Consider the following 288,358-nt stretch of genomic DNA (forward strand, 5'->3'; position numbering starts at 1 on the left):
AAATGATGTTCACCACTATTTTCCTTAGAAGTCTCTCTTCATTCCTCCAATGGTTCCTTGACCTCATTCATTTGATTTCCCACCATATTTTAACAGTGAGAGTCACCTCCCGTCACCCTTCTTTGATTTTCCTTCCAGCCACCTATATTTAGTAATTCATTCTTCATCTGCTCCTTTTTTTCTCTCTCTTCCTTGCAACTTTGAATTGTAGGATGTTTAGTGAGACATCCTATATCCTTCATATATCTTTATACTTCCTCAACTTTTAATTGCAGTCAACTTTGAAAATTTTCATAGAGATTTTCTCTATATAATTAAGTAACATATAATGGAATTTTTACCTTTTTTGTGATTCTTTCTTATAATTATATATTCTATATAAGCCTCCCTGATTTAAATACTCATTCAGTTTAGTATTGGACAAATTACTTCTCTGATCCTCAAACTCCTCGCTGTGAAACAGGGATGAGCGTACATGCCCCTTCTGGTTGCTGTGAAGATTAAACGATCACACATCAATGGAACCTAGCTCTGTGCCCAAAGTTTGGCAAATGTTGGTTCACTCTCCTACCTAGGTAACTCAAAATCTAAGACAGTTCTTGGTTGTATTAAGAAGAAATAAAATACTACTTAAACTGAAAACATTCAAAGATAGGAAGCAGGCTCATAAAAGTTAGCACAGCTAAGGGCAAGATTTGAATTCAGATTTCCTGATCCCAGAGCGTGCCTTAATTACTAATCATGTATTATAAAATAAGACAAAAAGTACTTCACTTCTGTCTTGTCAGTGTGTGAGTCTGTTTGGGCTGCTATAACAAAATACCATAAACTGGGAGTCTTATAAAACAGAATTTTATTTTTCACAGCTCTGGAGGCTGGGAAGTCTGAGATCCAGAAACAGGCAGATTCTGTGTCTAGAGAGGACCCACTCCCTGGTTCATGGATGGTGCCTTCTTGCTGTGTTCTCACATAGTAGAAGAAGATAGTCAGCTCTCTGGGGTCTCTTTTATAAGTATACCAAGTGCATTAATCACTTCCTAAAAGCGCCATTTTCTAAAACTATCACCTTGGGGTTAGGATTTTCACATATGGATCTTGAGGGAACACAAACATTCAGATCATAGCAGGTGGGTTTCCCAGAAGCAGACCCTGAGACAAGGATTCATGTGCAAGTGATTTGTTATTTATTATTTTCCTCCCAAGGGAAATTAGTAAGGAAATGAAGGAAGAATAGGGAAGGAGAGGAAGCCAAACAAGGTGCAATATTGGACAAAAGTCCTGCGGAAGATAAGTGTGGCCTGATCCCATAGGGGAACTTAGAGAGTAACGTGAGGCAGAGGAGCTTGGCTTTCATACTCCTCTGCCCAGCAGCTGAGCACCATCCAGAGAGAGGTAAAGTTGCAGGCATTTCTGAATCAACATGTGCAGGGGATGGGGGTGGGAAGCAGCTTCATTGACTGAGGGAAGTCTTCTAAAGAAGGGCTGGCCATCGGGAGCAAGAGCAGAGAGGTGCACAAAAATGGTAAAAGGGGTCTGAAGGGTCTTGGTGGATCACCAACGCTGTGCACTTCAACTCCAGCCTGCTCCCTGGGAGGCTGTTTTCACAGTTTTATTTTCACTTAGAAGATGCTTATTTCAAAGCGCGTGCGCGCGGCTGCATCTTCAACCTTTTTCCATTGACTGGATTTTTAAATACACACACACACACACACACACACACACACACACACCTCTATTCCAAAGGCCATCATCAAACCAGTTTATAACTGAAATTTAAATTAGGGTAATGTCTCTTGGATAGTTTCACATTAAGGAATGATTAGTATTCCTCTTACGTAACTTCAAAGCTAAAAAATCCTCAGTGCCACCTCCATATTTCTTGATGCTATCTAATCCCCTCTCAGAATCAGCAAATTAGGCTTGGGCAGGACCTGATCTCTGTTTCACCCTTGCTTTTGTCTAAAATATTCTTGGCTTCTATAATAATAAAGCTAATACTTATACAATTATGCCTATGTGCTGGTCTAAATGCTCTTTGTATGTTCACTCATTTAATATTTGCAACAACTCTGTTGTAATAAGTACCAGCATAATCCCTATTTATGGTTGAAGAAACAGGCACAAATGGGTAAGTAGTAGAAGTGAGTTTCAAACACTCTGGCTCTAACTAAAGTCCATGTTTGTAATCATTATGCTGAAATGCCTCTCCACGAGGGATGAAAGTCCCTCCAAAAGCAGCCTACATTGATTTCTGTTCCATCTACTTTCTCATCAATGACTTCCTGTTAGCCTGAATTGAACTAATAAGTACTCAAGACTAGTAAATACTTAGTTCCTGAACTTGGTGATTCAGATAGCAGGAAGCCCAATGTAGCTTCCTTCCAGTTTCTATTCTAGGCCATCCGTGGCTTGCTTCATATTCTCTCCCAGCAGGACTCCACAGAGGCCAGGATTTTGCCACTTTTGACCATTATAAATAAAACTGATCAAAATACCTCCTACAAATCATATGACATAATATGGAATTAATAGACCTTTTATTAAATGATTACAAATCATACTTAAAAAGGATACAACTGTGCACTGTATGATATAAAGCTTTAAAACATGCACATAAATTGATATAAGAAGGCACTTATGAAGTCCATACAGTCAAGTTTATTTACCTGTATTTATTTACAGGATCTTCAGGGAATGTTTCAGGTGGAGGAAGGGGCTCTTGGTCAATGAGCCTGAAGACTGCATGGCAACCTTTGCCAGCTTTTGGCCTGAAAACTCAACTTCTTCATTTGAGATAATTCCTGTTTTATATACTTTCATTTGAGATATTCCTGGTGTATCAAATGAAACAAAAATCTATGAAATATCAGATTCACAAAAGTACATTTTGAATATTGAATGTAGATAGATGCATTTAAATCTTTCCTACTTTTTGCACTTTCATAATATATATATCGTTCTTCATTTTTCTACTAATAATGATGAGTCTACAGTACCTCAGGGCCTTATTTTTGATATCTTAACTGGATTTTTAATAAAAATCTTACTGAATAGGTAACACTTGTTTCCAAAAACTATGCTCACCTGTCAATGACTCAGAATTCGTCTCTGTCATCCCTCTGCTACTTAGCATTCAGTGCCCTCTACTGCCCTCCCCGACTCCCCCAAACTTCTCTCAGGCCCCGACAGTGGTGTGGGTTCTGCTCTCGATGCTTTCTTCCACTTTCCTGTCAAAATGCGTTTAAATCCCATTCGCCGTGAGTGTTTTTATGAGCTTCTTCTCACTAGAGTGATTACGACTGTCCTTGAATGTCGCTTAATGTTTGCCCTCTGAAAGAATTTGAATTTTAACAGAGAACTTCTGAATACGCAAAACCTTCACCCCAAATAATCAATCTTTAAGGGATTTTGGGCGCCAGCTAGAAAAGTAATAAGGGCACAGACTGATCTGTTTGTATCTGCTACTAGAAACATGGATTTTTGCCTATTAAAAAGTGATAGAAATGTCTATGATTAATGTTTTGTTTCCTATGCCATATCATGCGGTGCTTGCACATGGTTTTATGCTTGACTTCCCATCGCTAAGGATAAAGAATCAAATTATATTAGAGCTTGTTTTTGGAAACCCAAGGGGTACATGTAGTTAATTAGAGATATGCCCTCTGTTTATTTTCCCTGTTTTTCCTAAGGGATGTAAAAAACATTTTCAATAGTATTCCTTCTGGAAATCTTATTTAGCCAGTGGGTAATTTTCCAGTGTTCTAACCAATTTAAATGGATGCTTTTAGAACTGTAAGCTTAATATTCATTCTAAAGCCTCTTTTTACTTAGGTAAAATTCTCAAATTGCTAGTATAAAAAGATATTTCCTTTTATTAAATGGGATTCAACATCTCACTCCTGTAGCTTCAGTTCAGAGACATGGATTTAAAATACATTTAGTTTATTTTGGCTACGTTAAGTGGATCTGCTTTTTAAAATTTATGCAATTATGACAGATGTTTTATTGATTATTCTTTCATAAAATGCACAATAAGAGGCCGAGTATCAGAATAATTCCATATAATTTCACATGCTCCCCCAATGTTTTTGCATAGCTTAAATCCATAAAATTGTTTTGAAGGATTTTAATTTCCTTTTTTTGTTTGGCAGCTGTCCCATGTTTCGAAAAAGCCATTTCCTGGAACTTTGTCAGAGTATTTTTACTGGCTTATCTATATCTGTGTTTTGTTATGTGTGACCTCATTATATCCAAGGGGAGGTAGCAATACTGAAGTCAATAGTATTCTTCGTAATTTCATAATAACATACATCTTTTGTTCTTTTATTACTGTCAGCACTATTATACTGTCATTCAGTGCTATTCATTTGCCAGCCTCCAGGATCATAGGTGTAGGTTGAGCATCTTGGTCAATTTGTGCTGCTTTAACAGAATACCATAGTGGCTTGCACAACAAGCACTTATTTCTTACAGTTCTGGAGGCTGGAAGTCCAAGATCACGGTTCAGCTTGGTCAGGTTCTGCCGAAGGCTCTCTTTTGGGTTGCAGATGTCACCTTCTTGCTGTGTTTTCACATGGTGGGATGGGGGAGGGAACTATTTGGGGTTCTTTTATAAGGGCACTAATTCCATTTATGAGAGTTCCATCCTCAAGAACTAATCACTTTCCAAAGGCCTGACCCCCTAATAACATTACAATGGGGGGTTACGATTTCAACATAAGAATTTTTGTGAGACATAAACATTCAGTTTATTGCACTGAATATTTTCATAATAATCCACTTACTATTTTCATAATAATCCACTTACTCCCATACAACAGAGGATGCATGACTTCAGGGTTCTTAGCACATACGTTTATACAGAATGACATGAGGGACTTGAGATTAAGAAGGGGTATCAGTTAAGACTGCATTTGGCTTTACGTCATAGAAACTCTAGAAGCTTAACTGAATAGGGTTTTCTTACTCTGCTTTTAAAAGAAGAGTAAACTCAGTAATCAGAGCTAATCAGCTGCTCAAGAAAATCATCAAGCACCTGAGCTTCTTCCTAGCTTCCTGCTCTGCTATCCTTAGCCTGTAGGTTTCATCCTCATGATTGAAAGAAAAGAGCTCCTCCTCCAGTCATTCAAGGGAAGACGGACAGAGGGCATAAGCGCAACTGATTTAGTCTTTTGTTATCAGGAAAGTAAAAACTTTCCTGGAAATTGTATTGAGTCCATATTTGCTTATATGTAGTTGAGAAGGACTAGGTCACATAGCTAATGCAATCTGGAAAGGCATGTTTTAAGTTGGTACATTGCACATTTAATCAGGATTATGTTAGAAAGGAAGGGATATCGGGTAGACAAAGCAGTGTCTGTCACAAAGGGATTAAGGGCAAGGTAAGTGTATGGAAAAATAAAGCTTCCTTGATCTAAAGGTCAGTCCTGAAGCTACTATGATTAATAAAGAGGGTGTTTCTATGAAGTAGGAACCACCTGAATCAGGTCACTGCAGGATTGTCATCTCACCATGATTTTGAACTTGCTGATGCAGAAACCTGAACTACAGACACATCAGTGGTGATAACAGCTTTAGGATGCACATTCACCTGAAGCTGCAGAGGCAGGGGGAACACTGGAAAGATAATGTATTAATTTACAATGAGGATATAGCTAACAAGTGTTTCAAATATTGATGCTTACTAACCAACCCATCTCTTCCAGTAGGTAAATGTACAAGTAAAGGCAAATAATTATTAGAAAGAAATCAAAGAGAAATTCAAGTTGGAAGACCTTGATAGCTAATCTAGTAGAACCAAACCATGGTAGCCTGTGCTTCCATCCTTCTCCTGTCCTGCAGGTTAACAGGGCCCAGAAGTAAAATACTGAGTCCCAGGCAGGGCAAGGGATATGATGCTCCCATTTGTACCTCTAGCTTTCCCTTTACTGGCTTTAGGAGTTGATTTAGCTTCTCTTTACTACATTCACACTCTTTCCTTTGATGTGTTAATATAGTCACTCTCCTTACCCCCAAGTCTTGATGTGGTGAATCAGTCAGGGAACTGACAGAAAACAGATGGAACCATTTACAAGGATGAGGGCAGGGAACCCACCAAAGGGGTGTGCACCCTAGAGCTAACCAAAGTAGGGAGATATCACCACCCTTAGAGTGATGTTGCTTTGGCTTTAGCTGTAGGTGAGGGTGGCCTGGCAGAAGCTGGGGACTTTGGTAGAGGAATATAGCCATAGCCAACCCATGGCCTGGCAGGTAGACAGCTGAGTTCCTGTAGACATCTGCCATTCTCCCCATCAACCAGAAGTGAGGGAGCGTGGGGAATCCATGAATACCATCCTAAAAGGCCTGCCTCCTAGGGTACAGAGAAGTGTGGAGGAGGCTGCAGAGGGAATCTGGAGCGATCAAGGCTGAAAACCCAGCACCCCTAATCAATTGACTGTTCTATCTCTTCATGCTAATATCCATCTCTCTCCTCTGACCCAGTAGTTCTTATTCAAAGATGAATCATTTTCCTCCCTTTCCAAAGTGCTCCTTATGTATGGCACCTCAGTCCAGGTGAATCATTTTCCTCCCTTTCCAAAGTGCTCCCTATGTATGGCACCTCAGTCCAGGGAATAGGCTGTTGTGATGACAACCTGTGTCTATGGTCTCTCCTCTAGGAGTTCAGTACTTCTTCTCATGGTGGCCACTCAGACCTCAGTTAGCTCATGATTGAATTATCTGGTTTATCTTTTTACCTGGATGCCAGGAAGCTACAGATAAATCTGTAGCTCATCTTTATCAAAGATACATGTTTTGCAATATATGTTTTAGCTTCTTTCCTGGTTCCATTTTTTGATTTCCACTTTGTTCCTTTATTCCTTTACACTTTCTTTTAATGTATACACACATTTCTCATATTGGGGAATGAATATCTTTAGGTCAGGGTTTCTCAGCCTTGGCTCTGTGGAAACTTGGGCGAGATAATTGTTTGTTCTGAATGGCAAATAACATATCCTTATTCACAAAGTATTTTATCCATGGGTACTGTCCTGTGCATTGTAGAATGTTTGGCAGCATCTCTCGCCTCTACCTCCTAGAGGCTAGTACCACCCACCCCATAACAATATCTCCTGCTGCAGGGGGTGGGGGGGTGCAAAACTGGCCTCTATTGAGAACCTGAATGAGAACCTGATTGAGGACACTGAATGAAGTGGTACATGAAGAGGTGAAGTAAAAACATGAGTCAAAATATGGCACCTCTCTTGGTTGTGCCAGTTTTGCATTAAAAAATTGAGAATACATTTATTAAAACAGGTATGTTATAGAGTAGCCTTTACTACTTCCATAATGTTTCAGAATAAAAGATCAAGAGCTGCAGGCTACAATCCTTGGTGTAAACACCAACAAATACATAGAAGAAAGCTATCAGGTTGGATTATTCTGTCCTTTGAAGACGTGTGACTATGGCTGAAGGTGCTGTCTCTGATTCAGTACCAAGCATAAGCATCACTGACTCTGCAGGCACCAAACATTTAGTAACTTTTCTGCAGGCTTGAGGGATTGGTTACATGAAGCTTTGGGCAGTCTTCTGTCACCTTTCTGGCTGGAACTCTACTTTCTTCTCCTCTCACTCCTCCCCAGTTGGGTGCAGAGCAGTCAGGCTACATCCAAGATTCTGAGGGGTGGTCTCACTTTCTATCCCCAAACATTTATATGTATGTATATACGTGGGTATACATATATTTGCGTGTGTGTATAGATGGTGATAAATGTATAAACATAAATATTATATAAAACTTAAACATTTAAATGTTATAAACTATTATATATGCTAATATCAAAAATATATGTACATATACATATAATATATATAAAAACACCTTGCAGCATTAGCTTATGAGAGAATAGTTTCTCTACTTCCTTATATAAATATATGTAACAAAATGAGAGAAAATTTGTAGCACAATGAATTCTAATGGAGGACAATTTCAAGTGTCATTTTAGGTCTAGGAGCTTGACACAGGTTTAAAATGAAACAGGCTTTTTCAATATTTTCTGTTTTATTTACTGAACTTTCCTCTAAGTCATGATCATTGGGGTTGTGGTTCTTCTTACAAATTTAACTCCATTTTCATGCTCCATTTTAATCATCTGATATTTAATCTTGATTTTGGTTATCTATTGCTATATGAAAAAAAGCACTGCAAAATTTCATGACTTTAAACAATAATCATTTTATTATTTCATAATTCTATGTGTTGGCTGGGCTCAGCTGGTAAGTTCTTTTGTATAGACTTGACCAAGGAACATCCTAGATGGCTCATTCACATGACTGGCACTTGATGCTCAGTACTGGCTGGTTGCTCTGCTGGGTCTCCTGAGTGAAGAGGCCACACATGCCCCATGCATGGTGGTTTGGTTCTGAGAGAGGGTGTCCCAAGAGAGCTCATTTGAAGAAAGAGGAAGTTGAGGCTGACAGTCTTCTAAAAGACTAGAACTAGAACTGGCAGAGCATCACTTCTCAGTGTCTTCTTGGTGATGCAGTCACAGGTACAGATTCAAGATGATGAAAAATAAACTCCCATTCTTGACGGGGAAAATGATAAAATTTTGTGGCCATCTTTAGTCCACTGCAACCTCCTACTGGTTTTCAGAAGCGCAATTTTTTTTGGATATTTGGGCCACTTTGGTTGTCATTAAATCTGGTACCTGAGCAACACCTCTTTCACTGATTTGGCCCCTGTCCCACTGAGTTCTTCTGCTTCAAAAGTGGCTATTTCCTTTTCATTTTTCTGCCTTTATCTTGATTTTAGATTTTGTAACATTTCAAACCAGAGGCTACACCTCATCTTTGATTTCAGTTACCAGGTAAACATGAGGGTGTGTTTACTCATCTGCTCCAGGAAGTTCTCATTGCCTTCTAATAAAATACGCTCATTTTCCATAAAACCTTCCAACCGGGGGGCAGGGGTGCTATGACTTTAATCCATAATCACATCTTAGGGTACAGGTGTCAAAGAGCAGTTTTTCAAGTGGGGAGACTTGTGTTTATCTGGGTAATCCCCCACTGTTTAAAGCCTAGTTTTTTTGCCCCACCTCCCTTCAATATTTTCTTGACTTAGTGAATGAATACTTAAAGACAAAAGGAGCTAAGGCAATGAAGATGGAGGGAATGAAGTTCTGGGAAGGCTGGAGGGGTATGCAGATTTGTAGGGGTTATAGATGTCATGTTGCATCTGTGGAAATGAGGATTCAAAACCAAAGGTGGGTAGGGAATAAATGTGGATGTGTGGATCTTTCCTGAGGTTAGGGAGGAGGACAGGGGACAAGGGTTACACTGACTACACATCAAAGTTTTTTCAGGATATGTATTATGTCTTACTGTCCAAATATTATGCTATGGTGCTCCTTATAGCCATGAATATGTCACCTATCTGTATGATTTAGCTCCCTCATTTTTGAGAGTCAGGCAAGACAACCTGCTATTAGAGGAGAAAATGATGGTGTTTATATCTAGGTTCTATTAAAAATCATTCCCTAACTATGGCTTATAGTTATTTAAATTGTTTTCAAAGTTAATTTAATGATAAGATTTTATTTTGGTAATAAATTCAGTATGATGGCCAGAAAGAAGATATGAATATTTGGAAAAATTGGAAATATCATTTTTGAAAGAAATGTGACAATGCACATATATAACATCTTGTGAACAGTATTGTATATCACCAAACCTGCTCACAGCAGAAAAACCAGCCATCACTTCTCACAGTCAATGAGAAGTATAAATCAAGGACATAGCAGTAAGCTGTGATACCCAAGCTTCATGGATAAATTCTCCTAAAGAATAATGCACTAAAAACAAAACTACATGACAAAAAAAACACTAATTGCAAATCACTGTGACACAGTAGCACAAAATCTTTATATTGTGCTACTAGTGACAGCAACAGAAGACAGTTAAATGCCTAGGCAGGTAGAGCAGGTCCCCGGTGAAACCCCACCTCCAAGCTGAAGACGGTTTAAAGCCTGAAAGTCAAGCTACAAGTTAAATTCTCAGACTAGATTGAGAACTTGTCTTCCTGTTTGGCACGCTTTCCTCTGATCTCCACCCTTCACCTGTTTTACGTATACCTACCCTTTCTAATTGGTTTTCTACACTGTCGTGCCTGCCTTTGAGTGGTGTCTTTGCTTTAACCTTTTTTTGCAAACTCACAAACCAATCGGTATGCACTCCCCATTCTGAGTGCATAAAAGCCCCAGGCTCAGCCACATGAGAGGGGATTTTCCCACTTTCGGGTAGGGGAACTGCTCCCAGCATTCGCTCTTTGCTGAGAGCTTTCCTTTCGCTTAATCAGTTCCCCTCCACTCACTCTCCGGTGTCTGTGTGCCTAATTTTTCCTGGTTGTGAGACAAGAACTTGGACCTAGCAGAGCTAAGGAGCAGAAAGACTGCCAAGACTAGGCTACGTGTCCCAGTTTCAAACTATTATCAATACCAATTGAAAGCAATCAGCTGGGAGTGGTGGCTCATGTCTGTAGTCCCAGCACTCTGGGAGGCCAAGGCAGGTGGATCATTTGAGGTCAGAAGTTTGAGATCAGCCTGGCCAACATGGTGAAACCCCGTCTCTACTAAAAATACAAAAATTAGCTGGGCTTGGTGGTGGGTGCCTGAAATTCCAGCTACTCAGGAGGCTGGGGCAGGAGAATCGCTTGAACCTGGGAGGCAGAGGTTGCAGTGAGACGAAATCATGCCACTGCACTCCAGCCTGCATGACAGAGAGAGACACCATCTCAAAAAAAAAAAAAAAAAAAGCAATCAGAATTTTTTTTCTTGGTCCCCAAATCTCAACATTTTTTTTGCCAATAGGAATTAGGTAGAAGCACTATGTCTCATTATAACCTCAAGAAAATTTTTAAAAATCTGTTTTAGTAATAGATTTTAATAAACGTATGAGTTAGTGTAAAAGATCTTGAGGCTGATGTTCTTCAAAGTTGACCAATGATGTAGCCACTTTTCTTGATTCTGAGCATCGCAGGATTACTCAAGGTTTTGTTGGCTTGGCAGCTAATAATGTTAATACTAACTCTGGAAGTCCAGAAGACATAGGTCAGAACATACAGTTGTTTGTGAATATTGATACTGATATACAGGTTTTAAAAGAAATACATTCTAAGTGGTTTTGGTTCAAAGCAAGAGAATACTGAAAACAAAAAGTGCCACATCTTTTACTGAGCATTTTACTGCATCATCATTTGTTCATTCCTTCATTCAACCTACTGTTTCCACTCCCATTCCTTCTCAATACTAGAATTAGCTTTTAAAAATAACCACATGACTTAGAAACCTCCACTCACTTATTGCAGACCACGGGATAAAGTCCAAACTCCAGGTGCTGTGCATGAGGCCCTTCTCATACTGACTCGGTTTCATTTCATTCTCCAGTTTCATTTTTTGTCCTGTCCCTACTACAGGCCATAAGCTTGAAGACCACATGCTTCAGTATTAAAAATGCAGATATTTAGGTCCTACTCAGATCTACAAAATTAGAATCTTTTGGGGGTGGGACCCAGGAATCTGCGTTGTTGTTGTTTTTTTTTTTTTTGAGACGGAGTTTTGCTCTGTTGCCAGGCTGGGGTGCAGTGGCGCGATCTCAGCTCACTGCAACCTCCACCGCCCAGGTTCAGGCGATTCCCCTGTGTCAGCCTCCCGAGCGGCTGGGACTACAGGCGCGCACCATCATGCCTGGCTAATTTTTTGTATTTTAGTAGAAACGGGGTTTCACCATGTTGGGGTTTAGTAGAAACAGGGTTTCACCATGTCGATCTTCTGACCTCGTGATCCGCTCGCCTTGGCCTCCGAAAGTGCTGGGATTACAGGCATGAGCCACTGCTCCCGGCTGGAATCTGCATTTTAACAAGCAAACCAGATATTCTTACCCATAATGAAGCTTGAGAGTCACTCACTTGACTTGATACTCTTAGCACATCTGTATACCTTTGTGAGAACTTCTCAAATAATTAAACCTATCAGGGCATACATCATAATTTTCAGGCTAGAAAATGTCACTGCTATTATCTAAAGAAGCAACAGTTCCTCCCAAAGAGGAGGGTCTGATCTTCCCCTAGAAAAAACTGCATAGGTGTAGAAAAAAGAGACTGCAATTCCACTGGCTCAAGGTGGAAGGAGAATAAAGCCTCGGACACTCCCATGTGTCTGTAAGAACTTCAATCCTTCTTTTGTGGTGTGTTTCCAAGTGTCCTGTAAGAACTTCAAACCTTCTTTTGTGGTGTGTTTCCAAGTGTCCTGTAAGAACTTCAATCCTTCTTTCGTGGTGTATTTCCAAGTGTCCTTTCCTCCTGTTTCACTAAATATCTACACTCTCACCATGAACTGAGGCAGCCTGGGATACGAGGTACCTCCTACCTCGGGACCCTGTCTAGACTGCTGGGTTCCACTCTTCCCAATTAAGACCCAATGCAAATGTCACCTGCTCCAGGAAGCCTCCCCTAATTCTAGGTCATAATGTATCACTTCATCCCTCGCACTCCCATCCAACTTCACTTGTGTGATTTTCTCCTGTATTTTGGATGTAACTCGAATGTCCCCAAGTCCCACAGCCTGTGGGTGCAAATGCAGTCATGTTAGTCATAATACCTGAATTATTATCTTGGTATCCTTTTTGCCCCGGGAACTCCAGGGCTGTCTTCTTGTTGCTGGCTCCAAAGCTAACAATAAAATCCCTTCACACAGATCGTCCTTTGGCTTCAGACCTCAAGGTCCGTGTCATCTCCGCAGGAACCCTCGTGGGGTTGGCGTGCACAGTCCCCTCCGCTGCGCGTGCATCCCGCTCCGCTGACAGCCAGTGCTTTGAACTCCAGAGGTGTTAAATGGATTGGGAACATAATTTCAAAACGGACAGTTGGATAAACACCAGAATATGCACCAGAAGATGACAGCGGAACCAAGGCTCGAGACGGGCCGGCTGACACCACTGGGTGCTGAACCTGGCTGGAAGCTTCCTGGCAGCGACAGCGAAAAGGGAACACCTGTCGTAGGCGCCCTTGTTTCATTGTCAGTAAGAAGTAGAGCAACTGCTAGACGCGCTCCACAAAACCGTGGACGCACTTGATACACCGCCCCCCACCCCAGCAAGCTCAAGTACCCTGTGAACCTGGACGCCCGCCACCCCCAGGGCAGGCAGCGAGGAGCTCTTCAGGGGGTAAAGCGACCCCTGTGGGGCCAGCGCCCGTCCTCTCTCCTGCTGTCCGCGGGCACCCGGGCACGCGGCGACTCGGCTGAATCAGGGCGTCCTGCAGCTCCAGAGGCGAGGAGGCGCTCGGCCTTTCCGTTCTGCCCTCAGACGGGAAAGGAGAGGTGGTCCTCGAGTGGGAGTCAGTTCAGGCTGCGGGCTGTGCCACGCGCGGAGGTCCGGGGACCCCACCGCCGCCTCCCCGAGGCCCGCCCCGCCCCTTACGACCCGTCCCTGCAACCCCTCGCGTGGGCTTCCGGCCGCGGCGACCCCCGCCCGCGCTATTGCGCTCGCTCGTTCGCTGACAGAGGCTTCGAGGGCGGCAGGGCGGGGCTTCGGCGCCGGGGGCGGGGCCTTCAGCGGGCGGGCGGGGTTTTGGCGCCGCGAGGTGGCGGCAGCAGAGCGGCGCAGAAGGGAGGGGGCGGCTGGCCGCGCGGAAGGAGTGAGTCACCTGACCGCTGCCCTCGCCGCCCGCCGGGCGCTCTCGCTGCAGTCAGTCGGGCCGCGCCGCGCCTCAGCTCTGGTGAGTGGCTCGGCCATCCCGCCGGCCTTTCTCCGGGAGGGTTGGCGCGGTCAGGGCCGCGGGCCTGTGAGGGGAGGCCCGCGGACAGGTCCGGGGAAGGCGCGGGCGGACCGGGGGCTGCTCTTTCTGGGCTGGGCGGGGCGCGGGGGGCACGTAGCGGGGCCCGCGGGGGGCGCCGGCGGCCGGGATCCTGGAAGTGGCCGCGACGCCGGAAGGGGCGTCCCGTCGGCGGCCGAACCCCCTGCACTGCCGGAGCTGTTGTTTACCCGCGCGCGCCGTACTTTACCCGGGGCGGGCGGGGGTTGGGGGCCGCGGGGTCCCTGCCCCACCCCTCTCCCCGCCCTCGGGCGCCAGCCCGGCCCCTCGCCCGCGGCCCGCCCGGGCTGTGACACATCAGCACCGCCCTCGCGGCTTGGGCCCCGTATTGTCCTCCGCTGCCTCCCACCGCATGCCCAGCCTCGCGTCTACTCAGCCCGGTGCCTGTCGCGCGTGGGATCGCGTAAGAAAAGCCGAGTTTGTGGCTGGGGAGAGAAGGCCACCGTGCTGAGCTGGATTTAGCGAAGACTGGTTTTGGGGACCGGAGATCCCAGGACTCCCTTTGTTGGAGTTTTGCCCACGCGTTGTAATTAAGCCTCGCACAATATGGTGAGAGTGGGCGTTGATTCTGGAGACACCAGCTTTGTGCTCGTGTAATGTAACAGGAGTGCCGTTGCTTTCTCATTCTTACACGGCAGTTTCGTGTCATTGAGTAGAATTGTGCGGAATGCTTTTATGGAGTGAGGCTTCTGCGTTAAACTTGTGCTGATTCCAGGTAAAGTATAGTAGTAATTGTGAAAGAACGTGTATGGGGGAAAACGAGCTACAGTGTCATGCTTGGAGGAACAAAGAATGTTTTGTAGGATGCTTTGCTTTTTAGAGAATTGTGTAGGGGTAGGGACTGTTACCCATGGAGAATGCTATGGGAATTTGGTCATGTATTTGAACACCCTTTACATCAGAGGGTTTGCATTGAATGCAGTTCAGAAGGATAAAGGGCGGAAATCCCAGATGTGTTAGTGGCAGAGCACTTGAGCGCTTCACATAGTCAAGCAGAGAAATGGGAAGAGGCCGGCTTACTTCTTCCTGGTCTTTGGGTAGTGGTGCAAGGGCTGGGCTGAGCTGGGCTTGAAGGCACTTGCCACTTCTGCCTTTGGACATCTTAAAGAAGCCTAGGGAAGAAAGGCTCCCGGTGAGTCAGCTTGGAGTAGGTTGACTTTGGTGTAGTGATTCTTGTATTGTTGTTTAACTTATGGTTCTGTCAAGTGGTTTACTATTGTTCGGTATGTTGGTTGGTTAACAAGGTAGGATGACTCTTTAAAAAGTTGGGTTGCTGAGTCATTCGCCCCAGCTTGAGAGGTAATTAGAAACAGCTGGTGCAAATGCTCTCATCACATGCCTCCACTATAAAAGGCCAAAGAGCGCTCTAGAGGGGTTGCTTCAGAAGGCTGAAGGGGACCCAGCTGGGGTTGTTTTGATACAGGTTATCAGTGGGTGAAGTGGAAGAGCACTCTTAGGTAGTGGCCAATAGCACTGAGGCGGGTTTAAAGGCGGAGCCTCGTGACCTGCTGTCTGAGAATAAATTTGCGCTGGAGAGAGCTAAAACTGGGGAAGAAATTTGCAGCTAGGGGTAACCCAATAAAAAATATTGTAACAAAAATATTTACTGCTCTTACTGGACTTAGCTTCCTTTTTGTGGTTTTTGTTATGTGGTCTATAAGTTTCAAGCAGTGAGCTTAATTTGTGCGTCATAAAAATTTGGTTATGAGTACACAGAGGGGACTTGCTGTTTCTCATGGCCCTTGGCTTTTCATGCATACACAAGAAGTTTCAGGAGTCAGAGGAGGGTAAGCACAATATGGGTGGAGTTAATAGGTCTCACTGGGTCAAGTCTCGAAAGAGCTGTTTAATGAATGGCCAACCATAAATACCTGTCTCATTGTCTTGATTATATGACACTACTGCCTTTACACCTGGTGTCATTGCTTCTTGCTTTAAAAAGGAGCACACAACCCAAATATTTATATGAGTCCTCATTGTAAACAAAGTTTAGGAATGGGAAATGTAGAGCTGGGAATTTGGCCCTTTGGTGAAAAAAATGATGATTCCTATTAATGGTAGTTCATTTAAAATATTTTGTATTAGGAAAAACGATTTATTTTGTTCCTTTAAGTCTGGGACTAGAGGAGATTAGAAATCATGAATTTTGTAAGTATTAGGGCCTCCAAGGTGGGGTGCAAGGAGGTTCATTTGGAAAGAATATATTAAAACTTCTAAAAACTTTAATATAAGAAAGACATTAAGCTTAAAGATGCAGACTAACAATAGTGCATTCATATTATATAATGCGCGTGCATGTCCTCCACCCCTTTGTTCCTGGGGGAACATAGCCTGTTAACCACTGTCAATAACATTCTTTCAACCACCGGAATGCTTTTTCTTTTAACTTATGGTTTCCTCCTAAGAGTTCTTTCAGACTGTTAATATTCCGTTTAAGTTTTATTTTATAGGTAGTTCTATTGTCTGTATATTTTACTTTAGAAGCTTGAGTGTAAATTTCTTGTTACATTGTTGATATTGGGGATGGAAATACAAAAAATACAGACTTTCATTTGATAACCTGTATTTTGAATTTGGAGATAAGCCCAGTGGTTGGTTTGTTTAATGTATGTGATCTGAAGTGCAGTGATGTGTAAAAGGGTGCAGTGGAAATACTTGAAGATAATCTACACATTGGAGTGTAATATGTATATCATATGTAAAAATTACTTTGTACTGTTACTCCTTGAAGTCTTTTTTTTTTTTTTGCCAAGCTTACCTTCTCAATGAAGATTAATAAGATGACATATTCAGTGAATCCCTTGGGAAGTGGCATTTATTCAGAATATCAACCTCCTACTAGTGCTGGGGGCGGGTGGCGGCGGTAAGGGTGGTTAGTATTTACCATTCAGTTAAATCTCATGTGCCATGTGTCTTCTACACACCTGTACTGTGAGAGATGATGCTCAGAATAACAGTTACAAAGCCCGTTAAAATTACCACTTGTCAGATTTTCTCTTCATAGTGCTGATCTCTCCATGACTTATGTTTTAGGAATCACCACCTCCCTTCTAATTTTCTGACTAATGTTCCGTTAATGAGAGAATTGTCTTAACCCTAAAACCTGCATACCCTGAGCATTCTAAACAGAGGGTTTATTTTATGTGGTGGAACGATGATTTTTGAGATTGTTTTGATTTAAAATACATGTCAAATGTGGTAATGTACCGATGGCCAAGGTATGGGTAATTTGAATGCAATTCGCCAGAATCCGTGCCCCTTGGAGGGAACATTTCAGGACTGCAGATAAAACATTGACTTACACTAGCCTGAAGCCCTACCACCTGGCTTACACAGTGCACTAACATAACTGAAGTCTGGGTTTGATCACTGTACAGTTGACAAAGAAGCAGTAAGCAGAATGGTTAAAAGTAGATCTGGAGCCAGACTGCTTAAGGTCAGGTTGTGGTTGTGTCACCCACTTTAAAGCCTTGGGCAAGCTCTTCTACCTGGTAACTAGTGCCTCATTGTTTCCTCTGTAAAACAGGGCTGGTGATAGTAGAATCTATATCAGAGAGGTTGTTGTGAGGATTATATGCGTTAATACGGGGTAAGTGGTTAGAACAGTGCCAGCTTTATAAGAAACATCAATAAGTGTTAGGTGTTATCTGTTGTTCAGAATCAGGGAAGTACTTAGTTACACAGTAGTGTTTTGTAGCTGTTGAGAGCTGAATTGCCGCCATTGATCACAAGTGAGACTGGAAAAACAACCCGGGGAACACTCTTATGTTAAGTCAGTAACACCATCTCAAACATACATCCAACTTCTGAGGGCAAGGAACACAGGACATAGCTTTTTACTTAAAGGAATCTTAGTCTCAGCGGAGTGCTTGAGGTAGTCACTAACCAGTTAATTGAAACTGGCTTTTACGAAATAAAAACACTTGCCATTCTTTGGCTAGTTTTTTCCACGTTGTAGTTGACATTGTGGCCTGGCAGCTTTAGTAACCTGTCCACCCCTCCCTTCTTGTTAATACCAGAACAGAACTAGTTTCTCTGTACATATTCCTGGGCCCTATCCAGTTTGTTGGAAACATTTAGAATGTAAATTTGTATGCTAATTAGTTTCTTCTAAGTATTATGTTTTCTTTAGATGATGTGCCTATACTAATACAGAAAAATTATCCATGAAATGGATATGAATACAATGGATATATTTATCGTATAGCTTTTTGTACCTGTTAGTAATTCAGAAAGGTTGTGTTATTTTGACATTCTTTCAGCCAGAGTGTAAGTTTCCTGATGGTGAGAATCTGTGTCTTTCTATTTTATCTCCTATGGCACTCTGAATGTGCCTTGGCTGTGTTTCTTTAATAAACTGTTGGTTGCTGAACTGGGTGGTATGATATGCGTTCATTCTAGTTCTGTGGTTTTGAAACTTGGGAATGTTTAACAGATTGAAGGAGAGAACATCGTGTGTGTGGTACCTTGTAAGTGTGCACTGAGTTGAAATTCTTTTGATTATTTAGCTTTCTACTTTCTGTTTTTATCATTGGTGTGATTATTGAGAAGGCAGCTGGAATTAAGTAATTCTAGTTCATCTCCTAAGGTAGATATAAAACTTGTCTTGTGACTTATTTTTACCCATAATTGGCTTAGAATTGAATTGAGCAAAATGTAATTTGGTTTTCTAGATGTTAAATGTCTTATATGTCTAATACTTTGAATGTCACTCCTCTAGAACAGGTTCTTTGTTTTATTTAGGATCAGGGACAGGTTAGAAAATATTCATAGGATAATAAAAAACTGCCCTGAAGCAAACATGAAGAAGAAATAGTGGTAGCCAGAATCTTGGTTGTTAATGACCAGTGCAGGAGCACAGTGGGCATGCAGTGAAATTGGCTGGCAGCTGGTTCCTTTCTCAGTACGGGCACAATTTAGAAAATGTTACATTAATGCAGCTGAAATTTTGTGCAGATCATGTTATTTGAAAAATAAATGTAAACACTTTTCGCAATGCCTTAGGAAAGTCATCGTTCAAACTAATATTTTTGTAATAAACTAATTATTCCCAGTTTGTTTTTTTTTTTTTTTTTTTTGAGAATATCACTCTGTCGCCCAGGCTGGAGTGCAGTGGCGCGATCTTGGCTCACTGCAACCTCCGCCTCTTGGGTTCAAGCAATTCTTCTGCCTCAGCCTCCGTAGTAGCTGGAATTACGGGGCACCCCCCACCATGCCCAGCTAATTTTTGTGTTTTAGTAGAGATGGTTTTCACCATGTTGGCCAGGCTGGTCTCGAACTCCTGACCTCAAGCAATCCACCCGCCTTGGCCTCCCAAAGTGCTGAGATCACAGGCATGAGCCACTGTGCCTGGCCCCCAATTATTCCTGGTTTCTTTCAGGTAAAGTTATTTTCACTTTTTAAATTTATCATTTTTTAGATCAGATCAGTCATACTGGACAGTTGCACTCTACTTCCCCATCCCTCATTAAAGTGGAATTACACTAAAAAAGGTTTTCAATTCCTTTGTAGCCTGGACATTAATAATAGCCTACCTCCAAGGCTGTAGAGTAAATAGTATAGTAAGGGAAATGTCCCTCCTTCCTCCTACACACCTTTTTTCCAGTTATCTCTTCTTTTTATTGATTGTCTGCCTCCAGGACCCTGGGGAGGTGTTTTTGTCCTAAGGAGGTGAACTCCTCAGGATCCTATTGAAGAAATAGGGCGACTATCCACCCAACTTACTCTTTACTGATATCTTCCTATGCTTAATGCCTTATTCATTTTCTAAAGTTTGCCAGCGTCTTTTGGAAGTCAGCTAAATTAGTGCAGTTGCTCATCCATCAGACAGTTTGTTATAAAATGTGTGGCTATAAAAGATTGAATAAATTTATTAGGTTGTAATTTCATTAATGTGTATTTTATATTTAAATATTATTTTTAAAAATGTACAGTGGTTGTCTGATCTTGGCCCAGGCCTCTTCAATTTCCAGTGTACCTGATGTCTCTTTATCGACTGTTTTTCTGAGGTGTATTCTCAGCCTGGCTCTGGGTACTCCCCTAGGTAAGAGTCATAATTCGGGTTAAAAGAGGTAAGAAAAAAAAAAGCTTTTGGCTCTTGTAATCTTGTTTTTTTTTTCTTTCACATTAGCAAAAGACTGTTGAAGTAGAAAGCATTTTGCCCAGCTCACTCGGGTTCTTTGCTGGCATGCCTTCAGTTTCAGTTGTCGTCCAGAGAAGTCAAAGGAAATGCTACTTGGGGATGAGCATGTAATTACGATTAACTTTCCCTACTTCGTTGTCTTTTTGTGGTAAAAGACTGTCACAAGTACTATTCAAACTATAGGTATTTTTTTTTTAGATTTCTAAAAAGTGTATTTTGTCTCTGAGGGCTTCCTGTCTTTGGACTAGTTTGTCTTTTTCCAGACCCCAGAAAGGCTGGGCCACCTTTTCTTCTCTGAGCAGGTTGGTAACAGTGGTCACAAATAGCAGAGGAGCTGAGATTCTAGAGAGCTATCCTACCACTGCTTCTCAGATGACAGTGTGGAAACAGCCTCTTCTTTTTTGTTGAATTAGCTTGGAACAGCTCTCTAATCTCTGAAGAGTGAGGAAAAACTGTGTTTTTAAGGTTCAAGGCTAAGGCACTTTGTTCTCTTTTCTCCCTGTTCCTGCTGTTGTTCTCCCCCAACTCACACAAACACATGCTTAACTTCCAGTGTATGTGGACAGTAGGGTTGCTAAATTCATTTCAGTATTTTTGGCATTCCTACATGTTAGGCATTTGGTTTACATTTAACTTATGAAACAAATGTTTAGGCTTTTATAAGCCAGGAACGTTTCCAGATATTGGCAATAATGAAGTTTTCAGAAGTTACAGTCTAATAGACAGGCAAACCATTCCCATAGCATGCTATAGTAGCAACATGTAAAATGTGCTGTGGAACCATAGACTATTAGAAGCCCACGTTTTGGGAAATCAAGAAAGCCTTAGGGATGTTTTATGGTGAATGCATAGGTTAGTGGAGGAAACAACTTGTATCAACTGAATTTGAGAAGCTTAGCTGTGAATAAGAGTAGAGAGAAATAGATTTTAGTAGGGAGAAGTTGGGTCGGGAAGAGTGTGTGTGTGTGTGTGTGTGTGTGTATTTAAAAATCCACGTTTTTTAAATACCTGGAAAAAAGGTTGAAGATGAGGCAACGTCGTTGTTTTGTCCTTGGCAATTTCCTCTTATGGTTGCAAGATGGCTGCCACAAGTTCAAGTGTCAAGAAAATATGACTTAAGTTTCCTGGAGGAAGACACACTTTTTTTTTTTTTTTCCTAGGTTGTTTCTATCAGTGAGAAAAGTTTTTCCCTCAAGTCTCATAGTAGATGCTACCTTGTCCCTCTCTCCTCTCTTCATAGGTCAGCATTGCACACAAGCCAGTGCCTAAATGAGTCAAGGTCAAGGGGAATAGCACCACTGTGATTGGCATAAATGGATCGTGATTCATCTTAGGTTGTGGCTGGGGTCTACTTCCTCGGAAGTTGATGGCCTCGGGTTGAGAGTAGATACGTGAGCACAGTCAGGGTTTGGTTAGAAAGTGAGAGGGTGAATGGCGTTGTGCAGTTAACAGTGACATCCTTGTCTACTAGTTCTGGCACCATTACACTTAGATACAGACATTGGAGGAGAAAAAGAAAATGTGCTTGTCTTTGGATTTGGGATTTTAGGTGACTTTTTTTCCTTTTATATGCCATTTCCTTCTATGATCAAGTAGCACTTTTACAATCAAATCAAATCGATGGTGTATGTAAAAATTATTTAAAAATTGAAAATGCCAATTTTGCCAATAAAGATATATAGAAGAAATAAATTTTTTTTTCAATACTTTAAACATTTCGAAAGTTCCCTGCCATTGTCTAAGTCCTTTCAGGGAGAGGAGAACATATAATTATATTTTGTAGTTTCTGATTATGTGTATACTAAGAGGACTACTCTGTCCCTCAGTCTATAGTGCACACCCACCTGTGGTCTCTATGGCTTGCACTGAGTGCTGAGGCCAGCCTGGCTCAGATAGAATTGTTAGTTCATTGGCTAGATAGGTCAGGAGTCTTTAGAATGCAAATTCTTGAATCAGAAGTACAAACAGGAACATCTTCCCTTTTCTACACACTCATTCCCCTCCTCGAAGGGAAAGCTGTCCCGTGGTTAGCTTATTCGTCATTCTTTTCAGACTTTAAAATTAATGCCACCTTAAGTTTATACAGTATTCTTGTGGTACTCCTAACTTTTCTGTTTTGCTGTATGTGTACATTGTAAAAAGATTAAATCAAGCTAATTAACATGTCCATTACCTCTCTTACCTTTGTGTATATGTGTGTGTGTGTGTGTGGTGAGAACCTTTAAATCTGTTCTCTTAGCAATTTTGAAATACAGTAGGCTCCCCATCCACTGTTTCACTTTCAGCAGTTTGTTACCTGTGGTCAAATGAAGTCCAAAAATACTAAATACAACAGATATTTTGAGAAAGAGACAAACATCACATTCACATAACTTTTATTACAGTATATGGTTATAATTATTGTATTTTATTATTGTTAATCTCTTACTGTGCTTGATGAAAAAGCATAGTATATATATAGGGTTTGTTACTATCTGCAGTTTCAGGTATCCACTGGGGTTCTTGGAATGTATCCCCTGTAGATAAGGGGGACACCTGTGTGTGTTGTTACAAGTATGGTCACTGTGTAAAAGCACTTTTATATTTCATTCTTGTTCCTTCTCAATCCCAAGTTTGGGTGCTTCCTGTGCTGTGAAAGGCAGACAAATAATGTAAATCCTGAACACTTGAGTGTTGTAAATTTACAAAATGAAAAGTAATTGCTCAATGGTTGTTTCTTTTTGAGAGTAACAAATAGACTGTGATAAATGGCCAGAGTAGGCTTCTGAACTGGTATTATTTTTTTGGATAGAATTTAGAAAGACTTGTACTACCAATATAATTTTTGTCTCAGATAAATGCAATAGTATTTAGCTACTTAGTAGTTCCTCAAATGCTATTTAAACTGAGATATATTTCAGCTTTATTTATAGGCTGCAAATTGTTCCTTATTTGGCTGAATCTTGTGGTTATGATATAATGAAAAGTAGTTACTGAGATCACTGGTGCAAAATCTGTAGCTTGGAAATCCTCATTTTAGGAATGATTATTTTGACTCCCAAGTAAACAGTAAAAAATAGACTTATGTTTTTAGTTTTAGCTATGTATATTGAGAAAGTGTGGCCCTACGGTGGCTGTTAGGGATTAGTGGATTAGGTTGTTTTTAAATAAGGCATTTCAGTTTAGTATCTCTACTTGAATAAAACAGTTTCAAATTTGTGATTCATATGATATACTGATTGCCGTACGGTAACTTCTGTTTTATTTAATTAAAATTGTTAACATTCTTTTTTTTTAATTAATTATTATTATTATTATACTTTAGGTTTTATGGTACATGTGTGCAATATGCAGGTAAGTTACATATGTATACACGTGCCATGCTGGTGCGCTGCACCCACTAACTCGTCATCTAGCATTAGGTGTATCTCCCAATGCTATCCCTCCCCCCTCCCCCCACCCCACAACAGTCCCCGAAGTGTGATGTTCCCCTTCCTGTGTCCATGTGTTCTCATTGTTCAATTCCCACCTATGAGTGAGAATATGTGGTGTTTGGTTTTTTGTTCTTGCGATAGTTTACTGAGAATGATGATTTTCAATTTCATCCATGTCCCTACAAAGGACATGAACTCATCATTTTTTATGGCTGCATAGTATTCCATGGTGTATATGTGCCACATGTTCTTAATCCAGTCTATCATTGTTGGATATTTGGGTTGGTTCCAAGTCTTTGCTATTGTGAATAATGCCGCAATAAACATAACGTGTGCATGTGTCTTTATAGAAGCATGATTTATAGTCCTTTGGGTATATACCCAGTAATGGGATGGCTGGGTCGAATGGAATTTCTAGTTCTAGATCCCTGAGGAATCGCCACACTGACTTCCACAAGGGTTGAACTAGTTTACAGTCCCACCAACAGTGTAAAAGTGTTCCTATTTCTCCACATCCTCTCCAGCACCTGTTGTTTCCTGACTTTTTAATGATTACCATTCTAACTGGTGTGAGATGGTATCTCATTGTGGTTTTGATTTGTATTTCCCTGATGGTTAACATTCTTTTTATACTCTTAAGCACCTCTCCCCACCCTCACCCCCCCCCTTTGACTCAATTTTATTGTGAGTTGGTGTATAGTTAGGAATTTGAAGAGCACTTTTTTTGTTTATTTTATCTTTTCAGTTACTATGCATACTATGTGTGTCAACTCTTAAACCTACAGGGGGTCATTTTGGCCATCAACTAGTTTTAGGGCTTTCGCCTCCTAAAGAATACGAATTATGGTTATAATTTTTACAGTTTAAAAACAAGATGGCATATGAAGAATCTTTATTTCATTATGAACATAGAACATGGATGCTTAATCCTCTGTATTGAAAGTAACTTGTAGTGAAATACTTTCTAGCGTTCTTTTCTTCTAGTTTTCCATATGTAGTATGTATAACTATAGACCTTGATGATTTAAGTTGAGCACAGTTTAGTGTCAGATTCCTTTCAGTGATGCATGAGATTGGTTATATAATCTAGTGAGTGTTATTTAGAAATTAATTCACCAGACCTGGGTGTGGTGGCTCACGCCTGTAATCCCAGTACTTTGGGAGGGCGAGGCAGGCAGATCACCTGAGGTCAGGAGTTCGAGACCAGCCTGGCCAACATGGTGAAACCCTGTCTCTACTAAAAATATGAAAATTATCTGGGCGTGGTGGTGCTCGCTTGCAATCCCAGCTACTTGGGAGGCTGAGGCATGAGAATCGCTTGAACCTGGGAGGCAGGTGTTACAGTGAGCCAAGATTGTGGCACTGCACTCCAGCCTGAGTGACAGAGTGAGACTCTGTCTCAAAAAAAAAAAAAAGAGAAAGAAATTCACCAAATATTGATTAATACGGGGAAATTTGTTGTTCCATGAATGCCCATTTAATCTGTTTGTCTAATAGTGTTCATTCTCATCACACACAGGATACTTGGGGTATTTCTTGTACTCCTTGTTCTTCCATCCCTCCTCAGTTTTACCTGTTCTTCCCCCACATACCACTTGAGTCATGTAACGTGAATTGAAATGTAATGTTTGGACCTGGGAGCAGAGACTTTTTCAGTTTTTAAATTATTGCCCTTCTCAAGCCTTTAGTTTCCTTATCTGTAACAGAAGCGGGTCATCCTGGATGAATGTGCTTTTTTAATTGGAAATTCTTTAGATCTGTGAAATTAGCTGTTATTTTGGGCAGACTTGTGCAATTTTAATATTTTCATTTTATCTTGAGATCCTTATTAAGCTTAACTGAATTTTTATTATAGGAAGTGTTAAGCCAGGTAATTTATGGAAGATCACACAGTTGATGATATCAGTAGAGCGTTAATCTGATTATCCTGGGCTGCTGGTAGCCTTAAAATAACCTAAAACTTGATTTCCTGTTGTCCTTAATAATTCTGTGTGTGTGTTTAACACTTCATATTTTTCAGATGGCTTCGTGAGACAGATAGGGTGGGAGCTACCTACTTAGACTATCTATTCAGTTTCACACATGCACATTTGCCCTTGTTCACATGGCTAGACTTGACTTGGTGGGTCTTTCCTCCTGATTTTCCTATAGCAGGGTTCTCTCATTTTTTTTTTAAACACCAAGTCTTCTTTTTATTTTAGGTTTCTATAAAATTTAATTTATTCTTTAGTAATTTATTGTGAAGAATCTGCTAAGTTTTAGAGCCCATCAACTTAACCATGTAGTGACAAACCAATTATCTGCTGATGACTGTAGGAAATATCTAAAGGGGGAAAACGTAATTGGCAATCTTTGGGAGATTTCACGACAATCAAAATAAATGTGAACTATCTTTTTAACCAAGGCACATTTTTTGTTTATAGTTATTTATTCCAACATTTTTCTGATTATAAAGTAGTATGTATTTATGGTTAAGAATTTGAATGCAGAAACAAAAATACCTAGATCTTACCATGCTAATATTTTAATTATATATCCTAACAAGGCATGGTGATGGTGATGAGGATGGCAACCAAGATTTCTGGACATACTGAATTGGTGATGCCTGTTAGACATACAGGTAGTAATTTGAGTATGCAGTTGGCTATGTGAGTATGAAATTCAAGAGAAGTCAAGATTGGACCAAATACGAATATGAGAGTGTTCAGCAAGTCAGTGAAGTGATCGTGTCTCCACTGTGGGTCCAGATGTGTTCACCTAGGGAGTGTGTGCAAAGAAGAAACCAGAGGATTGTGGTATTCTGGAAGCCAAGTGAAGACAAGGTTTCAGGAAAGGAATGATCAACTTGTTAAATATTGCTGAGATGCTATGTAAGAAGACTGAATATTTGCCATTTGGTGATGTGGAAGCTGTTGAGCTTCACTAAATGGTTTCCACGGAGTGGAGGGGAAAAGGCTTGTTTGAGTGGGCTCAAATGAAATTGGGAAGAGAGGGAAGAGACAGTGTGAGTATAAATGGTTCCTTTTGGAAATTCAGAACAGGAGAGCAAAGAATTACAGATCGAGGGGTATAAGGAGGGTCAATAAATTTTAAGAGAGGATCCATTATTCATCAGTTCCATTAAAGGCAAATGCAAAATTTTATTATGTGCGTGGTTTTCTGGTGGAAGTTCAATAGATTTTATCAGATTTTGTAAGGCAGAGAACCAGTGCTCTAGTGATTTGGCAGTTCAACAGCTCATTTTGCTGGAGGATACCCTTAAATTTTTAACTGATTTAAATTAATATTCGCCAGTATTAAATAGTATGTGTAACATCGTACCCAAACAAGATGTCTTTCTGTATTTTTTTCTTTCCATCTCTTAGTTTTGTTAAAATCTTTTTAGTTCAAAATTTTCTCTATCAAATGCCTTTTCTATTTGAAGACTCTCCTAAAAAGTTATATTAATACTTGCAACCAAGTTATCAACAATTTACATTTAACTAAGTTTTGCTACTTTTGTTTACTGTCTATTTAAACATTTTAAGTTTGTGTTTTTAGTCAAAGTAATACTTGTTGGTTTTTGTTTGTTTGTTTTAAGTACAGAGAACAACCTTATCTGCTGCACCTCACCCCCTAATTCTGCTTCAGAGTTATGTGCAATGTTTACTGATTTCTGCTATTTAATTTTTTTGGTGGATACCTCTATCTAAAATGTTTACACCTCAGTTTATTTATCAACCTAAGACATTATCTGTTGACTTGCTATTACTGTGGATGATGATTTCGTTTACTCTACTATCCCCCCACATGTATTTGTAATCCTGTTATTCCACTTCTACTCTTGATCACCTCTGCAACTCCAGCTGTAAACATTTTTTTTCTATTTCTTTTTCTTGTCTCATTAATCTAAGGCAGTGCCTTTTGACTCTGCACATTGTAAGTTGTATGGAAATACCATTCCCATTCTCCCTGATTCTGTCTCCCAGCCTGCTTTATTTTGTCAAGGTTAATAATATTTACATTCTATGCTATAGTTGTAATTAAGTCTCATTATTTGTCTATTCTAAAAGTTGAAAAAAGTCACAGAGATGTAAAGTGACATGCTCAACTGACAGGGGAGTCCTCAAGTTATAAAGTGCTATTAATCTTTTGTGCTGTCCACCCATAGGTATCCCTAGAGCAGCTAGCTGCTATTTGGCAGTTTCTGGAAAAGTCTTTATGTCCTTACTTGTGCTCCCTGATAACAACTCTGTCCTCTTCTTCAGCCCCTGATTGTGGGATTTTAGGGGTATCTGAGGTGTAAGTATTTAGAAAGTGGTGTAGACAAACCGTGGAGGAGGCTGAGTTGGGAAATTTTACGTGTTGGGGGAATTTTCATTCTTTGCCTTTTTCCCCTCCCCTCTTTCTTGTGGGAGCGTTAACTGGGATAGTAACAATTGCACCCGCCTCTCTGCCCATTAGTTGCTCATCTTAGAAAATCTACAGTTAACATCATATTTAGTGGTGAAATACTTAACACTTTCCTTATATGGGAATGAGATGAGGAAGAAAAAGATAAGGGAAGAAAAAGAAATAAGCATAAAGATGGGAAAGAAGTAAAATTGTCTCTGTTTGCAGATGACATGATTGTGTGCATAGAAAATCCTGTGGAATCCACAAAGCAGCTATCTGAACTAGTAAGCAAATTAAGGTTGCAGAATTCACGGTTGGTATTTAAAACGATAATTTTGTTTTTACACAATAGCAACAAAACAAAAGAGAAAATGAAGTTTAAAAAAACCAACTCTATATGCAGTAACTATAAACATTAAATGCTGAGGAATATAGCAAAAGCTTCACAAGCCCTTTTTACTAAAAAGATCATAATAATGTTGAGATAAAGAATGCCTGAGTAAATGAAGAGAGATGCCATATTCATATACTGGAGGACTCAGTTTTTTAGATGTTGGTTCTCCCCAAATTGATCTGTATTTTCATTGCAGTCCTAATCAGAATTCAGCTAGCTCTTACAGTAGAATTTAATAAGAATTAAAAAGCCCAGAAGAATTAGACATTTCACAAAAGAAGATATACAAATGGCAAGCACATGTAAAGAGGCTCAACATCCATTACTTATCAAGAAATGTAAAGTAAAACCACAGTGAGATACCACCATACATATCAGGATAGGCAGGATTAAAAAGATGACAGTACCAAGGGTTAAGGAGAATGTAAAGCACGGCTCTCCCACCTTTTGGCTTCCTTGGGCTGCATTGGAAGAATTGTCTTGGGCCACAAATAAAATACACTAACACTAACGACAGCTGACAAGCTAGGGAAAAAAAAAGGTCCATGCATGATTTTCATGCTATCTACCACCGCAGATGAAGCAAAAAAATCCTCACATTCAAAGGGATGGGCACGTCTTACGTAGAGCATTCTCGTTAATTGCCATACATTGGAATTGTCATACATTGCTGGTAGCAAGATAAAATGATACAGTCACTTTGGAAAACTATTCAGCAATTTTTAAAAAGTTAGGCATGTGCCTATAATATGACTCAGCTCTTCTACTCCTAGGTGTTTACCCAAGAAAAATGATACACGAAATATATGTCCATGCAATGTTCATCAAAGCTTTATTACAATAATCCCAAATTGAGAACAATGCAAGGGTACATCTTTATTATAGTAGTCCATCAGAGTCAAATGGATAAACAAATTGTGGCATATCCATGTAATGGAGTGTTATTCTGTAATACAAAAGAACATTTGATGTATACAACAACATGAATGAACCTCAGAAACATGAAGTGAAAGAAACCCGAAGTAAGAGTACATAATATGTGATTCTATTTGTATAAAAAGAAAATGCACATTAATCCATAGTGACATAAAGCAAATTATTGGTTACCTGGAATCAGGCACAGGGAAGGTTACATGTCAGTGCCCTTGGAGGAAGGGGCATGTGAAATTTTGAGGACTGATGGAAATTTTGTCTTGGTTGGGGTGGTGGTGGTGGTTTTATGCACATATACAGTTGTTAAAGGTCATTGTATTGTATGCTTTTAATAGATATGGTTTATTCTATACAAATCATACCTCAAAGTTGCTTAACAAATAGTGACTGACAAATGCATGACAGAAAATATATATTCAGTAAATAAGCTTTATTGATGTGGATCAATTCTAGTTACTAGTTCATATTTTCATAACAGATAACAATCCTATTCAGAATCAAGTAGCAGCCAAATATGTTAAGCAAATAAAAGACTTCATTGTTTCTTAAACTCTTTGTAGTAAGAAGGTATAACAGTGGAATCTGTTAGTCTTGTTTTGGTTCTGGAGCTTGGATTTCCTGTGTTCCTTCTCATCTTTGTTCCTGTATTTACTTCCAAGCTCTTCTAAGCTTATGACCTGGAATTATCAAAGTTGGATTTGTTCGTTTGGGAAGTAAAACACCATTTAGTTTTGACCTCTGAGGATTCTATAACTTTATCAAACTTCTCTAACAGTTCAGACTCTTCTCCTCTAAGCTTAACCTTAGTTTCATAATTTCAAATATGGATTTAGATCCAGCAACTATAACAAAAGGTCCATGACTTAACCATATAGTTTTTAATATTAGGAAAAGTAAATGAAAAATCTTGCCTGTATGGGACTTCACATGATGTCGTAATAATCATGAGCTGCAAAAATTGTAGTGATTCCCTCCCACCCCATTTTAAAAAAAAGCGGTGGCATCTTTAGTTATATAACAGTTCTAATGTAAATTACCAGGTTATTTACTCCTCTAACAATGTCATCATTTTTGGTGTTGCTGTAAGCTCCTCTGCTACTTACCTTAGTTCAAACTTTTTTTTGTTTTCCATTTTCATTCAGCCTTTTCCAAATATATTTGTCGGTGTACCTTATCCAATAATACTTAAGGCTTTTCTTAAGGCTGAGAGAAATAACTTTAGAAAATGTGATTATCAAATACAGATGTTTAAACAGTTATGATATTTAAGCCTGTAAATGGTTAAAGAAAATAACAACTTGGTCATGGAGTTACTCTTCCAGGCTCTCCTGGCAGGTGAGTCGGGTCTTAGGACCTTGGGAAGAATGTTGTCTTAAATTACCATCTTGAATTACGTTTCCACAGACTTTTTGATGTTAAGTTTTTTTCAGAATTACAGAATGTTGAAAAGCCATGTCTTTAGAATTTTTCTTATGGGAATCTCCACCTTAAATTTAAAATCATTTTTAAAATAAAGACCCTTAAAGGAGAGTTAAGGGTATAGACACAGGATACTGTTGGATCTTTGCCATCCACTTGAAAAATTGAATATAAGGTTCACCTAATTTCAGAAGAACACTCAAACTTTGGGTATCTTAGGTGTATTGTAACAGGAACTGACTGGCTTAGGGGATTTTGAAGCTTGGGCTTAGGGAGCTTAGCTTTCTTAGCTTAGGGAGCTAAGAAAGATGTCATAGTAAGAGGAATTTGCCTGTCTTCTGAGCCATTGAAGACCCTGCCCTGAAATTGAGTGAGGTGAAAGTAATTGACAGGTTGATGAAGGTGACGTTAGGCAGAAACAGTGAGGAGGCAAAGGTGGAAATTCCAAATAGCCACTAGAAATGCGAGAAGGCAGGTTTTGAGGAATGGAGTGGGCTGCAGATCAGGGCACTGCTTTTATAAAAAGGCTGACACTTGTCCATATGCACCGTTCCTGATGTCCACTGGCCACCAGTTGTGGCCAACCACACACACACATACCCTTGACTAACAGAACTATTTGTGAAATAATTGTTCTCATTAATTGAATATTATGGTTAAATGAAAATTGACCAGGAAAGTAGTTTTTGTTTGAAGACTTACTTCAAATAAATACCTTTCCAGATGTCCACATTCCTGTGTAAATTGATTATAATGATCATTATTGTCTTTTTTATCTTTAGGCATCATTCTCATTTTGAACATATCTAGGTTATGTTCTTGAAGGGACAGTCTTTTATTGGTTGTTTTCATGGCACTTAGTGCATCATGTGGCACAGCTAACACTTCTAGGAAGAACATTTGTCATTGTTCAATGAAGATAAAAAAATGTATGGTAGCCTTTAAAAAAAAATAAATTTGAGGTGTTATTTATTGTACGCTTCTACATTGAGAATTAAAACACAACATAGTCCATTGAGACTTGAGGTAGATAAAATTCTAGCTCTTTTGCACACATGGAACTTTATACAAAGTTATCTTCTGACTTTCTGTTACATGAAATATTGTAGACCTGATTCCATGATCACATGTTCACCTTAGGTTTTTAAAAGTTTTTTTCCTTTAAATAAATTATCTTTAAAATTATATAATTTGATAAAGCCACAGCATCTTGTTTTCTGTATGATTTTGAAAGCAAAAATGTCAAGTAGTAACTGTATCAAAACTTAAATTATGTGCATTCAGCAGAGAGCAGAAGTTATTTCCAAATTGAGGTGTAGGAAGCTTTAAAATGCTTATTCATCCTTTATCAGCACTAGTGAATGAATTGGCAATTTCCTAAGGTCAGCAAACTGTTATTTTGAATGATAACAATAGTATTATTTCTAAGAATATAGAAAAATGCAGGCATAACACAGGAGTCTAAATTTAGTATTAAGTTAATAAAATTTTAGATTCTGGAAGGCTGGAGTGTTTTTAGGTGTGAGAAATGTTAGAAGGTGCATGATGGATGTTAGAGGACATGAAGGTGCCGTTCTTGTCTGATGTAGTTGTTACATAGTTATTGGGTAAAAATGGATTGCTGACCACTTAGATGGTTTCCAGGATTAGGAGAAATGATTTTCAGAACACTTCTGTAGTGCCTCATGCTAATGAAAGCAAAGGGCAAGGTGTTTTCATTACTGTAGGTCATCTATATTGGCCATGTTTATAGTTGCCAATCCTTGCTCTTTTTTGGCCTGTTGTTGCAGTTATGTCTTTGACTTCCAGAGGGATGAGCTGGCCTCTTTTTTTGTCCCTCAAGTCTCTGGAAAAGCTGTCTAAGAAATTTTCTCTGAATGCTTAGCTCAGTGGCATTGTTCCACATATGTTGGAATAGGTGACTGGGCTGTGTTTGGAAGAAGATCTAGATTGGGGTCTCCAACCTCTGGGTTGCACAGCAGGAGGTGAGTGGCTGCCCAGTGAGCATTACTGCTTGAGCTCCACCTCCTGTCAGATCAGCAGTAGCATTAGGTTCTCATAGGAGTGTGAACCCCACGGTGAACTGGGCATGCGAGGGATATAGGTTGCGCAGTCCTTGTGAGAGTCTAATGCCTGATGGTCTGAAACAGTTTCATCCTAAAACCATTGCGCCCGCCCATCTGGGGAAAATTTGTCTTCCATGAAACCCATCCCTGGTGCCAAAAAGTTGGAGACTGCTGATCTAGATGATCTCTGTTTTGTTTCTGTATTAAAAATAAGAAATTACTCATTCAGCAGCATGTACCTGTGTTGGACCAGGTCCAACAGGTATGCTTGGGTTATGGCAGGGAACAGATCAGACAAAGTTGTGACATTTAAACAGAGAACTAAAAGGTGAGCCGTTAGCTGGCTGAAGAGTAGAAGTCCAGATAGTGGCCACAGTGTATGTGGAGGCCCTGAAATCAGTAGGAGCTTGGGCCTATGGAGCAGGAAGGAAGAGACAGTGAGGCTAGAGAATAGCAAGAGAGGGGGGCAATGGCTTGAGATAAGTCTGGATTAGTGGATGGAAAACCCAACTACATAGGACTTGAGGACATGTTAAGGATTTTGAAGTGATCATAAGCCATTTATTTGGAAGATGACATAGGGTTTTTGTTATGAAGAGAATACATTGGAGGGGGTCAAGAGGGGCTTTAGGGGTATAAGGCTTTTGTTAATATTATCACCACTAATAACAGCTAATATTATTTGTTGCTGTAGACCAAGCACTGTGCTGTGAACCCTTTTCCCTCACCATCTCATATAAACTTCAGAACATCTGAGTGAGGTGGTGTTTTCTTTGCCGAGACAGTGAGGTTAAGCAACTTGGCCAAGGTCATATAGCTAGTAGTGGCAGAGCTGGGATCTGAACCCAGACAGTGTAAGATTGTAAATTCTGAGACTCTAAATCCTGTGGTGGTTGCCACTGGGCCTGTATTTTTCATTGTGTAGGTGATGGGCCATTAGTGGGTCTTGAAATTGAGTGGATCACAACTGGGATTTAAAAAAAAAATTGAATGGAGTAGAAAGTATCAGACTACTTGCATGTAATAAGCATAAATATTGATATGTGAAAGTTTATTTTTATTTTATGTAACTAAACTTGTACATTTGTGAGCTTGTGAGCTGTTACAGAAGGTTAAACAGCATTTTTCCAGGCAGGAGCTAATGATGGCTTGGATTAGAATTGTGCTGATGCAGATGGAGAGAGGTGGACCCCAGTGTTAAGAGGCAGAGGCAGCAGGACTTAGTAAGAGATTGGATAGAGGTGCCCAGCTGAGGAAGGAATGAGGAATGAGTCCCAGATTTCTTGGGTGAACAGCATCAGTCATGGTGCATGCTGTGCTCAATCCACTTTAAGGGAGACTGATCCTTCTTAGAGGAGTCCTCATGGATGGCTGTTTTACTACCTGAATTTCTAGTTTCTCTCAGCTGCAGCTGATAGGACTTGGGGTTGGCATCTCGCCCAGGGGCAGCAAATCTGTAAGCTAGCTCTCAACCCATGAGATGATGTGTTACTGAAAACTGCCTAAACAGATGTTGAGTCAATAATTAATTCTCTGGAATTTGAGGTGAATAGTCAGCCAGCTGGTGGTAGGATGAGAAGCGATGGGCCACAGATGTATGTAGTTGGGCTACTAGCAGCTCTAGGGTGAAGGTGTAGGAATTATTTGTGTGGAGTCACCTTGAGATCCAAAGAACCTTTAGATTTCAGTGTCTAAGGCCCAGAGTCATTCTCTTTCTGAAGCTCAGGTTCAATTTTTTTTTTCTTGCTCTCTCTGTGGTCCATTTCTGAGTTCTCAAGCATAACCTTTTAGTAATATCCAGCTCCCCACATTGCTGCAGTGAATCTCCATACTGTGCGTTCAGCTAGTAGTAAGTGGAGACAGAATGATGGAGTAGTTAAAAAAATGTCTGGTGGCAATTCCCCATCTTTGTCTTATTGGTCTTTTGATGTTGGCCAAGATACTTCTTACTGAGCCTTGGTTTCCACATCTGTAAAACTGGGATGATAGGAGAGCATCACAGGGCTGTTTTGAGGCATAAATGAGAGAAACTCTATCTAGCACTTAGCTCAGTGCCTGGTGAAGAATTAGAGCTTAATAATCTTGCCATTGATAGCTAACATCTTTAGGATAGTCTCTGGAGAGACTTAAACGTGTTCATTAACAAACACTATGGGAAGGAGCCAGCATAGAGGGAGAGGTTGGATATATATGAGACAGGGTGTTAAGAGAAGGTATTGGATCCCAGAGAAGCAGGGATGGCATGGGATTAAGAGAATACATTACAGATTGTTTTCAACAGAAGAGGGAACCTGATGGAGGTGGTAGGAGGACTGCTTTTTCTGAGGTTGGGTCCCAGTCATGGTGATTTGCTAGGAGAGATGCTGATATCAGGAGGAGAAAAGTGGCAAGGTAGAAAGCTATTATAGAGAACAGGAGACAGGGACATACCAGAAAACTGGTGAACAGTACCAAGAGCCTGCGACTGCACATTGTAAATTTATAATGACACCAGTCTGCGTGTTTCTACAGTGTTTTCTGGCAGTGCTGTGTTCAAAAGAATGATGAGCTACAAAAGTAAGATTAGTATAATTTTGAAGGGTGTGCATCCTAGATACCAGGAAAGAATAAGGAGGCTGGGAGTGTGGGTACAGGGACATAGTAGGGCAGGCGGTCAGCCATGGAGTCCGGCTTGGTTGGGAGGGCAGTGTGCTCTGGGCAGGGTATAGTCTTGAAGAAAGAAGAGGGCAGTGGTCTGTGTATGGTGCCACCCACAAAGATATATAACTTCTTTGATGGATGGTTTTCCCTATTATTCTTAACACTAATTTCTTGTGTTGATAACTGAAGTATTAAGACTAATTGCTAAAAATAAATTTATATTCTTGTATGGGCCAAAACTGGAGTTAGTTCTAGTGTTTAATTTTGAAGTTACCAGTGATTTCGTGTAGTATGCTGAATCAGTAAATAAGTTGTGATCCTTAACCTTGGGACTGAACTTCAGTAGTCCTTATTTCTCCTTTCATTTTTGTTTAGAGTGTGTAGCAAATCTGAAAGCAGTACCATTTACTCATTCACTGACCATTTGAAGGTTTCTCATGTGTCAGGAGAACAGAAATGAATGACGCAGGGGTGATACCGTGAGGCGTCACACAGATAAAGGCCAATAAGCTCCTCACAGTATCATCCCTTCTGGCCGTAGGGTGCTGGAAGAAAATATTAGAACTTCTCTTTTAACCTATTACTTTGAACTTCTGGGTTTCTCAGAACATATATATCAGAATAGTAGCACATGTCTGAAAAATACAGATAAGCATACACGTATTGGGGGTACTCTTGTTTTTGCCAGTAGTGTGTATGTGATCAAAAAATATTTGGAGGCTATTATATGTTAGTATGTATTTTAAAAAATATAAAATTATAACTTTTTCTTAGCATTTTGAGAAAACCTAGTTTCTGCATGTTATTAATGAGGTAGTTTTACTTGCCTGTATTTGTAGTGTGAAGTAAATCTTACTGTATAAAAAGACTTACTACCAAGATCTGGCTTGACACATTTCAGTCATTTTCTTCTTTGTGTTGGAGGAACTTTACCTTTTGTAGAACAGTGTCCCTTCTTATAAAACACTAAATTCACTCGCCATCTATCAGATGTTGAGGAATGGGGCGTGGAGAATGTGGAACAACACATGCCTGTTTTACTATCAGTCTCATCCCAAGGTGTGACCTCTGGGGACCTTCCTTCTTACCTCTCCAGCTGTCTTTCCTGCCCTCTCTCTCTCTCAACTGTCTCAAAACAATAGGATTGGGATGCCACCAGAAATTCCCTGCTCTCATCTGTTTGCTCAGAGTAGGTAGTTTCTCAGTGTGTAATGTCTGTCTTTCAGAGAGCCGTGAAATCCTTGGTTCAAAAAGTTCATCCTTCCCTCACCCCAAGAATCTTTTCCGTAAAATTAGTTAGAAAAACTGCTATCAAGAACCTATTTTAAATGAAGTATATTGAATAAATGCCTCTAGGTTGTTCCTCTGGAGGTTTTTTATTTTCATTTTTGTTTTAATGAGTATGTATCTTAGCCTATATTTGACACTGTCGTTTTTTAACAAGATGTTATTTAAGTGAAATCTTGCATGTGTGTTTGCAGGTTGATGACAATTAGAAGCATGCTTTCCACTGAACTTCCCGACAACATTTGTTATGCAGAATGTCTCTGAGTGAGAACTCGGTTTTTGCCTATGAATCTTCTGTGCATAGCACCAATGTTTTACTCAGCCTTAATGACCAGCGGAAGAAGGATGTGCTGTGCGATGTCACCATCTTTGTGGAGGGTCAGCGGTTCCGCGCTCACCGGTCTGTGCTGGCGGCATGCAGCAGTTACTTCCACTCGAGAATCGTAGGCCAGGCTGATGGAGAGCTGAACATTACTCTTCCAGAAGAGGTGAGAGATCCATGTATTTGGCAATTTTAATTTACTTTTACTTAAGTTTTTTATGGTTCATAATGTTAAAAATAAAGCACAGTCTCCTTGTCAGGTGGCTTTGGAGCATTTCCTGGGTTCTGCAGCAACCCTTTTTTTTTCATGTAAAATCATTAATTTTGAATGTTAGTTAACATTATTGAGCAGTTGGATATAACATAACACCCACTGTTATGTTGTTTTTGATGAAATGACCAAATCAGGACACGCCCAGTGGATTATAGGCAATTGGAAAAGTCATGGTTTTGAGAGTCCATGCTGTGTGACATTCTCTTCTAGGGGCCCTTTCTGGTGATCAGCAATTGTAGCTAGGTGTGTTAGTCTGTTCTCATGGCGCTAATAAAGACATACCTGAAAATGGGTAATTTTTAAAGGAAAGAAGTTTAATTGGCTCACAGTTGCACATGGCTGGGGAGACCTCACAATCATGGTGGAAGACGAAGGAAAAGCAAAGGGACTTACATGGTGGTGGGCAAGAGAGAACTTGTGCAGCGAAGCTCCCCTTATAAAACCATCACATCTCTTGAGACTTATTCACTATCACGAGAATAGCACGGGAAAGACCCGCCCCCATGATTCAGTGACCTCCCATTGGGTCCCTCCCATGACGTGGGAATTATGGGAGCTACAATTCAAGATAAGATTTGGATGGGGACACAGCCAAACCATATCACTAGGTTTAGGGTTCTATAAAACGTCCGTTTTCCCAAGACATCTCCTATGAAAAGGAGACACTCCATAAGTGTACTGTCTCCCCTTCTTTCTTGATTTTGTCTTTATGTATTGATTAGAAAAAGTAAACAGTGTTGTGTCATTTTTATAGAGCCTTATTTTTACATATATCTTTTTCTCTGGTCTGTTATGGAGCTCAGGCTAACAAATATTTGGGTCCTTGTTAATGTCCTGCCTTTAAGAGGAACTCTCTTTTGGGTGGGGATGTGCTGGCTGTGCTGACTCTTAGCAGCATCTCTTGCTTTAGTTAGTAACTGCTACTAGCAGAGTATCAAGGCTGTGGCATTGGGACACAAATAGAAGTTAGGAGGAATACGGAGAAAGAATGTAGAAATTCTGTGTATGACAGGTCTATGTGGGATATTCCCAGGTGGATACAGTTGGATAAACTGTAAACTAAGTCTACAGTTTAGCTTGTTGCCGTCCATGCCTACTTCTGTGAAATTGCAGCTACAGTTTTGGGAACAGGTTGTCTGTTAGTTTTGTAGCAGAGGTCAGAGTCAATGGTGCAATATCAAGAAAATGGTAAAAAAGGCCAACCTATGAACTAGCCATTGTTTTAAAAAAAGAACAACACATTTTATAATGGAGATGTATTAACTATGGTTCATATTTTCAAATTATTGAATGAGACTTTCCAAGTAAAGCAAAGTTTGATTCATGGATTTAGGAGGAAAGGTATGTGCATACATGCATGTGTGTATGCATTCATTCATTCTTTATAATTTAATGTGTAAATTGTAAGTTTTCAAATATTTGCAGTGTTTCATTATAGTGACAGTGTCAAAATACCTTATAACTCACTGTCCTAAAGACCTTTTTAGATTATTTTAACTTATTTAAAAATTTTAATTGAAATTTTTATTGAGTGTATTAGGGTTCTCCAGAGGGACAGAACTAATAGGATATATGTATATATGAAGGGGCGTTTATTAAGGAGAATTGGCTCACATGTTCACAAGGTGAAGGCCCATGATAGGCCACCTGCAAGCTGAGGAGGAAGGAAGCTAGTAGTGGCCCAGTCCGAGTCCAAAAGCCTCAAAAGTAGGGAAGCCAACACTGTAGAGCCTTCAGTCTGTAGTCAAAGGCCCAAGAGCCCTCGGCAAACCACTGGTGTAAGTCTAAGAGTCCAAAGGCCAAAGAACCTGGCATCTGATGTCAAGGGCAGAAGGCATCCAGCAGGGGAGAAAGATGAAATCCAGAAGACTCAGCAAGTCACCTATCCCACTTTCTTCCTCCTGTTTTGTTCCAGCTTCACTGGCAGCCAAGTGGATGGTGACCACCCATATTGAGGGTGGGTCTTCCTCTCCCAGTCCACTGACTCAAATGTTAGTCTTCTCTAGCAACACTCTCACTGACACACCCAGAAACAAGACTTTACAACCTTCAATCCAATCAAGCTGACATTTAATATTACCTATCACATTGATGTTTTCATGTACAGATGTAAGAAACAATGCAGAGTTCCTTTTCACTTTGTCCAGTGTCCCCCATTGATAACATTTTGCAAAATTGTAGTATAGTATTACAACCAGGATATTGATACAGTCTCCCATAGTGTTAAGATTGCCACAGTTTTGCTTGTACTAGCATGTGTGTTTGCGGATTAAGTTCTATATAATTTTATCCCCTGTGGAGGTTTGTGTATCCACCACCATAGTTAAGATACTCAGCCGGGCGCAGTGGCTCACGCCTGTAATCCCAGCACTTTGGGAGGGCGAGGCAGGCAGATCACCTTAGGTCAGGAGTTCGAGACCAGCCTGGCCAACATGGTGAAACCACATCTCTACTAAAAATACAAAAATTAGCCCGGCGTGGTGGTGGGCACCTGTAATCCCAGCTACTCGGGAGACTGAGGCAGGAGAATCACTTGCAGTGAGCCAAGATAGTGCGGCTGCACTCTAGCCTGGGTGACGGAGATTCTGCCTCAAAAAAAAAAAAAAAAGAAAAGATACTGAACTTGCCAACACATAAAGATCCCTTGTGTTGTCCTTTTATAACCACAGGCATCTCCTGCCTACACTCCATGCCCTCATCCCCTTGCCCCCTTCCTCTGTCCCTAATCCATGGCAACCACTAATCTTTCTTCTTTTTCTAAAGTTTTGTCATTCTAAAAATGTTATATAAATGGAATTATGCAGTATATTACCTCTTAGGATTGATGTTGTTTGACTTAGCTGAGATTATCCAGCTTGTGTGTATCAGCAATTTATTCCTTTTTATTGCTGAGTAATATTCTGTAGTATGGATGTACCGTGTGTGTGTGTGTGTGTGTGTGTGTGTGTGTAGCTTTTTAACTATTGAAGGAAATCATGCTAATTCTGGTTTTTGGCTATCACAAATAAAATTGCTGTAAACATTTGTATACTGGTTTTTGTGTGAACATAAGTTTTCATTTCTCTGGGATAAAAGACCAGGAGTGCAGTTGCTGGGTCATATGGTAGTCGCATGTTTAGTTTTATAAGAAAGTTTTTTTCAAAGTGTCTGTACCATTTTACATTCCCACTAGCAGTATGTGAGTGATTTCGTTTATCTGCATTCTCATTAGCATTTGATGCTATCATTGCTTTTTATTGGAGCCTTTAAAAAGCCTAAACATGGTTTAGCATGTTTAGGTTTTTAAGAAGATCACGGCTGGGCGCAGTGGCTCATGCCTGTAATCCCAGCACTTTGGGAGGCCGAGGCGAGTGGATCACGAGGTCAGGAGATCGAGACCATCCTGGCTAACACGGTGAAACCCCGTCTCTACTAAAAATACAGAAAAATTAGCTGGGCATGGTGGCAGGAGCCTGTAGTCCTAGCTACTCGGGAGGCTGAGGCATGAGAATGGTGTGAACCCGAGAGGCGGAGCTTGCAGTGAGCTGAGATCGCGCCACTGCACTCCAGCCTGGGCGACAGAGCGAGACTCCGTCTTAAAAAAAAAAAAAAAAAATCACAAATATTAATATTATCTTGACCACTCTTATAAGAACTCAGTGGTTTCAAATTAATTTTGTACTTTTAACCCAGGATGAGGCTTTCTGTGTACTAGAGCTGGTTCCATTTGCCTCTCATTTTAAGAGGCAGGTTTAATGTAAATGTGCAAGTTTCTACTTAAAAGTTTTGTTACTTTGAGTGCATTAATTTTTGCTGAAACAGTACTGAGGCATGATTTTTATAACTTCTCTTAGATCACTTTTAAAAATCTGAATATTTAAAACTTTTACTGTTAGGAATTTTTGACAGTGAAGTTAATAGTTACCAGTTAGTATGCATTTACCATGGATCAAGACTTTGTAACTGCTTTACAGATACTGTTTTATATCCTTAAAAATTCTGCTTTTGTAGCTTGTAGTAGTTGGAGTTGTTTGGAATACAGTGGCCGTGTGGAGCTGGGCTAGCAGTAGACTCACTATGTATGTGTGGCAGGTAGTGTTCATCCTGCTCTAATTCATAGATGATTTTTTTTTCATTATCATGGGAAAATTGTGGTAATGTCTTATGTCTTTAACTTATGTGAGTAAACCATAATTCATGTGCAATTAAGAGAGGACACTATAGTGTGTGGTCCCTGTGAAAAGCATGCTTTTCCAGGATCTTTTTCTTTTACACTTCTTAGAAGAATATTTTTTCTTCAAATTAAAGTACATATTTTATAATTATGACAAATAAGTTAAATATCTCTCTATTCCTCTTCCACTTATTTTGTTTTTATGTACTAGACAGCTTTCAAATGATGTTTGTTTTTATTTTGTGTATCAACAGGTGACAGTTAAAGGATTTGAACCTTTAATTCAGTTTGCCTACACTGCTAAACTGATTTTAAGTAAAGAGAATGTGGATGAAGTGTGCAAATGTGTGGAGTTTTTAAGTGTACACAATATTGAGGAATCCTGCTTTCAGTTTCTGAAATTTAAGTTTTTGGACTCCACTGCAGACCAGCAAGAATGCCCAAGAAAAAAATACTTTTCATCACACTGTCAGAAAACAGACCTTAAACTTTCACTTTTGGACCAGAGGGATCCAGAAACTGATGAAGTGGAGGAATTTCTGGAAAATAAAAATGTTCAGACTCCTCAGTGTAAACTCCGCAGGTATCAAGGAAATGCAAAAGCCTCACCTCCTCTACAAGACAGTGCCAGTCAGACATATGAGTCCATGTGCTTAGAGAAGGATGCTGCTCTGGCCTTGCCTTCTTTATGCCCCAAATACAGAAAATTCCAAAAAGCATTTGGAACTGACAGAGTCCGTACTGGGGAATCTAGTGTCAAAGACATTCATGCTTCTGTTCAGCCAAATGAAACGTCTGAAAATGAATGCCTGGGAGGAGTCCCGGAGTGTAGGGATTTGCAGGTGATGTTAAAATGTGAGGAAAGTAAATTAGCAATGGAACCTGAAGAAACGAAGAAAGATCCTGCTTCTCAGTGCCCAATTGAAAAATCAGAAGTGACTCCTTTCCCCCACAATTCTTCCATAGACCCTCATGGACTTTATTCTTTGTCTCTTTTACACACGTATGACCAATATGGTGACTTGAATTTTGCTGGTATGCAAAACACAACAGTGTTAACAGAAAAGCCTTTGTCAGGTACAGACGTCCAAGAAAAAACATTTGGCGAAAGTCAGGATTTACCTTTGAAATCCGACTTGGGCACCAGGGAAGATAGTAGTCTTGCATCTAGTGATAGGAGTAGTGTGGAGCGAGAAGTGGCAGAACACCTAGCAAAAGGCTTCTGGAGTGACATTTGCAGCACGGACACTCCTTGCCAAATGCAGTTATCACCTGCTGTGGCCAAAGATGGCCCAGAACAGATCTCACAGAAACGGTCTGAGTGTCCCTGGTTAGGTATCAGGATTAGTGAGAGCCCAGAACCAGGTCAAAGGACTTTTACAACATTAAGTTCTGTCAACTGCCCTTTTATAAGTACTCTGAGTACTGAAGGCTGTTCAAGCAATTTGGAAATTGGAAACGATGATTATGTTTCAGAACCCCAGCAAGAACCTTGCCCATATGCTTGTGTCATTAGCTTGGGAGATGACTCTGAGACGGACACCGAAGGAGACAGTGAATCCTGTTCAGCCAGAGAACAAGAATGTGAGGTGAGCAGGAGTATGTTCTTAATTCATTGTTTTAATAACCATTAATTGGGATTTACTCTGGATCAGCTCCCTTTGCTTCATTAGGGATATGATTAGGTTCAGGGAGTGGGGAGGAAACTCATACAAAGTTAATTGTAAGACTGTGTGATAGGGCTGGGCGCAGTGGCCCACAACTGTAATTCCAGCACTTTGAGAAGCCGAGGTGTGGTGGATCACCTGAAGTCAGAAGTTTGAGATCAGCCTGGCCAACATGGCGAAACCCTGGCTCTACAAAAATTAGCTGGGCATGGTGGTGGGTGCCTGTAATCCCAGCTACTCGAGAGGCTGAGGCAGGAGAAGCGCTCGAATGTGGGAGGCGGAGGTTGCAGTGAGCCGGGTTTGTGCCACTGCACTCCAGCCTAGGAGCCAGACCAAGACTGTCTCAAAAAAAATTTAAAAAACACTGTGTGATAAATACCAAAAGAGAGAGATGAAGTTTGAAGGACTTCTGTGTTCATTTATTTCCAGTAGGTATATTAACCATAAAGTTGGTTCACACGTTGGCTGTGTTCACACATCGGCCATTTAATTGTTTAAATCAAATGCCATGCTGCAAGACAAAAAAGAATAATGATTCTATGCTCATTATATGATAACTCCCGGAAAAATGCAGCACATATTCAGTCTTGCTCATTGCCAGCAAGAACCTCTAGACCTGGGGACATGTCCCTGAGCAATGGTTTAACAGTGATTAGTTGTAGGAATGTGGCTTCTAGTGGAGTAAAGTTTATTGGATCTAGTTTTTCATGGTCATTAATTTTTAAATTTTCCTTTGGCCATTTCAACTATCCATGAAATGACTTAATTTAGCATGAGTTACGTGTAGCTGGTATCATATTAATCAAAGCAAGCTTGATTTGTATATTCTGTTTGTATTTGATAGCTCCTTTCTGTAAAATATTACTTATAAGTCCAGTAATAATAAGGGCCTGTTAGTTCCTTCCAAAAATATATTATTTAAAATATTTTTTCTTTTTTTTGTTTTTATATTTTATGATTTTGTTTGCCTTTCAGTAGTTGACTTTTCTCTTTATAATCACAATTTACATTCTTTTTAAAAATTATTTTTCTATTTTATCCATTGCATTTTTTCCCCTTTCTTGCTTGGGCTTTATTTGTTTATTGTAAGAATACTTAACATGGGATCTACCCTTATAACAAATTTTTAAGTGCACGATACAGTATTGTTAAGTATAAGCACAATTTTGTATAGCAGATCTCTATAACTTATTCTTTTATAACTGAAACTTAACCCATCCAATTGCAATTCCCCATTTTCTTCCTCTCCCTAGCCCCTGGCAACCACCGTACTACTCTCCGTTTCTGTGAGTTTGACTGTTCTGTCTACTTCATATAAGTGAAATAATGTTGGATTTACTCTCCTCTCTGTCTGGCTTATTTCACTTAGCATGATGCCTTCCAAGATCTCCATATTGTAGCAAATGGCAGGATTTCCTTCTTTTTATCAGGCTGAATGGTATTCCTTTGTGTATATATACCACATTTTCTTTATCCATTCATCCATCCATGGACATTTAGGTTGTTTCCATATCATGGCTATTGTGAATAATGTGGTAACGAATATGGCGGGGAGTGCAGACTGGGCATAGTGGCTCGTACCTGTAATTTCAACACCTTGGGAGGCTGAGGTGGGTAGATTGTCTGAGCCCAGGAGTTTGAGATCAGCTTGAGCAACATGGTAAAACCCCATCTCTACAAAAAATACAAAAATTAGCCAGGCATGGTGGCATGTGCCAGTAGTCCCAGTTACTTAGGAAGCTGAGGTGAGAGGATCGCTTGAGCCTAGGAGGTTGAGGCTGCAGTAAGCCATGATTGCGCCACCGTACTCCTGCATGACAGAGACCCTGTTCCCAAAAAAATATGTATAGATCAGTGCAGATATCCCTTTGAGATGCTGATTGCAATTCTTTTGGATAAGTACCCAGGAGTGAGGTTGCTGGGACATACAGTGGTATGATTTTTAATGGTTTGAAGAACCTCCATACCATTTTCCATGGCAGCTGCACTGTTTTCCCACAGGTGTACAAGGATTCCAGTTTCTCTACATCCCATTCTTTGGCATTTTCTTTGGTTTCGTAGCTGTTGGAATTACAGGCATGGCTTTGAAAGAGGCTTTCTTTTTTAAAAATAATCTTGGCTTTGGAAGGAGATGGATTGGTGATTAAGAAGTAGTATGTATGCATGGGTTATATATAGATTTTTATGACATTATAAATGTAGCATTTGGAATTACTACAAAAAGAATATTAAAAAATTTTTTTTTTAATTTAAAACATTTTGTGTAACTAATTAAGTTTAAAAGGTAAGTAGGTTGCCCGATTGACCTGTGTTTCATTTACATTTTTGATAATTAAACCCACATAATTTTGTTTTAAAAGTTTTTTTCTTTTTCCAAATTTAAGTATGTCGAAATGACTTTAACATATTCATAAGACTTTTCTAACTTTTTTTATATTGGCAAGTGAAATGTGTATCTTTTAGAGTGATTTATGTGAGGCTAACATTTTCTTGATAGAAAAATAAATTTTCTGAAATGCTGTAGAAATTACTAGCATAATTATACTAATATCAAACCAATGCTGCATAGTCATTTCATTCAAAAAATAAAATAGATTTTATTTTTGGGTTGAGTAAAAATGTCTGTGTATTAACATGCAATAGTAAAATAAATTGTCTGTCAGTTATACTGACAATTACATAGGTCAGTATTTGTGTTAATATATTTGATTTGCTGAGAAAAAACTGCTTAATGTATTTGTCTTTTGACATAGACCATAAATATAAATTAGATTATCAGTTTTTATTATAATGGATTGTATAGAAATTGGGAATAGAGGCCTATGTTTTCTTTAATGTAAAATAAGTTCTCTGAAAAACCTAGATGTGTACTTTGATCTTCCTAGGTTTGAATATAATTATAAAATACAGCAATAATTAGTAATATTTATTTCATATTCTAGGTAAAACTGCCATTCAATGCACAACGGATAATTTCACTGTCTCGAAATGATTTTCAGTCCTTGTTGAAAATGCACAAGCTTACTCCAGAACAACTGGATTGTATCCATGATATTCGAAGAAGAAGTAAAAACAGAATTGCTGCACAGCGCTGTCGCAAGAGAAAACTTGACTGTATACAGAATCTTGAATCAGAAATTGAGAAGCTGGTAAGTGTAAAAGTTTCTTGTTACTATTTAAATTTCACCACTTTCTTTTTTGTCAAGGAAATAGTTTTTAAATTTCTAGGTCAGATATAATGCTCAATTATGTATTAATTTTAATATGTATCAATCACCATTTTATTTTTACCATGATATGATATGTAAGTGCTTTTTAAAAAAACAGTTTTCAAATTAAGAATGACTTTACTGTCTACCTAATCATTAGTGGTTGTGAATAGATTAAAGAAATTATAAAGCACTTTAGGTTCTCTGTTTTGCGTCTATAAAAGTTAATATTCCAGGTGTTCATTTAAATGAACTGTGGACCTGAATAACTTGTTTTGGTTGATACCAAAACCAGACCAACCAGGATCTTTCATCTAAGGAAAAAAATTCTGATAAGATATGGTGATATGAATTGAAAATATTAATATCTAATGGGATCCTAAGTGAGAACAATGCTTGCTTTTGAATCTTTTCTTTTTCTTTTTTGAGATGGAGTCTTGCTTTGTCACCCAGGCTGGAGTGTGTGCGATCTCGGCTCACTGCAAGCTCTGCCTCCTGGGTTCATGCTGTTCTCCTGCCTCAGCCTCCGGAGTAGCTGGGACTACAGGCACTCGCCACTGTGCCTGTCTAATTTTTTTTTTTTTTTTTGTATTTTTAGCAGAGATGGGGTTTCACTGTGTGAGCCAGGATGGTCTCGATCTCCTGACCTCGTGATCTGCCTGTCTCGGCCTCCCAAAGGGTTTACAGGCGTGAGCCACCGTGCCTGGCCTGAATCTTATTTTCTATTCCAGCATCAAGACACAAATTAACTGAAAATTGCTTAGTTTACTCCTCTGTTTCTTTTTTCCGTTGGTGGAAGGAAGCATTGTATGAAAGAGGACAACTGTGATAGTACAGGCCAGCTAAAGCTAAGATACGGTTAAAGATAGCAAGGAAACAGCCTAGAAGTAGTAAAAACATTGCTTGAATATTCAATTTTGTGTCTGTTAATTGGTGAAAGTTTAAAGTTGGGATTGTGGCAAGTTTTCAAGCATGAACATTCTAGCTGTGAATGCCAATTAAACAGCAACAATTTAGGGAAAAAAATTGTGCCTCCAAGAGAAGTTGAAAAATAAAAATTTATTATTTATATATTGTACATATACTTTATGTAAAAAGATAAATTGTAACATATTAAAGAGATGAAGCATAACTAAATAAAAAATAAAGGAGGAACCAGATGTTTTACAGATAGAGGCATGAGAGATGTTAAAAAAAAAAACCCAAACACCGACATGATATTGCTGAATAGTTAAAATTGTTGAAACCAAGGAGGAAAAGTTTTCAATTCTATAGTACTTGGTACTTTTAGAGTGTATATCAGTAATACCTTTAATAAACACTGGTGTTCTTTCTTATTCAGTTTTGAATTAAACCCTTACCTGCCTTTAGAAGGAGTATAGCATTTTGAGCTTCAGTTTTTATTCTGTGCTGCAATACAGAGATGCTTTTTACACTGTTAGGTTATGTGAAGCTAGTGGAATGAAATCTACATAAAATTGTACTACTGAAGTTCTTAGTTCTGCTTCTTAGTTCTTCTTGCTCTTTCTCATCTGCCAGTTATAATTTATAGTAGTTCGTAGAGTTTATCCAGTTTTCTTAGTCCTCTAAAAATAAAAATAAAAGCGAAACAAGACTGTTCTAGTTTATTTCATAACTTTATAAATGGATACTAAGCAAATATGTTTGAAAGTAGCTATTATCCTTTAGAACTACTCCATTTCTTGGCTCAGGTTTTATTTTTTTGATACAAATCAGACATTGGTTTGCTAGATTATTGATATTTCTACTAAATTTCAGATATCTAGGATGAAGAAGCCTTGCTGTCTTTGGGCTTTCTTCTCCCTCTGCCTTTCCTTCTTAGAGAGGTGGCAGATACAGTGGTTAAAATTGTGGGCTCTCAATCAGACGCTTAGTAACTTTGGGCAGGTTAATTTCTCTGTGACTTGGGGTTTTCATCTGAAAAATAGGATAATACTAGTTCCTACTTTATAGATTAGGTGCTTATTTGGGGGAATTAATTGAGTTAATCCATCTGAAGAACTTAGAACAATACCTGGCATGTAGTAACTACTCAATAAGTATTATGTATTTATTATTATTTTCCATTTTCTACTTTTAAAAAAATTTTATTTGGTTTATTTATTTATTTATTTTTAGACGGAGTCTTGCTCTGTCACCCAGGCTGGAGTGCAGTGGCATGATCTCGGCTCACTGCAACCTCCGCCTCCCGGGTTCAAGTGATTCTCCTGTCTCTGCCTCCCGGGTTCAAGCAATTCTCCTGCCTCAGCCTCCTGAGTAGCTGGGATTACAGGCACGTGCCACCACACCCAACTAATTTTTTGTATTTTTAGTGGAGACAGGGCTTCACCGTGTTAGCCAGGATGGTCTCGATCTCCTGACCTCGTGATCCGCCCGCATCAGCCTTCCAAAGTGCTGGGATTACTTTACAGGTGTGAGCCACCGCACCCGGCCTCCATTTTCCCTTTCTTCCTAATATCTCTGCCTAAACTGTAAACTCTGTGTTTGGTATATTGCTTCTGTCATCATAGTAAGGTTCCTTTCATATGGTCAGTGAATAACTACTGGTTAATTTTCAATACAAAGTAATATTTTGTTTCTCAGCAGTTTTTATGAAATCCAAAATCAGAATGGTCAATATCCTGTTTAACTATTACATTAATTTGGACTCTTTGGCTTCAAGAAACAGACTTTTGATTGAAGAATGAATGAATTTGTTGTAGGGAGATAGGTACCTCTCATTTAGAAGCTAGACAATGGAGCCAGGCCTCATAAATAACAGGGAACAAAAGTGGAAGACTCCTGGGAACCCAGGGACTTCTCTCTGCACCCGCTTCGCTCTCTATCCGAGTGGCTTTGTGTGCCGCTAAGTGCACATGGGAAGGGTGGCTGTGGCACAATGCCTGAGTAATTTCACTCTCTCCAGGGACTAATCCAGTCAGAGACTACTGTTTTAGTCAGTTCTGAATTCCCAAGGAGAGCATCTTACTGGCTTAATTCGCTCAGGTATCCCTTTCTGTGACTAGAGAGCAAGAACAAAATAGAAGAGTCAAGACTCTCCTTTCTGGGCAGGCACAGCAGACATGTGATAGTGTCTCCTGCACCTAGATAGGCGCCAGTCTGACTTCCAAAATAACCCCAGAGAAATCGTGTTGGAGTTTTTGTATCAGAGTGACTCATTTGTGTTTCATCTTCCTTGAAGTCTCTACTCAGTCCTTCACACTACTCTTAGTTCTAGTGATTTGTACAGGCAAACTCCAGTTGCAGCGTGAGGGGTACATTACAAATTTCTGTCCTGCGTAGATGTCTTTCTCAGATAAACATAAACAGAAAATGTGCTGCTTATTAGCTAATAAGAATAAGAAAGCTGGCCCGTCTAGAAGTAAAAGATTTTGACATTTAAGGTATTTATTAGGGTAAGAAGTTTACTTGGACCCTGGTTGTTGGGTGATGTTATGGATCTTGTTTTTTGTAAACAGAAAACTAGGAGGGTTACAGCCAGAGGTTTATACTTAGTAGCATGGAGAGTTGAGAATACAGAGGAAGGAATGTGAACAGATATTTGTGTATATTTTAATCTCATTAAGATGTTACTTTTTGAAAGTAACATGGCCAATAAACAAGCAGTATTCTTAGTCTTTATAGTCCAAAGATTATAACAAACCTATTTAAGGGAAATTGCTTGTTTAATAATTAAACAGCCATTTGCACATAGTGAATGACTGGTTGGCTTTAACATATAAATAGATTCACAGTATTTATTGCTCTGGTCTAAAAATATTCAGGCAGAGGGCCCTATATTCTAGTCAGTTTGGTCTTTGGCTATTGGCTGTTTGTTTTCCTAGAGAGAAATCTTGGAACTTTTTGCAGTTTGTCCTGAGGGTAATAGCATAATAGACTCTGGATGGATCAGCACGTGATAAAAAGGGGTTTGATTACAATAGAATAATTATTCTAAAATGTTTGCAAAGTGAGTTAGTATTATAATTATGTATAAAGGAATAAAGGACACTTTTATAGTCTCAGTGTGTTGGGACAAAGGGAGATGTGAGTTAGCATTCAGTAAATAAGATGTTTCTCAACAAGAAGTTCTATCAGTCTAATAGAACCTTTGAAGAAAAGGTGTGTATTTATTTGGTGGAAAAATGTATGGTATTGACTTTAGCATTTATTTTGAATTTTATAGTATGTTAGAGGTTAAGCATTAATTTAGCATTGCTTTTACTATAAGGACTGAATGTGCATAATGCATAAGCCAGTAACATGACTTTGTTTTTTTTTGTTTTGTTTTGTTTTGTTTTGTTTTGTTTTGTTTTGAGGCAGAATCTCGCTCTTTTCGCCCAGGCTGGAGGTCGGTCTTGGCTCACTCTAAGCTCCACCTCCTAGGTTCACACCATTCTCCTGCCTCGGCCTCCCGAGTAGCTGGGACTACAGGCGCCAGCCACCACGCCCGGGTAATTTTTTTATATTTTTAGTAGAGACGGGGTTTCACTGTGTTAGCCAGGATGGTCTCGATCTCCTGACCTCGTGATCCGCCCGCCTCGGCCTCCCAAAGTGCTGGGATTATAGGCGTGAGCCACCGCGCCCGGCCGACTTTTAAAACTAACAATTATAAAGTCTTTGGATTCAATTTCTGTTCATGTGTTTGACTTATGAAGCTCTTGTCTATGTAGCTTTCTTTACAAGGTCCAAGTTTATTCTTTTCTGGAAGATTAATTCAGAAGTTAGAAGATATACATATCTCTGATAACCATTTTAACCTCAGAGGTAACCCTGAAATGAAGGGAGCCTTGCTTTTTGCAGAAAAATATTTACCAAAATGTATTTCTTTTAGAAAGTATCAAATATTGTTTTTGATATCAACTTGTAAGTGATCAGCAATCAAAATATTCACAAACACTTGCGCTCAGGGTTGAGGTGTTCAGATACCATTTTATTTCACTACTTTTGTCCGTTATGATGGCACAGAAGTAAAACGACCTCATCCGTCCTTAGTGATTTGCACTTTGTGGTGAAGATTATATTTTATTAAAAATAAACGTGTTCTGTTCACAACTAGTCACAATTTACTGGCTGCTTGACCAAAGTGCACCCCAGTGGGCCTTCTGGAACCTGCCCTCTGTCATTCCGTGTTGTCCTTGAGCAGCATTTCTTGAAATGTGGTGTGTGTCCCATTGGCATCATAGTTATCTTGGGGTGCCCCTTAAAGGTGGACATTTCTTAGTCTATACCAGAGCTGTTGTTAAGGCCCTGGACCGTGCATTTTATACAAGTCCAAGATAAATGTTATGTACATTTTAAATTCTGAGAACTCACTGCATGATAGCACTGAGGTCAGATGGAGGCTTTGGAGACAAACGACTGGAAAGCCTGCCTGGCCACTGGGTAGCTTTGTGGCCTGGGGCAATTGCTTAACCTCCAGTACCCACATTCCCCCGTTACTAATGTGGAATAAGAGTAACAGCCACAGCGGGGTTGATGCAAGGATCTGATGAGATGAGGGATGAAAAGCTGTTTGTACCTCCCAGCACGTGTTCAGGGCTCAATATGTATTAGTTGTACTTTAAATAAAAGTGGTTCTCTATTCTTCCTGTAAGTATTTGCTAGTCACCCTACATGTTAAATGTTGTGCTTGGTACCAGGATGTCAGAAATGAGTAAGACAGAATCCTCGCTTACTTACAGTCTCATAGGGAGCCAAGTTCAAGTGTGTTCATTTTTTCTTGAGCTTCATGTCAGCACTCCCCACCCTATTCTAAAAATTTGAAGCTTTCAGAAAAGTTAAATGAATGGGTACAATAAGCAACCATGTACTCTGCATGTAGATTCTTTGATTTTTGACATTTTGCCACATTTGCTTTATTTCTCTATCTTGATCTTTCCGCCTTTGTCTCTCCACCTCAGATCATCTGTCTATACCTGTTGGTTTGTCAGTCTTTGCATCTCTGTCTCCGTCTATCCGTCTTGGTCCTTTTTTAACCCCACTTGGTTGATCTTGGTCTCTCACCGCTTGGTGTCACTGTCGTTCCTGCCCTGCTGTCTTGCTGGCTGTCATTCCTCACTCTGGCTCTCTTCCTCTCCTTTTATTTTCTGAAGTGTTTGAAAGCTACCATATTATGACACTTCATCCTTAAATGTTTAAACATGCATCTTCTAAAAAGAGGCATTCTTAGATATGACTAATACCTTTATCATGCCTGAGAATATCAACACATCCTAAATATTATATCTAGTTTTTATTCAAATTACTCTGATTTTCCCATCTTTCATAGATGCTTTTTTTTCAAACGAGGATACAGTCATCATATAATGCATTTGATTAAACCTGTTTAGTCTCTTAATCTAGAACGAGTACTCTCATTGTTTTAATGACAATAACTTTTTGAAGTATCCAGGCCAGATTTCTCATAAATGTCTTACTTTAAGTTATTTGTCTGATTGCTTCCCCATGGCTTTAAGTCATTTCTCTATCCCTTTATTTCCCGTAAACTGGAAATGTTTCAGTTGAGGAGACTGAGTTTAAACATTCACTGGTGGTGTCCTTTATATTGTGTCGCCTAGGGAGGCAGGAGGTCCAGTGTCAGTATTGTCCCACCTGGGTGGGTGGGAAGTGCCAGATTGCTCCATTTTGAAAGTAATATTTTTTCACCGTGTGTTGCTTAGTTATCTGTGATGTGTTACTTGGGCACATTATAATTATCCCGTTCCCCAGTACTCCTACATCCTTTAGAATATGTTGATGACCTTTACTGTGATTACTATGATTACAAAATCATGATTTTTCTAATTCTTTCATGCTATTTACATTATTTTAGTCGGTATTCCTCATTAAAAAGGATTGTTCTTCCTTCCTCTCTCTCTCTTTTATTTTTTTATTTTTTTGAAACAGAGTCTCACTCTGTTGCCTAGGCTGGAGTGTGGAGTGCAGTGGCGTGATCTCAGCTCACTGCAACCTCTACCTCCCAGGTTCATGTGATTCTCCTGCCTCAGCCTCCCGAATAGCTAGGACTACAGGTGCCCACCACCACACCTAGCTAATTTTTGTATCTTTAGAAGTGATGGGTTTTCACTGTGTTGGCCAGCCTGGTCTCGAACTCCTGACCTCAAGTGATCTGCTTGCCTCAGCCTCCCAAAGTGCTGGGATTACAGACATGAGCCACCATGCCTGGCCTTTTCTTGTTTTCTCTTTTCCCTCCCTCCCACTCTTTGGAATCACTGTGGACTCATGGATTAATTTTTTCTGATTCAATTTGTTAGAATAAGTAATAGTCATTATTCTTTCTGATGTTGACATTTTTCATATTTGGCCAGGGAGAGTCCATTCAAGCCAGCTCCTGTCCTGTTGACATAACCATCTAGCACCTGCCATAGTCTCACTTTTTAACCTCTATTGTTTCAAGATTTGGAATCACCCATTTCTTTAAAACTCCTGGTTTCTTCTAGCAGTTATATTGGACTTTGGAAAGCCTACCTGCTGCTGGAGTATTATTCCTTCTGGGCCTTTTTCAGTGGACAGAGCTAGGAAATATATGCGTCTGTGTATAAAGAGTTCATTATATCATGAATTCATATATATCAGTCTTCAGTAAATGAAAGTAAAAAGTACATTAGAAATCCTGAGTTTATGTAGTATTTCCAGTCCAAATTTAGCAGTATAGAGCTTTTGTCTTCACTTCTTTTATATGTTTATGTTTAATCTCTCATCACTTACAGGGAGAATTTTGGCTCCAATTACATTAGTGTATTGTTTCCTTTATTCTATAATATACGCTAAGTTCTCACTTAACATGAAATGATGGATAATGAAACCAGTTTTTTTCCCCATCAACTTTATAATGAAAGGATGTTATAAAAATGAGAACACTTGGACACAGGGTGGGGAACATCACACACTGGGGCCTATCGTGGGGTGGGGGAGTGGGGAGGGATAGCGTTAGGAGATATACCTAATGTGCCGGGTGCGGTGGCTCACGCCTGTAATCCCAGCACTTTGGGAGGCCGAGGTGGGTGGATCGCCTGAGGTCAGGAGTTCGAGGCCAGCCTGGCCAACATGGTGAAACCCCGTCTCTACTAAAAATACAAAAATTAGCTGGGCATGGTGGTGCAAACCTGTAATCCCAGCTACTCGGGAGGCTGAGGCAGGAGAATTGCTTGAACCTGGGAGGTGGAGGTTGCGGTGAGCTGAGATCATGCCATTGCACTCCAGCCTGGGCTACAAGACCGAAACTCCGTCTCAAAAAAAAAAAAAAAAAAGACGAGTTAATGGGTGCAGCGCACCAACATGGCACATGTATACATATGTAACAAACCTGCACGTTGTGCACATGTACCCTAGAACTTAAAGTATAATAAAAATAAATAAATAATAAAATAAAAAAGGATGTGAACAAAATGTTTGTTGAGGACCTGCTGTGCATTGTTTCTCTTAAAGTCAGTTTCCAAAAACCTGTCGATGATTTTAAGTGAGGGCACACTGTATAAAAAGTAAAAAAATTACAATCAGTATTAACAGTAAACAAATTGAGTAGAGTTTGAGATTTATTTGCCTTTTTTATGCTTAAATATTTCCCTGTGTGAAGCTTTAAAGTTATTTGAAATATTTGTGTTACCAATTTGGTATACAATTAATTTTTTTTTCTATTTATATTACTGGGATTTACTCTACAATTTTTGAGACAGGGTTTCACTCTGTCACCCAGGCTAGAGTGCAGTGGCACAATCATGGCTCATTGCAGCCTTGACTTCTTGGGATCAAGCAATCCTGTCACATCAGCCTTCTGAGTAGCCAGGACTACAGGTGCGCACCACCATGCCTGGGTAATTTTTTTGTTTTTTTTTTGTCAAGATGAGGTTTCGCTGTGTTGCCCAGGCTCCTCTCCAAACTCCTGGGCTCAATCGATCCTCCTGCCTTGGCCTCCCAAAGTGCTGAGATTTTAGGCATGAGCCACCATGCCTGGCCTACATTTTTAATTTGTTTTATTTTTGAATGTGAAACGTTTATATGGTTCAAAAGTTAAAACTATATTTTAAAAAATATATACTCCAAATCTTGATCTCATCTTCTACTTATACCCTATTCATAGCTACTTCCTGTAGGTAACCATTTTCATTAGTTTCTGGATTTTTTTTTCCTTGTGTTTCTTTTCTAAAAACGTGTTAACATTTTATGTCTATTCTTATTATCTGTCCTGCTGCATAGAAGTATTTTATATACATTTTTCTGTACTTTTTAAACTTAAGAATTGATTTATAGGAAATATTTTTTCGTAGTTCAGAGAGGTTGTCATTTCGTTTTCCAGCTCCATAATACTCAGTAGTGACTGTAATACAGTTCAAACCAGCCTTCTGTGGGTGGACAGTTGGGATCCTGCAGTGAATAACTGTATACTGTTTCGTGTTTAAGGAGCTGTGTCTCTAGGACACATTCCTAGAAGTGGGATTGTTGGATCAAGGGTAAATACATACATAATTTTATTAGATATTAACAGATTCCCCTCCATAGGAATTGTCATATTTGGCCTTCCAGCAGCAGTATATGTGTGTCTGTCTGTCCACACCCTCAGTCAAGATTTGTTGTCAGCTTTTGGGTTTTTTCCAGTCTGATAGTGAGATACCATGATATCTCGTGGTAGCTTTTATTTTTATCTTATGAGTGAAAATGAGCATTTTTGCTTATATTTCTCAGTGCCATTTGTAGATTTCCCTGAACTATCTGTTCAGAGGTTTTACTTACTAAGGAACTATTAGTGACCATTTTCTAACAGTGAGTACTCTTTACCCTATCATAAAATTGTCACTTGTACTTTTGGTGCCAAATTCTTCTATATCTTTATTGGGTGAGTTATATTTATGATCTTTAAAAAAACTGTATTTGAATAAATATTGTCCACTAGCTATTCAAAATAAGGATTTAGATGTAAAGGTTTTTTTTTTTTTGAGACAGAGTCTTGCTCTGTCACCCAGGCTGGAGTGCAGTGGCACAATCTCGGCTCACTGCAACCTCCGTCTCCCAGGCTCAAGTGATTCCCCTGCCTCAGCCTGCCCTTGTAGCTGCATTACAAGGTGTGTGCCACCATGCCCAGCTAATTTTTTTGTATTTTTATTAGAGACAGGTTTTCACCATGTTGGCCAGGCTGATCTCGAACTCCTGACCTCACATGACCCGCCCACCTCAGCCTCCCAAAGTGCTGGGATTACAGGCGTGAGCCACTGTGCCCAGCCTGTAAAGATTTTTTTGTTGGTATAAAATCCAGAATGGTACCAGAATGCCAATTTTATTCCTTTTTAAGAAATAGATCTGTAATTAAAGGTGCAGCACTTCAAACGTGATTTATACAGTTGTGTTTATAGGAAAATGGAAATATATTGTAGGGATAGGTAGCAGGACACCAATAGTGAGTCCCACTCATGACTATAAGTAGTGACTTTGGGAGGTATCTTAAATACTGATGTCATTAAGTGATTAACTTGAATTACTTGTATTTTACTTTTAGTTATTAAGCTGACCGCTATTATAGTAAATATGTGTCTTAAACTTAGAGTGAAATGGAAACATTAGCTAACTGCTTAGAAGCTTAGCTGTGTAGGAGTTAAAGTGCAGGGGAACAGATGGGAACATTTAATTTATAGAAATAATTCTGGTGGAGTTCTAGGGTTGTGCCTATTTGTTTTAGTTGTTGTGAAGAAACAAGCCATCTTGTATACTTAAAGAATGATGTCATCCCTAATTTAGTGGGGTGGGAGGAGTGAGAGTATTTAAAGATCATGTGGATATTAAGATACAGAAGTCATAAAATATTTGTAATCTTCATAGTATCTGTAGGTTAAGTAGTGGTTCTAATTTCTGGGAGGAAGCTCAAGTACTCCTTATTTTGTTTAACCATATTTAATTTAAAAGACCAACCAGCAGTTGAAAATTTTCTGTTGCTGTTTAGAATAGATTCATCCCAACTTTGGTAGAGGAATCCATGGCTGAATATTGCCATGACTGAAGAAAGATTATTTCTCACTTTCTTCTGGAAGTTTTGTTTTATCCTCCTTTGGATTGGCTTCTGAGAGACCATAAAAAGAAATGGGTGTTGATTGCATTTAATGGTTCCTACTGTGAACAAGCAGCAGGTACCGTTCTTGTCCTTTCAGTATCTGCAGACTCATTTTATCAGAAGAGTGCAACTGATAAACTTTGCATAAGAGAAAATGTACTGGCCAAACATTGATTTTGCTTACATACACATACTTAACACACACATTCTTGACCTACATCTATTTAAAAAAAAAAAAAAAGAACTTGTATATAAAAATCTGAACAGATTGGAGAATACTTTGCCATATAAAAATTTAGTGTTTTGTATTTATTGTATATTTTCTCAAAATATTACATGGCTTTAAAATATTTTAGAACTAACAATAATTGGATTCATACATAATTTTATAGTAATACTTTTGTATAAAACCATAACAGTACTTTTGTATAAAGCAAAATTCGTTTTACCCTTTTAGTGACTTTTTAAAAGACTAAAGGATGGCACTTATAGATTAGCACTGTGAACTAACTTGTCTCAAGGTTAACTGGCAGCCTCAACTCTCCAGAACCCTCCAATGAACAGAAAGCAAACAGAACAAGACTGACTTGTTGAGAGTTGTGATAAATTTCATAAGAAAAGCCTTTGACTTTCTAGCAAGTGTTTATTTACTCTTTTCTTATAAATACCTTGATTATTTGGTTTCCTGGCTCATAATAGATTAGAAGCAATAAGATGTTAGAACAAGAAGGATGAAATGGAATGATAATAGAAAAGACATGCTGTCAGCAGTGATAAGTGACATGGACAGGAAGGCAGGAACCAGAAAAACTTTTGAAAAATTCTATGGTAGACTTTCTTATAGGGGTAATATCTTAAAATTATAATAAGAACAAAAATGGTAATTAGCAAGCACAAAATTACCATCCGAATTCACACTTCAGTAACTCACCTACCAGCTGTCTCTAGGCATGTTAAACTCAGTCCCATCTCTTCAGTGGATTTGATGTTGCTTAAATCAGGAGAGGTGTTGTGTGGATTACATAGATGAGATTGCATGTTGGAAAACATTTAGCACAATATCTGGCACAGAGTATCTGCTCAACAAATGCCGGTCATTAGTTGAATCTTGGAATGCTTTGAGTCTCAGTAATTAAGTTATGCTAACTGTACTTTTACTTTTTTCTTGTATCCCATCCAAAATGCCATCCATACCTGTTATGTACAGTCTGTAAATCCGGAAAGCTCCAAAAACCATATGTTTGTCACAAACTCTTTTGACCAAAAAGCTGCCCCAAATTGACATTAGACTACATAGTCTTTATCCTACTTTCTTCATTATTTGCTATTTTAATGTTTACTTAGAAATGTAAAGATAGTTGATAGGGAAGTGCTGCCCCAGGCCTGCTAGAGAAATTGTGTGTGTACCCATACTATCTTTCCAAAACCTGAAAAATGCCAGAATACATCTACCCCAAGAGTTTTGGGTGGGAGATTCTGGGCCTTTAGTATTTAATGTATAATTGAATGGAATTGAAAGGATAAACTCCATGTGATCTTATTTGATGAGAAGCCCCTGTATATTATTTGATCGCCTTGGAAATGTTGATTGAGCTAATAAACACAAGCCATTGTGTTCTCTTTCCCCACTTCACAGCAAAATGAAAAGGAGAGCTTGTTGAAGGAAAGAGATCACATTTTGTCAACTCTGGGCGAGACAAAGCAGAACCTAACTGGACTTTGCCAGAAAGTTTGTAAAGAAGCAGCTCTGAGTCAAGAACAAATACAGATACTCGCCAAGTACTCTGCTGCAGATTGCCCACTTTCATTTTTAATTTCTGAAAAAGATAAAAGTACTCCTGATGGTGAACTGGCGTTACCATCAATTTTCAGTTTATCTGACCGGCCTCCAGCAGTGCTGCCTCCCTGTGCCAGAGGAAACAGTGAGTCTGGCTACGCGCGAGGGCAGGAGTCCCAGCAGATGTCCACGGCCACCTCTGAGCAAGCCGGGCCCGTGGAACAGTGTCGTCAGAGTGGTGGGATCTCAGATTTCTGTCAGCAGATGACTGATAAATGTACTACTGATGAGTAAACTTGCATTCACTTCCGTCAAACCATCTAATTTTCTACTGAAGTTTTGGCAGTGTTTTGAAAGCCTAATATGACCATCTGTTGCTCAACAATATTGTTTTTTTCCTTTAGTAGTTTGCCATAAGGGAATTTCCTTTAAGTCAACCATGATTTCTCCTTGATTTCCACAAGAGACAAAGAAATGATTTTGCCTCCTGGATATCAGAAAAATCCATGTGAAAATGTAGTAAACCTTTAAAACTCATGTTTTAAAGAATAATAACTCTAGTAATAACTCTTCCTGCTGTTCAGAATAAGTAGGAGAATGAAAACTGCAGCATATCAGACAGCAATTTAACAGCTTGAAACATCTACAGATAGTTCCTACTAAAAGAAGTGGCCTGCAGAAGTTTAATAATTTCACTTTTTTCTAATATTTTAGTTTAAGAGAAAATTTCTTCCCAAGCAATGCTAATAGAGTTCTATTCTCAGAAGCAGGGTGTCAGCTACTGGGAATATTTTTGTAGAGCTGCATTGTGAAAAAAAGATGGTCTTACCTGAATCTTAGGGCTTTGTTCTTCGGCTCCTAAAATCAGGCTTTAAGCTACATTGGGAAGATTTAGTAAACAGGCAAGTGGTTGGCCTAAGACGGGGGCTGCTTCTCCTCTTCAGTATGGACTCTAGATAAAGTCTGGCTACATGAACAGATTAAGTGTCACTTTCCCTCTTTCCCCCGCCCCCCTTCAGTCTCTACCATATCTGGTCCCATCATGGACTTCCTATTTCCTGGCATTTTTGTCCCTTTGGAAGAAGAAATAGGACTCAGAATACAGTGGCATGAGTGATTACACTGGCAGCATTATCTCAGGCTCCCTAGAATCTGGAGAGCTTACCAACATGTAAAGCTGTTCACTTTTCCACCATGGGTCACCAATGCCAGAAAACTAGACATCACGGGGAAAGAATATTGCTTACTTTTTACCAGGAGTGCAGTTCATTTTTTTCATCCTGTTTTTGAAGTCATATGATTCACTTGTAAAAAGGATTGTTACAGATAAAAATGTATCTGCAGCAACTCTGCAGGTTTGTGAAATAAGATGAAACTCAATCTTTTTCTATTGTGGGTTTGCATTTGAAAACCAGGTTTAATCCTTGCTCTCTTCTCCAAATTTGGTGTGGTATAAAGACACACAAATCATTTTAACTTGGGCATTTAAAGATCAGTCTTAGTGTTTGTTCAGTCCTGTTACAAAATAGATAACTGAGCACCTATCGCATAACATTTTGCAGTGGCTTTTAGCCATGCTGGAGTTAGATTTGTTTGAGAGTCAAATGAAAGCTATGGATCTTCTCAGCAATTAAAAAAAATGCGTATATTCACATTCACAGAAACATGGGCAGAACCCAGTTTTAATGGTACAGAGGAGTAGTTTATAGTGTTGATTTCACCAAAATCAGAGGGCTGAAAGAGACACGTCTGTAGACTGCATCCTGAGCCTAGTGCAGGGCTTGTCTAGCTAATGTGGGCAGCCACCACCCACTGTGTATGAATAAGTCTGAAGCAACTTGGCCTTGCCCTGGAGAGTATATGGGGACCAGTCTTCATGTCTTGGAGTAATTTGTCAAATGTTACCCTTTTTGATCAGGGTGTAGGGGGAGGATATTGCTAGTATATTTTCAGTGGTTTGTATGTTATCTCTATCATTGACTTATTTGTAAGAGAAAATTAGTTGGACTTGTTTATTTTCTAGTAGCTTTTATAAGTACACTCAAGAATTTGTCAGGGAGAATAATTCTGATGATGCATCCCATACTGCAAAAGAATTTGTGTGTGTATGTGTGTATGTGTGTGTGTGTATATGTGTATGTATACATATATATCTCTCCATATAGGTATTTCTTTGATACTTGTGATTTTAAATTTCAACTTCACAATATAAAATAATATAAGAACTTCTGGTTTACAAAATATAAAATCTTAAGCCAATGGAACCCTTGATTTCCTACCTCAGTGTACACTCAACTATTGGTCGTATCAGTTTGTGTATGTGCAAATGTCAAATAATCTTTTGCTTTAATTGCTACTGTACTTGCTTTGAAAGATTACCTACTATTTTATGATAAAATGTAGTTGTCTCCAGAGCTTAAATATAATTTGTAAAGCACTTGGTTTAAATTTCTCTCTACCTATAAACAGTTTAGCATTAAGGGTTTCTATTAATGACATAGAATTATTGGCCAAGTGTAATTTCTTAAAATTTAGCATTACTTTAAATAGCCAGCATGTAATACAAGTAACTACACTACCTCATATCTACATGATTTTCAAGTTGTAATGCAGATGGACAGATAAAAAAGATTTTACCTTTGTCTTTTGGCCATAAGTGGGGAAGTTTTCTGTATGTTGCATAGCATTACACATTTATGCCTATTTTAACATTAACTTCTAAAGAAGTTTTTTCTAAGAAAATGTTTCAAGGCAATATTTTTTTTGAGGCTGCCGAAGACAAATGACAGGATTATGAGTATACAGTGTATGCCTTTTCCTTCATGCAGAATTTTGAAATGTTTTCATTTTGTATATTGCATATTCACATGATCATTGTTCACTATTTTATGAACTGGCCTTCTCAATGCTTGATGATTTTTTAAAAGCTGTTATGTTGAATTCAGTAAAATAACCTTATTTTTTTTCTTATTCAGATTCTGGAACTATAGCAAATAATTTGTGAAATTGTCATATTCAAAACAAATGTGGATACAGTCTTGGTTCTCCATCTGTAATTTTTTTAAACAGTTTGCTATAGCTTACTGCTTAACTAATTTTAAATAAGGAAATAAGTATGTTAGATGCAGTAGACGATACAGGTTGCATGTGGACACTCAGTCACATTAACAACTTGGGAAAAAAATGGCAATGTTACGGTGAATTCTCAGGTGAACTTTTTTCAGTTATAAAACATCTATTTTGAATTTGTAAATATTTTAAATGTTTTATTAAGGCATGTAATAAACTATTCTTTGAAACTTGTTGGGTAGAATGAAAATTTAAAGCCATAATGGTAAAAGGTGGCATACTGATTATAAAAGAAGCAGAAAAACATTGATTTTTTTATATCTTTCATAATATAATTTTCTAACAATGCAATAAAACCACTAAACTTTTGTGTCCATATTTTGCTGAGACCATGTTTCATTAAAAGCATACTTTCATAGTATTTAATTTACATTTTCTCCCTAATGTTCTTACCCAAATGTACCTGAACTATAAAATGTTAGATGTTGGTGATAAATTGACAGTTAAATAAAATTCTCTAAAATTGCTTCTAATTGAATAGAATTGTACATTCCATTTTCATTTTCTCACTTCATGTGGATTTACTCAATTTAGTCTTTTGATCGGTAATTAGTATATCTGAATTTGTAGGAGAGAATCTTTCCTTAGTTGATGATAATCATGCCTCAAAAAAAAAAAATTCCAGCATTCAGGTGTTTTAGGAAGCACAGATTTTAGCTTTGCTTCTGATTTTACCTAATTTTAGTTTGGATAGAGAAGTATAGGGACTCTTAAGGGGTATTATCTCTATCAGTCATTAAGTTTTAAAAACTTATCTGCCGAATCAGCTCTTTATAGCCTATTCAATTTCCAACCAGGCCCTTCTGACCAAGCTTTGGGCAGCTGCTCAGCGGAATTGGCCATCCAGGGCAAAGTCTTCCAGTCTAGTCATAGTGATTCTCAGCTAGGGATGATTTTGCTTGCCTAGGGGACACTTCGCAGTTCCCAGAGACACAAATCTCGGGGGCAGGGTATAGGATATGGCTTCTAGGGGCAGAGGCCAGGACAGCCCTCACAACAATTACCCACCCAGGGTATTGATCTGGCTGACATTGAGAAACCCTGACTAGACCAACGATGGAATCAAGATGACTTGTAAAAGAAAGTGCTCAGTTGTGTGAGATAGTGTGGTGGCTGCAAGAGTTCAAAGGAGACAGGGTGAGAAACATGGGATTTCACCAAGCTTTGAAAGACTGTAGTCTGAATCGGGAGAAGGATGGTCTCTGGGGAGAGGAGGCCACTTGGCACAAATAAGCCTAGCGTGTTAAAGGAACAGAAGGAGGTTGTGTTACAGTGAGAGGGAGGAGGAGGAAGGCCCCCACTTGAGTGTTCACCAGTGGGTGTCCCGGCATCTTGCCCTACCCAGATTGACTTAAGTTATCGAAGGTCTGAGGTTAGACTGTAAGGGCTTTAAGAACAACAGAAGTATAGGTAGTAGGTATTGAGGTTTTAGAGAAAGGCCAATAAATAGCACCCTTTCCCTGACCAGAGTTTTGAACCATTTGAGAAATAAAAAGTAGGTGAAGTCCATATCGCTGATGGAACCCAGCTTAGAACCATGGCTTTCTAGCTGTTTAGCCTAGTGAACCTGCTAGAAATGCATTCTGGAATTAGGCAGACTTGATCCATCCACCGGTCACCTTGGCCCACCCCAAAAGGGCGGAGCTCTTAGAGGAGCAGAAAAATGTAAACAGAGCAAATTCCACAAGGGGTGGGCCGAGCCAAGTAGACTTACTGACTAAAAATTTACTCATCAGAATCAGGGACTACTACATCAGGGCCAGTACAAAGTACAAAGTGGAAGTACAAAGGCCAGAGGGTGTTTCTTGCCCTGTAGATTTAAACTAGGGAAGTCTTAGGGAAGAGTGTTGGCCTTTCACGCTCCCCCGTTTAAGTTCTCTTGAAACATTGGCCCATTGCTCAACCAGGGCTGTGACTGATGGCCTGGAGGAGGAGAGCAGCTGTTCCAGAAGGCAGACCTCCTGTCACCTTTGAGGCCACTTCCCAACACCAGCCTTTGCAGGTGTGACTCGCTTGGGCTGTTGGTGAACATTTGGTCTCAGAAGGCTCTGGATCCAGCAGTGTACTAGTAAGTAAATGAATTCAAAGGCTACTCTGTACCAAAGACTGAACATTTTTCTCATCCCTAATTCTCTCCTACCTCATTGTCCCACGTAGCATATCAGAGGTTCTGCATTGAGATTAGATCCCAACAGAACATTCCCATAAGAAAATGCATGAAAGTCCAGGAATAAAATGCTAGCAACATAATATCCAAATCTGAATTGGAAGTTTAACTTTTATTATTCAACTTTTAGAGAAAAAAATTCAAAGATTAAGTCCCTTTGGATTAAAAAAAATCTAAAGGCATTAAAGTCTAAAGGAACTAAAGCACATCAAATTATTTTGTCCACCTGAGTTCAAAGTACAAAACTTTAAGAAAAATAAATCCCAAGACTATCCTGCCAGATTTCTCATTCAGATCAGCCTTGGCCAGAGGAGTTCTTGATGCCTAGGTCCAGTTGAGATTCTTTCAAGTGTCTGTAGCTGGAATTGTCTTTAAGAGAGTGATTGTTCCTACTGTGCTCCAGAAGGAACTAGGTTTGAGGCTGAGTCTCTGATGTGCTCACTTTAGAGTCAGAAGAGTTAACCACAAAATTATCATAGCCTTGGCCCCACAACCACACTTGTTTCGAAACAAGCTAATTCCCAGGTACTAAAGCAGTCATCCCATACAACACTGCTCCCACAGCTCAGTACCTAGTGCTGCCAAAGACCATAGTAGAACCTCAATAGTATCTGGAGAAAAAAAAATCTTGGTTTCAGTTCCCCAAAGATGCCCCAGTGTTCTGTAACTCACACCTCGTGATCCTAATTTCTATTGGAAGGACGCTCAAAAAGGGCTTAATTTTGGCCGTATACACTGATCATTCCTGGGGGAAAGACCACCATTGCATGACACCTTAATTTACATTTTCCCTTCCAACAAGCTGTTTCTGGTACCTGGACTGTTGAGTGAGGGCTCCCTCTAGGGGCTCTGAGCCCACATCCCTGTATACAGGCGTTTTCAGGCCTGAGCCACAATGCATGTTTAGGCCTAAGAAAGTTGCCTCCTAGGGATGGAGGAGGCATCTTAAATCTATCTTTACAGCCTGGCACGGTGGCTCACGCCTATAATCCCAGCACTTTGGGAGGCCGAGGTGGGCGGATCACGAGGTCAGGAGATCGAGACCATCCTCGCTAACACGATGAAACCCCATCTCTACTAAAAATACAAAAAATTAGCCGGGCATGGTGGCGGGCGCCTGTAGTCCCAGCTACTCGGGAGGCTGAGGCGGGAGAATGGCGTCAATTCAGGAGGCGGAGCTTGCAGTGAGCTGAGATAGCGCCACTGCTCTCCAGCCTGGGCGACAGAGCGAGACTCTGTCTCAAAAAAAAAAAAAAAAAAAAAAAAAAAAAAAGTATCTTTACATAGATTTAAGCAGTCCAGAATCAACTATAGATGAACCACATGGATCCAAGTTCCCTTCATGGTTCCCTCCTTGCGCCTGAATGCAGAATGGAATTTGGGGTGGCTGATACAGCAAGGGCCACAGTGGCCTGGCACTACCAGTTAGAAGCTAGAACCTTACAAGCACTGTGTAGTACGTTGGAACGCAGCTGCCTTGAAAATAGGTGAAAATCGGCCAAGATGGCCGAATAGGAACAGCTCCGGTCTACAGCTCCCAGCGCGAGCGACGCAGAAGACGGGTGATTTCTGCATTTCCATCTGAGGTACCGTGTTCATCTCACTAGGGAGTGCCAGACAGTGGGCGCAGGTCAGTGCGTGAGCGCACCGTGCGCCAGCCGAAGCAGGGGCGAGGCATTGCCTCACTCGGGAAGCGCAAGGGGTCACGGAGTTCCCTTTCCAGGGGTGACAAACGGCACCTGGAAAATCGGGCCACTCCCACCCGAATACTGTGCTTTTCCGACGGGCTTAGGAAACGGTGCCCCAGGAGAGTATAGCCCGCACCTGGCTCAGAGGGTCCTACGCCCACAGAGTCTCGCTGATTGCTAGCACAGCAGTCAGAGACCAAACAGCAAGTCGGCAGCGAGGCTGGGGGAGGGGCGCCCGCCATTGCCCAGGCTCGCTTAGGTAAACAAAGCAGCCTGGAAGCTTGAACTGGGTGGAGCCCACCACAGCTCAAGGAGGCCTGCCTGCCTCTGTAGGCTCCACCTCTGGGGGCAGGGCACAGACAAACAAAAAGACAGCAGTAACCTCTGCAGACTTAAATGTCCCTGTCTGACAGCTTTGAGGAGAGCAGTGGTTCTCCCAGCACGCAGCTGGAGATCTGAGAACGGGCTGACTGCCTCCTCAAGTGGGTCCCTGACCCCTGACCCCCGAGCAGCCTAACTGGGAGGCACCCCCCAGCAGGGGCAGACTGACACCTCACACGGCCGGCCAGGTACTCCAACAGACCTGCAGCTGAGGGTCCTGTCTGTTAGAAGGAAAACTAGCAGAAAGGACATCCACACCAAAAACCCATCTGTACATCACCATCATCAAAGACCAAAAGTAGATAAAACCACAAAGATGGGGAAAAAACAGAGCAGAAAAACTGGAAACTCTAAAATGCAGAGCACCTCTCCTCCTCCAAAGGAACGCAGTTCCTCACCAGCAACGGAACAAAGCTGGACGGAGAATGACTTTGACGAGCTGAGAGAAGAAGGCTTCAGACGATCAAATTACTCCGAGCTACGGGAGGATATTCAAACCAAAGGCAAAGAAGTTGAAAACTTTGAAAAAAATTTAGAAGAATGTATAACTAGAATAACCAATACAGAGAAGTGCTTAAAGGAGCTGATGGAGCTGAAAACCAAGGCTCGAGAACTACGTGAAGAATGCAGAAGCCTCAGGAGCCGATGCGATCAAATGGAAGAAAGGGTATCAGCCCTGGAAGATGAAATGAATGAAATGAAGCGAGAAGGGAAGTTTAAAGAAAAAAGAATAAAAAGAAATGAGCAAAGCCTCCAAGAAATGTGGGACTATGTGAAAAGACCAAATCTACGTCTGATTGGTGTACCTGAAAGTGACGGGGAGAATGGAAACAAGTTGGAAAACATTCTACAGGATATTATCCAGGAGAACTTCCCCAATCTAGCAAGGCAGGCCAACATTCAGATTCAGGAAATACAGAGAACGCCACAGAGATACTCCTCGAGAAGAGCAACTCCAAGACACATAATTGTCAGATTCACCAAAGTTGAAATGAAGGAAAAAATGTTAAGGGCAGCCAGAGAGAAAGGTCGGGTTACCATCAAAGGGAAGCCCATCAGACTAACAGCGGATCTCTCGGCAGAAACCCTACAAGCCAGAAGAGAGTGGGGGCCAATATTCAACATTCTTAAAGAAAAGAATTTTCAACCCAGAATTTCATATCCTGCCAAACTAAGCTTCATAACTGAAGGAGAAATAAAATACTTTACAGACAAGCAAATGCTAAGAGATTTTGTCACCACCAGGCCTGCCCTAAAAGAGCTCCTGAAGGAAGCGCTAAACATGGAAAGGCACAACCGGTACCAGCCACTGCAAAATCATACCGAATTGTAAAGACCATCGAGACTAGGAAGGGACTGCATCAACTAACGAGCAAAATAACCAGCTAACGTCATAATGACAGGATCAGATTCACACATAACAATATTAACTTTAAATGTAAATGGACTAAATGCTCCAATTAAAAGACACAGACTGGCAAATTGGATAAAGACTCAAGACCCATCAGTGTGCTGTATTCAGGAAACCCATCTCACGTGCAGAGACACACATAGGCTCAAAATAAAAGGATGGAGGAAGATCTACCAAGCAAATGGAAAACAAAAAAAGGCAGGGGTTGCAATCCTAGTCTCTGATAAAACAGACTTTAAACCAACAAAGATCAAAAGAGACAAAGAAGGCCATTACATAATGGTAAAGGGATTAATTCAACAAGAAGAGCTAACTATCCTAAATATATATGCACCCAATACAGGAGCACCCAGATTCATAAAGCAAGTCCTGAGTGACCTACAAAGAGACTTAGACTCCCAAACATTAATAATGGGAGACTTTAACACCCCACTGTCAACATTAGACAGATCAACGAGACAGAAAATCAACAAGGATACCCAGGAATTGAACTCAGCTCTGCACCAAGCAGACCTAATAGACATCTACAGAACTCTCCACCCCAAATCAACAGAATATACATTTTTTTCAGCACCACACCACACCTATTCCAAAATTGACCATATACTTGGAAGTAAAGCTCTCCTCAATAAATGTAAAAGAACAGAAATTATAACAAACTATCTCTCAGATCACAGTGCAATCAAGCTAGAACTCAGGATTAAGAATCTCACTCAAAACCGCTCAACTACATGGAAACTGAACAACCTGCTCCTGAATGACTACTGGGTACATAACGAAATGAAGGCAGAAATAAAGATGTTCTTTGAAACCAACGAGAACCAAGACACAACATACCAGAATCTCTGGGATGCATTCAAAGCAGTGTGTAGAGGGAAATTTATAGCACTAAATGCCCACAAGAGAAAGCAGGAAAGATCCAAAATTGACACCCTAACATCACAATTAAAAGAACTAGAAAAGCAAGAGCAAACACATTCAAAAGCTAGCAGAAGGGAAGAAATAACTAAAATCAGAGCAGAACTGAAGGAAATAGAGACACAAAAAACCCTTCAAAAAATCAATGAATCCAGGAGCTGGTTTTTTGAAAGGATCAACAAAATTGATAGACCACTAGCAAGATTAATAAAGAAAAAAAGAGAGAAGAATCAAATAGATGCAATAAAAAATGATAAAGGGGATATCACCACTGATCCCACAGAAATACAAACTACCATCAGAGAATATTACAAACACCTCTACGCAAATAAACTAGAAAATCTAGAAGAAATGGATAAATTCCTCAACACATACACCCTCCCAAGACTAAACCAGGAAGAAGTTGAATCTCTGAATAGACCAATAACAGGATCTGAAATTGTGGCAATAATCAATAGCTTACCAACCAAAAAAAGTCCAGGACCAGATGGGTTCACAGCCGAATTCTACCAGAGGTACAAGGAGGAGCTGGTACCATTCCTTCTGAAACTATTCCAATCAATAGAAAAAGAGGGAATCCTCCCTAACTCATTTTATGAGGCCAGCATCATCCTGATACCAAAGCCTGGCAGAGACACAACAAAAAAAGAGAATTTTAGACCAATATCCTTGATGAACATTGATGCAAAAATCCTCAATAAAATACTGGCAAACAGAATCCAGCAGCACATCAAAAAGCTTATCCACCATGATCAAGTGGGCTTCATCCCTGGGATGCAAGGCTGGTTCAATATACGCAAATCAATAAATGTAATCCAGCATATAAACAGAACCAAAGTCAAAAACCACATGATTATCTCAATAGATGCAGAAAAGGCCTTTGACAAAATTCAACAACCCTTCATGCTAAAAACTCTCAATAAATTAGGTATTGATGGGACGTATCTCAAAATAATAAGAGCTATTTATGACAAACCCACAGCCAATATCATACTGAATGGGCAAAAACTGGAAGCATTCCCTTTGAAAACTGGCACAAGACAGGGATGCCCTCTCTCACCACTTCTATTCAACATAGTGTTGGAAGTTCTGGCCAGGGCAATTAGGCAAGAGAAGGAAATCAAGGGTATTCAATTAGGAAAAGAGGAAGTCAAATTGTCCCTGTTTGCAGATGACATGATAGTATATCTAGAAAACCCCATTGTCTCAGCCCAAAATCTCCTTAAGCTGATAAGCAACTTCAGCAAAGTCTCAGGATACAAAATCAATGTACAAAAATCACAAGCATTCTTATACATCAATAACAGACAAACAGAGAGCCAAATCATGAGTGAACTCCCATTCACAATTGCTTCAAAGAGAATAAAATACCTAGGAATCCAACTTACAAGGGATGTGAAGGACCTCTTCAAGGAGAACTACAAACCACTGCTCAAGGAAATAAAAGAGGATACAAACAAATGGAAGAACATTCCATGCTCATGGGTAGGAAGAATCAATATCATGAAAATGGCCATCCTTCCCAAGGTAATTTACAGATTCAATGCCATCCCCATCAAGTTACCAATGACTTTCTTCACAGAATTGGAAAAAACTACTTTAAAGTTCATATGGAACCAAAAAAGAGCCCGCATCGCCAAGTCAATCCTAAGCCAAAAGAACAAAGCTGGAGGCATCACGCTACCTGACTTCAAACTATACTACAAGGCTACAGTAACCAAAACAGCATGGTACTGGTACCAAAACAGAGATATAGATTAATGGAACAGAACAGAGCCCTCAGAAATAATGCCACATATCTACAACTATCTGATCTTTGACAAACCTGAGAAAAACAAGCAATGGGGAAAGGATTCCCTATTTAATAAATGGTGCTGGGAAAACTGGCTAGCCATATGTAGAAAGCTGAAACTGGATCCCTTCCTTACACCTTATACAAAAATTAATTCAAGATGGATTAAAGACTTAAATGTTAGACCTAAAACCATAAAAACCCTAGAAGAAAACCTAGGCAATACCATTCAGGACATAGGCATGGGCAAGGACTTCATGTCTAAAACTCCAAAAGCAATGGCAACAAAAGCCAAAATTGACAAATGGGATCTAATTAAACTAAAGAGCTTCTGCACAGCAAAGGAAACTACCATCAGAGTGAACAGGCAACCTACAAAATGGGAGAAAATTTTCGCAACCTACTCATCTGACAAAGGGCTAGTATCCAGAATCTACAATGAACTCCAACAAATTTACAAGAAAAAAACAAACAACCCCATCAAAAAGTGGGCAAAGGACATGAACAGACACTTCTCAAAAGAAGACATTTATGCAGCCAGAAAACACATGAAAAAATGCTCACCATCACTGGCCATCAGAGAAATGCAAATCAAAACCACAATGAGATACCATCTCACACCAGTTAGAATGGCAATCATTAAAAAGGCAGGAAACAACAGGTGCTGGAGAGGATGTGGAGAAATAGGAACACTTTTACACTGTTGGTGGGACTGTAAACTAGTTCAACCCTTGTGGAAGTCAGTGTGGCGATTCCTCAGGGATCTAGAACTAGAAATTCCATTCGACCCAGCCATCCCATTACTGGGTATATATCCAAAGGACTATAAATCATGCTGCTATAAAGACACATGCACACGTATGTTTATTGCCGCATTATTCACAATAGCAAAGACTTGGAACCAACCCAAATGTCCAACAATGATAGACTGGATTAAGAAAATGTGGCACATATACACCATGGAATACTATGCAGCCATAAAAAATGATGAGTTCACGTCCTTTGTAGGGACATGGATGAAATTGGAAATCATCATTCTCAGTAAACTATCGCAAGAACAAAAAACCAAACACCGCATATTCTCACTCATAGGTGGGAATTGAACAATGAGAACACATGGACACAGGAAGGGGAACATCACACTTCGGGGACTGTTGTGGGGTGGGGGGAGGGGGGAGGGATAGCATTGGGAGATATACCTAATGCTAGATGACGAGTTGGTGGGTGCAGCGCACCAGCATGGCACATGTATACATATGTAACTTACCTGCACGTTGTGCACATGTACCATAGAGCCTAAAGTATAATAATAATAATAATAATAATAATAATAATAAAAAAAAAAAAAAAGAAAAAAAAAAAAAAAAAAAAAAAAAAAAAAAAAAAAAAAAAAAGAAACAAATGGCCTGTAACAGGGGGAGAAATTGGTTTAGCGCTTTACATTACACTGTGTGCAAAAACAAATTTCAGATAGCTTAACGAATACCTAGTTTTAAAAAATTATTTACTAATACAAACTACAGGACAGTAAAATTGAACATGCACAACCTGAGGCAGTGTATCAGGCTTATGAAGGCAAACAGTTAAATAATACAGATGGTAGCCCGGAGCTTAGGAATGTACGCACCCCTTAGCCTAGTCGTTTTAATTAACTAAAACTATTTTGCATCCACCTGATGAAATATTTAGGGCAGTATTTTTCATATAATTGAATTATAGATGAAACAAATAATACAAACAGTAGAATGTTGGTCTTATATGATATGAAAAAAATGATTAAAATAAATTTCCAAACTATAGCTTCGTATTTCCCCCACACCCAACATGCACACATTTGCATGTTAACGGTTCTGAGCATCCCTAAAACTAAGAAAATAGCTAGCCTATACTTAGAGGGTTACTAAAATATATCTGACTATGGAGAGCCTTTTTCTTTTCCATCCTTCTTTTTTAAATGTGAAAGTTTTTCTTGTCCCTTGGAAATAATATTGCTAAAAGGAAAAAAAAAGGTACTTTAATATGTATGGTATTTATAGCTATGTAAAAATAATTAAAACCTTACAAGGGGTATGTTGTATGAATATGCTCACATGTATATTTATATAGATTTATGTATGTGCATATATGTTAAAAATTCTTCAAGTAGTATACTTAAAATTCACACATTTTACCGTATGCAAGTTTCCCTTTAAAAAAGAAATTAAAGGCTAGAAATAGTAAATTATAAATTAGAAGGAAAAGTAATATGCTAACAGTATGGTATGTTGATAGAATAATAGTTGGCCTTTTAAAATCATTGTTACATCTTAAAATTAATGGTTTTGAATAGAAATGAATTTCAAATTATATAATGATTGATACAAAGCACAAGTATTTGATCAGCTCAATTTAGTGATGTAATTCTAAAAATCAATATCAAAAGATCAGAAAGTTTAGTAATTCTACTCCAAAGACAGCATTTTTTTCATACTTTATTTCTTAAAACAGGTGCCCCAGTATTCTGTCATAATCCTAACGATTACAGGGAAATCACTTTTTCTAAACAAAAAGAAACCACCTCAGGGTCTCATTGCCTCAGTTTACCCCCACATTTTAAGTGGTGCTCTGGGGACTGCAAAGACATTCCTCAGGACCACTGCAGGGGACTTGCCTGGAACAACAGTGTCCTGTGGTCCAAGCAGCTGCTATTCCAGTGCCCCAAATACTACTTCAACAGAATAGTTCCATTTTATTTGTTTAGATATTGGGCTCTCATCTAAGATTTTTTTAAAATTACTATTGCAATATTGGACAATGATTGGTTTATAATTCTGAATCTGCTTCCTTTTTTAGACTACATTGTATACCCATAGGCTATTCCTGTAGGTGCCTTTCTTAGTCACGTGGACTTCCAGTTAGTAAAAGACTAATGACTAAAGACTAATAACCGAATTTTTCTCATTTGCCTGAAAGGGGTGTGTGTAGGGAAGGTTGCTCTGCCAGTTGAATTGTAGTAATGTCCTTTGGAGGCACCTGATTCTGTAAATTCACAGACCTTTTTATCTTCAATTATCACATGTCCTAATTTTTCTTGCTTAAACCTAATATTTCTTTGCATTTCCATCCTAAGTATCTTAGTCAACTGCCAAATTGCTTCTTCAGTTATATCATTCAGTCAAAGAAGGCAGATATATGTGTGTAACTTGTTGTCCATAGCATGCATCATATATACTAAGATTCTACTCAGAATCTGTAATTTTATATGTTGGGAGTGGGGAAATATATCATTTAGGCCAAAATAAAAAAAAAAAGAAGTCAAAAAAAAAAAAAAAAAAAAAAAAAAAAAAAAAAAAAAAAAAAAAGAAAATAGGTGAAAATCAGTACCTGTTATTTTTTCCCAGCTACACCTAAAAGGCCCGTGAAGTCTGCTTTTCTCCTGGAAACTGCAGCAGTGGCATCTTGAGGCCGCCTGCCCTGCCAAGCACCTGTGGGCGCTGGGCCTTTCCTTGTGAAACTGCTGTGTTGCTGTTGATGGAGAGGGGCCCACAGGCTGCTGCTCACATTTAATTTATGCCATGTTGCACTCACTTTCTAGGGCCTCTTGCAGTCCGTGAGGGGTGTGGAGGGAATTTCTGCCAGTTGGGTTTAAGATCATGGGTAGTACATTCCAGAAAGTGGGTGTTGACTGACAGGCATCAGGGGGAAGGATTTTCCCCATTGACTTTCCTTGCCTCAGTTACCACTGAGTACCTTCCACAGCCTTTGGGCACACCAGGTGCCGTGTTCTAAGAACATAATTTTTCTTGGACAGCTGCTCTCATGGCTGGGGATTGGCTTGATTTCAAAACAGGTGGTGCAAATGCTGTGATAATCTTGTGAGTGTCTCATTATTAACGTCGAGCCACTTAGACTCTTGGCATTGAGCCAGTTAAACTCCTGAGTCCCTGAAGGAATTGCACTGTGAAAGGCGCTCCATATCTCTTCTGAAGTCCTTGCGCCTTTCACTTAAGATGCCTCTTACCCCCAGCCTCTCCAAAGGCCTAAGGAGACCAGTTAGGGCTCCACAGAAAGTCATTCTCTGAGGAAAAACATCGTAAGCCACAACGATCCTCTAGATTCAATATGCTCACAGCCTGCTGTAGAACCTCTTACCCAGACCAGCGTCACTCCTGTAAAAACCGACTTGGCCTAATACAAACCTCCACGTACAATCGAAGGTAAAATGTCACGGCCTCTACCGCACCCCATGGTTCACAAGACTCCCAATCACATGCGTCTCTTACTACCCAAACTCTGCTCTTCTGCTTTTGATGTTTCAATGTCTGTATACAATGCCACCCTGCCAAATGTTGGGTTTCCAAAGGAGCATTGCATATTCCTTTCCTGAGCTATGAAGAATTTGAGAGAGAAAATAAAGGAATGGTAGATAGGAAACCAAAACAAAACCTCAGTTGCTGATAATGGAGTAGCTTAGCATGACAGCCTAGTGCAAACTCCAGAATGAGTCAAGTTGACCTTATCAGGTTGTTTCTTGTTAGAGGGAAATAACTTTTCCACCCTTGGTTTCCATGAAGGGAGATTTTCCTCTGGGCAGCACAGCACCACCTATACTCCGCTAATCAGCATGGTGGTGTGGAGGCATAGAGTGCTAGTGGTGCTATTTGGAGACAGGCACATCTCAAGAGGAAGAATGGCCACGCAGGGCAGAGGACAACCAGTTACTTTCAGATTTATCAATCAGCCAGCACACTCCATCTCTGCAGGGTTGAGGGAAGATCATGTTCCAGGGCCAGAGTGTAGAAGGTGAAGGGAAGAATGTGGAAAGGAATTACGTGGAGGCAGAGTCTGGGGGCTTTGAGAAGCTTGCAAGAAGAGAAAGAGAAAGATACCCCAGAAGAGGAGCAGACTTCCATGAAAGCCACAAACTTGCTCTCTCATCTGCACACTCCACTACTAGTGGGAACATAGGTTCAGGTTTAAAAGCCAAGCCTGACCTTGTGTTTAACTGCAAACACTTCTTTTTCCTCTTCCTCATCTCTATGATCCACGTTATTCTTAAAGTATAAATGCAAAGATCATGGAAAATATTTAAAAATTGAGCACATTACCTTTTCATTTTAAAACAGCCACCTTTTAAAACAGACACTATTTTCATTCTGCACTCTTAGTTTATACTTAATCACTGTCTTAAAAGTCAGCTGTTTTCTAAACAGTTAATTTCCTTCTTTCAGGAGACTGGACCTAAATAATTTTCCAGATACCATCTTGATATGCAGGTTTCCCATGTGATATGAATCTCTTGGCAGGAGATCCTGTTAACAATACCCAGCACACTATATGAAAATATCCACTGGAACTTAAGCTTTCTAAAGTAATACCTATTTGGTCCACCTCAGAAACTGACAGTAGTTCTCCCTTGAGCTATTAATTTCAGAGAATCTTCCTTTGTGAAATAAGCATGCTTATGTTTTCCTTGCTTTGATTTAAATGATAGCCTTAACTGCTGGGCACAGGACTACTATTAAAACCTTAAGAATAAGATTTTCTGAAGAAAGAACTCTTTTTAAGCACTGTGTTTTCATCTCATTTTAGCGTTTACTCTGGGTTTTAAAAGACCTCATCTACTATGCTCAACATCTGATATTTGAGGGGTTCTGTTTCAGGGTTCTGTGGAAAATCTGATGTGCCAAGAAGTGTTCCATACCATTCTGAGAACTTTGGATACCTGCTCAGACAGCTCTGTTTCAGCTAAACAGTAACATCTGGGAGGGAAGCTTAATGTGGAATCAAGGATGAAGTTTAACACAGGAATGAAGAGTAGAGCACGTAGCTGCTAAGATAAGGTAGGAGAATTTGGCTAGTAAAAGCACTTAATAGCCTGAACTTGTGTTTACTAGGGCCTGGGAGAGCAGACAGCTGCCAGCATACTTAAAATAGGGTGAGTATGAAGTATGCACTTAAGGACTAAAAGAATTGCACAAATTTAAGCAATGACTCAGTTACAAATCCAAGCGCCTTCAGAAAGTACAGGAACTATGGGGAGGAATAGAAAGAACATAAACCTGCAGTGAGACAGACCTAGTTTTCTTTTTTTTTTTTTGAGATGGAGTCTCACTTTGTTGCCCAGGCTGGAGTGCAGTGGCGTGATCAGAGCTCACAGCAACCTCTGCCTCCTGGGTTCAAGCCATTCTCCTGCCTCAGCCTCCCAAGTAGCTAGGATTATAGGCGTGCACCACCACATCTGGCTAATTTTTGTATTTTTGGTAGAGATGGGGTTTCACATGTTGGCCAGGCTGGTCTTGAACTCCTGACCTCAAGTGATCCACCCGCTTCGGCCTCCAAAAGTGCTGGGATTACAGGCGTGAGTCACCGCTCCCGGCCCAGACCTAGTTTTAAAGCCTGGTTTTGATGCTTAGCCGCAGTATAGCCAAAGGAAAACTACTTAATGTCTCTCAGATAGAATTTCCTTATATGTATGTCTTTCATGTTGGGACTTCTGGTCCTTGAGATCAAAGACTGACTGACTCAAACTTCTACTCACACCTCGTGAAAATTCAAATCAATTCACTGCATTGAATGCCCTCTTTAATTTGCTCTGTTGCCCAGGCTGGAGTCTCAGCTCATTGCAACCTCTGCCTGCCAGGTTCAAGTGATTCTCCTGCCTCAGCTTCCCAAGTAGCTGGGACTACAGGTGCGTGCCACCACACTTGGCTAATATTTGTTTTTGTTGTTGTTGTTCTTTTTTTTTTTTTTTTTTTTTTTGAGATGGAGTCTTGCTCTGTTGCAAGTGGTGTGATTTCAGCTCACTGCACCCTCTACCTTCCAGGTTCAAGCAATTCTCCTGTCTCAGCCTCCCAAGTAGCTGGGACTACAGGTGCCCGCCACCAAGCCTGGCTAATTTTTGTATTTTTTAGTAGAGATGGGGTTTCACCATGTTGGCCAGGCCAATCTTGAACTCCTGACCTCAGGTGATCCACCCACCTCAGCCTCCCAAAGTGCTGAGATTACAGGCGTGAGCCACTGCATCCAGCCTAATTTTTGTATTTTTAGTAGAGATGGGGTTTCACTATGTTTGCCAGGCTGGTCTTGAACTCCTGACCTCATGATCTGCCTGCCTTGGCCTCCCAAAGGGTTGGAATTACAGGCATGAGCCACCGTGCCTGGCTGGTTACAGTTTTTTAAGAAATGGCAATGGAAGGCCTCACTGAGAAGATGTAAGAACTGAAGGAGGTAAAGTGAGTTTTAGTGGTTACACATTGCAAATTATTTTTGGCTAAGTTGTAAGTAAAAAATAGAGGAAATAACCAATGTTGTATGGTTGTAGTAAGAATCAAATGAAACAATGTATGGAAGAGTGTCTACCAGAAGGCCCCATGACACAGCTAGCATGCAATAAGCTTTCATTGTCTTATACAGAATGGCACCATCCAATTCAGTACCCACTAGACACGTGCCACGTGCCACGTGCCACGTGTCACCCCCTTCTTTTCTTAGTACCTTTTTGTCAGAGGTCCCTTCTCTGTTCCTCCAACTTGCCAAAATTAACCTCCATCTCCTTTGCAGCATTTGAGAAGGAACTGGCCAAGAAGCATTTTTGGAATTCTTAGCTGACCACCCACCTCCAGCCTAAAGGCTGAAAAGACTAAGAAGAGTTTTTTGGAGAAGATAGAGAATTTTGTTAGAAAATGTGGTAGTGCTGGGACTCTAACCTTCTTAATATTAGTGAGGGGGGCTATGAGATGCCCACTAAAAAAGCCTTGACATGAGTCACTTAGAGTTTGGGAGACACAAAGGACTGGCATGTTATGCATAAAAAATATTGCTTGAGTAGATGGATGAAACTTCTGTGGCAGCAGAATAGAGTGGCATTTGGGAAGAAGTAGAATTGGCACTGGTAGGGGTAAAAGTTATAGGACTTCAGCCACCAGATGTGGAACCTAAATGAGGACTGTTTGTCTGAGGTCATTTCCAAGGGGATCCTATTCAACAGGGCTTCTTCCAGGGAGGGAGGCTGCTTTGAAAGAGAAAATCTGAGATTTACCCTCAGGTACAGAAGCTGAAGGATTGCTCATGGTCAACCAATGGAGCTCTAAAAGATGAGCAGGAAGCTGGGTGAAGAGGAAGCATGTTTTGAGCCAAGGCAATTGCATATGCAAAGGCTGAGGGATGAGAGAGGGCCTCTTGTGGTTTATTTGTAGAGCTGAAAGATGTTTGATGTGGTTGCATTCCATGTATGTGTGGCCGGGGATAATGAGGGCTCCAGGTTGGAGGAGTGACATGTGGTGAGTGAGGAGGGGGGTGAGAAGAGTCCAGACCTTCTCAGATATATGATGAAGTTTGACATTTATCTTAAGGACAATGGGAAACTTCTGAAAGGTGTGATATGATCAGTCCTGTGTTTCATGGTTTATTTTGGCTGCAGTGAGGAGAGTGGATTGTGGAGTGGGAAGAGTGGAATGGGAGATACCAGTAAGAAGCCACAGCTGTAGTCAGACAAGAAGTTAGGTGGGCTGGACCAGGGATGTGTTCGTGGGAAATCAGAACAGTGGCCAGATTCATGAAACATGGCAGAGATGACTGTCCTGAGGTAGAAAAAGAGCTAGTAAAAAAGATAGAACCACAGACGATCCCCAGGTTCCTTTCTTGAACAACAGAATGGAAGATGTTTCTGTTCAATGCGATGGTGAACACGAGGTCAGAAGAGGTTTGTGGAACCAGGTGTTAAATTCAATGATGAGTGTACTGCAGGCAAGGCATGCTGTGCGGCACCCATGTGGTGGTTGACATGTAAGACTTCTGCTCAGGAGGAAGATTTGGGCCAAAGCTTTACATTTGTGCCTTTGGCATATGGTCCACTTTTGAAGCTATGTGAGAGGAAAAGCTTGCCTGAAAAGAGTGTGTGTGGTGAACAGAGGAGACAGCCCAGGACAGACCCCAAAAGAATACAGATGATTGGGAAAGAAGAACCCACAACGGAGATAAGGAACACTAGAGGAGAAGGAAGATCAGAAGCAAGCAAGATCTTGCAGCAGCAAGATTTATTGCGAAGAGTGAAAGAACAAAGCTTCCACAGTGTGGAAGGGGACCGGAGTGGGTTGCCCCTGCTGACTGGGGTGGCCAGCTTTTGTTCCCTTATTTGGCCGTGCCACATCCTGCTGATTGGTCCATTTTACAGAGCACCGATTGGTCTATTTTACAGAGTGCTGATTGGTCTGTTTTTGCAGAGTGCTGATTGGTGCGTTTACAAACCTTTAGCTAGACACAGAGTGCTGATTGGTCCGTTTTTACAGAGTGCTGTTTGGTGCGTTTACAAACCCATAGTTAGACACAGAGCAATGATTGGTGCGTTTTTACAGAGTGCTGATTGGTGCGTTTACAAACACTTAGCTAGACATAGAGCATTGATTGGTGCGTTTTTACAGAGTGCTGATTGGTGCATTTACAAACCTTTAGCTAGACACAGAGTGCTGATTGGTGTGTTTACAATCCTTTAGCTGGACAGAAAAGTTCTCCAAATCCCCACCCAACCCAGAAGCCCAGCCGGCTTCACCTCTCAATACCCCCTCTAAACAGGACACCCCACTGCTGTTGGGAATTTGGCGATGACTGCTCTAGCTACTTCATGCTGGATAGAGGCAAAGAAGGGTCCCTGCAGTTGCAGTGTCCTCCAGAGGGGAACTCTCTAGGCCAGTGAAAGGGCCAGTGGGTTGGTCCAGGGGTCCTCAGTAGAAGTTGTTAGTTGAGCTCATTTGGGGTTCCATTTGTAAGACCATCTGTAGCTTGATGGCCTCAATTCTAGAGGAAACAGATTTGACAAGGAGGTTAAAAATAAGGGTCCGAAGGCGAGTAATAGCAAGATGGCTGCCACAGGACCTAGAAAGGGGAGAAGCCATGTTGCCCAACTACAGAGGTTGGTATAAGAGTTTTGAAAGGCGTTGTCTGATTTCAGAAGCCTTTTCGTGTAAACGCCAGGTGGCATCTCGTACTATCCCTGACTGGTTAGTGTAAAAACAACATTCTTGCCCTAAGAAGTTGCAGAGTCCTCCTTTCTCAGCAGTGAGGAGGTCTAGGCCTTGGTGGTTTTGGAGAGTCACTGCTGCCAAAGAGTCTATTTGGGATTGTAGAGTAAGGATAGATTTCGTTATTTCTTGCAAACTATCTGAGAAATCCTTTGAGAGTGTGTGGTAGTAGGATAATGAAGTAGATAAACTGGCTATTCCAGTTCCTGTAGCAGTAGCCATTCCTAACCCTATTAAGTAGGGGTATTAATTGTATGGCTCTGCACTGACGGACTTGAGCTTTGAGGGGAACAGATAGGGTCTGATTTCCTAAGATTAGAAGTTACTACAATACATGTTACACTGTTAACTTTTAGCAAACTTTTGTTGAAAACCTTGTAAGTTTGGGGTTTTAATTTTTCTTTGCTATTAATAAAACCTCATTCAGTCCATATTAACTTAGAATTGGTATAGATGGCTCCTTCCTGATTCTGTAAGTACTTTAAAGTTTGGCTGAGTGCAAACAGCTGCATGTTTGAACAGACCAATTATTAGGCAATTTTCCTAACTGCTTCTACAAGAGTTTCCTTATCACTTACTGAATACCCATTGTGTCTTTTTTCCTTAGTCGCTGGGAAGGAACCATCTATCATCCTGTCCTGAAGGGAGTTCCTCCTAGATCTGGTCAGACCTTTGTATGGTAATTAATTAAGATTTAGATCCCTGTTAGGAAACCTGCTGGGTTAAGGATTTTTGATAGGAAGGCTATGGGTTGTCAGTGGCTTCAGTGCTTTCAGGCTACGCCCTTGTTTACACTGACAACAAGGTGATATTGGAGTGTTATAGGGTTACAGAGAAGACCCTCAATTATCAATTTTAGGTTTTAAATTTACCCTGGCTTTTAATGGAATAGGGTACACTGTTTTTCCTTTACTACTTCTATCTCTTTCTCTCTCTTTGACTTCTTCTTTGTCTGTCTCTTTCTTTCTCTCTTTCCTTTCTGTTGCCTCTGCCAGCTGCGTATGCTGCTGTTTTCCCCTCTCCTTCCCCTTTTGATGGCTTTGGCAGTGTAAGACTGCCACCTCCTTGGGTTTTTGCACTGCATGCAATAACTCCATGGTTTCTTTGTGATATTTAACGGGGGTTCCCCCAGAGGTTAGTAACTCCCTTTCTTTCCATATTGCAGCATGGGTATGTAGGATTAGATAAGCATACTTGCTATCTGTATATACATTTATTCTTCTTCCCTTTCCCAGTTCTAAGGCTTGGGTCAGTGCCACTAGTTCTGCTAACGGGGCGCTGGTCCCTGGGGGAAGAGGCTTACTTTCAAGTACTGTTACTATGGCATAAACTGCCCTTCGTATCCCATTCTCCACAAATGAACTTCCATCGGTATATAAGTTAAGGTCAGGATTAGCTACGGGGACGTCTAAGAGATCATGTCAGGCGGCGTAAGTCTGGACTATAATTTGTTGGCAGTCATACTCGATTGGTTCCCCATCCTCTGGGAGAAAAGTGGCAGGGTTGAGGGCCACGCATGTATGTATTTGAAGCATCAGTCGCTCAATGAGTAGCACCTGGTATCTGAGTAGGTGGTTGTCTGACAGCCATAAACTTCCTTTGGCACCTAGTGTGCCATTTATATCATGAGTAGTCCAGACAGTGAGATCCTTTCCTTGTATTATTTTGACAGCCTTTGACACTAAGACGGCCACTGCCACAACTACCCTTAAAGAGTGAGGCCAGCCTTTTGCTACTACATCATTTCCTTACTTAGGTATGCCACTGGTTGTGGGGTTGCCCCATGAGTCTGAGTAAGGACTCCAAGAGCCATCCCTGTTCTCTCTGTGATGCATAAAGAAAAGTTTCATCCTGTGGGAAGGCTTAAAGCTGGAGCTTGAGTTTGTTCCTTCCAATGCCCAGACTTCAGTGTTGATTCCCTCCTCAAGTAGGGGACAACAAATGGGTAACTCGTTCCCCATATTCATGTAGATAATAGCTCCAGCTTTGGCTACTCCTACTGGATCTAGTGGAGTCAGTGTGATCTGCTTCTCCCACTCACCTAGTCCCCACATGCCTTGAGAGCTAGTCCCTGTGGTCTGGTGTCCACCCCTCATTTCTTCTGCCCTTTCCTTATACTTCCCTGCTGGAGTGACTGGAAGTGGGGATGCTCGTCCCTGGACGCAGGGGAGAGGGACGGCCCTTGGGGTTGTCACTTCCTCTGCCCTTTCCTTCATGGGTGGGGCAGGAAGGGCACATTTGATGTTAGCAATTCAGCGTAAAAGTGAAAACTAATTTGGCCTCAAGATTTAAGAGTCATCCAAACAACAGCTACAGGGCTAATATCTTCAATCTTTACACATCTGACAATATCCAATAAAAAGAACACCAAACTACAGCAAGACAAAGGAGCAACAGACATGGGCCTGCAGAGGACAAAAGAGAAAACAGGAGCACTCAGTAACCAGGAACTCAGGGACTTTGGAGGCAACCTGTGTGGGTTAAACATCCTCTTGAAGATTTTTATCATTATTTCTCATTAGAAATATAAAAAGTGGGCTGGGTGCTGTGGCTCACGCCTGTAATCCCAGCACTTTGGGAGGCCGAGGCAAGTGGATCACGAGATCAGGAGTTCAAGACCAGCCTGGCCAACATGGTGAAACCTCATCTCTACTAAAAATCCGAAAATTAGCCGGGTGTGGTGGAGGGCGCCTGTAATCCCAGCTACTGGGGAGGCTGAGGCAGGAGGATTGCTTGACCTCAGGAGGCAGAGGTTGCAGTAAGCTGAGATCACACCACTGCACTCCAGCCTGGGTGACAGAGTGAGACTCTGTCTCAGAATAAGAAAGAAAGAAAGAAAGAAAGAAAGAAATGTAAAAAGTGCTAAATAGAAAGAAGTAAAAAATATATCAAATTAGAAAACAAAAAATGAGGGGGAGTGAAACTGGCATTCTAACACAAGGGGGGTAGTATTTAAAATAGCTTTTATGCTTTGGGGAAACAATTTGATATTTTATTTAAAACATTTTAAACTAGCCATAACATTTGACCCAGTAATTGTATGCCAAGGAATCCATCCTGAAAAACAATAATCTTAAATTTTAGGACGATTATTAATCAATAATAATAATAATAATAATAAAAATTTCTTCTTATATCAAGATGTCCATCATAGCATTTATCATAGTAAATAATTTTGAATAAACTTTTGGAAATGGAAAAAAGCAAAGCACTATATTGTATCTCTACTCAAACTAAGATTTGACACTGTACTCAGCTCTTTTTATAATTTTTTCACTTAATCCTCACAGTAAAATCAAATGTTTGACACAATGATTGTCCCTTTATGAGTTTTCAGCTAACAAAATGTTTATGGTAAACATGGAATAAAATGAAAAATACTCATGACAGATGCTAAACATGAAAGCAAGTGATTTACGGATCCAGTACGATTATAACCAGGTATATCGAAATCTCTCTGTGAATAAAAAAATACTGAAGTCCATCTGGGGTGAACAGTTGTTATTTATTAAAATTTGCTTTTGCGAGTACTCATGAATCTTGAGACAATAACCATCACCACGATCGTAAAACTATCAAACATGATTTTAAGCAAAGAAAGAAATGGGAAAAACCGTGAAAGGAAAATAAATCTCAAGACTCCAGAATCACTAAGCCAAAGGGAAAAGTCAAGCTCGGAACTGCATCAGACAAACCTGCCTCCGATTTTATTCCTAAATAAAATAACTACAAAGAAAAAAATAAAAATAAAAAAGCTACATACCTCCCTCACAATTTGCCCACAAGGAAACTCCTTGTGAGCCTCAAGATCTTTACCCTAAAACAGTTCTGTTGAACTTCATCCTGGCCATATTAATTGATACCTTATCTTCACAGGCCCAGGACAGAGGACAGACAGAACTCTTGATCATTGCTCTGCTCACCTGTGACAAATGCATTTCTCATTGCTTCCTCTGACCTATTTTTTATGTAAAAATGCAGATTCACTGAGTCAGACTAAGGCATCAGTGACTATTCCTCTATCCATTCCACCTTACATGTATTCAGTGAAAGGCTGATCAAAGACCCCAAAGAATGAAACCTTTTGTCCCTTATCTACCTCTGACCTGGAAGCCCTTACTTTGAGTTGTCCCACCTTTCTGGACCAAACCAATGTACATCTTATGCATATTGATTGAGGTCTCATCAATGTATAAAATCAAGCTAAAATGTATAAAACCAAGCTGTGCCCTGACCACTTGGGTACATATCATCATGTACCCAAGACTTCCTGACGCTGTCACAGGCACGTCCTTAGCCTTGGCAGATAAACTTTCCAAATTAATTGAGACCTGTCTCAAATACTTTGGGCTCACAAAACGTAGCTGTCCGTCAGGCAGATATCTAAAAGCAAGAAGTGATATTTTTACTCAGCTAAAAGCTGCTATCTTGGCGGCGGCCTCAGTGGCCTTCCACAATGAACTCCCTCCCCAACCCTCTGGCCTCATTCCCAGGCCCCTGTCCTCTCCTGGGAACTCCTGGGAATGTCATGTTTGTCCCATTGTCATCTTGTCAGTGAGGCTCCCCTGACTGCCCACATTAAGACTGCATCTGGCCAGGCGCAGTGGCTCACGCCTGTAATCCCAGCACTTTGGGAGGCCGAGGTGGGTGGATCACCTGAGGTCAGGAGTTCAAGACCAGCCTGGCCAACATGGCGAAACCCTGTCTCTACTAAAAATACAAAAATTACCCGGGTGTGGTGGCGCACACCTGTAATCCCAGCTGCTCAGGAGGCTGAGACAGGAGAATCGCTTGAACCCACGAGGTGGAGGTTGCAGTGAGCCGAGATGGCACCACTGCACTCTAGCCCGGGGCAACAGAGCAAGACCCTGTCTCAAAAAAAAAAAAAAAAAAAAACCGCATGCTTCCTCCTTCCTACCATTCTACCTCCAGTCCCCATCCCCATATCCTGCCCTCTTGTTTTCTCTCTTTGTAATGCCTGCCACCTCCCAACATAGTAAAGAATGAGCTCATTTACTTAGTCTAGTGTTTAATGTCTGTCTCACTCCACTAGAATGTAAGCATCACAAGGCCAGGAGATGCGTTTGGTCTGTGCAGCATCTCAAGCAGGACAATGGCTGGAACATAGTAGGGTCTCCAAAAATGTTTGTTGAATGTTGCTGATGGCGGCATCCTGGAGTAGGAAAAAGACTGAAGAGTGGAAAAAGAAATCCTGACATGAATTCTGGGCAAAGGCAAGCAGTAGCTGACTTGGAAAATGATTACAGTAGGTCTTGTGCCATTTGAGTTATCAGTACTGCAGATGTTTTTGCACCTGCCCCACCAACAATAATTGGGTTAAGGCTTTGCAGCTGGGATATTATACAGCTTGCTTTATCTAGGTTTTATTTTGCTTGCAAATCAATCAATACCTTACAATGATTTTAACAAGGGGAAAGAGCCGTAGTTGTAGAACTTGGAGTGTATTTTTTTTGTCTAGCTTTTAAAAAAAATTGTTAATGTTTTGACACTGTAACTCTTTTTAGTAGTTGTGGCTTTGCAGACCTTGCTGCACTTTGATCTTTTTCTCGTTCCAGCTATAGATGGCAGCATACCACTACCTACGATCCGATCACCAGCCTGAGTTTGTAAGTCAGAGTTGTTGGTCAGGAGAGAGCAGCTAATGAGTAATCAGTCTAAACTGAATGGCAAATTAATGTCTTCATTAAGTGAACAAACCAGCTTCCTCTATAAACAAGGTCAGAGTATTTATAACCCAGTGTATTTCATAAAAGCAAAAACGCATCTCCATTTACATAACTTCACTATGGAGCTCATGATTTATCTGCACAAAGCATATGCAAAATCTCGCTTGTATACTGTCTTTAATAAGGACCCATGTCATTCTGATGTAATTGTTAATAAAGTCGCGCTTGATAAGGAGCTTTGTTTTTCTCACACAAGGTAAATGAAAAGGTGATTGCTTTAAAGAAAAGCCACTCTTACAAGATGATATTGGGTGGCCTGTTCCAAATTGAGTTCTTAGTAATAAAAATGAAGTGTGATCCTAATTGATCAAATATATCTGCCACTTAGGTTCTATGAGAACTTATTTAAAATTTAGAGTTGGTTACACAGGTATAAAGTTTGATATTTACCATATGCTACGTGTCACTTCAATTCAGTGAATTGAATGCTTAATTTTGCCATCCTTGTCAGAGAACAATGTAGAAATTTCAGAAACTTTTCACAAAATGACCAGGTGTCAAAGACTCTGAATTTCTGTTTCTAGATCAGTGTCATCCAGTAGAAATATAAAGTGAGCCAAATGCAAGTTGCATGTGAAGTTTTAAATTTTCTAGAAACCACATCTTAAAAAGTAAAAAAAGAGGTGAAATTAATTTGAATACTGTACTATATTTTATTTAACCAGATATATCCAAAATATTATTTTTAGCAGGTAATCTGTATAAAAATTATTGCAATATTGCACATTCATTTTTTTTAATCTGGTGTGTATTTTACACCCACAGCTCATTTCGATTTAGATTAGCCAGATTTTAAGTGCTCAATAGCCACATGTGGCTGGTTGGCCACATCATGTTCCGCTTGGCTCTAAAGACTTAGGGCCTGTTATGAGGGGAATTGTGTGCCTCCCAAATTCGTGTGTTAGAATCCTAACCCCCACTACCTCAGAATGTGACCTTATATGGAGATAGGGTTGTTACCAAGTGAAAACGAGGTCATTTTAGGGTGGACCTTTAGGGTGGATCTTAATCCAGTATGATTGATGTCCTTCTAAAATGCGGAGACCTGGAGACAGGCTCACACACAGGGAGAACTCCATGTGGAGAGGAAGGCAGAGACTGGGTGATGCATCTCCAAGCCAAGGACCATCAAAGATCACCTTCATCCCCAGAAGCTAGGAGGGAGCCATGGAACAGTCTCCCTCACAGCCTCAGAAGGAACCAACCCTGCTGATGTCTTGATTTTTGGACATCTAGCCTCCAGAACTGTGAGAGAATACATTTCTGTTGTTTAAGGCACCCGGCCTGTGGTGCATTGTTAGGCAGCCCTAGTCAACCACTACAGAACCTTTGGTTGGTGGCTGCCATTGTTCCAAAGCTTTCCTCTCCTTGCCTTTAATCTCCTCTTCTCTTCCTTCTGTGCTTTCTCCTCTGGCCTCCCTGTCACTCAACTTTCCTGCCCTCTCTCATCGTTTTCCATAGGATTGCCCTCTCATAGCACAGAGGTAAGCGGGGAGTTTCTGTTGTAGTAAGTGGGAGATGGGTTCCACCTGAGCAGGGAGATGCCTGACTTGCTTCACGTCTCCAATGGGGATAATATTATCTGCCAGCTGTCCCCTGGAGCTACTGTTGTGTAGGTGAAGGGCTGACTCAGAAAATGCTTTGAAACCCATAAATAATGACATGGATGAGAATGAGTATTTTGTGTGTGTTACTTTCACATGTTAGGACTCAAAGGTGGAATGAAGCGTTTTCTAAGTTACTTTGGTTTCTTCTCTCTGTAATTATCTAGGGTTCCTACTTCATGGTAGGGAATGTGTGAAAGGGCATAGGCCCTGCCACTTTCTTGCCATCTGTCAGCGGTGGGCTTCTACTGGCTGCCTCCCAAGCATGTTTTATATCCTCTCCATCCAGCGCAGAATGGCCTCCATAACTCACAAACCACGTGCTAAGGTGATATGGATCCCACTCCCATCTCTAGAAGTGGGTCCCAAATAGGGTCACTGCATCAGATAATTCCAAGGGGTATCATTTTGATATTGTTTGGCTTTGTGTCCCCACCCAAATGTCATCTTGAATTGTAATCCCATAATCCCCACGTGTCATGGGAGGGACCCGGTGGGAGATGATTGAATCAGGCTGGCTGTTTCCCTCATGCTGTTCTCGTGATAGTGAGTGAGTTCTCAGGAGACCTGATTGTTTTATAAGCATCTGGCATTTCCCCTGCTGGCACTCATTCTCTCTCGTGCTGCCCTGAGAAGAGTGCCTTCCACCATGATTGTAAGTTTCCCGAGGCCTCCCTAGCCATGCAGAACTGTAAGTCAATTAAATCTCTTTTCTTTATAAATTACCCAATCTCAAGTATTTCTTCATAGCAGCATGAGAACGGACCACTACACATCTGCATTGTCATAAATGTGTATAGTGAACTTGAAGTTGTGCAGTGCACAACCTGCACAGTCATATCTGATAGCCCCTGTCCTGTACAATTAAATTAGGCAGGCAATCCCATCTCTCTGACCGTAGTCATAGGTACAGAATGGGTACTAAAATCCCTTAAAGCTGTGGGGAGAGATTGTCCAGGGTTACTGAGAAAAAACAAACAAACAAACAAACAAAAAAAAACAACTCTTGCCTTCTCCAGGGACCTACTGATAGACGGCATTCTGATATAAACATATAAGGCTGGCAGCTGTGCTCATGAGAGAAGTGCCAGTACCTTTTGAGAAGTCACTAGGTGGAGTTTGAGGAATAAGAGAACAGAGATCTGAGAGAGCCAGGGCTTGTGCTTATGCCTCTGGATCAAGCCTTGCCTGAAGCACCTGTGCAGTTTGTTACATGAGCCCATGTATTTGCTTCATAGAGTTGGTTTGGGTTGGATTTTCTGTCCCTTGCTACCCAAAGAATTCTAAATGCTACACTGGACTGGAGATGGAAGTAAAGAAAGGGGGAGATAGAGATGTGTTTCTGGTTGATAGTGCAACAACTATCAAAAACAAAAACAAAACTTCTTCAAGCATCCAAAACAATTGCCACAGCAATTTGAATTATATTTTCTAATGAAAACCAGGCCAAATGATCGTTAGCATTCTCAGCTAACTCACAGCAATGTTCTTAAGTCTATTTGTGATTGTCCAATGCTAAAAATGTATACCAGTTGGCATTAAAAACCTAAACTATTTCTACCACTGTATGGCTTTTAACTAGAGGTTTGTGGTCTAGCCTGAAAACTTAATCTACTATGCATATCTTTATTTCTAAACTAATACATTCTTTTGAGATCAGCCTACCTAAAAACATACTTCTGGTGTACTACCTATTTGTAAATTGAAACTTGTCATAAGTATAATAACATTGCCCCCATTGTTCTTATTAATTCATAGCAAGGGGGAACACTACTGTATAGATGTTATAAACGCTTAGGCAAGGGAGACCATTTAGCTCTTAACCCAATTTCCTACTGCAAATATCAAAAGTTGGATCAACATATGCCCCTAGTTACAAAGATGTAACATCATTTCTAAAGTCTTTAGCAGCAGAATCCTAAAAGGCCCCTGAATTTCAGTCTTAACTTTGTTCCAGCCACATCCCAGCTGTTTCTCCCAAGTACTTCATCATCTGCAGGCTGTTTTCAGTTCATTCTGGGACCAAGGAGAGGCCACTGGGATAGTATATCAATAGAACAGTCCTTGCTAAATAATGAAATTTGGAAATAGGCTGGGCACGGTGGCTCATACCTATAATCCTAGCACTTTAGGAGGCTGAGGCGGGAGAATTGCTTGAGCCTAGGAGTTGAAGGCTGCGGTCAGCTATGATTGCACCACTGCACTCCAGCTTGGGTGACAGAGCGAGACCCTGTCTCTTAAAAAAAATAGTTTTTGGCTACTTTGTAACTGAAAGAGATCAATCCCTAGGATGTCCTTCCCAGGGAGGCCAGGCTACCTGCCTAGCCTCTTTCTGCCTGCCTCCCTTTGGTGCGTGGGTTTTTCTGTTGTGCCCCTTCCCAAGGCAGGAGCTGGCATCTCCTTCCCTCCTGCAAATTTCAGTCCCACGGATCCTCTTCTTGTTGTTTTCTGCACTGATTTTGTATCAATTCCTCTGGAGCAAACATTGGAAGCTACTGTCGGATATGCCAGGGCTCTCTGCCCTGTTGTGTTCTGTGTTGCTAGCTGAAGATTACTCCTGGGTTTGTTTCAAGACCCTTGGAACCAGAATAGAGGTGATCTCTCCTGTTTGTACTCTCTCTGGCTGTGATTTTTAAATCCTTGTTCTGAGCCTACTGTTTTTTTTTCCTCCTCTGCCTCACTTTTCTAGCTCATTGCCTTCTATATCTTCCACTGGCTCAGTTTGCCTGAGCCCTCTGCATTTGGCACTAAATCGTAGTTTATTCTAATCCTTTGCCTGGAAGCTGATGCTGGTAACCAGATGGCAATAAAAAGACAGTGAATGCAACATTTCTACCTGTGAGTTGAGAGACAATACTCATTACTTCCTGGGAAAACAGTTGGTGTTTTTCTCAGTTGGGGTAAAATGATATTTCCAAAAATCCTATTGTTTTCTTACTTGGATAAATGTTAAAATATGTTTATTAGAAAGTATGCTTTTAAATATTTTTTAGTCTAAAGAAATATTGCTGCTTCTCAGAGCTTTGGCAAATATTGCTTTTCATTTGTTCTTCTTTTCCTGTGTCTTCTTTCTTTTCACTCTCTTACCACCTATAGATTTAAGTTACATGTCATTTTATTATTATTTACTGTATTAACTAAACTCACTTTTTATTTAGTTCAAAAAGATGGATGTTGGAATATTTTAAATTTGGCTCTTAAAACCACAGTGTATTACAGATTAGAAAGCTATTATGTTTTCTGACATCCAGCAGGCACCATTTCTGTTTTTTAGCTATCTGACAGCTTGGGGACAGATACGGGCCTTTGTTACAAACTGGGCCAGAATATTTTTTCCTGAGACTTTTCAAACTAGAGCTAGAAGAGAGGTGCCCCCTGTATTAGTCAGCTACTGCTGCATAACAAAGAACCATAAAATCAGAGTCACTTAAAACAGTGAGCGTTTATTTACTTCACATCTCTTCAGGTCTGCTGAGTGGGCTCCACTGATCTCAGTGGGCCTGCTCTTGTGTCTTTAGGCTGGCAGTGGGTGGTTTGATTTAAGGATGTCTCTAGTCCACACTGCATGTTTGCACATCTGTTGCCTCTGTCTTTGCTATGGTTTGGATATTTGAGCCCTCTAAGTATCATGTTGAAATTTGATCCTCAATGTTGGAGGCAGGGCCTAGTGGGAGGTGTTTGGGTCCTGAGGGAGAATCCCTCATAAATGGCTTGGTGCCATTCTTGTGGGGATGAGTGAGTTCTCATGAGAGCTGGGTTTTGAAAAGAGCCTGGCACCTCCTCCTCTTTCTGTCTCTTGCTTCCTCTCTCACCACATGGCTCCCCTTCACCTTCCACCATGAGTGGAAGCAGCCTGAAGCCCTCACCAAAATCAGATAGATACCAGTGCCATGCCTGTACAACTTGCAGAACTGTGACCCAAATAAAGTTTTTTTCTTTATAAATTGCCCAGCCGCAGGCTTTTTTTTTTTTTGTAGTAATGTCAAAACAGATTAAGTCAGTCTTTAACCTTTCAGCAGACTAGTTGGGGAATATTCCACAAGAGAGCAAGTGAGAACCTGCAAGATCACATAGACCTAGGCTGTGAAGGGTCATGTTATGACTTATACTCTTATGCCATTGGCCAAAGTAAGTCAAATGAACAAGCACAAACTGAAGGCACAGGCATATATCACCTGCTAGGAGGCCATGCCAAGGGTGTGGATACATGGAAGGGTGAAGAACTGGACTAGTCTTTCAATACCATAGCCCCTTTCTTCTCTGGGCATGGAGCTGCTAAGAGTGAGCCCACATGCAGACATCTGTCTCTGGTAGGAGAAGACAAAGTCAAGATCTAGAGAGATACAATGGAAGACAGGATGGGAGAGGGTCCCAATCATTTTCTAGTTATTAATAACATCTTTGGCTGTGCTTAGATTGCTGCACTTGGGAGGTTTGGTTAATCATCTTTTTTTGTTTTGCTTTGTTTTGTTTTTGTTTTACTGTGAGGTAGGCTACTCCACAATCCCTCCAAACTCTTCTTTCTTGCATTAATTAGTATAAACTGCATTTCTGGTACTTGCAACCAAAGGGTTATGACCCATCTATACTGTTTTTTCTAGATCAGAGGGTTTTTATATTAAAAGTTGCTGTCCCTATCCCAATGCAAAGCTTTTTAGGTTGACTTTTAGGGGGATAAAATCTTTCATATTGAAAATAAACATTATCACCTATATATCACAGGTTATTCATTTATTAAGTTAAACTGAACCACGTAAGTTTCAAATAAAAGTGTTACTGAATTTGCCGTAAAAATTACACATAATTAGTGTAAATTAGGAAAGATATAAAACAGTTGGCACAAAGCAATAGCATCCATACTTTTAACCCATGAATTTTATCCCTAGGAATTTACCTCAATAAAATAATCTAACAAAAGCAAATATTCATATACATTACACAATTTATGACAACTGTCATAATAATAAATTAAAGGGACATGTCTAAATTAAGAGAATGTGTTAAATTATGTTAGTTTATCAGGATGGAGTATTATGTAGTCTTTATGTTAATTAAGAAAATTATATAAAATTTCAAAATCCATTTATGACGTAGTACATGAAAAAGCAAAACAAAATGCAAAATTACAGGGACATCCAGACTATGTATATAATTTTCTTTTTGTGCACAGCACAACCATTTTCTTTTTGTGCGCAGTAGAAAAAAAACATTTCAAATCTACCTGTAATTTTCTCTTGTTCAGCTAGGAGACATGCATCATCTTTGATTAAAATTATTCTTCACTGGGACCTTTATTTATGCAAAGCCAAAATTCTATTCTAGACTCAAGAAGCTTGAGCCAGACATCCTAAACACTTCTGAATAAAATTATCAAAGGCTGAATTTGTCATGTGCAGAATTGCATCTTTGTAGGATTATGATGCTCTTGCCTGTGGGTGAGGATGTGGTGGATAACGCCCTTCTTGCAGTGAGGATAAGGGGGGTTGGAGAAGGTACCCAGGGGACTGGTGGCTCATGGTAATTGATGGACTAGGGGAGGCCACGTAGAGAGGAAGCCAGTGGAAAGGCATGGCTGATGGACAGAACTCCAGGAGCAGTGATAGTTCATATCCAGTACTGTATTTTTCTTTTTCTCCATTATAATTCTCCTCATTATTCTCAAGCCTACAGGAAATTGTCTTAAATGTTTATCCAGATATTTGCTGTACTTTTGGAAATTAAGGGAGGAGCCTGTAACTCTCCTTGCATAAAACAAGAGCCTGTCTTGTGTGAAAAAGTGATAAGAAGATATTCAGTAGAGATCTGAGGGGAAGTCTCAGAGCAGAAGTCCAGAATAAGTTAAGTGTGGACTGTATAAGAATTCCATTGGTATGGTAGACTGTATTTCTGTTTGCCAAATATTTTACTTTTCTTCCATCTTTTGCCATGGAAGGAGTTTACTCTTCAACTCTGCCAGACTCAAGAGAGGCCATTCGATTTGCTGTGGCCGATGAAACGGGAGCAGCAAAAACATGTATCATTTCTGGGAACCAGTGCACTGTTCTCCGTGTCTCCCTTCTCTCACCCTGGGCCTGATAATATTCCAGCTGGATGCTGCTCCATCATCCTGGAACCTAGAGTGAAGTTTGGGGAGGGCGTCAAAGGCAGAGCCGACTTTCATTCAACATGTTATGTGAGTGTGATGGTTAATTTTATGTGTCAACTTCACTGGATCATAGAGTGGCCAGATATTTCGCTAAGTTTTTCTGGGTTTCTGTGATGATGTTTCCAGATGAGATTTGCATTTGAGTCAGTGGACTCCATAAAACAGATTGCCCTTCCCTGAATGGAAGTGTATTAGCCAATTTGCTGAGAGCCTGAACAGAACAAAAGGTGGAGAAAGGAGAATTCACCTCCTCTGCCTGACTGATTGAGCTGGGATATCAGTCTCCTTCTGCCCTCAAACTGAGACTTAAACCATCAGCTCCACTGGTTCTCAGGCCTTGGGTCTGAAACCAAACTACACCACCAGCTTTCCTGGGTCTGCAGCTTGCAGATGGCAGAGCATGGGACTTCTTAGCCTTCATAATCAAGTGAGCTAATTCCTCATAATTAATCCATCTGTATTAGTCTGTTCTCACACTGCTATGAAGATATACCCAAGACTAGGTAATTTATGAAGGAAAGAGGTTTAATTGACTCACAGTTCTGTACTGCTGGGGAGGTCACAGGAAACTTACAATCATGGCAGAAGGTAAAGGAGAAGCCGGCACCTTCTTCACAAGGGTGGCAGGATAGAGTGAGTGCAAGCTGAGGAAATGCCAGATGCTTATAAAACCATGAGATATGGTGAGAACTCGCTATCACAAGAACAGCACGGGGGAACTGCACCCATGATCCAATTACCTTTACCTGGTCCTGACCTTGACACACGGGGATTATGTGGATTACAGTTCCAGGTGGGATTTGGGTGGGGACACAGAGCCAAACCATATCACTATCTCTCCCCCTCATTCCCTCTCTCTCTATTAAATCCCTTATTGGTTCTGTTTCTCTGGAAAACCCTAAATACAGTGGGAAAGAAGTAAACCTTTGTGGTTGTAAGCTTTGGGGTTATTTTGTTACTGTAGCATGATCTGGCCTATTCTAATTTATGCAATGGGTTTTTTTTTCCTACAATTTGGGGTTATTTGTTACTGTAGCATGATCTGGCCTATTCTAATTTATACAATGGGATTTTTTTTTTTTTCTACAAACACTAAGGAAGTAGCATGTGGAAGGCTGGACCTTATGTTGCCATCAGTAGGGGGTTTTCTGTAGTCTGAGGACCTATGAACCTTTTGGGTTACCTTTGACTTGCACTTGGGCTTTTATGTTGATGCCAAGCAGTATGTTTATACTCCTCTAAAATGGATTTTTCTCTATATAAATAGTGTTTTTGTTAACTCTCACCGGCTCCAGTCTCAACTTTTGCCTCTAATTTTTCCCATAATATTCACTAACTCTAGTGATAGCTGTCTATGCCCATTGTACTGAGACTAATTCAGAGAGTGGGTTGGATGAACTTTGGTTTGATTTGTACGTAATTGTTAAAAACTGTGTTTAAGAAAACAGTTGCACCCTTGGCAAAACCTGGAAGTCTCTATGTTAACAATTTTCCCAATTTTTATTTTAGGAAGCCATTCTGCGTATTATGTTTTTAAATAAAAGGATTTGACTTTGGGCTGACAATTTAGCATTTAACCACTGTCTCCGCGCCAGTTCCACAAGAGCAGGGATTTAGATTAATTAGAAAAACCTCATTGGTTTCTGATGGAGGGGGCATTCATAGAAACAACCCACTGACAACTAAGGAGCTACTGCGATGGGATGGGCAGCCTGCAGCTTCACTCGGTGGGCAGCCTCCACAGGTACTTTAATTCCTCGCTCTTCTGGCCAGGCATCTCTTGGTAAAGGCAGGTAAAGGAAGCAAAGCAATTACCTAGATAATTAAGGAAAAACAAACCTGTATGTGGCAGGTAACTTGGGGAGCTGCTTCTGATTTTCTAGGCAACTATTTTCATTCTTCACTTCTCTGGTGTCAGCAGGAATCTGAGCTAGATCCCAAGAGCAACTTGAACAATTACAATGCTCTCAGTTGGCAAACCCAGCTTCATAGCAACTTCCCTCCTCATTGATCTAGAGTTTGAAATAGCTTTGTCAGATCTCAGGGGTGTGTTCCTGCTGATTTACGGCAGAATCCCAATAATGGCTGTGAAAATGTTTGTCCATTTGTGAAACTTCAGAAAGCGGGTCTAGCAAATCATTCTCGCCTGGTGATTCTGGGGCAAGGCGAGAACTGTACCCTCACAGGCCGGGTGAGTCAGATTCTAGTTCTGGTGGAGGCCAAGGAAGGAGATGTACTATGAGTCAATCTCTCTATGAGGCATTTGCTGAACCTTCCCCTCCTACACCTTCCTACAAGGCAGGTCCGACGACTTTTACTTTACAGATGAGAAGATGGAGCCTCCACGAGGCACATAGCTGGTGAGTGACAAAACCAGAATTCAAACCCAGATCCATTTGATTGTGACATTTGTTTCCACTACCCTAGTAGCTCTGGGGGAAGCCAGGACACCTTTATTTTTGTAAAGTCCCGTAGTTGTTTCTAGTGTCATCCGGGTTGGAAACTGTATGTTAAAGTCAGTGGTTCTCAAACTTTGGCATGCATTAGTATCCCCTGTTCGGCTTGTAAAAACAGATTGCAGGCCCCACACTTAGATTTCTGACTTGGTAGGTAGGTCTGAGTTGGGACCCAGGAATTTGCCTTTCTAACAAGTTCCCAAGTGATGTTGATGCGGGGGCCTGGGCACTACACTATGGGAACCACCACTGCATTAAGGTGAACTCAGAGCTGAATCTGACGTGAAAATCTAAGTTTATGGAGATGACATCAGATATCTGCAAAGTCACTTAATAGAGAACGGTTGAGACTAAGTCTTGACTAATATTAAAACTAACACATCTAAAAAGACTATGTCCATCATAGGTGGATGGTCAGAATAGAAACATTACATAATGGGGCAGAAAATGTAGCTGATGCTATTCATCTAGAAGGAAGAAGGGATGTAAGGGTCAGTTTCCACCTTTGCTTTGAATTCCCTGGACAGCAGGCAATCATATGAGCATTAATTTGATTTATTTTTTCAGGTATCGTATCTGATTTCAGATACATATGATGGTCTCAAGTGTGTTTTTTACCACCGCCACTTTGTAGTCCTGTTGATGCCACTGCTATTGAAGTCTATGTGAATGGTGCCCCCTGGTGGAAGGAAAAAGGTAGTTTATTACAGTCCGTTGTAAATGAATGACCTAGCGTTGTTATCATGCTCTGCTCCTAGAGACCACTCCCCTCACCTTAAACTAGCGAGCCTGAGGACCAGTCCCGGGGACCCATGAGAACATGATCTCCGAGAGCCCTGCCCTTGAGAAAGGTTCTCCTCAGTAATACTCCAACTGACCCCAGACCTAAAATTCTTTTTTTTTTTTTTTGAGACAGAGTCTTGCTCTGTCGCCAGGCCGGAGTGCAGTGGCATGATCTCGGCTCACTGCAACCTTTGCCTCCTGGGTTCAAGCAATTCCCTTGTCTCAGCCTCCCAAGTAGCTGGGACTACAAGTGCACACCACCACACCTGGCTAATTTTTTGTGTTTTAGTAGAGACAGGGGTTTCACCATGTTGGCCAGGATGGTTTCGATCTCCTGACCTTGTGATCTGCCAACCTTAGCCTCCCAAAGTGCTGGGATTACAGGCGTGAGCCACCGTGCACAGCCCTAAAATTCTTAAAAGGTGAAAATGGGAGAAGATGGTTAACAAATCCATATGCTATCATGATATATATCTTTCTTCTTAGTCGTATGGGATGAAATGATGCCAAGATTTGACTTACAGAGTAGGGATTGTGACTGAAGCCTTTGGACAGGTATTTAGTCCCTTATGAGTGTCCCCTCTTGTCTAGAGAGTGGGACGCCAGGAATGTCAGATGCTTTTCAGCCTCTCCCCTGCTCTCATGCCTAGAGACAAGAGCTCCACAAAGGTCTCTCATTCCTCAAGGCTGACGAAAAGCCCAGCGGCTAAATGGCCAGAAGCCTGTCTTTGTGAGAAAGCAAGAAGTCTCTTGGTTTGAACTCTTCGGTCTAGAGACAGATTCTTCTACCAGTGGTGTAAAACCCTAAAGAGGCTCTGCATAAGACCTACCACTACTCTGTGTCTCATGACACCCTGCCCCCACCACTGGAAGGCCACGCTTATTCTTTGTGTTCATGCTTCTCTATGATCTGTAAGTTTCCCAAGAACACCTGGATTCGAAGCTCAAGTCCACCACTTAATAGCTATGTGACCTAATGTGTCAGACGGTTATAAGGATTACAGAGAAAGAGGTATAGATAGAGCTGGTAGTAGTGACAGACACATCTTTACATTACAGAATTCTGACATGCATTATTATTGTAATTTTCTATTATTCAGACATACTTGTTAAGAAGGTGCTGGGGACAATTTGTACATTCTGGGTATGAAAGGGCCTGGAAAGTATTTCACGAATGGAGTTAGCTGGAGGAGTCCAATCCATGTACAATGGGTAGAATTAGAAAGGCATTGAGGATAGTGTATTAGTCTGTTTTCAAACTGCTGATAAAAACATACCTGAGAGTGGGTAATTTATAAAGAAAGAAGAGGTTTAATGGACTCACAGTTCCATGAGGCTGGGGAGGCTTCACAATCATGGCAGAAGGTGAAAGGCACATCTTACATGGCAGCAGGCAAGAGAGAATGAGAGCCAAGGAAAGGGGGAAACCCCTTACGAAACTGTCAGATCTCATGAGACTTATTCACTACCATGAGAACAGTATGGGGGAAACTGTTCCTATGATTCAATTATCTTTTACCGGGTCCCTCCCACAACACATGGGAATTATGGGAGCCAAAATTCAAGATGAGATTTGGGTGGGGACACAGCCAAACCATATCAGGTGGTTACATAAGAGAGCCAGTAGAGAGATATGAACTCCAGAGGAGATAACTCACCTGGAAAGTAGGCAATCAGGAATATAGGATCCCAGTCTGATGAAAAAAAAGGGGCTGTGGGTATGGGAGGCATATCTCAGAGAGAAGAAACACTGCTGTTCATGCCTGTGAAACCCAAGGTTTCCCCTTCCTCTTAAGGGTTCTCTCCCTCTAATGAGAGTTGTTTACACTGCTGATTAGAGACTATTAAGGTCTAGAAATCAATTTGTGTGGGTTGTGGCCAGCATTTAAAAAACAAAACAGAATATGAAATATCAGTGTGCATTGCACATAGTGAGTAAATATTACTTTATGAAACTTTAATCAGTTACGCATGTACATGTTTATAGGGGTATGATGTCAAGTGTATTATTCCTGTGGGTCTTGGTATGAGGAGTTGAGAGCTGCGTCTCTAGTGAATCCACTGGGGTGGGGAGTTTTCTCATGTCTGCTCTTGCAAGGTCCTCTTGACTATTTACTTTGCAGGATGGTTTTTCCCCATCAGCCTTTTCTGAGGGTCTGAGTCAGTTTGGGCTGCTATAACAAAGTACCATAGATTGTGTGGCTTAGAAATTACAGAAATTTATTTCTCATAGTTCCAAGATTAGGATGTGGGCATGGTCGGATGCTGATGAGGACCCTCTTCCGGGTCACAGCCTGCCGTCTTTTTCTTGTATCCTCAGAAAGAGAGAAGAGCCGGGCACGGTGGCTGACACCCGTAATCCCAGCACTTTGGGAGGCCGAGGTGGGTGGATCACTTGAGGTCAGGAGTTCAAGACCAGTCTGGCCAACTTGGTTAAACCCCGTCTCTACTAAAAAATACAAAAAATTTGCTGGGCCTGGGGGTGTGTGCCTGTAATCCCAATTACTTGGGAGGCTGAGGCAGGAGAATCGTTTGAACCCGGGAGGTGGAGGTTGTGGTGAGCCAAGATCGTGCCACTGCACTCCAGCCTGGGCAACAGAGTGAGACTTGGTCTCAACAAAACAGAGAAAGGAAGGAAGGAAGGAAGGAAGGAAGGAAGGAGAGAACTCTTTGGGGACTCCTTTATAAGGTCACTAATCCCATCATAAGGGATCCACCTTCATGACCCGATTACCTATCAAGGCTCCTCCTCCAAATACCATTGCATTGGAGGTTAGAATTTCAACATATGATTTTTGGAGGGACGTAAACATTTAGTCCATAACACTGAGTTAAAGCAGGTACCTATTCACTCTCCTTCTAGTGGGGGCCTGGGGCACAGGCCACCTTCTGATGCACTGTTGACACGTCTGCAAAGTCTGAGCAGTGAGGACTGGGTGGAGGGAGGTTGAACATGGGGAAGCTGCCCTTTCTCTCTCTTATTTTATGACCCAGCCCGGTACTCATTTCGAACTTGATATTAAAGCTGTGCCAAATTTTATTACAGTGTTTGAGAAACTATAAGAGAAAGAATTTTTTTTTTTTTTTTTTTTGAGACTGAGTCTCACTCTATCACCCAGGCTGGAGTGCAGTGGCGTGATCTCGGCTTGCTGCAACCTCCACCTCCTGGGCTCAAGTGATCCTCGTGTCTCAGCCTCCCGAGTAGCTGGGACTACAGGCATGCACCACCACACCCGGCTAATTTTTGTATTTTCAGTAGAGATGGGGTTTCACCATGTTGGTCAGGCTGGTCTCGAACTCCTGACCTCAAGTGATTCACCCACCTTGGCCTCTCAAAGTTCTGGGATTACAGGCGTGAGCCACTCTGCCCAGCCTAGAGAAAGAATTTAAACCTATCTGCTTCATTCTACTTTTCCAGAAGTCCAAGGAAAGAGTGTCCTGGAATTTAAACCCTCGGCACGGGTCACTTCCTAGATGCTCCCGGTTCATCATTGTGCTTCCCTGACCCCAGGGCCACATCCTTTGCTGCAGAAGGACACTTTTTCCAACTTGAGCCCTGCAAACATTTATTTATTTTTTGGGGAAATTCTACTCTGTACCCACAGAGTTTCATAAATTTTTAAATCCACTTCTGAGTATTTATAAAAAGCCAGTGAAGTTTGAAAAATCCATTTCAGATCCAATAGATTCCCCTTTATCTCCTCCCACCTCTGCAGAGCCCTGATCATGCTTCTCCATGGGGACTTAGAGTCGGGAGAAGGCTTGGTCTGCTTTTTCTCTCCTTACCCCCCTCTCTCGGGACACTCTTCTCTTTGAGTGGGGAAGAGAGATGGAAAGGGATGAAGCTGTCATTCCGGATAATAGCTTTCCCTTGCTTGTTGCTTCTTTGGCTGAGATAGACCCAGTGGGGGTGCTCACTGATGGTGGGCGTCCCAGGCTGGTTCCTTCTTGGGGTACATCTGTGGGTTCTATATAGGCCATTCAGGGTTAGGGAGGGATTCCTCCCTAGGTTTTGGCCCAGTTCTCTAATGTGAGAGATCAGCTCTAGCTCAGTCTTCTGAGTCCCACCCCAGCTTTTGCCAGCAATAATACGCCCTGCCATTTCCTGTTGCTGGGACTGCCACCTTGTTGGTGGCCTTCTTGTTTCAGGTACAACAGGACAGCTCAAGCTCAGCTGCCTCCTGCAATGTCCCCCTGAGCCACAGGAAACTCAGGCTTCCTTGAAACACTGGATAGCAGAAGGGCTTGCTTCCCATTGCTGGCCCCTCTCTGTCATCTAAGTTTTTGTCTCCCCTGCCCATAAGCAGATATCCCACTGTAGATCAAGACAAATCCTCCTATTCCTGACACCTGCAATGGCTATGAGTGCTTCCCTTCCTTTCTTCTCTTCCTTCCTGGAAAAGGTCAAGGCTGTCTGTACTGATGACCCACAAAGAGCAACCCCTTTTCTCCCCCCTCTTCCCAATCTTCTGCTTGCATGGGGTAGGGGAATGAGAGGGGCCTGGGGATAGTTGGGAGCAGCAGAGCTGGTTATGTCCAACCTAATAAAAAGTCTTCGGGGAGTATACGGCCTCCAGCTGTTGGCAGCTCTCTTCAAAATGAGAGATTCTTGATGTGTCTTTGCCTTTGACTCTGGGTCTTGGTCATCAATTCTGCAACAATGAAAGTAGTCCCATCAACACCACTGTATGCAGGACAAAAGATCCATATTATCTACCTGTCCACTTTGAAGACTTAAGTTGAAAGGCTCTGGAACTGAAGTTTTGAAATGGCCACGAATATGCCTGAGCACACTGCCAGGAGATGGTACGTCAAGAGAAGCCTATTCGATTGGACAAAGGCCTGTGGCCTTGAGGGTGACCTGGCCCACAGTACAGCAGCATCACTGTCCCCTAGTAGATATTTTCGAGTTAAGAGCAGAAATTAAAAATGCACAAAGTTAGGAGAGGAACACTTGTTTTCCAGAACCAGGCAAGGCATTTTGGTATATAATGCATTTCCATTAAGTAGAAGTAACTTGAAAAAAAATTCATATTACATTTACTGTAGGAGTTTAGTTGCAGAAACCCCAGAATTTATTGGATTTCTAACTTTTTTTTTTAAAAAAAAGTATTTTAAAACTGTGTCTATATTATTTGGCTATTTTAGTAAATAACTCACCATACTTGTGTGTAAGTGCAAATTCTTGAAGTTTTTTTTTTTTTCAAATGGAATCTTAATTTATCATCATAGAAATAGGATTACCTATTGTAAAAAAATCAGTTGGTAAAAACATGTACATTAAATGCACCTTCAGGCTATTTTTTTTTTTTAACCTGAAGTAGAAGTTACCGTGGAAGGCCAGGCACGGGCAGATCATTTGAAGTCAGGAGTTTGAGACCAGGCTGGCCAACATGGCGAAAGCCCGTCTCTACTAAAAATACAAAAAAATTAGCCAGGCATGGTGGTGGGCACTTATAATCCTAGCTACTCAGGAGGCTGAGGTGGGAGAATCACTTGAGCCCAGGAGGTGGAGGTTGCAGTGAGCAGAGATCACGCCACTGCACTCCAGCCTGGATGACAGAGTGAGACTCTGTCTCAAAAAAAAAAAAAAAAAAAAAAAAAAAATAGAAGTTATCATGGAAGGGTGCAGGGGCCCGTTACCATATGAAGTGGTAAAGACAGTGTTTCTGCCCTAAGCACCATCCAGAAATACTCCCTAAACCTCCATCGCCATGACGTTTTGAACGGGCCGTGGGGGTAACGCCGTGGGGGTAATGCTCATATTATCAGTGGGGATGGCAGGCCTTTTGTTGAAGTCGTCAGAATCAATGCCCTCCTTTATCCTCTCCATCCTGTTCTCTGCACAGCCTTCCTTTCCCGATGCTCCCCAAGCATCCCTGATGCTCTGACCACTGCGTTGATGTATCTGTTTCATGGCTAAAGGCCCCAGTGATTCTCCCTGTAGTCCACTTAGGTGACTAACATGGAGGTGTTACTCTGAGATTCATAGCTCCCTTGCGGCTCTAACTTATGAGGAAAAGAGTAGCCTCTTCTCATCAGGGCTACTTTTGCTTTGATTCCATCTTTCAGGTTCTCGTGACTTCCCAATTCGGATAAAGCTTGATGCCAGTTACCCAGTGCCTAGACAGGAAGAAAACATCAGCCTACTTGGAAAACTACATCCCAAATCATTTATTCTTGACAACCACCAGTTGTGGAGGGGTTGCCCTGACTCTCTCACTTTAGAGTGAGGTGCCGTTCAAAATGCGTATTTAATAACCAGTTGTCTTGGGTGCCTGATCAAATCAGTAACTAACCAATCAGTATGGCCAAACCATTGTGTACTGGCTGAATATCAGATTGGGTGGGAGCCCAAACAGACAGGCCTCTGGGCCATGTTTCCAGTAGATTAGTTTTGTTTGGCATTCGGAGTGATTTTGAAATATGGTGTGTGTTTGAGTGCCTTTAGGCTAAGTGGACATTCTTCAATTCCCAGTCTCCCCTCTTGTTACCTGTCCTAGAATTGGCTGGCTTTACTCATTTATGTTACCCTGGGTTGCTGAAAAGCATCTGCTTGTGCTACGCTGCTCTAAACCTTTCCTTGCGGCCTGGTCTCTATCCGGCAGCTGATAGGTCCAATTTGTTTCTTACCACGTCCTCTCAGCTTGTCTCCATGTGCGTAGGCCTTCATACAAGAGGAATTATGTGAAGCCCCCCATTGGTGGGGCCTAAATTTCCATAGAGGTAGCCTTCCTATTCTGGATCTGAATTATTCCAATATTTCTGTGGCACATTAAATGATAATTTATTTGGAAATGAGAGACTGCATATACAAAGACAATGGCCAGACTGTATATGAAAATAGAACAGCTTACTCCTACCTTCCCAGAAAACCAACTCTTTGTTTCTAACAAACAGCCCAGGAAACCAGCCTGCTTTAAGTCAGACTTGGAGGGGGTCAGATGCTATCTAGGGCAACGGTCTAGGAACTTAACAATCACTTCTGGAACAATTGGTCTAAAACGGCCAGGACTTGAAGAATGACTGACAGCTTCCCTAATTCTTGTCCCCACTTCCAACTTAGGACCAATCAGAGAAATGCAAATATGCAACAGGATGCCAGTTTCTAGCTAGGCGGCCCACAGCTTCCTCATGCCAGCTGCCTGCAATCAGGGCACATGAGAAGGCTTCCCCTTTTTCCACTGTAAGGCTTTTCCACTCTGCCTGCCTTTGAGTTCTTGGCCAAAATGCAACTGATGGCCGACTCCCTTGTTATAGCAAGCCCTGAATAAGTAGACTTTTCTCCTTTGGTTTGTATTCACTTAGTTTCCACAGAAATAAATTCAATTATATATAGATAATCAAAGTAACGGTAAAGGCTGTTAGCAAAATGGCAAAATAGAGAGGAAAAATAAGAATCTTATATTCCATAAAAGTTTAAGAGGAGTTTGTTTTTCAGGATGCTTTGAATCTCCTCCATAGATCACTTCTCCATTTTTTCCTGTCACCACAGAAATTTACAATCTTAATAAAACAACTCATGTTAAAATTTTGAACTTTGCTACTTTCAAACTGAAAACTTTTTGAAGCTTAAGGCAGTTATTTCTGCAAAAGGTGGCTTCAGGTTTATTAATTTAAAAGAATGCAGGCAGTATTTGAAATATTATCATCTGGGTGACTTTTTTCTACATTTATAAATACTCTACTGTCTCACCATAATTAAAATAATATGAAAAGAGTTTGAAATATACTTATAGCTTAAAACATGGAAATAATTCTTTTTAACATGAATAATTATCCCACCAGTTTTATAATCTAATAAAAATCAAAGTAAAAGAAAAATGCTAGGCATTTTAATTATGAGAAATCATATGTATTCTGGGAACTTAGAAACGTTACCCACATATTTGTACTCCAGAATCCTCATTCTAGAAATTCTTTCCTCAAAGATGTTGCAAAGAAGTGGAGTGCGTGTGTGTTTTTGTCAACATGACCTAAAACTTATAAAGCTCTATATGAAGCATACCTGTTTTGAATCCAAATTTAACAATAATTTACTTCACATTTGAACTGGGATGCAGACTAGTAATCCATAGTCTTTGCATATGCTTTTCTTATTTATTCCTCTAAAATTACAGGAATAAGACCTTTATTTATTTTTTTATTTAATTTATTAATTTATTTTTTTTTTTGAGATGGAGTCTTGCTCTTGTCGCCCAAGCTGGAGTGCAATGACACAATCTCAGCTCACTGCAACCTCCACCTCCTGGGTTCAAGCAATTCTCCTGCCTCAGCCTCCTGAGTAGCTGGGATTACAGGCACCTGCCACCATGCCTGGCTAATTTTTAGTAGAGATGGGGTTTCACCTTGTTGGTCAGGCTGGTCTTGAACTCCTGACCTTGTGATCCACCCACCTCAGCCTCCCAAAGTGCTGAGATTACAGGCGTGAGCCACCACACCCTGCCCCGACCTTTATTATTCTTAACTCTAGGCAGAGAGAGGTAGAGGAAAGAATACTGTAGAAACTGTGTTGTGTTTTCTAACTTTTCAGGAATCACTTTAGAGTTGACTATAGTATCCTTCATACATATGCATATTACTCATATTATGATTTTTAAATTGTAAATCCTTCAGAGAATTCCCCAAATACTCCCTTTCTGGGTGTCTCCATTGGTTGCTGTATTTTGAAGAAATGGACATCAAAGGTGTTCAATGAATACTTTTTGGCAAATTGATTAAATGCAAACCGATTTTATATTAGACTCAATTTGGAAGATGAGTGTGCTGAAACAGTAAGTCACTTAACACTTATTTTGTATTATTTGATTTACTCCCCCCTACTCTTTTCTAGAGTTAATTCACATTGACTGTATATCTTTTGATTTATTAATTATTCCCCTGCCTCTTGTGTAAAATAAGAATATCTTATATTCACCTGATCTTAGGTTTTTATGGATTGAAAGGAGCTGGAGGGCTGGTTGTAACTTGGAGTGCTAGGCCCTGCCCCTAGAGTTTCTGATTCTGTGGGACTGGGATGGGGCCCAAGAATTTATTGCATATATAATAAGTCCTCAGGGGATGCTGATGCTGCCAGTCTCAGGACCACACTTTCAGATCCGCTGCTATTGTGCCATCTACAAGTTAATATGAATTCCACAGCACGCTTGTATGTGTGTGCCTGTGCGTGTGTGTGTGTGTGTGTGTGTGTAGGCAGTGTTGGTGGTGGTAGGAATAGGGTATGGTTTGACCAGGCAGGACCTGGACATAGAAAAGGTTGCAGGTATAGATCATTGTGAGAAAGCCACAGAGGTCCTGGAAGGATCCCAGGTCCCAAAGGCATAAGGACGAAGGGAAGAGAGAAAGAAAAACTGACATGTTCCTGACAGCTGGATGCTTCTCCCATTTAGATTTCTCTGAACTGAAATTCTAGATGGTTTAATTATTCTATAAGGTTTGCTAAATTGCCACGTCTCAGCCTCACATACAATGCCGGTATCTACATTCTGTGCTCTCAGACTATGTATTAAAACTGTGCACTGGTGGAGTAAGCTAGTTAAATATTTGTACATTTGACTGCGCACAGCTACTGCTTATGTTTTCTTGTTCTTCTGCTCTAAAGGAATCTGTGTGAGTCAGCCAGTTAAAATGCTGGCTGGGAGGTAATTAGCTGGGAATTTTAACCCCATCATAGTCATTGACCTACTTAAAGAATGAAGTGGATGGGTACTTTAATGAGTCTAGCAACCTGTTTCTTTCTCTGCCAAATGCAAGAAGTTCTTCGTGAGTTGCTAGATGGCTCAAATTATCATGTTCTGGAGCTTATCCTGGAAAAAGGCAAATGTCAGTCCAGTAGAACATCAGCGCACATTGATATATAAAATTGCAGGTCATGAAAGGCTCTGAAAGAACTCTGTGAGTCTCTGGTCTTAACGCTCTCTTAGATTTTGATGGTACATTGTCTTTTTTATTTCAACTCTGTTTTAAATTTTTTATTATGTAAATTTTTAGACATACCCAGAATTAGAGAGAATAGCATAATAAAACTTGATAGTACCATTAATTCAGTCTCAATAATTGTCAATGTTCTGTCAATTGTGTTTAGTCAGTCCCCAGTCTTGGTTTCCTTGTGGCCTGATCTCTATCTGGCAGCTATTAACTCCAGTTTGTTTCTTACCACGATTTCTCAGCTCGTCTTCACGTATGTAGACCTTCATCCAAATGGAATTGTGTGAAGCCTCCCCTGGCTGTGGGGCCTACATTTCCATAGAAGTAGCCTCCCTATTCTGGATCTGAATTATACCAAGAGTTCAGTGGCACATTAAATGATAATTGATTTGGAAATGAGAGGCACATATACAAAGACAATGGCCAGAGCATATATAAAAATAGAACAGCTTACATCTGCCCGCCCAGAAAACCAACCCCTTGTTTCCAACAAACAGCCCAGGAAACCAGCCTGCTTTAAGTCAGAGTTGGAGGGGGTCAGATGCTATCACTGGCAACAGTCTAGGAAGTTAACAATCACTTCTGGAACAATTGGTCTAAAATGGCCAGGACTTCACTAATTTTATTGGTAAATACTTTAGTATGAATCTCTAGCAGATAAGGGCTTTAAGACAACATAACCACAATAGTATCACCATACTTAACAAAATTATTATTTTAAATATCATCAGTCCATGTTCAAATTGCCTTGTCTCAAATTTTGCTTTTTTTTTTTTTTTGAGATGGAGTCTCGCTCTGTCGCCCAGGCTGGAGTGCAGTGGCGCGATCTCGGCTCACTGCGAGCTCCACCTCCTGGGTTCATGCCATTCTCCTGCCTCAGCCTCCCAAGTAGCTGGGACTACAGGCGCCCGCCACCACACCTGGCTAATTTTTTTGTATTTTTAGTAGAGACGGGGTTTCACTGTGTTAGCCAGAATGGTCTCGATCTCCTGACCTCATGATCCACCTGCCTCGGCCTCCCAAAGAGCTGGGATTACAGGCGTGAGCCACTGTGCCCAGCCTCAAAAACATTTTTAATAGTACATTTGTTCAAATCAGGACCCGTAGGAGTTCCTTTGTTGATTTTGGTTGATATATCTCTTAATCCTCTATTATCATTTAACACTTTCTCCTCCCCCTTTTTTTTCAAGCCATTTATTTGTTGAAAATATGTCATTTTTCCAGTTGAATTTCCCACATCCTGGTCTTATGTGATTGTATCCTGTGGTATTGTTTATATACTTTCTATATACCCCATATTTCTTGTGAACTGGTAGTTAAGTCAAGAAACACAATTAAATTTAGGTTTTTTTTTTTCAGGGGGCAAAAATATTTTATGGGCAATGTTTAAATCAACAGGCACCCAATGTCCACTTGTCCCACTTTTCATGATGCTAAGGTTGATGGGTTTAGATGTCATCATTCACCCATTATCAATTTTCCCATCAACTACCATTTATGATTCTTACCAAAATCCATTGTCTCGGTAGGGGTTGCAAAATGACATTTTTCGAATTATTTTTCTAATAATCATTCTTTTTAAATTAGAATTCTTCTATGGAGAAGAACTTTCCCTCACATCTATTTGGTTAATCTGAAGCACAGTTCATAAATGAGAGGCAAGATAAATGCTGCATTCTATACCTTTATTTATCCAATTTCAGAATAATGAGTCCAGCAACAGCCACAAATGATTAGTGTGGTTTTCATTTTTCAAAATATCATTATGAACTTACACATTTACTATATATATTTATATGTTATATATTAATATACTAAAAGATTTGATATGTTGTATATGTCTAAAATATTTAACATATTTCAATCAATGGGTTTCAGTTGACAATCCATTGTAATGAATGCTAAATTTGTCTCCACGTTGTTTAATAGGATTGCTCTTAAACTCACTGTAAAACTGCTTGCCTACTATCCTGTTTATTTTTGAAATACAACTGTACTTAGTATTAAAATATTCCTATTGTAGAAAATTTAGAGAATAAAGCCCCACATAAAGAGGAAAATGAAAATCACCTGTATTCTTCCCACTCAAAAAGATTCCCCTTTATAAATGTCAAATTTCCCTCTATTGTTTTGCTCTTTTATATATCATTAAATACTCTTCAACCTGTCATTGTAGTCACTCCATCAGAAGTGCTTTCAACTACCCTTCATCTTAGCCTCATTGCACATGTCCAGCCAAACCTCAACCCTCTTCACCTCTGCACCTGTGTCTGTTACTGGAGATTATTAACTGAACCGTTTCCTTCATTTGATGATCTAAAGCCTCCACAGGCATGCATTGTGACCCAGAAACCTTCTTGTGTTTCCCAGAACTATTCATATATTCTCTTCAAACCCTCCCCCAACCCTTCCCTCTTTAGTCCTCACTGGGCTATTGACCTTGTTCCACACTTCAGTGAAGTAAAAACCTTCACATGATGACTCTAGCATTCCCGATGAAAACTTAACAAAAACTCATCTGCAGCTAATGCCCCCTTCTTTCCTCCTGGTACAATGGAGGGCATTTTCTTTCTCATAGCAAAGTCCAGTCCCTCCCCTTCTCTGCGTCCAATGCTCTTTCACCTTTTAAAACATTTCACTCTGGTTATTTTCTCTCCTTTCTTTTATCACCTTCCCCTTATCATCTACTGGATCATTTCTGTAACCATATTCTAATTTACCAACCCTATCATAAAAACAACACCAACAACAAACACAGTCACTTCCTTGGTTCCCTGTCTCCCTGAAGGTACCATCCATTTCTGTATTATTCTGCATTGGCAGACTTCTCAAGAGTTGTGAACTATGTGATTTCCACTTTTTTAACTCATTTTTATTTTATTCCAGTCTGGCTCCTCTCCATCCCCATCACTGTACTAAAATTTCTTGCCTCAGGGTCACTGGGAATCCACATAGCCACATGCAATGTACACTTCTCTGTCTTCATCTTACCCTTTCAGCAGCATTGGGTAGAGTGGGCCATTTGTTTCTCGAAATACTCTTCTCTTGGTTATCATCAGGCCATTGGTTCTCTGCTTTCCAAACTCACTGGTTTCTCCCAGCTCCTATTTCTCCTTTTAAGTGTTGACAGTATTGGGTCCTCTTCTCTTCTCCTGTTACCATTTTTCACTGGGTGATTCTATTAATTCGCAACTTTAAAAATCTCATTATGACTCAAGACTTCAAAGTTTATATCTTCAACCCATTTTTTCTGAGCACCATATCCAGCTCTGCTTACTTGACAGTTCAACCTGGATGTCTTACAAACATCTCAAATTAAACATGTCCAAGATAGAACTTCTCATTTCCCCTCCATGAATCAATTCCTCCTCTATCTGTCCTATGCCAACAAATGGCAGCATTATCCATCGGTTGCCCAATTCAGAAATCTGAGTCAGTCCTGATTTTCCCTTTCCCATAACCCCTATATAGCAGGTGCAGCAACTCCATTTGATTGTTCCCCCTAAAATATCTTGACTGTCGACTTTTCTCTGTCTCCATGGTGAACACCCTGGCCACGGCTCATCCTTCACCTGCACTGTCAGCACCTCGTTGATGGGTCTCTCAATTCATACTTGTTCCTCTACAATCCATTTTCCACATTATGAGCAAGAACATAAATTAAACCTTACATTAAAACCTTCAGTGGCTTTCATTACATGTGTAATAAATCCAAACTCTGTACAAGGGCTGGAAGGCTCTACAGATCCTGTCTCCTGATATCTCTCCAGCCTCGGGTTAAGCTACTCCCTACACCAGAGTCAGTCTTATTCAAACACACTTAAATCTTCCTGCCTCAGGCTGTTTTGTATCTGCTGTACCCTCTGCTTAAAATGCTTTTCTCCGCACTATTGCCATGTGTGACTTCTTATCCACTGGAAATCAGCTTAAATATTGTCATGTTGAAGCTTTTTTCTTTTTCTTTTTTTTTTTTTTGAGACAGAGTCTCGCTCTGTCGCCCAGGCTGGAGTGCAGTGGCATAATCTTGGCTCACTGCAACCTCCACCTCCCAGGTTCAAGCGATTCTTCTGCCTCAGCCTCCCGAGTAGCTGGGATTACAAGTGCATGCCACCATGCCTAGCTAACTTTTGTATTTTTAGTAGAGAGAGGGTTTTGCCAGTTTGGCCAGGCCAGTCTCGAACCTCTGACCTCAAGTGATCTGCCCGCGTCGGCCTCCCAAAGTGCTGGGATTACAGGTGTGAGCCCGGCCCATGTTGAAGCTTTTTCTGACTGGTGTAATTAAAGTGCGTCTCCCTCAGTTATTTTCTATTTTATCTTCTTGATGATTATATTCATAGCCATTTTCACACTATATAAATATTTATGATAATCCTGTGTTGCTTAATAACAGGGATACGTTCTGAGAAATGCATCTTTGTCATTGTGCGAACATCACAAGTGTATTTACACAAACCCAGATGGTATAGCCTACTACACACCTAGCCTATGTGGTATAGCCTATTGCTCCTGGGCTACAAACCTGTACAGCATGTTACTGCCCTGAATACTGTAAACAACTGTAACACAATGGTATTTATGTATCTAAACATAGGAAAGGTACGACATGATATTATAATCCCAGGGGACCACCATTGTATAAGTGGCCTGTCTGGAATGTCATTATGTCATTATGTGATGTGTGGATGTATTTTTTTTTTTTCTGTTTTCCATACTGAATGTGTTACAGGAAAAGGGTCCAGATCCAGACCCCAAGAGAGGGTTCTTGGATCTCACACAAGAAAGAATTCAGGATGAGTCCGCAGTGGAAAGTGAAAGCAAGTTTAAGGAATAAAGGAATAAGAGAATGGCTACTCCATAGACAGAGCAGCCCCGAGGGCTGATGATTGCTCATTTTTATGGTTATTTCTTGATGATATTACTAAACAAGGGGTGGATTATTCATGCCTCCCCTTTTTAGACCATATAGGGTAACTTCCTGATATTGCCATGGCATTTGTAAACTGTCATGGTGCTGGCAGGAGTGTAGCAGTGAGGACGACCAGAGGTCGCTCTCGTCGCCATTTTGATTTTGGTGGGTTTTGGCCATTTCCTTTACTACAACCTGTTTTATCAGCACAGTCTTTATGACCTGTACTTTGTGCTGACTTCCTATCTCATCCTGTGACTTAGAATGCCTTAGCCATCTGGGAATGCAGCCCAGTAGGTTTCAGCCTCATTTTACCCAGATGAAGTACAATGATGGAGTAAAATGATGGAGTGAAATGATGGAGTTGCTCTGGTTCACACGCCTCTGACAAATATAATCTTTGTGAGATACAAGAATACATTGTTCACTTTCAAATCTTAGTGTTTAGCTTAGTGTCTGGCACATGGTACACTGTAATCATTTGTTGTATTAATAAAATAATTCTACATTATTGTTTTTAGTGGCAAACGTTTTCTGAATTCTTACTGTTTACAGACCCAAGCGGGTTCTTAAGAACACACTGTTGAATAAGACAACATGGTCCTGTTTTCAAGGTGCTCCCATCTACCAGGGGGTACAATTGTGTACCTAGGCAGATACAAAATAAGCATGCTTTTGTACAAGTAGATTCAAAATCATATAATGCAATTAATCTCATAGGAGAAGTATAGGGCACTTTTGGATGAAATAAAAAGGACATCTTTGGGGGCACATTTATTTTAATAAAACTCTCATTTGACGCAGGCCCTTTCCAATTTTTCACTATTTTATACATCTTTATAGATGTATATTATGTATAATCTATACATAGTCCCTAGAATGGAATCTTAGGACTTACTGGGTCAATGGTCATTAAATAATTTTGAAACTTGGGATTTCACCGCCAAGTTTTGCTTTTCTAATATTAAGTGGCATATTTCCTATTTCGAAGTGTTTTTGCCATCATTGGTATCATCGTATTTGAAAATTTGACAATTTGTATGAGAACAATAGTGTCTCATTATTTTAATTTTGACTACAATGATTATTAGTGAAGTAAAACTTTTCTTGAACCTGTATTTGCCATCTTGTATTTGTTTCTTAGATTGCTTCATGTTCTTAACTTCTCTTTATATTAAGGTGTTCATCTTTTCCTTGATTTATAACATTTCTTTATATGTTATAGAAACAATGACATTATGATATATGACTTTATTATATCATTTTATATGATAATGCTAACTTCATTATCATATATGGTCTAAATATATTTTCCCAGCTCTTCATTTACTTTTAGTTTTTGTTATCTTTATGTTTTTGACGTTGAAGGATTACATATTTAATCTTTTAAATATCAAAGTTTTAATTTAGTACTTCTTAGAAAGACTTTTTCTGCCTAAGATTATGAAAATAATCATCCATCATTTACTTCTGGCACCTACCTGTTTTCATTTTTTCATGGTTGAAAATTGATTTTGGTGTAAAAAGTGAAGTGGAAATGGGGGTTAATGGGTTTTTCCAAAGAACATTGCTCTTTACACACTTTTTCTCCCTAATTTGATCTACTAAAATTGTTTGAATATAGATGGGAATCCTCAATTTTTAGCTGCGCAAAGACCAGAGGCTCTCCTGAATGGTCGTTATTCATTTTCCATGCTCTTTTGTGGAATGTTTGGCATATGACTGAGTTACAAATAATGGATGAAGGCTGAAGTAATAGGTATAACTTCCAGAAAGTATACTTGGAGAGTAGGGATTATGCATCTTTTTCCTTTTTCCTTTCTGCAGGGTAAATTCCAGACATCATATTTTTAGCTGGAGAATCCATATAGGCAAAGGACCACACACACTAGGATAGCAATGCAGGAAGCTCAGCATATCTGGAGTCCCCATTGACTCTGTGGAACTTTTACATCCGCACAGACTGCCTGCTTCTGACTTTCCCCCCCTTTTTTATGTCAGATGTTTAATGTGCTAATGATGTAACAAGGTTTGAGGGAGGCGCATCTCACACATAAGCGTGAAAACCCAATCATCACACTTACGAACCACAAAATGGTCTAATTCTGGATTTCTTAAAATAAGAAATCAAAACCACATGTTTTAAAGCCACTATTAATTTAGTTTATCTTAGCTATTTCAATATCATGTTATTTAATAGTTTGTATTTTTACTCTACTTCGCAGTTTTTATTGTCTTATATTTTCTGATTTTGAGCCATATTTTGTTTGTTTCAGTTTCTCATGATGTGGAAGTTACATATCCTCCTCAGAGTCTTCTAGTAATTGACTTTAAATTTTAAAGATGCATTCTTTAACACATTTTTCTTTAGTTATCAAGGAATTTGATCATTTGTCCTCATTTGAAATAGCATGATAAATTTATTGCACTTTTATATTTGTCTTCTACCATGCTAGACTTTGCTAATACAACCCATGTAATTACTCTTACATTATTTATAAGAATTTCGTGTATTTTTTCTTTTTAAGTTTACTTTGTATCATTTGTATTTGTGTTTGTACTAATGCTTATTTAGATTAAATTCACCACAGGAATAATTTCAGTTCTTGATACCATTTATTTTCTAATACAATGCTCTCAGGCTTGTGATCTTAATTTTTCTTTCCATCTTTTTTTTTTTTCTTTGAGACAGGGTTTTACTCTGTTACTCAGGCTGGAGTGCAGTGGCGCAGTCTGGGCTCACTGCAACCTCCACCTCCCGGTTCAAGCGATTCTCAGGCTTCAGCCTTTGGAATAGCTGGGATTACAGGCGTGCACCACCACGCCAAGCTAATTTTTGTATTTTTAGTAGAGGGGATTTTGCCATGTTGGCCAGACTGGTCTCAAATTCCTGCCCTTAAATGATCTGCCCGCCTTGGTCTCCCAAAGTGTCGGGATTACAGGCATGAGCTACCGCGCCTGGCCTCTTTCTTTCTTTTCTTAAATACATTTTTAGGATTTTTTTTTTCCAAGAAAGGTATTATTATAAGCCTGTATATAAGATCTTAGGTGTTTAAAAATATTTTTCCTGTTTTCTGAATTGAAAATTCTTAGGTTCCACATTTTTTTCCTTAAAACTCTGTAAACATTTCCTGTGTGCGTATGTTTGAAACTTAATGCTATATAGAAGTATAAGATCATCTTGACTTCATTTTTTCTTAGTGACCAGGCTTTTTTCCAAGTGAATGTTTACAAGATGTCTTTCTGTTTTGTAGTTATAAAATAGTTTCAGAATGCTTTATGTGTAATTTATATATTCATCTATTTATTTTGTGGATCATGGGAAGCGGGTCTTTTTGCTTGCACAGTTAAGGCTTTTTCAGCTCAAATACATTTTCTTTGTTCATAATTTTGGTTATTGCTTTGCTTGTAATTATCTTGGTATTCTCCTAAGAAAGACACTAAATTATTTAGTTGGCTTTCCAAACTCTCCTTCAAGATCATCATCTTGCTCATCACTTGTATCTTTGTTTTTCCCTTTTCTTTTAAAAGGTTCTGAAATTTGCCCTCCACTAGATGCCTTTGATTTGTCATGGTGACATCTGCTTTTCATGTGCTCTTTTTCCCTGCTATTAGCCTTTCAGTCTCTCTCCTCTGGCCCTTCCTGCGCACATCATCTGCCTCCTTTTAGTGAGCAGTGTGTTATTATTATGATTTTAAAATCTCAGCTTGAGATTTAATTTAATTTCATCTTTTCATCTCTTCTTAAGTTCATGTCAACCTGTTCACTTTTTGTGACTCCTTGAAGAAGCCAGGCTGTCTTGTGGCTCGTTGAAAGCACTTAGTTTCCTACAGCTTAATTCTGGTTCTTTCAGTAGATAATTTTCAGAGATTGGTTCTGTCTCTGAGTCTATAGTTGTTGTTTCCTTTTTCCTTAGTCTCATATTGTTTGCAAGGCCCCAAGCTCTCTTTTAAATATTTTAATTTAATTTAATTTTAATTTCCACGATACACGTGCAGGACATTCAGATTTGTTACATAGGTATACATGTGCTGTGGTGGTTTGCTGTACCTATCAACCCATCACCTAGATATTAAGCCCCTCACGCATTAGCTATTTATCCTGATGCTCTCCCTCCCCCTCCCCCCTCCCCAAACAGGCCCCAGTGTGTGTTGTTCCCCTCCTTGTGCCCATGTGTTCTCATTGTTCAGCTCCCACTTATAAGTGAGAACATGGAGTGTTTGGTTTTCTGTTCCTGTGTTAGTTTGCTGAGGATAATGGCTTCCAGCTCTATTCATGTCCCTGCAAAGGACATGATCTCTTTTCTTTTTATGGTTGCATAGTATTCCATGGTGTATATGTACCACATTTTCTTTATCCAGTCTATCATTGATGGGCATTTGGGTTAATTCTATGTTTTTGCTGTTGTGAATAGTGCTGCAATGAACATACACATACATGTATCTTTATGACAGAATGATTTATATTCCCTTGGGTAGATATCTAATAATGGGACTGCTGAGTCACATAGTATTTCTGGTTCTAGGTCTTTGAGGAATTGTCACACTGCCTTCCACAATGGTTGAACTAATTTACATTCCCACCAACAGTGTAAAAGCGTTCCTATTTCTCCACAGCTTCACCAGCACCTGTTGTTTCTTGACTTTGAGAATCGTTATTCTGACTGGTGTGAGATGCTGTCTCATTGTGGTTTTGATTTGCAAGTGATGTTGAGCTTTTTTCATATGTTTGTTGGCCGCATAAATGTCCTCTTTTGAGAAGTGTCTGTTCATGTCCTTTGCCCAGTGTTTAATTTTTTTTTTTTGTAAATTTGTTTAAGTTCTTTGTAGATTCTGGATATTAGACCTTTGTCAGATGGTTAGATTGTAAGAATCTTCTCCCATTCTGTAGGTTTTCTGTTTACCCTGACAGCTTTTTTTTTCTGTGCAGAAGCTCTTTAGTTTAGATGCCATTTATCAATTTTAGCTTTTGTTGCAATTGCTTTTGATGTTTTCGTCATGAAATCTGCCTGTGCCTATGTCCTGAATGGTATTGCCTAGATTTTCTTCTAGGGTTTTTATAGTTTGGGGTGTTAAATTTAAGTCTTTAATCCATCTTCAGTTAATTTTTGTATGAGGTATAAAGAATGGGTCCAGTTTCAGTTTTCTGCATATGGCTAGCCAGTTTTCCCAGCACCATTTATTAAATAGAGAATCCTTTCTCCATTGCTTGTTTTTGTCAGGTTTTTCGAAGATCAGATGGTTGCAGATGTACAGTCTTACTTCTGAGATCTCTATTCTGTTCTGTTGGTCTATGTATCTGTTTTCATACCAGTACCATGCTGTTTAGGTAATTGTAACCTTGTAGTATAGTTTGAAGTCAGATAGTGTGATGCCTCCAACTTTGTTCTTTTTGCTTAGAATTATCTTGGTTATACGGGCTCTTTTTTGGTTCCATATGAATTTTAAAGTAGTTTTTTTTTTCTTCTAATTTTGTGAAGAATGGCAATGGTAGTTAAATGGGAATGGTACTGAATTTACAAGTTACTTTGGGCAGTATGACCATTTTTGTGATATTGATTCTTCCTATCCATGAGCATGGAATGTTTTTCCATTTGTTTGTGTCCTCTTTGATTTCCTTAGAAGTAGTTTGTAGTTCTCCTTAAATAGGCCCTTCACTTCCCTTGTTAGCTGTATTCCTAGATATTTTATTTTCTTTGCAGCAATTGTGAATGAGAGTTCATTCATGAGTTGTCTATTTTTGGTGTATAGAAATGCTTGTGATTTTTACACATTGATTTTTTATCCTGACACTTTGCTGAAGTTGCTTATCAACTTAAGAAGCTTTTGGGCTGCCTGAGCCCTTTTTTTTTCCTCCTTAGTCATAAAGGAAAAAATGATCTAGATTTGGCATCTTCCATAGAAAAGAGGAATAGGTATGTTTGTCTTTCTCACACGGACAGCTGAAGGCGAGTCTTTGTGGGTAGTCCCATCTAAAGTGTCTAGGAAGGTCCTGTGGACATGGTGCTCGTGTACTGAAGTGGGATCTTCTACTCCTGCTTGATTTTCTGACCTTCTGAGAGTGAGATGCTAAAAACTGAAATCTCCAGCATGGTCTGCCACTAGAACCTTCATTCTTGCCCTGCCTGCCCCACAGTGCTTAAAATATTAGAATAATATTGCTATTGCTCAAGAAAGAACCACTTCTGCTAGTGCCAGTGACTCGCTGTTTCTTGAAGGAGTTACAAGCTTTGAAAACATGCACGAAAATGATAAGGTAGAAACATTCTGATCACCTCAAAACAGTACCTGTTCAGTGGCGAAGCCACAGCTTTTTTTTATTATTTATTTTTTATTTTTTGGTTATTACTAGGGCAGACTGATATGGACATTCAAGATGCCGTTCACCTTACCTGGACAAAGCTGTGTGGACTACAGATTGATTTTCACAATTCCACTCCACCTAATTCATGATGAGAAATTCTAAAGCCAGGCATGGTGGCTCACACCTGTAATCCCAGCATTTTAGGAGGCTGAGGCAGGAGAACTACTTGAGCCCAGGAGTTTGAGACCAGTCTGCAATATAGCACGACCTAGACTCTACCAAAAAATCAAAAAATTAGCCAGGTATGGTGGTGTGTGTCTGTGGTCTTAGCTACTTGGGAGGCTGAGGCACGAGGATCCTTTGAGCCCAGAAGGTTGAGGCTGCAATGAGCCTTGATCATGCCACTGCAGTCCAGCCTCAGTGACAGAGCAAGACCTTGTCTCACAAAAAAATTTTTTAAAAAGTAATTAGAGTGTTAATCTTTGCTTTTAAAAAGTGTTTTAGCAAGACTTTGGAGGGGGTGCTGCAGGGGGTGTTAACTTGGTACCCTTTAAACAGGAAAGTCCCCGTGATGTCACTTCTGGATTAAAAGATATGCGTATGTAATTGACATTTCTTGAATGTTCATAATTTGCCAAGTACCATGCCCACTGCTTGATAAATATTATCTAACTTAATCTTTAGAATGACCCTATGAAGTCAATGTTATATGGTTTCTATCTGCAGATGAGACACTGGGTTTGGAGGGTCAAGTAACCTTCCCAAGGTCATTGAATTAAGGATAGGAGGTCACATGGTGAGGGTTCTCATGAATGCCTTCTGGCTCCAAGTACATGGCCTTATACAAAAGTCTTCCTCAAACCCAGGTACTTAGAAGATAGAAAGGACTTTCTTTTTTCTTCTTCTTCTTTTTTTTTTTTGAGATGGAATTTCACTCTTATTGTCCAGGCTGGAGTGCAAAGGCGTGATCTCGGCTCACTGCAACCTCCGCCTCCCAGGTTCAAGCAATTCTCTTGCCTCAGCCTCCAGAGTAGCTGGGATTATAGGCATGCACTACCACACCCAGCTAATTTTGTATTTTTAGTAGAGATGGGGCTTCTCCCTGTTGGTCAGGCTTGTCTTGAACTCCCGACCTCAGGTGATCCGCCCGTCTTAGCCTCCCAAAATGCTGGGATTACAGGCATGAGCCATCATGCCTGGCAGAAAGGACTTTCTAATAACTTTCTATTGTCTTTAATTTTGGAGGAGTTGTTCTTCCTCATTACTATAATTTAAGTGCATTTGTTACAGAGCAAGTTTTCTACTCATAGGCTGCCTCTTTTAGGGGAGGCAAAGGGAGCTTGCTTTAATCATCCCATTATGAGACAATTCTTTTGACTTAAAATTTGCTGAAGCCTGTGACCTGGGAAGAGACCGTCTAGGCACCACTGTTTATCTTCTACCATCTCATTTCTATTCCAGCCACTCGGGAGTGAAGTGATTTGAATCTCTCAAATGCCAGTTGCTTCTTTTTAATCTTGTCTTCTAGGAAAACAGTTTATCCTCCTATTAGCAATATAAATTCCAGTGATCTATCCTTGGAAAAGCCTATTCAAACAATAAAAATACTGACTTTGATCTGATAACAACTTCATAAGTGTACACTAGGATTCCAATTTAAATTTTGGCTTGTGACTTTTTGAATCAGCTCCTTCCTCCTCTATTTCTTAATTAGTAGACCCATGAGAAATCAAAATGGAAGAAAGAAAGGGGAGATATGTACAGTTGCTGAATGATAGGATAACTTAATAGTTCTTCTTGCATTTAGGGGCAGAGGAGCCGTGAAAGAGAAGGGCACACTTTCCTTAAATGCCTACTCTGTGTCAGGTACTATATTAGATGTAACTTGTTGGTTCTACTTCAGAACAGTGCTAGACCTGAGCCAGGGCCTACTGACTCATAAAGGTTTAGAGTTGGAAAGAATCTCAAAGGTCATTTAGTCCAGCCCTCACCCATTTGGTGAGTCCTCCAGCAATATGTTATTTTGTGCTTTCTAGTCCCCTTTTGAACTCTGTATTCCCCACTGCAGCTTACTCCATGGTTAATAATTCTAATTATCAGAAAGTTTTAGCATACATTGTATATAACTCTGTCTCCAGGTAATGTCCACCCAGGATTCCTCTTTCTATCCTCTATAGCCCAGACAGTATGATGCCTCCCCATGGCAATCTTCCAGGTATTGAAAGTTGGACATTAAGTGGCTCACAGGGCTCCTCCAGGCCAAATGGTTATCAAGATGAGTTTAGACTTAGGGTTAGTGTGACTTAAGACTCACCAGCCACCTTCAGGGTTCCTGCAGCCCTCCACATCTCATTTTTCCCTGTGGCTCTGGGCTAAGTGTGCATAGTTGAGATCGTTCCATAGCCCCTTCCCTCTAAATAAATACTTCTTTAGGCATGAAGATGTATTATTATCCATATATTCACTACCATTTAAGTGTCTACAAAGTACACATGCTTTATGTATATTAACTCTATCCCACAGAAAATCCTTGGATGATAGGTATTAGAACTATATGAAACTGTCATCTTTATAAGTCAGAAATGGTTGAATATTAGCAATTTCAAATGGCCTAATTATTACAAATCAGATTTGACAGATGAGAAAAATGGAGACTTGGATATGTTGCATATATCATTCAAGCCCACAAAGCCAGCAAGAGGAGGCTGAGGTCTACACCTGAATCCGTCTAGCTCTAAAGTGGGCTCGTCCTGCTGTGTGTGCTGTTTCCATATGCATTATCTTGCAGTTGCATATGCAACATTCAAAGTAAAGACGAAGGGGTCACAGTCTTTTGGAAAGGAAAGAGGAATTTGAGACATTTACATATTTGCTAAGTAAATCTTTATTCCCCATGATGTGGTTTGGCTCTGGGTCCACACCCAAATCTCATCTCAAATTGTAATCCCCATGTATCAAAGGAGGGACCTGTAATCCTCACGGGTTGAGGGAGGGAGATAATTGGATCATGGGGACAGTTTCCTCCATGCTGTTCTCATAATAGTGAGTGAGTTCTCATGAGATCTGATGGTTTTATAAGTGTTTGGAAGTTCCTCTTTTGTGCTTCTCTCTCCTGCTGCCTTGTGAAGAAGGTGACTGCTTCCCCTTTCACCATGACTGTAAGTTTTCTGAGGCCTCCCCAGCCATGTGGAACTGTGAGTCAATTAAACCTCTTTCTTTTGTATATTACCCAGTCTCAGGTATTTCTTCATAGTAGTGTGAGAACAGACTAATACACCCCACTTACTATATGTATGACCTCAAGGAATTTATTGAACCTCCCTGAGAAACAATCAGCTCATCTAAAATTGGGTTATTAATATTTAACTTGTAGTACTTGTGTGAGGATGAAGTAGATTGATATTCTGTCAAGCTCCTGCCCAGTGCTCTTCGGATGCCTGGCATGTCCTGCTCTACATAGAGTTTTAGCCCATTCACTCACTCACTCACCTCTGTCAAAGGTAGCCCAATTTTTTTCTGTAAAGGGCCAGTACTAATAATGTAAGCTTTGTGGGCCAAGAGGAAATTTCCTCAACTCTTTGAGCATGTATTCTTTCTGAAAGGCTAATAGTCCCTTTTTATGTTTTACTTTTAAAAATGTAAAAACTATTCTTAGCACACAGCCCATACAAAAATAGATGTCTCCAGCAACTTCCCACTCATCTCTCTCTCTCAATATTCCTTCCTCATTCATCCAGAAAACAGGAGCTATCAGACGGGATGGGCTCCCTCTGCCATGCCTCCCTTCATGCTGCCCACATTCTCTTTCCTGTCTCTGTTTTTAATTTTAATTTTTAATTTTACTGTTTTGGGACAGGGTCTCTTTCTGTCACCCAGGCTGGAGTGCAGTTGTGTGATCTTGGCTCACTGAAGCCTTGACCCCCCAAACTCAAGAGATCCTCCCACCTCAGTATCCCGAGTATTGGAATTACAGGCGCCCACCACCACACCTGGCTAATTTGAAAATTTTTGTAGAGATGGGGCCTCACTGTTTTACCCAGGCTGGTCTCAAACTTCTGTGCTTAAGTGATCCTCCCACCTTGGCCTCCCAAGTGCTGGGATTACAGGCGTGAGTCACCACACTTGGCCTCTTTTCATCTCTGGTCACAGTGAAGGAGCTCTCTGGTCTCCTGACCCAGCCAGCCCCTTCAATTGTACATTATGTTCTGTTGCCTCCCACTTATTCAGGAATATTGTTCCATCCATCCTCCCCTATCTCCTTTAAAGCACTAACATTTCTTCACTGGATCTTCCCTATCAACATGCAAACATGCTATGATTTGTCCCATTCTAAAAAATTCCCTTGACTCCGCTTTCTCCTCCACCTGCCACTTCACATTTCTCCCAGGATAACTCCATGAATGAATTAACTACATAGGCTAACTCCAATTTCACTCTTTCCATTCTTTCTTCACCATTACTCTATCAAGGTCAGTAATGACCTTCAGGTACTCCAATGAGCAGTTCTCAGTCCCCCAGGACTGACTTTGCCACAGATGGCCACAGGGTCATTCCCTTCTTTCTCAATGAGCCCTTCACTTGCCTTCTGGGATACTTGCCTTCTGTACTGCCTTTCCTCCTTAGTCGCTGCTGATTCCTTCTCAGCTTCATGGTCTCTTGATTTAGGAGTCCCAAGGATTAGTCCTTGCATGTCTTCTATTTTTTTAAATCTACGTTCACTCTCATAGTGATTTTGTACAACCTTATGACTTTAAGGACCATCCATATGTTGATGATTCCTATATGTATATCTCCAGCCTGACCTGTTTCCTGAACTCCAGATTTATAGACCTGACTGTCCATTCAACATCTCCCTATTAGGCATGTCAAACTTAGCATGTCCATAACTCAGCTCCTTATATTCTATTTCACCACCAACAAAATTGGCTCCTCTCACTATCTTTCTCATCTCTGAAAATTACAACTCTATTCTTCCAGTTACTCAGGCTAAAACCCTGGCTTTACTCTTTTTAAAAATTGTTAAAATCAACTTTATGACATACATGTCCAGTAAACTGTAACATTTAAAGTGTACAACTCAATGAGTTTGGGTATACACCCATAATGCCATTGCCACAATTAATTTACAGAACATTTCTATCTCCCTTTGTCACCCATTCCTCCCTTCAAGTCTGTCCCCAAGAGACCACTGATTTACTTTTCGTCATGGCTAGTTTATATTTTCCGGAATTTTACATAGATGGAGTTATACAGTAGGTACTCTTGTTATGTCTCTTTTACTTAGAGTGAATATTTTGATATTTATTCATGTTGTGTGAAATGGTAGTTTACTTCTTTGTGTTGTGATTAACATTTCATTATATAGACACACCATGATTTGCTTATGCATTCTTCATGTGATGAACGTTTGACTTGCTCCCAGTTTTTGGCTATTATGATTAAAGTTGCCATGAACATTCCATAGTGGTCTTTGTGTAGATATTTGATTTCATTTTTCTTGAGTAAATCACCTAAGAGTGGCATGTTTGGGTGGGTAGGTGCATTGTGTAGCTTCTTAAGAAACTGCCAAATAATTTTCCAAGGTGGCTGTACCATCTTGCATTTCCACGAACAGTGCGTTATAGTTCCAGTTCCTCCACATTCTCACTTGACTATATCTTTGCTCTCTTTTTCTCATGTCCAGCATCCCATTCATTAGCAAGTTCTGTTGCCCAAACCTTCAAAATATACCTAGAATCTTATCCCTTTTCATCCTATTACTGTGACCATTTGGGTCTGAGACAGTCTCATCTCTCATTGGATTTTTTGCAATAGCTTCCTGCTTGTACCCCTGTTTTCTTCAGTGTTCTAACACAGCAGTTGAAATAAACCTGTTAAAATATAAGCAGCTTCTATCATTCCACTGTTTTATTTTGTTTGAGACAAGGTCTTGCTGTTTCACCCAGGCTGTCATAACCATAGTTGACTGCAGCCTTGAACTCCTGGGCTCAAGTGATTCTCCTGCCTTGGCCTCCCAAGTAGCTAGGACTACAAGCACATGCCAGTTAATTTTTAAGTTTACACCCAGTTAATTTTTAAGTTTTTGTTGTAGAGAGGTGAGTCTTGCTATGTTGCCCAGGCTGGTCTTGAATTCCTGGCTTTGAGGGATCCTCTTGCCTCAGCCTCACTCCACTGTTTATAACTCTTAGTGCCTTCCCATCTCAGAGCTAATGCCAAGACATCCCAGTGCATATCTGGCCATCCCTCACACTCTTTACCTTACCACCCTCCTACTTCTCTTCCCCTCTTTTCTTTCTTTCTATGCTGTTCTTTGAACACACAAGTATGCTCCTATCTCAGGGCCTTTGCTGATGCTGTTCTAAGGCTCCCTTCTTTCCCAGATATATGTACATGACTTGCATTCTCATTTCCTTCAGAACTTTACTCCAATGACACTTTTCCTATGAAGCTTTCTGTGATTCTTCCATTTAGAATTGCACCCTCCCCACACTCTTTGTTTCATTTCCCTACTTTATTTTTTGCCATTACACTTATCACCATTTGGTATTCAATATATATTTGTTGATCATCTACTATGTGCTAAGGATCGTTCTAGGTCCCAGGGATGAAAATTAAATGGAACAGTCAAAAATCTCCATCATGATAGAATTTGCACATATATTACTAATTTATCTTGCTTCTCAATTGTTTCCCATCCACTAGGATAAAAGTGTTGTGATAACAGGGATGCTGTTGGTTTTGTTCAGTGCTGCATTTCTAGTGCCTAGAATGCCTGGCAAATAGTAGGCTCTTAACAAACACCAAGCTGTTGTCTTTTTTTTTTTCCTTTTTTTTTTTTCCAAATAAAAAAAAGCAATCCTTGCTCTAAGTGTGGAATAGATTCCTGCAGTGTCATACTTTAGACCTTGAGGGAATCTGCAGCCTGTGAAAACTGAAGACACAATTGAATTGCTAATTAAACATTGGAACCAGTTCAATTCTATGATCCTCTAAGGAAAGGATTTTAAGTGGTGAAGTAGTATTAATCTCACTTTCCAGACTACTTATCATGGCAGAGCAAAGTTCTCCTTAGCCCCTTCCAAGACCTTTAGACCAGCCTGAGAGCTGAGTGATGAGGCTGGCTGCTCCACCAATTGCCCCTTCCTTAGGGGACATGTCTTTTAACACTTCTTTCTAGACGAGTGCTTCCCAAAGTATAGTCTCTTGACTACCTGTATTAGCATTGATCAACTTAACCACTGAATGAGAATCTCTGGAGGTAGGCTTCTAAAAATCTTCATTTTTTACAAACTCTGGAGGTAGTTGGTTAGAATTTGAAGTTTACAGTTATTTGTTTTAAAATCTGAGTTAGTGCATCTGGATCCAGGAGGATTAAATTACTGTACTTGATGGCAGTATGGCAGGAAGCATCCGGGGGTAAATTACAATGTCCAGGAGAGGATTAGAAGCTTTCATTAAAGCTCAACGTTAGTATTTTTTTGGCTATGCCCTTGTTACAAGTTGAATTTTGTATTCCCCCCAAATGAAGTTCCAACTCACAGCGCCTCAGAATGTGACCTTAATTGGAAATACGGACGTTGCAGATGTGATTTGTTAAGACAAGGTCACACTGAAGTAGAGTGGGCCCTAATCAGACTGATGTCCTTATGAAAAGATCTCCATGTGAAGAGAAGAGACACAGGGAGAATGTCATGTGAAAATAAGGGATTGGAGGGAGGCATCTGTAAACCAGGGAACACCAAAAATTGACAGCAAATCCCCAGAAGTTAGGAAGAGGCAAGAGTTTTCCCTACAGATTTCAGAGGCAGCGTGGTCCTGCTGACACCTTGATTTTGGACTTCTAGCCTCCAGAACTGTGAACGTTTCTGAAAACACATTTGAAAAATACATTTCTGTTGTCTTAAGTCACCAATTTTATGGTACTTTGTTATGGCAGCCCCAGGAAACTCACAGGAAACCTTTATGTTTCACTAACAGCTACAATGATATTGTTGAGATGGGACTGTAGATGAAAGAAGAAGCAGGAGTGATAACTTCAGGGATTTTTAGAACTCAGGAAATTTTAAATGGAGGCTTGAGGTTTCCCTAAAGGATAGACAGATAGACCAGTGGAAGACTGGGAAACTGAGAAAAATGTCAACACCTACATGAAAGCTGATGTATGATGTAAGTGGCATTGTTAAATCAGTGAGAAAGCAATGGACTAGATAACATGTAGGGGTGGGAAAATTGGCTATCCACATGCAAAAATAAAACTAGAGCTCATATAATAATAAGAGTAATCCCTTCCACTGCACTCAGTAGGTGCTGTTCTAAAAGGTTTTATATATTCTAATGGCAACTGTACTCTTACCTATGAGTAATATTATATATTCTAATTGCAACTTTATTCATTACCTATGAGTAGGTACCCATTTACAGATTAAGAAACTGGAGGACGTGGAAGTTAAATGACAGGAGAAAAAGTGGCAGAGCTGAGAAGTGAACCCAGGTAGTCTGCCTCTGGACTCCATGCTCTCAATCACGATGCCATGCTGCTTTGCACCTCCTAGGGATGTGAACTCAAGGTTTGTTCAACACCTGACTGTGAAAATAGAAACTCTAAAAATTTAGAAGAAAATAAAGGATAATATCTTCAAGACTTTGGGGTAGGGAATAAAGAAAACAGAAAATAGACAAATTATAGAGATAAATATTGACGACACAAACTACATAAAATATTTTTGTTCATCAAAAGATATTATAATAAGAATGAAAAAGAGAAAGATATTTGCAGCATGTATAATCAACAGAGGATTAATATCCAGTTTATATAAGAAATTCTCTACGTCAATAAGAAAAGGACAACAAACAACATTATCAAAAAATGGTCGACCCCCAAAAAAGAACATGGAATCTCACAGAAATAATAAATTACAAATACTGATTTGAAGAGATTATTAACTCCTCTAGTAATGTGGATAATGGTAAAAGAAATCACTTTGAGATATAATTTCACACTCATCATATTGGCAGAAAATTTAAAGTCTGACAATACCAAATGGTTACAAGGATATAAGGCAATAACAATTCCTATGCACAGCAAGGGGGAATTTAGATTTGTGTAGCCACTTTGGAGATCAATTTTGCAATATTTAGTAAAGTTGGAAATTAATTTCCTCTGTGACTCAGCAGCTTTTACTCTAGAAATATGCCCTAGGACATCTTGCCCATATTCCCAGGGAGACAGAGCCAAATGGTTTATTGTAGCAAATACTTAGAAACAACTTCAGTAGCCACCAACAGAAATGTGGATTAACTCATGGTGGAGTGTTCATATGATAGATACTATGTAATACTGAAAATTAATGAACTAGAGCCAAATACATTCATGAAAGAACCTCATAAACATAATGTTGCTTGAAAAAGCAAATTGAATAAAAATATATAAAAATTTAAAACATACAAATAAGACTAAAAGTTAAAAAATAAAAGAACATACAAAGGTTCAAAATATACAATACAAATACATACACCTACTATGTACCCACTGATATGGTTTGGCTGTGTCCCCACCTAAATCTCATCTTGAATTGTAGTTCCTGTAATCCCCACATGTCATGGGAGGGACCCAGTGGGAAGTAACCAAATCATGGGGGTGGTTAGCCCCATGCTGTTGTCCTCATGATAGTGAGTTCTTATGACATCTGATGGTTTTATAAGGGGCTTTTCCCCCTTTTGCTTGGTGCTTCTCCTTGCTGCCACCATGTGAAGAAGGACGTGTTTGCTTCCCCTTCTGCTGTGATTGTAAGTTTCCTGAGGCATCCCCAGACATGCTGAACTGTGAGTCAATTAAACCTCTTTCCTTTATAAATTACCCAGTCTCAGGTATGTCCTTATTAGCAGCATGAGAATGGATTAATACAGTAAATTGGTACCAGGTAGTGGGATGCTGCTGTAAAGTGCCCGAAAATGTGGAAGTAACCTTGGAACTGGTAACAGGCAGAAGTTGTGAAACAGGAGAGTTCCCTGACCTCCTTCGCAGGACATGTGACAAGGGTGTGGCTCTCTGTTCAGCCGCTGTGAGCTCAAACCCCTTATGGGAGGGGGAGCACACAGAGGGGCAGCTGCAGGAACTAGGGTGAGCACTTTTGGGCTCTAGCCCCATGGCACTGTCTAGGGGTGGTTGTCTGTGACTCCCAAAGACCAGTGGACACGTGTTACAGTGTACTCTTTTAGTCTTGCTCTCCACCAATAGCTTAAGTGTTAACCAGCTCAGTGGACTTTCTGCCTTTTTGCAAGGGCAGAGGGCCAGTGTGATAGCCTTCTGTATCCCGAGCTCTTGTCCAGCATCCTGGAAGAATTGGGTCACACACAGACTTGAAGGATGAATGTGGGGGTTTTATTGAGTTGTAGAGGTGGCTCTCAGTGGGATGTATGGGGAGCTGGACAGGGGATGGAGTGGGAAGATGATGTTCCCTTGGAGTTTGGCTGTCCAGTTGCCGATCTCCTCTCTGACCATCCCCAGCTGAACTCCTCTTGATGTTCACATATTCCTTCTCTTCTCTCCTTCTCTGCTGTGCTATTCTGCCACTCTTCTGCTCCTCTGTTCATCTGGTCATGGAGTCTGGGGTTTCGGATTTATATGGGTACAGGATATGGGGATGTGGTGAGCCAAAAGGCAACTTTTTGAGCGTGAAAACAGAAATACCTGTTCTCACTTAGGGCTGTGGGTGTCAAGGCTTGAGGGTGGGAACTGCCCTCTTCTATCCAGTAGTTTCCCGTCTCCTGTCCCTATCATTTGGAACAGTTTGGAGGGCTCAGAAGAAGACAGGAAAATGTGGGAAAGTTTGGAGCTTCCTAGAGATTTGTTGAATGGCTTTGACCAAAATGATGATAGTGAAATGGATAATAAAGTCAAGGTTGAGGTGGTCTCAGATGGAGATGAGGAACTTGTTGGGAACTGGAGTAAAGATCACACTTGCTGTGCAAAGAGACTGGTGGCATTTTCCCCCTGTCCTAGAGATCTGTGGAACTCTGAATTTGAGAGAGATGGTTTAGGGTATCTGGCAGAAGAAATTTCTAAGTGGCAAAGTGTTCAAGGGGAAGCAGAGCATAAAAGTTTAGAAAATTTGCAGCCTGACAATGTGATAGAAAAGAAAACCTCATTTTCTGGGGAGAAATTCAAGATGGCTACAGAAATTTGCATAAGTAACAAGAAGCCAAATGTTAATCACCAGGACAATGGGGAAAATGTCTCCAGGGCATGTCCGAGACCTTTATGGCAGACCCTCCCATCACAGTCCCAGAGGCCTAGGAGGGAAAAATGGTTTCCTGGGCCCTGTCCAGGGATCCACTGCTCTATATAGCCAGCCTGCCTGCTTTCCTTCTTTCTTCTTTTTCTTTCTTTCTTTTTTTCTTTTTCTTTCTTTCTTTTTCTTTCTTTCTTTCTTTCTTTTCTTTCTTTCTGTCTCTTTCTTTTTTCTTTCTTTCTTCCTTTCTTTCTCTCTCTCTTTCTTTCTTTCTTTCTTTCTTTCTCTCTCTCTCTCTTCTTTCTTTCTCTCTCTCCCTTTCTCTTTCTTTTCTTTTCTTTTCTTTTCTTTTTTGAGACAGGGTTGCTCTGTTGCCCAGGCACAATCACAGTGGCACAATCACAGCTCGCTGATCCTTGACCTCCTGGGCCCAAGCAATATGCCTCTTTCAGCCTCCTGAGTATCTGGGACCACTGGTGGGAGCCACCATGCCTGGCTTTTAAAAATTTTTTGTAGAGATGGGGTCTCCCTATGTTGGCCAGGCTGGTCTCAAATTCCTGAAATCAAGCAATCTTCCTGCCTCAGCCTCCCAAAGTGCCGGAATTCAGGTGTGAGCCACCACTCCTGGCCCTGGGGATTATGTTTCAACATGACATTTGGAGGAGACAGACATCCAAACCATATCACTAGTTGACAGGTACATAGGTACTTACATTATTCTTCATTTCCTTTTCTATGTCTCAAATATTGCAAAATAAATTTTTATAAAGAAAAGAGATTGGGAGCCACTCAGTTGGGTGGAGAAAGTAAATCATTTGAATGTCAAATATGGGGACTATAGGTCAGAAGGGGCTGGAAGTGCCATAGTGTTTGTTCCTTCTAACTTCACTTCTCTTTTCCTATTCCAGAATAATGTTGGGAAAGAAAAAGTGTTATAAGAATCTCTTCCTTTTCTTCTGAGATCCAGGATCCTTACAGTTCTCTCCTGCAATTTGCTCTCCTTCTTGGTTTGGATAGGCTACTGTTAGGGCAATCAAGTTCAGAGTGAGTACTCGGTTTTTTGTAAAGTCACTGTGGTTTCTTATCTTTTGTGTTTTCCAAGCTGTTTTTGATTTAATATTTTCTAGTGCTCCTTTTATGCACATGTTTAGTGTACAAATTCTCTCACAAATAAAGTGTGACTGATATACAGCTAATATTCCTCCTCCACACAAACAAAAGGTCTTTTAGACAAGCAATAAATAAGAATCAATGTGCTTGGTGTCTGGTGCTCCAGAGTGGCTTACAGCATATCTCTCTCTTTGGTCAGCTGAAAAGAGGGTGGTGGTTTTAACTCAAGTTAATAAACAGTCCTGCTATTCCTTATGCTCTAACATACACCTATGTCAACAGAAAATATCATGTTGGTTGTGTATGTTTTCACTTAATACTTTGCTGCAGTGAGTTTTGCCCAAATGTCTTATTATGGTAGATAGAGTAAATCTGAGTGTAGAATATTACTCTTTTTGTGTTATTTCAATGACTCTGTCCTTTTACCAGTATTATAGGACCAACAGGTTTGTATGTCCACTGTGCAGTAACGTACCAATTACACTAAGACAACAGTGTTTGCAGCAGAGAAAGAGTCTAATGATTGCAAGGCACTGAGCAAGGAGATGGGAGGAGACCCTCAAATCCATCTCCCCGAGGAATTCTGGCTGGGGGCTTTTAAGGGGATCATGAAGTATGAAGGGCTGGAAAATTGGGGCCATTGATTGGTCAGCGTAAGAAATATGAAACCATCAAGATGTGGAAACTCAGAATCACACAGGCCTCAGAATCTCATAGGCTTCTTCAGGGAGTCAGCATCTTGTGGGGTCCTTCAGACCAGCTGACATCAATAGTTTCATTGATACACAGGACCTGAAAGAATATCTCAGATGGAAAACTTCTTATAATGTTCACCTTGTTATCTATAGAGCAGGTAAGGGGAACTATAATCTTGTAATGGGTTGTAACCACCCAGTGGGTTTACCTTGCCCACTGCCTAGACAGAGCCAATTTATTCAGAGGAATTGCAAGGAAGAAAGAGTAATTCATGCAGAGCTGGCTGTACAGGAGACCAGAGTTTTATTATTACTCAAATCAGTCTCCCTGAGCATTCGGGGATTGGAGTTTTTAAAGATAATTTGATGGGTAGGGGCTTGGGAAGTGGCAAATGTGGATTGGTCAGGTTGGAGATGGAATCATAGGGGGCCGAAGTGAAGATTTTTTGCTGCTTTTCTTCCTGGGTGGGATGGCAGAACTGGTTGAGCCAGATTACTGGTCTGGGTGGTGTTACCTGATCCATCCACTGCAGGGTCTGCAAAATATCTCAAGCATTGATCTTAGGTTTTACAATAGTGATGCTATCCCTAGGAGCAATTTGGGGAGGTTCAGACTCTTGGAGCCAGAGGCTCCATGACCCCTCAACCTTAATTTCTAATCTTGTAGCTAATTTGTTAGTCCTGCCAAGGCAGACTGGTCTCCAGGCAAGAAAGGGATCTTTTTGTGAAAGGGCTGTTATCAATTTTGTTTCAGAGTCAAACCATGAACTGAATTCCTTCCCAAACTTAGTTTGGCCTATGCCCGGGAATGAACAAGGACAGCTAAATGGTTAGAAGCAAGATGGAGTCGGTTAGGTCTGATCTCTTTCCCTGTCATAATTTCCTCAGTTGTAAGTTTTACAAAGGCAGTTTCAGGGTCTATGTGATTCTGAGGCAGTCATCACCGAACAACCAGGAGGAAGCAGGTCAGAGAGCAGCCGGCCTAGTGATGAACGCTGAGCCTGCTGCGAGCCTGGTTTAGTTTCCTTGCTCTTCCTTCTTCCCTGATTAATTTTATAAAGTATATAGGGACGATTTTTACCAGCATCCTGTGTATCAGACTCATTAATTCATGAAGAAGGACCAAGGTAGGGGTTTGGGAGGAAGGCAAAGGAGCCTATCACTCTTTTGTTTACGATAAAACCTAGAAAACTCGTTCAAAAACCGAGTTTGCCTTCTCATCCCTGAAAATCTCTTTTTTATAGAAATCATTATTTTAGTTATAGTGACAGAGTAATGCTTTCTCAGGAATTTAGTATTTTTCATTGTTGTGGATTTTTTTGGTTTTGTCAGTTGTTGGTCATTGAAATCTGATCCCTCTATTGAAATTGAATTTGGAAGCTGAAGAATGGAAAGATTTTTAATAATATTCTTAAAAATAAAAAGCTTTTTAAAGTGGCAATAAGGCTGGGTGCAGTGGCTCACACCTGTAATCCCAGCATTTTGGGAGACCAGGGTGGGCTGATCACTTGAGGTCAGGAGTTCAAGACCAGCGTGGCCAACATGGTGAAACCACGTCTTTAGTAAAAATACAAAACTTAGCTGGGCATGGTGGCACATACCTGTAATCCCAGCTACTCCAGAGGCTGAGGTAGGAGAATTGCTCAGACCCTGGGAGGCAGAGGTTGCAGTGAGCCGAGATAATGCCACTGCACTCCAGCCTGGGTGACAGAGCGAGACTGTCTCAAAAAAAAAAAAAAAAAAAAAAAGAGTGGTAATAGTAGTGGAGTATTACCTGGATATGCTAGGATTTCGATTAAGGAAAAAGGTTTCCCCCAGGGACATTTCTCTATAAAGGTCTTACTTAGGATGTGGTGTGGGTCGGGGGAGTTGGCCCTGGATTCCTATTTATTGTGCATTAAAAAAATACATCAGGCATAATTCAAAGCCTTTGTGTGGTCATCAAAATCCTGTGATGCTGGAATGATGCATTTTATCACCTTGTTCTCAATCTTCTAACAGAATCCAAACACTTGACCAGCTATGTGAAGAATTTCTTCGTAAACAGTTTGCACCTTGCAGTCATCTGAAACAGAAGAATTTTTCTACATAATTATTTACTCCTTAAAAGCATATTTATTTTCCTGAATCACTTGCATTTGCTTACTTAGCCAAGAAATGGTGAAAAAGTCCTAGTTAGATTCTAAAATGCAGTCTGTACAAATAGATATGTCAGTCTTGTTCATGCTCTATATTAATATGTAAAACAATGTCTTCCACATAATAGATGCCCATTAACCACCAAAAGAAAAAAATGAAGAATGAATATGTTCTTCATATTTATTCTCCTACAATTTTGGGATGCTGTTTTTTCTATTAATGTAACTCCAGCTAGTGGGAGATATGAAGAACCTAGGAAATAGAAAAGAAGGAAACAGCTGGAACTCACAGGCAGGTCAGGAGACTCTAATCATCTTTCATTTTATACACACAAGATTAAAGATTCCCTCTGAGTTTTGATTAAGGATGCACAGTTATAAGATTAAATACCAGTGAGCCAAATTAGAAAAGCTTTAATTCCAATCTCAGGATTCATCAAAACTCTTCCTGCTACCCCCTCCCTCACATTAAGCCGTCTTTACAACATGGGATTAGAGCAAACTATTTAAGACTTCATGTCCCCAGGCTCTTTGTCACCTTTGCTGTACAGCTGTCCTCATTCTGATCACAAACAATTCTCTCATCAAGAATCAAAGCTCATTTCCCCTTGAAATTTCTGTTTATATCCATGACTGAATTCATTCCAGCACTTCTACACATATTTATTTATTTTGGCGACCTGCAGGGTCCTATATCAGGTACAACATGCACTCTTGTCTTATGCGTTGTCATGAAACATATTAAAACTTAGTATGCTTGTCTGTTTTAGAAAAGACCTCTTTAATCATTCCAGTAATTATGCAAACACTCCCACAGGGCCAACAATAAACATGTCCTTCCCTTCCCAAGAAGCCTTCTGACTGTCTCCTTGGAAGCCACACCAAAGGTATTGGACAGAACGTGCAATTAATAACTCAAATGAGGAGAGGTTAATATGGTCATCAGGCATCTGAGAAATAGAAGTGTAATTGCTTTATTAAAAGCTGTAATTCAGGTACAAGCTTACATAGTAATGATAAGACAATTTTAAAGAAATAAACGAAAGGACCAGAAGAAAAAAAAATGTTGATCTTAACTCTAGATGAGATTTTAGATTCTGCAAACATATTTTCTTGGTTGATAAAGAATGAGATCCATTGACTTTTAAATGTATTATTTGTTGCAAGAAAATGTAGAAGTCCAAGGAAACTCTACAGGGACTTTGCTACTAGAGGTTTGATAACCGGTCCATGAGTCTCCTAAGTACAGTGAATTTTTGAGGGTCCGTTTTTATGTGGCCTCAGGAGGTCAAATTTAATCATTTAGGTTTTCCTTTCTCCTATGTGGGAGGTGTGTAGGGGCTTGAGAAGCTCAGGGCTATTTAAAAAGACCTACATGGGCCAGACGTGGTGGCTCATGTGTGTAATCTCAGCACTTTGGGAGGATGAGTGGGGAGGATCACTTGAGCCCAGGAGTTTGAGACCAATCTAGGCAATATAGGGAGACCCCTGTCTGTATATATATATATATATATATATATATATATATATATATAAGTTAGTCATATGTGGTGGCACACACCTGTCATCCAAGCTACTCAGGAGGCTGAGGCTGGAGGATCTCTTGAGCCCAGGAATTTGAGGCTTCATTGAACCTTGATCAAGCCACTGCCCCAGCCTGGGCAACAGAACAAGACCCTGTGTCAATAAAGTAAAATAAAATGGCCTATACTATCATTTTGTTGTTGTTGTTGCCTCACTTAGTATCAAAGAAGACTAAGAGAAATGTAAAGAGCTAGACTTTGAGCTCCTATATAATAAGGTCCAGGTATATGAAAGAGAATAACGATGAGGCCCTGATGTACATCCCATAATGTGAGAAATGACAGATAGAAGAACAGGGGAACTCTGTTTAGTGGTAACATGAACTCTTTAAGGAAACTGGGACAAGGGATAGCCATCAATTTCTCATACACAGAAGCCAATATAGGCTGTTTATGGTTGAATGAGGAGGAGGATGGTTTGGGTTACTTGACCTATGTCACTGAGGTACAAGCTTTATTTCAAACCCTCCCAGGCCACGATGAAAAGACTCCTGGAAAACCATGAGATTGGAATGTGGTTTTCCTAGGGAAAGAAGACTCATGAGCTGTCTGGAGGTGAGCATTGGTGGGGAAGGTCTTTAGGAGCAAGAAGAAAACCGTGGGCTTTATCCTTTAGGCCACGGAGTCATTGGAGAATTTTGGACAGAGGAATAATGAGATAGAAGTAGTGTCTAGAGAATATTAATTTGATAACAGGGTACAAAATAATTTAGGAGATTTCTGGGAAGGAGGCCAGTTCAGAATCTTCTTCCCCCCATAATCTGTACATGAAAACATGAAGTGCTGTTGGTTTATTGAGTGAGCTAAACTGAGCGGGGGTAGAACTAGGGAACGATTTAATTTTTCATTGTCTATTGCATTTAAATATGGTCTGTTTGATCCCTTTTCCTTATCCCTGAATGAGATCTGAGGAAAATCACATAGCTTTCTTGTCCTTTTGACTTGTTAGACAAATCCTGTTTTGTTAAGAGTCACTGTGTCTGGTATTAAACAGCCCAGTCTAAATAAAAACTTCAGGCTCAGATCCAATTCTGAGCTTCTCACCTTCCCTCAACTCAGGTCTGATCTAGGCTAGGAAAGAGGTGTGGTCTTTTCTTATGCAACTCCTTTCTCCTTTGCTTCTCTTCCCAACTCCTGCTGCTGGCTCCTCCAGAACTGGGAAGCAGGGGTTAGCATGAAAGGGGGAAAGGCATTTTTACTCAGTTCATGATATTTATGGGTTTATCTTGGCTGGTGATAATATGTGTGCTGGGCCTCCAAATGCTGGCTCATTTGTGGGGTGCAGGTGGTCTGTGTGTGCTCTACATGGGCTCTACACAGGGTGTCAAGAGATGCAATACCCAGTTGGCCTTTTCCAAGCCTCTGGTGGTACCGCCTAGTGTGCTGCATCCCATCAAGATGGCTCAAGCTTGGCTCCCTTCCGGAGTTCACCGAACCCACCGGAAATGCATGGTTCCTTGCCGTTCCAAATGCGGGCTGCTTCCGGTGCTCCTTTCCTTCCTCCTGCCAGCCTCTCACTGTCTACATTCTCCGGCGGGAGGCAGGCACCAGCCTCTATGTTCACATAAACCCCTAAATTCTAGCTTATCCATGTCATGCTCTCCAGAGAGCAATTCCACCGTATCCTTCTTTAGGGACTTATGAATTTCTGCAACTGCTTAGCAAGCCCCCAGCTGAGCGTGAGATACTGTTATGGGTTGAACTGTGTTTCCCCAAAATTGATATATTGAATTCCTAACCCTTAGTACCTCAGCAGGTGACAGTATTTGGAGATAGGGTCTGTTAAAAAAAAAAAAGTGATTAAATTAAAATGAGCTTATTAGGGTAGGACCTAATCCATATAATTGGTACGTCTCTAAGAACAGGATATTGGGTCCCTGGGAAGATCAAGTGAAGACACAGGGAGAAGAGGGATACCTGCCAGGCAAGGAGAGAGGTCTCAGGAGAAACAGACCCTGTTAGTCTCCCGATCTCGGACTTCTAGCCTCCAGAATTGTGAGAAAATACATTTCTGTTGCTTAAACCACCTAGTTTGTGCTATTTTGTTATGGAATCCCTGGTAAACTGATACAGATACTCTTTTCTATTCTGTATGGGCACCCTCATTTCCACAAATTGGGAAATGTCCGCTGGTTTCTTGATTTCATGCTTTGTGACGCTTATTGTACTCAGCTTGGAGCTTCACCTGAAAATCCGAGACCACAGGAGACATTCTATTCCATCATTTCTTCTTCTTTTTCTTCCTTTTTTTTTTTTTTTAAGATGGAGTCTTGCTCTGTCGCCCAGGCTGGAGTGCGGTGGCGTGATCTCGGCTCACTGTAACCTCCACCTCCCCGGTTCAAGTGATTCTCCTGCCTCAGCCTCCCTGGTAGCTGGGATTGCAGGTGTGAACCACCATGCTGGCTAATTTTTGTATTTTTAGTAGAGACGGGGTTTCACCATGTTGGCCGGGCTGGTCTCGAACTCCTGGCCTCAGGTGATCCGCCCACCTCGGCCCCCCAAGGTGTTGGGATTACAGGCATGAGCCACTGCACCTGGCTCCATAGTTTCTTTTAGCCAGCTTACATAAAGATGCGAGTGCAAAAACTTGTGATTTACCGTGACTGTTGCCATATGTCCTCAGTCTCCTCATTCCAGGACAGCTGCCCCACAAGCCACTGCCAGGGTCTTTCACCAAGTTTGTGCCAGGGCGTCTCTCTAAGTTGCTTTCTCCAAAACTGCGGGAGCCTGCTTAATGCTTTTCATGCATGACACAGAATTTCAGGGGAGTTAACACCCTCAGAAGCAACTCTCAACTAAGGTGAGTAATACCACCACCCCCCATCACCTGGTGTGACAGTTCTAAGGAGTATTCTGCACAGCTTCTCACAGTGTTAATCCAGTTCATTAAGACACCAATTATTGATGTTTTCTCTCTTTTGTCTCACTGTTTCTATTCCGTTCTTCTGTTTTCAACATTAACTCCTGAATAAACTATTTGCACCAAGACTTCATGTCAGAGTTTGCTTCTTAGGGAACCTAAACTAAAACAAGTTGTGCTTTATAACTTTTGCAGTGGCGTTCGATCAGTGTCTACTTCTGAGTTTTTCTTGGTTCTATGTGTAGTTTGTTGCTCATTGATTTTTGTCCCCGATTTAATCAAACGTGTATATGATGCAAAGCTAAGTAAAACATGGCCCCTACTCTCAAAGTGTTTACAGTTTGAGGAGTTTATAACCCATAGAAATGTATTGTCACAGACACTGAAAAGTTCTTTGAGATTCTTCTGTAACTCTTGAGATGTGAAGAACGAAAGAAGACAAGGTCAGTACAGGGTTCTTTGAACAGTGGGATTGTGGGTAATTTGACATTGCCTTCTCCCCTTCAGCTCTGACACTGCAAACACACAACTCCTGTACATCCCTCTTTCTGCTGTTTTCACCATTTGCTGAATGCCACCAGCCATTCGAATTAACTATTGCATTCCAGCTAGGATCTCTGAGGCAATGTCCTCATAGTTATCACACTGGATAGAATTCCAGCTGGAATCTCTGAGGAAATATCCTAATGGTTATTGCGTTGGATGGAATGTCATGATTTCATGATTGTTTTACTTTGAAAACAAGAACTTTTAATCTGCATGAGAGCAGGCTCAGGGCGGCAACAAAGCTGTTGCCTAATATGCAGAGAGTGATGTATGGTTAAGAGTGGAGAGTTCAAATTTTGGCCCTGCTACTCACTGGGCTTGTGGTCTTAGGCTGGTTACTTAACTTCTCTGAACTTGAATTTATCCTGTAAAATGGAACAAAATATTAGTACCTGCTGATTGAGGCTGTTAGGTGGATCAAATGAGGAGTGCCTATAGAGTTTTTAGCAGAGCGTCCAGTACATGAATAAAGGACCAAGACATTAATAAGCATGGGGATGATAATGATGATGCAAAGAAATTTAGCTTTTTCTGTGTGGTCTCAGAAGGTGGAGACAGACCTGGTGTTTGGGTGAATAGAACTAGCTGAGATTGGAATACTTCCCGTGTGGTGGGTCCCCAGCAGAGCTTGGCATCACTTCTCTCTCTTAGGATATTAGAAGGGATTTAAGAGAGGGGCGGGATTTTCAAAAGAAGACATTTGTGCAGCCAAAAAGCATATAAAAAAAAGATCATCATCACTGGTCATTAGAGAAATGCAAATCAAAACTGCAATGAGATACCATGTCATGCCAGTTAGAATGGTGATCATTGAACAGCCAAGAAACATGCTGGAGAGGATGTAGAGAAATAGGAACACTTTTATGCTGTTGTTGGGAGTGTAAATTAGTTCAACCATTGTGGAAGACAGAGTGGTGATTCCTCAAGGATCTAGAACTAGAAATACCATTTGACCCAGCCATCCCATTACTGGGTATATACCCAAAGTATTATAAATCATGCTACTATAAAGACACATGCACACATATGTTTACTGCAGCACTATTCACAATAGAAAAGACTTGGAGCCAACCCAAATGCCCATCAATGTTAGACTGGATAAAGAAAATGTGGCACATATACACCATGCAATACTATGCAGCCATAAAAAAGAATGAGTTCGTGTCCTTTGCAGGGACATGGATGAAGCTGGAAACCATCATTCTCAGGAAACTAACACGGGAACAGAAAACTGAACACCTCATGTTCTCACTCATAAGTGGGAGTTGAACAATGAGAACATATGGGCACAGGGAGGGGAACATCATACACTGGGGCCTGTTGGGTGGGGGGCAAGGGGAGGGATAGCATCCAGAGAAATACCTAATGTAGATGATGGGTTGATGGGTGCAGCAAACCACCATGGCATGTGTATCCCTATGTAACAAACATACACATTCCGCACATGTATCTTAGAACTTAAAGTATAATAATAATAATAATAAAGAAATTGTGGTATGTATATACCATGGAATACTACTCAGCCATAAAAAGGAAAAAACTAATGGCATTTGCAGCAGTCTGGATGGAACTGAAGACTATTCTTCTGAGGGAAGTCACTCAGGAATGGAAAACCAAATATTGTATATTCTCACTCATAAGTGGGAGCTAAGCTATGAGGATACAAAGGCATAAGAATGATAAAAAAGACTTGGGGACTCAGGGGAAAGGCTGGGAGGGGCATTGAGGGATAAAAGACTCCAAATTGGGTTCAGTGTATACTACTCTATTGATGGGTGCACTAAAATCTCACAAATTACCACTGAAGAACTTATTCATGTAACCAGAGACCACCTGTTCCCCAAAAACCTATGGAAATAAAAAAATTTTTAAGAAGAAATTCTGAATCGTTTCCCTGCCCTAAAAATCCTCTGAACTCTCCCTTTTCATGTTTCCCTCTCCAATAACCTATGCCAGTCTCTGATCTTTGTCTCCATATTTACTTTTCAGAATTTCATATGGTTGGAATGTCATATGGTAAGTCATCTTTTCAGACTGGCTTCTTTCACTTAGTCATATGCATTTGAAATTCCTCTTTGTCTTTTCATGGCACAATAGCCATTTCTTATTGGTGTTGAATCTTATTCTACTGTTTGTATACACCAAAGTGTAATAACTCCTGCACCTACTAAAGGGATTCTCAGTTGCTTCCCAGTTTTGACAACTTTCAATCAAGCTGCTATGAATATCTACATCCACATTTTTTACGGAAATAAAATTTTAACTAATTTAGGTCAATGTCAAGGAGCACACTTACTGGAATTTATAGTGACAATATGCTCACTTTAGTAATAACCTGCCATACTGTCTTCCAAATTGTTGTAACATTGACATTCCCACCAGTCAATGAATGAGAGTTCCTACTGCTCCTCAACTTGCCAGCATTTGGAGTTGTCAGTATAGGATCTTTTTTTAAAAGGAAAAGAAGAAAAAAAAGAAATGAACTAAATGAAGGAGCTAGTGTGAGACGTCATTGATTAGAATAATTTATTTGAATCAAAAAGTGAAATGCAAGGAGCAGCAAATACACGAATCAATCTGTACCCACATCCAGCCCACCTCACATGTCACCACTACCAGATGTATGGACTGAGACAACCACTTTGTTACTTCACAACTCACACACCATCAGTGCCTGAGCCAGACCTTCTGGCTTTCAAACTGTGCAACTGTAGACAGGTTTCTTATTTTCTGTAAGTCTGTAAGTCTGTTGCCCCAACTATAATATTGGAAATGTAATAGCTTATATCTTATACTTTGGTAACAAGGATGTGAATATAATAACTTGTGTTTTGTAGGTATGGACATACAAACTGAAAAAAAAAAAAAAAGAGGGGTAGGAAGAGAGGACCCTTAAGATGACGATGAGCCACAGGGTCTACCACTTCACTCCAGGGATGATGAGAGGCATTAAGTGAAGAAGGGATATGACTCAGTAGCTTTGAAAAATTCAGAACACTCAGTTGAACTCTGATAGCAAGGGTGTAGCACTGGCCTAAATGGCACCAAGAACTTGGGTGTCTCTGAGATGTAGCAGTGCTGGCCAGAGGAGGTCAGCTCTAAAATGGAAAGGTTTCCTGGTATGACCCTGAACTTGACCGTTGCTCAACTATGAGCACTCTGGGAGCAGGATTCGAATCTGTGTCTGTCTGTCCTTTTTCTCTACACCATGCTGCCTGTAACTATGTGTATATTTGTTTTATCCTTCCAACTAAGGTATTCATATTTACATCTGTTTCTATTTCTATGATGCAACAATAGGCAGAATTTTCTTTTCTTTTTTTTTTTTGAGACGGAGTCTCACTCTGTCGCCCAGGCTGGAGTGCAGTGGCCCGATCTCTGCTCACTGCAAGCTCCGCCTCCCAGGTTCACCCCATTCTCCTTCCTCAGCCTCCTGAGTAGCTGGGACTACCGGCACCCGCCACCACGCCCGGCTAATTTTTTGTATTTTTAGTAGAGTTGGGGTTTCACCGAGTTAGTCAGGATGGTCTTGATCTCCTGACCGCGTGATCTGCCCGCCTCAGTCTCCCAAAGTGCTGGGATTACAGGCTTGAGCCACTGCGCCCGGCCCAGAATTTTCTTTTGAATGTCAGTTGGTTTTAGGGAATTTTTCCTTATTTGTACTTTTTTGTGTATTCTTCTCTTTTGCATTCCTGTTACTCAAGTTTAAAATAAATGAGATGAAACTAAACATTTATTTGAATTTCAACTCTGTATTATATTTCTTTTAATTGTTTAGCCTATCTTGAAATTATAATTGGGATGGCATTTGTTTTATGACTTAAAACAATTCAGGATTATTTCAGTCAAAAATATGAAATCAATGCCTTTTTGATGAATAGAGGCTTTATATCTGAATAATAAATAGGCTGTTCTTTGTTTTCATAAATAGCTAGGGAAAATTATAAACCCCAGTTATCTCCTGTCATTAAACTCATCCTGGAGATGTGGGAAGTCTACTTTAGAAATATTTACAAAAAGTAAGCTCACAAATGCAAATTATCCAAAGAGAAAACATTAAGCATTAAATATAAAGGGTAGGAATAACTTGTTATATATTAACAGCAAGGATGTTCACAGGGAAAGATTAGATAGGTAGCCAGGAGCACAGCTTCATAATGATGAAACATAAGGCACTTCAATAAAGACCTGAACATTTATGTTTATCTTAGGTTAATTTGCCAGTTAGCACACAGTCTTCTTCTAGAGGCATTAATGATAATTTACATTAAGCACAATAAGGAGCACCTGCTTTCTGACTGTTACCTTGTTGAGGTAGGGAAATACATCCCAAGTAAATCAACACCATTGCTTTGGTAGCTATAAAATTAGTCTATCTGATTTAAACGTAATAGTCATAGTATTTGGTAGTCTTGTTAATTTTGGAGTTGTATTAGCTAAGAAAAAATACGCCTCACACAAGTAGAGCCCTTATAAACAAAGTAAGATTCTCCCTGGTTTTTATGTGAAGGAACTAGTTGATTCTCTTGGGTGATTACTCTCACTTCTGCAATTTCCTTTCAGAAATGAGTTCTAGTTCATTGATTTTTAGCAGAGCATATATAACTTACTGTTTTTAAAAGGACTATCCTTCTAGTGGAGCACAAGGAAACAGAATTTTAAGGGCTGATTATAAAATTAATATATGCTCATTGTAGACGTTATGTAAAGCACAGACAAGAAACAGAGAATTTAAATTCTGCTCTCTAGGTACAATCACTAATATACCAGTAGGGATGTTTTTCTTTCTAGCACTTTTTGGGGGTGGTATATAAGTATGCATAGTTTTTCTGCATATATTGTTAATATATTGCTTAGGTTTAAAACATTATAATTTTTTTCAATATTTTCTTATGTTGTTAAATATTCTTTTTAAAGTTTTTATACTTGAAATAATTATTTATTCACAAATAGTAGAGAGAAGTTTCATGTCTCTCCCAGTTGTAACATCTTATATAACTATAGTACAGTGTCACCCATTTTCTCCCGATGGTAACATCTTATATAACTATAGCACAATACCAAAGCCAGGAAACTGCCATCAGTACAATATGTGTCATTTTATTACATATACAGATTTGTGTGACCACATCATAGTCAAGACACAGAACTATTCCATTACCATAAACATCTCATGCATGCTAACTCTTTATACCCTTATGGTTACTCTATCCACCACCACTCCTGGTAACCACTAATTTTGTTCTCCATCTCTCTGTTATTGTTTTGAGAATGTTATATAAATGCAATCATACAGTACTTGACCTTTAGAGATTGGATTTTTTACTCAGCATAATACCTGTGAGAGCCATCAATATTCTATGACATGCACCGCGGTTTGTTTCACCATTCCCCCATTGGAGGACATCTCAGTGGTTTCTGGATCTTTGCTATTACAAAATAAAGCTGCTGTGAACATTGTGTACTGGTGTTTTTGTGGACAGAAGTTTTCATTTCTCTGGGATACATTCTCAGAAATGTGATTTTTGGTTCATATGGTAAATACATGTTTAGTTGTTTATTTTTTAAAGAATAAGAAACTGACAAGTCTAAAAAACTGCCCAGTTATATGGTTTAAAAGTAGCTCTCTCACTTTGCATTCCTGCCAGCAAGGTATGACAGATACAGTTTCTCCACATCCTTACCAGCATTTGGTGGTGTTACTACTTTTTATTTTTGCTGTTCTGATAGGGGTGTATTGACATCTCTTCTTGGTCTTATAAATATTCTTTGAAAATGTTTTTTAATAGCTGGTGCTATCTACTACTAGACTTTATTTGAAACCTAAATAGGTGAGTTTTTAAACTACCACCAAAACCAATAACAGTTATTACCTGTTGAATGACCTTTCAACAATTCTGTTTTCACTGTACTCACTTACTGAGCTTTATGAACTGGCCAGGGAAAATAGCTTACAGGTTGTCTCTTTATTTAAAATAAGTCATTCATATTTTTTCCTTGTCTTATCCACTCTCTCATAGGCTTGCAGAGAGAGAGAGGGAGAGAGAGAGACAGATTTAATTAAAAATGAGTACATCTGAGGCTCCTGCTCAGCGATCCCAGCTGAAGTGGCTGTGTTGATTTTTCCTGGTGTATGTCATCGGAAGGCATTTTAAAGCCCAGGTATTGTATCAACATAAATGTTCTTCATTGCCTTGCACAATGAGTTCTTGTAATCATTCATTACAAGACGGTGACTGAGGAGTCTGCCTCTGCCCTTCAAGAAGCCACAGCTCATTGTCTGCACTTCCTTTCATTGCCAACTGGGGAGAGCTTCAGAAAGGAGGAACACAAGCACAGGGATGCACGAGGAGGTGGGTTTATGTGGGTGGTTAATGCAGTTCAGTAAAAAGAGCTTCTCTAAGAGAACAAAGTGCTACTTCATTTGTGGGAAGACAAGATTGAAGAAGAGCTCTCTTTAATGCACTAGTCAGGAGCAGATCAATAGATATATTGCAAAACTCCCTTCCTAGGAAGAAACAAGTCCCCCCAAACCTGAGAGATAATGGCATGTCAGTCAATTTTAAAATGGACATTAGACCTGAAGAGAATGTGAAACCCATTAAGCTGTAGGGGTTGCAAAAGAGGGGCACATAATTAGAGCATAAGTCTCCTGGCTGCGACAGCATGAGGTCTCGGGAAGATGGATTCACCAGCCTGGTGCTGAACTCCACAGCTGGGCTGAGCAAGTTCACCTCCTGTTGCTGTCACCACAGATTATCCTCCTGGGATACAAGGTCTTAAGTTATGCCTTCACCAAGACTACCTTCCAGACTTAATAACCCCATAAATCCCTGGGAGATGTTCATTCTAATTGACTACTTAGGAACAGCATTTATTGATGATGAGCTAAATTTTCAGAAATCAATTGCTAATTAGTGACACAGCCAAGATAATGATATAAACAATGCCTAGGTTGCACGAAAAGCTATGAAAAAAGGATAAAAGCTAACAGATGATAAAAAAAAAAAACAGCTAAAAGTTAAATAAGACCAGAATGAAAAACAAGTCAGCTACAGGAAAAGTCCTTAGGCAGGAAAGTAGCAGGCCTGATATCTGGTTCTCATGTCAGCATGAGCTGTATGACCCTATCTAGCTGTCTTTACCTGCTCCAAGTTAAAAGTTTACTTACACAAAACCAAGTGACCTAGGAGAGACTAATGGGGGCTCATTCATTTTTTAAGAATTAATAGACTTTAATTTTTAGAGCGGTTTTAGGCTTACAAAAATTGAGCATATAGTATAGAATTACCACATGCTTCCTCTATCCTTGCTTCAGTTCCCCCTATTATTAGCATCTGGCTTTGGAGTGCTACATTTGTTACAATTGATAAACCAATATTAATACATGATTATTAACTAAAACCCATACTTTACATTAGGGTTCACTCCTTGTACAATTCTGTAGGTTTTGTCAAATATATCATCGTATGTATCCACCATATCCACCAGAATAGTTTCACTGCTCTGAAGAGGCCCTGTACTCCATCTATTCTTCCCTTCCTCTCTCTCCCCAAGTTCCTGGCAACCATTGATCTTTTTACTGTCTCCATAGTTTTGTCATTTTCAGTGTCATACACTGGAAATCAAACAGTAGTAGGTAGCCTTTTTGGACTGGCTTCTTTCACTTAGCAAAATATATTTAAGTTTCCTTCAGGGTTTTTCATCTAGCATGATAGATACATTTTTATAATTAATTTATTCAGTCATTACTTATTAGATGCATATCTGTTTCAAGTACTGGCTGGGCCCAGAGACATAAAGACAAGCAAGAAATTGCTTTACTTGTATGAAGTTCACACGGGAACCAGTGGAGAGACAGATGATTGAACAGTGGCAGTGCCCTGCAGAGAGGAAAAAATGAGAGTAGAAGGTGAAGACAGTGCACTGTGTTAGATGATGTCTCAGGGAAGCTGGACAGGGGGTCCTAGTATGTGTAGAGGAGGAGGCAAACTCTGAACTGGACCAGCTTCCCGTTTTACCAGCCAGGAAAAAGGAAGAAAGTGTGGGAAAAACTCCATTGGTGTAAAAATTAATACATTAAAGGAAGTGAGAAAGTTAAAATAGAAGATAATAAGGAAGAACATATTTTTAGTTGTAATGGTTCTGAATGAATACCTGATATGGGGTTTTCTATTATTTCCTCTTACAAAATAGAAGAATCTTTGCTGGTGCCTGAAACAAAATTAATTCATTGTCCTTGAATAACCTAAGTTTAAATATGGGTCTTTTTTTTTTCCATTGAGAATCATAGCATTTTACAACAGGAAGGAAAATTAATGGAAATTTAGTTTAACTTATTTATATTACAGATGAAGAAACTAATGGCTAAAAATTGCTTTTCCCAGCTATTTAAGAAACGGAAGTATTTTTAGTAGAGATGGGGTTTTGCCATGATGGCCGGGGTGATCCACCCACTTCGGCTGACAGAGCGAGACTCATCTCAAAAAAAAAGAAGAAACAGAAGTGTGGGGGTGGAAAGTAGGCCTCTTTATTCTGATTCCAGTGGCCTTACTCTTACAGACTTTCTAAAGACACAGAATAAACAATGCAATTATCCAATAGCAGGTTCTAAAACATGGGTAAAAAGAAGAGAGAATGACAGGTAATCCTGTTTCTTACCCAAATAAGAGGCCAGTCCAGAAAGTTTGAATATCCCAGATGTGGCTGACCTAAGGAACTGTGAATAAAAGGACAGATAAGAACATTCAAAGTGGGGAGGGAAGAGAGAAATGGAAGGAAGGTAAGAAAAAATCAGAGGGCAGGCAATGAGAGAATAATCTAAAGACACTTGTGGCATTAGATATGTCATTTTATTTTATTTTATTTATTTTATTTTATTTTTTGAGATGGAGTTTAGCTCTTGTTGCCCAGGCTGGAGTGCAATGGCGCTATCTTGGCTCACTGCAACCTCTACCTCCCAGGTTCAAGCGATTCCTCTGCCTCAGCCGCCTGAGTAGCGGGATTATAGGCACGTGCCACCACACCCAGCTAATTTTTGTATTTTTAGTAGAGATGTGGTTTTGCCATGTTGGCCAGGTTGGTCTCGAACTCCTGACCTCAGGTGATCTGCCCACTTGGCCTCCCAAAGCGCTGGGATTACAGGTGTAAGCCACTGCACCCGGCCTGGATACGCCACTTTGAAGAGAATGTTGCCAAGTCTGTGGGATTAAAAAAAAAAAAAGAAAAAAATAACAACAAATGACTGTTGGTCAACTTGGAAATTCCAGACATCTAGAAATAACATTGATTCAAGGAGAGAAATCAAATTCCTGTCATTATCTTCTGAGAATATCTCAAGTAGGAGGCCCTGATTCTGAGGTCAACACACTCTTACAGATTTCCCCAGTTTGGTTCCTGTTTCTCCAATTTTCCATGTTGCTTTTCTTCGTGGTTCAAGGGTGTTTGGTTGTTTCACTGGGAGAGATGCTGGCAAGCTTACTTGCTTCGCCAGGCCTGCTATGCATCCTTGGGATAGCTCTCCTGGGAGGCTGTGTGTGAGCACAAACAAGGGCTGGAGGAGGTTAAAATCTGTTGTTCTCTTACTTCTCTTCTCTTCTCTTGTCTTCTCTTCTCTTCTGTTTTCTCTTTCCTCTTTCCATTTCTGCTTCCCTTTCTCTCTTCTCCTCTCTTTCTCTGTCTTTTAACCATGGAATAAGATTTTCTGTGTCCCTCTCACACTGCCTAATATGACTAAAACTCTTTCTTGTTGATTAATGGTTTAAATTGCTTTCTATCTTTCACCCTTCTCCCCTCCAGACAAAGAGGTTTTTGTTGATTCTGGGGACGGGAAATGATGGGGTGTAGGTGATGGTAACAGAAAAAGGAACTTTTATTTATGTTTTTTGAGACAGGATCTCACTCTGTCACCCAGACTGGAGTACAGTGGCACGCTCTCAGCTCACTGCAGCCTCCTCCTCCTGGGCTCAATCAGTCCTCCCACCTCAGCCTCCTGAGTAGCTGGGATGTGCACCACCAAACCTGTGCTAATTTTTATTATTTTTGTAGACACGGAGTTTTGCCATATTGCCCAGGTTGGTCTTGAACTGCTGGGCTCAAGCAACTGCCCACCGCATTCTCCCAAATTACTGGGATTACGGGAGTGAGCTGCCATCCTCAGACAAAAAACTTTATTCTTATTTTTATTTATTTATTTATTTATTTTTTTGAGATGGAGTCTTGCTCTGTGGCTGGAGTGCAATGGTGGGATATCGGCTCACTGCAACCTCCGCCTCCTGGGTTCAAGTGATTCTCCTGCCTTAGCCTTCTGAGTAGCTGGGATTACAGGCATCTGGCATCATGCCTGGCTAATTTTTGTATTTTTGTGGAGACGGGGTTTCACCATGTTGGCCAGGCTGGTCTTGAACTCCTGACCTCAGGGGATCTGTCCACCTCGGCCTCTCAGAGTGCTGGAATTATAGGCGTGCACCACCACACCCAGTCTCGGCCAAGAAACTTTTAAGAAGCTAAAACGTGATCCCCTAGTTCTCTGTGTTTGTTGGGATGACAACATGGAACAGGGTTCAGGCAATACTCCTGCTCAGCAGCCTGAATGAGGAGAGGTATGAGGGGCAGTTTTAGGGAGAATTACAAGTTAACACTTCACAATATCGTCTCAGTATATACACATCATTCTCAGTTTCTGAAGAAAAGGGTAACTGTTTTCAGAGCTGCACTTCACACTTTTTTTTTTTCCAAATACATTGCCGATTCCAATTTTGTCCAGAGATTAGAACTCCTTTGTCTACTGAGTTTACTAATGTGCTCAAGCCTTTTCGTTTGAACATACTGAAATCTCCTTTTTTTCTGACCTTAAATTCTAAAGATGTTTATATTTGTTAGACACTCTCAAGCAGAGTCTGATGGAATGATATGGCAAGGGAATGGAGGCAAAGTCAGGGTCTGAAGAAAATAAAAGCGGATGTGAACTCCCCATCAGTGCTATAAGAGCATGAGAAATTGTGGCCAGCCCAGACTGAAAGGGTCATGGCCGGCAGAGATGACATTTTAAATGATCCAGGAAGGATGAATGGGAGTAGCATAATCTGGTGTCATGCTGAGGAAGCACAGCCACCTGTAGCATGCAGCGTAGGAGCATCAAGGTAAGTTCAGGATGGCTCAGGGTAGTTATAGTTTTGGGTGGCTGATTAGCTTATAGGCTTTCTTCCTCTTTAGGGTGAAAGGTGAACGGTATCTGAGTTACTGGCGACGAATCTGTACGTGTCTACAGCGACCTCAATACTTGCCTTCTCAGAAGAAAGAATTCAACTGAGGAGCATAAGAGAGAAAAAGAGACTGGGGCAAGTTTCAGAGCAGGAGTGGAAGTTTATGTAAAAAGGCGTTAGAACAGGAAAGAAAGGAAAGTACTTTCGGAAGAGACCCAAGTGGGCACTGAGGTCAAGTGCAGTATTTAACCTTGATCTTAGGACTTTGTAGGCTGGCCCCTTTCCCATGATTCTTCCCTTAGGGTGGGCCGCCCCCATGTGCAGTGCCTTCCTTATCCTCAGAGGTGAGCACGCGGTAGTGTGTTTAGGAAGTTGTGTGCATGCCCATCTGAGGCTTTCTTCCCTTTTCCGGTGGAGTGTCCCCAGAAGGTCATACTCTGCCATTTTGTCTCTTAATGTGCATGCCGGGGCTCATTTGCCCAATACCTGAGATTTTATTGGAAGACCATTTTTGCTTCTCCCTGGCACCTGCATTCAACTAACACTTTAATGCAACAGGTGTGGACCATCAGGAAATGGCCTCTTCCTGGCGCTGGCTGCCAATTTATCACTTTTAGAGAGGCAATGTGATAATTGCCCAACCATCATCCGACATTCCCAGTAGGTGGGGGAGAGCCCTATCTTGCCCCGTTCATGCCTAACTCCCTGTAACAGTTTTGACCCATGGATGAAAAGTTTTCATGGTTGTGTTCGTACTCTGTGACCCTGTCAATTTATAGTGATGAATCCCTGACTTAGGTTAAGCCCTTCTAGTTTCAAATATCTGAAATTTCATAGTTTGAGTTGAGATGAAGTAACTATTGGGAGATGAGAACTGAGTTGCTAGTGGCTGTACTCTAGAAGGAAGTTTTATAAACATTGGGGCTAGTGCTGGGGCTGCCTGTTCACCTACATTCCAACGTGTTAAACTTGCTAAGTTGGTGGTAGATGCCAGTATTCTCCTGATTAATTCATTTTTGATGGTTGTTTTTACAAACAATTTCCAGGTTTTTTTTAATACCTTAACTCATTAACTGCTCACAAATCTGTCATTCAAAATTAGCCCATGTGTTCCCAGTACTGTGATTTTCTCAGATTAAGAAAGTGGTTCTCAAACTTTAGAGGACATCAGACTTGCCTGGAGGGTTTGTTAAAACACAGATTGCTGGAACCCCTGCCCCTCACCCCCTGCAGAGAGTCATCTGATTCATCAAGTCTTAGGTGGGGCATGAAAATTTAAATTTTTATCTTTAATAAGTTTTTAATGCTTATGTTGCTGGTCAGAGAACCACAATATCAGAAACACTGATTTATGAAGTAATAACTTTTGAAGAATTCTGTAAAAATAAAAATACATTATGAGATGTATTACACTTAAGTGTTTATGTTCTTATGGCATAAAAGTACAATGTCAAGACCTTTAACACCTTAGCATAAATGGGATGATATTCATTTCTAATGGGAAGTTTATTGATTTGGGTACAGTTGTGGTGATCATATGCCCCAAATTATCCTGGGTATACCAGTTTCAGGTAATTTTTTCCTTCCAATAAATTTGGGCCATCATATGCATAAACAGAATTTAATATCTGTACTCTGATAAGATAGTTCATTTAAACATGTTCACAGAACAATAAAAAATATCTATACTTAGGTCACAGGTCCTAGCTTTTTGTTTACCAAGGAATATCATCACTGTGGCATACAAAGAAAATTTGAGTGAAGGAAGAGAGAAAGGGAAGTCCAAAGCAGGAGTCACCAGAAAGATGTTTCCAGCGGGCTTGTGTGTGGTATAGTACGAAGGTGTGTCACTTAGCATTTGCCCAGAGAAGTAGGACCAGTAGGGAGTAATGACCTCTACCACACAGGATGAAATTGTTGTCTGCAGGTGGAATTCCTTCTTCTCTCCAGGAAGGCTCGGGCCTGCTTTCCAACTGATTAAGCCAGGCCCACCCAGGTTATCCAGGATAATCTCCCTTAATTAAAGTCAACTGAACAGGGACTTTAAATCTGCAAAATCCTTTCAAAGCAACAACTAGATTAGTGTTTGAATACCTGGGGACTACAGCTTAGCTGGGTTGACATCAAAAAAGCCATTACAGAGGGTATGAACTATACTCAGAGGGAGGGTGCCAAAAAGGGTAAAAGAATGGTTCTGAGGACCAGGAGCACCAATCTTCTCTTATTTTCAGTTTTGGAAACTGGATATACTCTGTATTCAGCAATTGCCTTGTAATAGACTTCAAGAGTGAGAAAAAAATCCCTTAATAATAGTTTCTGCAAATGTGTGAAAGCTGAGTGTGAGGAGAAAAAGTTGTTTTCAGGAACTAGGAGCTGGTTCACCTTTAAAAAGAGAATCAGCTGCCTCTGGCAAAATGGAATTGCAGCATTGTCCTGGATGGTAATTTGCACTAGTAAATTTATCACCAACCTGGCAGGGGAGATGCTGAAGACAAAAGCTTTTATCTCTCAGTAAGTCAGTAATGAAGCCCCAGAAAGGCAGCTGAGGAATGTGCTGGCTTGGATGGCAAAGTCATCTGCCCTTTGGTCTCTGAGCATATGGCAAGAGTTGGACAGGTGGATTGCAGTTAATTTTAGCATGTCGTAAAAATGACTATGGGTCCCAGGGAGGTTCCATGGGCTATTAATTGAAAATTCAGCCTTAATGTAAAATTCCATGATTGCCAAGGAATCAGTCACTTAGCAATATCAGGTAAATTCCTGTGCAAGGAAAATAAGATCCCAGGGCTCCCAATTCACTAAGCCAAAAGGGAAAAGTTAAGTTGAGTCATGCAAAACACACACACACACACACACACAAACAACAACAACAACAACAGCAAACTACCTTTGCATGAGTTCCTAAACAAATAGTTATAGGGTAGAAGGCCACATGTCTCTTCAGGGGGCCTCTGTCATTCTGACAATGTAAGTGAACAGCTTATCTTCACAGTATGGTACAAGAGGAGACTGGAAATCATTCCTGTCCACCCTGAGATGAATGCATATTTGACTTCCTCCTCTACTCTATGTTTACTTTATCTTATGTAAAGTGCAGATTTACTGAATGTGAGATGAATACATAATTGACTATTCCCTCTACACCCTCCTTTCCATATGAGTATTCAGTGAGCCTAATCAAAGCATCACAAGAATGTGACCGTATTCTCCCTCTTTCTTTTTTCTCTCCCCTTTTCCCACTGCCCACTTTTTTCCCTTTAAATATTGAAGCTCTCAAAGTCCTTTTTGGAAAAAGTATGGGCCACAGATCCTACTGGGACTTGTGTCTCTCTTTCCTGGACGCATCCTTAACTTTGGCAAAATAAACCTTTAAATTGATTGAGACTCACTTCAGTTGTTTTGTTTGGTGTTACAGTCCTAAGAACTTGAAACACAATCTAATTTTTGTCTCAGAGAGTCAGAAATTAATGCCACATTCATGGCAGCTGGAGTGGATAATTGTGTGTTCGATGAGATCCCACCATGAGAGCCTACCACGGAGCTGAGTGGTTAACAGATAAATGCTATTATTGAAGGACAGGAGAAATGCCGCTTACATAAAGTATACCTTTCAGACGAAAACTACCTGAGAAGGGGTGGAGTCCACATGAAAACCTCAAATTATAGCACACATGAAAGAAAATAATCCAGCAGTTAAAGGAATGGAAAAGTAGCACTGCCTTAGCTCCTCTTTCAAAGCCTTTCCCTTTTTGGTCCCTTATATTATTGCCTCCTAACACCATTTTGATGCCCTATGGATATCCAAAGGTTTCTCTCCAAATCTTACCTCTCTGGTTTTTAGTCTGCCATTGATCCTTTCCCTGCCAACCTTATTCTTTTAAAATTTACCTCTCCTAGGAATAATACTCTTGGAAATCTATTTCCATTTCTCTGATTTCTGAGAGATACTCTGATAACCATGTTGATGCTGACTGTGGAATTCACTCAGTGGTAGATCCTAGACTATAGTATCACTGTAATCCCAGCACTTTGGGAGGCCAAGTTGGGCAGATCACCTGAGGTCAGGAGTTCAAGATCAGCCTGACCAACATGGTGAAACCCCGTCTCTATTAAAAATATAAAAATTAACCAGGCATGGTGGCAGGTGCCTGTAATCCCAGCTACTTGGGAGGCTGAGGCAGGAGAATTGCTTGAACCTGGGAGGTGGAGGTTGAAGTGAGCCGAGATCACACCGCTGCACTCCAGCCTGAGTGACAGAGAGAATCAGTCTCAAAAAAAAAAGGAATATAATATCAAGTTCCTCCTGGTTTGATATGGAAATTTAGTTGTCCTTCTTTCCTGCAGAAGAAGGATGGGATGCAGATACCTTGCTCCATTTCCTGGAAAAGAGAACTGTTTGGCTGCTTGTGATGGCATTTGATGGGCATCCTGGAATGGATGAATAGTCATTGTTGTTGTTATTTTTGCCTATCTGAGCATCATTCCCATTGCATTTATAACTGGGGGGTAGCTCAAAGATCTATTTTCCAATATTGTAAAAAATAATATTAAAACCAATGCTCAAGAAAGTTATGTGAGTTTCCCAGTAGCAGACAATCTTGAGGGTTTTAATATGTATCACTCAGAAGTATGAAAAATCAATAGAAATGAATAGCTCCTTGTGGGCTTCCAGGCATTGGGGCACATGACTAGGGATTTTAACAGCTGTGGGTCCTTTCTGATACACTGTAAATCCATAAACATGCAACTACCTCTCTGTGCCTCAGTAAACTTGTTATTTTGGTCATTACAAAGAGGCATTACACTAATGCAGGAATAGAAAAATAAAATGCATGTAGTTCAACATATGGCATCTCTGAATTTTATCACTTTTTGAATTAACCAAGTGTTAAGCATTTAATTGATGCCCTAGGTCAATGGAATTCTACTGAACTGTATGATCTTGGATAAGTCACTTAATTTCTCTTCTGAGTGTTGGGCTAGTTATACAATTGACAGGTTAAATTAGATCATCTTTTAGCACTAAGGTTTTATGATCTTCCATCTATATCCCATAGATGATATGACATCTATGGGAAATAAGATCTAAGTTAGATGGTTCATGATTGCTGGGGAAGTAAAAAACCAACAATGATTCTGACAGAATGATTAGCATCCCTGAAAGATCGATTATACCTAGACTTATTTATCCACAAGCGAGGGATTGTTTAGTTACTCTGGACAATTATGGTTGTTATCTTCAAGTGGTCTTATCACAGTCAGAACTGCAGCTTTTGGTCTTTTCTAAGAGATTTAAATCATTTTAATGGGGCTTATAATTCCACATCAAATCATGACTAACAATAAGATAAAGTTCAGAGGCTTAAAAATTGCCTTAAGAGCAGAGAAATAATCTGTAGCAAATCCACAAGTTAATGAGATGCCTGATGTGGGAGTGTGCATTTTCTAAGAAAAACCATTCCTCTGAAAGATAGTGATCCCAAACTTCAGAGAAATGATGAGGGCCTTGGAACTTTCCTGCAGGCTAATCTGCCAGAGAACCAGCTTGCCAATCCCTCAGATATTTGCTCCTGCTTGTTTCTTTTCCAATTGCAATTGTTTACATTCCTCTGCCCAGCTACCTCCTCACATTCCTCTTATGTATATATTTTTCTTAGCTTCCTCCTTCCCTGCTGTATTTGAGGCATGCCTAACAACTCTCTTTCACTGTTATTTATTTATATTGCTAAGAACTATGGGAAAACACGTAGACTGACAAAAGTAACAGATCTCAGAGAATGAATCTCAAAATATCCTCAAGTAATTGATATGGTTTGGCTGTGTCCCCACCCAGCTCTCACCTTGAATTGTAGCTCCCATAATTCCCACGTGTTGTGGGAGGAACCTGATCAGAGTTAATTGAATCACAGGGGTGATTTCCCCCATGCTGTTCTTGAAGTAGTGAATAAGTCTCACGAGATCTGAATGTTTTATAAGGGGAAATCCCTTTCACTTGGTTTTCATTCTCTCTTGTCTGCCATCGTGAAAGATGTGCGTTTCACGTTCCACTATGATTGTGAGGCCTCCCCAGCTGCATAGAACTGTGAGTCCATTAAACCTCTTTTTCTTTATAAATTAGCCAGTCTCAGGTATGTCTTTATCAGCAGTGTGGAAACAGACTAATACAGCGATTGTCTCTAGAATTCTCTGAATTGCAAACAAGGCTACATATACATTCTGGTAGCCTCCTTTCTAGATTCCTTCCATGGCTGTTCCTTACTTCTTTTGTTAGTGTTTTCTTTTTTTTCCCTCTAGTTCTCTCTATGTTGGGCACTTGCTGGGGATGCTCAGAAGTCAGCCTAAGGTCCAATAGGTCTGGTCCTCTTGTTCCTGGACTGTGCTGGACTTGTCTTCCTGTTTTTTATTTTTCTAGCACCCCTTTACTAACCTTTAGGCTAATTTTTAAATTGACCTTAGTCTAAATGGCATGTTCAAAGGCGAAGTGGCCTTTATGATGTGATCATCCTTGGATTAATTTTTAGGTTATTATTTCCTCTCTCAGCCTTGATCCTTGGGGATGCTAATTTTATTTGCTGGTTCTGCTACCAGTGGAGGGTGTCCAGGTTCTTGGCGTCTTGAACATAGAATTGGACAAAACATACAAACAAAGCAAAGAAAGAATGAAGCAACTAAAGCGGAGATTTATTGACATCAGAAACATACTCCACAAGGTAGGAGTGGGCCGAGCAAATGGCTCAACGGCCTGGTTACAGAATTTTCTGGAGTTTAAATTCTCTCTAGAGGTTTCCATTGGTTACTTGGTGTACTGTCCTATGCAGATGAAGAGGCTAAAGTGAAGTTACAAAGTTATTTACTTGGTGTACACCCTATGCAAAGTGGATGTGTACACCCTATGCAAAGAAGAGGATGTTTCCTGTCATAGCTGAAGTAGAGTTACAAAGTTATTTACTCGGACTTAGAAGGTTGGGTTGGGGTTTTTCCATTTAATTTAGTTCTAGGAAGTCCTTAGGTTCCCTGCCTCCGGACCCTATTTCCTGCCTCAGTTCCTAGTTCTAATCCTTGGTTCTGGTTAAAAGTTTTCTACAGGCCACCTGAATTTTAGACGAAAGGTTCTTTCTAGTGATGTGCTGGTAAATGTTTAACAACTTGCTCTTAGAAGAAAAAGAAAAACCTGATTTGTAGCATTTGCCAATTTCTCTTGTGTAAATACTACCACTATGGTCAATTTCAAATCCCCAATGTGATGCCATGGAACTCAGAATTGGAAAGGAATGAACGTAACTGACTCTCACTAGCTGGCTCTATCACCCCCTTAATCAGTTCTCTAACTCATTTGTGGAATGGAGAAAGCAACTTAATTCTTTCTTAATTTTTGCATTTTGTCATTCTCCACCCCTCCCCCTACCATCCCTGGAAGACACACCAGGCTGATCTCATAGTTCTTCTGGTGATTTTTAGTATTAAAATATTCACTAAAGTCTAATACAATTGCTTATTCAAGTTAAAACTTCTTCCCTATTCCAGTTTGTACTTGACCTCATCTGTAAACCTACCGTTGAGCAGAACAACATGTACCAGTTACCAATGCCAAGGTGAAGATTCCAACTATCTGGAGGATAGACAAGGTCATCATAATGCCAGCCACCTGTAATAGAAATCCAAACACTTATGCCCACTGTATCTTAGTATTGGAGTCGCCAAGGAAAACGCAGTACTGTCAAACACTGGCTGGAGCAATGCTTTTACTCACATAGAGAAGAGACAGGGTGAGACCAGCTCCAACAATGTGCATGAGTCTTTCATGGCTAGTGGGCCCCTCTGGCAGCCAATGCAGGGCAAGAGGCCTTCACATACCCATCCTGTCCTGCAGTAGTAGGATGCTGACCCTTCCCCTGTAGGGCCTGAAATACTGAAAGCTGGGGGTGTGCTTGAGGGCCACTGACACACATGATTAAGACTAACAAAGGAGCACACATGGAGCCTGGAACTTGGCAAGGAAGTGTTCCAGGCACAAGGCCCATTCTTATGGGGCAGAGCATGGGGACTGCCTTTCATCTCTATTTTTTTGTCTTGCTCTTTTACTCCTCCCACACCCCCGCCCTTGCTGCTTCCTGCTTCTCCGGGCTTAAAGACTGTAGTGGTGCAGCGTATTGGTGAGTGGGAGAGAAGGCTTTATTTCTCTGTTAGACGTGGTGGGGCTGGGGGTGGCAGATGTCCCTAGCTGCCTCCTTCTCTTATAGTACACTATTATGGCTTCCTTGGAGAGTCCTCCCTGAGGATCTCCAATTCTGGTTTTCTGGCAAGGAGCTTCCTCTTCCAGCTGGCTGTTTCCTGTTTCCCCTCACATCCTGGATCTGGCTGTCTACATCTAGCCTCTTTATTCACTTTTGTCCTCTTCAACTCTAGACATACATCTGACACCAATAAATCCTGCTGTTTGGCTATGTCTCAGGGAGGCTGCTACAGGTACTCTCTCTCCTTTGGACTTTCTAAGAGTGAGGCTGGTACCATCCTGGAAGTTGAAGGGACACATGCCCTCCACCTGGTTCCCTTAAAGCCATCTTCTCTTCACTACAGGTGAGGAAGGAAAGTGCCACAACACAGAATACCATACACATTCTTCCTCTTCAATCTCTTCAGCCTCTTGTGAACCCCAAATATCTGAGACAGGTCTCAATCAATTTAGAAAGTTTATTTTGCTAAGGTTAAGGATGCGCCTGTGACCCAGCCTCAGGAGGTCCTGATGACATGTGCCCAAAGTGGTTGGGGCACAATTGGTTTTATGCATTTTAGGGAGACATGAGACATCAATCAATACGTGTAAGATGTACATTGGTTTGGTTTGGAAAGGCAGGACAACGCTAAGTGGGGAGGGGGCTTCCAGGTCATAAGTATATAAGTGACAAATGTTTGCATTCTTTTGAGTTTCTGATTAGTTTTTCCTAAGGAGGCAATCAGATATGCATTTATCTCAGTGTGTGGAGGGATGACTTTGAGTTTATCTTAGTAGCTATCTTTCTTAGGAATAGAATGGGAAAAAAGTTTGCCCTAAGCAGTTCCCAGCTTGACTTTTCCCTTTGGCTTAGTGATTTTGGGGTCCCGAGATTTATTTTCCCTTCACACTCTTCATGAGGATTTCCTTTCAAATAGTTCTTCCCTTTGAACAAATAATTTCATTCCTGGGGATCAGTCCTAAGGAACTAAGCCCAAATAATAAAAAAGCTTTCTGCTCAAAGATATTCTTTCATCTTTTTAAAAAAGCTTTTCCTAACATGTTCTGATGGGGGCAGGTGACTGGCAAAGGCTGTTAGAACTGGTTTTAGCCACACGAAGGCTCCTTGGGAGGGAATTTAGGGTCTCAGCTGAAAATATGAGGCAGGAAGGGTCACATTTTAACATCCTGCTACAAATGATTTCTTGGATCCCACCAAAGACCTTTTATTAAGTCTGTATTCCCCACATTCTTCTCTCTGGCTAGATAATTCCCTTCTGTGACTTTTTGTATCATTACAATTATTTTCTAGTGGCAGCCTTCGGCAGCAATGCAAGTTTACCACACATACCGGCTTTCTGGTCTATCTCAACATGTCTCCCCACCACTCCCTTTTTTTTTTCTTCATTTTTGGCCCATACCGAGGGGTTGCCAGAATATTTTCTCTTATTTTTTTAAACAAATTCAGTTTTATGTCAAGATTACTAAAATTAATTTTGACATGGTATCACCCATGGTAATTTCGTGTATGTTATAATTCATAATAAATTAACCAGAGTATTTTTTCACAGGCTCCTACCCACTGCATATTTTTATCATCTAACACATAGTAAGCGTGTCAGTCTGTTAGATTCAATGCAAGTGCTCAAAGAAGTCTTTGTAACTGTACTTTAGATTTTGAAAATTCATTCATGGTTCCAATATGTGGCATTTTACATGTAACATTGCAAATGGGTTTCATTTTAAGCATTCTTTAAATATGGAGCTTGTGAATTACAAAAGAATCTTTTATTTTACACCAGAATACTTCACATCTTATGGAAACTCATCATTGATTTTGTTTAAAAGAACTAGTTTTTCAAGAACACCTAAACATTTAATTATCATTAAATCAATTAACTTGTAACCTCAGAATTATCTAACTATCAATCTGGAATGTCCAGTCAAGACAATGAAATATTAAACATATTTAAGGGGTTATAAATATATGGAGGGAGGAAGTAAGTGACAGTATTGAAAACTTTAAATATATTGGGATTACATTATATTAATGTATTTAATTGGTATGTTTATTTATATATATATGGATTATGATATATTATTAGAAGTTTAAATAAACACAAAAAATATTAAATTTTATAAAAGGGTAATGAGGCTAAATATAAGTTAAACATAAAATATTTGATTAGCTTTTCTTCATAACCCTATAAGTACTTAGGTTACATAGTATAATAAAATAGAATGTCCATGTGCATAAATAGCACAAATCTGCAATTAGTAGAAATGACCTGAATAGGCCAGGCCCGGTGGCTCATGCCTATAACCCCAGCACTCTGGGAGGCTGAGGCAGACGGATCACTTGAGGCCAAGAGTTTGAGACCAGCCTGGCCAACATAACGAAACCCCATTTCTACTAAAAATACAAAAATTAGCTGGGCATGGAGGCCCATGCCTGTAATCCCAGCGACTCGGGAGGTTGAAGCACGAAAATCACCTGAGTCTGGGAGGCAGAGGTCGCAATGAGGTGACAGCGTACCATTGCATTCCAGCCTGGGTGACAGAAGGAAACCGTCACAAAATAAATAAATAAATAAAATAACCTGAATAATAAATAATTTAAAAAATTTTAAAAAACTGTAAGAGATTACCTAATGCCCTGAAGTAAAACTGTAGCAAATGAAAGACGTACATTTTATCAGGAGGTAGGGTTAAATAGTAAAAAATTATCTTTTTTCAAATTAATTTATCATTTTAATATTATAATTCAAAGTCCAGATGGGATTCTTTTGAGAGAAACTTTGTAAAAAAAATTAAAAATTCTTTTTTTCTTAAAATAGGATATTAATGAGTGGTGGAGAATTGTACCATATATTAAGAAATATTATGAAGCTTGCATACCTTAAGCAGTGTGGGCTTCATATAGGCTAATCACTAGAACCAGGTAGCTCAGATGAACTCTATGATAGGTAAGCTGCAATATACGGTAAAGGAGGCACCACAAACTAATGGTTAAAGAAAGTAGTATTTAATAAGTAGTGTTGGGACAACTGGTTATCTATTTACAAAAAAAGATATCTTTGGATTCTTACTTCTTACCATACACCCCCAAAAATCTACAAGAATAAAAGAGACTTGAAAAAATCATATAAATTTAAAAATTTAGAAGAAAACTATCAAATCTCTGGGGGAAGGTTTACTAACTTAAAAATAATGGAAAACTGTAGGGGCAGAGATAGATGTTAATATTATAAAAATGTATGCCTATAAAAAAATCAAAGGGCAAATACTTCGGACATTTTTTGAATCAATTGTGAATCACATTCGTTTTCTTCCTTATGAAAAACCACAGAAATCAATACTGGAAACATTTATTTATTTATTTATTTATTCATTATACTTCAAGTTCTAGGGTACATGTGCACAATGTGCAGGTTTGTTACATATGTATACATGTGTCGTGTTGGTGTGCTGCACCCATTAACTCGTCATTTACATTAGGTATATCTCCTAATGCTATCCCTCCCCGCTTCTCCCACCCCACGACAGGCCCCGGTATGTGCTGTTCCCCATCCTGTGTCCAAGTGTTCTCATTGTTCAATTCTCACCTATACATGAGAACATGCAGTGTTTGGTTTTCTGTCCTTGCAATAGTTTTCTCAGAATGATGGTTTCCAGCTTCATCCGTGTCCCTACAAAGGACATGAACTCACCTTTTTTATGGCTGCATAGTATTCCATGGTGTATATGTGCCACATTTTTTTAATCCAGTCTATCATTGATGGACTTTTGGGTTGGTTCCAAGTCTTTGCTATTGTTAATAGTGCCGCAATAAACATATGTGTGCATGTGTCTTTATAGCAGCATGATTTATAATCCTTTGGGTATATACCCAGTAATGGAATGGCTGGGTCAAATGGTATTTCTAGTTCTAGATCCTTGAGGAATCGCCACACTGTCTTCCACAATGGTTGAACTAGTTTACAGTCCCACCAACAGTGTAAAAGTGTTAATAATGGAAACTTTAAAATCATGATAGATAATGTGCAAAAATCATTGCTAGAAAATCATAAAAGATGAGCAACAACTAATAAATGAAAATATGGAAATATTTCAACACATGGTGATCAAATATTTTCAAATTAAGATAAGAAAAAAGAGGTGTTTCTTCCCAGCAAATTCACAAACATAAGTTGTTTTTAATGAGACTACTTACTGCTAATAACTTAAGGTACCTTGTAGAGAGGAGTGCCAATTGTTGCAAGTCTTTTGGAAAAACTTTGATAATGTATACCAAAAACCTTCAAATATTTCTTCCCTTTGAACTAATAACTCTATTCCTGAAAATTTATCCCAAGAAACTAAGACCAAATGAAAAAGCTTTCCGTTTAGGGATATTCTTTTCTAGCTTAATGTGATAGCAAAAATTGGTAACCATTTTAACATGCCATAAAGTAAAATAGTTAAGTAAGGTCAGGAATCACCACTCAATGAGATATTATGTAATTGTTTTGAAATACTTTATAAAAATTTATAATAGAAATGTTCATGCCATAATATTAAGAAAGCAAGGTACTTTCATTATATGTTATGAATGTTTATATATAGGAGTTCCATATGCAGAATGATCACAATTACATAAAAACAGAAAGGAAAAAGGAATAAAACAAAACCCCAAATTCCATTTAGATAAATGAATAAAGAAAATAATTTAATCAAGTGTTAACATTGATATTGTTTTGGTTAGTGGGAGTATGGTTGATTTTTTTTCTCCCTTTTTTTTCTGTTGTTTTCCCTAATGAGCATATATCACTTTGAGAATGGACAAAACAAGAAAGTTTTGAAACGTAGTATACTCACACATAATGGTTTCCCTGTATTGATCTACGTAAATGTGTGATTTTATTAAGTGGAAATCTATTAGTACAAAAATCTACTTCCTATTACAGTTTGTCACTTCAGGCAGTTATTAAGGTCCTTCCCACCTTAAAGAATATAAACCTATTTCTTCAGTTCTGCAGCCTAAGTTAAAAGGTGAAGTAAGTGCTAACATTTCTTTTTTTAAGAAAGAGCATCAATTTCAGCACAGACTTTCCACCTAGCACTGAAAATGTCACTGGGAAGTTGTAGTCCTTAACCTAAAAGCTTAAAATCTCAATTACATGGATGAATCAGTTTAGACTCATGAATAATATGAAAAGGTCTTTTAATCATAAAAAGGCCTGGACAATGAAATGAATCACTTTGAGGTTAGCTATTTTTATAGAAAATGAGATTTTTTTTTCCCAAATAGTTGAAAGCATGAATGGTGCAACTGGAAATCATTCCAACAGTGCAGGAAAAAATAGAGCTATAAATAAAATGAAGAAACAAGTAAGCAAGAAGGAAATAGAAGAGCAAGCTGAAGCAACAATAGAGGCTGAAAAACCAGCAGTGAATTCAAGACAGGAATCTGTAAGTGCACTCAAAAGACGACATAAACAGAGAGAAAAGACCCTCTTCGTAATGTGTGGACCCATGTGATTTTCAGAATCTAGTTTTATGTACTGTAAAAGAGGATTATAAGTTAGGGCCTTTGGAAAGAAATAATTTTTTGCTACTATTTCTGTTTTATTTTATTTTGATATGGGGTCTCACTTTGTTACCGAAGCTGGAGTCAGTCGCTGGATACTGGCTCATTGCAACCTCAACTTCCCCTGGCTCAAGTGATCCTCCTGCCTCAGCCTCCTGAGAAGCTAAAACTACAGGTGCAGGCCACCAGGCTTGGCTAATTTTTAAAATTTTTTGTACAGATAGGGTTTCACCATGTTGCCCAGGCTGGTCTCAAACTTTTGAGCTCAAGTGATCCTCCGACCTTGGACTCCCAAAGTGCTTGGATTGCAGGTATGAGCCACCATGCCTGGCTGCTATTATTTCCAAAATAATAACACAGATAATTATTAGAAGTAATAATTAATAATCTTATAATTTCCAGATTCTAATAACTCATTTTGAAAAATATGGTTTTCACAGCTGATTGAAGAACTACAGATTGTTAGACAGGTATTAACCCTAGTAAAGGTGTGATGCCTTCATGGAGTCAACCTAAAAACGCAGACAAGAGAGCAAAAATCCCAGTCTAATGAGAATTTCTAAAACTAGATTGTCCTTTAGTTATCTAAAAGTGCTTTTTCATGCAACATCTACAAAATTCAACTCATTCTACAGTTTTGATATACAGAGGAAAACTTTTTTTTCTATAATTCATCTCTCCTTCCTCTTGGGAACTCACCTGCTGGTTAGAGGGGGGATATGTGCAGCCAGTTTAAAGCATGCACCAATCTGATGAGTTAGGCCTTCAAAGCAGCATTCAGACCCTGTTGTGTAATAGTTTTTAGTGTCTTAAGAGAGCCTTCTCTCCCTAAACTTCTTTCCCTAGATGGAGTCCAGGAATATACCAGATTTCCCTCTGCCTTTGGGTCCTTTTGGATCCTATTTTCTTCAGATGGTGATATGGTTTGGCTGTGTCCCAAATCTCATCTTGAATTGTAGCTCCCATAACCCCCACATGTCATGGGAGGGACCCAGTGGGAGGTAATTGAATCATGGGTAAGGTTACCTCCATGCTGTTCTCGTGATAGTGAGTGAGTTCTCACGAGATCTGATGGTTTTATAAGGGGATTTCCCCCTTTTGCGCAGCACAGTTCTGTCACCATGTGAAGAAGGACATGGTTGCTTCCCCTTCCACCATGATTGTAAGTTCCCCGAGGCCTCCCCAGCCCTGAAGAACTGAGTCAATTTAACCTCTTTCCGTTATAAATTATTCAGTCTCGGGTATTTCTTCATAGCAGTGTGAGAACAGACTAATACAGATGGCCAAGATTGTAGCTGGAAAACTCCCAATTCCTTTTAACGGCTTAGGCATTGTTAAAGGAATGGCATGCCATTTCCCCTTCTGTTCTCAGAGCGTAAAGCTTTTTTGATTAAATTATTTTCTTTAAATTTTCTGTGCTTATATATATGTTTATAAGTGCATGTATGTTCATGTTTGTGTCTGTATTTCATGGGGATAAGAAAGATGAGAAAAAACATAGGTAATACAATCCATTTAGTGTCTATAAAGTGCTAGGCATTTATAGTATCATTATCTTTTTGCTCTCTGTGGAAATCTTAGTCATAGTTATCATCACTTTCTAATCAAATGAAGATGGTAAAGCTGCAGTATATCAGAATGGAGCCTGTGTCTATTTGATCTCAAAGATTGTGTTCATTCCATTCTTTAAAGAACTAAAAGTAGAACTACCATTTGATCCAGCAATCTCACTCCTGGGTATCTTCCCACAGGAAAAGAAGTCATTATACAAAAAAGATACTTGCACACACATGTTTATAGCAGCACAATTAGCAATTGCAAATATATGGAACCAGCCCAAATGCCCATCAATCAATGGGTGGATAAAGAAATTGTGGTGTATATATATACCATGGACTATTACTCAGCCATAGAAAGGAATGAAATAATGACATTTGCAGCAACCTGGATGGAATTGGAGACCATTATTCTAAGTGAAGTAACTCGCGAATGGAAAACCAAACATTGTACGTTCTCACTCACAAGTGGGAGCTAAACTGTAAGGATGAAAAGACATAGGAATGATACAATGGACTTTGGGAACTCAGGGGAAAGTGTTGGCGTGGGCTGAGGGATAAAAGACTACACATTGGGTACAATGTACAGTGCTCGGGTGATGGGTGCACCAAAATCTCAGAAATCACCACTAAAGAACTTACTCATGTAATCAAACACCATCTGTTCCTCAAAAACCTATTTAAATATTTTTAAAAAGGCAAAAAAAAAAAAAGAGATTGCACTCATTCCTTTACCTCTTGGGAGTGGTAAAGTGGAGAAAAAAGTTTTTTATGGCCTTTGGTGTTCAATTTGTAATATTGCCATCCAAATCAGTTGTACCAGTTTGCAGTGTTACAAATTGTACAGAATATTTCTAGTGTGATAACTTCCTTATTCAATGTGTGTGCTATTTCCAGAAGTGTTTTCTAATTTGTAGGTGCACGTTAATATTTCAAGTTTGCTTTAATGTGCCATCTTTGATGTTTAGTGAGAATGAACACATTTCCATTTGTTTGTTTAAATGTAATTGTGTTCTTTCTTGTACAGATTGTTACATATTTTCAATTTTAATGCTGGGGCATTTTTGCCTTTTAAAATAAATTTTAATGAGAGATGATATTTTATAGAAATATTTGACATACTTAATATCAAATATTGTTCATAGTGTGCTGGTTTCCTAATCAATTGAGTTTTTAATATATCATTTTAAGTTTTGTATATCTAAATTTGTCAATTTTTTCTTGTGATTTTGCTTGGTACTTTAGGCTTGAGAAAAATTATCATTTGTCTGCAGATATAATCAATATTTTAATTATTCTAATTTTTATGAATTTGTTAATTTTATAATTGTTGTTTTATAATATGTTTTAACATCTAATACAACTTAATTCTTCTAAGAGTAATACTTTGCTTTTCTTATATTTTAAAAACCTGCGATACTTTTTTCAGTATTTTTATAATATTCCAATTATTCTAAATGCTTTTCTAAAATCGATTTTGGAAATATTTTGTTATCTTCCCACCCCTCTCTATTGAGAGTTTGACTGCAATGGTAATACTTCTACAAATTAACTTTGAAGAAATATTAATCTCTTTATCAAGGTTTAAATTATAACTTCACTTATTAAAGTTTTTCTTTATATTTCCTACTTAACATTTTTCATTATAAAAGTTCTATGTAGCTTTTAATTAAGCTTTTTCATGAATATTTGCTAACTCTATTATTCTTGAGACTAGATCTCTTTTATTATTATGCTTTAGCTTCCTTTTACGGGATATAAGACTTTGATGAACTTTTTGGATGTTCTATCTTTTCATTTCACTGTTATTTTATTATTTCTAATTGGTAATTTATCTCTAATAGCAGATTTATTCAGCTGTTTTAATGATGCAATTATTCTAATCGTGCATAATAATTTTTCAGTTCCCAATGTGATTTTTATATCTTACTTGAATCTTAATGATATTTATTATTATAAGTATATTAGAAAAACAGTTGTAGAAGTGACATCAATTAATTTGCTGGTCTTGTCCCATCTAGCTTTCTAACTGTTCTGCTTGCTAGCTCAGCGCTATATGTATGCTTCCGTAATGACTGATTGGATAAAAAATGGGCACACGCCTTAGGGAAAGCTGATTCATCTGCCAGCCAGCAACCAGCAGATTAGGAGTCAGACAGGAGCTATAAGGTCACCTACTGTTGATACTGAGTTCCAACACACATGCACACTCACATGTATGACACACGTGTACACACACATACATGTGCACACACACACCAACCCACAAAAGCCAATCCAAGAGAACATTCAGACTCAGAAAGAGCCATTTTGTTATCTTTCAACTTCTTGTGAGAAGCAGTTTTCCCTTTAGGTTTTTCAATTAATTAATTAATTAACTTTCTGAGGCAGGGTCTCTCTCTGTTGTCCAGGCTGGAGTACAATGGTGCTATCGTGGCTCATTGCAGCCTTGACCTCCCAGGCTTAAGTGAGCTTCCTACCTGATTCTCCCAAGTAGCTGGGACCACAGACATGCACCACCATGCTTGGCTAATTTTTTTAAATTTATGATAGAAATGGGGTCTCAATATGTTGCTCAGGCTGATCGTGAACTCCTGGGCTCAAGCGATCCTCCTGCTTCAGCTTCCCAAAGTGTTGGGATTATAGGCTGAACCACTACACCCAGCCTCCCTTTAGGTTTTAGATTCTACTATAATAAACCCTCCTTTCTGTGATCTATCTCTAATGGGTTTCTGTTTCTCAAAACCAAAAATTCTCTGACCAACACAATACTGATAATAGGTATCCTTACTCTTTTCTTGTATTTAAAATGATTGCCAAATATGTTTCAACTTTTGATTTAATATAAATAATTATAGTAAAGTAAAATTTTTTTATTACTTTAAAAATATTGTCATAGGGTATAAAATTTTATTAGATGTGTGTGTGGGGGGAGGATCTGTTGAAATTATCACATGCATAATTTCAACAGATGCCCACCAACACATGGATATTTTGTTATTTATATGTTGTATAGTATATCTATAGATAACCAAATATATTAAACTATAACTTCAGCTTTTCTGATATTTGGTTAAATAATCTTCTCATCACACGACACAATGATGAGAACAGACAATATCTCAAAAGACAAAGACCAGCTGGGCGCCGTGGCTCACACCTGTAATCCCAGCACTTTGGGAGGACGAGGCGGGTGGATCATGAGGTCAGGAGATCGAGACCGTCCTGGCTAACACGGTGAAACCCCGTCTCTACTGAAGATACAAAAAATTAGCTGGGCGTGGTGGTGGGCGCCTGTAATCCCAGCTAGTCGGGAGGCTGAGGCAGGAAAATGGCATGAACCTGGGAGGCGGAGCTTGCAGTGAGCCGAGATCGCGCTGCTGTACTCCAGCCTGGGCGACAGAGTGAGACTCAGTCTCAAAAAAAAAAAAAAAAAAACAGAGACCATGACTTTCTTATTTTTTTCTAGGGGAGCACCACAAATTTATTAACAAAGATACATTTTAATAACTTTTTTTTAGTATTGCTGAGTAGCATAATGGTCCTGTTGATGGTTCCATCCTATCCCAAGGCTCTGACCCTGTCACACATTCTTAACTCTTCTTATCAAAGCTAGTCTTTTTGTAATTTAGAAATAGACTTCTGATAAATATCTGCTTATAACATGTCAGTGTGGAGTGCTGCTGAAGGATATTTTTCCTATCCCTATCCTTACTAGCACTGCTAAGGGAGTGAGGTCAGACATCACCTAGTAACACAAATAGTGCCATCTTATGACTCAGCTTCACCATCTTTGCAAAACATGTGTAATACTATACCATGGAATAGTATACCATGTATACTACTTACTAGTACCTGGTATAATATTTTCATGGTATTATACTATAGCATGTATACCATTAATTTAATCTTTTTTTCTCCAACCTTTTAGTATGAATACATTCTAACATACAGGAAAGTTGAAAAAATAGTACAGTGGATAAAATGCTTAACACCTCTTCTGTTACCATGGCTTCTTCATTCTCAAGTTTTAAATTTTGACTCATCTATTAATTGGCTAGATTTTACTGTCATTAAGAAGGAATTCATGGATTTTTTTACTTTTTAATATTTATTTATTGATGAGACAGAGTCTTGCTCTGTCACCCAGGCTGGAGTGCAATGGCACAATCTCAGCTCACTGCAACCTCCACCTCCCGGGTTCAAGTAATTCTGCCTCAGCCTCCTGAGTAGCTGGAATTACAGGTGCACACCACCATACACAGCTGATTTTTATTTATTTTTTTTTAGTAGAGATGGGGTTTCACCATGTTGGCCAGGCTGTTCTCAAACTCCTGACTTTTGATCCACCTGCCTCGGCTTCCCAAAGTGCTGGGATTACAGGTGTGAGCCACCGCACCCGGCCTCATGGATGTTTTTATTCCTTCATTTCTTTTATGTTCAATAATGTCTACCTGATGCTTTCTATGTGAACAACCTCTTGGCTGGAGATAATTTTCTTGGGGGAATCATTTTCTTCCCCCTAGAGCTTAATAGACATTATTCCATCATCACCTGGCATTCATTGGTATGGTGAATAAATCTATGGCCAGCATGATTTTTTTCTTTTTGTGAGTGATGTGCATTATTTGTCTGGATGACTGTGTAATTGTTTATTCTTGATGTTACTTAGTCTACTAGATGGATCTTGGTGTTGAAAATCCCCTATAACACTTGATATGCTCAATTATGATATGACCTTTTATTCAGGCTCATTGGTTCCTCTTTGAATTTTAGGATATATATAATATATATCATATTATACAATATGATATATATATTGTATTGTAACTTACAACATATTTTTTCAGTTTCACTTGTTGATTATCTCAGGGGCACCAATTCTTCTTTGGCTATATCATCTTTGTCCTCCATGTAATTTAGTTCCTCTCTAATTGTTTAGATGTCTTTATTTTTTAAATTTGCATTCATTATTTTTATGTTCAATTTTCCACATGTTAGTAGTTTGCTCTTTAGCAATGTCTGTTCAATTCCTTGCTAGTTCTAATATGTTTTTTAGTTCAGAAATGATGTTGATTTGAGCATCAATTTATTGCCTTAGCTAGGCAATTTCTCTTTTCATCTTATTCTATCTTTTTACCATCTTACCATATTCATTTAATAATTACGTTGTTTTATAGCATAACACAGTGGTAGAGCACTTTCCCTCGTTCATTGAGTAATTTTTCCTTCTAGCATTGGTTCTTTGTCTTTTTGATATTCTTCTCCCTTTTCTACTCCCACCCTTTTGGCTGTCACATGTTTGCATTGTTGCCGTGCTATTTTTTTCATCTTGCTTATGACTTGGCAGTCCTGTGCTGACATTCCATTTGATCTGATATAGAGCTGGGTGACTTCTTAACCCTCTTCCTGTCATATAAAAGTTTGTTTTCCTCTGTAAGCTACAGTTTGATAGCAAGTCTTTTGTCTTCTACCCATTTTTGAGTCGCCTAAGGAGAAAATAGAGGATACGAAGAAAGGTCGGCTGAGGAGCTCTCTTTTAGGATATTTAGGATCTTTTGTGCCTTTGAGGTTTCATGTCACATACGTGTTCTATAACACTTGGCTAGGAATCATATATTTTATTTCCGCATGGAGGCAGGAAGGGCCTTGAGCTTTAGCTTGTTCTTCAATTGTACTTCAATACAGGATGTAGGTCTGTAGTTTCCACTTTCATCAGAGAGAGTTATGTACATTGTCTGCTTTCTCCATTTAACCTGCTTCACCCCAGGAACCACTCCGTCATTCTTCTGTTAAGAGAGAAAATGATACAGATATATGTTCAGTCTGCTTCTGTTCAGGTTGAAGGTATTAACAACAAATTCAGAACTTTGTAAACTCAGTGACACTCCTTCTGGGATAAGCTGAGGTCCACTAGGAGGGAACTGGTTTGGATGCCAGCTGTGCTGCACCCCTCCCTTCCACTGAAGAATGCCCCCTCCCCTTTAACTTCCCTTCCACGCCTTCAGTTAATTCTTTTTCCTTCTGTAGGTTGCTGTAGCTCTTCTTTGCTTACTTGCTAGGTGTCAGGGGAGGCAAGTTCTGTGTTGCACTTTAAATTTATTATGTTCATTCAGAAACCCTGCTAAACACCTTAATAGCAATGCTAGGAGGAGGATATTAGCATGCCCAGGCAGCAAAGGAATGACAAAGCCCAGTGTTATTAAACGATGTGCTTATGGCCGCATAAATGAGTATGTGGAAGGTTCAGAAAGCAGGCCCATTTTTTTCCATTCCAGACCATAGCTTTTTTTTTTTTTGAGACTGAATCTCCGTCGCCCAGGCTGGGGTGTGCAGTGGTGCGATCTTGGCTCACTGCAACCTCTGCCTCCCAAGTTCAAGTGATTTTTGTGCCTCAGCCTCCTGAGTAGCAGGAATTACAGGAGCCTGCCGCCACACCCTGCTCAGTTTTGTATTTTTAGTAAAGACGGGGTTTCACTATGTTGGCCAGGCTGGTCTTGAACTCCTGACCTCAAATGATCCCCCTGCCTCGGCCACCCACGTTTCCGGGATTACAGGTGTGAGCCACTGCGCCCAATCCAGACCATAGCTTTTTATATGAGAGTCCCAAATACAAGTTAATTATTTCATCAATTAAACACAAATATACACACATATATTATACAATGTATATACATATATATACATATGTATATATTATATTGTATATATGTATATATAAACTTTATATATATGTATTGTATACATATGTTGTATATATACGTGTGTGTGTGTATGTATAGTTCTACAGTCCTTAACATATTTTGAAAATTCCAAAATTGGCTGGGTACAGTGGCTCACACCTGTAATCCCAGCACTTTGGGAGGTCAAGGCGTGTGGATCACCTGAGGCCGGGAGTTCGAGACCAGCCTGACCAACATGGAGAAACCCTGTCTCTACTAAAAATACAAAATTTCCCTGGGCATAGTGGTGCATGCCTGTAACCCCAGCTACCTGGGAGGCTGAGGCAGGACAATCGCTTGAACCCAGGAGGCGGAGGTTGTGATGAGCCAAGATCGTACTATTGCACTCCAGCCTGGGCAACAAGAGTGAAACTCTGTCTTAAAAAAAAAAAAAAAAAAATTCCAAAATGAAGGGTTATTTGGGAAAAATCTATAAGCTTACCTTTGTTCAATAGACACATTCACGAACAGCTGTGTGTAAAATTATGTCTAGATAGAATAATATTTAAAATGCATAATTGTGTACACTATTTTAAATAACCCTGTATAAGATATTCCGAAATTTAAGGAAAATTGTAGTAATTTGATTTTTTAAATATACACATTTTGGTTTTGTGTGTGTGCATGTTTAGAGTGAAGCACACTCATATAAGAAGTTATCGGCTGGGTGTGGTGGCTCACGCCTGTAATCCCAGCACTTTGGGAGGCTAAGGCTGGTGGATCATGAGGTCAGGAGTTCAAGACCAGCCTGGTCAACCTGGTGAACCCCCCTGTCTCTACTAAAAATACAAAAATTAGTTGGGCATGGTGGCACATGCCTGTAATCCCACCTTACTTGGGACACTGAGTCAGGAGAATCACTTGAACCTGGGAGGTGAAGGTTGCAGTGAGCCGAGATCATGCGACTGCACTCCAGCCTGGGCAACAGAGTGAGACTCCATCTCGGAAAAAAAAAAAAAAAAAGAAGCTATCAATATCAAGAGGCTTTGTAAAACCTCCTTTGAAGGCATTTAAACGAGAATAATTTTTTTTTTTTGAGACAGGGATTCATTCTCTCGCCCACACTGGAGTGCAGTGGCGCAATCTTGGCTCACTGGAGCCTATACTTCCCGGGTTCAAGTGATTCTCTTGCCTCAGCCTCCTGAGTAGCTGGGGCTACAGGTATGTACCACCACGCCTGGGCTAAGTTTTGTATTTTCGGTAGAGACAGGGTTTCACCATGTTGGCCAGGCTGGTCTTGAACTCCTGACCTCAAGTGATCTGTCCTCAGCCTCCCAAAGTACTGGGATGACAGGCATGAGCCACCGCACCTGTCCTGTGTTTCATTTTTATTTTTTACCTAAGCTAGGACATTTTGTTTTTGTTTATTTTGATCTGTACTTGCTGTCCCTGGGTATAATGTGTAGAGGGTTCTGTGTTAGGGCCTGAGTCTTATTTGTACACTCATTGCTCCAATCTTCGGATTCAGTGGTTCTTATCCTACCTTGTATACAAATATTGCCTAGGATGTTTGTTAACATATAGCTGGGACCCAATTAGAAATTCTGACTCAAAAGTATTGGGGTAGGACTTAGGAGTCTTCATTTTCACAAGGTCTCCAGTTCCTTTTAAGGAAGGTAGTCCATTGACTATAATTTTAGAAACACTGCTTTAGATCATTTAATAGTTGAGATTCGGTGTATGAAGGGGCATTTCCCCACCTTGGTTATCAGAGATGGAAGTATTCCTCATGTCTCACAATAGCCCTAAAGGATAGAACATCTGGTATAAAATGGTGCTCTAAGTCACAGAAAAGAATGTGGAATTTAAAATACGTAATGTTAGGGGTAGACATATGAATAAATAATTTTTGCCTAATTAGCTTTCAGTGGTTAGCTTATGATAGAAAATGTGCAAAGGCAGATATTAGAATCTTACAGTCCTTCTGATTGAAAATAGTAATTTTGTATTTTTTTTCTGTTCCATTTAGACCTTTAATGGCCTGGATGATATCCGCCTACCTCAGTGAGGACAGTTTTCTTTACTCAGTCTACTGAGTCAAATGCTAATGTCTTCCAGAAAGACCCTCACAAATACACCCAGAAATAGTGTTTTACTAACTATCTGGGCATCCTTAAGCCCAGTCAAGTTGACAAATAAAATTAACCATCACACAGGAGGCCATTTAAAAGTTCTTTTGTGAGGCTCAATTATGATAATCCAAGTACAAGCTTTCTAAAATGCTAAGTTACGATACATTTGAAAAGTGTAACATCACTGATGCTCCTTGCCATAAACGTAGGCAATATGAAATAATCTTGCTCTTAGAAACACTTCAAATGATTGGTAAATTGGAGTTACTTATGGTAATTTTATTTATAATCTTTAATCTTGTATCTACATCTCTTTTCCCCTCTTCCTTCTCTTACATTCAGTAAATCTAAGGCTGCTTTGAGTTTCTGTGCCCTCTCTTACCTATTGGCAATGTCTATAAAGACACAGCTCACCTCTTTCTTCTCTTCTGGGAAATATTATTAGCCATTATGCTTTCAGCCCACATTTGTTCACTTATTATTTCCCTGTGTAGACCACACAAAATGGAACCAGATCTTTTTCTATAGTTTTAGATAAAGGTAGTCTGGCAGTTTTCTAGAGATACTCATTATTAGAAATTTATTCTAATGGGAACCCATTTTTGGCTTACTCTGTTGGTTGCTTTGACCTCTGTTTTTCCTTGCAGAGCTTGTCTTATTAATATCATTTAGGAGCACTGGGAAACATCATTCTGCATATTTATCAGACAATTCATACACACATCCCTACAGTTCAGTGTATAGAGTTTCTCTGTTTTGGACTTAAACTGAAAGATTTTAATGACTGGTTGTATTGGCCCAGCTCCTAATTTGCAGATGAATCATTGTGTCTGCACTGCGGAGTGTTGGCCATCTTTTTACTTCTGCTTTTCTTAAGTAGATACAAATATTGAGGGGATCCTAAAGAAGGACGGGAAGTGTACCAGCATTTTTTTTTCTAAATCTGCCACTAAAGTCCCTTTGGATTGGATTTTAGATAGTCATGGCATTTGAATAACCTGCATTTATTAATCTCTGGAGATAAGTGAAAAACTAGAAAAGGATGAACGTACAATCAGTATAATGCAATACTGGGGCCTAACAAAGTGGATAAAGTATATTTACCAGCAGGGGACTGCTGTTTAATTCACAGGCACAAATGCCCACATTCATCTGTGACACTGAATCAGTTTTCTAATGAGTGTTGTCTTCCCTGAGGTTTCTTTCTCTTACTCTTCTCTCCTTGCTCAAATTTCAGAGTTGTCATCCACAATTCTGTGAAAGGTGATGTTACACTTGCTTCATTCAATAAAGGTGGGGTTTAGTGGGGTGACACAAGGTATGGCTACAAATGTCTAATGCTGGTATTATATCCTTTATCCAGTATGCCAGGGAGAAAGTATAATGATTTTGCTTTACTTCATAGCTATCTGGTTCGTTAAATCCCATGAGTCTTGGTAAATTATGAAGCAATTATTGATTTTTGTTGTGGTCAACATCAAGATATATGTTGATTTTCCCACCAGTCAATAGTTTCCAGAGGCATAATAAATATTGATGTTTGCTGAAACATGGGTGTTAAAGTCAGCATGTGTATATATACTTAGATCTCTACACTCAGATACTTATTTTATACTGTTTCTGAACGTCTTTGTAAAAAACTATTTTCTCCCAAAGATCCTATTATTTTTTGGCTGATTTATTCAGTTCTTCCTTTTTGCTTTACATTTTTAATCTCATTTATTCTTCCCCTGATTGATAATGGAAAGGAAAACTAAGGCTTTGGAAGAAGTCTATTTGCCTTTAATGAACCGGTTGGGAGTGAGTCTTCCTGATGAGATTGTGATTAATTGCGAAGTGAGTATTACTTCCTGTCTCCATCCTGTTGGTTCGATAGAATGACAAAAAAAGTTGAAGACTTTCACTCTCCATTCCAGCATCTACCAGACCAACATAACTCAGTAAGCACATCTGAGAATCCCCTTCATTTACTCCCAGTACTTTTTTCAATTATGTGGAACATAGACAAACAGGTCAAACTTGGATTTAGACAAAGTTAAATGATCAACTACATGATGCAATTTAATGGGCACAAAAATAAAAACAAAAAACCTCTTACTGTCTTCCATAATAGCTTAAAGTCTACCAGTAGGAATTTATTATAAATATCCTCTTAGAAAATTCAGATTGCTCCTGAGTAAATTAGAATATCAGGAAACTCACCCTTAGCCATCTATTGAACACATACTAGATATCTAGTTCTTTGCTATCATTTTGAGTTGGTACTTTACTTGGTTGACTCCGTGGTTCTTTAGTCTTTATCTGCACTCCACGTTTCTTGAAGCTAGCTGATGTTTCTCATATATTAATTGGCTTCTTCAACCAGTGAGGCAAATGAGTTAGTACTCATTTCATCAGTGAGTTTTTTCTTTTCATCTAGAAAAATGCATTCCATCTAGGAAATGGGGGATTTGATGGCATGTGAGAAAGGTGAGAAGAAAGGAATAAATTTAAAGTACAGCAAATTGCCATCCTATACATGCATATGTACATGCCCTCTGGTATATATGTATCAGATGCTAGGTGGTAAGCAATAATTTGCCATGAAGCAGTTTGGTAGGGCTGAACTTCTCAGAGTAATTTCAAGCCAGTTATAGACTCCCAATAACAACTTAGCATTCTGATTCCCAGAGGATAATGTGGTCAAGAAAAGAGAAAGATAACACATACATGACAAAATCAACCTCCCTTATTAAAACAATTTCCCTAACTGATCAATGGTTCAGAGCATTCCATGTAGTGGCAGGGGAAAAAGTGCAGTACAGAAAAAAACTGGTTCTTGCAAAAGAGAGATAGCTTTGATGTGACAGAGACAGTGTGACAATAACGAAGTCCACTTTTCTGTAATAGTGATCAGCCAGTGCTTTGTTTAGTACTTAAGACCCATGTGGAGAAAATAACAGTTCACATTCTGTTGATGCATATTTAAAGCTAAGAACTTAAAAATGAGATTTTATGTTTGAATTGTTTTTGTTGCTATACTTTTGAGGCAGTGTGATTCTTTATAAAGTGCATCAACATGGTTTTCAAACGTTACATGGGGATAAAAGAAAAGCCATTCTAAAGTTAAATATATAGATTTTCCTGAAGCTTGTATAGTCAAGGTAGCCTTTTTACTTTGGACTTCTAATATAAAGAGGAATTATGTTGAAAGCAGTTCATGTGGAAGCAAAGTAATTGTTCCTGAAGAATACAGGAATAGATGGACAATTTGTGAATGGCTCCTTTCTTCTTCCCCTTTCATGCTATGTAAAAATCTGGATTATAAAACATATCTGTACAAGGGCCTTTTCTTTTTTTTTCTGAAAGCCCACACGGATCTGGAGGAGATGTAACATCAAAACGTTTTGTTGTCTCTCCTGCAGGACCCCATGGGGACCATTTTTTTCATGGCTATAGACTCAGTTTGACTTGGGTCTGGAATGGCCTTGGTGTTTTGTGGAAGGAGACAAGCAGTTCTTGCCTTTCACGTGAATTGTCCATCATTAATCCCATATTTAATGGCTCCTGGTGGAGCTGTACTTCATTCCTTGCTGTGACATCCCAGGAAATGTTCCTACTGGCTCCTGGAAAATTGTGAGGAAAATTAAGTTTGATTTGGATACCCAGAGCATCCACTGTGTACCATTTCATTCCTCACCTCAACAAGCCCTCTTTCATGGCCCATGATCTTATGTTCTTATGTATTACACAAATATTATTATATGTTCATATATTTTACCTTATATTTTCATTTATTAAGAGTAAGGTTTTGATATGAGTACTATAAATATGAGCCAGTATGTGGTTATTAATAATTAAAACAATATTTTTTATACATTTATTATTATGCAATGAAAACTTGTTCCTTATATAAGAGAAATTTTAGGAATAGCAGCCAATGGGGAGATACATTGGATACAAGGACTTTAATAGTGACACTGAAGTGACTGGTTTCAGCAGCCACTTCAGCCTATATGGTCTTGCCTTGAGATGTATAGAAATGGCATCATTAGGCCTTCTCCTTTCTGTGTTCTTTCCTTCATAAGTTATGTACCTGATAAGGACTTTATGCATCAGAAAGTATGGCGTAGTATAGAACAATACAGGCAGCATGGCCCAGTGGAAGGAGCTCAGGGCTAGTTGTCAAGAGATTTGGGTTCTTCTGTGTGCTTAATGCTAGTTTTATGATTTGGACAAATCATATCGCCTACCTGGACATTGGTGTCTACATCTGTGGGATGATGATGATGATGACAGTTAAGTGCTTAACAATAATGAACTCATTTAATCTTTGCAACATCCTAATGAAGTAGATACTATTTTTCTCATTTTACAGATGAGGATGCTAAGCCATAAAAAGGTTAAATCTATTGCTTAAGTTCACTCAGCAAAGACAGGGTTAAGGTTATGTCTTCCTGTCCTGGGCTCCTGCTCTTCTTCTTGACAGTGGCTAAAGTTCCTAAAGTCTGAGATTCTATTTTAGTGAAAACTTGCATCAGTGAAGACACAGATAAAACACAGTTCTGGAACAGTGTATTCCAATGGAATTGAAAGCCATTCAATAATCATGACCATAACTTAATAGTTTATGTTTCAAAAATACATACCTGTCTATCATCTCTCTCTTTCTCTCTAGCATCTATTTTAAATGTAAACCCAGGAATCAATGTGGTCAAGCTGCTCTCAAAATTCTAATACCTAGAATTAATGGCTAATGGCTCCTAATAGAAATGAATAATTATAGCCCATTGCTAACCACCACTGAGAAGTATAATAGCTAATCATTTCTCTCTAATGGCTGTTTGTGTCACAAACAGAATTTTTATCTAAGAAGAGAGAGAAAACAACAACAAATGACAGGGTCTTGCTCCGTAACTCAGGCTGGGGTGCAGTGGCACAGTCATAGATCACTGTAACCTTGAACTCCCGGGCTCAGGCAATCCTTCCGCCTCAGCCTCCCGAGTAGTTAGGTCTTCAGGTGCAGGCCACCATGCCCAGATAATTAAAACAATTTTTTTTCTTGTAGAGACAAGGTCTCGCTATGTTGCCCAGGCTGGCCTTGAACTCCTGGCCTCAAGCAATCTTCCCACCTTGGCCTCCTGAGTTGCTGGGATTTCAGTTAACTTATCAAAACAGTAATGCTATGTAATAATATCACATAGTTTTGAAACTGTTTTCTATGGGAAATGCTTTGTAGATTTCCTCTCATTCATTCTTTTGCTACCTGTATTTTTAATATATTATTTATAAATTTGATCTTGTTCGTTCTTATGTCATCTCTATTGTAGGACTTACCATCATATAATCTAGTAGTAAGTTTTATGAGAGCTCTCTGTGCCCCGTAGTCTCATTGAACCAACCGTCTCTGTTTCTTCAGCACTTCACGGAGCTGAATGTTTCTTTTTACACTGTGAATAAAGGGACAGGTGAGTTGTTGAAATGTTCTCCAATTTTAGGGAATGGAGAATCTGGGTTCATACACTGAAGGCTTTCGTGACAGCCTGGTCTGCTTACTGAAAGCTTCAGCTTTCTTTTAATGCTTAGTGTATAGATGTGATAAAATCACTCACAGAAACAATGATTTGTCTTCCTAGACAAATCTGTAGGAGTTCCTTGAAAGACAGTGGATCTAGTCCTAAATACTTTATATTCATCCCTTCAATGAGTAATCAACTTCACTCCATCCAGAAGTTGGGTAGTTAGGAACTTGAAAACAATCTAAGAAACTTTTGCTTTTGGTGTTTTAGACATGAAGTCCTTGCCCATGCCTATGTCCTGAATGGTAATGCCTAGGTTTTCTTCTAGGGTTTTTATGGTTTTAGGTCTAACATTTAAGTGTTTAATCCATCTTGAATTGATTTTTGTATAAGGTGTAAGGAAGGGATCCAGTTTCAGCTTTCTACATATGGCTAGCCAGTTTTCCCAGCACCATTTATTAAATAGGGAATCCTTTCCCCATTTCTTGTTTTTGTCAGGTTTGTCAAAGATCAGATACTTGTAGATATGTGGCATTATTTCTGACGGCTCTGTTCTGTTCCATTGATCTATATCTCTGTTTTGGTACCAGTACCATGCTGTTTTGGTTACTGTAGCCTTGTAGTATAGTTTGAAGTCAGGTAGTGTGATGCCTCCAGCTTTGTTCTTTTGGCTTAGGATTGACTTGGCGATGCGGGCTCTTTTTTGGTTCCATATGAACTTTAAAGTAGTTTTTTCCAATTCTGTGAAGAAAGTCATTGGTAGCTTGATGGGGATGGCATTGAATCTGTAAATTACCTTGGGAAGGATGGCCATTTTCATGATATTGATTCTTCCTACCCATGAGCATGGAATGTTCTTCCATTTGTTTGTATCCTCTTTTATTTCCTTGAGCAGTGGTTTGTAGTTCTCCTTGAAGAGGTCTTTCACATCCCTTGTAAGTTGGATTCCTAGGTATTTTATTCTCTTTGAAGCAATTGTGAATGGGAGTTCACTCATGATTTGGCTCTCTGTTTGTCTGTTATTGATGTATAAGAATGCTTGTGATTTTTGCACATTGATTTTGTATCCTGAGACTTTGCTGAAGTTGCTTATCAGCTTAAGGAGATGGCAACAAAAGCCAAAATTGACAAATGGGATCTAATTAAACTCAAGAGCTTCTGCACAGCAAAAGAAACTACCATCAGAGTGAACAGGCAACCTACAAAATGGGAGAAAATTTTCGCAACCTACTCATCTGACAAAGGGCTAATATCCAGAATCTACAATGAACTCCAACAAATTTACAAGAAAAAAACAAACAACCCCATCAAAAAGTGGGCGAAGGACATGAACAGACACTTCTCAAAAGAAGACATTTATGCAGCCAAAAGACACATGAAAAAATGCTCACCATCACTGGCCATCAGAGAAATGCAAATCAAAACCACAATGAGATACCATCTCACACCAGTTAGAATGGCAATCATTAAAAAGTCAGGAAACAACAGGTGCTGGAGAGGATGTGGAGAAATAGGAACACTTTTACACTGTTGGTGGGACTGTAAACTAGTTCAACCCTTGTGGAAGTCAGTGTGGCGATTCCTCAGGGATCTAGAACTAGAAATTCCATTCGACCCAGCCATCCCATTACTGGGTATATACCCAAAGGACTATAAATCATGCTGCTATAAAGACACATGCACACGTATGTTTATTGCGGCATTATTCACAATAGCAAAGACTTGGAACCAACCCAAATGTCCAACAATGATAGACTGGATTAAGAAAATGTGGCACATATACACCATGGAATACTATGCAGCCATAAAAAATGATGAGTTCATGCCCTTTGTAGGGACATGGATGAAATTGGAAATCATCATTCTCAGTAAACTATCGCAAGAACAAAAAACCAAACACCGCATATTCTCACTCATAGGTGGGAATTGAACAATGAGAACACATGGACACAGGAAGGGGAACATCACACTTCGGGGACTGTTGTGGGGTGGGGGGAGAGGGGAGGGATAGCATTGGGAGATATACCTAATGCTAGATGACGAGTTGGTGGGTGCAGCGCACCAGCATGGCACATGTATACATATGTAACTTACTTGCACATTGCGCACATGTACCATAAAACCTAAAGTATAATAATAATAATAATAATAATAATAAAAGAAAAAAAAAAAGAAACTTTTGCAGTTTCAGGCTTAAATGATAGTGTATGTAAATGTACATGTTTCTGTCACATCATAGAAATTAAATCCAGGAGCCAAAGAAGCCTTTGTTAATCTTCCTAGAAAGAGAAGCAAGGCGGAAAAAAAGGGTGAGTCTATCCAGAAAACTGCTAAGTGATCTGTGGCTAGCAGGGCATACCAAAATTATATACATTTTTTTGAAATTATCTAGGTGGTATCATAGGTCTTATTTCATAACATCTCAAACTAATATCAAAGAGAAAAAAAAACTTCTAACTTATTCCTTTGAAGTATAATCGATGGCCATAAGTCCCAGTAGGCTTACTAGATTCTTCCTTGGGAGCAGGAAGTAAATATGACAACAGACCAAGACTAAAGTGATACCAACATGGAACTTCAGTCTGTTCAAATAGGAAGATGGGCCAGGACCCATCTTAGAGTTGTGGTGTCCAGTATGGTAGCCATGAACTCCATTTGGCTGTTTAAATTAATGAAAATGATAAATAATTTAAAAACTGGTTTCTCCCTCACACCAGCCACAGTTCAAGTCGTCAGTAGCCACACGTGGCTAGTGGACATCATATTGGAGAGTGCAGATTATTATACAATGTTGTATGTATAGCATTGTTGTCATCGTGGAAAGTTCTTTTGGACAGGACTGGCTTAGAGTCAGAGCTTTAACTGTTAGAAAGTGACCACTCTAACTGATTAGAAAGCAAGGGGTCACTAGCAGCATTGGTTAGTTAGATTGAAGGTCAATAACTACAGTTTAGCTAGGTTTAGAAATACAAGCAGAACATGATCTGGATAATAACTCTTTGCTGCTTAATTGCTAACCAAAAACAGCCAGATAGTGACCATTTTGGAGGTGAAGAGGATGGGAGATTAGATTTGCTTGTCTTTCATATGAAACCACTCTTGACTTTGATGTGAAGTTTAAAGATTTGATCCCTTCCTAGGTCTTCTGCATCCTATTTTAATATACTACCACTTACTCTAGAAATTCTCATATCTGGATTTTATGATGATTGGTCTGGTGCTCCACAGACCTCACCAGAAACTTTAATGCTATGTGCCTTGGGCTTTCTTGCTGGAAAATATCCTGTGTAGAACACTCTGTCTGCCTCTAGATAAGTGTCATTTTCGGGGAGGGAATCTCCCTGAGGACTTCTGCCACTTCAGATGAGAAAGCCCAGAATTATTCTCACAGCATAAAATGCCACACAGTGGTTATGATATGAATATAAGAAATGACTTAGATGTGGGGGGAGTGCTGCTGCAAATATACATTCAATTGCTTGAATAAAAATCATGGCAAGAAAGGTGGGCTTAAATTATAGAAAGGAAAATGTGGGGAGAATTTCTGAAAAACATGAGTGGCTTGCAGGATTCTGCCCTGGGAAGTTTTTAATCAGAAAAATTGAATACTTGATGAACATCTCTTACCTGGTCAATTGCAACTACCTTCCAAATAGACGTTTTGTCTTTAGCATTCACCATGACCGCCTCTTCCCCACCTCACACACACACAACAGATATGTCCATGTTCTAATCCTTGGAAGGTGTGAATGTCACCTTATTTGGAAAAGATTTTTTGCACGTATAATTAAGCTCAGAATGCTGAGATGAGATCATCCTGAATTACTTGAGTGGGCGCTAAATCCAACGACAAGTGTCCCTGTAAGAAACAGAAGAGGAGAAGACACGCATAGGAGAAAAGGTGAGACGAAGATGAGGGCAGAGATTGGCATGATGTGGCCATGAGCCAAAGAAACTGGCAACCTCCAGAAGCTGGAAGAGACGGACGATGGATTCTTCCCTATGTGTCCCTGCTAGCACCTTGATTTCAGACTTCTGGCTCAGATCTTTGGCTTCCAGAACTGTGAGAAAATAAATTTCTGTTGTTTTGAGCCACCAAGTTCATGGGAATTTGCTATGGCAGCCATGAGGCATAAACACAGATACCCTCTGATATATCCTCTAAGTCACTTCTAGAATGACCCGTTTAAGACATAAACATTATGCACAGCGTGACGTCCAAGTCTCTTAGGAGAACTTCCAAGGACCCCTTGATCTGGTCTCTGGCTTCTTCTCTCACTACACATCTCTCTGGCACCCCCATAACATTTAATAAGACTAGAGTCCCTTATTACCTGGATATACTGTCTGTTTTACCCCACTGTATCTTTGAACTTGCAGTTCTCATTGTGATGTCCTTTTCAGGCTTGTTCATCCATCGTAACTCTTTTTTTTTTTTTTTTTTTTTTGGAGATGGAGTCTTGCTTGTTGCCCAGGCTGGAGCGCAATGGTGCAATCTCAGCTCACTGCAACCTCCGCCTCCTGGGTTCAAGCGATTCTTTGCCTCAGCCTCCCGAGTAGCTGGGACTAGAGGCATGTGCCACCACACCCAGCTAATTTTTGTATTTTTAGTAGAGACGGGGTTTCGCCATATTGGCCAGGCTGATCTGGAACTCCTGACCTCGTGATTCGCCTGCCTCGGCCCCCCAAAGTGCTGGGATTACAGGCGTGAGCCAACGCGCCTGACCCATGGTAACTCTTGATCATCTTTCAGTGTCCCACTCAGTGTCCCTGTCTGTGAAGACGTGTTAGCTGACTTCCCACTCTCACCCCCTTTTTCTCTGTGTCATCTCTACATCTTGAGTATGTTCATTATGACACAGTGCTTTCTTACATCCATCCATTCAACAACTTAGAACATTAAATTAATTTTTAGTAGGTAAGATGTTTATGTTTCAAAAATACAATGATAAAAAAGGTATCCATGGAGAAGTCTTATTCCTATCCATTTTTTTTCTTTCTTTTCCCTACAGGTAATCATTTAAAAAATTTTTTTAACTTCCATTGTTTCTTTACGCAAATACATAAATTTTCATTATACAAAGGCAGTGCACTACATATATTGTTATGAACTTTACTTTTTTCCATTTTTCCATATCATTACATAAAGATCTCCCCCACTCCTTTTTTTTTTTTTTTTTTTTTGAGACGGAGTCTTGCTCTCGCTGCACTTGCTGGAGTGCAGTGGCATGATCTCAGCTCACTGCAAGCTCTGCCTCCCGGGTTCACACCATTTTTCTGCCCCAGCATCCCGAGTAGCCTGAACTACAGGCACCCGCCACCATGCCCAGCAAATTTTTTTTTTGTGTATATTTAGTAGAGACGGGGTTTCACCGTGTTAGCCAGGATGGTCTCGATCTCCTAACCTCGTGATCCACCCACCTCGGCCTCCCAAAGTGTTGAGATTACAGGCGTGAGCCACCGCACCCGGTCTCCCCCATTCCTTTTTTATGGTTACATAGTATTCCATCATATATATGGTCCTAGATAATTTAACCAATTCTCAATTGTTGAACCACTGAATTGTTTTTATTATTTGTTATTATAAACAATGCTTTAATGAAAAAGTTTGTACATGCATTATTTCATATGTATGAAAGCATACGTAGATTTCCAAAAGTGGGATTTCTGGGCCAAAGGGCAAATGTTACTGTCACTGTGCTAGACATTGCCAGATTTTCCTCCATAAGCATTGAGCCATTTCATATGAGACAGCCCATGGGCATACTCAGCAACACAATGTTGTATATTTTGTATTTTTGCCAATATGATTGACAAGTGTCATAGTTTTCTATCGCTGAATAACAAATAATCATAAACTCAGCAGTTTAAAGCAACACATATTTAGTATCTCACAGTTTCTGTGGTTCAGGAGCCCAAGCACGACTTAGCTGCATCCTCTGCTTAGGGTCTCAGGAGCTGCAATCAAAATGTGGGTTGTGACTGTGGTCTCATCTGAGGCTGAGAGTTCTCTTCCAAATTCATGTGATTGTTGGCAAAAGTCTGTTCCTTATGGTTGTAGGACTGAGGCTCTCAGCAGTGAGAGGCTGTCTGCAGTTCCTGGGCACATGACATTCCCCATAGACAGTTCACATCACAGCAACTAGCTTCCACAAGGCTAGCAGGAAAGTCCCTTGCTATGGTCTGTTAAAGTGGTGGAGTCTCATACCATGTAACCTAATCACGGGAGTGTCATCCCAGCACATTTGCCAAACAACAAAACCTAGTCCAGGGGGTAACACTCCATCATTGTTGTCATATTCTATTGATTAGAAGCAAATCACAGGTCCTGGCCACACCAAGGGGAAGGGGATTGTACAGGGCCTAATACCAGGGGGTGGAGGTTGGCTATCATAAGATTCTTCCCATCACTGTGAGAAAATAAAAATCCTTTCTTTTTATTATGAGTATTTTCATATATTTAATTACCACCTGTGTTTTTTTCTTAGTGCACTGTCTGTTCATATTCTTTGTTTATATTTCCATCCAATTTTTACTTTTCTTCTACATTTCTATGTGACATGAATTGCAAATATTTTCTTCCATTTTGCACTTATGATATATTTGAAAGCAAAGTTTATGAACTTACCAATCTTTTCTTTTGACTTCTCATTTTTGAGTCATAGCTGTAAAGGTCTCTCCCATGCTAAGTATATAAAGAAATTAAACTATGTTATAATTTTTTTACATCTAAATCCTAAATCCCATTAGGAATATTTATTTGAATATGGTATGATACATGAATCTAACAGTATCATTTTTGAGAAGGCTATTTGGTTGTTCCAACATTGTATATTAAAGTTCATCTTTACCACCATAGAATGAGTATCACCTTTATCATATACTAAATTCCGACATAAAGTAGAATCTATTTCTGGAATTTATCTTCTCTTCTTTAGTATATTTACATATGTCTCAATATGATATTGTTTTAATTATTGAAGTTTTGTTAAGTATTCATTGGCTTCTAAGACTTCTATTCTGGAGATTTCCTCATTACTATTACTAGTTTATTTTCTGCATGACCTTTAGAATTAGCTTATCTAATTCTAGAACAAAATTTCTTTTTCAGTATTCTTATTAGTATTGTTAAATTTATGAATTAGCTTAGAAAGAATTGGCATCTTTACCATATTAAGTTTTGGTGCATTTACAAACTTGGTGTCTTTGTTTTTCAGAAATATACTAATTTTTCTTCCCTTATATTGTTTTTGCATATTTATATTTATTTTATTTATTTTTTTTGAGATGGAGTCTCACTCTGTCACCCAGGCTGGAGTGCAGTGGCACGATCTTGGCTCACTGCAACCTCTGCCTCCCAGGCTCAAGTGATTCTCCTGCCTCAGCCTCCTGAGTAGCTGGGATTACAGGCACATGCCACCATATCCAGCTAATTTTTGTATTTTTAGTAGAGATGGGGTTTCACCATGTTGGCCTGGCTGGTCTTGAACTCTTGACCTCAGATGATCCACCCGCCTTGGCCTCCCAAAGTGCTGAGATTACAGGTGTGAGCCACCGCGTCCGGCCACATATTTCTTATTAGGTTTATTCTTTGGTATTTTGTGCTTTATGGATTTATTGCTTTGGCCATTATAAATGACTCTTTTCCATTACATCTTCTACATGTTGTTGTCTGTATAACATGAAAACTATTGCTTTCTATAAATTTTATAAATGCATACATTCTCACTTAGAAAACATTTACTGGGTCTCTACCATATGATGGGCTTCTGTACTAGCGCTGAGCTCACAGTCACAAAATAGCCATGGTCCTTCCCCACAATGAACAAATGGCCTAGTAAAGAAGGCAGAAAGTAAACATGTAAGCAAACTAATTTATAATTACTATTTGAATAAATGCTATGAAGATAATGAGGAGTGTTCAGTCATACAGAATAATTGTTTCAGCGTATCTTCTTACCCACTTAGAATCTTCGAGGGTTTGGTCCATAACTTATTTATCTTTGGGTCCTCAGAGCCTCGCACAATGCCCAGGACATAAAGGCACCAAATATTTATTGAACAGAATGGAACCAAATTTGCTCTGAGCTCAGGGCCAGTGTTTTAAGTCCTTTAGCCACAATGATCATGCAGTCCAATTTTTCAACCAAATTTATACTTTAAATATTCTGTTTCTATAAATATCCCAGTACTGGCCTAAGTATTTGTTTGGAAAATGGCCACTAGAGTTATAGCTTTCATCTAAAGTGGTCTTCCATGTCTCTGGCCCATGAGCAGAGTGGGCTTTTAATCCTTAGCCTGAGTGTTTCAGAGACAAGTTAGCTGAAAGGGATGCTCCCTTTGTAAATTTTTGACTGTGGTGTCAACGTTAAACTTAGGGTATTGAGGCTAGTTGGAGCTTATCTGTTCTTCCAGTCCAAGGTGTTAAGATTTACATCTTTAATAACAGTAGGAAAGCAAGAGAAGACTGTAGTGGAAAAAATTCTACTTTTATGTATAGGCTTTCATTGTTTCACTTTCCCTCTCCAAGTGTTAATAAAAGGTAAGTAAAGAATTTAGGGATTATTCTGTGAATTTTTATTTATTTTTAGCCTATGTGGCTCTGGAGCGAATTTAGATCAGCTTACAGGAATATATAAAATGCAGCCAAATTAAATACACTGGAAGAAGGTGAGAAAGAAATGGGGCACCAAACAAAGTTGGAGACATTTGGTAGACTTGCTGTGAGAAGGCTCAGGTTTTGGCTCTTATCAGTTAGAAAACATTTTGAGCATAAGCACAATTTATAGTTCAACTAAGATTTTAAAAAATTCCTAGTAATGGCAAAAATATATGTGGTGCCTACTCTGTTCTGGGCATCATTTTAAGCTTTTTAAATGAACTAATTTAATCCTTGCAACAACCTGATGAGATGAGTCCTAATACTATTCTGTCTTACAGGAGAAGAGCAACTATTACTAATATTGAGATAAGCAGGAAAATTATTCAGAGGATTTTCATAAAGACGATGCTGTGGAATAGAATGAGTAGCATTCTCCAGTGTTTATACTCTGGGACTGCAGTGAATCTCACATGTCTGTCTTTATATTATGTAACATAATCCTGAAACTGTCATCTCCTCACATTTGCCACACAACATAACCTAATCAAGGAGTAATATCCTATTACTGTTGTCATATTCTATTGGTTGGAAGGAAGCTGCAGGTCCCAGCCACTCTCAAGGGGAGGAGATTATACAGGGCCTAACACTAGAGGGTGGTATCTCTTGATCTAATGGCCTCATGCCAAGCTCAGAATGAGTCTACAGTGGCCAATGCGATAACCGTAGTTCTGCCGATATAACTTCATTCAGAGGTAGATTTCAGGGTACCTAGAGGAATGTGCTATTTGAATATACTTTAGTTAATTCTCTTTCTTCTTCTTCTTCTTTCTTTTTTTTTTTTTTTTTTTTTTTGAGACAGGGTCTTGCTCTCTCACTCAGGCTGGAGTGCAGTGGTGCAGTCACGGCTCACTGTAGCCTTGACCTTCCAGGCTCAAGCGATCCTCCTACCTCAGCCTCCTGAGTAGCTGGGACTACAGGCATGCACCACCACATCCAGCTAATTTGAAAAATTGTTTGTAGAGATGAGATCTCACTATGTTGCCTAGGGTGGTCTTGAACTCCCAAGCTCAAGTGATCCTCTTGCCTTGGCCTCCTAAAGTGCCAGGATTACAGGTGTGAGCCACCACTCCCAGGCCCTTTAGTCAATTCTTTGAAAATATTACATCTTCTAATTAAGTGACAGGTAGAAATGGAAGTGATGGCTTGGAGATGGTTTCAAACTTTGAATTAAAAATGATGAATGAGATGCTAATGAGTAGTCAGGCGGTTCTTGGCCTGTACTCACAACTAAGCAACCTTCCTTTTCCTGTTTGTGACCGTCTCAGATGGGTGAAATAAGGTGAATCAGTTAGGTTATGCTATGCTATGTTGTGGTAACAAATACATCTCTGAAGTGCATTGATTTTTGCACCAAAAAATGCTCGTTTTCTTCTCATATAAGGCCTAGTGGTGTCTAATAGCTTCCTTCGATTTGTAGTCATGCCACTTAGAGCAAATGGTCTCCAAGGTCAATGTAGCAGAGGAAAAAACAGTCTTGGAGAAGGCATACCCACTCAGACCTTCCTCAAATTGGAACTGGCGTATTACTTCTGCTTGTGTTCCATGGAGAAGAGTTAGTCACATGATACCACTGCTCCAATGCATGGGGCTGGGAAACCTGGAGAAGTGCATGGATATTTAGGGAGCACTGGTCATCTGTGCTGCATAAGGACTAGGCTCTTCTTATATCTACTGGGAATTTCTCTCCTGCTACCTTTCTCTTTCTTCTTAACCCTTTAGACCTCCTGCTTTATGAAACCATAAACTCATGGTACCAGATTTCCCCTATTCAGACAACTCAGTCTTGACTAGAGGCGGCGTCTCTGAGGGTGGGTGAAATGGCAGAAAAGTAGAAAGGGGAGGGAAAGGAAAGAAATAGTCCCTTAGTTGTCACTTCTCATTTCTCTACTGCTGCTGGTTTCTTTGCTGCTCCATTTCTCACGGCCCAGCTCTTGCCGATGGTTGCAAGTGGGAAGGAGATTGAAGAGCGGAGAGAATCTACTCTGCTATTTATGCTAAGGGACCTCTGCTATTTTTCCTTCTTCAACTCCCTTTCCTTTCCTTTTGTTTAATGAACTCCCTTTTTTTTTTTTTTTTTTGGACAGAGTTTTTCTCTTGTTGCCAAGGCTGGAGTGCAATGGTGCAATCTCGGCTCACTGCAACCTCCGCCGCCTGGGTTCAAGCGATTCTCCTGCCTTGGCCTCCCAGATAGCTTGGATTACAGGCATCCACCACCACACCTAGCTAAATTTTTGTATTATTTGTAAAGATGGGGTTTCACCACGTTGGCCAGGCTGCTCTTGAACTCCTGTCTTCAGGTGATCCACCCGCCTTGGCCTCCCAAAGTGCTGAGATTACAGGTGTGAGCCACTGCACCCTAAACTCCTATTCTACAAAGACATTTTAACATGCTTTGTGAGCCAAACACAAGCAGGGTTTGGGTATTGAGAAATGCGTAGTAGAAGGCATCTGTGCTCCAAGGACTCTTGGTCTCTGGTCAACACCAACAACTGTAAAGTGATACAGTGCAAAATAGAAGTGTTTAAAAAGTGAACAAGTAGATGAGTGACTTAATGGTTGACTGAATAGAATACTCAGAGCTTCCACATTGTGTGAAGAGAGGAGGATTCACGAGAGTGGAGGCTGGCCTTCTCAGGGTAGCACTGAGTTGGAAGGCAAGTAAAGCCAGCCAAGAGAGATGCAGAAGTTACAAATCTCATTGCCCTTGTGTTATCTCCAGTCTCTCTCTCACCTCTTTCCTAGCCCATTGTTCATTTCTCTCCTGCCTTACAACACAGGTCCTGATTCTACTCACAGCTCTCCCCTCACTCCTTTCCTCAGTCCTCTGGTGCTTGCACATGGGGTAGAGATAAATCATGCTTCTGCGTGGAGTTTGGGGCTTCAAATGTGTCTTTGTATCTGCCACCCCAAATTGTGACTATAATCTGATCCTATTTTTTTCATACAAATATTATGATATAGAGTGGGAAAATGGTATACTATGTGTTTAGTACATGCTAGATCTTTATGATGTAAAAATAATTTTTTTTTTTTGAGATGGAGTTTCCGTCTTGTTGCCCAGGCTGGAGTGCAATGGCACGGTCTTAGCCCACTGCAGCCTCTCCCTCCTGGGTTCAAACAATTCTCTTACCTAAGCCTCCCAGGTAGCTGGGATTACAGGCGCCTGCCACCACGCCTGGCTAATTTTTGTATTTTTAGTAGAGGCAGGGTTTCACTGTGTTGGCCAGCTGGTCTTGAACTCCTGACCTCAGGTGATTGCCCGCCTTGGCCTCCCAAAGTGCTGAGATTACAGGCATGAGCCACTGCACCTGGCTGTGAAAACAATTTTATAAGGTAATGTGGAGTCTTAATTGCCTTTTTGATAACATTATTTACTTGGTAGGGATGATGTAATAGGTGATTAAATCCCAGAGCATTGACCTAAATGATCTTTGAGGCTCTTTCCAACCTGTAAAGTGTGATTATGCAGGAATTATTAGGAATGTGCTCTAAATTCTGGACATATGGTTTCAAAATGAGCCTTTGGAACATAGAGTATTATTAATAGAAGGATTGCCTGCAATGTAGCAAGTTCTCATTTCTTAAATCTCTCTTTCTTCCTGAGTTTTCACTCATAACTTATTCTGTGATTTTTCTCTGCCATTTCTGCATGTTAACATAGGATTATTCCTTAATCCAAAATTGCTTTTTGATTATAAGCACTTCTGAATTTCACTAGGTTAAATAAATGTATCTTTAACAAGGTAGAATGCATTTCCCAGTGGATGACAAGGGAATATTTTATTAATTTGCTTCTAAGTCATTGAAATTACATACATTAAAATGTTTAGCTGATTCTTTCACACTAATGAAATAAGAAATGACTAATTTTTTAAACACTTCCCTAAATAAAGCGTACCATCCCTAATGCATGTACAACTGGAATTAATCTCAAAGAGCAATCATAAGTGACATGCAAAGAGGATTATGTGATTTTCTTTCTTCTTCTTTTTTTTTTTTTTTTGAGACGGAGTCTCTCTCTGTTGCCCAGGCTGGAGTGCAGTGGCACGATCTCAGCTCACTGCAACCTCTGCCTCCTGGGTTCAAGCAATTCTTCTGCCTTAGCCTCCGTAGTAGCTGGGACTGCAGGTGCGTGCCACCACACCCAGCTAATTTTTTGTATTTTTTTTTTTAGTAGAGATGGGGTTTCACCATGTTAGCCAGGAGGGTCTTGATCTCCTGACCTAGTGATCTGCCCGCCTCGGCCTCCGAAAATGCTGGAATTACAGGCGTGAGCCACCATGCCAGGCCGTGATTTTCTTACAGTACTTTGTCAACAGGTCTATTTTCCTGAAGGCAGTTACATTTGCATTCAATTGCTTTTGTGTCACATATTTTGATTCTTAAAACAAAGACAACAACAACAGTTTGTATGCCACTTGGGCATAATGGTATTGGATAGAATGAGACTTACAGAGGTCATTAACATTATCCCTTGCTTCCTTCCAGGCAATGAGAATTCATCTTGTAATTTCACCCACTCAAGGGCATGGGCTTCACAATCTCCTTTGGTAACTGATTTGAATATCTAACAACAGTTTCTGTCAGGATTTTTTTTTCTCTCAAAAAGTACAAAACTGAAATGCCTCTTGTCTTTTTTTTTTTTTTTTGCTTTTTCAAGCTTTAAGGAAAAAGATAAATAATTGGTTACAATTCTTCATAAACTCTTGAGTTTATATTTGAGTCTTTTACCTTTATTTTATTTTTTGAGTGGAGTTTTGCTCTTTTTCCCAGGCTGGAGTTCAATGGCGTGATCTCAGCTTACTGCAACCTCCGCCTCCCAGGTTCAAGTGATTCTCCTGCCTCAGCCTCCTGAGTAGCTGGGATCACAGGCGTGCACCACCATGCCCTGCTAATTTTTGTATTTTTAGTAGAGATGAGGTTTTACCATATTGGCCAGGCTGGTCTCAAACTCCTGACCTCAGGTGATCCACCCCCCTCGGCCTCCCAAAGTGCTGGGATTATGGGCATGAGCCACTGAACCCAGCCTGACCCTTTTATAAAACTCTTCAGACTCAGGTTGCCTTTTGTTCATTGTTTATCATTTTTCTTTAAAATGATCCTTGATCACTTCTTCAAGTTTCTTAGCCAGGGCTAAGTTTATTATTACACATATTTAGGAAAGATGCTGCTCAAAGAGATGAGTGTAGACTTTGGGAGTAGATATTTTCAAAGGAGAGTCTTGGTGAAGGAAATTTCTGAGGGACTAGGTTTTGGAAAGAGACCGTTAATGGAGAATATTAATGGCTGCTACTAAAAGGAGGGTGAGTAATTGGTACAGGGAAGAGATAAGTAAAGAAGTAAATGGACTGAAGTGTGGCTTAAGTTAAACAAACAAACATATTTCAAAGTTCAAAGTCATTCAGAAGGGGGAGTGTATGGGACGTGGACTTTGTACAAAAATGAAAGCCATTTTGACCCTTGTGAGAAAAGAGTGTATTTGGAGGCAGAAGGCAAAATGCAGACAGCTTGTGGATAGATGACCCATCTCTGGGATGAGGAAGGCACAAGTGGGTGCTCCGAGAATCCCCCCAATGAGCTGAATTTATGGTGGTGTGCAAGGCTGAGGACATTTATTAGTAAATAACAAAGATAGTGTGCCAATGACCTGATCACTGGTCCATAATCAATCAGAGGTTGGTCTCTGTGCATAATTCTCCTGGGGGATTGTTAGAAGGAAAACATAGCTAAGGCCAGACACTGATTCACGGGGGGCCCCTTTGTTGCTCATGGGGGGCAGATATTCTATTTCTGTACATGTAGAACTTCTCTTTATTAGGGAAGCAGGAAGGAGTGACTGAAAGACGCTGTGTCTTTCTCTTGTGGTGTGGTTTCTAAATGCAGCGTATATCTGAGTAGAACCAAATTTAACTATGAATATTTGGGTGAAGGTAATGAGATGGTACATTATTCCTTTAGCAAAGGTTTTGATGAGCACAATGTATAATATAAGTATCTCCTACTTGAGTACAAAGTATATTTACAAATATGTTTAAGGTCTATGTATAAAGGCAGAATAATAGATTTATATATTATGAGTAGGAGGGTGATGTGGTTCATTTGCCAATCTATTAAGAAATATTATAAAATTACACATTCGTCTAGCCTTTTAATCTCAATATTTAATATATTTCTTGTATCTTGTACATATTATTTAATTGTTTTCATACAAAACTAAAGATGCTGTTAACTGGTTTGCATCCAGTAAGAGGCAGTTTGAGGCTAAATACATTCTGCTTTCTTCATATAAAGTGAGTCTCATGTTTATTTCATCATACTTCGAATGGAGGTGGCCTGTGCCTTTTGTCTGTAGTGTTGGAAACTCTTGTTTTATGTTTCCTATTTAACTCATAATGTAACACATGCAATAAAATAGTACTCGAGATGCTTTGACAAACTTGGTGTTTTGATCGAGGTGGCGCTGTTGGTAGAACTGTTGGTAGAACCTGTTGGTGGGCAGGCACAATGCCACTTTATCACTGAGCAGTAGAGGCAGGAGAGTCCCTGTCTGTCAATAAAAGCGGATTTAGGGGGATCAATACAGAGTGTATGAAAGTGAAGGTTAAGAGAAAGTACAATACGTAAAAGTCAGGAACTGTCAATATATAAATCCTCAACTCTGGCAAAACCCCAGATCACCCATGATCCAGTGTGATGATAAAAATAAGCTCCTAAGTACTTTCTTTTTAACTTTGGCATCTTGTGCAACTCATGAACTAGTAGTGTTTTCCTCATTATTATTAGTGTTATTATTCAGCATTTTGCTACACCCTCCCCTTCTTTCCAGCATCTAAATACCAGCAAATATGTTATGAGATGAAAATGATGACATAGCACCTCTTTTCTGTCAGGTAGAAACATCTACATTCAAGGTTATTTGAAGGTAAAATATTTCCTAAGTTATTTACTCTGTCTTTCCCCCAGGAGTCAACGCAGAATGGGGGTCTCCAACAAGAGTAGCCAGGTATACCACCATACAATGGGGCCTATGTGTGTCTCTCTTGTGTTTAGCTTCACACAAGATGGGGCTTGGAGGTACCTGGGGGCTTATTTTTGTTGCGTGCACACCATTGATTTTCCTTTCTAGTGTGTGTGAAATTACATTTCCCTGCAACTGAAAATCTGATTAATAAAAGTATGTCATTATCTTCCATAACAATGAATCCAGACATAGCTGCTTCCAGATGGAGGGTAGCAGCTCAGTCATGTCAGTAAGGACAGGGACTGTGTTCATCCTTCTAATTCATCACCCTCAGTCTGCAGGCTTTTAGACCTACTTAATTGTTGCAGGATTCCTGCTGAACTGCTGCAGTATTCTCTTTTTTTTTTTTTTTGAGACGGAGTCTCACTCTGTCGCCCAGGCTCTGGAGTGCAGTGGCACGATCTTGGCTCACTGCAAGCTCCGCCTCCCAGGTTCACGCCATTCTCCTGCCTCAGCCTCCCGAGTAGCTGGGACTACAGGTGCCCACCACCATGCCCAGCTAATTTTTTTCTATTTTTAGTAGAGACGGGGTTTCACTGTGTTAGCCAGGATGGTCTCGATCTCCTGACCTCGTGATCCGCCCGCCTCGGCCTCCCAAAGTGCTGGGATTACAGGCGTGAGCCACCGTGCCCGGCCTGCTGCAGTATTCTTGGCATCAAGATGGTACTCCAAGATAAGAAGGAGAAGAGGAGAGAAAGAGAAATTCTCATCTGGCTTTCTTTTCTTTCATCAGGGAAGAAACATCTCTCCCAAAGACTTCCATTTTCATTTCAATGGCTAGAACCTTGTGACATGGCAACCCCTTCCTGCAAACTGCAAAAGAGCCTGGAAAAGGAGCATGTGAACAAACACAACAACATAGCCGTGACCAGCCTAACCAGCTGCCCTGCACTTTGTGTGTACATCCCACCAGATCTCTACCCCTGCCAGCGTGTTGGCCAGAGCATCTTTCACTACTCCTGCCTGGTCAGCTGGGTCCCTTGTGCTGCTGCCACAGCTGCTACTTGCCCAGTGACTTGCCACAGTGGCTGCCCCATGGTGTTATCCTAGACACACCTTGACAGCATTTCCTGAACACACACTCTGCTTCCCATCTCAGGTCCTGGGACTTCCCTGATGCCACTAGGGTAAGAGATGTAACCAGACCCTCACTTCGGGCCCCCTGTGTACAATCTGGAAGTTTGGGGGAGGAGGTCAACCCATGGGGTAGACTTTGACTAACAGAAGATTGAAACTCATGGATAGCTTTGCCTTTCTGTCCATGGCAGGACTGTCCTGGGAGCAGTGGTTGAGAGGCCATCCCCATATGCAGTAGCCAGCTCCACCCATCTCCTGTATTTTCTGCATTTCTTTTCCATCCTTCCCTGCTTCATCTGTGAGCTCATTCCTGCTTTTTGGAACTATACTCCCTAACAAAATAGTAGCACACAAGCCCTTGCCCCAGGCTGTGTTTAATAAAGACTCTGACTTCGTTTTTGATGTTCAATTGCTGACATCCTTAAAGCCTCCCTGCTCCCTCTGTCTGTGAGCAGAAGCCCTCTCGCCAGCCCCATCTGCTACAAAACCCCACACCAGTCTCCTCTTCCAGCTCTCTCAAACCATTTTCAGACCTGCCTGGAGCCTTCCTATTCCCCCCAGAAAGCCTTCTTTTGTGAATAATAAACAATTTCATACCCCCTAGGTGTGCGTATGGTGTCAGCAGTCTCAACATCAGGACCAAATTCTGAGTGACGTCCATTCTGCTTCTGCAGAGTGACTTCAGCACTCTGACACCAAACATTGTTTGTTCTCTGGGACTAGGCACACTGCCACCCTGAAAAGTGATCAGAGTCCACTCAGTGAGGAAGATGTGGGAAGGACAGACACTGTCCTGGAGCCAGACCACAATGTAGAGAATCGGGGCCAAGACCCAGGAGGGGACACTTAGATCTCTCACCTCCATGGTGGTTACAGAGGGCTTGGTAGGAGAGTGTGGGGAGAAATGCTCCTTTGGAGAGAGTTGACTTTAAGTCCCACTGTCAGCCAGGGGAGTGGTGGGGGTGTTTCCCCCTCACCTGGAGCCTAGTGAGAGATGTCTTAAGAAGATTCCTAGAGAAGGGTTTGGAAGAGAATTTTTGGGGGCAACTGTTGGTTGGGGATAAACAAGGGGATGCTTCCTCCCTTTCCTCAAGTCACTAGTGAGGTTGTAATAGGGTTGTCCAGAGAAACAGAACAAGTAGGATACACACACACACACACACACACACACACACACAGAGAAAGAGATTGGCTCACACAATTGTAGAGGTTGGCAAGTCCAAAATCTGCAGGGTAGAGGGTAAGCCAAAGATCCAGGGAAGAGCTGATTTTGCAGCTCAAGTCTGAAGGCAGACTGCTGGCAGAATTCTCCCTTCTCTAGAGGAGGTCAGTCTTTTTCTATCAATGCCTTTAACTAATTAGATGAGGTCCACCCACATTATGGAGGATTAATCTACTTTTCTTAAGTCTACTGATTTAAATGTTAATCTCTTCTGAAAATGACTTTGAAAACAACATCTAGACTGTTTTGACCAAATATCTGGGTACTGTGGTGTAGCCAAAGTTGACACATGAAATTAACCATGACATGGGGCTTTAAGGAGTTTGCTGGGAGGACTTTCTATATGTACCTGGAATTTTGGTGGGCACACAGTAGGTTATCTGACTTTTACAGGGCAAATTAAAAAGACGAGAGGCAGGCTGGCCAGTCACTCTTAGGGCAGAAGTAAAAAGAAATTGCAGTTGCCTTAGGATTGGCCTCTGTCCCTTTGTTTTAAGACAAACATTGCAGCGGTGTTTCTCATGGTCCAGCTATGGGCTATGTCAGCAAAGGCTAGCTTGGAATTCTCTTGGGGTTTTGTCCAAGAAGGCTACCTGCAGAGGCAAAAAGGTCTCAGCAGAGAGGAGCTGCCTGTATCAGTGCATTCCTGGGGCTGATGAGGAATGAGGGTACACGATACCTACAGTCAGAATAAAGACACGCTCATCCAGTGTCTTAGTGTGCTTGGGCTACCCCAGCAAAATATCAAAGAACGGGCATATTGCTTGATAGGTAGAACAACAAAAATGTATTTTCTCACAGTTCTGGAGGCTGGGAGTCTGAGATCAGATGCCAGTATGATTAGGTCCTGGAGAGGGCCCTCATTTTCATCTGAAGACAGTGGCCTTCTCACCGTGTCTGCATACAGCCTTTCTCTGGTGCATGTGTGTGGAGAGAGAGTAAGCAAGCTTTTTAGTGTCTTCATATAAAGGCACTAACTCCATCATGAGGTCCCCACCCTCATGATCACATCCAGCCCTATACACCTCCCAAAGGTCCCATCTCCAAATACCATCATATTGAGGATTAGGGCTTCAATATGTGAATTTTGGAAGGATACAATTCAATTCATAGCCAACAGTCTGAGCAAATACAGGGGAGAGACTTCTGGTGGCAGAGTCTCTCAAGAATCCACAAAAACACCAAGGAGAGAGGCTACTCTTTAAGTTAGAAATTTCCCATCTCCTCCCCTCTCTTGGACCCTCAATCTTAAAGGAGTCAGAAACTGAAGCTAGCAGAATGGAAAAAGAATACAAAATGCTATAATAAGCCAGGAAGAGAGACTATATCCCCTCCTTTTCCAATGCCAGCTGCCTGCTAGATTCTGGCCCAAGCTGGAGTGGACTCACCTTTTAACACCAGATTGAAATTCAGACCTGTACATGGAACCAATCATTTTAGTTACTAATTTGCGACAATGTTTTACATATCCAGAAAAGTCTTGGGCTGCCTGGATTTTCATCCTGGAGCAGAAGAAGAACCGGCCTGACTGAGTACATTTTAAGGGAGAGTTGGGGAACAAAAATAAATTTACATTTTATGAGACATATGTGTTCAACTATTAGCTGTATTTTGCCTCCCTATCCAATTTTAAAGGGAGAAAATTTAACTTGTTAAATGATTGTTTGATAGGTAGAGTAATGAAAAATCCCAAGACATGCTCTCTAGATTTGAGAATTTCACAGGTAGTTTTCTCTGGGGGAATCTTAGGAATTAAAACATTTTGGCTGGGTGTGGTGGCTCACGCCTGTAATCCCAGCACTTTGGGAGGCCGAGGCGGGTGGATCACCTGAGGTCAGGAGTTCGAGACCAGCCTGGGCAACATGGTGAAACCTCATCTTTACTAAAAATACAAAAAATTAGCTGGGCTTGGTGGCGGGTGCCTGTAATCCCAGCTACTCGGGAGGCTGAGGCAGGAGAATCGCTTGAGCCCGGGAGGTGGAGGTTGCAGTGAGCTGAGGTCGCGCGCCATTGCACTCAAGCCTGGGGAACAAGAGCGAAACTCCGTCTCAAAAAAACAAAAAACAAAAAACAAAACAGCATTTTAAGTAGATGTAATACCTGCAGTGGCCACTTGGTGGCAGCCGCCCACAATTGCTGCTTTCGGCTCGCTGCCCTTGGGGACTCTGGTTTTGTGTGACAAGCTTTTTTTTTTTTTTTTTTGTCCAGCCTCCTAGAAAATTGCCTGCTCCTGTTTTGGTGGAAACTCTGTTTTCCCTACCAGTGTTTGTTTTGTGGTTGAGCCCTCTTTGGCTCCGCGAGGCCAACTTTTGTGATGCTTTCTGAATATCAGATATTTTAGTTCTATCATGTTAAAGCAGTTTGGAATCTCTGTTGGTTTTGAGGTTTTTTTTCTTTAGTCTTCTCCTTTAACTCAAACACTGACTGACACATTGAGAATGAAAAGCTGTTGTTACTTTTTCCTGGAAAAGTTTTCTCAAATCTCAGACTTTCTAAAAATCTTGACTCACATCAGAGAGAGAATGCTGTTTTTCTGCCCCCCCAAGCCCTCATTATTCATGTTTGCACATGTCATTAGCAGAGTGAGTTTTCTCTTGATTTGTACCAGATGGTGTGATTTTTTTGGGGGGGTGGGGGAAGAGAGTAGAAACTTGCTTGTTTAAACTTCACCAAAAATTGTTTTTTAATAGGTTCATTCCTTTAATAACAAAATTTCATTTATGAGGGCACAGTAGCACCCAGAACAAATTTTGATTTTGCAAACCAATGACATTTTTATGGTTCTTTAGAAATGGAAGTCAGCTATTGTCCAGAAGGGTTGGTGGCATGGGGACTTAGAAAGCCATGACGTTTGAGTGCTGCTTTCTAATGCCGGACCTGATGTTTGTGGCTGCACTTGCTGTATGTCCTCAGGCACAAGAGCTATTAGCTTTGTTGTGAATTTTAGAGGGAGTCACTTGTTCAGGCAATGATACTGCATATGTGGCACTCTTTGCAGGTCCAGCTGGGTGAGATGCTGAGAACAACCAGGTGTGTTCCCCGAGCTCATAGCACATATGGTCAGGTGGATAAAACAACCTTGATTTCAAACAAAACACCCAAAGGAGTGCATGTGTGATCACAGACTGAAAGAAGAGCTCCGAAGGAAAAAAAAAAAAAAAACATGTTGTAGAATCACAGCAGACAAACACAGACCTGCTCTAGCTGGGTGGTCAGGCCGGGTCTTCCTAAAAAGTTAGACTGAAGGTGAAATCTGAAAGATGGATTGACATTAAGCAGGGAAAGGCAGTGAGATGGGAAGGGGAGTGTTGGTGGAAACGAATGGGCCCAGGCAGAGGACAGAGGTGGGAATGGTGTGTCTAAGGAATGCAGGTTGGAGCACAGACAGCTAGAGGGAGAGAGCGTGAAATGAGGCCGGGGAGAACAGGCTGACCCTGAGGGCTACGGCAGAGCTGGTGTATTAGTCAGGGTTCTCCAGAAGGACAGAACTAATGGATAGAGGTATATACGAAAGGGTGTGTATTACGGAGAAGTAGCTCTCAAGGTCACAAGGTGAAGTCCCACCATAGGCCACCTGCAAGCTAAGGAGCAAAGAAGCCAGTAGTGGCTAAGTCTGAGTCGCCAAACTTCAAAAGTAGGGAAGCCAACAGTACAGTCTGTGGCCTAAAGCCCAAGAGCCCTCAGCAAACCACTGATGTAAGTCCAAGAGTCCAAAAGCTGAAGAACCTAGAGTCTGATGTTCGAGGGCAGGAAGCATCCAGCATGGGAGAAAGACGGAGTCCAGGAGACTTAGCCGTTCTAGTCTTTCCACCTTCTTCTGCCTGCTTTTATTCTGGCCGTGCTGGCAGCTGATTAGATGATGCCCACCCAGATCGAGGGTGAGTCTGTCTCTCTCAGTCCACTGACTCAAATGTTAATCTCCTCTGGGAACACACTCACAGACACACCCAGAACAATACTTTGTATCCTTCAATCCAATCAAGTTGACTCTCAATATTAACCATGACAGCTGAGGAGCTGTTGTTGAGGGAGTAACGGGTTTAGACATTGAAAATAGCCCTGTTGCTGTAGAAATAGCACATGGAAGTGAAGTGGTGCCCAGGATGCCACAGGAACAAAAAGGTGGCCATGCAAATCCTGGCACGAGAGAGGAACTTGGATGAGAGGACAAGGGCCTGGAGACTAGTGGCCAGATTCAAGAGACAGGTGGGACCTAAAATGGACTGAACTTTGGGAGGAATTGGGTAGGAAGGGGTGATTAAGGGAAGACAGCATCATGGGTCATTCTGGCTGGGGTAACAATGTTTGATGGTCTCTTCAGCAAGTGCGGGGACACAGATTGAAGACAGGGTCAAGGTTAGAACATGACTTGGCTGCTTAAATGCAAGGACAAAGGTTGGGATCTCCACAGATGGACACAATGGAAAGAGAGAGAAAGATAAAAGAGTTTGGAGTATTAGCAAGTCATACGAATAAAATGTTTCTAAAATGATGCCATCATTAAGAGTTTAATTATGGTTATTTTCATTCCCTGATCTGCTTCTTCTGCTCTTTTTCTCTTCCTTCTTTCTTTTTCCTTCCTATCTTTATAGAATTTTATCTCAGTTTGCTCAAGTTTAATTGCAGAAAGTCTCACATTTTTCTACCTTATGAATCTCTATGATCTTTTCCAGAGTTTTTACAAAGAGTTTATACAAATTTTGGTAAAATTGAGTAACTTTTCCGAAAGACCAGATACCTGGACCAGCTGGTAATTTGTCATAATATAAAATTATTTTTATTTTAACGCATCTTTCACTCTATGGTTTTGTATTTTAATGCATCTCTTAACTATACATAGTTTATTTATAGTGTGTCTTTGGATAAGTTATGTGACCTCTCTTTGCTTTTGTTTCATAATTTGAAGAATAGATTAGTAAAAAGATGATATAATAATCATCTTTTTAATGGGTTGTTTTGAGGACTAAATGAGTGAAAACTCATAAGGTGCATTATAAGCACTTAATAAATATTAGTGTTATTGGTAGCTATTGTTATGACATGGGCCAGAATGGTAGACTGGGAGACCCACAGACAGAGATAGAACTTAAGCAATGGAGGTTATAGCTATGCTTAAATTACCTATGTGATGAAAGCTGGTGTTTCCTGGAGTTTACGATGCAGTTTGCATTATGGATGGAAAGTTTTTCTAGGTAGCGAAAGGAGAGTAGCCAGTGGGTGTTCATGCTTGTATGGCGAGATGAAGAATACACTTGGGTTTACACCCCTTTGTGTCTCTTTGGATGGGCCTTCTCTGACTGATGTGAGGAATACTGATACAGCTCCATAACAGCAGTAAAAAGACCTAATATGGAGTAGAGGGGAGCTCAGCAGTTGCCAGCCCTGAACACACTTTATTTCGTTGAACTCTATAAGAGCCCCGTTGGGTTGAGTCTATTTTTGTTTCCATTTTAGCAATGTGAAAAACTGGGATTACGTAACTTGCCGAAGTGATGGAGCTGGAAATCCAGATATTCTAGCTTTAGAGATCAACCAATGTGAATAAACAACTTCCATTTTCCCAGTCACATTTCCACTCCTAAAGTTTTCCCTAATCTCCAAGTTTTTACACTATTAAGAAGAATGCAGTCATGCAGATTTTGTTTTCTTTACCTTGAAAGAGGAGAGTTTGACCAGCTAAGGTATGTGTTAGTTGCAACAATCCTTAAAGACACATAATTCTGAATTTCCATATATATATTTTTTGAGATGGAGTGTCACTCTGTTGCCAGGCTGGAGTGCAGTGGCGCAATCTCAGCTCACTGCAGTCTCCATCTCCTGGGTTCAAGAGACTCTCCTGCTCAGCCTCATGAGTAGCTGGGACTACAGGCATGTGCCAACACACCCGGCTAATTTTTGTATTTTTAGTAGAGCCGGGGTTTCACCATGTTGGCCAGGATGGTCTCGATCTCTTGACCTTGTGATCCACCTGCCTCGGCCTCCCAAAGTGCTGGGATTAGAAGTGTGAGGCACCGCACTTGGCCAAGTTTCTGTACTTTAATGAGTGAAGAAATGGATGAATTCAAATATATTGGTAATGACAGAGATAATAAATATAGTTGCATAATCAAACCACTGTCTCCAACGGCCAGTTGCTAGAAGTAGGAAAGACATCTAAGTGAAGGAAGAGAGAGCAATCAGATTCTGACCTTCCATATTTTGCAACTTATTTTTTTATTCATTCAATATAAACTTAGTAAGCTCCTACTATGTTCCAGGCACTGTGTTTTGCTTTTATATCGGAATCTCGGTCATCAAGATGCTTATAGCTTCATGGAGGAGAGATGAAGGAAAATAAAAAAGCCTGCTAAAGCACACGGATAACAGAGGGTTTTCACAGAAATATATAAAAAATGTTGTGGGGACAGAGATATGAACTCACCTCATTCCTATCCAGGTGAGTAAGTCAAGAGTGATGAGGAATATGAGAAAGTCCCAGTAGATTTTGGCGGCAACAAATTATTAGCAATAAAAATATAAGAACTAGTCTTTGGCTTTGTAGAGTGAAGAGAAGGACAATTTTGAGGAAAAAGGAAGAAACTCTGTGAGAGTACTTACTATTAGGTTGGTGCAAAAGTAATTGCGGTTTTGCCACTAAAATAATGGCAAAAGTAATGGCAAAACTGCAGTTACATTTGCATCAAGCTAATATGCTGGATTAAAGTTTGATGCTGAAATGTCCTCTTTCCTGGGTCTCTTAAGTCACAACAGATGTGGAATCATAGCAAAAACTCTGTAACCAAACTTAACGCATAAGACCAACGCACAATTACAGACAAGAGTAATCAGAGGACAGACACAAAAGGATGGAAGGTTACATATTTCTCACTCCCGCAGGCAGTGTTCTGTTGACAATTTCTAACTCTGTTTTGATTCTGTAGTGACAATAGCTGCTTCCCCCCCCGCCTTTTTTTTTTTTTGAGACAGGGTCTCACTGTGTCACCCAGGCTGGAGTGCCGTGGAATGATCACAGCTCACTGCAGTCTCAAACTCCTGGGCTCAAGTGATTCTTCCACCTCAGCCTCCCAAGTAACTGGGACTACAGGCATGCACCATCAAGCCTGGCTAATTTTTGTATTTTTCTGTAGAGACGGGATTTCGCCGTGTTGCCCAGGCTGGTCTAAAACTCCTGAGCTCGAGTGATCTTGCCTGCCTTGGCCTCTCAAAGTGCTGGGATTACAGATGTGAGCCACCAGCCTGCTTCCCCTTTTATTTGTCCTTTTTATAACTGCAGTTGCTCCATGTGGAATGTGATGGCGAAGGGTATCCATAAATGGGCAATTTCACAAGGGTGGTTAGGAATATAGTAACTTCAGATTAGTCAACAAGGAGGAATTTACATATATTCATGCTCAAACGAAAGAATGAAAATGTTTCCAAATTCTTTCCTTGAGTATTTCTTTCATTTACTATATTCTTTTAACTGTATGAGTTTATGTTTTACTGTTTTCTACATAAAACTCAAGACTTTGTCTTTCATTGTCAACATTTCTAAAAACAGGAATATTGCTGAGCGGTATTTGGGTTTTCCTGCCCTGGCTTGGTTTCTGAGATGACTCTTCAGACTCAGTTCATGTGGGCTGAATGTATAAAAGGAGCTTGGCTGATAATGAAACAACTGTCCTAATTAAGCCTGAAGAAGCAATTATCTCAGCCCACAGAGTGGGCTACCTTTGACCTCATTCAAAAGACCCGGCAGATGGTGGGTTCTGGGAGGTTAGAGGCTCTTTAGAACTTCAAATGGAAAGCTTGTTGAAAGTGAAGAGTTAGCTTTGATGTCTTTTTTTTTTTTTTTTGAGATGGATTCTCGCTTTGTCCCCAGACTGGAGTGCAGTGGCGCAATCTCAGCTCACTGCAACCTCCACTTCCCGGGTTCAAGCGATTCTCCTGCCTCTGCCTCCTGAGTAGCTGGAACTACAGTTGGCGCCACCATGCCCGACTAATTCTTGTATTTTTAGTAGAGACAGTGTTTCACCATGTTGGCCAGGATGGCCTTGATCTCTGGACCTCGTGATCCACCCGCCTTGGCCTCCCAAAGTGCTGGGATTACAGGCGTGAGCCACCATGCCTAGCCAGCTTTGGTGTCTTTATCCCTGCACTTACCAACCAGAGGCCTTCAGGGGCCTCCCAAGGCAGGAGAAGTCACTGTGTTTGAGGGGTTACGCACACTCTCTAATGATCTGGTTTATAGGCTCCCTTGACCATTTGTGGCTGCTAAGATCTATTCAGTTTCCCCCTTTTGACTTCAGACGAAATAAATATTTTCCTCAAGCGGATTGCTGTTCACTGGCCCCCTTTGTGCTCCTATCCCCTCTCAGGGGTCCTCATTATCTCTTCCTCTATCAGGTGGCCCTTCATCTATTCACTGTTGGCTGCCATTGTTTCCTGGGACTCAGAGAAAGATCCTAGGCAGATGCACAGTCCAGTATTCTGGAGGTAATGATATTTTCCCAACCTCATTACCATTCCAGCACAATTTTAAAAACAAAGAAACAAGCGAATGTATTTGCCATCACTCCTTCTAATCGGTCTGATATCAGTTTAATACACTGTTATAAATAAGTATATAAATAAATACTATAAGTGCACCCTATAAATAAACACACAAAATAAGCCAGCCTGCTTTTCAGGCAGGAGCCTGGTACATTGTAAAAATAAGCAAAATAAAATAGCTTCAATAGTCTTCCGGAATAAATTGATTTTCTTTCCCCCCTGGCAAGTGGCTATGTGTACAGCTGCCTACGTGTGGAATAGTCACTTGGTGGATCGTTGGCTGAGAGGGTCAGTGTACTTGTCTCTGAAAGCCTGTTTCTTGAACTGACGTATAAGAAAGAAAATGTAAGAGAAGCTTCAAAGCTAAGGTAATGAGGGTGACCTAGTTGGGAAAAGTGCTAAAATATCTCCAGTGTATAAAACCTTTTTAATTCTCACCAATGATAAGACAAGTCATTTGGAGTTCTGAGTACTTCCAATTAGCAAGTGAGAGACTCTGATTAAAAAACTGGGCCCACTGCATGGCAGAGTGTGCTTTGGCTCTTTATTTTGATAAGTGGTTTTAAGTATTTATTATAATAATCCATAGCCTACTGACTAATGGGCTGTAGTATGTATTTTAACTGTGATAAAGTCTTGAGAAAATGAGACCTCATTGTAAGCACTAGCAGTTAAATCTTGGTCGGGAAGTAAAATGAGGCCACTTTTTTTGATCACAAGGATCATGTGTTCTGATTAATGAAGTGAAAAATAGATCATTTTACTATGTGGAAATTACAGTGCCCCTTGCATAATACTACAAACAGAAGACATTAATTGCTATTAATGGCCTTGATGTCTATCCTGAAGCATCACATTTAATTGCTTTACTTAGTTGCCTTATTCAATTATTTGGATTTTTCTTTTATTATGGAAGAACAACTCCCCATATTTTATGTCTAGGCCTTTTAACATCAGAAGTGGAGTTAGATTTCCAATGCTGCTGCTTCTGCTGCCCTGTTCTGTAATGTTGGAATCCTATCTACTACTTACCCCTCTTTCGTTCTCTCCTTCACGGCTCACAAGTGGCTGCATGTTGAGGCTGGTGGGATGACATACTGGTGAGTTCCTGGTTTTGTACCAATCATTATCACCTCTTCAAGTTTTACTTAACCTACCACCTTGGCATTGACTCAGTATAGCTTGCGGATGAAGTTGCTCTTGTGAAAGGCATTGAGGAACTCCTCAGCAGATGCTAACAATCCATTAATGACTTTCCTAATGTGTAGACCCAAGCTTAACAAACATGAAGGCAAATTTCTTGGCCTCGATGTGTTCACTCAGACTGTACAGGAGCCTTTGTAATTGATGTTACCAGTTCCTTGATCAAGACAAGAAGGCAGTTAAATTATCTATGCCTCTTAGCAGCTGACCTTCAACTGTAGGAGACCATTCTGGATGTAGCAAGTTCCTAAATGACATATTGCTATTCCTTTTAGCTATCAAAATGCTTGGCAGAATTTTTTGTCACCAGAAATTACCATGGGATCTGCAAGCACTGAAGACCAGTTTTATTAGTAGACTTTTGTGGAGTGTTGCTGGAATTAGTGATGGTATCTTAAGTCACAACTGGGTCTTTGAATACTGACTGCTTCTTTGGCTTCGGGTTCCCCAAATCCTCCAAGCTCTTCTTGATTTGGTGGATCTTTTGGAAAAACTTCTTTGGTTTATCTACTTTTGCCATACTCAACTCTCAGGTTTTCATAGCCTTTTATCTTTGAAGACCCCACTGAAGATAATGCAGTCCCCTGTTGTATTAGTCCGTTTTTATGCTGCTGATAGACATACCCGAGACTGGATAACCTATAAAGAAAGAGAGGTTTAATGGACTTACAGTTCCATGTGGCTGGGGAGGCCTCACAATCATGGTGGAAGGTGAAAGGTCTGTCTTCCATGGCAGCAGACAAGAGACAATGAGAGCCAAGTGGAAAGGGAAACCCCTTATCAAACCATCAGATCTTGTGAGACTTATTCACTACCACAAGAAAAGTATGGGGGAAACTGCTCCCAAGATTCAATTATCTCCCACCAGGTCCCTCCCACAACACCTGGGAATTATGGGGGCTACAATTCCAGGTGAGATTTGGGTGGGGACACAGCCAAACCATATCACCTGTGATCTCCAGAGACTTCCAGGGTGTGGCTCATTTCCACTGATACATTTACAGAGATGTTGTTAGTGGTGTCATACCAAACATAGCTGACTTTCTTTTTTTTTTTTTTAAGATGGAGTCTGGCTCTGTCGCCCAGGCTGGAGTGCAGTGTCGCGATCTCGGCTCACTGCAAGCTCCGCCTCCCGGGTTCATGCCATTCTCCTGCCTCAGCCTCTCCGAGTAGCTGGGACTACAGGTGCCTGCCACCACGCCCGGCTAATTTTTTGTGTTTTTAGAAGAGATAGGGTTTCACCGTGGTCTCGATCTCCTGACCTTGTGATCCGCCTGCCTCGGCCTTCCAAAGTGCTGGGATTACAAGCGTGAGCCACTGCGCCCGGCCAAACATAGCTGACTTTCTCTTTGCCTTTCTTCTGCTGGACTCCTACCTTGTCCTGTAGCTATTCTAGGGTTCTAGAGAAATTTTATACAAGGGACAGCCTTTGCTCCTGGCTATGACTTCTTCCCCAGATCCCTCTTGCGCTCCTCTCTGGTAAACTTGACGGTACCATGAAGAAGCACAAATTATCACCCTATGATCTCACCTCATCTGGTAAAGCCCAGCGACAGTCCAGCCTGCACCTTTCTTCTTCTCCACCTGGACCTCTTTGATTCTCCTGAGCCATGGACTTTCTAATCTGAAAATCCAACCAACCTACCTTCTAAAATTCCAGAGGGAGATGACCCGCGATAGTGTCTATGCAATTTTCTTCTGGTTTTTCTTTAGTGACCAAAGCTGTAAGTTAGTTATTTAAGTTATACTTTATGCCCTGAATAGACATACTGGCAAATGAAAATGTTACCTGTCCAAACAGACTTTCCAGCTTCCCTCCGGCAGGTCTTGTCACTTGGTCTTTTTTCTTTCCATCATGCGGAAGTCTTGTTCTTCCAACAGTTTCTTGCCTGCTCCACCTAGGGACTCACTGTGTGCCTTTAGAACTTGGCTAATCAGAAATCAGATTGCTATTCCTGGCCAGAAAGCAGAGTCAGAGAAATTCTGACCTAGCCTCATTAGAACAGGACTTTAATCAGTTGAGCCTACCAGCCACACACAGGCTAAATATATATATTCTACATAAATAACTACACAAACATATTTATATATCTTTTTAATGTGTGTGTATGCACTGAAGTTTGCAAAGAACTGGGATAGAAAAGCAAATGCATATGATGATTAATGAAACCAGAATTTTAAGTGGTTCCTTGTTGTATATTTGCTGATGACATATCATTTTCCTTTTTGGAGTGGAGTGTGTAAACCTCTGGGCAGGAAAGAACTATGAATTATTCTTTCCCTTCTAATCTACATAAGTAAGAGATTCTAAAACTGTGCTTTTATCCATTTACCATGCAAATAGTCACCAGGGATAGAACCGTTATAGATCTAGAATATTTATTTAATGGCAGCTGCTGCGGGACACGTGCTTTTTGAGTTCAATGGCCTAGAATCTCCTCACCCTTACCAACCTCTCCTTTTAAGTTTCATTTCTTGTGAGTAGCCTAAGATCTGCCTTGTAATCATGCAAAAGGATTTATTTCAATTATAAGAAATTTCATCTCTTTCCTGTGCCTTTTAGGAGCTCCTTAGAATGTCTAAAATACTCCATCTGGACTCATGATAATAGCTCCAGATTTATGCATTATAACTCAGTATCTTCATTTTTTTCCATATCAGCAATGTAGATCTACCTTTTTTTTTTAACATATAAAAATCGATTTAGCAGGCCCTTACTTTGCTTTTGGTGGGGAGTTTTAATCTCTTATTATAGACCTATTTCCCAAACAAAGGCACAAACAAAGAGGAAAAAAACAAGGTTAATAGTTTTCTTTATCACTGGACTCTATCCCCCTACCCACCAATAACATTTAACTGGAACCCTGTCTGTTTCCTTCAATGACCTTTCCTTATGTTAGTTCTCTGAGACAAGGAAATGTGCGGACACGCTAATAGACAATTTACTTTTTGTTTGCAAAAACAATTCAGTTGCCCAACACGGGACTGTGTTGTAGCTGTGGTGATTAGCAGGCAGGATGGATAAAGCTTAGAGAACATTATTCAACGCCTAAATGAAGGTCACATTCCCAGCGCTAGTTTTAGTGTGCATGCAAATGATGGCAATTGCTGGGCTGTTCACTCTCACACAAAAAAGGCTTTGTTAAATATGATAATCAGTCAGCTGGGAAGGTAAAAGTTTCCTGCAAATAATATTGAAACATTTAAAATTGCATTGTTATGGAAAAAGAGACCACTCTCATTCATTCAAGTAGTATTTAACTAGAGACAATATAAAAATGTAGAAATCAGGTTGGAACTCTTGATTATTTAAAGTAATAATGAGGGACCTACTCATTGAACTACTTAATTTACCCAAAGAAGAGTGTTGAGGTTTCAAAAGCAAAACTTAAAAAGTCAAAAAAAGAAATGAGATGTATGGCAATGTATTTATTTCTGGGAGAGAATGTTTTAGTAACAGGGAGCTGTGTGGTGGGGGAGAATTATAATTGGAATTATAATAATCAGCTTGGTTTATTTAATCACAATAATGAATCTCTCCCTTTGTCGATGTATGGCTAGTTATCCTCAGGTTATCTTAATGATATCAGGCAGAGTGTGCCGTTGATCCGTGCTTGAAAAGTAAAAATAGTTGACAGTCAAACTGATCTAATCTTGAATGCTGTTAGTGACAGAGGGAACGATTTTGTGAAAAAAGACGAGGTGGTTTTTATGTCGTGCAAAAGGCTGAAATAATGCTTTACGTTGGTATTATTGCTGATATCAGTTCCATTTAAAAAGTTTAACAAAGTGAGTTGTGTTTAAATGAATCCTCTGGGGTGCGCTCCTATTAACTCTCTATAAACAGCATAGATACTTCTGGAAGAGGGCTGTTTGTACTCTATGCATTGGCAAAAGTGAAGGTAATTTCTGCACCATAATCTCACACCTCTCCTGACAAACACACAAACACCGAAAGACCACCAACCAAAGTCTAGCAAACCAAAACCTAGTCCCAGATACTGCACAGATAACATGGCTGAATCTACAGGAGATGTATTTTAAATCACAATCTTAGGGTGAGAATGTTAGCAAGTTGTAGATGGAGACACTTTATTTTTCACTTCTCATATTTACAGAGGCTTATAGAGCACCTTTCTTAAGATAGGCATGTTAAGGGAATGAATATGTGAATGATTGCATGCCTGCACGAGGTAAGCCATTGTGGAGGATTGGGCCAGGGACACATCTTGAAGGGATTCTTGGTATTTTAATGTGGGTGGGATGTGATTCAAGGAAATATTAAATACTCTTGCTAAAATGGAGCCAATAATAATAATAATACAAATAACATGGAGCTAATAATATTACAGTAGCTAGCTAGCTAGTCAGGCATGAGCAGGGCAGGAGAGGGCTCCTCTGTGCCCATCAGGAATGTCAGGTGACTATCAGGTATGGTCAGGTGGTTGTTAACTGTCTCTGTAAAATAGTAATTGGTCACAGCTGGCACCAAGAAAGGCTGTCTCCCAATAGATAGAAACGCCTGAAACTGGCGATCAGCAGCTTCCCAGTAAGATCTCAGGAGCTGGGCAAGTGGGCTCAAGCATGCACATTAAGAGGCAGAATATTCCTAGAATGTTCCTTCTAGAACATTCAGCTGGTAAGGGAAGAAGAACTCCTCAAGTGAGCATGTTTACAACTCCAGTAAGCACTGCACTTGCGGCCCCTCCCAAGTGCTAGCAGGCTGCTGTGCATGCAGACAGCCCACCCCAGGGGATGAATCAGGGGAGAAGAAATGCAAGACCCCGCAAGTATTTCAACTTATAAAACCCTATGTCAAAGGTTAAACAGGGCATTTGATCTCTCAAGTTGCCCGCTTGGCCCTCTTCCAAGTGTACTTTACTTTCTTTTGTTCCTTATCCAAACGTTTTAATAAACTTTCTCCCCTGCTCTAAACTTGCCTCTTTCTCTCCTTCTGCCTTCCGCCCCTCATTCAAATTCTTTCTTCTGAGGAGGCAACAGGTTGCTGCAGGCCCTCCTGGATTTGCCACTGCTAACCTACTTTGGTACCGTGCAGCTCAGATGCTTTCTGCTGCTAACAATAGTAACAGCTTCTTCACAGGGGTTTGTGAAGAATGCATATAAAACTCATATATACATTCCTGGCACATTGTAGAAGCTATAGAAGTGTTGGTTATTGTTATTTTATTATACTGAAGAGGAAAAATTAGCTCCAGTGAAGGGGCTTGGAAAGGGAGAGCGTGAAGTTTCTATTGCTCTGTCAAGAAGATGGTATCTGCCAAATTCTGACTTTTCTGGGCCCCGAGTGGGCACTTTCGCCCTTTTTTCATAAAAATAACTAAGCTAATATTATGTTTTATGATTATGTTGATATAAAGATGAACACAATTCAGGCTGGATTTATTATCATATATTTATTGTTATTATATTAATATTTTTCTTCTGACTTAAATAAAATTAAAATATTTTTGTGGATTCCTAATGTTCTGTGGGCCATAGGCACTGTGTCTACTGTAACTGGCTAGTGGTCTGGGGTAGGGCTGGGAGTGAGGTTGCTGGAAAGAAAGAGGTAGACCAGGTAGACAGTCTTCATTGTGTGTAGTGGCTTAGAATCTAGGCTCTGGGTTCAATTCCAGGCTCTACCACTTACTGATTTTTGTGACTTTGGATAATTTATTTAACACCTAAACTTTAAAATTTCCTCATCTACAAAGTGGGATGAAAATAATAATACATACTCACAGGGCTATTTGTAAGATCAAAATGCAATTATTTATATAAAGCACTTAGTATGATTTCTGGTACACAGTGAACATACAATGACTATGAGCATGACTTTTAGCTCTATGTGTTTCCGGGTTTTAACCATTAGTGTCTCCTCCCCACTCTGCTCGCATTGCATTTTTTGTGGCGGTAAATTCCAACCTTCTGTGGATTTGGGGTCATGGCCCAGAGTTTTCATAACTTAGCAATGATTCCTGCCATTGTTCAGAAGTTTTTGAAAGTCCAAAGAGACAGGGTTTGATTCAAGAGCTCTAAGTGCTTATACATCTTTCTGGGGCTTTTCTCTACCCTTCAATCTTTATACATCTTCATATCATTTACAGAATTCTTCCCTGTGCTTTGTATCCAGTAGAAGCTCATTAAATGATACTTGCTAAATTGAAGTGACCCGGGGCAACAGAACATTTGAAGTAACATTAGGAACCCAATACTGCCTCACAAAGCTCTATGTCTACGTGGAGTGGGACATTCTTGACTACACAATAAAAATGTTATACAGAAATACTAGGATTTTGATATTTGAATTCAAACCCATGATTGAGACAGGAAAGAAAGAGAAGAAGAGTCCCATGATAACTCATGTTAGGGCAGAACCTCCTCTGTCAACAAGTGCAAAATGTAGGAATTATCTGGAGGTTTACTTTCTGATTTACTTGTTTCAGAAGAACCAACCTCCTTTTCCTGGAAAGATTGTCCATCTAAGCCCACTAGTTCTGTTAAAATACACAGGGAAGGGAAATAAGGATTAGTCAACCTGATTAGCCAAATCAACCCTGATGGCAAATGAAGCAATAGACAACACTGCCAATGGTCACACCAATATTATACTATCCCATTGGCAAGAAGACAGATTTCCCTCCCAGGGTTCATATGAAAACATAAAAACCAGAGATAATTTTTTTTTGAAAAAAAATTATAACAGTTTTACTCTTCTCTTTTGCTGATATTTTTTAAAAAAACTGTTCCAAGGAGGAAAAGGATTTCACTGGAATCACACACTGAGACAATTTACCTTGTTGAATAAAATTGCCAAAAGTTAGCAAGCAAAGAAACAAAGGATGTCAACAATGATGAAACTCAATGATCAACTTCAGAGTCATAGAGGGTTACTTGCAATCCCCCTATTTTTTTTTAGACATAGGGTTAAATTTTCTTTCAGTGTCTTGCAATGAATCCTGTACATTTTGCCAGTACTTAAAAAATTAAGAGATCAGAATGCCGTGGTTATTATACTTCTGGGTGAGATTTTTTGCCCTGTGAAGAGGTGCCTACTTCACCTTCTGTTATGATTGTATGTTTCCTGAGGCCTCCCCAGCCATGTGGAATTGTGAGTCGATTAAACCTCTTTCCTTTATAAATTACCCAGTCTCAGGGAAGTTCTTTATAGCAGTGTGAAAATGGACCAATACAGATGTTTTCATGATGACTTAAGAAAGCTTGTCATTAATGTGCCTATGCTATTATCAGCATCCATGGTATCATCCTAGCCTTAATTTTTCTCCTATTGTGATGGTTTCTCAGTGTCCTTTGCTGTCACTCATCTCTACATAACCCTTGGCTATTGGATTCCCTGGGGAGTCTTTTCTAAGCACTCTTGTCCTCTCACCCCACATGCTTTCCTCTAAGGTCTCATGCACTCCCATGCTTATGGTTTCTACAACTTTATCCTTAACCCAGGCCTCTCTCTGGAGTACCAGGCTAGAATATCCAATTGTCTATTTCACACTTCCATTTAGAATGTTTCCAGATAACTCAAATTTAACCCATTCCAAACTTGATTCATTTTCTTCTCTTCTCCTTTCCCCTTCAAAAACTGCTCTTTTTCTAGTTACTCTTGTTTCAGGGATTGGTAATCACCATCCTCCCACTTGTCAATCATCTGGATTGTTACCCTTGACCATTCCCTCTCTTTCTCTTGCAGCCAAACACCACTGTTGTTGGCTTTGCCTTCTAGACAGCTCTGCCATACATCCACTTGTTTTTGTTCCCACTGCCACAATCTTACTCCATGCTACCACTGCTTCTCTCCCAGATGACTTGCAATGGCCTAATAATTAGACTCCTGGTGACCATTTTAACCCACTCCCTTCTGTAAAGGAGACCATGCAGAAGTAGAGTAATTTTCTTTGAAAACTCAATTCTGATCATACATCTCCTGACCTCCGTGGCAATTAGCAGTGTGGCACACTCAGTATTCCCGCCCCACCAAACTGTCCACCTTCTTCACATGCTCTGCTTTTTGTTCACTTGGTGTAGCCATCAAGTCTTCCTTCAGTTTCCTGAACATACTGTGTTGTCTTGCAGAAACATAGGTGTCGTCCCTATTTATCACTTAACTACTGGGCATCCTTTACATCTTAAAGGTGACTTTCTTGATAGGACTTTTCTGAACTCCCTTTACTCCCTATCGGACCCTATATTTTCCCACTTGGTAGGAATTGTAATTATTTGTTTAATGCCAGTTCTGTTAAGAGAGGATCATTTCTATCCCCAGAAATTAGAACCAGGTCAGGCATGTAGCCGTAGCTCAATACATCTGTGAAATGAATGAAAGAATAAATAAATAAATAAATAAATAAACAAATAAATAAATAAAGGAAATGAGAAATATGGCTTGAGTTTTGGAAAAGACAGTGGAGCATCCTACACTTAAATATAAGGCCACCTGTATATCTATATATTTCTTCAGTTGAATGAATGTCAAAATAAGAATTTCCATTTTAGGGCAAAAAAATTACTGCAAGTCAGTAAGGTCTAGTGGAATGAGTTTGTCTAGTTGTCAGGAGACCTGGGTCCCATTGGCAATAACTAGCTGTGATCTTGGTTAAGTCACAAAACTTTTTTTAATGCTTGGTACCTGAAATTTAAAATGGAAATAAAATAGTTATTGCCTTAGTATTTGAAATAAACTTACAGTTATAACAGTACTTTATTTATTTATTTAGACAGAGCCTCGCTCTATTGCCCAGGCTGGAGTACAGTGGCACGATCTTGGCTCACTGCAACCTCTGCCTCCTGGGTTCAAGAAATTCTCCCTGCCTCAGCCTCCAGAGTAGCTGGGATTACAGGCTACCACCACCACACCCAGCTAATTTTTGTATTTTTAGTAAAGACGAGGTTTCTCCATGTTGGCCAGGCTGGTCTCGAACTCCCGACCTCAGGTGATCCGTCCGCCTCGGCCTCCCAAAGTGCTGGGATTACAGGCCTGAGCCGCTGTGCCCAGCCTGCTTCCCAATTTTCAAGACTCATCTGATGTCCCTCACTTCATCTTGTACTTTGCCAGATTACTCTGGGAGTTCACACTGAGCTTCCTTTTGGTGATATTTTAAGGCACTTAAAATTCACCAAATTCTTCATTTAACTGATATATTTTGAGAACTAATTGTTCCTGTGCTAGTCTTACTTCTTCAAATAGATTCTAAGTTCCCTAAAGTGTGGAAATCTGGTTTATCATATTTCCATATGCCCTCAGTATCTGACACATGTCGAGTTCAGAGTAGGTGCACAAAAACTGAAGGGAGAAGTCTGGAAGGGATGGACATTTAGGAAGATGGAGGATCTGTAAAACCCTCTTGTCCATTCTCCTCTCTGCTGTTGTCCTTGTTTTCACCAGTTTTTATTTCATCAAATAGCCCCCCTAGATTTAAAACTCTCTGCTTAGCTCTTTTAAATCCAATAAAACGCTAAACAGCAGATAAATTTAGCTCCTGGTAGTGGGTCTGCAAATGCAGATGCACAGCATGTGGGAAGATTTCCAGGAGCTTTAGCAGAAAGTACCATATATTGCGCATTAGCTTTGGAGGCTGATTATAAAAGTCATTTTCTGTTTGTGATTTTGTAATCTTACTCTCAGGTGAGCTGTGGTCATTGCTGACAGGCTGGTCCATGCACAACAACCACATCATGGTGCCTTTTTTCATCATTCATGAATTTTTTTGTGGGGGGGGGGCTTTGTTTTTTTAAAGAAATCAATTGAAAGGAAAGGTAAAATAGGATGATCTCTGCTAGTTTGAGAAACAGATAAAAGAATACTTTCAAAAATTTATTCAAAGAGATTCTAAGAAGAAGACAAAAAGTTTTCTCTTTTTTTGTTGTAAAGATTCTAAACTCCTTTGGGAGGCCGAGGCAGGTGGATTACCTGAGGTCAGGAGTTTGAGACCAGCCTGACCAACATGGTGAAACCCCATCTCTACTAAGGTACAAAAAAATTAGCTGGGCATGGTGGTGGGCCCCTGTAATCTCAGCTACTTGGGAGGCTGAGGCAGGAGAATCACTTGAACCCAGGAGGTGGAGGTTGCAATGAGCCGTGATCACGCCATTGCACTCCAGCCTGGGCAACAAGAGAGAAGCTCTGTCTCAAAAAACCAAGCCAAACCAAACAAAGAAACAAACAAAAATATTCTAAACTAACCAAGGCATTATCTTGAGGGCTGCTCTCATAAGACAGAAGAATGCCCCTGGACACCTGTGAAGTGTGCGGGTGTGTGTGTGTGAATGTGTTTGTGTTCAAAGTGTTTTGGGGGAACAGGGCCTAGAATGGGGAAGCCTGGGAATAGTAGAATCCAACTACTATGGCCATTTGTTTTTTCACTGTTGAGAAACCTTCTACCTGTAATAAGATGGTTATTAAAATTTTAATTAGAACTTTTCTGTGTACCTGAGGGCCAGGTCACTGAGTTTGCAGCTCAAGTATGTAGTTCCCATATAAATGACTTTAATTAAAAATAATGATGATAGTGTTATTTTCAATTTCTGAAATCTTGATCGTGTTTTCATTTCTCTGATCTCATTTTGATTTTCATCCTCTTAACAAGCCCATGAAGCAAGTAGGCAAGAATTACTATCTTCAGGAACCGCAATCCATTCTATTTGTAAAAATTTTCCCTTGGTGATCCATTTCATAGTGTATCACAAATTCCATCTCCTCTTTTCCATACCTGCCTAGAAATATCAATATATGTAAACTACGCATCTTTTAAATAAACTGTGTTATATTTGAAAGTGTAATTAACATAAAAGAATATATTTTACATACATCAAGCATAGCTAGAGGTCTCTTTTGGCAGACTGAGAGGCAAATGATATGCTCTGGGGGTTGCCTGTCATTCATCTGTGAGACCCAAGGGGCCTTCTTGAGATCTGACCCAAGGTGATGTTTTGTCCCTGTCCACATAAAAAGATGCTAAAATTGCTGTTGCTAAAGAAGAAAAGAGTAATCTCACATAGGGCACCTAATTATATCAATATGATGACTGTGGACTGTATATGGACACTGAGAATTCCTAGGGAGCCCACATATACAAACCCACTCATCACCACCCAGGAGACGTCAGGGTGTGGTCTGCTTTAAGGAGCAGTCTTCCTGTTATCATAGCCTACTCTGAATGTGCCCCTTTGGGTTCTCTCCCAAATACACTCTGAACATCTGGTCATGGATACATCTCCCCTGCCCTTGGACACCATGTGCTCTGCTTTCTGGATACAGGAAGTAAGCCGTCTCTGAGTACCTGCTGTGTCTCTGGTACTGCCAATTAGGGTTATGGGTGCTTGTGCTATGATGGAAGAGGGATGTAAAAGCTACAGGTAGGGCCTGTATCAGTGGCTGTTCAGTCACCTTCTGTTGATTCCTGATGCCTGAGCAACAGTCTCTTGTTGGCGCATCTAGAGGTCTAGGAGTCCTTCATGTGTTTCCTTTAACTCCAAACCCTTCTCTCCTTATCCTTTTCCTGGGCTGTACAGAGACTCATTACCCTTTTGTCATCAACAGTCCTTTCTCTTTACTTAGTTCTACAACTGCCTCATCTCGCTGTATTCTTGTAGTATAACTGTGGGGCTCTTCCCCTTTTAGTTAAGAAAGAAGCAAGACCTGGAGAGAATAACATGCTAAATTATGGAGCTGGGACTTTACACAGGTCTGTCTAAGGCCAAAATGGATGCTTTTAACCATAGTCTCCAAAGATTATTTCTCTTTTAAGAAGATTGACTCTTACGTATGGCAAGGGGGAGAGAGTAATATTATCTATTCCTCCTTCAGGGAGGAACATGGTGGAGAGACAGAACGTTATTATTTTTGTTTGTTTGTTTGGTTGGTTGGAAGGAATTCAAATATGTGTTTGTTCCAGAGAGTGGCCTGAGAACAGAGGCCTGTCGTCAACTAGAATACTGAGTGAGGAAGTCTGGAAAGACCTAATGATACTTATCTTGGGCAGTGAGACATAAACTACAGGAACTGTAGGTTCTGCAATTCTCAACTTATGGATGGCTTGTTTTGCTTGTTGGTGAGCAGGGAAGAGTGCATTGAGTTGTAAAGTGAGTGGTAGTTAAAGTATATTAATTTTAAGCCTATTCACATGTTGTCTAACTAGTGTCTATAAGATTAGCAGGAAGAACCCTAAGAAATATAGTGCTTAAGTTTAAGGAGTGTCAACAAAATGGTCTTCAAGGAAAAGACACCAGATGAACCCGGGACTGGGCTCAGCTAGGACTAAGTTGTTTGTGCCTAGAGGGGTTAGGAAGCATCTTTTACTCCAGTTTCTATTTGCCTGAGTTTTAATTTTTTTCGCTGAAATAAATAGAAGGACAGGTTGGGGCTTCAGGAGTAGGATGACAGCTATATTTTTATGAGATTTTATTAAAATTAGCATCTACCTTTCAAGAGCTCTAAGTTCCCACCTGCTTGCTGGTGGCACTAAAGGGAGCCCCTCAAAACCTCCTCTGCTATTTCAGGCATTCCAGGGTGGCCTTGCTGGACAGCAAGGAAGAAATTTGCTCCTGGACTATGATTTCAACCTCACTTGCTGTCCGTTGCCTGTAATGAAGACGGCATCATGATGTGATATTGCTTTCACACCCTCTGAGAGAATAGGACTGCCACATAGTACCGTAAGCTTGATGGCTTAAAACAACAGAAATGCATTCTCTCATGGTTCTAGAAGCCAGAAGTCCTGAATCAAGGTGTCTTCAGGGCTGCACTCCCTCTGTGGGCTCTAGGGGAGAATCTTTCCTTGCCACCTCCAGCTTCTGATGGCTCCTGGTGTTTCTTGCTTGTGGTAGCATCACTCCAATCTCTGTCTTCATCTTCAGCATTGCTCTAATCTCTGTCTTCATCTTCATATGGCCTTCTTCATGTGTCTAAAATCTCTTTCTCCTTTCTCTTGTAAGGGCACCAGTCATTGGATTTAGGGTGCAACTGAAATCCAGGATGATCTAATTCTAAGATCCTTAACTATATCTGTGAAGACCTACAAAAGACCTATTTTCATATGGTCACATTCATGTGTATTGGAGGTTAGGAATTGGACATATCTTTAAAAATTATTGATTTTTAATTTTTGTGTGTACATAGTATGTATACATATTTATGGGGTATATGAGATATTTTGATACAGGTATGCAATGTGTAACAATCACATCCGGGTAAATAGGGTATCCATTGCCTCAAGCATTTGTCCTTTCTTTGTGTTACAGACAATCCAATTATACTTAGTTATTTTCAAATGTACAGTAAAATATTGTTGACTGTAGTCAGCCTATGGTACTATCAAATACTTTATCTTATTCGTTCTCTCTAATTATATTTTTATACCCATTAACCATCCCCACTCCTTACCCCAGCTACCCTTGCCAGTCTCTGGTAACCATCGTTCTACTCTCTATCTCTACGAGCTCAATTTTTAAAAAATTTTTAGCTCTCACAAATAAGTGACAACATTCAAAGTTTGTCTTTCTACGCCTGGCTTATTTCATTTAACATAATAACCTCCAGTTCCATCTATGTTGTTATGAGTGATAGGATCTCATTTTTTTATGGCTGAATAGTACTCCATTTGGTATATGCACCGCATTTTCTTTATTCATTTGTCTGTCGATGAGCACTTACATTGCTTTGGATATATCTTTTGAGAAGACACGATTCATCCCATTGTAGGGACAAAGGCAACTGGAGAAAAGAGAAAGAAGAGAATAAATAAGGGTATGGAAGGAGTGGGGACACTTGTGTCCTACTCCCTTTCTAGAGTATGGCAGGGCCAATTCTCAACCCTAGTAAGGGAGTAGGTTAAGTCAGAAGCCTAAGGACTTGCGAATCCAGGCATGAGCAGAGCAACTTCAGGGCTTAAGTGGAAAAGGTGACTGACACCATAATCCTAGTATTATTGAGGCGGCCTGTGACCTTGGGGGGCTACCAAGTGGTACCCAGAGTTGTAGTGGAGAGATCCATGACCCCTATTCTCTCAGAGGGTCTGAACGCCACGGAGTAATATCTCATCAAGGTGCCTTCTTCGGTACAGACAGTGGACAGCAGTTGAGGTTGAAATCAAAGTCCAGGAGCAGATTTCCTCCTTGCTGTCCTGCAAAGCCACCATGGAATGCCTGGAATAGCAGAGGAGGCTCTGAGGGGCTCCCTTCAGCTCTGCCATCAAGCAGGTGGGAACTTAGAGCTATTGAAATTGAGATACTATTTTTTAATAAAACCATATCTGTTCTCCTACACTGCAGAAGCCTGGGAGGATCTGCTTATAAAGGTACAAGAAAGATTAAAAGCACATCCACATCATGTGCGCAGAAGCATGCGCTGAGTTGCTGCTGGTTGTGAGCTTGAAGCTCACAAAAATGAGGTTCCAATTTTGCCTCATTTGGAAAATCGGGAGGAAACAGCCTCTGAAGCCTGCGGTGAGAGTTGGGCTGAACAGAATCATCAGGAGCCCTGGGAGAATGTGGATGGTGGTGGAATTTGAGGGATTGATTGGAGGAAGAGATAAAAAAATAGTAAAAAAGAAAAAAAAAGAAAAATAGAAAATAATTTTGGAAATAACAATATTCCATGGTCTTTTCTAATGTACTACTGAGCAAAAATTACTGCTAACCAATATGCTAATGAATTGTCTGGGACATAGGGAGCACATTGCGAAGGAAACACTAGGGTCTGTGTTCCTTGGGCTGGTACCAACCAGGAAAAAATGAAGAAAGAGCTGCAGTGTCTGGCTAACCAGCTTGGTCTATGGAGTTCTTTCCTCAAGGGCTGCCATGGATGGGCGAAGACTGAGGGAAAACCTTTCTGAACTGGGGACACATTCCCCCATAGGTGCTCAGTACTCTCCCTGAAGGCTGGCCTCCTCCAACCCCACCCTATCTGCACCCTTGGGTGTATTCTTTATTCTTTTTTTCAAGCAGGAAAGAGACACACACAGTTGGCTTGTTAAGTTGAAAAAACAGGAAACACTGGTGTAGCAGCATTCTCTCTCTCTGTCTTTCTCTCTCTTTTTTTTAATGCTTTCACTTTTTAGAAGATCCGTGGGCCCAAAGAGAGGGTGCTAGTGGGGTTCAGAAAAATGCTTCCCCTTGGGGAGGAATGAAATTAGCTTGGTCCCTTGTCGAAGACCTCCTGTCCATACCCGAGGCAAAAAAGTCAGCACACACCCATGGCTGATGTGGGGAGCCACAGGGCCCCTGTAGAGAGATTCTGGCTCAGGGTTACTGTCTCTGCTTCCCTCCTGTGGCAGCTGGGAATTCAGGAATTGCTTTTTAAATGATGGAGGATGTTGTTAGGTTCAAGAAAATGTTTCTGGGAATAAATGAGCCCATTTACCACAGGCCCTGCAGGGGCAGCAGAGAGCAGGCCGCAGGCAGGGCAGCCTGGGCAGCTCTGTGCCACGGCATCCCCTATTGCTCCTCCAGATGGTGGGAGCCTGGGTGCTCTTCAAAGAAAGCAATGAAGAGCACAGAATAGGGGTAACTATAGCGGACTAGGGAAGTTTGGATAGACCTGTGACCCCTCTGTCCAAACTTCGTAGCTGCCTCTGCTGTTATCTGGAAGCTCTGAGAAGGCAGTGCCTACAGTTCACAACTCCAAAAGCACCCAACACATTGTTATCACAATAATTTATAGCCAGGATGCCTCTTCCACCTGAGAGTGAGCTGCCTGAGTCCTCAGGTTTATGTCTCCAGCCCCAAACACAATTCCAGGCACAAAGAAAATTCTCAATAAATACTTGTGAAATGAAAAAATTGGCAGCCCATTTTAGGTTCTACAATATCTCTCCATCATTCACGATCAGAAGTTCTTTCAAATATCCAGAGTATGACATGGGTAAGTAGGATGGAAGGAATAAAAATGACCAACCCAGATAGCCTGAGAAAAAGTAGAGTCAGACCTGAGTATTTTAGTGCCCTTTCACAGCAAGGGAGCTGGGCAGAGGTTATCACATTCTGGCTCTTAATGTACTACCAAGCAAAGAAGACTTTAGTGGGGTAAATGGGGAGAGATTACAGTAATAATAATTCATATAATTGGTAAAATTCTTCCCATTTTACATAGGAAGCACATGATACATCCTTGCGATAAAGGGTCAGCCACAAAGCCACCAATCCCATCTTTCCTTATGGAGAGGAGCCCAAGATGCTGTCATGGTGAATGGAATGATATTGACCCATTATAGATTTTACCATATGAAGAGAGATCACAGGCAAAGATAACGAAAGACTCTTTTGCAAGAAGCCACGAGGCATCTATTGGGTTCAATTCTCAGGTCACTCTATGCAGACTGACAGTCATGCTGGGGAGAGAATGGGAGTAGGCTGCTTAAAATGTTCTGTGTGTCCAGGATAACCTTTGCTTGGCGTCCTATCTTTGCCACATTATCCATTTTTAATTTTTATTTTATTATCAATATTTCTCCTATGAAAACAAATTCTTTGGTTCTACATTATGCATAAAAAGATGTGGCTCTTAGGTTTTTTTTTTCTTTTTTTTTTTTTGAGACGGAGACTCGCTCTGTCGCCCAGACTGGAGTGCAGTGGCACCATCTTGGCTCACTGCAACCTCCACCTCCAAAGTTCAAGCAATTCTTCTTCCTCAGCCTCCCGAGTAGCTGGGATTACAGGCACGTGCCACCACACCCAGCTAATTTTTGTATTTTTAGTAGAAACAGGGTTTCACCATGTTAGCCAGGCTGGTCTCGATCTCCTGACCTTGTGATCCACCCACCTCAGCCTCCTAAAGTGCTGGGATTGGCTGTAAGTTTTAAACTTTTCTTATTTCCCTTTCTTTCTCTGAAAAGATCCTACTGACACAGAAATATTCTCTGTCACACTTGTCATTTGTGGCCTCCCCCACCCCCTCGGCACGTATCTGCCTCATTAGCTTCACATTTCTTTTGAGGACTCAGCTTGAGATGGTCTTTTCCTTCCTCGCCTGGCACCAGTTCATTTTTCCCTGATGACTATTATTATTTGTTTAACCTAGAGTCATATTTTTAGGTACATTTTGCAAGGAAGATGCTATAATGTATAAAAACATGTAATGCCATATTCAAAAGTCACAGATAAATAACTCTTTAGGTGATGGGTGAAACTGGAGATGCTTTTGACTTAATGTTCTCAGAGTAGAAAAGTAAATGGGAATGCCATACCATGCATTTTTATTAAGCAAATGATAAAAGAAAAGTGAAACATAATGTCCTTAATAGTATTTCCAACAATGCTGAAAAGCAGAAACTTGGGCATTTCCCAAGCTATTGATGTATCTTGCCTTTAGGCTCTGTTCATTAATCATTTGTAATGTCTATTTATATAGATCTTTTATTTTATTTTGATTTGCAATTTAACAACCAGAACCAGTGAAGATTCTGTTCTCTAGAACACCAGCTGGGTTTCCTTTCCACTAAAAGGGCATAGTGTTCTGGGAGATCAGGCATCTAGCATGAAAATGTTCTTTCTTTCTTTGTGGAAACTGTCTAAATTTGAAAGTAAATTTTTTAAAGTAGCAATTTGTTGTAGCAGGGGCAATGGCTCATCACCACTTACTGAAGATTAGGAGTAGGAGAAATGTGAGGTGTTATTTTCTGAAGAGACTGGAAGAAGATAAACCTTCCTAAAGGTGCTCTGTCCCTTTCATGTTCAAGGAAAGAAGGCAATTTTGTTTAGTGGGTAAGAACCATAAAGAATCATAATGGTGGCTGGGCATGGTGGTTCACATCTGTAATCCCAGCACTTTGGGAGGCCGAGGTGGGTGGATCACCTGAAGTTGGGAGTTGGAGACCAGCTTGGCCAACATGGTGAAACCGCATCTCTACTGAAAATACAAAAAATACACAAATGAGCTGGGCATGGTGATGCATGCCTGTAGTCCCAGCTACTCGGGAGGTTGAGGCAGGAGAATGGCGTGAACCTGAGAGGCGGAGCTTGCAGTGAGCTGAGATAGTGCCACTGCACTCCAGCCTGGGCAACAGAGCGAGACTCTGTCTCAAAAAAAAGAATCATAATGGTGCCACTCTCAAGTCCTAGGTATGTCCCACACTGCCCCTGCGGGACTTTTTCAGCAATTATTTCTCACTTTCTGCTTCTCAATGAAGAAACGGAGAAGTGAAGAGACTGAGAACTACTTCTCTCTATAATTGGTAGGGCTGTCCTCTTCAGTGACAAGTCAACACTGACAATATTTTATGTGTGGCACAGAACTATGGAACCAGAGAATAAAATAATTAATATATAGCTCAAAGGCAGAATAACCCTCAGTCATCCCAGGCAAAAACAACTGCATCTTACATTCAAAGACTGAGAAAAAATATACGCCATAGTGGGGTGCCTGGGGAAGAAGAAATAACATTTTCAAATATATAGACAGAGAATTGCCTTTTTAGGGTGGAAGTTACTGGTAATTTAAGTTCCTGTAGAAAATAACCTACAATCTTTTGAAGCTGAATGTCTTCTTTAAAGGGATCGTTTAAGATCTGTAAATGGAAGACTAGTAGTTATCTATGATTCTTAGGAGAAAACCTTGACAGTTCCATCTGTTGCCATCCAGATTCTGCTGTTTGCTCATGTAAATTGAGTATTTTTTATCTGGTCTATGTTGTAAAGGTGACTTTTAGAAGTTGTCTCCTCCCTCCATTAACTTATTTTACTTATTGTCTCCCACATGGGACTATGAATGGTTGAACAGTCTACACTGTTTCTTTGGTTTTGTTTTTTGAGCAGCTCAAAAAATTAAGTTGTGGACTAAAAATAAAGAAAGCTATTCCATGAATGGTTGAATGTAGGGCCTGGGATTGAGCCATTTCCTATAAGGGTGTGAATACCCTGGGGGTTCCTGAGGCTTCCTTTTAAGTCTTTTCTTGTTCTTCTGGAGAGTTAAGAGAGAAAACTATGTCCAAGCTTGAAGAATATTAGTGGGGAAGATTTGGTTCTGGGCTCAAGGTATGGTGATGCTAGAAGCTGGTATGACTAACCACCAGAGTAAAAATTATTGACTCTGAACTGCACAGAGTCTGGGTAATACTGGAAGTATGTGGCGTGTGTGTGTGTGTGTATGTGTGTGTGTGTGTGTGTGTATCTGTCTGCTTTTGGAGGGGAGAATTATGGGTCAAAATCAGCAGGCGTGAATAGGGATTTGAGATACTGGCATTTCCTGACAAAATTAACCCCCAAAGACCTGCTGGATTAGGTCAGCCAATGTGAGTGCTCCTTGGAAATATTGGGGGAGGAGCAGCTTTCCAAATTTCATCGAATGGTAACTCAGGATCAAAACTCACTGATATCTGAGGCTGTGTCTATAACCAGATTACATGACTGTGCACACAGAAGAGGAGGAATTCAACAAATTATAGATGCTTTGGGCTACAGAAGAAAACTGTAATGAGACTGAAAATGATGGACTCTCACAATCTGTGGCCCTAAATCCCTGGCAGGTAGAGTGTACTTGGCAAAATATTTGAGGTGTGATAAGTTTTGTTTGCTTATTTTTTCTCAATTTATTTCATCTTTTACCTTCCACTGCCTGTAATTCAATCAGATCATTGGCTCCAGGCTTATTGCCTAAGGGGAGAGACGAAGAGGTAACTGTTTCAAAAGTGTAATGCCTTAGGGAATTCCAGAGGATTTGAAGCAAAGATAAAATGTTATGAAGAATATCAGCTAGCTTTTCTGTAGGACCAACTGCTCCCAAATGGAGTGCCTAACAGAAACATTATTTACCGTTGCCCGAGTTCTGCTGAACTGAGACAGCCTTAGTTGACTGTGTCTGAGCTAGCTCGTGTGTTTTCATTACAGTTCATGGCCTCCCTCCTATGCCTAGGGATTGTCTAGGAGTTGGCTGGGGCCATGAGGAAACGTGGTCCTGTGCCTCCATCATCCAGCGAGCTAACCTTGGCTTCTTCACATGGTGGCTGCAAGATTTCAAGAGTGGGCAGATGTGCAACGCTCCCTCAGGCCTGTATCCCAACAGGCATTGCATCAGTTCTGCCACTTTCAATTGACCAAAGAAAGTCGCAAGGGCACCCCAGATTCGAGTGGAGAAAAAACTTTCGCTTTGATGGGAGGAGCTATGAAGACACATTGCAAATGGGCAGGAAGGGGTGAGGAATTGCAGCTGTCTTTGCAATTTGTCACACATATCACGAAGGAATGGGGAACACGGACACTGACAGCAGGATGGCAGCCTTCTCTGTAGCCACTCACATGACAAAATATTGGCCTTAAGGTTCCCATTCTGGGAAAATGAAGAACCCAGATGGTTAGTAATGATTGTAGTGATTAGAACAATGGTTTTGGGGCATAGTCCGCAGTAGGAAAAATGCAAAACCCCACATTGATTTGTGTGGCCAGAGAGAGAAAGGTGCCCTGATGAGGCAGAAGCTCCCAGAGAGAGAATGGCTATAATGTAAGGCCAGACAGGTAGCCCACAGATAGATAACAGAAATTCCTAGTTACCAGCCAGCCACAGCAAGCAATGGAATGAGTTCTGTGCCTTCAGGTATGGCAGGGAACCAGCAGAGAGCCTGAGTCATTGAGCCTGAATGAAGCGCTGTGGAAGAGAGTGACAGCCATCTTGAAGGCTCTTGGATGGATTCACCACTAGGGACACAGAGACTTCCCCTGCCCTTATCACCCCAACACTTCAGCACCAAGTAAGCCACCCCCACAACATAAACATAGCAACAAGTATGGAAGGTAAGGGAGAAGAGATATCCTGAGGTTATGTTTTTTGAAATCCCAGGAGAATACAAGCTCAAAAAGAAAAAAAAAGCCAAACAAAACAAAAAACAAAGAAAAACCGCACAAAACAAAGCAAAAAACAACCAGCCAAGCATGGTGGTTCACTTCTGTAATCCCAGCACTTTGGGAAGCCGAGGAGGGTGGATCATCTGAGGTCAGGAATTTGAGACCAGCCTGGCCAACATGGTGAAAACCTGTCTTTGCTACTACAACAACAACAACAACAACAACAACAACAACAAAAAATTAGCTAGCATGGTGGTGCGCACCTGTAATCCCAGCTACTTGAGAGGCTGAGGTAGGAGAATCACTTGAACCTGGGAGGCAGAGGTTGCAGTGAGCCGAGATTGTGCCACTGCACTACAGCCTGGGCAAAAAAAGTGAAACTCTGTCTCAAAACAAACAAACAACAAAAACAAAAACAACCAAAATAAGATGAAATACAGAAAAATTTTTGAAAGAGTGTGTATTCTTTTCAATGGTTGAATTTGGTGGTCGTGATTCAGCTCATTTCCTGTAGAGGAGGTAAGAGAACACGTATGCAACTTCCCAAGAGTTTTTAATGACTCTTATTTTTATTAAGATATTAGGACAGGGCATTATGTGGAAAGCCCCTTGTCTGGGGCTCTAGAGCAGGAGGAGTGAACAGCCTAATGTGACCAGGTTTCTTGGGCATAAGAATAGCTTCATGGCTCCAAGTCTGATCATTTGTGCATAGGTCAGTATATTGTGACCAATCTCCTTAAAGGCTGTTCATCCCATGGTAGAAATAATATAGTATCCAACACTGAGAGTGTTCTCGACATTGTTACTCCAGCCTTGGGAAGAGGTCTTCGATGCATGGCTGAGGCCAATTGCACTTAGGTGAAAGTGGCAGGTACAAAATGAAAGTGAGGAGGGTTGTGACAAAGTGTCTCAGAAGTGCCATGTTTGAAGCCGTTCACTCTCAAGGTGAACAATGCTTCTGACACCGAGGCCAAGTGTTTACAGAATGTTGAACTACCGCTGGGAATGTTGGGAATTTCTTGCTATTTTTCACTGAGTGGGAGCCCAAGTGTCTGCGTTTGTGTTCAGGCTAAAGACATTGCTGCAGAACTCGGAGAAAATGGAGCGGGAGGTCAAGGAAACTGATCAGCCTCTCCCAGAAAGTGAAAGCAGGGGATGTACTAAAAGAGATGCTCTGATGGACCCCACGTTTCCTAGATTCTTCCAGTTATTGGTCTGGCAAAGGGAGGTGGTGGCTTGAATTAATGAGAAGGGGTTACTGGGATGAAAACAAGGTCTTTTATCCTTACTGTAACTATAGAGTTTGGTAAAAAAAAAAAATAGAAGTCTTAACACAGCCCTGCAGGAATTAATGAAAGAGCCAGACCCTTGGGCAAAGGGCAGAGTTGGAAAAAGGCTAAAAGAAGAATTCTTAGAGCTGAGGGGCCAATGAGCACATGTAGACACCTAGAAAAATCAGCTTTAGTGTTTCATTCTGCAGTGGTGGATTATTTAACCTCTTTAAGTCTCACTTTCATTGTCAATAAAACGGAAGTAAATAGTAGTACCAACTTCCCAGAATCTTGGTTTCATAAAGCCCTTAACAGTGCGCTAAGCACTCAAGAAATGTTATCTCTTGTTATTATTACTTGCCACACTGACTAATATCAGAAAATCATGAAGGAGCTGGGAATTCAAGGTATCTTTCGTCTCTCCTCATCTTTGCCTCAGTTGAAAAGCCTCAACCTAGTTTAAGGATCTAGCCTCTAAGACTGATGAATCATGCTGTAGCAAAAGTGAATAGACGTGATTGGCATTCACTGGTGCTAGCCAGAGAATTAGGTTCCCCATGATAAAAATGGAATTGATTGGGCTGGCCTCATCTAATTAGATAAATCTGCCCTTATTGCTGCTATGTGATTGTGAGGCTGGACTTCTTGGACAGCCTGGTGGAGGTCTTGGGAGATGTGGGTAGGAGTAAGAGCTAAAATTTGTTGAAGTACTTGGTGTGTGTTGGGCACAATACTCCTTGTGGGGTTCAGTGAGGCCTCAGACACAACACAAAAGGGGATACCAAAAACTCAAGTCATCAAGAAAAATACTATTTTGATGCAATATTAAAAAAATAGGAATTAATACAAAAAGTCTATGGTGAGCAAAGTAGCAAAATTTTAAGTAACAACAAAATCACTGAAAGTGCCATGTTGAGCAGTGTTGGAGTCTGAGACAAAAGGAAAAATCAGTTACATTATTCCTGTCTTTATTTATAATTTTGATATTTTGTTCAGTAACATTTTTTGCACTGTGATTTAAAAAAAATGTGTACTCACATACTGTCTTGGTTACTGAGTTTTTCACATCTGCTTGAATTTTATATCCAAGGAGTGTGCCTCCCTTGCCTTCCCCTATTCCCACTACTTCTCTATATAAGAATTTATTGGCCGGGCGTGTTGGCTCACACCTGTAATTCCAGCACTTTGGGAGGCCGAGGCGGGTGGATCACAAGGTCAGGCGTTCAAGACCAGCCTGGCCAACATAGTGAAACCCCTTCTCTACTAAAAATACAAAAAATTATCCAGTCATGGTGGCAGGCACCTGTAATCCCAGCTACTTAGGAGGCTGAGGCAGGAGAATCGCTTGAACCCGGGAGGCGGAGGTTGCAATGAGCTGAGATCGCACCACTGAACTTCAGCATGGGCGACAGAGTGAGACTCCATCTCAAAAAAAAAAAAAAAAAAAAAAAAGAATTTATTGAATCTCTCTGAAACCTACTGTAGCAAGTCCTATTGTTATCCATATCTTTACATGTGAAAAAACTGAGGCATAGGATGAGTATGTACTCATTTCTTATGGCTGCTGTAACAAATTACCACAAAGTAGGTGGGTGAAAACAACACATACTTATTTCCCTGTCGTTCTGGAGGTCGGATTCCAAAATCAGTTTCACTGGGCTTGAAATTGAGGGTCTGGCAGGGCCATGTTTCCTCCAGAGCCTTCAGGATAGAACACCTTTTCCTGCTTTTCTACCTTCTAGAGCTGCATTCTTTTTTTTGTGTGTGTGTGTAAATTAACTATTTTTTAATATTCTTTAAAAAATATTTTAAGTTCAGCGGTACATGTGCAGGATGTGCAGGTTTGTTACATAGGTAAGCGTGTGCCATGGTGTTTTGCTGCACAGTTCATCCTATCACCTAGGTATTAAGCCCAGCATCCATTAGCTATTCTTCCTGATGCTCTCCCTCCCCCATCCTCCCGCTCCCAACAGACCCCAGTGTGTGTTGTCCCCCACCTTGTGTCCATGTGTCCTCATCATTCTACAGCTGCGTTCTTTGCGTTGCTTGGCTCATGACCCCTCCTTTCAGCTTCGAAGTCAGTGGTGAAGTGTCTTGCTTCAGTTATCACATTGCCTTCTTCTGTTGTAGTTCTCTCTCTCTCTGCCTCTCTTTTATAAAGACACTTGTGATTACATTTAGGACCCGCCCAGGTAATCCAGGATAATCTCCCCTATCTCAAGTTATGTCCCCTTAATCAGATCTGGAAAGTCCCTTTTGTCTATAATGTGACATTCACAAGGTCTGGTGATTAAGACTTGGATCCCTTTGAGGGCCATTAATCAGCCTCCCATCAGCCATATAGTAAGTGGCAATGTTCACATCAGACTGAGGCTGACTGGCTTCTGCATCCCTTTGTTGGAGTTTGCTGACAGGCAGTCAAACCAGGAGGCAGGCACCGAGGAGGCTGCATCAAGGAGCATCAATTTCAGTCTCCCTAGAAGGCCTGACAAGCTCTGTAGGCAGCATCAGGGCAAATTAGTGGGGGGTCCTCCTCATCTTTGTCCTGCATCCAGAACCCTGCTCAGAAGTCAGAGGCAACAGAAAGTCTCATGCTTAATGTTTGGAACCAAATTTATTTGACTTTTCTAGGTAATGAGACCTTATTTTATGCTCTGAGCTGGAGAGGCAGGAAGTTATAGTAATGCAGAGAAAATGGATGGCAACCTTCTTTCATCCGCAGGTGTCACTTTCTTCCTATCAGTGTGGACATTCTTCTTTTGATGTATCTTAAATTCTTACTGATTTAAGTCTCATTTTCCTGGCTTCTTTTGTTGGGAAGATGGAAAGCAATCACCTTCCACTATCTGAATGATAGCATTTATTATTTTAGAGACTAGTGACATTTTAGCCAATTTTGTCTTATTGCACAGGAAGTAAAAAGGAGTCAATGTGTGGGATAGACACTGTGATTTATTTGCTGTTGGGTTTCAACATATATAATAAGAATTACCTTTATTTTCTGCCAGCAACTCTTTGTAAGTTATGCAAGGACATTCACAGACTATACCATTTAGAGCAGGGTTGTGCAAACTTCTGTAGGGTGACATGGTAAATATTTTAGGCTTTCCGGGCTATACAAGCTGCATTGCAACTACTCAACTCTGCTGTCATATCACATGGACAGATATGAACGATATGCAAAGATGTCAGTGTGGCTATGCTCCAGTGAAACTTTATTTATGGACACTGAATCTTATATAGTTTGCATGTGTCATGAGATATTCTTTTGATATTTTCAACCACTTATAAATGTTTAAATGTGAAATGTATAAACCATTCTCAGCAAACACCGGTAGTGGGCTGTAGTCTGCTGCTCTCTGACCTGGTAATGTTCAAATTTTGTAACCTATTCCTGGATGATGTCTTGAGGGCAAAGTGAGGTAGGCTGGCATGACATTATCCTATTTGGAGGGCCAGGTGTATGTAATGTCTTGCCCCTCATCTTGTCTCATCTTCTATCTTCAAATCCATCAATGACTCTAAAATAAACTACTGAGATTCAGTTGTAAAATAGCTCCTCTTCCATCTAGTTTGCTCTCAGCCTCCAGATCCTGGTTAGACTCTTTAACATCCACCTGCTCCCAGACTCCTAACTCTTGCTCCTCCCTTTATTTTCACCCAACTCTATTATTTGTGTACATTTCTGCCTCCTCCATTTTCCCTGCCAGAATGTAAATTCCTTGAAGAGTGAGAGCAAATACTTATTAATCTTTGCTGCTGTAGTGCGCTTATATCAGAATGGTGGCCAGAGCTCCATAAGTATTTTTTACCTATAAATTCTTCTCCAAAATGACATGTTGAAATTGGGTGCCATCTAAAAAACATAGAGGTAATATGTCCTCTGTTGTTTTTCCATATGTCATGTACTTTTGATCCAAATAATGATAAAAAGCAATTGTGTGAATGTCTGCATTTGAAGATAGTACTCTTGGGGAATGGGTCTTCTTTCTCTCAGCACTGAATCTTCCATCATCCTGGCTCTAAGCTGTGCTAATTTGAAAATAAGGGAGAACAAAGCAGCTTGGTCTGGAGACGAATCAGAGTATGAAAGAACACACAATCAAATGGCAAAGGAAAGGTGGACGTGCTTAGGCTGATTCATACCCTGGTAAATTAATGGCTCAGTTGCCTCCTGCTTACAAAGATCTGCTTCCAAAGAAGCTACTCTTGTCGATAAAAGACTCCTAGCCCACTGAAAAGGAAAAGGAAATGGAGTCTCAGAACACTTCAAATAACTTTTCTACTGTTTGTAAAATATTTTCCTGAGATGCTGAGTTCTATCATCAACAAAGAAATAATTTATTCAGAAGTGTGGAAGGATTTAGAATTTCTCCGGTGCTCCCTTTCATTCTGTTTAAGACGTGGGCCATATCTTTGAGGAATTCCTGTCTACAGGTTGTCATGGGGTGGTTAACAGGTTGTAAGAACAGTTGCTACAGTATTGAGGGACCTAGACGTCATCAAAGTTTGGTTTGGATGGATATGACAACAGGACGTGTGCACAAAACATTGTGTTGATGTTAGGCCAAAGATATCAATGAACAATTTAAAAATTCTGCCTCTGTGCTAAGGGCAGTCATCCTGCCGTGTGAGCAGCAGTGCATGAGGGCCAGGAAATTAAAAGGCTTAACCGCATGCCCAAACCATCCAAGCTACTTTATTGTTCAAGTGTATTGTTCAAGTGTATTGTTCAAATACAAACACAAATAGCCAGGAGGGTGAAATTTAAATTAAACTTCAAAATCATTTTGTGTTTTAACCATGGACAGTGTTCTTTGTGCTGCAAATAAGGCCACGTTTATTGGAAACCTAGAAAAATAACTCCCTTGGCTCTATAGTCTCCCTTTACATACTCTGCACCTGTTCACTTTGAATGAAAGTTTGACCAGGTTCCCAGGAATGCGATGTAACTACCTAGGAGGCGTCTCTAAGCCACGATGACCATGGCTAATGCTCTTCTCCAAGATGATGATCTGGATTTCAGCAGGATTTCAGGCCAAGATTGTTGTGCCTTTCATTGTTAGGTGGCTGCATTTGGAAATGCCTTGCAAGAGAGACATCTGCAAGGGATTCCTAATGATTCACCACGTTCTGGCTTTGTGAGTTGGATACGCATTTCTGTAGACTGGTTTTTCCTTGGCACAGTTGTGCTACTGCTCTCCAGTCAGGAGCTGGATGTGAATGAGCAGGATGTTTCCCTGAACAGTTGAGCTTTTATTCCTTGAATCACAGACCACCTGCAGAAATTCCCCCTTATGGAAAGAGGTTGGAACCCACGCTGGAGCTAGGCAACAGGCTCAGTGGATTGGCAATTCCATGTTTTTTTTTTTTTTTTTTCTGAGGCCAAGAATTTTTCTGCCTTTGGAGAGATTTGGGTTCATTTATAAAAGAAGATTTGATTTCTAAAAGTCTGCTATTAATGTGGCAGGATAAATGAAAAAGTGTTGAATGGAATAAGTTAAAAATCAATTTCTCATGAGAGGAAGCCAGGTGCGGTGGCTCACGCCTGTAATCCCAGCACTTTGGGAGGCTGAGGCAGGCAGATCACGTGAGGTCAGGAGTTTGAGACCAGCCTGGCCCACATGGTGAAACCCCATCTCTACTGAAAATACAAAAATTGGCTGGGTGTGGTGGCATGTGCCTGTAGTCCCAGCTACATAAGAGGCTGAGGCAGGAGAATCTCTTGAACCCAGGAGGCGGAGGTTGCAGTGAGCCAAGATCGTGGCACTGCACTTCAGCCTGGGTGAGAGAGTGAGACTCTGTCTCAATTAAAAAAAAATTTTCTTTCATGAGAGAAAATAACAAGGTTATAAATGTCATGACCTGTGCCATGTAGAAAGAGGTGTATTATTCAAAGACATCTATCAGGTTTTCTACATAGGTATTGTTTCTTTAAGAGGATTTAAGAAGGATGTTCATACAAACTTGTATGTACAGGGGTTGAAGTAGGAGGGAAAAAAACAGAAAAAAGGAAGAAAGGGAGTCTAGTGAGTAGGTTTTAAGAATAGATGCAATTCCTCCAGGCAAATCTGGTGAAAGGGACCAGCATGACTTCAGGCCCTCCTGGAAGGCTCTGGAGTCCCGTGGTCGCCTCCTTCACAGCAGGCAGCAGCTCTAAGTAGCTCAAAAAAACTTCTCCTTAAGGCCAAGAGAAGTCTTTATGTTTGAGCCTAGACTTTATATTTTTGCCTTGATTAAAGAATTCTCTGTGTTTATTTCTTTCTACTTGAAGGTGCTTTCTCTTTAGGTTGAGGCAAAAAAAAAATAATTCATATTAGTAGTCAGGAAAGACAGGAAGAACTTTTCCTGTTACTTTGTGGGTGAGTACTGGTCACCATCTGTGATGGTTTAAAAAATCTATCTGTAAATGCTTTGATAGTTCTCCCATCATGAAGTGGAGTCTATGAACCAATCCTCAGAACGTGGGCAGCCTTCATGATTGGCTTGATGAATAGAATGAAGCAGAGTTATGCTGCGTGACTGACTTCTAGGCCTTGGCTAGATGATGCCACATGGGTGCTGTGGTTTCTCCTGTGACTCCAGTTCTGGGAGTCTTCAGCCACCATATTTGTAGTCTGGCCACTCTTAGATAACGTGGAAAGAATTAACTCCACAGGGGTAATTGTTCAAACTCTTCATATTTCAAAGAAGGTTTGGCCGTTGTTCAGCCCCTGGAGTGTTTTTATTTACCTGAAACTTTGGGCCATGCCAGATAGTTAATAATAATGTGAATAATGGTAGCAGACTTTGGGCTGTGGTATCAGCTTGACTTCTGGAGGGCTGAAGAGCTAAGGTCAGGCATGGGGGTGGTCAGCCATGCCAGTGTAATCCTCAATGAAAACACTTGGCCAAACCTTGGCTACCAAAGTTTGAGTGAGCTTCCCTTGTTGGCAATACTTTGTGAATATTGCCACACATCATTGCTGGAAAAATTACGTGCTATCTTGATGACTCCACTAGGAGAAGGCAACTAGAAGCTTTCCCTTGGTGTCTCCTAAACTCTTCCTTAACCACCTTTTTCCATTGCTGATTTTAATCTGTATCTTTTTGCTCTCAAATACCATAACTGTACATATAACAGCTCTGGTGAATTCTGTGAGTCACTGTAGCAGAGTATTGAACATGAAAATGGGTTTTGGGATTATTGAACACACACACACACACACACACACACACACAGAGAGAGAGAGAGAGAGAGAGAGAGAGAGAGTCCTTTCTCATGAAGGATGCCCAGATGCTCCTACCCCAGCTGTTTGAGTCTTCCCAGTACTGGTTTTAGGCATGTGTGAAGAAGATTTCAAGATGAGGTCAGCCCCAGCTACTGTCTGATTTAAACCACATGATAGATCCTGAGTGAGAATTGCCTAGCTGAGTCCAGTCAGTTCCCAGATTTGTAAACAAAATAGATGATTGTTATTATTTTTGGCCATTGTTTTGGTGTAATTATTGTTACTCCAATAATTTGGCCATTGTTTTGGTATATAATTATTGTTATCTAGCAATAGATAACCAGAATAGGTTTTGGTACCATGAGTGGGATGCTATAATAGCATCTGTGAAGAGGCTAACAGCAGAAGTTTGATGGCCCTCAAAGCGACTTTCAGTAATGGATTAAAGGACATTGACAAAAGTGTTGCTGGAAGCTGGAGGAAAGGAGACCCTTGTTACATAGTGGTGAAAAGTTTGGAAACACTTTAGCCTAATGAATCCAATGAACTGGTAGATTTGGCCAAGTAGATTTTCAGGTGGAATATTAAAAGCGCCAACTTGTTTCTTTTGGCTGTGTATAATGAATTGAGGATTAAAAAAATGGGTTACAGTTGGACAATTGGAAAATTCTATCCTCTGACACATGCACAATAAGGGGAATGAAGCAGTATGGAGTCTAAGGGTCCACATGTGCATTAGGAGGACAGGGTGGAGCTACCAGCTGTAAAAAAAATTACAGGATAAATGAAAGAGGTGGGGCTTACAGATTTGAAAATAAAGTTGGTTTTTATCTTCTCCAGCTGGCAAATGATTCTAAAATTGAGACATAGCTTCAGACCAAAGATTATTTCCAGGGTGAGACTTTAAATTCCTTCTAACATAATGCATCAGAGAATCTCTCAGACACACAAAAGGCTTCTAAGGTCTTAAGGCAGTGCCTATTAGATCTTCTCTAATCAAAAACAGAGCTTATAAAAAATCTTAACGGTATTTCCCACAAAGTCCTACAGGTAACCTGAGGTCTAAAGGGGCTCATCTTGAGGAGATTTATGTTTGTGGCTTTTGTCTAATGGTACAAGTGATAACACAATCATAGGCTACCCACAGAATTTAAAGAGCATTTTAATGGTAGAAACATCAGCAGCTTGGCTAAAAGTGGCAGAAACAGTACAAAATATAGAAAGGGCTTTACACTGCCCAATTATTGTGAACAGAAAGCAGACTGAGGAATCTCCTCAATTGGAAATGCCAATACTTTCTTATGGGAAAGGATAGGTGAACCAGAAGTGAGAACCAAGAACAAAAAAAGCACAACAAAGAGCAATGAGAATCATTTCAAGGCAATAAACTGAATTTTAACCAGTAAATTGGCAATGTAAGCCCAGCTAGATTTCAAAATTGCTATGGATCAGTGGTTGTTGTGCATATCCCATTTTCCCTCTTTTGAATGTGTCTGTTGGAGTATCCTGTGCATATATCAGCATTGTATGTTGAATATGGGATGAAGGAGTTGAGAATTTGTCTCTTTAGTTCACAGATATTCATACTGAGAGAAACCGTACTCAATGTGCCGCTTCTGAGGAAATACACCCCAGGAGACTCACTTACCCCTGGACCTGACTAAAATGATGGGATCTTGAACCTTGAGCTTGAGCTGAATGCCATAATAGGTGAGACTTTTGAGAATATCTTAGAGGTCTTAAAAGGACGTGAGTGTATTTTTCACATGGGAAGAATATAAATCCACTTGTTTATTTTAGCTGTATATGATAAGATAAAGATAAATTAGTTATAAGTGATGTTTATTTTCAATCAAAATTCAGAAGACAAATAAAAGATTCAGGCTTATGAGTTTAAAAATAAACCTGCTTCTTATCCTTTCCAGATGGCAAAGAATTCTAACATTAAATCCAACCTCAGGGCCCCTGCTGGGTGCTCACACATTTCAAATTGGAAGTATAGGGCAGTTATTGTTTCGTAGAAGAGAACTTTAGCCATTGAGGGGAGGAAACCAATAGATAAATTCTTCTCTTTTTCTTGGCTAACAAAAAAATAATCCCAAGATGCAGAAGCAGTGTTTATTACAGCTTTCAGCCACAATCCCAACAAGGTGTGCAATCAGTCACATTTAGTGACATCCAGGTCAGTCACACATCTCCTACTCCTTCCTTACTTGCTTTGCTCTCCTTCTCCCTCACTCTTCACTCCCATTCCTTAAGCTTGGATACCTTTATAGCACATATACCCTCTACTAGAAGCTTTATTTCCTGGTGGTCAAGGCTAAGAAGGAGGCCATTTGTAGAGATTTGGGATATCTAGCAGTGAAGGGAGAATATATATCTCCCCACAAGTCCACCACATACATGCTTTGAACTATAAAAACTTGTGGACCTGCTCCATGGTATTTCCAGACAGATATTGGCTAGTTAGTTGTTGGGAAAGAATTGCTTGTATCTGCCAGAGTTTTGGAAACATAGACATTGACCTCTAAATCATTCTGGAGAAGTCTAAAGGTCAGAGGCTTGTTGGGGCTACAGAGATATGTATAGTGGAGAAAAGATGCCACATTTTCCCACTGTTTAAGTAGGTCTTGTTGTAGGTCAGGTTCTTTGGGAAGCGCACTATAAAATGAAGAGTAGTGGGCAGTTTATTAGGAAGCATTCTTGGGATCAACTCTTGTAGAAGGGAAGAGAAGAAGGGAGAATTGGCCAGAGAGACAAAGTAGCTGTGATACAGTCCAAGTGAAGTCCTCAACTGATGCCATCAGGAGCTCTGAAGCTGAAATGGCCCTTCAGAGTTGTCCCAAGTTGGGGCAAAGGAGCTGGTCTTTTGTACTCACTTTGGCTGGTCATTGGAGGCAGGATGCCCAGGGTGACCTAAGGCAAGGAATCTGTCCTCACTTAAGGCAGTTATTGAAGAATTCCTGAGAGGTGAGTGCCAGCAGTATTCCCACCATCTGGGGAAATAAATCATTCCGTCTTGAAAGGAGGGTGTGAGTGACACATTGCAGCATCCACTACAGATGCATTGGATGGTAGCTGGGCCAGGAGAAGCTTCTTACGAGTAGAGGCAACCCCAGGTGACAAACCTTCCTGGATGTGCCTTGAAGTAGGGCCTACAAAGGAGTCAAAAGCAGTCAGCCAGAGAAGGTATCTCCCAAATCAGAGCACAGCAGAGTACAGGAGCTTCCTACAGAGGGAACTCTGAAGAATTCATTAAAATTTCCTGCTAGAAAAAGTCAGCCTTTGGGCATCTGCTCACAAGTGAGCACCCACACCTGATAAAAGCAGCACCTGTCAAGATAGACCTTTGTTCCCTTAGCTGTCTTCTGCTGCCTCTCCCTTCTGCATCTTATTTGAGGTCTCCAGAAATAACAGTGATGGGGAAGGAGCGGGAGAGCAAAGTAGAGTCGCGGGAAAGGACTGTTGCCGTGCAGAATTTGCAACCCAAGTTGGGGAAGGGGAAAAGTTCTAATTGGATAAGAGACAAATGTCACTTTAGATTGGACTGGATGCAAAAATGAATTGTTCAAATACCCAGAAATCCCCTGAACAACTCTGAGACCTGCCCTAAGTTATCATGCAATGATGGAAAATGGGGCGTGATTAGCACTTTTCCATTTAGTGGTAAGAAAGAATAGAGTTAGTTTCTGCTTCTACCCTGTTGAATACAGTACAGTCAAAAGGAGGTTCCACTTATGTTACTGAGCTAAATCTTCGCAAAACTCTATGGAATAGTTGTAATTATTCTCATCTTAGAGATGAACAAACAGATTTGGGGAGCCTCTGAAATGGGCCTCGCTCTTTATGTGTGTTCCTTCAAAAAGTGATCCCAGCCCTAAGAGTTGGATTTTAGAGGAGGAAAGTAAACCTTGGAGGGTTAGAGTGACTTGCTCATGTCCTGTAACTAGTAAATGGGAGAGTGAGAATTCCAACCCCGAAGACTTTGCTTTTCCCTCTGAAGTTGGTTTCTTCTGACCTACAGGATGTGATGGCTGGACATCACCTCTGAAATTATTTGTTCTGAACATTTCCCTGGGAACTGACTTAAGTCCAATAATACATTTTGCAGATGAGGGAAGTAAAGCTTGAAAAGATTAGGTGCCAGTTTCAAAGCCATAGTAGTTGCTGTCTCCTCATAGGACCATATTTAAGCCTGTCCAGCAAGTTCTGTAAAACACTATTTTGAGGGAGCATTTATGAGGTTTGTAATTTCATTTGATGCTGTGTTCAAGTAATTTAGCCAATAATGAAGTCAAATATGTTTTCAAATTTCAGGTTTTTGGTGCAGTATTTTTGTTTGTTTGGAGACAGGGTCTTACTCTGTTGCCCATTCTGGCCATTCTGCAGTGCAGTGGCGTGATCATGGCTCACTACAGCCTTGACCTCTGGGCCTCAATCCATACCCCCAAGTAGCTGGGACTACAGATGTGTGTCACTATGCCTGGCTAATTTTTATGTATTTTTTGTAGGGATGGGGTTTCACCATGTTGCCCAGGCTGGTCTTGGACTCCAGTAATTCACCTGCCTTAGCCTCCCAAAGTGCTGCGATTACAGGCATATGCCACCACACCCAGCCTCAGTGAAGTTTTGAGACCAATATTTCTCCTGATTTTGTGGCTTTGTGTTATCAGTGAGTGTAATGGTGATATGCCCTAACTTTATATCTGGCCCTGATGGTCAGTGATGCTAGTCATTTATTCATCTATCCATTCAGTTCTCATGAATTTATTTCCTCATTTGAGTTTGCTGCCAAGTACACTGCAAAAGATTTTTTAAAGGGTATGAAAGACTGCACGTGTCCCATTCTGGATACTGAGCCACGCTTTTCCTCTGTGTTCCTCTGTCTGCTGCTGACCTGCGAAAGGGGTTATCCTACAAGAGGACAATTGTGATGTTTCTGACAGTTCTTGAAGGGCACATGTGGCTCTACAAGGGACAATTCGTATTTTATTTAAGAGGCTTACAACGACTTTGGCTAGTAACTACTTTCATTCCTCAGAGATGGGAGGTTTGTTGTGGGAAGAAGAAATTGCACAGGGAGACATTTTGGAGGCTGAGGATTTTCCTCAACTCCTCTTTTCCCTTTCTACATAATATAAAGCCTCCCATATAAATTAGAAATCTAATCAGAATTGTATGCTCCACTCAACAGGGATGGGCTTAATTGGGAAATTCGCTTAATCAGGACATCTCCCAGGGAACTGATTTCAGCCCGATGATACATAATGGCTATGATTGCAGTTTTAAAGGGGGTGTTAATTCTTCTTAACTGAGACACTTTTAGGTAATTTAATGCTGCTTGGGACTAGGTGTGTGTGAATGTGTATGCTTCTGGCCTGTCTGTTTTGTTTTCTTCTACAGTATGGAGTGCAGGATTAATTCACACAACTGCATACGTTAGTTCAGCGGTGCCCCGGTACCTATTTTCATTCACAAGACAAAAGTCTTAGGCTCCTTGGCAAAGAACTGCCATGCTTCTTGTCAGCAATTTGGAACTGATACGTCAGCCCATTTCAAGGTGTGATTGTGGGCTGGTTAGCATTTTCTTTGTAATAGTTTAAGGGGAATATCTTCGGGTAGCAGAAGTGATCTCCTTCTGGCTCTTTGATTCTTGCTCCACCTTAGCTTCTGAGTGGCCTTCCTATTGGGACCTTATACAAATTCCTTTACATTGACCTAAATTTTGTGAGGTTGAGCAGCATTTGAGAAGAATCAATTGAGGAGCAATGGTAAATGCATCAAATTCTTTTTTTGAGACCTACGCCTGAATTAGAGATGAAAAGTTAAGAGTGATGGTTGTTGTTATCAACATCGTTTGTGCATTTCTTTAGCCCCTTTCATCCTTTTAGGAACTGGGTATGCAATTGATCATAGTCCTCATTTCATATTACACTATCACTATTGGTCTACGCATGCCACTTTCTAAATCTATTCAGTCATTCAATCACATACTTTTTGATTTCCTTTTATCCCAAACCTGCCATCGTTCTTCTCTTCTTTCACCCGCTGTAGGCCAACGTTATACCATGTTTAATGTGTAACCTTTTCTTGTGTGCCTTCCTGAAAAATGTGTATGGTTTTACGTGAAGGTAAATTAACAAACAAGATAGTTCTTTTTTTCATATAAAATAATTTCACATGTGGCCTGATGATTCCATCATGTTGTTAGGAACTCCTCTTCAGGATGTACGCTGCTGTCTCTAGTCTTGGTTTCCATTCTCAAAGTCCAAAAGAGCAGCCCAAACCCCAGTCTTCACATTTGCATTCCAAATTGCATGAAGGAGAAACAGGAAAGAACAGGGTGGTATGCATATATTTTAAAATTAAGATGCATAGTATTGTTCCTCACTATATTTAAGATCCAACCATGATTTTATATATATATAAAATAAAATTTAATATATATAAAATAAAATTTATATATATATATACAAGTTATTACCTTTAATTGCTTCACAAGACTTCATGGTGTTTATCCACCATATTGTATCTCTTATATTAGTTAAGGTATGACTTAATACACAATTGCTAAACCTTTAGAATTTCAGGGGCTTATCAAACCATCTAATCAGTTAATAAAGCTGAAACAAAATTAATAGTTCAGAACATAGAGATCCCCTCCATCCTATAATTTAGGGACCCAGGCTCTTTCCATCTTGTGGTACTGCAGTTTCATCACGTGCATCCAAGGTGCTCCAGGGCTTATCTCCATTCAAGCCATTGGGCAGGAGGAAAGAGCAGGGACATTTGCACTGGAGAGGGTTCTTTTTGGCAAAGCCTGTAAATAGTCTATTGCATTCCAGCCAAACATTCTTTTGTTTTTTTTGGAATGTAGTCATGGATTTGTATCTAATCTCAAGGGGATGCTAAGAAATATGCTTTTTGTGCATATCCTGGAGGAAGAGGAAAAAAGCCTGGTGAGAAGCCAGCAGTTTCTTCCATATGTGTGTCCTGTGTCAGAAATTGGTAGCCAGATTGCCTCTAGTTCCCTCCATCAAAAATAATGCTGCAGGGAACATCCCGTTTTGTACACTCTGTGGATCTGTGTGACCACGTCTTTAGTTTCTACACCCAGGGGTGGAATTGCTGCGCCATAGGACATGCACAGACTAATTTAGACTAAGCGGTGCTAGTTGTACTCTGGATTGGCAATACCATCTGTACTTACCACCAATGTATGAGGATGCCTCTATCCTCACATCTTTGTCTACACTTCATGCTTCGGCTTTCTTTTTATGGAAGACTAAGGTGTGTAAAGAAATATATCATTGCTGTTGTAATTTACATTTTTTCCAATGGCTATTGATTTTGAACATCTTTTCATATGCTCTTATAAACCCTTGGATTTTCACTTCTGTAAATTGTCTAGCAATATTCTTTGCTCACTTTTTCATTGTGGTTCTTGTCCGTTCCTTGAGTTGAAGAATATTGGTGAAATTGAATTGATCTATATATGCTCATTCTAAATGCTTATTAAAAAACCTCTTCCGGCCCTATGGGTCACACCTTTGAAACTGAGAGTCTACTTTTTTTTTTTTTTTTTAGACAGAGTCTTGCTGTGTTGCCCAGGCTGGAGTGCTGTGGCACAATCTCGGGTCACTGCAACCTCCGCCTCCCAGGTTCAAGCAATTCTCCTGCCTCAGCCTCCACAGTAGCTGGGACTACAGGCACCCACCACCACACCTGGCTAATTTTTTTTTTTTTTTTTGTATTTTTAGTAGAGACGAGGTTTTACTATGTTGGCCAGACTGGTCTTGAACTCCTGATCTCGTGATTCGCCCGCCTCGGCCTCTCAAAGTGTTGGGGTTACAGGTGTGAGCCACCATGCCCGGCCCTGTTTGTTTGTTTACAGAGAGGATCTCATTGCATTGCCCATACTGGCCTCAAACTTTTGGGCTCAGGTGGGAGACTGTTCTTGGAGTGTTGTTGAGTAGGGAGTCAATTTTATTTTCTCCATATAAAAAAATCATTTTTGACCACATCGTCTATTTTTGTTTTTAAATATTTCAAAAAATTAACATATAAAGTAGTATTTATCACATACAAAATCTATGTTTTGAAACATATATACATTGTGGAATGCCTAAGTTTAGCTAGTTAAGATATGCGTTACTTCAGAAAGTTATCATTTTTGTGGTTAGAACATTTATGACTGCATCATCTATTGAACAATCTGCCCTGTATTCACTAATTTATGGTTCTAGCCTTTTCATATATTAAGTTCCCACATATTTGTGCATCTGTGTCTGAGCTCTATTCTGCCCTATGTTCAATTTGTCTTTTTTTTGCCGATACTATTCTGATTTACCTTTCTATGCCTCTGAGGTATGTCAATATCAGGTACATTAGGTTTCCTCTTTCCTCTTCTTTTGAAAGATTGGTGCTATGGTTTGAATATGGTTGTTCCCACCAAAATTCACATTGAGGCTTAATCCTCAATGCAGCAGTGTTGGGAAGTGGGGCCCAGTGTGAGGTGTTTGAGTAATGGGGGTGGAACCCTCGTGAATAGACTATTGTCATCTCTCAGGAGTGAATGAGTTCTTGTTCATGCAGGAATGGATTAGTTCCACAAGAACGGATTGTTATAAAGCAAGGCTGCTCCTTGTGTTTGGTGTCTTTCCACGTGCCTGCTCACCTTTCCACTTGACTCATTCAGTACAAGGCCTTCACCAGAAGCTGATACTAGATGCCAATGCCATGCCCTTGGGACTTCCAGCCACCAGAATCATGAGCCAAATAAACCTTTTTTTTAATAAATTACCTGGCCTCAGGTATTCTGTTACAGCAACTCTAAAAGGACTAAGACAGCTGGTTTAGCTACATGTGGGCTTTTATTCTTTTATGTAGGTATTGGAGTATGTTGATCCAGTTTGTTAAAGAAATACCACTATAATTTTGACTCAGTTGCTGTTAGATTTGTCGATTAATTTGGGGACCAATACATCTTTATAATATAGTCGTTTCACCCCAGAGCTTGGACTTTGTCTTCATCTAGTCAACTCACCTTCTTTGTCCTTTATTAGCATTTAAAAATGGGATTGATTATGTTCTTGTGAGGTTTTGGTTAACTTAGTTTTAAGACAGTTTATAGTTTTTATTGTTATTATGAATAAGATGCTGTTTATATTATATATTCCAAGTAGTTATTGTTGGTGTAGAGCAATGCTATTGATTTTTGTAGTTGGGTTGGCTGCATATCTGGCAACCATGATAAACTCTCATTAGTTTCAATAGTCTGTTGAGACTGTTGATTTGTCTGGGTAGATGATCACAACACATACAAATAATAACATTTTATCTCTCTTCATAATCCTTATAAATGCTCTCTTTTTTATAATAATTCCTTCTCTCTAGTATTAGACTGAATAGTAGCTCTATTAATGAATATCCTTGTTTTGTTCTCCTTCCTACAGAAAATACAATTAAAATTTTTATATGCATAATGTTTGGTGTCTTTAGATTTTGGTATTTAGTCTGTATTATGTTAAGGGAGTTTCTTTTGATTTTTCTCACATCAGAGACTTTCAAAATATTAGAATAGAAATAGAACTTTATTCAGTGCTTTTATTTTCCTTGAGATAACAATATTTTTTTTTTTTGTTAAGTCTGCAAATGTGCTGTTATACTGGCCCACTTTGCACTTGAAAACTCCTTGCATTCCTGAGATAAACCCAGGTTGTTTATGATATATTATGACCCTCAAAGATAATCCAAGTGTTCTGGCCACTGAATGCAGAACCACTGAAAATCAGGCCTACAAAAAGAGGCCCATAATTAATTTCAATCTTTTGTTTTATCCTCCATCTCTCTCCATATAAAGTTTCTAGGCACTTACGTAAACTGCTTTTGCAAGTTTTTGAAACATTAAGACTCACTTTTTAATAAAAAATATTTTTTCATTTTTAAATAAAATGAAAATTTTGAAAAATTCAGAGAATTAAGAAGAGGGAAAAAAAATCACTCAAATTACTGACATGAAAAGACAGGCTTACCAACATTTTAGTTCAGGTAGCTACAACAATGAGATGCTTTTCCAGAAAAACTGTATTCAGATACCAGGTGGGCTGAACAGGAAAAAAAAAGCCAGAGACCAATACTAGCTACACCAATGGACCCTCTATTGTCAGCATTTTCAGGGAGGAACTGTTTGCTGAAGTCCCACAAAAGCCATGGGTATTACTCTTGTGTCTATTGTACAATATAAACAATGAGTAGTCCTTCCAGTTATGGTGCCAACTGGCTGAAGAGAGTTTGGGCTCAGCTTCAAGTCATATATCTCTTAATTACTTTAGTAGGGAATAAAAGAGACAGGGATCAGCTGTAAGACCTGGTGTGAGCTTGGACTCTGGAATAGCACTGAAGCCCAGCCCAGAATATTTTGAAATATCTGCTAAAGAGGCAGAACATTATGACATCCTTTCTGCTTTTTGGCCAAGTGATTCAACAAGTTCTATTAAAACGTGCTGGGCATTTTTATTCATTGGTGTTCTCTCAAGAATGGGCAATAATCCTCTGGGTCTGAATGTGGCTTATATCTTCTTATGAATAATTTTGCATGTGGTCTTAGTTTTTATTTGATATCACAGAGTTTGTGGTAGTGATTCTTTATAATCCCTGCAATTCATTTTATGTATTTTCTTGCCTTGCTTTTTGTATGTTGGAAGAAACCTGACCTCTCAGAATGTTCCATTCACTCATGTTCTCTGGTCCTGTGGCTTCTAGTTGGGTTTGTCCAGTGGGAAGTCCAGTTGCATAATGTTTGATACCACTCCCCTTCCCATCTTAAAGTGGTGTCAACAGAGGCTGTGTTCCTCTACTGACAGCCACAACTCCTATTTGGTGGATTTTTTTTTTTTATGGAAACATCATTCATTCTAGCTGCCCCTTCTGGCTTATGGATGTTAAAGACCATAAGATGATGTGATTTGACCACATCATCTATTTTTGTTTTTAAATATTTTTTTAAATTAACATATAAAATATATTTATCATATGTGAAATCTATGTTTTGAAACATATACATTGTGGAACGCCTAAGTTTAGCTAATTAACATATGCATTACCTCAGAAAGTTATCATTTTTGTTGTTAATGCCATGTTGTTAATGTTATCATTTTGATGTTAATGCCAGCCCTTACTGGTTTGCCTAAATCTTGCCTTTACTTCTGTCAATAGTTACTTTAATAAACCCTCTTTATTAATTCCTTAGTGTGTCATGTATTTCATGGCAGCACCCTGGATGGAGACTTGCTGAAAAGACCAGATATGCTCCACATATTGGTATATTTTGGGGCTTTCAGGATACTATAAGCTTAGGACAAGACATTCCTGCTCTTTGGAAGTAGGTCACAGCTTATTTGGCTTTGATGTCCTCCAAAAAGGGGTGTTGCAATTTAAAGATGACACTGAACATGAGGCATCCCTATGACAGTTTGGTGAAACATCATTTTATATGATTCTTTAGTGTGCAGGTCCTTTGACCACTGAATATTGTATTTTAATTGTGAGCAACATAAGGGAACCTCATGGGTGCCCATTGTTTTTCTATGATTTTATTTTGAAACAAGATAGAGAGTCCCTGGAGGTGTTGCTTTCTCTTTGTATTGACTTCTGACTTAATAATAGTAACAATAAAAAAGTAATATTTTGTCAGGCATGACATATGTACTCTTGATAGTCTCACTGATGATATGAGAAAACTGAGGTACAGAGAGAAGTAAAGAAACTTATTCAAGCTCACATGTGTAGTAAGCTTCTGAGCAGAGACTCATCCCAGTTCTGCTTAATTTCAAATTCTGAACCTTGAACATAGTTTCTTCTCCTTCTCCTTCCAGAATTCCCACTGTTGATTTTATTTTACTCCTCTTCTCTCTCCCAGAAGCAAACTATAACATCAGGGACTCCACGTGTATTAAAGTAGGTATCAGAAGACATGTTGAATTTCACTTTGAAGATATTGTAGCTTTGAATAGTATTTATTACTTATGGATCCACATAAATCCTATTATAAAAGAAGAATTTTAGTTCTTTGTTGGCACCTCCATATCAATTATCCAATTTGTTCTAGGAGGTTGACATTTAGAGTCAGAATCACTGGACTCCCTTGACCAGTGAGCCAAATATGGGTTCTGGTTGGATTAAGCCAATATGGGGCATGACCAGAAGTCAGAGCCTTGGAAAAGAGTGATGTGTTAGTTCATTTTCACACTGCTATAAAGAACTACCTCAGACTGGGTAATTTATAGACAAAAGAGGTTTAATTGACTCACAGTACTATAACCTGTACAGGAAGCATGGCTGGAGTGCCCTCAGGAAACATACAATCATGGCAGAAGGGCAAAGGGGAAGCAAGTACCTTTTTCACATGGCAAAGCAGGAGAGAGGGAGTGAAGGGGAAGTTGTATATACTTTTAAACAATCAGATCTCATGAGAACTCACTATCACCAGAAGCAAGGGAGAAATCCACCCCCATGATCCAATCACCCCCCACCAGGCCCCTCCCTCAACACTGGGGATTACAAATCAACATGAGATTTGGGTGGGGACACAGAGCCAAATCATATCATTTTACCCCTGGTCCCTCCCAATCTCATGTCTTTCTCACATTTCAAAGCCAATTAAGCCTTTCCAACAGTCTCCCAAAGTCTTAACTCATTCCAGCATTAACTCCAAAGTACAAGTCCAAAATCTCATCTGAGACAAGGGAAGTTCCTTCTGCCTATGAGAATGTGAAATAAAAAACAAGTTAGTTAATTTCAAGATAAAATGGGGGTACAGTTACTGAGTAAATGCTCCCATTCCAAAAGGGAGAAATTAGCTAAAACAAAGAGGCTACAGGCCCCATGCAATTCCCAAACCCAGCAGGGCAGTCATTAAATCTTAAAGCTCCAAAATAATCTCCTTTGACTCCACGTCTGACATCCAGGCCACACTGGTGAAAAGGTTGGGCTGTCAAGGCCTTAGGCAGCCCCGCCCCTGTGGTTCTGCAGGGTACAGCCCCTATGCCTGCTTTTACAGGCTGGTGTTGAGTGCCCATGGCTTTTCCGGGCACACAATGAAAGCTGTTGATGAATCTACCATTTTGGGGTCTGGAGGAAAGTGGCCCCCTTGTCACAGCTCCACTAGGCAGTGCCCCAGTGGAGACTCTGTGTGAAGGATCTAAACCCATATTTTCCCTCTACACTACCCTAGTAGAGGTTCTCCATGAGGGCTACACCCCTGTGCAGACTTCTGCCTGGACATCCAAACATTTCCATACATTCTCTGAAATCTAGTCAGAGGCTCTCAAACTTCAGCTCTTGCCTTTTATGCACCTGCAGGCCCAACACCACTTGGAAGTTGCCAAGACTTGGGGCTTACACCCTCTGAAGTACACAGCCTGAGATGTACTTTGGCCCCTTTTAGCCATGGCTGGAACTGGAGTAGCTAGGATGAAGGACACCATGTCCTGAGGCTGCATAGAGCAGGGGTGCCCTAGGCCTGGCCCACAAAATTATTTTTCCCTTCTAGGCCTCCAGGCCTGTGATAGGAGGAGCTGCTGGAAAGGTGTCGAAATGTCCTGGAAGCATTTCCCCCATTTTCTTGGCTATTAACATTCAGCTCCTTTTTACTTATGCAAATTTCTGCAGCCAGCTTGAATTGCTTCCTGCAAAATGAGTTTTTCTTGTCTACTGCATGGCTGGGCTGCTAATTTTCCAAAATTTTATGCTCTTCTTCCCTTTTAAATATACGTTTTGTTTATGCAGATGAGCATAGGCTTCTAGAGCAGCCAGGCCACATCTTAAACACTGCTGCTTAGAAATTTTTTCTGCCAGATACCCTGAATCATCTCTGTCAAGCTCAAAGTTTAACAGATCCCCAGAGCAGGGGCACAGTGCCACGTCTCTTTGCTAAAGCATAGCAAGAGTGACCTTTACTCCAGCTCCCGATAAGTTCCTCATCTTCCTCTGAGACCTTCTCAGCCTGTACTTCGTTGTCCATATCACTATCAGCATTTTTATCAAAACCATCCAAGAAATCCCTAGGAAGTTCCAAACTTTCCCTCATCTTCCTGTCTTCTTCTGACCCCTGCAAACTGTTCCATTCTCTGCCCATTACCCAGTTCCAAAGTTGCTTCCATATATTCAGATATCTTTTAGCAATGCCCTACTTCTCTGGTACCAATTTTCTATATTAGTTCATTCTCACTCTGCTGCAAGGAACCACACAAGACTTTGTAATCCATGAAAAAAAGAGGTCTAATTGACTCACAGTTCCAGAAATTGTATAGAACACATGGTTGGGGAAGCCTCAGAAAACTTACAATCATGGTGGAAGGGTGAAGGGGAAGCAAGCACTTTCTTCACATGGTAGAGTGGGAGAGAGAGAGTAAAGGGGTAAGTGCTACACACTTTTTTTTTTTAAGATGGAGTCTCGCTCTATTACCCAGGCTGGAGTGGAGTGGCAGAATCTTGGCTCACTGCAGCCTCCGCCTCCCGGGTTCAAGCAATTCTTGTGTCTCAGCCCCCTGAGTAGCTGAGACTATAGGTGCACACCACCACATCTGGCTAATTTTTGTATTTTTAGTAGAGACGGGTTTTGCCATGTTGGCCAGGCTGGTCTCAAACTCCTGACCTTAGGTGATCCGCCCACCTTGGCTTCCCAAAATGCTGGGGTGACAGGTGTGACCACTGCACCCGGCCTTATACACTTTTAAACAACCATATCTTGTGAGAATTCACTCACTACCATGAGAACAGCAAGAGGGAAATCTGCCCCCATTACCCAGTTACCTTCCCCAGGTTCCTCCCCCGACACTGAGGATTATAATTCAACATGAGATTTGGTTGAGGACACAGAGCCAAACCATATCAAGTAAAATTCACGGTTCCATGAGCTTCTTCTCATCAGGACCTCATGTTTCCAATGAATGAATTTCTCTACTTCAGGCCATAGCTCCTGTTGGGTGGCCCTTTTTTTAAGGGAGCCTGAAGATTCTAGTATTTGTCCCTTCCTCTTGCTCCTTTGTGCTTAGGGCTAGTGACAGATCCCCATTGTTGCTACCCTTGGACCTACCCTCCACTCAGGGAATAGGTCTTCATAACACTGCCTCCATTGTCCCATTGACTGTGACACTGGGTTCTTGCCACGATGTTCAGGTGAGAAAATTGTATGATTTGCCTAAAGGTAAAAAATGAGTTAATGAAAGAATAAAATCCAGATTCCAGAATTACTTTTGACTCTTGAAAGAAAGATTGAAGTGGTCTATCCAGCCTTAAAGAAAGAATCTCATGGGGAGAAATAAAGGCAAAAATCTCATCTGAAGACCAACAAACATTCTGCAGTGCTCCAGCCAGCTTCTGAAGTATTTCCTGTCCAGTTCCTTTAAAAGTCTCAGAGAACCACCAAAGTAAGCTGAGCTGATGATCTTGGAACTCTTTTAGACTGTCAGCTCTAGAGTTGACACCAAATCTTACCCATAGAAAAACAGAGCTTTAATACTATTTTGATCATAAATAGATTTCCCCTGTTCTCACTAAAACTCTTCAGTGTTCTAGTTATACTCTCAGTAAAAGAAAGAATCTATTTATCCTTGGCTTAGCAAAATTACCAACTTTTCATGATTCATGGCTGCATAAATAATTTTTAACCATAAAAGCAATGTGATTTGGATTGAAGATTTTTAGAGCGCAGCTCAGTAGTGGGAAGCCCATTGTCTCAGGGCCACAATCTCATCCTCAATACATGTGAGGTGGAAAATGCCACTGTCGCTTCTCTTGATCCTGTGATTAAGGGTAATAATGTGTCATTTGGAAGATCTGAAGTGAAGAATAATGCACTTGTAAAAATGGTAGTTTGAAAGAAGATATTCATGATGAGCCCCAGCTCTTTCCTCTGATTAAGCTGTTCATTCTGTGCACATAGCAAAACTGTCCCCATGTGTCCCCATGCTGAAGAATCATGGGTATGGGGTCATCTCAGCTAGTTTGCTGCAGGAGCATCTGATGGGGGAGTAAAATACTCATCTTTCCTGCTTGAACACCTCTCATTCTCTCAGACAAATTTGCTTGGAGCTCCCTGAATGTGATTAGTGATGGTGGTTGGGAGTACATCCTTCCCTCCTCCATAGGGAAAAGCCACCACTCTCTGATAGGTGGATAATGTGGAAGGACTCTCATGCTTGGCCCTTGGTAAATCTCTGCTTTTATGGGTTGGGGAGTAGGAAAGGGCAGCAGGAGCATGGTTGCAGTGATGTAGACCTGAAAGATGAACCTGGCTGTGTGTTTTGTGCATTGTTTAGAAAGTGGGATACTCGAAGCTACTTTGCAATAAAACTGGCTAGGTGCTTGGTAGTTCTCACAGCTCATCTTTTTATCTTAAAAAGGCACAATATTTTAACTGTCTTAGACAAATAAGAACCCCTGTAATCCTTTCAAGGAGGAAGCATTAGTAACCTTTGAGAACTGATGTTAGCATTTTATCACTACTATCAGGAGGATCCAAAACAGTCCCAATCTATTTCCTTCAGATTACAGCATAAGCCCCTCCTTTTTCCTTCTCAGTGGTAACAGATCCACCCATGTCTATGTGCCAGTCTATCACTCTCATAAATGTGGAGCTAGCTGCTCCTCAACTCATCCTAGGAGCCCACTCTTCTTCCCTTCTCTCCATTCCTCCTTCCTTTCTTCCTTTCTTCTTCTTCTTCTTTTTTAGTTTATTAGTCCTGAATTTTTGAGTAAATGCATTTTGTGAGTGCATAGGTACTGTGCTAACATGTTATGTGATTTTAAGGTATGAGTGAGACTTCTATTTTTATTTCACAAATGACTTCTGAGATATCCAAGGCAAAGCAGACACTTCCACGTTAACAGAATCTCCTCAGACATGGATCCTTGCTTGGAAGATCTGATTTGTTTGTGAGTTTCTGGGAACTTGCAAAGTTTGTTATGTATTTTGGGAGAAAAATCAGATTTGAAAAATATAAAAAGGGAGATTGGGAGGGAAAATAAATCCAAGTTCTCTTCAGGAAAATTTCAGAATGAGAGAGGAGAGAGTTGAAGTTTTATATTTGGGAGGTAATTTAATGGCCTTGGTTGGATTCACTTGCACAGGTATAAGATCTTGCATTGTGTGAACCAGTCACTGGGAGTGGTGGTGGAAAGGCTGATTTAGATGTGAAACAAAATGCTTATACCGGTTGCCAACATAAACCAAATAACTTTAATATCAAACCATCTAAAGTCAGATAAAGATCGTTGAAGAGACATGGGAAAAAACCAGGGGAAGTTTCATATAGTCAGTGGCATTTGATGTTGGGTCTTTAAGTCAAGTTTGGATCTGGAGAGATGGAGGTGGGAAGGGAGAGGAGGAAAGATGAAGCTTCCACAAAAATGGGAAAACATGAACCAGGTACACATGGAGATAATGGATTGTTCTGGTTCGATAAAATTAACCTGTTGCATGGCCTTTAATTTTCAGAAGGAAGTTAGAAGGAAATCAGGAAATCTGTATGATGAGATCATTAAACATTTCAGTGAAAAATACCCTTGCAATTAATTTCATTTGCAACATGCATGCTTATGAATCACTATATTTGTTGCGATGTTATGAAAAGGTCAAAACTAATTATATATTTGTTATGATTAGCTGAACATTCTAGCTGTCATTTGTTATTTTGGTTCCCTTGAGACAATGTAGACTCAGTTCTATGCCTACATTGGAGTTTTGAGTGTCATTTTTTTAGAACTTTAATGAAAATGTTTCTTTTATCACTGTAATTTGGTTTATTATGCTTAATGCCACCAAATTACTTTTAAATCTTGGCATGGTTTTATTAAAAATGATCTCATTTTAATTTGCTGCTCTAGATACAGAATTCATCATGAAGACAAGACAAACAGCTGCCTCTTCAGAGATGTTCTGAAAGTAGCTTAATGAGAAATCCACAAGTACTGAAGACATTATGAATGCATTCAAAATTCTCTCTAATGTTGGTTACCTGAAAATCTTTATGTTGTGTGTGTGTGTGTGTGTGTGTGTGTGCTTTCTTTTCCAGAAATTGCTAGACTTTCTGGTCTCTGACTGGAGAATTTACCAGTATGTATTTCCTGCAGGCAGATGGAGATGCAAATCTGAGGAAAACTCAATGACATCCAAAATCATGGTCTATAAAAATCAAGTGTCTCAACAAAGCTTCAGATTTGAAATATTATCTATTCAATTCTAATATTATCAAAGGCAGGGACTATATTTTGTTCAAAATCTGTGGCAGGTGTCTGTGTGGCATTTGCTTAAGAGGTTGTCCATTCTTTATTCAGTAGGTCTGCATTTATTATGTACTGTATGCAAGAGGATGAGCAATTTATATAGAGTGATTGGGATTTAAAAGAAATATTCAGATTAACCCTTCTAGAAGTTTATAATCAGCTGGAAGTTTACAATATAATAGTCTCCTATGAGACCATTGAAAACAGTAAAGTTTGAGACACTCACTGGAATTATCACATGTTGACATCCATATGCTTTAAGTATGACTTGAATGGCTTGCTTTGGAATGAGAAGTAATAAATCAGTAGCACAACTATTCCAAAGACTAAGTGGTGGAAGCTTTATTTTATTAAATATTAAGGTTAGAAATGACATTCTCCTACTTAAGCGCGGTGGCAATGCACTGGTATGCTTAAATATTGTATCCAGGAAACACGGATAGCTATCTCTCCATCTATTTTACTAAGTGATGGTGGTAGGCAACTAATTACCCCCTGGATAGTTCTTTTAAAATTAAGTCAAAATTTGCATTAAAACAAAAAAAATATTGTAACATGCCTTGGTTAAGAACCCATGCTCTGGACTCTGACAGATTGAAGTCAAAATCTTATTCTTTAACCAACAGGCAGTCTGTCCTTGGGTTAGCTACCAATGTCTTTTCTTGCAGTTTCTTTTTGTGTAATGCAGATGATAATGCAGAGTGCCAGCCTCATACACTGAGGCTGAGAGGACACTTGAGATCATGTATGCCCAGGGTCTCCATAGGTTTGGTCAATGGTACTTGGTCTCTAAGGGTTAGTAGGGAGTGGGGTCTGGTTTTGATGCTGTGGTGGGGCATGGGGTAGTGTTGTACCATTCGCCACTTTATAGTAAAGTGATCTTGGACAAGCTATCTAACCTCTTGGAACCTCAGTTTTTAAAAATATAATATTTACCATAGGGTTTCTATGAGCATTACATAAGCAAATGTGAAGGACATGCAAAGCACTTGGATTTAGTACATCCTTGTTAAATGATAGCTGAAATTACAGTTGTTAATGTTACCTGATGACGTGACCTTGATAATTTACTGAGAGTGCATACCAAATGAGACTAAGGCAATGTATTTTCTCTTTTTGTATATAGAAGATGCATATACATTTTTATATATGTACATATTTCTCATAAAGTCCAGATGAAATGTCAAAGTTGGTCTGACTCCTCAGGGTCATCCTGGATTACTGTGATGCAGGGTGGAGGTCCCTTGCCTTCTGTTGGCTCCTTTGGATTAGATCCCTATTTTTTCATCAGTGAAGGTTTCAACTTTATTAGTAGAACTCTGTGGCTGCCAAGAAGAGAAAGCTAGGGACCAATGAGTAAAGTGTCTTATGATTTATTGTCCAAATGAGGACACTTTTGTGAGAGAAAATAGTGTTTAACCTACAGACCTTCTTGATTTCAGGCTTAATGCTTAATGTTCTTGGCAAACTAGAATGTCTGGTTACCCTCCCAATAAAGAAAAATGGATGGGAAATGGGGAGGGAAAAGAAGGAAGAAGGATACAATTGTAAACAAACAAACAAACACATCAGACAATACCTGCACACAAATTCGTTTTGAAGTCTCCATTTACCAAGCAGTCTCTCTAAAATGGAAGAAGCTTCTCTAATTGGATATTTTGTGGGTAAAGCTTAAACACAAGTCTCTCCAGTGCACCTGTGACATGACTAAGAGTGCACTCACCTGCAAAGCCAGCCTGCTTGTTTCTGGATTTCTAGATGTTCACATGTCAGGATGGTTTAATGCTGGTCATTTCACTCCCAAGGCTTATGGGACTTTGGGTTATTACTTGTAAACACAGGAGGTCTGTCTCCACTCTGGTGGATTTACTGTTCCTATTTCCCTCTGTTTCTTTCTTCCACACTGCCATTATTTTAAAAATACAGTCTAACCAGAAAAAGTTCCCCTTCCTATACAGAACTAGACCTGAACAAAACTGAGAACTTAGTGTACCTTTGAGGTCCCAGCCTCTCCTTTCATTACTTCTTCCACACGCCCATAGGTGCTTTCTCTGGACATTCCATTACCTTGCTTGCTCTAGCCCTGCATACATTTGTCACTTTTTCCTTTGGACATCCTTGACCAGTTAATGCTTTTTCTCTTCTCATTCTTTTAGGCTGCAGGCATCAACTAAGTAGACTGTCACTTGGGCTTCCTTCAGCCAATGTTCCAATTTTTACTCAACCATGGCCTCTGTGATGTTGGGGAACATCTGGTGGGCCATACATTTTAGAAAAGGTAGATTTTATGTTTCTTTAAAAATCACACTACAAGGGTAACTCCTAGAGCTACCTTTTCCTGAGCTGATGCTGTTACCCTTTATATTATTCCTTCTTTGAAACAACAATTTCAGGTGATTCTTGACTAAGAACCCATCTAGTCCTTTTGTTGAAGGCAAAGGGTTAAATTAAAGCCATAGCTGCTGAGATAGAGGGGGGCGGAAAAGCTAGTTAGTTCTATTTTATCTTCATCTAGTTTTCTTTAAGCTACTTTCTCCTTATTTCTGTCTTCCTGCAGCTTCTTTTAGGCTAAGAATAAAAAACTTTGAACCCTGCTCTATATCTCCAACTCTGTGGGGTCTTGCCTTTTCTTCTACAATAAAGATGAAGCCCAGATTTGAAATCTGAAAGGAGAATAAATCTGAATTGTGAACATCATCTTTCAAAACAGCTGACCTCCATTTGTTTCCCGAATATCTCACCTGGGCAATCTTTTTCTTTTAGCACCAAGAAATTGCTGAAGGAAGAAATGTTAGATCTAGTTTTTAATTAACTTCTCCATTGATTTCTACATAACTCTGTATGAGTCACCGTTCTTTAGTGAAAGGGATGAAAATCTCCAAGATTAATGGTTGTTACCAGGAATTTTTCTGGACCGGGTTCCAGATACTCTACACTTTCTTCTTTCCTCTGAACTCATTAGCTTACTCTGTTCTTCACCCTAAAACACAAAGATGCACACAGAAACGTAGGCACGTTTGTATATGCCAAATGTACTTTCAGAATGAAAATATCAGGGAGAAAGGAAGGTGATTATGCACTACATTTAATAGTTGACATTAAAAAAGTCCTGTTCTACAGTTTTTCAATAAATTTTTTAATGAAGTTGTTTATAGCAGGTGTTATATGTATTGAATGAAAATGTAGTTATGTATAAGTGAAGAGGAAAGAGGCTGGTGGATCTTAAAATATCCATAAACCAGATTGATATACTATATATTTTAGATATTAGAGGTTGATGTACTTCTTTTCTCACAAATTTCTATAATAGTATGTGAAAAGATAGAGTAATATTTTCTAAAATAAGAGAAACATTTAAAAATGGGAGAAAAATATTAGAAAATGTAAAATAGAATGCCTTGGGTATAATTTTTAGTGAAGTGAATAAACTTTGTATTTCCTCCTTCTAATATGTTACCATTCTAGACCATCTTTAGCTGGACAGATTCATCATACTCCAATTTATAAATGTTTAATTTAAGCCTCCTAATACATTTTAATGAACCATTTTCTTCTATTTGTTGTCAATAAAAATTCTGATTGATATGAAATCTGAATATTGATTACAATCAAGCAAAACCTTTGTCCAATATCTGTTATTGTTATTGCCATTTTTAAGGTCATTATTTTTCCCTTTCATGTCTGAAAATATTTTTGTACTTTGAAGGACTAAACTAAAAGTTTCCTAGAGTTGTAAATAATCCTGAAGAGACCAACCAGTTGTATGAAATACTGACTAATACCTATTTCTTTCCATTATTTCCCAACACAATGAATGCCACCTCAATTTTCCAGTTAAGCTCTCCTCCCACCTCCCTCAATCCTGGAATTTTCCTTTGAGACCACTTTCTGAATCCATGGCTGTTTGGATTGTGCTTCAAAATTACCTCCTTCATCTGGTGTTCTCTCTGTTTCTGGTCTGGTGCAGTTACTGAAAGAATATTTTGGGTGACCTCCCTCTAGTCTCCCTCCTGGTCTTCTTTCCTTCAATTCTTCCTCTACCCTCAGCCAGAGTGACTGCTACCTATCAGGCCTATTGGACCTACTTGCATTTTATATTTTAGCCACACCAAACTCATCTTTCCGCTAACATAATAGCCCTATTCTCTCTTATGTCCATGCCTTCTAATATGCTGCATCCTCAGCCTGGCTCCCTTCACCTGATAATATCTGAGTCATCCCACAAATCTTAAGTTAGCTATTCCCTTCTTCAGGAAGCCCTTCTTGACCCAGCCCCAGGTTAAATACTTCTGAGTTCTCCTTCAGCTTTGGACTTCCTCTGAGAAAGTTCTAATCCTGCTTTGAGTAATATACTCTTTTTGATCTTTGTTTTATAATTAATTGTGTGAGAACAGGGACTGATATGGTTTGTCTGTGTCCCCACCTAAATCTCATCTTGAATTTTAGCTCCCGTAATTCCCACGTGTTGTAGGAGGAACTTGGTGGGAGATAATTGAATCATGGGGGCAGTTTCCTCCATACTTTTCTTGTGGTAGTGAATAATTCTCATGAGATATGATGGTTTTATAAGGGGTTTCCTGTTTTGCTTGGCTGTCATTCTCTCTTGCCTGCCACCATGTAAGATGTGCCTTTCACCTTCTGCCATGATTAGGAAGCCTCCCCAGCCGTGTGGAACAGTGAGTCCATTAAACCTCTTTTTCTTTATAAATTACCCAGTCTCAGGTATGTCTATCAGCAGCATGAAAATGAACTAATACAGGAACCATATCTGTTTTCTTCAGTATGGGACCCCCAGAACCTAGAATGGTGCCTAGAATGTGGCAAACACTTTTACTTTTTGAATGTATTTTTGCTTTCTGGTATCCTTTTCCAGCACACCTCACTAATGTTCTGAGTATCATTTAAACTATTTATAAAATTAGACTTTAGAACACAAAGATAAATTGGTTCACTTTACCATAGTAACTGGGTAACTTGGTATAAACTAAAAGTAATTTTTTAAAACAGCCCAAAATGACTATGTTTGTCTAAACCAGTAAGAAGAGTTTTCAAAACAGCAAACTGCACAACTGACGACATACAGCAAACACACTTTTGCCAATGGGGGCAAGTAATGGGGAACAAATCAAGCTCAACTTGTTCTGGAAAAAAACCCTGTTGTTTTATTATTATTTAGAAAGCACACACAACAATTTATTTGGGCAAAAGAAAAAATGCAAAATAAGTGAGCATACAAATTTATTTTAAAAGAACTGGTGTCACTTCCCGAGTCGTATCTATGTGAGCTTTTTAAACTTTTGTATTTCTTATATCTGTATACATAATCAGAGTTATGGATATAGATATATGGAAACACATCACACACTCATCAGAAATCCTTTCTCCAAAAATCTGTAGGGAGTGCATCCTTTTTCTTCCTTCAGGTGTTTCCTTGGATCACGCCACAGTCTCTTTTCTCTGAGTTCGTCTCTGATGACAAGTAAGGATACTTGTGAAGGAAGATTTCCCCTTAGTTCTTGACTTTTTCTTTATTTTTTTCTGATTCTTCAGTGAGATTCCCAGTTCTTCCATGATGGCGTTGAAAGAGAGACACTAGGGAACATGAGATACAGACCATCAGCTTAATTAAGGCTATCTCATGTGCCGTTGACCTGCCTCTTGCCTAGGTATTTATGAACATAAGATATTGGCCTGAAGGCAGCTCTGTCACAATTGGCCAGTTCCCAGCACCTCCTCCTCCACCCGCTGGCCACCCACCTTTTCTACTCGGGGATACTGAGATGGCAAGTTAGCTGGGCAAACTTTGGGATTTCATTCACAAATGCAGTAGTATAAAACTACCCAGTTAAAGCAAACTCAGGGCTCTCAAAATAGATAACTTACCTTTGCTGAGACACCAAAATAGAGTTAAATTAAGTCATTTCCCCCACTGAGATGATCCAAACATTGATAGGATTATCAAGGCATACGGACACTTCAGTAATGCTATAGAAAATGAACAAACCTCTACACCAAGGCTTTGTTTTTTTCTCCCATGAAACCTTACTTTGTTCCTAAAATAAAATCTAATTCTTGATGACTTTCCTTTCTGATAAAAAAAAAGAAAAAAAAACAATTTTAAATTGTATATTTTCTCCAAAAAACAGAGATTCTGGCAGCAGCAATGATGCAGCTGTGGTCGAAATGAAAAATAATGTGGTACTGAACTGCACAGCAAAAATGATGGCACAATACAAAAGAAAATGGAAAATGGAATTATGATTGAAAAATGTTCTACATATACAGGCAATATATATAATCTACATTGCAATTATGTTGTATCTGTTCACATGCATAGTACATAAATGGACCAATAAAACATAATTTGCTGTCATTTTTCTAGCCAAGATAAGACCTTTGAGTGAAAAATTCCTGCTCAGAGAAATTTCTATAATGTCCTGGTTAGAGAAATTTCTAAAAAGTAGTTTTCTTTTTGATGAGGTCACTCTTAAAACATCCTCTAGTGATGTAAGCCAGCACAGGAGGACAAAGGCAGCATGATTCCACTTATATGAAGCATCTAAAATAGCCAAAGTCATGAAAACAGAGAGTAGAATGGTAGTTGCCAAGGCTGGGAGGAAGGGAAATGGGGGCAGTTGCTGCTCAAGGGGATATAAAGTTTCAATTATGCAAGATAAATAAGTTCCAGAGATCTTCTGTACCACATTGTGCCTATAGTTAATATTGTCTTGAACACTTAGACATTTTTAAGCAGTTAGATCTCAAGTTAAGTGTTTTTACCACAATTTAAAAAAATCCTCTAAAAACCAAAGCCTTTGGTAAAGGTTATAGAAGTGCAAGCATACTTTTTTAACCTTAGCACACAAAATGGATATAGTTGAAAGTCAAATGACAATGTGCCACTAGGTGATGTGTCTAAGTTGTAACTGCCTTACAGGAAGAAATTTGTGTCCTATGTTTGCAAAGTACTAAATATCTAGTGTGGTTCTTGTGTATCAGCGTGCAACATGTGTATTTGAAAATGTTCTTTTTGTTCCAAAAATAACTTGATGTAGTTTAGAGAAGTAGTAATTTTAAATTTTTCTATTTTTAAATTTTTTCTACTTGATTTCAAAACCAGGCCCAGAATTTAGGTTCTAGGTGTAAACTATTGGCCTATTAGATGTACGTCTCTTAAAAAACTGGTTCTTTGAATAAAACGTTTTATCTCTTGTAAGCATAAGTGTTTATAGGATTTGAATTTCACTTCCATTTTCTTATAATACAAAAACATAAAAACTCATGTCATGTGTGCTAATTTTCTTTCAAATGGTAAGTTGTGGCTTCAGTGAATTGGGAGGGATGTCATGCCACACAAAGAAAAACGTCAGAAAGTTTTTTATGAACTGTACTTCAAAAATGTTAAAGCAAGTACAGATGCTTCTCACTTACTATGGGGTTGTGTCCCAATACACACATTGTATGCTGAAAATATTAAGGAGAAATTGCATTTAATATACCTAACCTAGAGTTTAGCCTAGCTTACCTTATACACTCATGGAACACTTACACTAGCCTACAGTTGGACAAAATCATCTATCCAGCCTATTTTATAATACAGTGTTGACTCTGTCATATAATTTGTTTATTGAATACTATGCTGAAAGTAAAACACAGAATGGTTATATGGGCACTTAAAGTACGGTTTGTCCAGACCGTATATCACTTCCACACCACTGCAAAGTCAAAAAATTGTAAGTCAAAACTTCATGTCTGTATATCATGAATGAAATATAATAATTTGTTAACATTACACCATATAAAGCTTATGTGTTGCTACTAAGAGCAAATTAATATTTTATAGTGTAACTGTGATATATAGTATTGTATCAGAGTTTTGCAAACTTTGCTCAGAAATGTATTCCGGTGGAAGAAATATTTTTGGCATTAAAATGGAAGGAATGGAAGGAGGAAAGAAAAGAGTGTCAAGAAATTTGCAAACTTTATTACATATTATACCCTTTATATAGATGGGGAAATTTACTATTGGAGATATTAAGTAACTTACCCAAGAGAAAGAGCTTGCGTCTGAACTCAATATATCTGGACTGCCCAAACCAAGTGCTTTCACTAGAAATCATCTACATATTACTTTTTAAAAATATTTTTTATCACTATAGATAGCTTTTTGTGAATTTTCCCAAAAACTATTATGTTAAGAAATTCCAATCTTTATGCTTTACTTGAACTCTCAAGCATTTGATTTTAGGCATTTCATTTCATTTTACATTGAAATCACCAAAATGAATCTCTGAGTGTGACTTGACACACACCGAGGAAGGTCTCATTGAAACCTCTTTTCCCTGTTTTGGGTAGAAGAGTGGTCATAGATATTACCTTGACAATCTGTTTCAACTAAGTTTATTTTTTTAAAAAAGGAAATCCTACCCCAGATTTTAGACTGCCTTAAAGTACAACAAACATCTATACTCTTGAATAACTCCAAGTATTTATTTCTTGCTGCTTGTGTGAGAGCAAATACAAATATAGTTTTATCAGTGGTCTGCTTTCTCGGTCTTTGGTCGCAAACAATGATTTCTTTTTGATTCTTACTTTGTCTCCAACTGTTGAAAAGAAAATGGCAAGATATTGGGGCTGACCTTTCTGCCTCCAAGTTTTTGCTGTAGTCACAAGGAAAGGTAACCTTTAAGGCCTCTCCCAGCCATGAGCTCGAGTAAACCACACATTCTTGGATCCACAGGAAATGAAATTGTGAAGGTCATCTTTCAGCCCAGAGTGGCTTGGGAGGGGCTCATATTCATTAATTAATTTGCCTTTTATGATCTCAGAATTAAAGATACATATAAAGATTGAGCTTCTGAACTGGGACCAAAATGACAGCAGCTTTCTAAAACTTCTGTTTGTAGGCTTGGTTTTTTCATATTCACAGAGCCATAGAAACATTATTTTAAAGCATGTTGGTTTAAATTCCTAAATCTTACTTTCATGAGAAAGTATCAAACATAATGGCATTCAGCTAGCTGCCTTACTCAAGACGTACTGCAAAAGGAGGCGGGATACTCAGGTAGTATTTTCTGGTACTTTGCAGACTGGAAAGTCCTCCAGTAGTCTGGATCTGGGGCCTGGATTAAAAATGTGATGGAGTTCACATTTTTAATAAATCTACACTTGCACTTGGCTTTTTTTTTTTTTTTTTTTGACAGAGTTTCACTCTGTCACCAGGCTGGAGTGCAGTGGTGCCAACTTGGCTCACTGCAACTTCTGCCTCCTGCGTTCAAGTGATTCTCCTGCCTCAGCCTCGAGAGTAGCTGGGACTACAGGTGCGTGCCACCACACGTGGCTAATTTTTGTATTTTTAGTAGAGACGGGGTTTCACCATATTGGCCAAGATGGTCTTGATCTCCTCTTGTGATCCACCCTCCTTGGCCTCCCAAAGTGCTGGGATTACAGGCGTGAGCCACCGTGCCTGGCCTACAAGTGACTTTTAATTACAGTTTAGAATTGGTGCCTGGTATCAGAATGAGGAGTTTTAATTTCAGCTATACTTCCTAGCAGCCGGGTTATACTGGGCAAGGTGTTTATTTTCTCTTGGACTCAGTTTCCTTATGTATCAAGTGGGACAATAGTAGAATCCTTTTCATAGAGCTATTATGAGAGTTCAATGTACTGTTATATGCAAAACAGTCCAAGGGGTGGCATATTTTAAGTATGCTCTTTCTTTAAAATAAAGTTTTATATACCATAGTATATATTTTAACTCTATGCCATTCATTGCACTCACTGTCTTTTTTTTTTTCCTTGGGAGAGATACAATGAAAAGGTTGATGGTTCTTTAATTTGAACCATCTGATGCACATCTGTGCAGCAATTCCTTTGAGCTGCTTATACTAGTGTTTTAGTTAAAATAGTTCCCATAGGTGTTTAAAACATAAATTTTCAATGCCTATTACCACTTCTTTTGCCCAGTCCATGTTTCTGTGTCTATGTAGTTATTGGCATTATGACAACTTGTATTGTGCTCTATACATAGGCACTTCAACATCAGAAGGAAATGAAAGCTCACCGCAGTCCCTGGCAATTTAAAAATTCCATCTCTGTGCTTATGAACCATCTATTAATACAATGAACCTTTATAATAATGTCTGATAGAAAAATTCATTTACAAATGAATTTATAGTAATAAAGTATGCTCTTGCCATTTATGCTGTTTCTGACATTATCCAAAAATAATGTAGAGCATGTGTGTGTGTGTGTGTGTGTGTGTGTGTGTGTGTGACCTTTCCTTTAGAGGAAAGGAAATGGAGAAAGACAATTTAGTCTAGTAGAGATTGAAATAGAAACTTCAACTAAAACTCTTGGTTTTAGAAGGAGAGAGATTTGCTTGTTTATTTCAGTTTTGCAGAAGGTTATTGCTCTTCTCTGATTCCTCGGTGCTTGTGGTGTGTCCCTAAGGAGCCCTTGTTCTTCCATATTCTTTCTTTGCTTTCTTTTACCTTCCCCTTTGGTTTGTTTCTTTTTTAATTGCTGGCTTCATGGCATCTCCTTTGAATTAACCTCAAATGTTTGATTTCTTGATGCTTGTGTGAGCCTGAATATAAATTATATCTTCTCTTTACACCTTTATCCTTCCGTAGCAAATGTTGCCCTGGATGAGGTGGGAGGGACTAATAAAGTTCTATTTGTTTTGTACCTAAAATACTCTGCCTCACAAAGAATGATTCAGGGGAAAATAACAATTTTTTTTAAGTTATAGATAAAGCTCTGGGCAAGATTGGATTTGAGTTTGCAGTATTCAAAAAACTAGACTGTTTGGAATTGGCTTTCATACTGGTTGCAAACTTGACATCAGACTGTGAATGTCAGATTGATTTCTCATTGTAGATTTAGCATTTATACATTCACATCTTTCATTCATTGGTAGGTATAGGTAAACATTTCAGACAACTGCTTTGGATGCTTATACCCTTAAGGATTTTTCTGAGGAATTATTTTTCAGAAGCTCTGGCCTAGCCAATAATACAATACAAATCTTACATTTTGTATAGGTTTCTCCCTTTAATAGACTCCTTATTCAAGGGCACTTGAAGTGCTCTGTGACACAGTCTGATAAATTTTCACATTACACATGGAAGAAAAAGGATGTAGGAAAAAGGATATTATTGTCATTGTATAGATGTAAAACCTTGCATTTTATGTATAGACCTACTGTAAGTTGAAAGCAAGCTATGATTTGGAGTATTTTTATAAAGACAATTTCAGTAAAATGTAGAATATTAAAGAAATAGTTTCCTGAAAAATAATGGGATTATTATTACTATTTTTTTTTTTTGATCTTGGTCAAATTCCTGCTGTAGTTCTGTGGAGCCAGTGTCTCAATGATTGTATTTTTTAAAGAAGGACAAAAACTTCACTTTCTTAACATTTTTTAACTCTAAGCTCTAGTGTAGGAGCAAACCTAGGATGGTTTGAGGATATAATCAGGAAAGTTTTTAAGGAATAGGAACAGAAGAATCGTATTTAGGGATTTGCAACATAGAGACTTGTACAGTCTGGTCACCTATCTGTCCACAGATTTCACTCCCTTCCAAGAGAATTAATGATCTTAAGAGCAGAGGTCAGGCTTTAATCGTCTCTCACTAATTATGTGAAGGCAGGTGGAAGGAGATTTTTGGAGTAGTTTTATGTGTACCATCCTTGTGGGAAGTTTTTGCATTCCAGAACTGAGGATTTGGGCAGCATTTCCTGTGGTTTGATCCATTTTCTGAGCTCATTCACAACCCATGGGCCATCTTTTATGCATCCATCCTTGGAATTTAAAAAAAGTGAATCCTAGAGGTTGAATGTTGATCACCGTATTAGCTTTTAGAATAGTCGTTATGTTGATTTGTGCCTGACAGCTAATGAGAAAGCTGATTCTCATCTCCTGGGTCCATGTAAAGAATGTTGGGGTGAAGGAAATCTAGCCACTGAAATAAAACGTACAAGTGTGGTCGCCCATCCTAATCTCCACCTGTGACCCAGCAGCCACGTCTTGCCTGGCCCATTTTCTTGCACCTTTAAAGCTTTAAACTGGCTCCCCATGGGAAATGACTCTTGAAAGTCCCTGTCTTCCCTTCCTTTGGCTATAGCATGTAGACTTCATGAGCTCCTTTTTCCTGTGTTTGTTAATGTCATATTTGCATTACCTCCATGTTGTCTCTTCTGCTCTATTTCATTTTTGTTCCCACACTTGGGACCTGATGCCAACATCTTTACCATCTCGGATCCTAGATTTAAGTTTCTCTGTTTGCATGAATGCATGCCCTAGAATTCCTTGTTCTCCTAAATGAGCTCTTCAAACCATAAAGATATACCTATGAGGGATACAGGGTTACTCCATGATATCAGATACACCAGTGTCTTCATCCTGTTGTTCATCTTTATTTAAAGATTTCATTTAGAAACCTTATTCTCTCAATAGAAAAATAGTATATTTTTAAGTGGCATGCACAATCCATATGGATTTTTAATTTAAAAAAAAATGATCCTTAAAAAATTTTGCACATTGGGTGGCCACCCAGGGCTATCCAGTGCAAATTCCTGACAAGTAGGGGATGTGTAAGTTCATCCTCCTCTAACATTAGGGATAATGTCATGGAAAACTTTGAAAAGTGGAATTAACATTGAGGCCATGTAATATTTTGACATTAATCTATGTGCTTTTTTCCAGTCCTTCTAAATCCCAGTCCTTTTTCTCACTTTTCAAGTTACAGCAAGTGCTTTTATATGCACTATCTTCAGGGTAGGGATGATATAGAAAGAAAAAAGACTCAAATTTGGAGCTTTGAGCTTTTAAATGGACTTTTGTGGATCTATAGAAGACGCTGCAGTCTTTGAAGCTATTAATTGCAACAGTCAGGTGTTTGAAACAAGGAAAAAGCAGGTACTTTGAACTGTAAAAGTCTGACATTAAATATCAAGCTTAGAGCCTTCAGGACTCAGCCTATAGGACTGAGGATGGAGTGTAAAGAAAGGGTTGTCTTGTAGCTGCTCTCAAGGAGAAAAGTTCAACCAGGTGATGTGAGAATCTTGACCAGAGCCTAGATGTCAAGGGAGATCTGAGGAGGGGTACCTCCTCTGCCTTCTCTGGGGGCAAAGTCCCATGCAGTGGGATAAGAAAAGCAGCCTGATAGGTGTGGGGACCTGAGAACACAGGGAAACCATAGCCCAGTCTCTGTCTTAGGCATTCAGAGGAGGCACTTAATGGAGCAGAGAGGTGTCAGCGGGGTATGCCACATCAGGCCAGCCTGAAACTGTCCTCTGAGACTCCCATGGCCTCCCAAGGGTGCTCCAGAGCAGCTAAAACATTTTCCTGCCCTAGAAAGGACACATGAATAGCTGATGGTATAAAAGGGAGCATGAAACATGGCCCAGTCCAGTGCTATGAGCAGAGAACAGAGAGATATTCCTGCAGTGAGGATAAGCTTCCAGTGGGCCTTGTATACCTGGAAGTAAGCAGCTCTCCTTGCTTAAAAGTGGCAGAAATGTGGGTTTGTGCTTCAATCCAAACCACAAAGTGCCTTTCTCCTCTCCAGAGTCACTGTCAGAGGCCAGTGTGGCTTTGTGCCTTGGCCCTCTAGCTTCTCTCTGGCTTCCTGCACTGAAGGCCTGAGAGGATTCTGTGTGGATTGGTTTTCCCTCACCTCATGGAAAAGGCTTGATTTTTTGGTTTTTTGTTTTTGTTTTATTGCATATCAGAGGCTGAATTAGGGCCATAAAATAAACTTCCAAGAAATTCTTTGCATGCCCTTTCTCTACAGGGAATGGCCCTACCTTTAAGCTAAACTGACCGTGATGTGTAGGGTGTTAGTTGTCCACAGTGCACGTATGCACTACACGCATAGTTTTCGGGGTACCAGTTTATGCCTGTAGTAGTGGGAATGCATTTTTCTCAAGCTACAAACTTGGATTTGCAAACAAATTATGTGATACTGTTTAAAAAAACAGAACTCACCTTGGCTTAGAGGTTCCCCATCTGCTAGTGCGTCTTATCAACTCAAGGTAATTCACTTTTGGTTTAAAATGCTTTCTTTTGGTTAATGTCTCAGTTAATGCAAGCCTCTCTCCACATCCCTTCTCTCTTCTCTTCTTTTCAAGGGTCATCTGGGATAAGGAGAAGTGTCTAGAGGGCCCAGGATCAGCTAGTCCAAGGCCACCCTCTGTCCTTTTGTCTTCCATGGGGATGTGACATCCTACTAGGTCATGAACACTGATTTCTGTCTCTGCTGTGCCCTCTGAGATGACCATGGTCCCACTGTGGTCTCTGTGTCACAGCCACACACTCTGTGTCTTTCCTGCTCTAACCTCAAGTCTTCCAGTCCACTGGTTCTCTCAGCCCTTCCACACATGCCTCTTGGGTGAGAAGAGCCATGGATTTTTGGCTGTTTTCCCTGCATTCTCTGAGATTGAGGAAGACACTATCTATGAAACATTCCATAGCTTCACTGCCTACATGCTGCTATTCTGCCATTCAGGAGACAGTGGCATACAAAATGTCTCTACAAGTCTTATCACCTCCTGGCCCTTCACCCTGTGAAGTAAAAAATGGCATTTTTCTGTCCAGGATTCCCTTTTAATTTTTCTGTGGTTTCTATTCTCCTGCATCCTCCCAAGTGTGAACTTGGCTCAGAGATGGTAATTGGTTTAGGAATAGCCTCCTCTCAGAGATTAAGGTAGTGTCTAACCTTTGTGACTTTCCTCCAATTTTCTCTTTCCTAATGGTCAGAATCTGGTCTGGGGTAGGTAAATCAGGTAGTAAAATATCATCATCTCTATTTCTCCAACCTTAGCCTTTTGGGTTTTGGCTCTGGCCAATTATAGAGAAACTTTTTTGAATTATAACAACTTACATATTCAATGAAACATCTGGATCTTGCAATTAAAAACCATGGTTTTCAAGATTTTTCTCTGTGCTACAAATCTGCAGGGACTACTTAACATATCAAAAGCTAAAAGTTTAACTCATTTTTAGTTTGAGAACAGTTCCTATAAAAACTCCCATACTTGATGGTAGGAAGAAGGGTAGGGATAAAAACAATAGAAAATAAATGTACTCTGTCCTCTTTCTTTATTTCTCCTTGTCTGTCTTTAGAAGAAACACTAAGTTACACTTACAGAATAGAGAGAGTCTTCCTATGAGGTCCAGTCTCATTTATCATCCTCTTTTGAGAATTGTGAATGTGTATTCATTTCTACAGCTTCAAATAGCTTCCTAGGTACATATCTCTTTTTTGTTTTGTTTTACCTGGTCTGTAGGCTCATTAAGGTCAAGAAAAATTCTACTTCTGTAAACTTCGCTCTGTCTGTAATGATTTGCTTATGATTCATTGGATGGGAACCTTCTTGCTTCTTGATGTCGTGATGGCTAGTGGGGCCATTTTCTCTATATCCAGGGGAGGCCTTTCTGCCTTGAAGTACTGGCAGGACACAGTCATTCTGATGGCAATAAGAATTTCATGTGTCCAAGAGAGACACATAACCATATAAAGACATAAAGAAACAAAAATCTCTTTTTATCACTGCTTCTATGTTTTTTGTTTTTATTTCCTTCCCATTTTCTACTAGAGTCAAACAATATTGTGGTTGGCAGAGAACTTCAAATGCAACCTCCTCATTCCGCAGATGAAGGAACTGAGGTTGAAGGAAGTAAAATGACTTGCCCAAAGACATACAGCCCTTTAGCAGTGGTGTGGAAACCTGAGTTCTTGGCATATGATTCCCAGGTCACCTGTCTATTGGGCCATGCCTGTCGTTCAGAGTTTGTTTGGTTGTTAAGACAACATCAACTTGTACATTAGAAACGTTATTTCTAAATTGATGTTAATTGCTTCCTGGCTTTTCTAATAATTAATGTTTGAGTTTTCAGGCAAAGGAAAACCTCTTTGCACGATTACAAAAATAACCTAATTAAAGAGACTTTTGCAAATCACTTTCTAAATAAGTTGATCAGACTACAGAGAAATAGAACTGAAGACTCTTGGAAGCATCTGATAATGTGCCAAGGAACACCGAGGAAAGATAAACACCAAGGTTGAGTGGGTTATCAAATGACAGTAATTTCTTGGTTCTTGTGGCAGGTAAACTGATCAGGACTGCTTTTGTGTCTTTTGAAAAATCAGAATATTTGAATATTTTAAGTCTAAACCCTTCAGTTGAAAAACTGGGGAGAAAGACAATTCTGGTCAACTTAAATTAAAATATTTTAGTTGCTTGGGGGAAATACAGTAACTTTATTCCATCATCCAGGTCTTACTCATTTTTGTGTCTATCTGGATGTATGCATTGCAACATGGACACACATTGTTGTGTACTTTTGGCCATTAGCCATATTTGGGCTGACAACAACAAAGTTCAAATTCTGCAGGGTTTCAAATTCACACACTGCATTTGTAATGTTGACTTTCTATCACAAGGATGTTCATATCTTTGCAAATAGACATTCTTAGAAAATTTAAGGTAGAACCCCATTCTCTGTAATACCAGCCTCTGTACAGAGAATTTTGAAAGCAAAAGTGATTTTAATATGCTTGTGCATATGGACATAAAATTCCATAACTGTGAGAAGCATAATGAGATGTTTCCTAAAGGCAAGTTAAAACTGCAGCATCAAGCAGAATTTTTTTTACTATCTACAAGAGCTAATTAATAATACCATTTGGCACTGTTAGATGTTCAGAAAATAGTCTAATAAGTAAGAATGCTTTGCTTTCCTTTTGCTATTAAAGGCTGTTCAGACTCCCTAAATTGCTTATTAGGAAATAGACCTTGTGGCATAAGGGTCATGTGCTTGGAAACTAATTGGGATTCATTGTAGTACTGCCTTGCCACAGATGGCTCATACAGAACATAATATAATACCAGTCAAATGCAGTGAGGTATTTGGAAATAATTTTCCTTGGATAGGTTTATAATCATATGATCCAGCTGATTTTCCCAACGGCAAGATTCCTACCCACCATGTATTCCTTAAATAGCTCCAATTTTGCTTGAAAAACTCTCTAAAATAATTCAATTTATAATTTTAGTCTAAAACAAAGTAAAATATAAAGCTTAATTTTTTCCCCTTATTTCATTAGGTTAGAAGCAAACTTATTAGGAAATAAATTAGACAACACTATGTTTCATTGCTGTTGATGCATTTGTTCAGTCTTTGTTTGTCTGTTTATTGATTTATAGAGATGAGGTCCCACCATGTTGCCCAGGCTGGTCTTGAACTCCTGGGCTTACAGGTGTGAGCCACCACTACCGGCCACTTGTTCAATCTTTTAATGCCTCCCTGCTCTCTCCTAAGCTTAAACAATATTTTTCAAAGTATAATCCACAGACAATCTGTTATTATTTAACAGAAACTCATGCTCAACAGCTAATCTGAAATAAAACTAGTAAAACCACTGTATTCAAGCCAGTTTTAATAAAAACTCATGTTTACTGTCTGCTTTTAAATAATGCAACTATAGTTAGGATTGTTGGGAAAAAATGTAAGAAAAGCTATTTAAAAAAATAAAAATAAAAACACCCTTGTATTGGAGATCCTTTTAAGAAGGAGTCATGTATGTGACTTAATTTGGGAAAAAACTGCTACGTTCAAGCTAATTTTTATGAAAACTAATGTATACAACTAGTTTTAGGCATTCACTTTCAGGCTTCATTGTAAATGCAGATTCCTGGACTCTTCCTACTGAGGAGAAATGTTGGGAGGTAGAGCCTGTAAACAGTAGTTTAGATAATTTCCCCAGGTGGTTCTGATTTAACCAAAGTATGAGAACTAATAATGTAAACATAAAGCTTGAAAGTTTTTTTTTTTTCCTTTCATATTCAAGTCTTTTGTTCTACAGTTTGCTTGAAATACAGTGGTTCCTGGTAAGGTCACTGTGGTCTTAGCATCCATTGACATGATGGCAAGAACTGGCTGAGAATCAGTATAAAGGGAGAAAGAGATGAGTGTGGGCTGGGCGCGGAGGCTTATGGCTGTAATCTCAGCACTTTGGGGGACCGAGGCGGGTGGATCACCTGAGGTCAGGAGTTTGAGACCAGCTTGACCAATATGGCGAAACTCCCGTCTCTACTAAAAATACAAAAATTAGCCAGGCGTGATGGTGCACGCCTGTAATCCCAGCTACTCAGGAGGCTGAGGCAAGAGAATTGCTTGAACCCAGGAGGCAGAGGTTGCGGTGAGCCAAGATGACGCCACTGCACTCCAGCCTGGGCAACAGAAAAAGACTCCACTTCAAAAAAAAAAAAAAAAAAAAAAAAAAAAGAAGAGTGTGAAGAAAGTAAGTACTCGAGATTTCTCCAGGGAGGAAGGGTACAGAGAGCAATAAACTGTCTACTTGATAATTCTGAGTTGGTCTAGCTCTATAATTTTACAACTAATCATGAAGATTATCAATTGAATATCATAAAATTTCCATCTCAAAGATGTGCAGGTTTTTCCTGAATTCTAAGTGGAAAGGGTCTGTCAGATTGAATGCCAAACATGTGTTGCACATATTGCATAGGATTAGTCGCTCTACCTCTGCAATCAATCAAGCAATCAACAGCAATGATTTATTGAGTTCTAATTATATACGTAAGTTTGTGCTTTAGCTTATTGGTTCTCAGCATTTCCAGCACATTAAAATCAACTGGGCATCTGAAAAAATTACCATTGTCATGCCCCAACTAATTAAATTAGAATTTCTAGAGACGGGGTCCAGAGCTTCTACTATAGATCTTCGCATATTACCAATTTGGGTCCTTCGTCCGAGTGCAGTGACCGCTGCCATTGATTTATAATGCTTGTGCAAGAAAAACTGCTCTTAGAGATAGAGCTTGAGCCTCTAAATTAGAAAACCAATTTTCTAAACCAGATTCCATTTTAAGATGCTTGATAAATTTTAGTTACTGCACATGTGACCAGAGAACAATACTTAGTTTCTCCAGAAGGTACCAACAGTTGTTAACGGATATATATTAACAGGACTTTTATTAATTATTTCATTTTCTATGCCATGATTTTATTTAATTATCATAGTAAATGTATAAAGTCCATAATATTACCTTCATTTTACAAGTAAGAAAATTGAGGCTCAGAAATTTACTCTAAAGAATACATAATTATTTATTGAGTGGCTACTATGTGCCAAGCACAATGCAAAATGTTTTGCACACTATTATGGGATGAGATTCACATGATCATACCTGTGTTCCCTTGAGGATGATCTGTGGAACACTGGTCTGTCAAGATGCTGTGGGGAAAAAAATCTGCAATCTAATAGGCTTGAGAAGTGCTGAATACTTTTCTACTTTGTTGAAAATTCTCAATGCACAAAAACTTGTGACGCACACTGAGACAGCATGTAGTAAAGGAACATTTAGAGTGACGCTCTATGGGTTATTTAGCTATGAAAATTCTATTTGAGAAACATTTGCCAATTGAACCCATTTTGAAAAACACCCCTACAAAACTTTGTGTTCCAGAAATTTTGTCCCACTGCTACATATTAAGAAACTGAGACTGAGAAATTTGGTTACTTGCCTACAGTCATTCAGCGTGTGGCTCTGCTAGAACCTGAATCTAAGTTTGGCTGTTTTAGAAAATTTTCTTCTGCTTCTAAAATCCATAACTACAGGCCAATGACTGATATCTACTTCTCTGTTAGTAAAGCTGAATTTAAATTGTTGAAAGGATCAAATGTAATGTATGTGAAAACATTTTGAAAACTATAAAATAATACATAAATATCAGAATTAGGTAGTATACAGTCTAAAGTAGTATAGAAATATTAACTTTTGAAAGTGATCATTTCTTTATCCAAATCTCTGAATTACACTTTTAAGTAATAGTCTCTGCAGAAAGTTAAGTTTTGTCAGTTATTGTTAATTTTGATTGTCAATACTTCATCAATCACACTTGAACTCTTTTGGTAGCATTTTTGGTTTATTAAATTGTCTTTGGGAGAGTAAACTTATGAAATTTGTGGTTTCTATATACTGAATCCATGAATATGAAACTAAGAATAATGTCATATTCATCCCAACATCTGATTCTATTGATTATGAAAATGTGAACTCTGACCTGGGACAAATAGTATGTTGCTTCTAGTTTAATAATAATAAAACAATGTTAGTGTAATTTATGATATTTTCTTCTGAGTACATTTCTTTAAAGAAGGAAGCAAAGCTGAGAAACAATCAGGACAAGAGTCAACTAGTCAACTTTCCTGAATATGCTTTACTGGAGAAATATACAGTTGATTGGAGAAGCCTGTGGTTTCCAAAACTGGGAGCCATTTAAAGCTAAGCAAAGAGAAGGTAAAATGCTGCATGATTTCACAGATGGCGTATCTCTACTTCAAGGAATGTGCTTTAGGGGATTTCTTGATGTGTCAAAAGATAATCCCATTAAGAAAAGAATAAAGACCAACTGATCCCATATTTAGAAAAGATGAAACACACCTTCAACTCTCTTATTCACTAGCGAGGAATCATCAGATATTCTCTGTCACAACAAATTAAATGTGCAATAGGTTTTTTATGTCACCTGGTTGAGTTAGCATGGGAATTATTTACAGCACTTTGAATGCAGATGGAAAATAAATCTACAGAGACCTGTAACTAATGTGTATGGACATTCTTTCCTTTATTTTTTCCTTCTTGCCCTTTTCCCCAGAATACTTTAAATGAATTAATAATGGTGGATCCAAATAAATAACTGTGAAAATGGTGATGTTCAGGAAATATTGTTCCAAGAACAACCCCTTTGTCTAGGGTAAGTGGGAAGGAAGTGAAATAACATCTCATAGAAAGATGTTCATCAATGCAAAGTGAGTAGTAAATAGAAATGAATTAGTACATAGCTTAGGACTTTGCTGGCATCTTCAAAGAAATACTATATAGCTTGAAAAATATCACCATTCCTTAGAGACTCAGAACCTACAGAAGACTTAAATTCTACAAGTAAATGTTATTTGAGAGTTTGAGGTTAATGAATTTCTGCCCAGGAATTATTCTTGACCATGTTCTGTTTCCATGAGTGATGTTCAACCTAGCTAGTGCTCTTCTGTGACACCAGAGGTTTTAAGTTTAGTTTTCTTTCTGTGGATCATGGTTTTTAAATCTTTAAATGCTAAGACACTTTTGAGTCTTTGTGTAAATAATGCATTTTAAATCGTGGAATCAATTTCAATGAAAAATTAACATTGTTGTGGAGTTATGTGTGTACTATTGAAAAGGTAAGGGTTTTGGGTAGTTTGAAAATATGCAGATCTACACAATATATGAGACAGGGAGAAGAAAAGAGGAGGGAACAAAGTTCACAAAGATGAAAAGAAGTCCATAGAATTAGCATCTTATTTCCATGCTTTGCCCTGTTAAAAGTCTGAATCTCCTCTTTCATGAAGGAAGAGTTACTTATTTTTAATGCATGAAGATAGAACTAAGATGATGAGTGGGACAGAGAAGATTCCTGTAAATACACATTTCTAGAAGTCTGTATACTCCTAATATGCCCCTGCTTCAACATACAGTGCAAGTCTCTTTCCAGTGTGTTCATTTCAATGTCTAGAATACATGGGTTTTGCTATTCTAAAGGAATAGAGAATTGTGGCTATTTATGCTTAGCAAATACAAATATCAACAACACCAATTAGCAAAAACATTTTCTACTGGGCACACCTTTTTTTTTTTTTTTTTAAACTGATTACACAGTATGAACTGAGGACTGTTTCCGAATCCCTCTCTCCTCTCGAATTAATTTACCACATTCTAAATCCGTAGATAAAGTGGTTCCAGAAGTGGAGTTGGTTGGATGGGTTTGCTTACATTGCAGTCCATAAAAGAAACAAAAAGCCTTGCATGCAAAAGAAATGAGAAAAAAATATAGAAAAATGAATAAATCAGAAGCAAGAATGAATCTTTAAATGAAAATTTACATCACATGAAGCTGGCAACTATGAAAGGCACATTAAAGCATCATATATACAAGCTTTTATTTTTCAAATTAGTTGCATAAAACAAGACATCTCAAGAGCAAATTGAAAGTTAAAGCAGATCAGTTCATTCTCCCTTTGAATTAAAAAAAAACAGCTTCTTATAACAAGAGCTTTGGAAAGGGGTGTTCATTGTTGTCACAGTTGCCTTGTAATTCTGGGGAAGATTTTCATGTGAAACCAGGTTATAATGAATCATCCCCAGTTTCGGGTCCTTAAGGAGGGCTTCCACTTAAAGGAAGTGGATCTATTATCAGATTGTTAATCAGAACCAGCCACATAATTTGCAGGGTCCAGTGCGAAATGAAAATATGGCACACTTTGTTCAAAAATTATTTAGAATTTCAAGAGGACAGGAGAGCATTAAACTGGCTCTGTCATTAATAGTCATAGTCTTAAAATTCTAACAATATTTAAAAATTGAATGGGGAGCCTGATTCACTATGATGACCATAAACTTTGTATTTTGTTTATTCTAGCATGGTTATGAAGGAATTATCTTAAATCACAATCAGCTTTTTCAAAAGAGTGTAAGTTGATTTCCTTCAAAAATGGTGTGATTTCCTTCAAAAATAAAAGTAATAGGCAAAAATGGTCAACTACTAAAATTGTCCTATAATCTCAAACACAATTTAGAAAAATAAAGTCTCATATACATTGCATTTTCATTTTGTATTGTTTATGACATTCCTGGCAAAAAAAATTTCAGGTGATCTATCCTTTTACAAATCTTACTTTGATAGAAGTAAGTGTTCAATTTCGTAGTATGACTTTTACATATTTATATAAATTGTTTTGCATTAGTACATGTGCTCAGAATCTATACTTAAGGGCTGGTAACATTTCTGTTAAATATCTTTCTATATCTTTTCCAATTTTGGATTTATTTTTGCCTTTTTCCATCTAGGGTTTCTGTCTTACGAGCAAACAACTGTTCAAAAATTAACTGAGTTTAGAATTTCTGCACTGTCTTTCCAAATAATACTAATTGGATTTAGTGTATAAGCCTCTTCCTTGTCGTGAATAAATGATGGACCTGCAGGGCCCACAGCACCTGGCAGGGATTCAATAGCTCTTTGCTCTAACTCAAAAATGGCTCTTCTGGACATCTAATTCAATAGACTGAAAAAGAGCAAACATCCTTAAAACCCCCAAACTTAAGACAGATAATGCAAACTATAAATTAACCAGTCCTAGAAAGAGATGACTCACCTGTTCAATATCATTATTCTTCCGTGATTTGTATATGAATTCTCCAATAGCTACAAATACAGAAAGGACCAGTCCGGCAGCCAGAACAATGAAGATGCCTCCAATATTTTCCACTCCCAGGGCACTGGCTTCTTTGTTGTCTTCCTCGGGGCAGCCATTCCCACGCCACCACTTCTCTTTCATCATATGCAGCTTCCCTTCTTCTTGGAGTTGAAGAATAGCAATAGTAATTTTATCCCGGTAAGGGGAACCTGGAAGTAAAACCATTTGGATATTGGTCACCAAAATGTTGAAGAAGACATCCAGAAGCATTCTTAATTATCGTCTTAGTGATAACTATGTTATGGCTGTTGTGAAACCCCAATCCACAAATTGACTTGCAAAGGACAGGAAACTTCAATCCTATATTTTGAAGGCACTATATAATTGGAAAGAAGATAGCTGACATGTTGAGATTAACTTTGGCCCTGATCGTTTGCTCCCTTTAAATAAGGAGAAGCAAAGCTAGGAATTCTATGACATGTCTTTGTTTCTGGTGAGATCATTATGAGTCTTTTCACATGTCAAGAGATTTCACTGTGTAAGCTAAAAACAAAATTCTAAGCCCCCATTGACTGAATGACCCTCTTTTGTAACCAAAGGGACCCCAGAAAAACCTTAAGAACTTAGTTTGCAGCCATACTGGGATGGGAGGTCAGACAGAGCAGTCTATTTGTGGCAATAAGATATCAAATTATAAACAGGACCGAAGGCCATGCCAGACAAGGGTTAAGTCACACAGCCTTGGACTTAAAAAATAAACTATGTTCCAACTACTACAAGGCTTTTCTTTTTCTCAAGGAGGTAAACAAGCACTGGCCTCAAGATAAGCAATATTAAAACAACTACAGCTCATCCGACTCTTAGACACTGACTTCCAGCCCCTGTTCCACCAGCTATACCTTTCATTAAACAAGATCCTGATTTCAGTAACTTTCTCTAGAGAAGAAGACCACCGACCTTAGACTGGTTCTGGTTGGATTAAAGAGATTGTACTCTTGCATGCCATTGTGTCCTGCAAGACATTTTGACGTATAGAACCTAATTATAAAACCATTAAATGTTAAGTCTCTACCCCAAAGTGGACAAGGATTGTATGTTACATGCATTTTTGTTCAATATGCATGTGTCAGGATCATCTTCACAAATATTCATAGCTCCGCCTGTAACCAGTTTAATATGTATGTTTAGCCAACCCATTTGGCATAAAGCTCTTGCCCCAACCCCTCTTTTTTCAAAGTGCCTGTCTTTGATCTTGGTTGGACACATGTTTTCCAGCCTACGGGATGACCACCTTGCAGATTGTCACCCTTTAATTATAAAGAAATGAAGTCTCCATTTCTACTTTCCAAATTTATCAATATTGTGGTTACATTTTTTAAGTTAGCGGTTATTTAGATCTTACTTTTTTCTAGGCTCTTTGTTGTCTCATGTTGTGACTGGGCTTGGCTGGATGACCAGCAGTGCCATTTCTTCTTCTGAGGGGGAGTAACTAGACATTTCCCACCTCCCTTACAATTAAGTGTGGTTATGTGACTGGTTTCTAGTCAATAGGAACTAAGACGATGTCTTCCCAACATGATCTTTGGCTCTCTCTCTTTTTCCAAATATATAGCAAGAAGGAAAGGATTTCAAGTCACTAGGAATGATGGAACCACAAAATAGAAGGAACTTGAGTCCCAGGATGATTTCATGAAGCAGAGCCTCTCTTTCAATCCACACTGGACTGTGGCAAGATCAATAAATCAACATTGAATGTGTAAGCCACTGAAAATTTGCAGATGTTGGTTAGTACATACTGATTAATGCACCTATTAAGATAAACTTAAGAGTAGGTTTTGAACAATTCAAATATCCTACAAAATTCAGGTAGATTTGGAAAATTTGCAAGGACTTTATTAATATTATTTATTCTCTATCTTCTAGTAATGCCATTGAACTTCTAATTATGTAAGGGTTGGAAAGTGCCAACATCTACCTGTAGACATAGCTTCTCAATACTGGATTTTGGTTAATCAATGCAAAGGAAGAGGCAAAGTAAGATTCTTTCAATTAATCTCTCCTTGAATGTGAAGAACTCTTGTTAGCATTTCTTCTACTCAGTAGAAAAGTAGTACACCCTGGTTTTCTCTATTTGCAAACATTGAAGTTTTTCTTGGTGGAAGCACATTGATAAATGAGGCATCTTAGGACTAGAAGAAATCTTAGGAATGATACAGTCCAGCCCACTTACAGTTCAGTACACATTCCATTTTAGAATGGAAGAAATTTAGGAACTGAAAGTATGAGTGAAACTGATAGTTGCTGGCACAGCCAAGAATCAAACTCAAGTTTCCTGACTTCTTACTTTTCGGTGTTGTTTTCACGACAGTGTTCCCAACCATTGCTCCCACCCCTACATATGCCTTATGTCCTATGGCATGGTTAAGTTAGAAAAACAGAAGGTTAACATTTGTGTCATTTGTTATCAATTTTCCTTGTAAGACTTCCTAAAATAATTGTCAGCATTCAAAAGCAAGTTTAAAAGAAGAGCAAAATGCTTTGGAGTGAGATTATGGCTTATCAAGAGTATGAAATTTTGGTGAAAAAAATGGATATTGAAAACAAAATTAAAAGATATTGGCTGTTTGCTTAAATATCCTCAGAATAATGGCTAGTGTAAAAATTAGCACCATTGATATACCCATAGCAGGTGAGCAATTAAGTGAACCAAGAGCACTTTACTTTAATGTACATGAAAGTGCTTTGAAGAGTGTAAGAATGATTCTTATGTTAGTTGTTGCAGTAACAATCCTAGGAGCATACACAGTGGGTGCTCAGTAAATGTTGACTGATGCTTTCCTTCTGCCTCCAGGCTGTGCAATATCTAAAACATTTCAGACAGATGAAAATCTGATCTCTGTTTAAAGTTGGTCTCTGAGAAAGATAACTTCCAGCCTCCTGGTAAGCTGTTCAAACCTTAAATGCTCTTGTTCTCTCAGAGTTTTACTTTAAATCTCTCAGGAGGTACATTTCCAGAGCTGTTGTCCTGAGTGTCTCTAAGAAGCAAAGTCTTCAATTTTGTGTTGTGACTTTGCCAATCTTTGATTATGGGACAGAGCTTGCAGCCATAAGGGAGTTAGTCAGGGCAAGACTAGAAGTGTGCAGATAATTTTTAATATCTGAATATATTTTAACTTAAGTTTTTGTTGTTGTTGCTTAAATGAAGTAAATGACTTTGGAAGTTATTTATATGTCACTTGAAGTATATATAAATATATTTCATATATATATATATTTCACACACACACACAGACGCACACACACACACACATCTTCCTGAATAGCAACTGATCTTTTGTAGAGTCAATTCATCATAAAAGAAACATCTCACAAATTTTTCCAACAGCTGTATTCTCAATGGATGTATTCTCCATGAGGTCTGCCATCTGTTCCAATTATTCCTTCATTGTTTTTGGTTTAAAAGCATGACAGGTCTATAACCACTATGAAAAATTCCTGGAGTATATTTCTTTTCATCTAGGAAGTGGGGAAGGCTTTTCAACTTTGGAACTTGGGTGAGGTTGGCCAAAAGGAGACTGAATGGGTACCTTTGGATCTCTCTGTATTATATGTATATTTATATATATATATATTTATATTATATGTATATTTAATGTTAATGGTACTCAACACTAGATCAGCTTCATTCGCATGAAAGCAGGCAGCGATTTTCAAAGTGCTGCATTCATTTAGGAAAGTGGTAGGAAGAAATGCATTGTTCCCTCCTACCTCCAGCCCTGTGTCACTCACTGTACTATCAGAAATTTTAGCTTTCAAGTTATATTCCATGCTGTAGAAGGAATGTCAATTAAAAGTCTCATGTTAAAGTTCAAACGTTCTCAGGAGGGACGATACATATTGTTATTTTAAATCATTATTAACAGACAGGAATTCTGGTGCCAAAAGGGGGTGTTGAAATGTGGTGGGGTAGGGTTATGAGGTGGGAGACAGAATGATAAAAGTACAGTTTTTGACTTTATAATTTAGTCTAGAGATGGTTCTATTAAGGAACTATAGTTACTCCTCTACGAGGGTCTTGATTCTGCAAAAATTCAGGCAAAGGTACCTACTCTTGGTGTTCTTGTCTGATTTATGGCCCGTTTAACTAAAATCAGCAGTGATGAGATATAAAAAATAGCATCTAACTTCCCCCACCTTTATTATCTAAAATGAGGTGGCAAAGCTTGCTTAGGGCAATAGGACATTGTTTTTAAAGTCAAAAAGAGGTATAATATCCTGTTAGCCAGTGCCAAATGATCCCCTGAGCCTCTTGGAAAACATGTTGACTAAATTATAGGAGAGCTTACCACTTGGGGCAAAATATACACTTCACTAGCAATATTAGTACTTTTATCAGGAGAAGTTATTGGAAATAAAGAAGCAAGAAGGTAGCTGTAAATCTTCTAGCCCAATCATTCTGCAGGAAATTTATTTGGAGGACATACATGATAACAATAATAATAAAGTTAATTTCTCCATAGCACATATTTCTAACACCAGGTAGTTAGCAGGAAGTCAAATTGGCTGTGTATTCATGGTAAACGTGGAAGATAGTTGAACTTTGTCTGATTAGTTATATTCATATTAATTAAAAGTTGAATATATAAAATGCAGCTTTTTCTTTTTTAATGAATTTGTTGCTAAATAAAAACATTAGGACAATTCACCTAAAATCTGGATTTTTTAAAATTTTCTTAGAAAATGGAATATTCCACAATCTTGTTCTCAAACTCCTACATGTCTACAACTCTCTGACCTGAAAGGCAGCTGTCTCTTTTAGGTAAGTCATGTAGTCTGTAATTTTCCATAATTGCCACCGTTCCCTACTACCTCCTGGCACAAGCATGCTTTGCCCACTTATGATATCTGCTTGGCCTCTGTAAGCATTTTAGTTTGTGATCCCTGCATGATGTGCAGAGTCATATTGGATCATCCCTTTCAAATGACAAAAATACTAATACAAACAAGCAAATCAAACCTACCTGGGGTCCTTAAAGATCTGGCTTGACTGTTAGCTATGATTTCTGGGCTAGCCCAGTAGTCTAGACAGCCCCTGATTCTTCTCCTTTGGAATGCTTACTAACAAATTACCAATGGCTCACATGGAAAGAGCAGGTTCCCGCTATACCAGGACCTTATACGATACAGTTTTCTTTTTCTTTCTCTTTCTTTCTTTTCTTTTCTTTTCTTTCTTTCTTTCTCTTTCTTTCTTTCTTTCTTTCTTTCTTTCTTTCTTTCTTTCTTTCTTTCTTTCTTTCTTTTCTTTTCTTTTCTTTCTCTCTCTCTCTCTCCCTCTCTCTCTCTCTCTCTCTCCCTCTCCCTCTCCCTCTCCCTCTCCCTCTCCCTCTCCCTCTCCCTCTCCCTCTCTCCCTCTCTCCCTCTCTCCCTCTCTCCCTCTCTCCCTCTCTCCCTCTCTCCCTCTCTCCCTCTCTCCCTCTCTCCCTCTTTCTTTCTTTCTTTTTTTGAGATGGAGTCTCACTCTGTTGCCCAGGCTGGAGTATAGTGGCACTATCTCAGCTCACTGCAACCTCCACCTCCAGGGTTCAAATGATTCTCCTCCCTCAGCTTCCTGAGTAGCTGGGACTATAGGTGCACGGCACCACACCCAGCTAATTTTTGTATTTTTAGTAGAGACAGGGGTTTCACCATGTTGGCCAGGATAGTCTCGATCTCCTGACCTCATGATCTGCCCGCCTCAGCCTCTCAAACTGCTGGGATTACAGGCATGAGCCATCGCGCCTGGCCACGATACAGTTTTCTATAGAGAGGGAAACAATAGAGAGGGAGTTTTCTATGGAGAAGAAATCACTAATTACCCCTTAAATTCTATTCATGTCTCCTATAGACATACAAGAATGCATTGCTGTATCGGTCTATATACCTAGGCAATAATATTCTTAGGAGAGTAATAGCATGGAACTAAGGAATTTAGAGGTTTTACATAGTTGGCATTGATTGAATGTAACATTGCCTGAGCACATCAGACTTATAGTTAAATCTTTATCCTTTTTCTTTTGACTGATATAGCCTTGCTTTTTCATCTATCATTGTGGAACACTAGCCCTCTCACTTTTGCTATCCGTAAGCAGAATCAACTTCTATTCTAATTTAAGGCAGATACATTATATAGGCATATATGGGTATTGAAGGAAACAATGTGAAGAGGATTAATTAGAAAGATATTCTCTTTAAGATATTTGGGGTGAAATAATAAAATCTATATATTCTTCAACATGCGTTGGTAAAACTTGAAAGAAACACTGGTTAAAAGTATATTAAGTTAAATATCTGGGAATCTGTAATTCGGACTATGTCTCTGATCTATATGGATGTTTACATTAGTTCACTAATGGCATTGTTGGCCTTCTCAGAATTTGGAATAAAGAACTCTGAGCCCATTTCCTTCCAAACTGGTAACTGACATTCTCTATCTCAGTCTTGGTTCATGTCTGCCCCTCTTACCAATAGGTGTTCCCACTCCGTAACCTTTGGAGTCAATGAGGCCCCCGATCTGAGTGAGGTTGCAGTTTCTCTGCGTCACATACTCAATGCTGGTGGACTCCATCAGCAGCGCGTAGTCTGTGGTGAGCACTCTCTGGATCCCCTCATCACTGTTTCTTACCAGGGCGGTCTGCTGCCTGCTGCTCATGAAAGCCCACATCTTCTCATAGGTGGAGATTTTTGATTTCTGGAGGGAAAGAAAACACACCAGCAGAAGAGGGCTGGAAAAATACAACCTAAAGGTATTCAAAGTCTCAATGGTTCAAATAATGATAGGGAGGATACTTTCTCCACAGGTGGGGGAGTCAAGATTGATGATCTCAAGGCTTCACTTTTGTAGCTGAGAAGAGCCCAGTTCACTCACTATTGGACAGCATTTGCACGGAGGAAGCTATTGCATGGAGACCTTGATCGACAAGCCATTGTGGCCCAGTGGGCTAAGGGATGACTAGCTCACTCCAGGACTCTGTTCATTTCATCCATTTTCCTTTCAATCGCTCAACTCCAGCAGGTATTGTTTTGCTGTTTCCAGGTATGTAAGTTTCAATCCTTGATCCAGCATTCTTCTGCTGGGGAGAGCCCTGGAATAAACTACTGACTTCTTCTGCTTTATTTGTGAGAGAACTGTCATTCGCTCTTCTCTTTTCTAGAAAACCTAAAATGTAAATGCTCTTTTCAAATTAAAATTTAGATAAGAAAAATCTTCGGCTGGGCGTGGTGGCTCACACCTGTAATCCCAGCACTTTGGGAGGCCGAGGTGGGCAGATCACATAAAGGTCAGGAGTTTGAGACCAGCCTGACCAACATGGTGAAACCCTGTCTCTACTGAAAAAATACAATTAGCCAGGTGTCACGGCATGTGCCTGTAATCCCAGCTACTCAGGAGGCTGAGGCAGGAGAATCGCTTGAACCCAGGAGGTGGAGGTTGCAGTGAGCCAAGATCATGCCATTGCACTTCAGCTTGGGCAACAACAGCGAGACTCTGTCTCAAAAAAAAAAAAAAAAAAAAAAAAGAAAAATCTTCATACTGTATTTATATGCCTTTTCATGTGTATAATTTTAATTGCAATCATATTTTAGATAATAAGGACTGAATATCTCATTTTAAAGTGTTCTATTAATATGTTTGTCTTTTCTCATATTCTTCAGCTTTTTGATAGATTCAGTAATAAATTACATATGTTATGTAATATATGCACATATACATATGTACCACTGCCTCATTATCTTACTTTTTTTGCTAAAGTATACTGCCTAAATTTTCATATTGCTTAAATATGAATTTTCCATTCTTTTGAATAGTGATCTATGATTAGACATTTTGCATTTTACTCTGTAATTTCCATACAGTTCCAATTTTTTTTTTGAATTTTTCTTCATTTGCATTAGCATTCTCCACTTATTTCAGAGATGAAAAACATTATGGGAATTACTGGTATTTTTAAGCTAACCCCAGTTATCACGGTTATATATAATGCTCACACACATTAGACAGATCCTTGGCAGGCACAGGATGCATCATCTCAGTAGTTCAGGAAAGCTTAAAACATGGTTTTGGGCCATAAGCAAAAAATGGAATACCTGCGGAGTCAACTCTATCACGGTTATTCATGCCCAGGTGTTCCTGGGGGCCACTCAATTCCAACCTCTATTTAGGATCTGGGTTAATACTGTAGGGTTTATGAGTTATGGGAGGACAGATGGCTTTATTTCAGATTGTTAGGCATTGAAAATCCCCCTGAGAAAGGTCTTGTGAAACAAATAACAATTCAATAAACAGTACCTTATAGATATTGGTATTTTATGGAACCCATTCTGTCATATTGGGCCCCTGTGAGTTACACCACAGCCCCGGAGATATCTGCAAACTGCAGCTCATGTCTCCATGACAAAGGCGTGTTTTGGGGGTCAGGGTTACTCTTCATTTGTTGTGTGATTTCAGCCTTGCAAAGTCTGATAATGCTAAACTTATAGTAAAAGAGCTACTCATACAAGTGCAGAAAGGTCAGTCTATCTTGTGGCAGTAAATGCACAGCTGGGAAAATTATTCTTCCATCAGGAAACTACCTTAAGGGAAAATAATTTTCTTTGAAGTATAAAATTTTAAACTTGTCAGAGACTTTAGAGATCAGCTCATACAAACTGCTACTGTCACAGAGGAGGAAGTTTTAGTACAGAAGGCTTGGAGACTTCAAAAAGTCACAAAGCAAGTTAATACCAGAGCTAATTCTGGACTCCAGCACTCCTAATATCTAATTCAATGCTCTTTCCACTGTACCATGCTGATTTGGGGGAGGTAGATGTCTATATTGCCAAAATGCTTTTGAGAATGATTTTAATCTTACTTGATCTACATGTGAAAATATAGCTTTTACTCATGGACTCATTATTCCCTGAGGTGGGTTGCTAGTTAGTTACATATTGATATGAAATAGGAATCAACCTTCACATAGAAAAATTTCATGAAACATTTTTTTCACCATATTTAGGTTTTATTAAAATGAATGTTGTAAATTGTTAGAAAACTGAATTTGTGGTTTATGGAAGTCAAAAACAAAGTCAATGTTCAGTTCATCCATGGTAAATGGAGAAAGTGTGGGGAGTCCTTCAATTCGTCCGGGGAAGTGAAGGATATGGGAAAGGATGACACGATTCAACTCTAAACCTAAACTATCTGAAGTGAAGGACTTCATTATTTTCAATCTATGGCAGACCTAGCTTTGGTCCTCCTGCACAGGACGAATATGTAGGTCATACCACCTGTGGCTCACCCTGTGGGTATTCAACAGCATGCAAGTGGTGTAATCTCAGGGATAAGAGAGGTCATGAGTTTAGTGCAACCTCAGTATTCAACAGCTGCAACATTTCTAAATGCTTACTCTCAGTATTCTTCTCCTTGTCACAGCTTAGTAACAAAATGTTTCCTGAGCCAACACGCTCTTCACACTACACTTTGAGTAGCATGGCTCTATGGAACAGAGATCATGGATTTAAATTCAACGACATCCACATCTTCCTTCTTGGAGTAGAAGGTTGTTCTAGGCCTGACCTCTCCCAGGGAGCTACAGGGGAAGTCTAGTTGGCATGAACACCTTTGAGCAGGGAGGGCAGAACTTTCTCTCTGACAGAAAACTGTTACTTGCTAGGGGACTTGGTAAGTTGAAGGTACAGGAAGTGTTATAAATTCCTTTGACCCCTTGCTATTCTCACTAGAGCACAGTAATAGTAAACATAATGGGAGCAAGAAGAGCAGCATTTTGCTGTTATTTAGAGCTCTCTTTCATCATTTAAAAAGTTTGCTGTTGTGGGGCTTTATTGTATTTCACAGTTAGAGTTCTAGGCTACTTGAGATGCTAGGGAATTTAGAGTTTGCAGGAAGACCCAAAATGTGGCTAAGGAATAACTTTTTTTAATAGGTAGAAATATCTGTAGACAGCTCCAGCACATTAAAAGTGTAGTGAGTTTTCTTTTTTATTTTTTGAGACATTGTTTCACTCTTGTTCCCCAGGTTAGAGTGCAATGGCACAATCTTGGCTCACTACAACCTCTGACTTGTGGGTTCAAATGATTCTCCTGCTTCAGCCTCCTGAGTAGCTGGGTTTACAGGCACCTGCTACCATGCCCGGCTAATTTTTTGTATTTTTAGTAGAGACAGGGTTTCACCATGTTGGCCAGGCTGGTCTCAAACTCCTGACCTCAGGTGATCCACCTGCCTCGGCCTCCCAAAGTGCTGGGATTATAGGCATGAGCCACCGTGCCCAGCTGGTATAGTAAGTTTTCTATCACTAGGCAACTGCAAGGAGGATGTCATGCTTAGACAAGTTTCACATAAGGAGATGCTTCAACCACCACGTTCTACTCTCTAGACCAACCCCTTCCTATCACATATGCAGGTCCTGAGGACAGGAACAGCAAATGACACACAGAAGGTGGCAGAGGGTTAGTGGAAGAGACCGCACAGAATTGAGGGCTCTTTCTT

General features: G+C 39.9%; 2 protein-coding genes, 3 long non-coding RNA genes and 1 other non-coding gene across 27 annotated transcripts in view; 3 read left to right on the plus strand and 3 right to left on the minus strand.

Annotated features, from left to right (window-relative positions):
• Positions 1–8,197: 8,197 nt before the first annotated feature.
• LOC129052446 (uncharacterized) lies at positions 8,198–13,642 on the minus strand. The gene is made up of 2 exons (XR_008517497.2): positions 12,634–13,642; positions 8,198–11,882 (listed from the first exon to the last, which is right to left on the minus strand). It is a non-coding gene; the product is annotated as an uncharacterized LOC129052446 (long non-coding RNA).
• On the plus strand, positions 13,590–147,682 carry BACH1 (BTB domain and CNC homolog 1). 12 transcript variants are annotated; one of them, XR_010138805.1, is made up of 8 exons: positions 13,616–13,751; positions 36,710–37,003; positions 41,519–42,853; positions 45,874–46,080; positions 76,087–76,266; positions 77,030–77,114; positions 140,467–140,493; positions 144,498–147,682. XR_010138805.1 is itself a non-coding variant. In XM_009233866.3 (6 exons), exons 3-6 carry the CDS (start codon positions 36,770–36,772, stop codon positions 59,250–59,252), a joined length of 2,211 nt encoding a protein of 736 aa, XP_009232141.2. In that variant the 5' UTR covers positions 13,628–13,751; positions 19,978–20,096; positions 36,710–36,769; the 3' UTR covers positions 59,253–62,560. The 12 variants fall into 12 exon arrangements, 9 of the variants coding, with proteins under 9 accessions (XP_002830644.2, XP_054398850.1, XP_063576871.1 ...); XR_008517495.2 differs by lacking the exons at positions 140,467–140,493; positions 144,498–147,682 and adding an exon at positions 81,050–82,929; XR_008517496.2 differs by lacking the exons at positions 13,616–13,751; positions 140,467–140,493; positions 144,498–147,682 and adding exons at positions 14,095–14,562; positions 19,978–20,096 and having other exon boundaries at positions 77,030–77,115.
• Positions 114,006–114,109, minus strand: LOC112130568 (small nucleolar RNA U13). Its single transcript, XR_002912815.2, has one exon. It is a non-coding gene; the product is annotated as a small nucleolar RNA U13 (small nucleolar RNA).
• Positions 147,683–195,358: 47,676 nt separating the features above from the next.
• LOC134760823 (uncharacterized) lies at positions 195,359–196,467 on the plus strand. The gene is made up of 2 exons (XR_010138818.1): positions 195,359–196,120; positions 196,262–196,467. It is a non-coding gene; the product is annotated as an uncharacterized LOC134760823 (long non-coding RNA).
• Positions 196,468–259,702: 63,235 nt separating this feature from the next.
• Positions 259,703–288,358, minus strand: part of GRIK1 (glutamate ionotropic receptor kainate type subunit 1) — a 404,073-nt gene continuing 375,417 nt past the window's right edge. For 6 of the 11 annotated variants that reach the window (XM_024239397.3, XM_054542882.2, XM_054542881.2 and 3 more), the window contains 3 exons: positions 284,341–284,566; positions 277,798–278,048; positions 259,704–260,170 (listed from right to left, as the gene is read on the minus strand). In XM_024239397.3, the coding sequence (XP_024095165.1) occupies positions 260,015–260,170; positions 277,798–278,048; positions 284,341–284,566 (633 nt within the window). In that variant the 3' untranslated portion in view covers positions 259,704–260,014. Of the gene's footprint in view, positions 260,171–260,582; positions 260,667–272,871; positions 276,447–277,797; positions 278,049–284,340; positions 284,567–288,358 lie in introns of those variants that run through there. The other 5 variants (XM_063720803.1, XM_063720802.1, XM_054542880.2 and 2 more) reach the window with 4 other exon arrangements.
• Positions 284,186–288,358, plus strand: part of LOC129052447 (uncharacterized) — a 5,605-nt gene continuing 1,432 nt past the window's right edge. Inside the window, exons 1-3 of the long non-coding RNA XR_008517498.2 lie at positions 284,186–284,462; positions 284,550–284,621; positions 284,720–284,890. This is a non-coding gene — a long non-coding RNA (uncharacterized LOC129052447). The remainder of the gene's footprint in view (positions 284,463–284,549; positions 284,622–284,719; positions 284,891–288,358) is intronic.

Source organism: Pongo abelii, chromosome 22, assembly GCF_028885655.2.
Source record: "Pongo abelii isolate AG06213 chromosome 22, NHGRI_mPonAbe1-v2.0_pri, whole genome shotgun sequence".
Taxonomy (NCBI): domain Eukaryota; kingdom Metazoa; phylum Chordata; class Mammalia; order Primates; family Hominidae; genus Pongo; species Pongo abelii.

Excerpts from the sequence above, each read along its gene's own strand:
- BACH1 (XM_002830598.6), top strand. The coding sequence starts at position 36,770 with ATGTCTCTGAGTGAGAACTCGGTTTTTGCCTATGAATCTTCTGTGCAT. Across the intron at positions 37,004-41,518 it reads ACATTACTCTTCCAGAAGAG|GTGACAGTTAAAGGATTTGA; the intron begins GTGAGAGATCCA and ends GTGTATCAACAG. Across the intron at positions 46,081-58,817 it reads AATCAGAAATTGAGAAGCTG|CAAAATGAAAAGGAGAGCTT; the intron begins GTAAGTGTAAAA and ends CCCACTTCACAG.